Here is a 288,358-nt window from a genome sequence, read left to right as displayed (position 1 = left end):
CTACAAGCCAGGGCAGCCTCCTACATTGGTTGTGCAGCGGTGGGATAAGTACTTGTAACTACTTATCACTTTGTCATTGTGTACTTTTCATAAGAGAATAATATACAAAACAGTTCAGTGTATGTACACCTAACCAAAAAGTTTTGCTTTTCTCCTCTTAAACTTTTTACAAAGTACTGAAAAGTATTCTAAAAACTTCTAAAGTTTCTAAAAAGTTAGAAAAAGTTTTTTCTCTGTTCTTTAAAAAGTTCTGAAACGTTTTCTTTCTTCTCACTATTTCTAAACCTTTTACTATCATGTCTGTAGAAGACAGACTCTACTCTTAAAATGGTCAATACTACTTATGACAATTTGAGTTACAAGAGCTTAAGGAGTCTCTACTTAGATAGAGGTTTAGTGATAGGAAAGAACCCTACAAAAGAGTGTCTATATAACATGCTTATTGTGAATTATGAGTCCCCAGCAGGCACATCAAATGAGAGGTTAATAGAAGGTTCCCATTCTGACTCAGGGGATCTCCTCGAGGGAGGTGGGGAGGGTTCTGTACCAGATCTGCCCCCTAGCAGGATACCTTTTAATGTTGGTAGTAATGGAGGTTCCCATCATAGTAGGGGAATCTTTATTCCTGGAGGCCAAGTTGCTAGGGTTCAGTCAGTTAGGGACAGATCCCCCTCTGTTGTTTCCAATTTATCTTCTGTGTCCAAGCATTCCCAACCCACCCACCCTGAAGACAACATGTTAGAAAGGGAACTCAAAAAGTTGAGGGTTGAAGAGACCAGACTGAAGCTTAAACAGCAACAGCTGGCCTCAGATAGGGAATCCCTAGACCTGGAGAAGGAGGGACAGAGATTGGGGTTAGGACCCCATGGTGGCAGCAGCAGTATTCCTGATAGTAATCCTGTTAGAATGCATGATTCCAGGAATCTGCACAAGATAATCCCCCCTTACAAGGAAGGGCATGACATCAACAAGTGGTTTGCTGCACTTGAGAGGGCCTGTATGGTACAGGGGGTCCCTCAAAGGCAGTGGGCTGCTATATTGTGGCTATATTTCAATGGAAAAGGTAGGGATATGCTACATACTGTTAGAGAAAGTGATGCTAACAATTTTGCATTTTTGAAGGATGCACTCTTGGATGGATTTGGCTTAACCACTGAACAATACAGGATTAAGTTCAGAGACACCAAAAAAGAGTCCTCACAAGACTGGATAGACTTTGTTGACTGTTCAGTGAAGGCCTTGGAGGGGTGGTTACATGGCAGTAACATTTCTGACTATGAAAGCCTGTATAATCTTATTCTGAGAGAGCATATTCTGAATAACTCTGTGTCTGACTTGTTACACCAATATCTAGTGGACTCAGATCTGACCTCTCCCCAAGAATTGGGAAAGAAGGCAGGCAAATGGGTCAGAACAAGAGTGAACAGAAAGGTTCATACAGGGGGTGACAAGGATGCCAAGAAGAAGGATGGTAAGTCTTCTGACAAGGGTGGGGACAAAAGTAAAACTGAGTATTCATCAGGCCCACAAAAATCCTCTGGTAGGGGTGGTGGGTCCAAATCCTCTTTTAATAATCATCCTAAAAAGCCTTGGTGTTATTTGTGTAAAGTCAAAGGCCATTGGACAACTGATGCCAGTTGTCCAAAGAAAAACACCAAACCTCCCACTACCACAATCCCTACTGCAAATTCTAGTGCCCCTATTAATAGCAGTGGTGGTGGGAGCAAACCTACTAATAGCCAATCCAAGGGAGTAGCTGGGCTCACTTTTGGTAATTTAGTTGGGGTTGGTCTTGTTAGGGAGACCACAGAGGCTGTGTTAGTCTCTGAAGGTGTCATTCATTTGGCCACCTTGGTTGCTTGTCCCCTTAATATGGATAAGTACAAGCAACTTCCCCTAATAAATGGTGTTGAGGTTCAGGCCTACAGAGACACAGGTGCCAGTGTTACCATGGTGATAGAGAAACTGGTGCACTCTGAACAACACATACTTGGTCAGCAGTACCAAGTGACAGACGCTCATAACAACACTCTAAGCCACCCCATGGCTGTTGTGAATCTCAACTGGGGGGGGGGGGTGTTTACTGGTCCAAAGAAAGTTGTGGTTGTCTCAGATTTACCTGTAGACTGTCTACTAGGGAACGATTTAGAGACATCAGCTTGGGCAGAAGTGGAGTTGGAGGCTCATGCAGCAATGCTGGGCATTCTTCGGCATATTTTTGCTTTGACAAGGGCTCAGGCCAAAAAGCAAAAAGGACAGGGTAACTTGGATCCTGGAAAAATGGACCAAGTGCTCCCTAAAGCTAGGGGTATCAAGGGTAAATCTCTACCCACTATCCCTCCCTCTACAGATGATTCTCCTTCTGAGGAAGAAGAATTTCCTCCCTGTGCAGAACCTTCACCAGATGATCTGGCAGCAGACACTGCTGAGCTTTTGGGTGGAGGGGGGCCTGCCAGGGAAGAGCTGAGTGTGGCAGAGCAAACCTGTCCCACATTAGAGGGTCTCAGACAGCAAGCTGTCAAGCAGCAAAATGGGGATGTCAGTGACTCACATAGAGTTTACTGGGAGGACATCTTCTTGTACACCGAGGCAAGGGACCCAAAACCTGGAGCATCCAGGAGATTGGTCATTCCCCTGCAGTACAGAGAGTTCCTCCTAACTCTTGCACATGACATTCCTTTGGCTGGGCATTTGGGCCAGATCAAAACATGGGAAAGGCTTGTCCCCCTGTTTCACTGGCCTAGGATGTCAGAGGACACTAAAGATTTTTGCAAGTCTTGTGTGACCTGCCAAGCCAGTGGCAAGACTGGTGGCACACCAAAGGCTCCCCTTATTCCACTACCTGTGGTTGGGGTTCCCTTTGAAAGGGTAGGGGTTGACATAGTTGGCCCCCTTGAGCCTCCCACTGCTTCAGGCAATAGGTTTATCTTGGAGGTTGTGGACCATGCCACAAGATATCCTGAAGCAATTCTTCTAAGGACCACTACAGCTCCTGCAGTTCCAAAGGCCCTCCTGGGAATCTTTTCCAGGGTGGGTTTCCCAAAAGAGGTTGTATTGTCGAAGTAAGCCTCAGCAAGGCCTACTAGTGCAAGGGGTTCGCCCTTCTCTGCACAAAGTCCTCAGACCATATAGGAAGAAGTTGGCACAGAAACTGAAATAAAAGACAAAGTTTATTAAACCTCATGAGGTGGTACTACAGTTCAAACAGCACCCTTCGGTAATGTTTGAAGTAGCACACTGAACTAAGAGAGCATGGTCCTTTTATACCCACGCAGGGGCTAAAAGAAGGTGGTACAATTATAGAAGCAAGACTTACATACATATAAGGTTATATGGAAATGCACAGTCGACAGGTAGGAGGGGCTTACAGTTTTCAAGGACTAGTTGACACATTACTGTCTGTTACTGATTACTAACAGCTGCAGATCTTACTGGGCATGTGGGAAAGTGGGAGATGCTAAATACAACTTGTCACTAGACAGATTTTCAAGAGTAGTTAACAGAAAGGTAGAACAGAGCACATGGAGAGCACATGGCAGAGAAAATGGCTGCCATGAATACAAAATGGATTTTGCAAAATGTTCAAAATAGTTGCTAAATACAAGATGTCTTCTGCTAATGCTTAATCTAATCGCTATTAAATTACAACAGTCGACCCTTTCAGCATTAGCTGAAGACATTCGTCTTTCTGGGATAATCTAAATATTCATCTTGTATATTTATGCTCATCATTTCAGCTATTTCCTTATCTAACATGTGTTGTGCTTTCATTTCTGTAATATTTCTTTTGGTAGGCATACAAGCAGTAATACACATGGAACAGAACATTGGACCACACTGAATACAGATACAGCATGTGAAAAATATTGCAATCATTACACACAGGATAGTCAGTAGTTTCCAGCCCCAAGCGGAAAAAGTCCAAGTACCAGTCTCTGTGTGGATTTCTGCAGCAATTTTATGCAATTTAGATATTGCATCATTCACTGAAGGTGAGTGATCTGGAATAAAATTGCAGCAACTACTACCGATGATGCGACATGCACCACCTCGATCAGCTAATATCACATCTAGTACCACACGATTTTGGAGCGCTACAATCCTCGCAATTTGGAGCTCCTCAGTAATATTCCCAAGTGCCAGAGCTGCCTAATTGGTAACAGGTTCCACAACCCTAGTCAATCGTCTCACTTTCCTACTGTTTAACACAGCACCCACAAAGGAGAACAACACTAAATTAAAGTTAACATATTATTGCAGGCTAGTGTCCGTTTGGTCTACCTCATTTGTACATATTGTTCTTTTATATCTATTTTTAATGATGTCATTGAACAGTTTAAAATCTAGGTGATATGAATGCAGGGGCCAAAAACACAGGGGGTAATAGAAAAGATACATAACACAGACCTGACCACCCAACCGGTAGTTGGTAATATCCATAGTTACCACAAACAAAATATGTATTATGTGAAGCTGTAAAACTACTATTATTTACACCCTCAATAGTTAAAATCAAGGTACAATCGCTTATCCCTACTGGAATTCGCCCAATGCTACGTATACATAAATCTGCTTTAGTTTTTGTAACAGAAATCACAAATTGTTCTTTCTTGTCAGAGTCTCTTAGATTTGTGAAGACATACGGTATTGAAACATTGTCCGGTTGATACTCTTCCCATTCCCATTTAGTTCATTTGGCTTGGGGATACCCATCTTTGTCTTGGTAGCATACTTTATTAAGGCGAAAAAAAGTCCGCCCTCTGTACGTTTTCCAGATGCAAACAAAAGCGTATACCAAGCTTGACAAGAACCATTTTGTGAAAAAGGAAGAGGAATGAAAGGTGTTCCTCCTTTCTTTTGATGTGCAGGTATCATTCCACATACCCAACAGTTAGTAGTATTTGTAGCATTATAAGTATGATGTAACATCTGAATGAAAGTATTATTGAAGTACGATTGACGGTGCTTCTGCTCCTGATAGGGAAGCGTAAAGTAATAGTGATCCTCTGGTATTGGATTAGTAGCAACAAAAAACTCACGAGCAGGAGCCTTCTTTTCAACAAACCAGGTGATTATTGCTATAACCACCAAAACAACAACAAACCCCATAGTATTAATGACCAGTTTGTTATTCATTTTAGCAACAGTGATAATCGACCCTTTCAGAAATTAATTAAAAACAATCGTTGGAGCGCTTATCCCTGGGCAGCCGCTGATTTCTTCACCACGGGCCAAGACGGGTGTCACTACTCTAATGCATGGCTGATCCCCCCCCTTGCCACATTGGTTCTCCCTTTCAATAACCCAGGGCAGTAGCTCAACCAGTTTTCTCCAGCACTACGGGGTCTTTCCTCGGTCTCAAATTATATTGCGACACTCCAGAAATCGTATGGTCCAGGAAGAACTCCGCAGATTCGTCAGGTGATATAGCCCGGCCTTTCTCCGTAGTCAAAATCTCTCGATGATCGGTCAGCACAGCAGGTTCCACCAAGGTAGATAGCACTCTCTTGCAGTGAGTACTATGGACCCAATTCTTTCGGTTTGTCACTCAAACTGCTGTCCTTTTCGTAAGGAGCACCTGCTCTGGGCCTCGCCACCTTGGTTCCAAGCTGCTTGATCTTTCAAAGGACTTAATCATCACCTAGTCACCAGGTCGGAGTTCATGGCCTTCAGCTGTAGATCTGTCAGGAAGTGCTTCTCGAACCTGTTGATGAATAGAAACCAAATTGTCGATTAACTGTGCCAAATAATCATTCATCAGGACACAAGGTACATCATATACAGAATTTGGCTTAGGAACTCCCCAAATGTTCATTGGCCTTCCAAACACTATTTCATAGGGAGTAAGGCCGATTCAAGAGTGTGGCACTGACCTAAAAGACAATAATGCCAACGGTAATGCATCCGGCCAAGTTAAGGATTTGGAAGCCTGTATCTTCGCTAACTTCAGCTTCAAAGTGGCATTATACATTTCCACCAACCCTGCTGATTGTGGGTGGAAAACCGCATGGAACTTCTGTTTGATCCCTAATCCTTTCAGGACATACTTAATAACTTCCCCAACAAAATGAGGTCTGTTATCATTCCATAAAAGTCTGAAAACACCAAACCTAGGGAAAAATTATTTCAAAAGCACCTTCGCTGTGGTAATGGCAGTATTATCCTTTGTGGGGTACGCCTCTATCCATTTACTGAAGGCACATACCACCACCAAGACATACTTTAAATTGTTGCAGCGTTCAAGCTGAATATAATCCATTTGTAGAACTTCGAAAGGTGCAGTTGGTGTAGCAAACCCTCCCACAGGAGTTTGTGTCCCTTTTCCAGGATTGTATTGTAAACAGATCAAACAAGACTGTACTACTCTCTTAGCTGTACTGGAAATTTCTGGATGCTCCCAAACTTGCGTAAGCCACTTCGTTATTGCTGAAGCTCCAACATGTGCCAGCCCATGTGCCATCTGAACCATAGGTTGTACAAAAGCTATAGGCAATTTCCATTTATCCATCTGCTTATTCCACCAACAGCCCTCATCATCCAATTCTCCTTCTTCAGACCATTGCTCACGTTCTTTCACAGAAGCAGATTTCTGTATATCTAATACGTCTTGTCTAGCATTATGCCAACATTTAGCTTGTGACTTCACTACTTACATAGAAGTAGTACTTTGCTGCATCGCAGTCTCACGTGCTACGCGGTCCGCAAGGGAATTACCTTGCCCTATCTTGTCGGTCACTTTCTTGTGTGCACTACATTTCACAATAGCTAGTTTCTTTGGATATGTCAATGCAGTCAAGAGGTTATGCACTAATTCTCTGTGCATTATCTGCATCCTGTGGGATGTGAGAAAGCCTCTCTCCTTCCAAAGCAAACCAAAATCATGAGCTACTCCAAAAGCATAGCGTCTGTCTGTATAAATGTTCACACATAAGTCAGTACTAAGCTCACATGCTCGTGTCAAAGCTATTAGTTCAGCTGCTTGAGCTCACTTCTGTGGTATACGAACTGTCTCCACTACTGTGTGTATTGTGGTGATTGGCTATGCAGCTGAGGTTGTACCGTCTGGCAACTTCAAACAAGACCCATCAACCCACAATTCCCTGTCTACATCTGGAAGGGGCGTATCTTGTAAATCAATACGACCCTTTGTCTGTTCTTCGGTAAGGAATATACAATCATGTGTTTCTTGTGACTGAGGCTGAGTCACCGGATATGGCAACAAAGTGGCTGGATTTAGTGTTGCACATCTCTTCAGTGTAATGTGAGGAGCCAGCAATGATAATTCATATCCTGTCAGGCGAGCGCTAGTTAAATGTTGTGTCTTTGTTTGATTTAAAAGATCATCAACCGCATGGGGTACTAACACCAACAGCTTATGTGACAAAACTATCCCTTCACTCTGATGTATTGACACAGCTGCTGTGGCAACTGAACGAAAACACCCAGGCTGCCGGAAAGCAGTCTCACATTCATCTGTCCATGGGAGGGGCATTGGAGTATCTTTCGTCAAAAGTGCTAGCAAAGGTTTGACAATGTGTGAAAACCCTAATATCCATTGCCTACAAAAAGAAGTAAGGCCAAGGAATGCACAAACATCTTTCTGAGTAGAGGGTATTGGTGTGTCTAAAATTGCTTGAATACAATCTGATGGAAGTACACGGCCCTCCTTAGTCAAAAGGTGACCTAAATAGATTACCTTTGGTCTACAATATTGCAATTTCTTTCATATCACTTTATGATGGTGTGAAGCAAGAAAAGAAAGTAAGGACAAAGTGCACTTTTCACATTGCTCAGGGGTATCAGCTGCCAACAAAATATCATCAACATATTGTATGAGAGCCACACCTTCAGGCAAAACAAAAGAATCAAGTTGTCGTTTTAACACTTGACTATAAATACTAGGACTCTCAGTATAGCCTTGAGGAACTCTGCAAAATCTATATGACGGTTTATTCAAAGTAAAACCAAACAAATATCGGCTGTCAGGATGAATAGGGATCGAAAAGAAAGCATTCTTCAAGTCTATCAAAGAGAACGTAGTTGCTGTCGGGGGAACCAAAGTAAGAAGTGTCGTGATGTCAGATACCACAGGATATTGTGGTACCACAATCTTATTGACTTCTCGTAAATCAATAATGAATCGGTAAATCCTAGTATCAGTATCCTTTTTCAGAATAGGAAGAATCGGACTGTTACAAACATTATACGGAACTTCCTCAACAACTCCAACTGCAATAAGATCATGCGCAATTTGTGTGAGTGCTTCTTCGCCCTCCTGTGAAATTTTTTTATTGAGACAAACGTGGCAATACAGCTCCCTCCTTGACACTAATATGTACTGGTGGAATAATCATTTGTCCCACATCAGTATCTGAAGTAGCCCACAAAGTACTAGGGAGTGAAGCTAATGCAATATCCTCTTTAACAAGACAAACTCTTTCCATCACAGGATGATTATCATTCAAAATAACACGCACCCCTTCAGGAGAGCATCGTATTGTATCCCTGAAATACTTGAGCATACCAAGACCCACAATATTGTCTGGTGTACTTGGAGAAAGCAAAAATGGACATGGAGCAGTACATTTATCAACATGGAATGCAAGTGGTTGTGACAATGGGCTAGGGGAAGGTGTTCCATCGAAACCTTACGATGTAATGGTTAAGCCAGACAGGGGAGCCCTTGGAATCAATTGTTTAGACAAGGCGCTACGAGTAGCTCCTGTATCAACCAGAAACTGATCAGTAAAACCCAAAACATGTGCTGTAACATAGGGACCCCTCTGATCTACTGGAACTTCAATGGATTCCTTACCCTATCCTAGGCAATCCTATGCTTAAGCATAATCTTGGAAATCAGGCTGCACATAGTTAGACATCTGGTATTGGATCCGTCGATCAAAAGTGTTAAACCCATCCTGCCCTCGTACATTAGCATCAACCCTAGCATAATCATTTGTGCTTCTTCTAGGCCCTGAATATCCTGAGCGATTTCTCATTTGTCCCCGACCATGTGAACACTGCTGAACACGTAGTGCTGGACAATCGGCAGCCCAATGCCCACATTTCTCAAAATACGCACACTGATCAACAGACAAATTCGAAAGAGTGTAAGAAGAACCATAAGATCCATGTCCACCTCTATCACTATCTCTAAAAGGCGGACCATAAGCTTGAGCCAACATAACCTTTGTCTTTAATTCTTTAATCTTTTTATCCTCGATACCTTTTGCTTCTAATTCCTGACGTTCATAATACTGAGCCATAGTCAAAAGAGAAACCGGAGTAGAGGTAGTCCATTAACTTTCACTAGCTTTTAGACGACTAGCTATTCCTGGTAACAGATTTGCGACATATTTATCGACAAACAAATGTCTGCCCGTATCATCTGACAATAACTGGCCGCTAAAATCATGAAATGCTTCTTCAAAGCGTGTAAAGAAATCAGAGACCGATTCATCGGCCTTTTACTTACAAGACGCTAAAACAGTCCAATCTATCTTTTTAGGGGGAATAATAATTTTTAACTTAACTAATATGGCTGCGGGAAGATCTAGAATCAACTGATATGTCTTTTTCGCAGGTTCCCTATTCCCGTCCATCTGTTCTAATTCTTTCCATGACACCCCAAAAACTATACGATCATCAACTTTACGAACAGTTCTCCAAATATCTGGCAGTAATATCAATCCGAAAAATACATCAATGTCAGCCAAAGTCATAGTACAAGAACTAATTGCTCCCTCAACTTCCTCATAAAAGGCGGCTGGATTTTTCCACGGGTCAGGTAGTGCCATTACATTTGCCCTATTCCAAGGAGTATACACCCAATTATAAATAAATAACCCTTAGCATCAACAGAATTTTTATCATCACTTGTACCCAATCCTTTAGGAGGAACATACAAAGGCGCGACCTCCCGCATTGGTTTCGCATGAACTATCATAGTCTTATCTGTTCAGAAGATGGAAGCTTGCATCCCTCCGGTCTGAGATGTCTGTGCAACTACATCCAAGGCCCTTTTCTCCTCTTGCAAATGGACTGCCACAACACATAATTTCACCAAACGCCTGATTTGCATCAGCCACCTGGGAGAAAACAAAAAGACCATCACGCATTTGCTTATGATCTGCTGCTACATCATCGGGCTCTAACTCATCAGAATATTTCCGAAATAGTTCAATAAATTCTGTGCCAAATGCCTCAGGAAAATATAGCTGCTCCTTTTACGTCCACCCTTTTATGTTGTCTAAAAGTTCAGAAGCAGAGACAACGCTACAAATTGTTTTACGAGCAATAGATCTAAGCTCAGACGCACGGTCAGCAGGCAACATAGAGCGACTGTCTTGTATCTTCTGTTGCTCCAAACCGGAGACCTCAGCTAACTCATGAGGGGCAGAAGGAACGACATACGGAGGTGGAGGGCGATCTAGTAACAAAAAATCATTGTGTGGTTTATTAAGGATAGGATAGAGAGGTTGCCTAACAGTGTATTGGTCAGTTTCCTTAAATTACGTTCTTTCTCTTCTAGCTCCTTTAAGTCATTCATTTCTTTCTTTCTCATTTCCAATGCTTTCACATATACATTCTTCCGCTGCTCTTTCTCAAGCAAGGCTTGCTCAAGCTTCACTCGTCCACGCACTTCTTTCTCCCACATTCGTACAGTCAAACATATCCTGCCTAGACCTTCGCTTATACATACATTGTTCCACATACTCAATCTTTCGCAAATCAAATGACCCATGCATAGGCCAACGTAACTCAGGATCCGCGCAAGTGTATTTATTCCATAACGTGCTGTACATTATAGAAGAAAGACCATGTTTAACATACATATCTCTATTGGGCGTCCCCTCTGGGGGTGCCGGTTGCGATTCTTCCAGTCTCAAATTGGTACCATTACAAAAGCAACACATCCTATGAAGTGCACTAAAAACAGGCATGCAAAAAATAGTGCAGAATATGCAATATTATAATCAAAGTAGCACTTAAGGTGCCGTTCAAATCAAAATTAAATTGGAGAAAATTCTCCTCATTACCTGCCTTTATAAATTGCAATTTATATATCAATTCTAAGGACACAAATTGACTAGTCACCCAAAACACGAGAGCCACAGTAAGTGGTGCTAAACTTCATTACCAAACATAGGCATCGAAACCCACAGCAAGTGCCGTAAAATGGATCTTACCAATCACAGGGCGTCCAGGTTCCAACTGCCAAGTTCTAAAATCGACCAAATGGTCACTGCATGATGAATGAACAAAAAGGATCTCAGTCGAGGACCAGCGCCACCTGGATGGTCAAATCAGAAAGAAGGGAAAAACACCTTGGTTGCCAAGACTCGGGTCTCCTCAGACATTGATCATCCTCAGCGAGATCCCAATCCTTCGTCGCGACCAATCCGTCGGGCGTCCGAGTCGCCGATGAGTCCCTGTTCGGGGCCCAATTTGTCGAAGTAAGCCTCAGCAAGGCCTACTAGTGCAAGGGGTTCGCCCTTCTCTGCAAAAAGTCCTCAGAGTATATACGAAGAAGTTGGCACAGAAACTGAAACAAAAGACAAAGTTTATTAAACCTCATGAGGTGGTACTACAGTTCAAACAGCACCCTTTGGTAATGTTTGAAGTATCACACTGAACTAAGAGAGCATGGTCCTTTTATGCCCACGCAGGGGCTAAAAGAAGGTGGTACAATTATAGAAGAAAGACTTACATACATATAAGGTCATATGGAAATGCACAGTAGACAGGTAGGAGGGGCTAACAGTTTTCAAGGACTAGTTGACACATTACTGTCTGTTACTGATTACTAACAGCTGCAGATCTTACTGGGCATGTGCGAAAGTGGGAGATGCTAAATATAACTTGTCACTAGACAGATTCTCAAGAGTAGTTAACAGAAAGGTAGGACAGAGCACACGGCGAGCACATGGCAGAGAAAATGGCTGCCATGAATACAAAATGGATTCCGCGAAAAGATCACAATAGTTGCTAAATACAAGATGTCTTCTGCTAATGCTTAATCTAATCGCTATTAAATTACAACAGTATCAGACAGGGGTAGCAACTTCATGTCTGCATACTTGAAAGCTATGTGGAAGGAATGTGGTGTAACCTACAAATTCACCAACCCTTATCATCCACAGACTAATGGACTGGTAGAGAGGTTTAATAAAACTCTTAAAGGTATGATAATGGGACTCCCTGAAAAACTCAGGAGGAGATGGGATGTACTGTTACCTTGCCTAATTTTTGCTTAAAGGGAGGTACCCCAGAAAGGAGTGGGCTTCAGCCCCTTTGAACTCCTCTTTGGACACCCTGTGAGAGGTCCACTAACACTTGTGAATGAGGGTTGGGAACAACCTTTAAAAGCTCCAAAACAGGACATAGTGGACTATGTACTTGGCCTAAGATCCAGAATGGCCGAGTACATGAAAAAGGCCAGTAAAAACCTTCAGGCCAGCCAAGAGCTCCAGAAGCCATGGCATTGCCAGAAGGCTGTTCTAATCCAGTACCGACTAGGACAGAAGGTGTGGGTATTGGAGCCTGTGGCCCCAAGAGCACTCCAGGACAAATGGAGTGGACCCCATCTAATTGTTGAGAAAAAGGGTGAGGTTACCTATCTTGTAGACCTGGGCACTGCCAGGAGTCCCCTAAGGGTGATTCATGTCAACCGCCTAAAACCCTACTATGACAGGGCTGATCTCACCCTGCTCATGGCAACAGATGAGGGACAGGAAGAAGAGAGTGACCCTCTCCCTGACTCTTTTCCACCACTGAAAATGATGCTTTAGTGGAGGGAGTAGTTTTGGCAGATTGTCTGACTGCACAACAGAAAGACAACTGCATAAATCTCCTTGGACAATTTTCTGTACTCTTTTCAACTGTGCCAGGCACCACATCTTGGTGTGAACACACAACTGATACTGGAGACAGCTTGCCTGTCAAAAGTAAAATCTATAGGCAGTCTGACCATGTCAGGGACTGCATAAAACAAAAGGTTCAGAAAATGCTTGATCTGGGAGTGGTTGAACCTTCTGAAAGCCCATGGGCGAGTCCTGTGGTGCTTGTACCAAAGCCTCACTCAAAAGATGGAAAAAGGGAGATGAGGTTTTATGTAGACTACAGAGGTCTCAATCAAGTAACAAAAACTGATGCTCATCCTATACTCAGGGGAGAGGAGCTCATAGATACACTGGCATCTGCCAAGTATCAAAGCACCTTTGATTTGACTGCAGGGTATTGGCAGATCAAATTGGCTGAGGATGCTAAACCTAAAACTGCATTTTCAACTATAGGAGGGCACTACCAATTTACAGTGATGCCCTTTGGTTTGAAAAATGCACCTGCCACTTTTCAGAGGTTGGTGAACACAGTCCTGCAAGGGTTGGAGGCTTTTAGTGCAGCATATCTAGATGATATAGCTGTCTTTAGCTCTACCTGGGATGAGTACCTGGTCCACCTTTGGAAAGTTTTGGAGGCCCTGCAAAAGGCAGGCCTCACTATCAAGGCCTCAAAGTGCCAGATAGGGCAGGGAAAGGTGGTTTATCTGGGACACCTGGTAGGTGGAGAACAGATTGCACCACTGCAGGGGAAAATCCAGACAATCATGGATTGGGTTCCCCCTACAACTCAGACCCAGGTGAGAGCCTGCCTAGGCCTCAATGGGTATTACAGGAGATTCATTCAAAACTATGGCTCCATAGCAGCCCCTCTTAATGATCTCACAAGTAAGAAGATGCTTAAAAAGGTATTGTGGACAGCTAGCTGTCAGAAAGCTTTTGAAGAGCTCAAACAGGCCATGTGCTCTCCACCTGTCCTAAAAAGCCCATGCTACTCCAAGAAATTCATTGTTCGAACTGATGCATCTGAATTAGGGGTAGGGGCAGTCTTATCACAACTGAATTCTGAGGGCCAGGATCAACCTGTTGCTTTTATCAGCAGAAGGTTGGCCCCTAGAGAAAAGCGTTGGTCTGCCATTGAGAGGGAGGCCTTTGCTGTGGTCTGGGCACTGAAGAAGTTGAGGCCATACCTGTTTGGCACTCACTTTATTGTTCAGACAGACCACAAACCTCTACTTTGGCTAAAACAAATGAAAGGTGAAAACCCTATATTGTTGAGGTGGTCCATATCTCTACAGGGAATGGATTATACAGTGGAACATAGACCTGGGAGTACCCTCTCCAATGCAAATGGACTCTCCAGATATTTCCACTTAGACAATGAAGACTCATCAGGTCATGGCTAGTCTTATTGTCCTTCGTTTGGGGGGGGGTTGTGTAGGAAAGTACCATCTTGCCTGGCATGTTACCCCCATATTTCACTGTATATATGTTGTTTTAGTCTATGTGTCACTGGGCCCCAGTGCTCATAAGTATGTATGTGTTTAGTGTAGGATGCCCAACTGTCTCACTGAGGCTCTGCTAACCAGAACCTCAGTGGTTATGCTCTCTCTGCTTTCCAAATTTGCCACTAACAGGCTAGTGACTAAATTTACCAATTCACATTGGCATACTGGTACATCCATATTATTCCCTAGTATATGGTACTGAGGTACCCAGGGTATTGGGGTTCCAGGAGATCCCTATGGGCTTCAGCAATTCTTTTGCTACCCATAGGGAGCTCTGACAATTCTTACACAGGCCTGCCACTGCAGCCTGCGTGAAAAAAACGTCCACGTTATTTCACAGCCATTTACCACTGCGCTTAAGTAACTTATAAGTCACCTATATGTCTAACCTTCACCTGGTGAAGGTTGGGTGCAAAGTTACTTAGTGTGTGGGCACCTTGGACCTAGCCAAGGTGCCCCCACATCGTTCAAGGCAAATTCCCTGAACTTTGTGAGTGCGGGGGCACCATTACACGCGTGCAATGCACATAGATCCCTACCTATGTACAGCGTCACAATGGTAACTCCGAACATGGCCATGTAGCATGTCTAAGATCATGGAATTGTCACCCCAATGCCATTCCGGGGTACTGCTAAACTGCCTTTCCGGGGTCTCCAATGCAGCTGCGGCTGCTGCCAACCCCTCAGACAGGTTTCTGCCCTCCTGGGTTCCAGGCAGCCCTGGCCCAGGAAGGCAGAACAAAGGACTTCCTCTGAGAGAGGGTGTAACACCCTCTCCCTTTGGAAATAGGTGTGAGGGCTAGGGAGGAGTAGCCTCCCCCAGCCTCTGGAAATGCTTTGATGGGCACAGATGGTGCCCATCTCTGCATAAGCCAGTCTACACCGGTTCTGGGATCCCCCAGCCCTACTCTGGCGCGAAACTGGACAAAGGAAAGGGGAGAGACCACTCCCCTGACCTGCGCCTCCCAGGGGAGATGCCCAGAGCTCCTCCAGTGTGTCCCAGACCTCTGCCATCTTGGAAACAGAGGTGTTTGTGGCACACTGGACTGCGCTGAGTGGCCAGTGCCAGCAGGTGACATCAGAGGCTCCTTCTGATAGGCTCTTTCCTCTCTTGGTAGCCAATCCTCCTTCCTTGGTAGCCAAACCTCCTTTTCTGGCTATTTAGGGTCTCTGCTTTTGGGAATTCTTCAGATAACAAATGCAAGAGCTCACCAGAGTTCCTCTGCATCTCCCTCTTCACCTTCTGCCAAAGGATCGACCGCTGACTGCACAGGACGCCAACAAAACTGCAAAAAAGTAGCAAGACGACTACTAGCAACCTTGTATCGCTTCATCCTGCCGGCTTTCTCAACTGTTTCCAGGTGGTGTATGCTCTAGGGGTAGCCTGCCTCCTCTCTGCACCAGGAGCTCTGAAGAAATCTTCTGTGGGTCGACGGAATCTTCCCCCTGCAACCGCAGGCACCAGAAGACTGCATCACTGGTCCTCTGGGTACCCTCTCAGCACGACGAGCGTGGTCCCTGGAACTCAGCAACTCTGTCCAAGTGACTCCAACAGTCCAGTTACTCTTCAGTCCAAGTTTGGTGGAGGTAAGTCCTTGCCTCCCCATGCTAGACTGCATTGCTGAGTATCGCATGATTTGCAGCTGCTCCGGCTCCTGTGCACTCTTCCAGGATTTCCTTCGTGCACAGCAAGCCCTGGGTCCCCGACAATCTAACCTGCAGTGCACAACCTTCTGAGTTTTCCTCCGGCATCGTGGGACTCCCTTTTGTGACTTTGCGTAGACTCCGGTTCACTCTTCTTCAAATGGGCTGGGGTGATGGTGGAGGAAAGTGCAGGATAGAGACCAGTCTATGTGGATTACAGGTGCATTGTCCAAGGGGGCAAAGGAAGGGGAGCAATGCCAGATCAAGGTGGACAGGGTGATCCCCAGGTACTGTTCCTCCTGCAGCCGCTGGTTCTCCTGCATCTTGCCAAGTATCTGGCCCATCGTCTCCTGGGAATGTTGATAGGCTCCCCGGATCGTGTTTAGTGCCTCCTGGAGAGTCGGTTCCCTGGGCCTGTCCTCTCCCTGTCGCACAGCAGTCCTCCCAGCTTCCCTGTTGTCCTGTGCCACTGTTCCCTGAACCGTGTTCCCACTGCCACTGACCCCAGGTCCCTGATCGTCCTGTGTTTGTTGGGTGGCCTGGGGTCCCTGCAGTGGTGGACACACTGCTGATTGACGTGTCCTTGGGACAGAGATATGGGCTCACTGGGTGGGTACTGTGCTGATGTTTCCTGAGGGGGGAGGCTCTGTGGTGATATGGGACTGTGCCTGGGTAACCGACTGTTCGGAGATCCCTGATGGGCCAGGTTGGTTATCCAGATCCAGGTGTCCAGAGCTGCTGTCCTCACTATGGGCCTCTTATGAGGTGGGGGACTGGATGTTGCTGGCACCTCCTCTCTGGTGACGTTGGCTGGGGGACCTGTGGGGATGTAAATGCAGTGCTATTGTTTCTGCGTGTGACCACTTCTACATGGGTGTGTCGCCCTGTATGGTTGTTAATGGCCTGGCAGCTTTGCCTTGTATGAGTTGTTATTTGGTGGACTAGCTGTTTCCCTCTAGTGTACATGCTTTAGTAATGGGTGTCCATGCAGGTCTGTGATGGGTGTCCATGCATTGGTGTTGCATGCAGGGCTTGGTATTGGGATGGGTGGTTTGTAATGGTATGGGTTTGGATACCGCCCGTTTATCACCGACCTTTGGGCTGGCGTACTTGTGTGTGTGGCTGTATAGTGATGGATTGCTATATATGTGTCATAATATCGGTAGCGGTAATCCGCTGCGGCGGCGGTATGTTGGTAGCAGTCGGCATGGCAGTAAACGGTGCTTACCGCCAATGTCATAATGAGGGCCTATGTGGTTTGTTAAGGGAAACATCTGTGGAAGGACCTTCCCCTGGATCTTCAGGACCATCTCCTGAATCTACATGGTCATAATCCCCCTCTACCTCCTCTTCTGGAAGAACATGACCCTCAGGATGCTCCTGGTCATTTTGTAAGAGGAGATTCAAGAGGAAATCCTTGTTAGGGTTCTTCCCAATCCCCAGTCTTCTTTCTAAACAGAGACTCCTCGGACTTTTTAAATTAAGGTTTTCATAAGTGGTCTCGACAACCCTGGGGGTAGCCTTTACAGAAGACATAGTGATAGAAAACGTTAGAGAGAAGAGTAAGAAGTTAGCAAAGTATTTCACCTAACTTTTTAGAGGAAAGGAAGAACTTTTCAGAACTTTATAAAACTTTTAGAAAGTTTGAAAGAACTTTTTGAAAGTGAAAAAAATGACTGCTAGGTATAATTGTATATAGTTCTAAGTATTGGAGCAAGGTTTTCTTGTGAAAAGCAACAGTAACAAAGTGGTAAAGCAACTGCAAGTACTTATCCCACCGCTGCCACCAATGTAGGAGGCTGGCCTGGTTTGTAGTGGGTACCTTGGGTACTTACACCTTATACCATGTCCAGTTCTCCCTTATTAGTGAAATGCAGTAGTGTTATAGCAGCTTAGGCTGATAGAGGTAGCTATAGCAGAGCAGCTTAGGCTGAACTAGGAGACATGCAAAGCTCATGCAAAACCACTTATAGTTACACAGTTCTTACACAAGTAAAGAAAATACTCAGTGTTACCAAAAATAAAGGTAGTTTATTTGGCCGACACAGTACCAAAAATACCTTAGAGGCAAAACTCTTTCTGGACGTAAGTATTATACACAATATATACACTAGACACTAAAATAAGGCAAGTAATTAGTCCTAGGATAGTGCAAACAATAGGAAATGCTATAGAATGCAATGGGAGAAAATAGGTCTAAGGGCAACACAAACCATATACGACCCACATGAACAACCAACATGCTCGGTTAAGGCACAGAAGAAGGGAGTTGGCTTTGTCCGAGGACGCAATCAGGTAAGTGGACTGGGGCTGTTTAAGGGGTGGGATGGGGGGGTTGGGGTATTTTTAGTTTTTAGCGGTGGGGTGGGGCGTCAGTGTATGTTAAGTTTTGGGGGGTGGAGGTCGCTGTAGTTTTAGGGGCAGGTGTGGGGGAGTCGGGTATTTTTAATTTTTAGGGGGGTGGAGGGGCTCGTTAGTTTTAGGGGCAGGTAGTTTAAGTTTTAGGGGTGGGGCTTGGGGTAGTGGTAGAAATGTTTTTAGGGGTGGGGGTGGGGGGTTGGGGTGCAATTGTTTTAGGGGTGGTGGGAGTTGCATGCTGGAACCATGCATGCCGTTCACGCATGCCTTTACCAGGAATGCCTTTACAATGAAAAATCATTGTTAAGGCATTCATGGTAAAGGCATTTGTGGTAACAACGCGGTCGTTGTTCCGACCACGTTGTTTAGGCATGCGTGGTTCCAGCATGTGTTGTTCCGACTCCTATTCATCTTCTGATACATAGTCATTACACTGAGAGACCATGTGATTCCAACAAGGTGACAGGGTTTTCCCCTATTTACAGTGTAAAGCATGCAAACCCAGTGGCTTAGTAAAGGACTTTGAAGTGCCAGGGAAGCGAGAGAGAAAACCCATTACCAAGTTGTTAAACTGTAACTCTGGTCATGTAGTAGATTTTCTACTATGCCCTTATTAGAGAAAATATGTGGGCAGCACTACACATGCTGTGAAAAAGAGAATATTGGAGCACATGCTTTCCATTTATAGGGCTGACCCAATGTATCTAGTCACAAGACACTTTCAAACAGCGCATACTTGCAATAGTGATCCATTGCGACTCTTTTGTATTGATCAGGTCCTCATGGATGAGAGAGGAGCTGATAGAGTGGGGAACTTGTGGCAATTGGAGTTATGCTACATTATGGAACTTCAGACTAAGGCACCCGGGGGCTTGAACAGTGACTTAGAACTATGGTTAATTATGACTGAGGGAAGGTATAATGAGGAAACTGTGCCTGACTTCATGGGAAAATAATATAAGGTATTGTATGGTCCCAATGGGGTCTTTTGGGGTTTTACCAAGTGGGGCGGGAGTAGATTGCTCATTCAGGACATTAACAACCCATTTCTAGTATTTGTCATATAGCATGCGTTCCCCTGTGGGGACAGTGTCCTTTTTTAAATATATGAGTGAGGAAAAGGCACAAAGTAGTAAATCATGATGAAATATTAAGCATTTTAGTGATTGGATAAATGAGTTTGTCCATGATTTACTCATGTTGATCCAAAGTGATGAGTTTCAAATGATTTGAATTAAGTTTATTATAATGTTTTGGTCTAATGAAGAGTTATCACGATTAGTGAAAAAACGTTGACATATAGGTAAATACTTTTGACACTTTAAGATGGGCGTCATGTTCCCAGGAGGAGCGGTGAAAGATGATGTAGTAGGAGTGTGTTTTTTATGTTTATTACGAATGCTGCTGTCTAATGAATTGTTATTATGTTGAATTAAATGGAGAATCACGGCTCATGATATTGACATTGACAAAGACGCTTTGCCGAAAGAACATTGACAAAGATGCTTTCTCAAAATGCATCTGTCATGACTCTGCTATTTTGGCTATCAAGATTAACCCGTTCTGTGCCCAGGACGTAGTGGTTACGTCCTGAGGCACAGTGCTGCTGTGCCCAGGACGTAACCATTACGTCCTGGGCACACAACCCAGAGGGAGCGCTAACGCTCCCTCTGTGGGGTAAAAGTCAGGGTTGGAAGGGGAAGCCCTTCACCTTCCACCCCCGACCCCCCACCCCCCCTGTGACATCAGCGCGCGAGCGCACGCTGACAATCACAGAGAGCTTCCAGCGCGATCGGAAGAGAAATGCTTTGCATTTCTCTTCCGATCATGTGGGGGAGGCCGAGAGAGGCTTCAAAAGGAAGGAAATGTATTTCCTTCCCTTTGAAGTCTCTCTCTGCGTTTTGGCAGCCGTTTTGAAAGCAATCCGGCTGTCAAAGCGCCCACTAGACACCAGGGATGTCTTTTCTAAAAAAGGAAATGGACATAAGGGAGCGACCCCCTTGGGCAAGGGTCGCTCCCGGGGGGGCATTTTTTTTAAGGCCTTTTCTGCCCCCCCCTGGGGGCAGATCGGCCTATTATTGGGCTGATCTGCCCCCAGGGGGGGCAGAAACCTCTAGGCACCAGGGATACATTTTTTTGTTGTTGTTGTTTTTGTTTCGTTTTTTGTTTTAGGTGTGGGGAGTGACCCCTTAGGCAAGGGTCGCTCCCATAGGGGGCAAATTATATTTAGGTCATTTCTGCCCCCCTTCGGGGGGTAGATCACCAGGAAGTTTTTTTTTTGTTCGTGAATTTCACGTAACGGGAGCGACCCCTTAGGCAAGGGTCGTTCCCCTGGGGGGGCAAATTTATTTTAGGCCATTACTGCCCCCCAGGGGGGTAGATCAGCCTATTTTAATTAGGCCGATCTGCCCCCAAGGGGGGCAGAAACCACTAGGCACCGGGGATTTTTTTTTGTATTTGTTTTACAGATGGGGAGCGACCCCTTAGGCAAGGGTCGCTCCCCTAGAGGGGCAAATTGTATTTAGGCCATTTCTGCCTGCTTTGGGGGCAGATCGGCCAATTTTAGGTCAATCTGCCCCCAAGGGGGGCAGAAACCACTAGGCACCAGGGATCTTTTTTTTTGCGCCGTCACGCAAGGGGAGCGACCTTGTAGGCAAGGGTCGCTCCCCGAGGCGGGGGGGTGGAGGGGCAAATTTATTTTAGGCCATTTCTGCCCCCCCTGGAGGCAGATCGGCCTATTTTAGGTCAATCCACCCCTAAGGGGGACAAAAACCACTAGGCACCAGGGATCTTTTTTTTTGCGCCGTCACGCAAGGGGAGCGACCCCGTAGGCAAGGGTCACTCCCCTGGGGGAAGGCGGGGGGGAGCAAATTTATTTTAGGCCATTTCTGCCCCCCCTGGAGGCAGATCGGCCTATTGTTATTAGGCGATCTGCCCCCGGGGGGTCAGAAACCTCTAGGCGCCAGGGCTAATTATTTTTTTGTGTTTTTTTTTTGTTTGATTGTTTTTTTAGAGATGGGGAGCGACCCCTTAGGCAAGGGTCGCTCCCCTGGAGGGGCAAATTGTATTTAGACCATTTCTGCCTCCCTTGGGGGCAAATCGTCCGATTTTAGGTGAATCTGCCCCCAAGGGGGGCAGAAACCACTAGGCACTGGGGATCTTTTTTTTTGCGCCGTCACGCAAGGGGAGCGGCCCCGTAGGCAAGGGTCACTCCCGGGGGGGGGGGGGGCAAATTTATTTTAGGCCATTTCTGCCCCCTTGGGGCGAGCTGAGCTAGAGGCCAAAATCCACAGGTAGGCACTTTGCAAAAAACACCTCTGTTTTCTGTGAAAAAATGTGATGTGTCCACGTTGTGTTTTGGGCCATTTCCTTTCGTGGGCGCTAGGCCCACCCACACAAGTGAGGTACCATTTTTATCAGGAGACTTAGGGGAATGCTGGGTGAAGGACATTTGTGGCTCCTCTCAGATTCCAGAACTTTCTGTCTCCGAAATGAGAGGAAAAAGTGTTTTTTTGGCCGCAAAGGATTCTGGGTAACAGAACCTGGTCAGAGCCCCACAAGTCACCCCATCTTGGATTCCCCCAGGTCTCTAGTTTTAAAAAATGCACAGGTTTGGTAGGTTTCCCTAGGCGCCGGCTGAGCTAGAGGCCAAAATCTACAGTTAGGCACTTTGCAAAAAACACCTCTGTTTTCTGTAAAACAATTGGATGTGTCCACGTTGTGTTTTGGGGCATTTCCTGTCGCGGGCGCTTGGCCTACCACACAAGTGAGGTGTCATTTTTAGCGGGAGACTTCGGGGAACATAGAACAGCAAAACAAGTGATATTGCCCCTTGTCTTTCTCTACATTTTTTCCTTCCAAATATAAGAGAGTATGTAAAAAAGACGTCTATTTGAGAAATGCCCTGTAATTCACATGCTAGTATGGGCACCCCGGAATTCAGAGATGTGCAAATAACCACTGCTCCTCAACACCTTGTCTTGTGCCCATTTTGGAAATACAAAGGTTTTCTTGATAGCTATTTTTAACTCTTTATATTTCAGCAAATGAATTGCTGTATACCCGAGATAGAATGAAAACCCAAGGCAGGGTGCAGGTCATTTATTGGCTCTGGGTACCTAGAGTTCTTGATGAACCTACAAGCCCTATATATCCCCGCAACCAGAAGAGTCGAGCAGACGTAACGGTATATTGCTTAAAAAAATCTGACATTGCAGGAAAAAGTTACAGAGTAAAACGTAGAGAAAAATTGCAGATTTTTTCACCTCAATTTCAATATTTTTATTTTCAGTTGTTATTTTCTGTAGGAAACCCTTGTAGGATCTACACAAATTACCCCTTGCTGAATTCAGAATATTGTCTACTTTTCAGAAATGTTTCGGTTTCTGGGATCCAGCATTGGTTTCATGCCCATTTCTGTCACTGACTGGAAGGAGGCTGAAATCACAAAAAATCGTAAAAATAGGGTATGTCCCAGTAAAATGGCAAAATTGTGTTGAAAAATTGGGTTTTCTGATTCAAGTCTGCCTGTTCCTGTAAGCTGGGAAGCTGGTGATTTTAGCACCGCAAACCCTTTGTTGATGCCATTTTCAGGGAAAAAACTACAAGCCTTCTTCTGCAGCCCCTTTTTCTCATTTTTTTGAAAAAAATGAAATTTTCACTGTATTTTGGCTAATTTCTTGGCCTCCTTCTGGGGAACCCACAAAGTTTGGGTACCCCTAGAATCCCTAGGATGTTGGAAAAAAAGGACGCAAATTTGGCGTGGGTAGCCTATGTGAACAAAAAGTTATGAGGGCCTAAGCGCGAACTGCCCCAAATAGCCAAAAAAAGGCTCGGCACAGGAGGGGGAAAAGGCCTGGCAGCGAAGGGGTTAATAAATGAATTGCAGGTTTCAAGTCTCCCTGAGATCGCGAATCCTTGATTTTTTTGGGCATATTCGTGGGAGCATCCCTACATTTTGCGGCACCCGTTGGGAAGAAGGGCAGTGGCCAGACGGACTTGTAAACCGAAAAAAAGCCTAGTGTGGCATAGCTATCCCCTGCCTCCGTCTAAGTTACAACCATATCATTGCGTAGTTATAAAGGGAGCAGCCAATGTCAGGAAAAAGTGAATACGACAGGAGATTCGGTTCTTTGGAAAGATCTTAAAAGCCCTTTATCAATTCTGTGATGTACAGTTTCAAGTTCTAATATATCAACTTACCCCCAACATAATCTTGCTGGGCTAATAAATGTATGCATTGTCAAAGTAATGCGCTGATTTGCAATTTTGGAGTTGTATGTGGGTATATCCTTTAGGTTAGCTTTTATTCTTTGGTCATAAAACCTATTTGGGGAGGCTCACAATTTGCTCGTATAACCCAACTACTAAGAAGGGACTTAATCAATGCACACACAATTGCTTCATTTGTTTGCGCTTGGGTGGGTTTAGCCCAGATAGAAGCGGAAATAGTGCAGAAGGGTCTCATCTGAACCTAAGCAAACCGGGCTTAGAGAATCTAGGCTCGCTGTGCCCTTCCATTTTTGAGAGAACATCATCACAGGGAGTGTACCAAAGCAAAACTGGATACACAATTTTCTAGCTATAGGTACTGAGGTGAGATCCAAGAATCCTTCGAATTGGCAGTTCAACTTAATACCCAAAAAATCAGCTATAAGGTGGCCAGGGCTTTTGTTGCTAACCTCTTTGCCCCATATGTAGGTCCAGTACTGTTCTCTTGGCTGAGCCTTTGAGAACTGAGGCCTATAGGCCTCCAACACCTAAAAGTCTCCAAGACCCAGCTTGGTTACCATTTGCCTAAGGAGGGAGAGTCACTTGATCCTCCCACCCTTGTCCAGGGCCACAATCTCACTGAAGGCTTTGCAGTTAAAATCCAATGCTGGAGTGAACCTCAATCTACGCCAATAGGTGACTGGTCTAAACCTGGCCTTGCTATTGATGGATTTTACCCCAGTGTCCCACAGCAACGGAAGAATGGGCGTGCTCATTGGAAAGCTAAAAAGTGATCTTAGAATGTTGTTTTTGCCTGACGTCAAGGGCATAAGTCCCACATATTCCCATAGTTCCGCCCTGTATAGGGCGCTCCCTAATGCTTTTGTTTGGTAGATGTTAAGCAAAGGTGAGACTTATCTTGTTTTAGAGGATTCAAATCTTGACACACCTGAAGCAGAATGGGTCAGACTAAGAGCACTCTTCCTAACTAGAGAGCACCAAGGCATGTTGGACAAGGGCCTAATACCCAAGTAGTCGAATTCAGACACCCTTCTCAAGCCAACATCATCCAAGTGATCTGCTCTCTAAAGGATCTATGGGGATTAACCACCATGAACTTGGGGCTAGATTTAAGTAAAGTGGTGCTGCACCCAGTGCAGCGCCACTTTTCTTGCACCCTTTAGCACCCCCATGTGTGCATCATATCTAAGACACAGCGCACAATAGAGGTCTTTAGGGAACTCGCAGCACAATGTATGATGCTAGTTTGTAACTTTACACGATTAGCGTCACAAATTTGAACATTAATCCTGCAAAGCCCATTGAAACCTGTTATGGATAATGGTGTGCCTCCTTTTAACGCCTGCTCTGAGCAGGAATTAAGAGTGCTGAAAAAAATTACGCCAAGAAATCTCTTGGATTTCTTTGCGCCATTTCCTCCCCAATGGGGGAATGCCCCCTTTGCATACATTATGCATGGCGCATGCACAATGTAGCACAAAGGGTTACAGATTGGCACAATACATGCATTGAGCCACTTTGTAAATATACACATGAATCTAAAGACCTGATCTATAGTGCTCACCTCCTTTCTAAATCCTGCATGGAGGTCGGATAGAGCACCTGTCTTCTTAGTCAAAGCTTCAAGGCAGGAGGGAATCTGCATTGCATATATTTTCTGTGGGGCTCTATCAGGCAGATTGGCCTGTAATTTAGAGGTATATCCATTGGGCCCTTCTTGTGGATAGGTATTTTTTTGGCAGCCTTCCAGGAGTATGGTATCTCTGCGCTCCCCAGGATTGCCTGGATAAGTTTGTGTTTTGGTACACTGCCCATTTGTCACTAATTGCGATGAAGAGGTCTTTTAAAATCTGGCCATGCAGCTTGGCAGAGGTATGAACCCTGTACAAGTAGGGACCACAATCCTAGTCAGGGCAAATTCATAACACAACATAAATAAGCCTGAGCTCACCCTCTGGTAACGTGGCACCTATTTATGCAACACACACACAGTAACCTCATGAGACAGACCACAGAAAAGGGCTTCATGAGGATGTAGAAAAATAAAGCTTGTTTATCTGGTTACTTTTAAGTTCATCACAATATTGATTCAATTCAGAAATAGCAAAGTATTGGCTTTTCAGACTCAAAAATAGCAAGGTCAAAGAGCAAATGTAATAGATCAAAGGGGTCGTGTTGGAAACTCCTCCACATGGGTGTACGATGTCCTGATGGCCTCCGGTTCTGTCCTGGTTGCACTCCTCTTAGGGAGTTGTGTGCGGCTAGGCTGGGCAGAGCTGCTCCGTTTTACTGAGCGCAGCTAGCGGCAAAGGAAAGCAGGGCCACTCCTGACGGTTTACAGGTGTAAGGGGCAAAGGTTGTCAATGCCGCTCGGGTTGAGCTTGAAATTAGCGAGCAGCAGAATTTGACAAAAGCCACTTGGGTTGAAGTTGAAATCAGGTGGCAAGGGAAAGCAGGGCTGTTCCGGGCAGGTTACAGATGTGAATGGTGAAGTTTGGCAAAAAGCCGCTCGACTTTTAATTGAAGGTGAGTGGGAAAGGAATACAGGGCTGCTCCAGGCACTTTACAGATCCGAGCACTGAAGTTTGGCTAAAACGGCTCAGGCTGAAATTGAAGGCGAGCGGCAAAGGAAACCAGGGCCACTCTAGGCAAGTTCCAGATGTGAACGGTGAAGTTTGCCAAAAGCTGCTCGGGTTGAAATTGAAGGCGAGCAGCAAAGGAAAGCAGGGCAACTTTGGGCAGGTAACAGATGTGAGCAACGAAGTTTGGCAAAAGCTGCTTGGGTTGAAATTGAAGGTGAGCTGCATAGGAAAGCAGGGCCCCTCAGGGCAGGTTATAGGTGTGAGCGGCAAAGTTTGGCAAAAGCCACTCAGGTGAAATTGAAAGTGAACTGCAAAGTAAAGCAGGACCACTCTGGACAGGTTACATATGCAACAACAAAGTTTGGCAAAAGCCACTAGGGTTGAAATTGAAGGTGAATGGCAAAGGAGAGCAGGGCTGCTCAGGGAAGGTTACAGATGCGAGCAACAAAGTTTGGCAAAAGCAGCTCGAGTTGAACTTGAAGGTGAGCGGCAAAGGAAAGCAGGGCTGCTCTAGGCAGGTTACAGATGCGAGAGGAAAAGTTTGGCAAAAGCCACTCAAGCTGAATTTGAAGGTGAACTGCAAAGGAAATCAGAAGCCGCTCTGAGTCACTATGGGTTTGAAGATGAGTCTTGGGCTGCCAGGCAGATATCAGCAGGCAGCAGGGAGGCACAACAAAGCAGGGCATCAGTTCCTGTGAGCAGGCAATCCTGGCAGAATTGCAACCCTGGCACACATCAGTCTTTACTTCAGGAAGCATTTTCTTGAGTCCAGGAGTGTACTGTTTTTAGGAGGTCAGGGGCCCAGTACTTATACTAGAAAGTATGTTTGATCTGGGGGTGACTACAAAGAGTTCTTGTAAAGTGCACAGGTCCCCCTTTCAGGTCAGCCTCGACTCCAGACTATCAGTGGGACGTAATTAGCCCCTTTGTGTGGACTCTAGATACTACCCTTTGAGGTGCAAGGGTGAGTCCTTCCTAACCTCCTCCTCAGGAAGACCAATCAGTATGCTGATGCAGATGAGTATCCTGTGTTGTGGATGTCTGAAGGGAATGCACAAGCGTAGCTGTCACCTAGCACAAGTCAAGCATGTATTGTTGATAGGCTGTGGGCACACAGGGCAGTGAGTGCAGAGAAATGCCTACTTTTTAAAAGTGGCATTTCTAAAATAGTAATAATAAATCCGACTTTACCAATAAAGATAATTTATTATTATCTTTGCACATACCTTTATTCGGCTATCAGCCATAAAAGGATAAAACATTTAAATAATCGTCATCATAAAATATTAAATAAATATACAACTATTATAGAAATTTTTTAAAAAGGAAAGCTGGTTTCATGAGTGTTAAATAGTATTTCTAAAAACCTTAAAATACTTCCAATAACTACAGTCCTTGTACTAAGAAGCAGAATATTTCTATAGTTCATGATATATCCTTGGCAAAATGTATATCCAGAGTCCATTGAGTTGCAGGAAAAGACTCCCATTTGTCATATCGGGCACCATAAATTAACTGTAGGGGTTTTATCTGAGTTAAAAACACCTAGAGCCTCAGGCCCATCTTGTCTCTGATAAATGAAATTGTTAATAGAAACCGGCTTATACCAAAAACAACAAATGGAATAGTACTAGATCTCAAGAATCTAGCTGCTTCGTTATAGTTTCTGATTCCTACGTTCCTGCAAATAGGTCGAATCCATTTCCTCCTTGGATTATCATAAGCTTTGCAGGTTAAAAGAACATGATCCGTCGTTTCAGAGGTCTCCATATTACATAACCCACATGTCGCCTTGTGTCTTCTCCCACTCTGGGGGCCCCATTTAGAAGTAAAGGCCCTGACCTGAAGAGTCCCATATCGAAACTTCATAAATAGAACTTTTGCTCGCCTGGGTTGGATAGTATCTATCCATTCCTCAGCTCTCGGTATTGGTTTGATATCCAGGAAACTTGAGGTCAGTCTACCTAGGTCCTTGCTATGGAGAGGGCTGATTAGAGAGAAGTCCCAATAAACTTGTTTTAGACGAATCTTAGATTGTGTTGTAAGTGTATGCGGTTCTTCCCAATAAGATTTCAGCCCTAGATTGTAGAAGCAATGCCTTATGTAATGGAGCCACGGAAGGGAGATGGTCTTGTCCAGGTCCATGATCTCGATTAGTGCTTGCCTATATTGGATCAGTTCAGGAGTTGTCCAAAGTCTGCACCAGTAAAGCAAAGGCTTCAGGGCTGCCAGTTTACCTATTTGTTTCATATTAATATCATAGGTTAAAGGAATCAGTGGAGTAGATGGAGGGAGTCCCAATACCCACCTCATGAAATTGTTTTCCTGGGTTACCAGCGGGGTTAGATTTGTAATTCCCCAGAGCTCGGCACCATATAAGGCAGCAGCCTGTGCTTTGTACCTATAGATCTCAAATACTGGTGAAACTATCCTGGATCTTGAACATTTGTAATTTTTGCTAATCGCCATGGAACTGTGGACTAAAGAGGTAGCAGCTTTATTAACGTGAGGCGCCCATGACAACTTGGCATCAAGCAAAATCCCTAGATAGTTAAAGTTTGTTACTCGTTCCAATTCCTGCCCTCTGATCCGAATGTTTCTCTTGAGTGCTTTATGGGGGTTAACAGTCAGATATTTGGTCTTGATTATGTTTATTTCTAGTCCCTTCAAACTGCAGTACTCACTGAATTTTCCTAGTAGGGTTTGCAAGCCCATGGGAGTTTGAGATAATAAGATAGTGTCATCTGCAAAAAGGAGGGCAGGAACAGGGTCACCATTCAGTCTTGGCGAGTCATGGTTACTTTGTTTTAGGTATTCGACCAGGTCATTAATATATAATGAGAAGAGAGTTGGGGCAATCACACAACCCTGTCTCACCCCCCCTCTTGATGGGTATTGGGTCTGTCAACTCGCCCTTTGGACCCCACCGAACCTTTGCAAATGTATTTTCGTGTAACCTCTCTAGCTGGCGCAGGAAGTTCCCCGGCATGCCCTGTTTCCCTAGTGCGGCCCATAAGGAGTCTCTTGGCACCAAATCAAAGGCCGCACGCAAATCCACAAAAGCGATATAGAGGTGACCCTTCATTAATTTAATATATTTCCACATTATTACCAGTAACCTAAAGGCCTGATCGATTGTACTCGTCTGCTGTCTAAATCCTGCTTGATATATAGTCAATATGCTATTTTCTTCTATCCAGCTGCTAATTCTATTCAGCAACTGCCTAGCATAGATTTTGCATAACATCTATGAGGCTGATTGGTCTGTAATTCCCAGGATCTTCCCTAGATCCTTTTTTATAGACTGGGATTATTTCTGCCCCTTTCCATGTGTCAGGCACTGAAGCTCCCCTTGCTATAGCGTTACTTAAAAGATTTATATAGGGTGCCCAAATTTCTATACTATATTTGAACATGTCCCCCGGGATCTTATCCAAACCGGGGGCTTTTCCTGGCTTGATCGCTTTAATGGCATTCACCGTCTCCTCTAGGCTGAATTGTATCTCAGGTAAAATGCCCCAAGTAGCTAAGATTTTATGCTTGGAGGGATAGAAGTCAAGGTTGGGGGGATCAGAATAAAGGTATGTAAAATGGTTAACCCATGCTTTGGGGTCTATATGATGTTCTGTATTAAATATCTACACTTTACTGCCATGAGTAACTATTTTCCAGAAAGTCATAGCGTCATTACTTTTGGCTGCTTCCAGCAGATCTTGCCATTTTTGATCCTCCCAATTACTTTGGGCTGTTGCCAGTATTTTTTTGTAGCTGGCCCTTGCCTGTTGTACGGCTAGTTGATTTTTTTGCTTTAGAGCCTCTATCAGTACTGTTTTCCCCTCCCTGCATTTGATGGTGTACCATGGACTGGTTGGGGTGGTTTGCACCTTCTCCTTTTTATGCTTATGCTGTAGCTGTTTAGTCAGGAAGGGTCTTAGTGCTGTGCTAATTGACTGATGGATGGCCGTAATAGGGATATCAATACATTGTTTATAAGCATAAGGCTCCAAAAGATCAGCAAATATATTATAGATATTTGTCATAGTGTCCAATTTGCCTAATATTGCTGGCCATTTTACAACCCTTCTATTATTGCTGAGGGTGGGTTGTAACTCCACCTTAACATGTTCTATCTGTTCCAAATCCAGGAGGTGGCCCCTGAATTCAATTATTAACAGGAAGTGATCGCTTTCCCTCCTTTTATCTATTTTAAAAGTCACTAATCTTCCCCATGTACTTATGCTATGCATAATGTAATCTATTTTCGAGGTTGAATTGCCTCTCTGGAAGGTATCCATATTAAGGCCTCCTTCACCCACTCTGCCATTACACGCCCTCAGTCCGTGCTTTAAAGTGAGACCCATGAGTAGCAGGGCGGCCACTGTACCAGGGACAGTTTTTTCTATTGTTAGATGAGGGATTGCTCTCATTCGATCTTCTTCTTCTACTAGATGTTCTAATCCAATTATAGGTTCATAATTACAATTAAAGTCACCCCCTATCATAATTGTCTCTCCTATTGGGATCTTTTTAAGCAAGTCATCTAATAGATCTATTTCAGGCGACTCCAAATTTGTCCTTCTAGGCCTTATATACACATTGAACAAGTGGGATGTCACCTTATTTTTTTTCCCCAATACCAACCACAAAATATCCTCTGACTCTGTGACTTCCACACGTATCTCGGCATTTAATGACATTTTCACCCATGCAACCAACCCCCCGGACAGCCTCCCTCTAGCTACTGAAGTTGCACTAATAAAAAAGGTTTTATATCCCAATTTATACGGTGGGTCCTTAAGCCAAGTCTCTTGGAAGAGACAAACATGATAATGATCGATGTAGTCCTGCCATTCAGGATCTATAAGCTTACTTTTTAAGCCTGCTACATTCCAGGAGATCATAGTGACTGTTCCCCTTCCATTTAAGGTCGTGACATTAGAGGTAGGACTCAGGTATGCTGTCAATTCTTTCCTACGGGGCGAATGCTCCACTGTACTCCCTACCCCTCTAACATAAAGATCATTCCCTTCGTGGGGCTCAGCTACTGTAGAGTCCCCATTTGGGCCCACTTGTGCCTGATCTATCTGGGTTAGTCAGTCTACTATTTCAAGATTGGAATCTCCATTTCTCTTTTTCAATCCTCCATTATTATACTTGGCCCTCTGGACTAAAGGTTTGGTAATGATTGGGTCCGGGCTAAATCTCATGGCATTAATTTTGGGGGCGATGGTTCTCTGTTCCATATCAATCAAGCCTTATTATTATCATTCTAATGGTACTAAGCAAGATGCATCTACTCTTCTCAGATCAGGGATTACAGTTTAAAGGTATTATAATGAATTCACAATGTTGGGCTATGAAAGGGGAAGGCCTCACATTACTGAAGAATGGCTTTGGGGAGTTTTTCAGTACCAGGATATGAGAACTTTAAAGTATATATCCTGCCTTTTGCTTACATGGCATCCTGGCCTATGGGCTACCTAGGACCTACCTTACGGGTGACATATGTAAGAAAAGGGGAGTTCTGGGCTTGGCAAGAAGTCAGAATGGCGGTTAGACTGCAGTGGCAGGCCTGAGACATATTCACAGGGCTACTTAAGTGGGTGTCACAGTCAGTGCTGCAGGTCCACTAGTGGCATTCAATTTACAGGCCCTGGGTATATGGTATACCACTCTACAAGGGACTTACAGGTAAATACATATGTCAATTGTGGCTGCATCAGTGTTACCATATTTTAGGAGAGAAGCACATGCACTTTTGCACTGATCAGCAGTGGTAAAGTGCTCAGAGTCCTAGGGCCAACAAAAAGATACAACAACAAAACAAGAGGGAAAGGCAAAAGGTCTTGGATAGGACCATGCTAAGGATGCCAGGTCTAAGAGTTACATCAAGCTTTATACTAAGGGCGGGTTTGGCAGGGGGTCTCCTTGAAATTGGTTCATCTGGAGAACTACTCACCACCTCATCTGCTGTGTTATAAAGTGCTCTGAAGTGTTCCCACCAGGTCTGGGGCTGAATGTTACTGGCCATGAAGGTTTAGAAAAACTGCCTGTCATTAGCCACTAGTTTCCCAAATGCCTTGAAGTCCTTGGATTTAGTTGTGTCAAAGATAAGATCCCATAAGAGGGAATCCCACTGTCTCTGCGCCTTCTGCTGCACCTCTTTATACCTTGCCCGGCTAGCCCTGATCAGTTCACCATTTCCATTTCTTAAGGCTGCCAGTAGATCCCTTTTTGCTATACTACAGTATTTATTAAGCCAGGTGTTGTTTGAAGTAGAATTAGAGCTACCTATCCTACGTACATTCTGCAGGTGGTCGCTGATCAAGGAGTACAAATCCCTATGGATGGCAAGGATATCCTGGTTTCTTGTTGAAAGATTATAAAGTTTGTCTGTCGTCCAAAACAGACTGAGGGAATTCATTTATGCTATCTAATAACTCCCACTGGGGAACAATTTAGGGCCATTTTATGATGTGTCTGTTGTTAGCAAGCCCGATGTCTCTACTAAGAGATAAAGCAGTACTTAAGTCCCCAGCAACAATTAAAGGGATGTAGGATCTAGGGTTTCTGCTATGAGCAGAAAATATATTTAACATTGGTAATTGACCCCCTTTAACTCCTCTATTATAGATTTTAGAGATACAAAATAAGGACCCCTCCTTCCTGGTTCCACGTATGCCTTAAATATCAGAGGAACCAATCTCTATTGGCCTGATATCCACATTCATTGAAAGCCGGACCCATATTAGTAGTCCCCCTGATGGGGGGCCAGTACCATAGTGCTGGGCTGGGATACTAAAAATCCATGGCCCTCATTACAACCCTGGCGGTCCGAGACCGCCAGGGCTGTTTTGGCTGAAGCACCGCCAACAGGCTGGCGGTGCTTCAGAGGGGATTACGACCGCGGAGGTAGCGCCGCAGTCCCACCCCCGGGGCCGGCGGTTTCCCACCACATTTGCCCCGGCGGTGATAATCCGCCAGGGCAGCGCTGCTTGCAGCGCTGCCCAGGGGATTACGAGTCCCCCTACTGCCAGCCTTTTCCTGACAGCGGACAGTGAAAAGCGTGACGGGTGCAACTGCACCCGTCGCACGGCCGCAACACCGCCGGGTCCATTTAGGGCCGGCTCCCATGTAGCGGCCCGTGGCCCAGCGGGGATGTCATAATGGGCACCGCAGGAGTGCGGCCGCATTGGCGGCTGCACGGCGGTTACAAATTGGCGGGCGGCAGTTGCCGCCCGCCAGTGTTGTAATGACCCCCCATGTCTCTTGAAAAAGGCACACATCAAATTGGTCTATGAACTTGCCCTAATCCAGGTCACACAAAATGTTTTTACAGCCTGCGACATTCCAGGATAATATGTTGCTAAATTTAGAACCATGGTTGCCTCAGAGATTCGAAGTTGCAGGCATGCACTTGTTCACATATGCCGCTCCCACCTCTCGCTCTCTTCCCTTAGGAGTGGTTGAGGGTACACCCTGATCACAATCTACCCACCCTAGATTGCTAACAGCTGAACCAAAGTCACCCTGCCATGAGGTAGGAGGGAGAAGGCTTAAGAATCAGTCGATTAGGGAGGCCCCCAGGATTTTCAAATTTGAAATGTCGGGATGGACAAAGGGAGTCTGCTCACTACAATTGGAAGGGCTATATTTAAATTAGGTTGATGAGCCCAGTGAAGGGATTCTGCACAGACCCATGCCCACAAACCCTTCGACTAATGACATGTGTTTAACTCTGAGATCTATATAATCCTGGCTAAATATTAAGGGGTTGTGGATTCTTCTGACTGAAACTATATCCTAATAGATTACAGAACAAAATGTATGTACAGTCGTAATTAAATGGATGCACTTGTTGAACAAGCTCTCATCTTCTTTTGCCTCCATGGATAGCTTCCAACCATTAGCTAAGTAAACAGTAATTTGCCGGCAGACCAAGAATGACAACTATAGCCAAAGGTTGCACACAGTACCTTCCAGCAATGGGGAGAACCCACTGTTCTTACTGAGTAGAGTCAAGACTAATTTGCATATGGTGGGATCTAAACTGAGGTGGGTGGTAAGCAAAATAACAAAGGACTGGGATACCTAAGTAATTAACAGTGGCTGAGCTTCATTCAACCATTCAATCCATCCACTTTCAGAAAGCACTACTGCCTTGGTAGTCAGGTACACTAGGAAGGCACTTTACCATACAGTGCTACAGGACTTTTTGGCCTGAGCCATTCCACAGACGCATCACCTTGGGAGGTACAGCTTTGACATCTATTTGGAAGGAGAAGAATCTACAGTTAGAAGTATCCATCAGCAAATTAGTTTATGTACCTTTGATAATGCTCTTTCTGATGGATACTCTATCTAAATGCAGGCTCCTCACCACCCTCCTTCTTCCCCGTTCTGTAGAGTGGACTCTTTTCTCCATCTCACTAATATCTGGGACAGTCCCCTTTTCATGGAAAAAGGAGAACATCATTCCCCTCCTTAAGAAACGTAACGTGGATCCTGATATTTTGCTATGTTTAGACCAATTGATTTACTCCAAGGGGTCACAAAGATCATTGAGAAGATTATAAATACCCACTGTTGACTTACCTAAACAACGTCATCGTCTACCCTCACAGTCTGGCTTCAGGGCCCTCCCCAGCATGGAGAAAGTGCCTATGGATATAACAGACTCTAATAAATTTGCATTGGACGCTGGCCAAAATGCAGCCCTAATTCTATCAGACCTCTCTGTGGCATTTAATATGTTCTTCGATGAGATCCTGTTGCATCGCCTGGCAGTCATTGAGGTGGAGGGGCCGGCTCTAGCCTGGTTGAGTTCCTATTTGGAGCACAGAGAACAGGCAGTGTGGCTTTAAACCATTCTATTCTGAGGTGAAAACCCTTAAGTTTGGAGTGACGGAAGGCTTGGCTGAACCCCACGCTTTTTAATATCTACACAATGCCACTGGCATACCTTATTGAATCATTTGGTAACCGAGAGGTGTCGTAAGAAGATGTCACCCAGCCTCTGCTAACCTATGACAATAATATGACAGAATCTAGGTCAAAATTTACTGCATGCATATTAGCAGGAATAGTGTGGCTTAAGGCCAGTTTGCTCCAATACAACACAGAGAAAATGGAGGTCTTGTTGTTTAGTACAAACCCTCTGCCTGGCTGGTTAAAGGTAAGACTGTACCTCACCGCCCCATCCACGGAGTTAGCTAAGAATCTATGGGTGCTCATTGACACTCACCCATCCTTCAAGCCCAGATTGCAGTGGTGGTTGAAAACTGCTGCTGGATTCAGAGGCTGTTGAGAAAATTCCTGAACCTACTGCCATGGGATCCCCGGAAAACTGTAACTAATCTTTTCCAGACTGGACTACCCCAACATACTGTACCTACAGGCACAAGATTTTCTAATTCTTCAACTACAAGTGGTGCAGAATATGGCAATTTGCCTCGTATTTAAGCTTCCCAAGCACGCCCCCCACTCCCAATACTGTAACCAGCTGCACTGCCTACCAGTTAAAAGGAAGATCACGTTCAAGGTGCTGATGGTGGCACATGCCACCTTTTATAAGAAGGGACTTAAATACCTGTCTAATAGGATACATTCACAGTTTGTAAGGTTGCTAATGATTCCTTTCACAAAACAGAAGAAATGGGGCAGATCAGCCTGCTCGGTTCTTGCAGCCAAGTACTGGAATTAGCTCCCTCTTCCTATCCGATGCATCCCTGAGGAGAAATCTCTCTGGAAGCTTCTCAAAACTCATCTGTTTAAGCTGTTGGGTCTAGGACACCTCCTACTGACTGTATGCTTCAGCACTAGGACATTCTCACAGTAAATGCTGCAATTTACAAAAACCTTAATTCATTCATTATTCATTCAAAGAGTGATACAGGTGGTAATAAACGTGTTCAATAAGCAGCATTGTTGAGGGCCTTAAAATTTCCACCCATGATATAGTGGGTATTACTTTAGGTACAAAGGGCCAGATTTACAAGAAAGTGGTGCAATGGTACTGAGGTGGGTGCGCCATGTTAATGCCTGCTCTGAGCAGGCGTTATAAATGATGCCAAAAATGACACAGTGAAATCTTGTAGATTTCACTGTGCCATTTTTGCGGGCCACAAACGCCAGAATGTCCCCATGCATACATTATGCCTGACGCAGGCATAATTTGGTGCAAGGGGTCACAAAGTGGTGCAATGCATTGTACTACTTTAAAATATGGCGGACTGAAAATGGCCTCCTTGAGTCACATTAGCGTAGAAAAAAAATGACTCTAATGTGGCACAAAGAGGAGCTAGGGCCTTGTAAATCTAGCCCAAAGTTCGGTAAGCCTCATTTCAAGCCAATAAATTAATTGTGGTTTGTTTCCAGATCCATACGTCAGTTTGAAAGGCCAGTGAGTTGTCACAAATCCTAGACCATGTTTTCCTGAAATATGGGGGTGCCAAGACAAAAGCTACCTTCTTTCCAAAAGCGGTATTTGAATTTCTCCTGCATCATACTATACAGTTGTCTACATTTTTTCTTAACCATCTACAGCATCAGAAAAGAGGCACATTATGCCTTCCCTTTCCTGCTCCAAAGCTGCATAACGTTAACTGTGGTATTCATAGATGTGCAAGAATGCTTGTAGATAAGCTAAGGCATTCCTCTTAGAGAAAAGCCCTATTGAAGTTGTTTGTGTTTTAGCTGGATGGATTGTGCATGCCACTAAGAGGTACTATCAACTTATAGTATAGTATATAATTTATACACCGAGGTCAAATTTCACCAGAATGAAGGCAGCCATTTTAGGAAACATATGATTTGCAACTTTGTGCATATTTTCCTGAATGACATTTGCCAGACTAGGTGCTCAGACAGGACATGCAACTTTGAGAAACAGAATTAGATTTGTGTTCAATTTTAACTCTGCTCTCCCCCACTCACTGCAACCAGAAGGTATGGAACTTGCTAAGTTAAGCACAGAATGTGAACCTGTAACAGATTTATGCTGCATAAGTTTAAAAAAGTACTTTCTGGCAACCATAGCTTTCTATCTTGTTGTGTAATGTAGATATGCATGCCACCTGCTAAGCCTCCTTTGTTAGGGAAGTGGTGCCTGCTATAATCTTAGGAGCATCATCTATCAAATTTTTTTAATCCTCTATTGTTAAGTATATAATCCAACAGATACTGAGGGCCTCGTTTACAAGGCCCTTGCGCCTCAGCTGTGTCACTTTTTTTATGACAACAGCAGCAGTGCACTGCACTGCTCAATATTTACAAATTGATGCATTAGGCCCAATGTGTCAGTTTGTAAAGCACTGGGTCGCATTATACCTGCACCAGGTATAGTGTATGCAGGGTAGGCATTCCTATGGAAAAATCCATATAGAACTGATGCAGTGAAATTTTCAACTTTTCACTGCATCACCCGCCGGCTTCACTGCGTCAAAAGTTTACTGCCTGCTCAGACCAGGCTTAAAATTGGAGCAGAGCTTTTTCCAATGGGACTCTCCTCTCATTGTTAGAGTTGTGTTAGTTTAATAAAGCAACTCCATCAACGCGTCACTTTAGCACTATCTGTGTAAACGTGTGCCATGGAGCTCTGTATTGTAAATACAGCGCATCAATGGAGTTGTTAGGGGATGTGCTGCAGGTGCAAGAAATCTGACACAACAATGACGATGCATCAGTTTTTTCTAAATGAGGCTCTGAGTTTATGAAAGCCCTGCCAGAATGTGACCCATGGTCGGCTGTCAGAAGGCAGTAACTTAATCAAACCCAAAACCAGTGTTATATTGAAAAAGACTTTGGCCCTCATTATGACATTGGTGGTAAATGCTGCTTACCGCCAAGGTGATGGCCGCCAACATACTGCAGCGGTGACGAATATCCATTTACCATATTATGACACACACACACCCCAAACCGACAGAATACTGCCACATACACAAATCCACAAGACCAAAGGTCAGTACTAAAGTGGCGGTACCAACACCCATACCATTACGCCAACAAAACAACGCCCAATACATCATGACCGACGAATCACCACTGCAGACATTCAACGGCAGTAAACCATTGGCGGTACACGCCGGTGCGCTCAGAATGGACACCCCAATACTAAACTGCACAACATTGGCCAATACAAAAAATACACACCTGGTACTTATACACACACTGCACCCACCCATCCACAGCACTATAAAACACACACCCGCATCACCTACAAACCTTTATGAATACAAATCATTGCCACCACACTGACACCAAGACAACTGCAACAACTACACACACACACCACATGCACCCATACATCCCTCACGCACCCCACTACACACACCCAGTCACTGTACCAAACAACCACACACTTACACACACCACACAACACCTATGTCCCCACAAAGGCACCCCTGTTTCACTGATGAGGAGTTAAGGGTCATGGTGGAGCAAATAGTCAGGGTAGAGCCACAGTTGTTTGGAGCACAGGTACAGCAAATCTCCATTGCAAGGAAGATGGAGCTATGGCAGAAAATTGTGGATAGGGTGAACGCCCTAGGACAGCATCCAAGAACAAGGGAAGACATCAGGAAGAGATGGAACGACCTACAGGGGAAGGTACGTTCAATAGCAGCAAGGCACCAGCTTGCCATACAGAGGATTGGCTGCGGCCCCCCACCTCCTCCCCCACAGCTCACAGCATGGCAGGAGCAAGTCTTGGCATTACTGCATCCTGAGGGACTCACTGGATTAACCAGAGGACTGGACACTGGTTAGTCAATACTTACTACTTATCACCCCCATACCTGCATTTCATCACACCCCTTCACCCTCACTCCCATCATTCCACTCCATCCCACACACTGCACCTACACATATGACTAACCCCAATGCCCAGCCCTGCATGCAATACCAATGCATGGACAGCCCTCCCAGCCCTGCATGGACACCCATCATTAAAGCATGCACAGCATAAGGGAACCAACAATCCCACAAAACATCAGCATACACAAACTAAGGAGGCAGGGAAACAGCAACGATAGAGGGGAAGCTAGGGATGTACAATATGTAACAGGCATGAAGCATAATACATCACTTACATCCCCGTAGGTGCCCCAGCCAATATCAGCGGAGAGGAGGTGCCACGACAAAGCAGTCACCCAACAGAAGATGCCCCCAGTGATGACAGTAACTCTGGACGTCAGGATCTGCATCAACAACCTGGCCTATCAAGGACCACTGGACAGTCGGTCACCCCAGCCCACTCACAGTCCACCACAGAGCCTCCCCCATCAGTATCCAACACCACAGCACCCAGCCAGCATCCCCACACCTCTGTCCCCAGGACACGTCAATCAGCAGTGTGCTCACCTGTACAGGGACCCCAGTCCACACCTCACACCCAAGACAATCAGGGACCTGGGGTCAGTAGCAGTAGCACACCGTTCAGGGGACACAGGCACAGGGCAACAGGGACACTTGGAGGACCGCTGTGCACCAGAGGGAGGAAAGGCACAGGAATCCGACTCTCCAGGATACACTCATCAAGATCCTGGGTGTCTACCAGCATTCCCAGGACACGATGGGCCAGATCCTTGACAACATGCAGGGGAACAAGCGGCTGCAGGAGGAACACCATCAGGAGATCAGGGAGCACTTACAGGCTCTCAACACCACCATGATCTCCATAGCAGGGGTGCTGGTAGACATGGCCAATATCATGAGAGAATCGACAGCACACCAGGGGGCCCCTACCACTAACCACATCTATTGAAGAGCCCACCACCTCCACTGCAGCTAGTGGGCAGGAGGCCTCGCCACAGGACCAACAGGCCAACAGCACCCCTCCCCCTGCAGAAGGTGAACTACCCTGCAAACATTCCCTGCGACCCAGACAGAAGCCAGAGACACTTGCCAAGACCAAGACCACCACCAGGAAATGAGACTCACCTGATTGTCCCCCATGTGTCCCACCCTGTCACCTTGTCCACTTTGAACTGCCTTTACTCCCCTTCCTTTGGCCCCTTGGACACTGGACCTGTGCTACAAACATCCTGGAGCAATACCCTGGACTTTCCTCTAGCATCACCCCATTCCATTGCACTTTACCCTCAATTTTATAGCACTACAATCAACATCCTTGAACACAACTTGACTGATAGAATTTTATGTGTTGAAAATGTGCATTTAGGGGAACAGTCACAACTGGTGCAAATTATATGGACACTGTGATAGCATACAGGTAATGACCTGTAACTATCTGTAGTAATCACATCAGGACACTGTTGTCATATCACCAACATCTGTTAAATGACAAGCCATAGGTGACAGTAAGTTTAGATGCAAGTGAAGCGAATGTCACCATGATACAGTCACAAAGATGAAATCAATATTCAGAGCAATGATCAGTTCCACTGTCTCAACTGTGTGTCATTGGAAAATAGACGTGTAACTGATGTTCTGTTGTCCACATCCTCATCCTCTGCCTCCTCATCTTCACTGTCCTCAGGGTCCACTACTGCCACAGGGGCATCTCCAGTTTCCTCCTTTTGCAGAAAAGGCAGATGCCGTCTGAGGGCGAAGTTGTGCAACATGCAGCATGCCACTACTATCTGGCAGACCTTCCCGGGTGAGTAGCACAGGGATCCACATGTCAGATCTAGGTACCCTGAACCTGGCCTTCAGGAGGCCTAAGCTTCTTTCAATTATTCTTCTGGTATATCCATGTGCCTCATTATAACGGTTCACAGCCCCTGTCCTGGCATTCCTCGCAGGGGTTAGGAGCCACAATAGGTTTGGGTAGCCAGAGGCACCTGCAAATAGTGATGGACAAACTTTAGCCTTACACAATGCTGTGTGGATAACACCTGAAGGCATACACTGACATACGGTGGGTGGGGACTCTGGGTCACCTATTAGCCACACTCTGTGCCTCTGTAGTTGGGCCATCACATTTGGGATGCTGCTATTCCTCAGGACAAAGGCGTCATGCACCGACACAGGATACTTGGCAGTGTAGTGGGAAATGTACTGGTCTGCCAGGCACACCATTTGAACATTCATTGAGTAGAAACTCTTCAGATTCCTGAACACCTGTTCATTCTGGCGGGGGATGAATGCAATATGTGTACAGTCAGTCGCCTCAAAAATATTGGGGATATGCCCCATTGCATAGAATCCTGCCTTAACAGTGGACAAATCTTCCAACTGGGGGAAAACAATGTAACTGCACATGTGTTTCACCAGGGCAGACAGAACCCTTGCCAGCACAATTGAGAACATTTGATGTGACATTCCTCCTGCCAAGCCCACTGTCACTTGGAAAGAACCTGTTGCCAGGAAATGGAGCTCTGATAGCACTTGCACAAGAGGGGGGATCCCAGTGGGGTGACGGATGGCTGATTTCAGGTCAGGTTCCAATTGGGCACACAGCTCTGTGATTGTGGCCCTGTCCAGTCTATAGGTGAGTATAATGTGCCAGTCCTCCAGCGTAGCCAAGTCCACAAGGGGTGTGAACATGGGGGTTTGTCTCCTCCTCCTATTCATCCGCAGCAGTAGGTATCTAAGGGACACAAGAGTGAGTAGGCTGTCACAATTTGAACAATCGAACCATCCCCTCAGTGCACATACAGCATCAATGTGATGGGACAGTGGGAATGGCAATGTATGTGCAATTTTAGGCAATGACGCAGTTATGGTTTATCTGATCGTTGTCCACCACCATGAAATGGCGACCGCCTGTCCTGTATCTTGGAACAGCTGGAAGTGAGGTAACTCTGCTGTCGTTGGGTGTAGTGGCAGAAGGCGGTCTTGCACCGCCGTGCAATTCCTCACTGCCTATATGGGGCTCTATGGAGTACAGTGTACAGTGTACACCACCGCGGATGTCACCGCCATTTAATATCCAAATCCTCACTTGTTTCCTGACTTTCCACAGACAACACCTGCACTGCGTGTGCTGCTGTGACCTGTATCTGGAACCTACCATGGCCTGTGTGACCAGAGAAAGGGCCCCTGCCTTCACCGGAGGATTTGGAGCGACTGGTAGATGGCATCCTACCCCAGTATGAACTTCTGTATGGGCCTCCAGACCAACAGGTGAGTACACCCTGGGCACAATGCATGTGGGAAGGATGCATGGGCATGTGTGTCCAAGCATCGTGTCATCGGGGGGGATGTTTGGTGGTATTGTGCATGGTGGGTGCCGGACGATGTTTGTGCCAATGGTGATGGAAACAAGATTGGTGGGCCATATGTGTGACAGGCTTGATTGTATGTGTAATGGTGTCCTCCTGTCTGCATTACCTCTACAGGTCAGTGTCCATCAAAAGAAGAGATTGTGGTGTGCCATCTCCAGGTACATGCAGACCCTGGGGGTCTACAGCCGGCGGAGCACCCACAGCAGGAAACGGTGGGAGGACCCGAGACGTTGGGCACAGAAGACTGCTGAGGCCCAGCTGGGGATGGCCTCCCAACGAGGAAGGCGTGCCTGTCGGAACATGACCCCCCTGATGGCCTGCATACTGGCGGTGGCCTACCCAGAGCTGGATGGGTGCTTGAGGGCATCACAGCAGCCACAAGGTGGTGAGTACAGTGGGCATTACCAGAATAAATGGTAGGTGGCATGGGATCCGGGTGCTGCGTGTGAGTTAGTGGGTGCACCTTAATGCCAAGCCAGACATTTCAGCGTAATCCAGCTCAAGGGTAATGGGTGTATGGCAGAAGCAGGTAACGTAGCTTGTTTGCATTCCATGTCAGTCAGGGCTTTGTGGATCCCAGGAAGTGTGCAGTTGGTGATGTTTGGCCCTCATTTTGCTGTGGCATCTACCTAAACCAATGGTAGTGCAATGCATAGTGCTCAATCCTAATCCCTGTTTGTGAAGGGTGCTGTGTATGCCAACCGTGGTGTTCTTGCAGTAATTGACCCAGTGTTCCCTTTCTCTCTCTCCCCCACTTTTTCCTTCTGTCATCCTGTCCATGTGTGCATTAGCATCATCTGGTAGAGGAGCAGGGGCACTGGTGACAGAGGGAGCTGCCTCCCACAGGACCCAGGAGGCAGAGTCCATGGACCCTGAGGGAACCATTGGGACGAAGGGTGAGGGGAGCACGACGGCAGAGATAGGAGATGACAACACTGACTCAGATACCTCCTCCGATGGAAGCTCTCTGGTGGTGGCAGACACCTCTGTGACAACCCCAAATGCAGGTACAGCTGCCACCCCGTACCAGCACCGCCCTCCTAGTAGCCCCTCAGTGAGCTGCCCGTGCCAGCACACCTTGGAGGGTGGGCATCTACTTCACCCCAGGCACCTCAGGCCCGCCCCAGTGAGCCATGCTGCCCTGAGTGAGGAGGCTATTGACCTCCTGAGATCCATCTCTGTAGGGCAGTCAACCATTGTGAATGCCATCCAGGGGCTGGCATCCAAGATGCAGCAATGCAATGCATTCCTGGAGGGCATCCAAGGTAGATTGGTGGCCCAACAGAGATCGATTCAGACTCTGGCCTCCTCTCTGATGGCAGCAATTGTCCCTGTTCCTATCATCCCACCTCCAATGACCACTTCCCAGTCCCATTCTCATCAACCCCAACCCATCCCATGCACACATACAGATGAGCATGCACACAAGACAACACACAAGAGTGGCACAATCAAACACAGGCACCACACTTCAGCCCACAAGTGTAGGAGGCTGGCCTGGCTTATACTGGGTACCAGATGGTACTTAGACCTTGTGCCAGGTCCAGTTATCTCTTATTAGTAGATTAGTAGTGTTCTAGTACCTTAGGCTGATAGAGGTACCTATAGCAGAGCAGTTTAGGCTGAACGAGAAGACATGCAAAGCTACTACTATACCACTTATATCATATAGGTACTATATGATAAGAATAACAATACTCAGAGTTACTAAAAATAAAGGTACTTCGTACAATGTGCCAAAAATATCTCAGAGGATATACTCCCTTAGGAGTTAAGTAAAATACACAAAATATACCCTCAAACCAAAATCAGGTAAGTAAATAGTTAGAAAGTAGTGCAAACACTGTAGAATACAATAGGATGCAATAGGCCTAGGGGCAACACAAACCATATACTAAGAAAGTGGAATGCGAACCACTCAGGGAACCTAGGCCTAGTGTAGTGCGTAGAGGGTCTCTGGGAGTGTAAGAAAACACTAAGGCCCAAATTTATACTTTTTTAACGCTGCATTTGCATCATTTTATTTACGCAAAAGCAGCGCAAACTTACAAAATACAATTGTATTTTGTAAGTTTGCTCCGCTTTTGCGTTAAAAAGCGGTGCAAATGCGGCGCTAAAAAGTATAAATATGGGCTAAAGGGTGTCCAAGATACCCCACCACAAGACCCTGAAAAGTAGGAGTAAATTGATACTACTTCCCCAGAAACACACTAAAGTCGTGATAGGATATTCTGCAAAGACCACAACAAACTGCAAAGCACTGAAGAAGGATTCCTGGACCTGAGGACCTGTAAAGGAAGGGGACCAAGTCCAAGAGTCACGAAAGTATCCAGGGGGTCAGGAGCCCATTAAACCCCAGATGAAGGTGCAAAATGGCTGCCTCCAGATGGAAGAAGTTGAAGATTCTGCAACAACTAAAGATGCCAGGAACTTCTCCTTTGAACAAAAGATGTCCCACGGCGTACTGGAGGATGGAGAGTTGTTTCCACGCAGAAAGACCACAAACAAACCTTGCTAGCTGCAAAGGTCACAGTTAAAGAAAACGGGTGCTGCTCAGGCCCAGGAATGACCAGGAGGTTGCCCCTTGGAGGAGGAGACAGAGGGGGCACTCAGTAGTACAGAGAGTCCATGCTGAAGCAGGCAGCCCCAGCAAAAGCACTAGAAAAGGGGTTCAAGAAAAGTGAGCACAGCGGGCGTCTCAACACTACAAAGGAGGGTCCCACGAAGCCAGTGGTCAACTCAGCGAGTTGAGCAATGCAGGACGGAGTGCTGGGGATCTGGGCTATGTTGTGAACAAAGGATTCCTTACAAAAGTGCACAGAAGCCCTAGCAGCTGCAGTTGATGCAGTACACAGGATTACTGTCTGGCCTGGGGATGCAAGGACTTACCTCCACCAAATTTGGACAGATGGACCACTGAACTGTTGGGGTCACTTGGATCTAGCTCCTGTGTTCCAGGGACCACACTCGTCGAGATGAGAGGGGAACCAGAGGACTGGTGATGCAGAGATGTGGTGCCTGCTTTAGCAGGGACAATAGTCCGTCGACCCACAGGAGATTTCTTCTTGGCTTCCAGTGCAGGGTTAAGGCAGACAGACCTCAGAGCATGCACCACCAGGAAACAGTCGAGAAAGTCGGCAGGATTAGGCGCTACAATGTTGCTGGTATTCTTCTTGCTACTTTGTTGCAGTTTTGCAGGCGTCGTGGAGCAGTCAGCGGTCGATCCTTGGCAGAAGTCAAAGAGGGAGATGCAGAGGAATTCTGGTGAGCTCTTGCATTCGTTGACTGACGAGAAACCCACAGGAGAGACCCTAAATAGCCCTCAGAGGAGGATTTGCCACCTAGCCAGGTAAGCACTTATCAGGAGGGGTCTCTGACATCAACTGCTGGCACTGGCCACTCAGAGGCCTCCTATGTGCCCTCACACCTCTGCTTTCAAGATGGCAGAGATCAGGGACACACTGGAGGAGCTCTGGCACCACCCCTGGGGTGGTGATAGACAGGGGAGTGGTCACTCCCCTTTCCTTTGTCCACTTTCGCACCCGAGCAGGGGCTGGGGGATCCCTGAACCGGTGTAGACTGGTTTATGCAAGGAGGGCACCATGGGTGCCCTTCAAAGCATTCCCAGAGGCCAGGACAGGCTACTCCTCTCAGGCCCTTAACACCTATTTGCAAAGGGAGAGGGTGTAACACCCTCTCTCAGAGGAAATCCTTTGTTCTGCCTTCCTGGGACTGGGATGCCCAGACCCCAGGAGGGCAGAAGCCTGTCTGTTGGTTGGCAGCAGTGGTAGCTGCATTGAGAGCTAGTTTGGCAGTACCCGGGGTCCATGCTGGAGCCCCGGGGATGCTTGGGATTGGCACCCCAATACCAGATTTGGCATTGGGGGACAAATCCATGATCTTAGACATGTTACATGACCATATTCGGAGTTACCATTGTGAAGCTACATATAGGTATTGACCTATATGTAGTGCACAAATGTAATGGTGTCCCCACACTCACAAAGTCCGTGGAAATTGCCCTGAACTATGTGGGGGCACCTTGGCTAGTGCCAGGGTGCCATCACACTTAGTAACTTTGCCCCTAACCTTCCCCAGGTGAGGGTTAGACATATAAGTCACTTATAAGTTACTTAAGTGCAATGAAAAATGGCTGTGAAATAACATGGACGTCATTTCACTGAGGCTGCAGTGGCAGTCTGTGTAAGAATTGTCTGAGCTCCCTATGGGTGGCAAAAGAAATGCTGTAGCCCATAGGGATCTCCTGCAACCCCAATACCCTGGGTACCTAGGTACCATATACTAGGGAATTATAAGGGTGTTCCAGTGTGCCAATCAGAATTGGTAAAAAATGGTCACTAGCCTGCAGTGACAATTTTAAAGACAGAGAGAGCATGAGCACTGAGATTCTGATTAGCAGAGTCTAAGTGACACAGTTAGGCTCCATACAGGGAACACATTCAGGCCACAAACTATGAGCACTGGGGTCCTGGCTAGCAGGATCCCAGTGAGACAGGCAAAGACAAACTGACACACAAGTAAATTGGGGGTAACATGCCAGGCAAGATGGTACTTTCCTACACAACCCCCCGCAAACGAGGGACAATAAGACTAACCTTGCCCAGATGAGTCTTCATTGTCTATGTGGAAATATCTGGAGAGTCCATCTGCATTGGAGTGGGTACTCCCAGGTCTATGTTCCACTGTATAGTCCATTCCCTGTAGGGAGGGTGACCACCTCAACAATTTAGGGTTTTCACCTTTCATTTGTTTAACCCATAATAGAGGTTTGTGGTCTGTCTGAGCAATAAAGTGAGTACCAAACAGGTATGGTCTCAACTTTTTCAGTGCCCAGACCACAGTAAAGGCCTCCCTCTCTATGGCAGACCAACGCTTTTCTTTAGGGGTCTACCTACTGCTGATAAAAGCAACAGGTTGATCCTGGCCTTCAATGTTAAGCTGTGATAGCACTGCCCCACCCCTAATTCAGAAGCATCATTCTGGACTATGAACTTCTTGGAGTAACAAGGGCTTTTTAGGACAGGTGCAGAGCAAATGGCCTGTTTGAGCTCATCAAAAGCCTTTTGACAGCTAGCTGTCCATAATACCTTTTTAGGCATCTTTTTACTAGTGAGGTTATTAAGAGGAGCTGCAATGGAACCATAGTTCTTAATGAACCTCCTATAGTACCCTGTGAGGCCTAAGAAGGCTCTCACCTGGGTTTGAGTTGTAGGGGGAGCCCATTCCTTAATGTTTTGGATTTTCCCCTGCAGTGGTGGAATCTGTTTCCCACCTACCAGGTGGCCCAGATAAACCATGTTCCCCTGCCCTCTCTGGCACTTTGAAGCCTTGATAGTGAGGCCTGCCTTTTGCAAGGCCACCAAAACTATCCATAGGTGGATCAGGTGCTCATCCCAGGTGGAGCTAAAGACAGCTATATCATCTAAATATGCTGCACTAAAAGCTTCCAAACCTTGCAGGAATGTTTTCACCAACCTCTGAAAAGTGGCAGGTGCATTCTTCAAACCAAAGGGCATTACAATGAACTGATAGTGCCCTCCAGTGGTAGAAAATGCAGTTTTAGGTTTAGCATCTTCTGATAATTTAACCTGCCAATACCAACTGTAGGGTCAAAAGTGCTTAGATACTTGGCAGAAGCCAGTGTATCATTTAGTTCATCTGCCCTGGGTATAGGGTGAGCATCAGCCTTGGTTACTTGATTGAGTCCTCTGCAGTCAACACAAAACCTGATTTCTCTTTTTCCATCTTTACTGTGAGGTTTTGGGACAAGCACCCTGGGCTAGCCCATGGGGTTTCTGAAGACTCAATCACTCCTAAGTCCACCATTTTCTGTACTTCTTGTTTTATGCAATCTCTGACATGGTCAGGCTGCCTATAAATCTTACCTTTGACAGGTAAACGGTCTCCAGGGTTAATTGGGCGCTCACACCAGCTAGTGGTACCTGGTATCAGTGAGAAGTGGTCTGAAAATTGGCCTAGGAGATTTATACAGTTGTCCTTCTGCTCAGCAGTAAGGCAATCTGCAAACACCACTCCCTCCACTAAGCCATCAGCTTCAGTGATGGAGAAGAGATCAGGGAGAGGGTCACTCTCTTCTTTCTGTCCCTAATCAGTTGCCATGAGCAGGGTTAAGTCAGCCCTGTCATAGTAGGGTTTTAGGCAATTGACATGGAGCACCCTAAGGGGACTCCTGGCAGTGCCTAGGTCTACCAAATAGGTAACCTCACCCTTCTTTTCAACAATGAGATGGGGTCCACTCCATTTGTCCTGGAGTGCTCTTGGGGCCACAGACTCCAATACCCACACCTTCTGTCCTGGGTGGTACTGGGTCAGGACAGCCTTCTGGTCATGCCATTGCTTTTGGAGCTCTTGGCTGGCCTGAAGGTTTTTACTGGCCTTTTTCATGTACTCAGCCATCCTGGATCTCAGACCAAGTACATAGTCCACAATATCTTGCTTTGGAGCTTTTAAAGGTTGCTCCCAACCCTCCTTCACAAGTGCAAGGGGACCACTCACGAGGTGCCCAAAGAGGAGTTCAAAGGGGCTAAAGCCCACTCCTTTTTGGGGTACCTCCATGTAAGCAAAGAGGAGGCATGGCAACAGGACATCCCATCTCCTTCTGAATTTTTCAGGGAGTCCCAAAATCATACCTTTGAGAGTTTTTATTAAACCTCTCAACCAGACCATTTGTTTGTGGATGATAAGGAGTATAAAGGAGGTTGTCTTCCCAATAGACCTTATGGCTATTAGTGACATCCCCATTCTGCTGCTTGACAGCAAACCCTCTAGTGTGAGACAGGTCTGCTGTGCCACACTCAGCACTTCCCTAGCAGGGCCTCCTGGACCCAAAAGGTCAGCAGTGTCTGCTGCCAGCTCATCCGGTGTAGGTTCTGCCCAGGGAGAGGATTCCTCTTCCTCAAAAGGGGAATCTTCTGGAGAGGGAGGGATAGCGGGCAAGTATTTACGCTTTCTACCCCTAGCTTTTGGGAGCACTTGGTCCATTGTTCCAGGATCCAAGTTTCCCTGTCCTCTTTGCTTTTTGGCCTGAGCCGTTGTCTAAGCAAAGATATGCCCAGGAATGCCCAGCATTGCTGCATGAGCCTCCAACTCCACTTCAGCCCAAGCTAATGTCTCGAAATCATTGCCTACTAAGCAATCTACAGGTAAATCAGTGGCTACAACAACTTTCATTGGACCAGTAACCCCCTCTCCCCTGTTGAGATTCACAACAGACATGGGGTGGGTAAGAGTTTTGTTATGACCATCAGTCAATTGGTACTGCTGACCAAGTAAGTGTTGATCAGGGTGAACCAGTGTCTCAATCACCATAGTGACACTGGCTCCTGTGTCCCTGTAGGCCTCAACACCATTTCTTTGGGGAAGTTGCTTGTACTTACCCATATTAAGGGGACAAGCAACCAAGGTGGCAAAGTCAATATCACCATCAGTGACTAAAACAGCCTCTGTGGTCTCCCTAACAAGACCAACCCCAACTACACTGTCAACGGTGAGCCCAGCTACACCCTTAGATTGGCTATTTGGAGTAGACTTCCCACCACCACTGCTATTACTAGGGGCACTAGAGGTTGCGATTGGGGTTGTGGGAGTGGGAGCCTTGGTGTTTTTCTTTGGACAAGTGGAATAACTTGCCCAATGGCCTTTACTTTTACATAAATAACACCATGGCTTCTTTTGATTGTGGGAAGAGTATTTGGACCCACCACCCCCAGAGGATTTTTGTGGGCCTGATGAAGACTCAGAATGTTTTTTATCTTTGTCCCCACCCTTGTAAGAAGACTTACCATCCTTCTTCTTGCCATCCTTGTCACCCATGCATGAACTTTTCACTCTTGTTCTGACCCATTTGTCTGCCTTCTTTCCTAATTCTTGGGGAGAGGTCAGATCTGAGTCTACCAAGCACTGGTGCAACAAATCAGAAACACAATTGTTTTAAATATGCTCTCTCAGGATTAGATTATACAGGCTTTCATAGGGGGTCATTCTGACCCTGGCGGTCATTGAACGCCAGGGCCAACGACCGCGGGAGCACCGCCAACAGGCTGGCGGTGCTCCCAAGGGCATTCTGACCGCAGCGGTACAGCCGCGGTCAGAAACGGAAAACCGGCGGTGTCCCGCCGGTTTTCCGCTGCCCTGGGTAATCCTCCATGGCGGCGCAGCTTGCTGCGCCGCCATGGGGATTCCGACCCCCATACCACCATCCTGTTCCTGGCGGTTTTGGCCGCCAGGAACAGGATGGCGGTATGGGGTGTCGTGGGGCCCCTGGGGGCCCCTGCAGTGCCCATGCCAATGGCATGGGCACTGCAGGGGCCCCCGTAACAGGGCCCCACCATGATTTTCAGTGTCTGCCATGCAGACACTGAAAATCGCGACGGGTGCAACTGCACCCGTCGCACCCCTTCCACTCCGCCGGCTCCATTCGGAGCCGGCATCCTCATGGAAGGGTGTTTCCCGCTGGGCTGGCGGGCGGCCTTCTGGCGGTCGCCCGCCAGCCCAGCGGGAAAGCCAGAATACCCGCAGCGGTCTTTTGACCGCGCAGCGATATTCTGGCGGCTCCCGCCGGCCCTGTGGTTACCACGGCCGGCAGGAGTCAGAATGACCCCCATAGTCAGTCACCTTACTGCCATGTAACCAACCCTCCAAGGCCTTCACTGAATAGTCGACAAAGTCTGTCCAGTCTTGAGAGGACTCTTTTCTGGTATCTCTGAAAGTTAACCTGTATTGTTCAGTGGTTAAGCCAAATCCATTCAATAGTGCCTCCTTCAAAACATTGTAGTTATTAGCATCACCTTCTCTGTCCGTAAGGAGCCTATCCCTACCCTTTCCAGTGAAAGATAGCCACATGATAGCAGCCCACTGCCTTTGAGGGACCAACTGTACCATACAAGCCCTCTCAAGTGCAGCAAACCACTTGTTAATGTCATCCCCCTCCTTGTAAGGGGGGATTATCCTATGCAGGTTCCTGGAATCTTGTTCTCTTACAGGATTACTATAAAAAATACTGCTGCTGCCACCATGGGGAACTAACCCCAACCTCTGTCTTTCCCTCTCTACATCTAGAGATTCCCTGTCTAAGGCCAGCTGCTGCTGTCTTAGCTTCAGCCTAGCCTCCAAGGACCTGCCAGCTAACAGGCCACCTAGTGGCACTGGTAGTGGGAGGGGGTCACACACTTATAGGGCACCTTTCACTCCTAAATGCCAGGTTACTAGATTACAGCCAGTTAGGGACAGGTCTCTCTCTGCCAATTCCCACATTTCTTCTGTGTCTCAAAATTCACAAGCCTCCCACCCTGAGGATAACTTAATGGAAAGGGAACTCAGAAAGCTGAGGTTGGAAGAGGCCAGGATGAAGCTTAAACAGCAGCAGCTGGCATTAGACAGGGAATCTATGGATGTGGAAAGTGAAAGGCAGAGGTTGGGGTTAGTTCCCCATGGTGGAAGCAGCATTGTTTATAATAGCAATCCTGTTAGAGAGCAAGATTCCAGAAACCTGCAGAAGATAGTCCCCCCTTACAAGGAGGGGGATGACATTAACAAGTGGTTTGCTGCACTTGAGAGGGCCTGTATGGTATAGTTGGTCCCTCAAAGGCAGTGGGCTACTATCTTTTGGCTATCTTTCACTGGTAAGGGTAGGGATAGGCTCCTTACTGTCAGAGAAAGTGATGCTAATGACTACAACGTTTTGAAGGATGCACTCTTGGATGGATTTGGCTTAACCACTGAACAATACAGGATTAAGTTCAGAGACACCAGAAAAGAGTCCTATCAAGACTGGACAGACTTTGTAAACTGTTCAGTAAAGGCCTTGGACGGTTGGTTACATGGCAGTAAGGTGACTGACTATGAAAGCCTGCATAATCTAATCCTGAGAGAGCATATTTAGAACAATTGTGTGTCTGATTTGTTGCACCAGTGCTTGGTAGACTCAGATCTGACCTCTCTACAAGAATTCGGAAAGAAGGCAGACAAATGGGTCAGAACAAGAGTGAACAGAAAAGTTCATACAGGGGGTGACAAGGATGGCAAGAATAAGGATTGTAAGTCTTCTGACAAGGCTGGGGACAAAGATATGAAACATTCTGAGTCTTCATCAGGCCCCCAAAAGTCCTCTGGGGGTGGTGGGTCCAAATCCTCTTCTCACAATCAGAAAAAGCCATGGTGTGATTGATGTAAAGTAAAAGACCATTGGGCAAGTGATGCCACTTGTCCAAAGAAAAACACCAAGGTTCCCACTACCACAACCTCAAGTGCAACTTCTAGTGCCCCTAGTAATAGCAGTGGTGGCAAGTCTACTACAAATAGCCAATCCAAGGGTGTAGCTGGGCTCACTATTGGCAGTGTAGTTGGGGTTGGTCTTGTTAGGGAGACCACAGAGGTAATTTTAGTCTCTGATGGTGGCATTGACTTTGCCACCTTGGTTGCTTGTCCCCTTAATATGGGTAAGTACAAGCAACTACCCCTAATTAATGGTGTTGCGGTTGAGGCCTACAGAGACACAGGAGCCAGTGTAACTATGGTTATAGAGAAACTGGTTCACCCTGATCAACACCTACTTCGTCAGCAGTACCAAGTGACTGATGCTCACAATAGCACATTTAGCCACCCCATGGCTGTTGTGAATCTCAACTGGGGGGGGGGGGATTACTGGTCCAATGAAAGTTGTGGTAGCCACTGAATTACCTGTAGATTGCTTACTAGGCAATGATTTGGAGACATCAGCTTGGGCTGAAGTGGAGTTGGAGGCTCATGCAGCAATGCTGGGCATTCCTGGGCATATTTTTGCTTTAACAAGGGCTCAGGCCAAAAAGCAAAAAGGACAGGGAAACTTGGATCCTGGAACAATGGACCAAGTGCTCCCAAAAGCTATGGGTAGGAAGGGTAAATCCTTGCCCACTATCCCTCCCTCACCAGAAGATTCTCCTTTTGGGGAAGAGGAATCCTCTCCCGGTGTAGAACCTACACCAGATGAACTGGCAGCAGACACTGCTGAGCTTTTGGGTGCAGGGGGGCCTGCTAGAGAAGAGCTGAGTGTGGCACAGCAGACCTGTCCCACACTAGAGGGTTTGAGACAGCAATCTGTCAAACAGCAGAATGGGGATGTCAGTAATAGCCATAAGGTGTATTGGGAAGACAACCTTCTGTATACTGAATCAAGGGACCCTAAACCTGGAGCTTTCAAGAGATTTGTCATCCCTTTGCAATACAGAGAGTTTCTTCCTACCTTGGCACATGACATTCCTTTGGCTGGGCATTTGGGTCAAAGTAAAACTTGGGACAGACTTGTTCCCCTGTTTCACTGGCCTCATATGTCAGAGGACACCAAAGAGTTTTGTCGCTCTTGTGTGACCTGCCAAGTCAGTGGGAAGACTGGTGGCACTCCAAAGGTCCCCTTAATTCCACTTCCTGTGGTTGGGGTGCCCTTTGAAATGGTAGGGGTTGAAATAGTTGCCCCCCTCACCCTCCAACAGCTTTAGGTAATAGGTTTATCCTTGTGGTAGTGGACCATGCCACTAGGTATCCTGAAGCTATCCCCTTAAGGACCACTTCAGCTCCTGCAGTGGCAAAGGCCCTCCTGGGAATCTTTTCCAGGGTGGGCTTCCCTAAGGAAGTGGTGTCAGACAGAGGTAGTAACTTTATGTCTGCATACCTCAAAGCAATGTGGAAGGAGTGTGGTGTAACATACAGGTTCACTACTCCTTATCATCCACAAACAAATGGTCTGGTTGAGAGGTTTAATAAAACTCTCAAAGCATGATAATGGGACTTCCTGAAAAACTCAGAAGGAGATCGGATGTCCTGTTACCTTGCCTCCTTTTTGCTTACAAGGAGGTACCCCAAAAAGGAGTGGGCTTTAACCCCTTTGATCTCCTCTTTGGGCACCCTGCGAGAGGTCCGCTTGCACTTGTTAAGTAGGGTTGGGAACAACCTTTAAAAGATCCTAAACAGGACATTGTGGATTATGTACTTGGCCTATTATCAAGAATGGCTGAGGACATGAAAAAGGCCAGTAAAAACCTTCAGGCCAGCCAGGAGCTGCAAAAGCAATGGCATAACCAGAAGGTTGTCCTATCCCAGTACCACCCAGGACAGAAGGTGTGGGTATTGGAGCTTGTGGCCCCAAGAGCACTCCAGGACAAATGGAGTGGACCCCATCTAATTGTTGAGAAAAAGAGTGAGATTACCTACTTGGTAGACCCGGGCACTGCCAGGAGTCCCCTTAGGGTGCTCCATGTCAACCGCCTAAAACCCTACTATGACAGGGCTGATCTCACCCTGCTCATGGCAACTGATGAGGGACAGGAAGAAGAGAGCGACCCTCTCCCTGACCTCTTCTCCACTACTGAAGCTGATGGCTTAGTGGAGTGAGTAGTACTTGCAGATTGTCTTACTGCAGAGCAGAAGGACAACTGTGTAAATCTCTTAAGTCATTTTTCTGAACTCTTCTCACTGATACCAGGTACCACTACTTGCGGTGGGCATACAATCAATACTGGAGACAGTTTACCTGTCAAAAGTAAGATTTATAGGCAGCCTGACCATGTCAGGGACTGCATAAAACAAGAGGTTCAGAAAATGTTAGTCTTAGGAGTGAATGAGCCTTCAGAAAGCCCATGGGCTAGCCCAGTGGTGCTTGTTCCAAAACCTCGAAGTAAGGATGGTGAAAAAGAGATGAGGTTTTGTGTTGACTATAGAGGGCTCAACCAAGGCAGATGCTCACCCTATACCCAGGGCAGATGAGCTGATAGATACACTGACTTCTGCCAAGTATCTAAGCACTTTTGATTTAACTGCAGGGTCTTGGCAGACTACATTATCAGAAGATGCTAAACCCAAGACTGCATTTTCAACCATTGGAGGGCACTATCAATTCACTGTGATGCCCTTTGGTCTGAAGAATGCACCTGCCACTTTTCAAAGGTTAGTGAACACAGTCCTGCAAGGGTTGGAAGCTTTTAGTGCAGCATATCTGGATGATATAGCTGTCTTTAGCTCCGCCTGGGATGATCACCTGGTCCACCTGTGGAAAGTTTTAGAGGCCCTGCAAAAGGCAGGCCTCACTATCAAGGCATCAAAGTGCCAGATAGGGCAGGGGAAAGTGGTTAATCTGGGCCACCTGGTAGGAACAGATTGCACCATTGCAGGGAAAGATCCAGACCATTATAGAATGGGCTCCTCCTACAACTCAAACCCAGGTGAGAGCCTTTCTAGGCTTCACAGGGTACTATCGGAGGTTTATTAAGAATTATGGCTCCATTGCAGCTCCTCTTAATTACCTCACTAGTAAAAAGATGCCTAAAAAGGTATTGTAGACAGCTAGCTGTCAAAAAGTTTTTTATGAGCTCAAACAGGCCATGTGCTCTGCACCTGTCCTAAAAAGCCCTTGCTACTCCAAAAAGTTCATAGTCCAGACTGATGGTTCTGAATTAGGGGATGTAGGAAAGTACCATCTTACCTGGCATGCTACCCCCATTTTTTACTTATATGTATGTTTGTTTTTGCCTGTGTCACTGGGATCCTGCTAGCCAGGTCCCCAGTGCTCATAAGTTGTGCCCTGTATGTGTTCTCTGTGTGGTGCCTAACTGTATCACTGAGGCTCTGCTAACCAGAACCTCAGTGTTTATGCTCTCTCTGCTTTTAAAATTGTCACTGCAGGCTAGTGACTAATTTTACCAATTCTGATTGGCACACTGGAACACCCTTATAATCCCTTGGTACATGGTACCTAGGTACCCAGGGTATTGGGGTTCCAGGAGATCCCTGTGGGCTGCAGCATTTCTTTTGCCACCCATAGGGAGCTCAGACAATTCTTACACAGGACTGCCACTGCAGCCTGAGTGAAATAGCGTCCACGTTATTTCACAGCCATTTTACACTGCACTTAAGTAACTTATAAGTCACCTATATGTCGAACCCTCACTTAGTGAAGATTAGGTGCAAATTTACTAAGTGTGAGGGCACCCTGGCACTAGCCAAGGTGTCCCCACATTGTTCAGAGCAATTTCCACAGACTTTTTGAGTGCGGGGACACCATTACATGTGTGAACTACATATAGGTCAATAGCTATGTGTAGCTTCACAATGGTAACTTCGAACATGGCCATGTAACGTGTCTAAGATCATGGAATTGTCCCCCCAATACCAATCTGGTATTGGGGTGACAATCCCATGCATCCCGGGGGGTCCAGCATGGACCCCGGGTACTGCCAAACTAGCTCTCTGGGGTTTTCTCGGCAGCTACCGCTGCTGCCAACCCTCAGACAGGTTTCTGCCCCCCTGGGGCACCCGTCCTGATTGGCTCTTTCCTGGTTAGGTAGCCAATCCTCCTCTGAGGGCTATTTAGGGTCTCTCCTGTGGGTTTCTCTTCAGATAACGAATGCAAGAGCTCACCAGAGTTCCTGTGCACTTCTCTCTTCGGCTTCTGCCAAGGATCGACCGCTGACTGCTCCAGGACGCCTGCAAAACAGCAACAAAGTAGCAAGAAGACTACCAGCAACATTGTAGCGCCTAATCCTGTTGACTTTCTCGACTGTTTCCTGGTGGTGCATGCTCTGAGGGCTGTCTGCCTTCACCCTGCACTGGAAGCCAAGAAGAAACCTCCCGTGGGTCGACGGAATCTTCCCCCTGCTAACGCAGGCACCAAATGTCTGCATCACCGGTCCTCTGGGTCACCTCTCACCTTGACGAGCGTGGTCCCTGGAATACAGGAGCTCAATCCAAGTGACCCCGACAGTTCAGTGGTCCTTCTGTCCAGATTTGGTGGAGGTAAGTCATTGCCACCTCACGCCAGATGGTATTTCTGTGTACTGTGTGATCTGCAGCTGCTAGGGCTTCTGCGCACTTTTGCAAGACTTTCTTCATGCACAGCACAGCCCAGGTCCCCATCACTCCGTCCTGCATTGCCCAACTCGCTGAGTTGACGTCCGACTTCGTGGGACCCTCTTTTGTTGCGCTGAGACAACCGCCGTGCTCAGATTTCCTGAATGCCTGTTCAGGTGCTTCTGTGGATGCAGCCTGCTTCTGCGTGGGCTCTCTCTGTTGCTGAGCGCCTCCTCTGTCTCCTCCTCCAAGGGGCGACCTCCTGGTCCTTCCTGAGCCATGGCACCACCCAAAAACTTCAGCCGCGACTCTTTCAGCCAGCAAGGCTTGTTTGCGATCTCTCTGCGTGGAAACAACTCTGCGTTTTCCAGCACGCCGTTGGACATCTTCTGACCAAAGAAAAAGTTACTGGCACCTTCTGTTGTTGCAGAATCTTTGGCTTCTTCCACCCAGAGGCAGGCCTTTTGCACCTTCATCCGGGGTCTAGTGGGCTCCTGCCCCTCCCGGACACCTGCGTGACTCTTGGACTTGGTCCACTTCCTTTGCAGGTCCTCAGGTCCAGGAATCCATCTTCAGTGCTTTGCAGTTAGTTGTTGTCTTTGCAGAATCCCCTATCTCGACTTTACTGTCTTACTGGGGAAGTAGGGTAACTTTACTCCTACTTTTCAGGGTCTTGGGGTGGGGTATCTTGGACACCCTTAGTGTTTTCTTACACTCCCAGTGAATCTCTACACACTACACTAGCCCTGGGGTCCATTCGTGGTCCGCATTCCACTTTTGGAGTATATGGTTTGTGTTGCCCCTAGGCCTATTGTTTCCTATTGCATTCTATTGTGTTCTACAGTGTTTGCACTACTTTTCTAAGTGTTTTACTTACCTGATTTTGGTTTGTGTGTATATTTTGTGTATTTTACTTGCCTCCTAAGGGAGTATATCCTCTGAGATACTTTTGGCATATTGTCACTAAAATAAAGTACCTTTATTTTTAGTAACTCTGAGTATTGTGTTTCTTATGCTATAGTGCTATATGATATAAGTGGTATAGTAGGAGCTTTGCATGTCTCCTAATTCACCCTAAGCTGCTCTGCTATAGCTACCTCTAGCAGTCTAAGCTGCTACAACACTGCTAATCTACTAATAAGGGATAACTGGACCTGGCACAAGGTGTAAGTACCACAAGGTACCCACTATAAGCCAGGCCAGCCTCCTACAACACACAAGTAAAAATGGGGGTAACATGCCAGGCAAGATGATACTTTCCTACACTAGGCGGCTGTACTCACTGTCGTCATCTTCGTCGGCATTGGTGTTCCAGGTGGAGCATGGCGTAGAAGAGAATCGGGAAGACTTGCAGTTCCGGTTCCATGGCGGCGTTGTTCTTCTCTGTGTCTCTGATGGTAAGTCTTTGGTCTTCTGTGCAGTGTTCCCCCACGCTTTTGATGGCGTTGGTTCTGCCCCGGAAATCGTGGCGGATTGCAGTGTCATGATATGGTGGGCAGTACCTTGTCTTCTGTCTGGCTGTTCATGGCTACCGCTGTGGTAAGCGGTGTTAACGCCCTGGCTGATGGTGTGGTACATTGGCTGTCTATGGGAGTTATCACCGTCATGGTCTTAATTTGGCTGTAATTACCGCCAGCCAGTTGGCGGTATTTCCGCCACTTTATCACTCACTGCCAATGTCATAATGACCACCTCTTTCTGATCCAATGGTAATAGTTAAGACCTAAATTATAATCTTTTATTTAAAGTTTTAGGATTTACATTGGCCAGATGCACATTTATTTGTTGTGGCTACCTAATAGCCAAACAACACAAGCCAAGAACTGGAGGGCACCCAAACCATCTCTTCCCTGTCCCAATGTTACAAGAATGGGAAACTGGCATGGATCACTACTGCACCCTTAAGAGGGCATTTTACAAAGCCAGAGGATGTCCGTCTAAGCATAATAGGGTGTGGGGATGTGGTTAGCAGCATTTAGCTTATATAATTGGCTGGGCAATTATGTAATGCACTTTGTCGGTCTTGGCCGCTGGATAAACGCCTTACATTTCCAAATCAACATGCCTACCAATCAGATTGAGGAAACTTCACATACTATGGGGGTCATTCTGACCCTGGCGGTCCAAGACCGCCAGGGCCACGGATGACTGAAGCACCGCCAACAGGCTGGCGGTGCTTCATAGCCCATTCCGACCGCGGCTGTAAAGCTGTGGTCAGAAAACCGGGTCCGGCGGTTTCCCGCCGGATTAACCCTGGCTGGGCGAATCCTCCATGATTCTGACCCCCTTCCCGCCAGCCTGTTTCTGGCGGTTTTCACCGCCAGAAACAGGCTGGCGGGAACGGGTGTCCTGGGGCCCCCTAACAGGGCCCCAGTATGCTTTTCACTGTCTGCTTAGCAGACAGTGAAAAGCGCGACGGGTGCAACTACACCCGTCGCACACCTGCAACACTGGCGGCTCCATTCGGAGCCGGCTTCTGTGTTGCAGGCAGCCTTCCCGCTGGGCCGGCGGGAAGGTCGGAATGGCCCCAGCGGTCTTTCGACCGCGGAGCGGCCATCTGGCGGGTCGCCGCCCGCCTCGGTTGGAATGAGGCCCTATGTGTACATGTGTGTGTGAGTGTGTGTGTGTATACATATATATTGGAGTTTTTGGTTGGCAGTCAGGTTACCCTCTGTCCAAGCAAGAAGCTTCACTCTAGTCAGGGTAAGTCACACACAATCCAAATTATCCTGTGCCCACCCTCTGGTAGCTTGGCAGGAGCAGTCAGACTTAACTTAGAAGGCAATGTGTAAAGTATTTGTGCAATAAATCATACAATACCACCATATAGCACCACAAAAATACACCACACAGTGTTAAGAAAAATATAGAATATTTATCTGGATATTTGTAGAACAACACAATAAAAGATGCAATAAGAATTTGTAGAATTATCACTGAAAAGTGATATAAAGGGGGTTATTACAACTTTGGAGGAGGTGTTAATCTGTCCCAAAAGTGACAGTAAAGTGATGGATATACCACCAGCCGTATTACGAGTTCCATAGGATATAATGGACTCGTAATACGGCTGGTGGTATATCCGTCACTTTACCGTCACTTTTGGAACGGATTAACACCTCCTCCAAAGTTGTAATAACCCCCTTTGTGTCTTAAGTCTTTAAAAAGCAAACAAAGGGGGTCATTCTAACCCTGGCGGTCGTCGACCGCCAGGGCTAAAATGACGGGGGCACCGCCAACAGGCTGGTGGTGCCCCGCAGGGCATTCTGACTGCGGCGGTTCGGCCGCGGTCAGAAGTGGAAAACCGGCGGTCTCCCGCCGGTTTTCCGCTGCCCTTTTGAATCCTCCATGGCGGCACAGCTCGCTGCGCCGCCAAGGGGATTCACACACCCCATACCACCATCCTGTTCCTGGCGGTTCGCCCACCAGGAACAGGATGGCAGTATGGGGTGTTGTGGGGCCCCCGTAAGAGGGCCCCACGAAGAATTTCACTTTCTGCATTGCAGACAGTGAAATTCGCGACGGGTGCCACTGCACCCGTCGCACCTTCCCACTCCGCCGGCTCCATTCGGAGCGGCGTCCTCGTGGGAAGGTTGTTTTACACTGGGCTGGCGGGCAGCCTTTTGGCGGTCGCCCGCCAGCCCAGTGTAAAACCCAGAATCACTGCAGCGGTCTTCCGACCGCGGAGCAGTATTCTGGAGGGGGAACTCTGGCGGGCGGCCTCCGCCGCCCGCCAGAGTTAGAATCACCCCCAAAGTCTCTTTCAAGCACAAAGTACCTGGTTTGGAGTGAAAAATCTCCGCAGAGGGCCACAGAGGAGGAGATGCGTGAAAAAATGGTGTGTGCGTTGGTTTCGCCCCTTCGCACACGGACTTGCGTCGTTATTTTTCACACAGGGAGACGTGCGTCGTTCTGCGGGAAGAAAAATGGTGTGTGCGTCGGTTTCGCCCCTTCACACACGGACTTGCGTTGTTATTTTTCACTCTGGGAAGACGTGCGTCGCTTTACAGCACACGGGCCGACTCCTTCTATGGTTCGCGGGATTACCAGATGTCCCAGGGTCTGTGCGTGGATTCCTCGGCTTGTTATCCGGCTGCGCGTCGTTCCGGGAGGCTGCGCGTGGAATTTTCTTTCTCACAGCAGGTGTCGCGTCGATTTCCTCTCTGGAAGTCGGGCGGCGTTGTCCATGCGAGGCCATGCATCGAAGTTCCGGTCACCCCGTAGGCGTCGCTTCGAGCAGCGTCGGCGTGCGGCGATTTCCTCACCGCGAAGCAAGCTGTGCGTCGAATTTTTCGGCGCACGAGGACTCTAAATGAAAAAGAGAAGTCTTTTTGGTCCTGAGACTTCAGGGAACAGGAGGCAAGCTCTATCCAAGCCCTGGGAGAGCACTTTTGCAGCCAGACAAGAGTTCAGCAAGGCAGCAGGCCAACAGCAAGGCAGCAGTCCTTTGTAGAAAGCAGACAGGTGAGTCCTTTGAGCAGCCAGGTAGTTCTTCTTGGCAGGATGCAGGTTCTGGTCCAGGTTTCTTCTCCAACAAGTGTCTGAGGTGGTAGGGAAGAGGTCCTTTTTTATACCCAAATGTGCCTTTGAAGTGGGGGAGACTTCAAAGAGTGGTTTAGAAGTGCACCAGGTCCCCTTTCAGTTCAATCCTGTCTGCCAGGGTCCCAGTAGGGGGTGTGGCAGTCCTTTGTGTCAGAGCAGGCCCTCCACCCTCCCAGCCCAGGAAGACCCATTCAAAATGCAGATCTATTCAAGTGAGGCTGAGTACCCTGTGTTTGGGGTGTGTCTGAGTGAATTCACAAGGAGCTGTCAACTAAACCTAGCTAGACGTGGATTGTAAGGCACAGAAAGATTTAAGTGCAGAGAAATGCTCACTTTCTAAAAGTGGCATTTCTAAAATAGTAATATTAAATCCAACGTCACCAGCCACCAGGATTTTGTATTACCATTCTAGCCATACTAAAGATGACCTTCCTACTCCATTCAGATCAGCAGCTGCCACTTCAACAATGTGTGAGGGCAGCCCCAATGTTAGCCTATGAAGGGAGCAGGCCTCACAGTAGTGTAAAACGAATTTAGGAGTTTTACACTACCAGAACATGTAAACTACACAGGTACATGTCCTGCCTTTTACCCACACAGCACCATGCTCTAGGGGTTACCTAGGGCACACATTAGAGGTGACTTATGTGTAGAAAAAGGGGAGCTTTAGGCTTGGCAAGTACTTTTAAATGCCAAGTCAAAGTGGCAGTGAAACTGCACACACAGGCCTTGCAATGGCAGGCCTGGGACAAGGTAAAGGGGCTACTTGAGTGGGTGGCACTCTACAGGCCCTTGGCACATACAGTGCACATAACTAGGGACTTATAAGTAGATTAAATAGTCCAATTGGGTATGATCCAAAGTTACCATGTTTAAAGGGAGAGAGCATATGCACTTTAGCACTGGTTAGCAGTGGTAAAGTGTGCAGAGTCCAAAAGCCAGCAAAAACAGAGTCCAAAAAGTGGAGGGAGGCAGGCAAAAAGTTAGGGGTGACCACCCTAAGGCATGTCAGGTCTAACATATATATATATATATATATATATATATATATACATATATATATATATTAATCCACAACTGGTGGGACAATACCCACCAAACGGCTGCACCAATCCCTTCACCGACTCATGAGGACAAATCAATGTTCAGAAATGAATTTCTTCAGCTTTATTCCATGTAATTACGACATAGTAAATTAACATTATTGTTGGTGTGATAAAAAGATATGTTTTGGTTTATTATAAATCCTTAGAAATTCACTGAAAAAACAAAGGTTAAAGTAACGTTAAAGTTAGGTGAATGTGTCAGTGACAACATTAATGTTTTGAACAAAAAAATAGAAATTCATCAGTTATAGTTAGCAGAGCTAACTATAGCTTGCGCCCCCGCCTTGCAGTGGTTATGACCTAACATATTACATCACTCATGAAGTGTTCTATGACATCATTTCTGACATCACTGATGACATGTTAAGTTAGAGGGATTTGTAAAGCGCATGGCTACCCGAAGGCCTCCCAGCACTGAATGCAGTCCCTCAAAATACAGCCTGGGATTTATATTCTGAACAGCCAAATCTTAAGCAGTCGACAAAAGGGAAGCTCAAGGCTGGTCAGACGAAAATTGAGGGGAAGGGAATTCCATAGCTTACTTCCCAAGTAAGCCATAGAGGTACCACCACATCTAGCTTTTTTAACAGCTGCAAGTCTAGCTAATGCAGCCGTTGAGGACCTACGCTGTCTGGAAGACATATAGAAGGAGGCTAATGACCTTAGCAGAGTAGGGCCTCTATTGTGTAAGCACCTATAAATATAGCACAGAGCTTTGAACTTTATGCCAGGGGCCAGTGAAAGGAGGAGATGGTCTCTTTGACCGACATATGTCTAGGTATGTCTAGGAGAAGACGAGCAGCTTCGTTCTGTACCACCTGAAGTTTTCTGCTTACATACTTTGGCGAGCCGAGGTATAAGGCATTACCATAGTCCACTCGGGACATAGTAAGGGACTGAATAGTTAGTCTTTTAGCTACAAATATCAAGATTCTGAGGACTTTCCTCAGAAGCCTAAGCATACTAAAACAGCTTGCGGAGATCTTTTTTACATAATGGTCCATCATAAGTCGCAGGTCTAGACAGACTCCTAGACTCTTAATATTCTCTTTAGGATGGGGCAGGTTCCTTGTGGGATCAAGGGTAGAAGGATGCAGCCTCAGAGGAGAACAGTGCCCTAGTATCATTTTTTTAGTTTTGCATTCGTTTAACTTCAGTTTGCATTCTGACATCCATCTGGTCACTGCCTGTATGCATGGTGTAAGAGCCAAGCCTTCAGTGTTGCAATCAAATGACATCACAGCTCGCAACCCCTTATTTAATAATGTCAGTTCCAGAGTATTGTTCCCCCGGCCCTAAAGTGGCTAGGAGAAGGGGGCTGCGTGTCCCACTCACATTAATTAAAGAAAGCAGCCCCAGCCATCATTTCTTTTTTACGATCCAGAATTTTTTTTTTTTATATATATATTTTCATCCCAGGGGGAGTCCCTCTGGGTCCCCTCATGGAGCCTTGGGAGGCAGAGTATCCCTACCCTGCCCCTTACATTATTTTTGTTTATGTGGTTAGGACATGGGACTAAGTCCCTGAGTCCTGTAATGGTTGTCAGCAGCATTTTTTTCATGTTGTGGGTAGCCTATGAGAGTGCTCGCTCCTATAGGAGTCTGACTCCTGCGGGAGCTAAATGTCCCAAGGGAAAAAAGCACTCAACCCTCAATCAGAACACTTTAGTTTTGAAATGGCACTCCCATTAGAATACGTCTAGCTTCTCGTGGAACCAACCATCCAGATTTACAATTATTTTTTTTAACCTTAACTAGTCAAAAACTACTGAACGTATTTACAACAAATCACAAAAAGCACAAACGTTGTACAAGTACCAAGCTTCCTGCCATATGTTGTGTATTTCCGTTTAACAGTTTTTTCTGTAGCCTTTCTTAAAGAAGTATATGGAAAATACAAAGGGATATTGCATTTTGGGACCCTCCCCATTTTTAACTCACCCACCCTTGACAGATCACCCCAAAACTTTCAATGCACAAGCTAGCCAAAAAGTAGTACCTTTTCATGGAAAGTAGTCAAACAGGGCAAAAGTTATAAGCAACACAAAAGACACTTTTCCTATGGAACAGCTGACCTAACTATAACTATCCAGTAGCGACTAGGTGTATATATCTACCATGCTGTTCCTCCTTTCAATTGAGCCATTATCTGCAGTAAAGCAGTCTGAGGAAATAAGGAGTTGTCCACATGAACAAGATCTGTTAAAGAATCCCCCTAAGTTCATAATATCTTGTCTATGATCTCCTGCCTGAAGTCTTCCTTCTGTGCTCATCAATAATTTTCTCAGTTCTCCGGTCACAAGGTGAACTGGATTAAATGTTCTGTGATGCATATGTCATGCTCTACCACATAGGCTAGCTTAAATGAGTATCCAATGAAATAGGTCACTGAGAAATTAAAGTACATTGGTGTGCTTTTCAATAGGGTTCTTCAAATATTGGTAGCAACTACGATGGTCAAGTTTCACAATAACTTTGCTAGACATGCATACACCAGTCTCTCTATCTCTGCTAGAATCTAGATAGGCAAAGTAGTAGCCACTCAATACAAATACAAATGTTGGGATGCTCCCCTTGTTGAGACACAAATCTATAATGTTGCTAACCAATGCCAGTGTTAAATTATTTGCATGAAGAGAAACACAAAGCTGAAATCTTTTCAACCCTTACCGCAATTGGGCTTATCACTAGGTCACAATCAGCTGATATCCTACTACTGACCGCGCACCCTCCTCTGTGGGATAGCCAGGAAAGAGATCTATTAGAAAGTGCCAAACGTCTATCTCCATTATGTAGGTTTCAGTCTCTTCCACGTCACATAGATGACTCTGTGCTTACTGAATTGGTAATCAATTGAAAATTCCCACATACGAAACGAAAGGCAAACCCCTAGCTTCATGCCTTAGCCCAAGTATGTCACACGGCAGCCAATGGTATTTTAAGCTCGGGATATATTGTGCTGGCTGGGTTCCTAATGGCATTATGCAACTTGGACAGGTGTTCATGGAGGGCATTTTTTTTTCCTGTGTTTCAAATTTCCGAAAACAGAAATAAACTGCAGCAATATAGTCAACTATCGGATTGTGTACAGCATTGCTTTTGTCATTTCCCAATTATATTATAGGAATTCCTCCATTATATGAGGGAACACTGCTAAAGAGTTATGCCAAGACTTTGAGATGTGAATATTGAAGGATTGTTTTCTAAACCATTTGAATCTGTCCCGACTCAGTTGTGGCAAACCATTCTGCACACACCTACTTGAAAGGAGATTAGGCATCGCTTCTACTCCAAAGCAGGTGTTTAAGCACAGGATAAGGCGATCATTTTTTTCTGTCCCCGCCAGATAAGAGAAAAATTATATTATGCCGTCCACCCTAAATAGGGCAGGTTGTGCAATGTCTTCCCTCTTGCGGCCTGTACGCCATCAGGGTGTAAGAAGTTGTTTTCCATCGATGGTGGCAATGCAGTTTAGCTGAAAAAATAGTTTCAAATTTGAAACCAGTAGTTATAGATTTACTAGATTTAAAATCAGAAGTCTAAAACAAGTTCGTGTACTGCAGTCATTTCTGAAAGAGTTGTATATATGTTGCAATAATGTATGTACATAAAGCTGGTCGACTTTTTTAAAATCTAGAATGCTTTCAATCTTTCTTTCTTTATTCCTACGAAGACTCTAGTGTACATCTGTCTTGAGTGACTCTATTATCTGCAATTCTATGGAATCTTACTGCCGTCATAAATGTGTTTTGTGCATTACTTAAGCATAGAACTATACTTGGATGTTTCATATCATAATCTGATTCTATGGCACTTCATAAACACTACTGATCGTGTGTCCTTGGCTTTCAAAAGCTAATGAAAATAAATATTTAGCAAATATAAAATCTGGATTTGTAAAACACAGCGCTGAATTGTAGGCACGGTGATATTAATTGATTTTCCCAGGTAATGACAGGATGCTGAGCCGATGCCCGAACTCGAACTTGGTTCCCGCAGCTCTGAAGTCAGGAACTCAGGCTGCCACATACCCTCCCTTATGCCAGCTCCTCTCCCAAGTATTATATGATTATTATAAATGGAAATACTTGTGATATTCGTTTACAAGTGGGCCATCATAGAAAAATGATAAAAAATGTTTAAAATGCAGTCGATTTTGCATCCTTGTACCAGACACCTCACTGAGTGACACTACTTTTTCTGGGCCATTGGTTCAGCCAGAGTAATTAGACTGCCAACAGTTCTTGGAGAGTTACTACCCTGAAATATTGTCAGAATATGGTGGGGCTTGTTCATGAAAACATAGGTATGGTGTCCCAAAACAGGGTGAGATCTGATCCCTACATGTTAGGGACACGAGATATATTGAAAATGGTAATCTAAATTGGAGATACTTCCCCCCCTTACTGTTTCTAGTATGGACATCTATTCACTAAAACGGAGGTGCACAAAAATTTTCTCTCGCTAGGCATTTTAATTATAAATTGTATCATTTCACATAAATCCATTACATTACATGTTTCTCTTTTTACTCATCACTTGCATTCAAAAACGTTTCTTATAAATGTTCATTCAATAATCAATTGGCAGGATTGTGTTAAAGTACAGCAATGACGTTTTTGCGGTGGACGTGCCCTTTCAATTTGCCAAATTGCGACCATATATGCTATTGGCTTCAAAGCTTGTTACTTTTAATTTTTCCTGGGCACACATTTTTAGCCATGAAAATAAGCCATTTAATAAGAATACTTTAACTATTTTATCAGAAAGCTCATATTTATGTATGTGATGGACTTGCTTCACGAGTAGCGCTGAGGGTAAAACTGTGTTTTTATTAGAGCTCTAGTAATTACAATCTGGTGACACAATCACAAAACTTCCATCATCTATCGTGTCTACTGGATGACATTCTGATAGTGGTCATGGGCTTTGGAGGATTGTTTCCTGCAGGTTCATCCTCCTAGGTGGCGCTCCATTTTGCTGATAAATCCACTCTGTTGGAGAAAACTCTTCCACCTTGGTGAATTAATCTAAATTTGGGGGATTATCCACCACTGCCTTGACAGAAGAGGGAAATGGAAAATAGACAAGGTACCTCCGAAATTCTTAAATCATTCCCCTAATCTTCCTCTGGTCTACGTCCAAGAATGAAATAGCTGGCATCACAATCTGAAATATGTGCGGTGGAAACATTAGTTTTTGGTTTCACTTCCATCTTCACTATTTCAAAGCCAGCATCTATGAATGTCGTCGCTACATCTTCTTGCCTTATATACAAGCAGGGAAATCTGGACTGCCCCACATAGTTATAGATGCCATGTACCCCACTATTCAGTAACAAGTAGCCCCGAGGTTTTAAGGTTGCCCTGAACGTTTTCAACACCTCACAGAAGCTTTTCACATCTTTGCATGCAGATTCTGGGCAAAAATATGCTAATCACACAGTCCGCTGGAGGAGGAATGACTCGATCCAGAGGATTCGCCTTTAACACATCACATTTCAGGACTTGTGTGATTATTCTTCTCATCTTCTTTTCCTTCTCCATACACTTTGTACTAAAAAAGATATATTACACGTGAAAAGATATCAGGAATACAAAATATAGACATTTAAAATAGTTCACCAATTTCTATTCGCCATGCATTTATGGCTAATATGACCTTGTTAAGCCAGTAATCACCAGAAATAGCGCCCTTCAAAACATCTCCTCATTCATTTAAATAAGAAGAATGCTCAATTGTTGTCCTTTCTATCATGATCCCCCAGCAATTTTCCAAGGCTGGCTTATCATGGTACCTATTGTGAATATAGAACTTTATATCAACCAAAATACTCAATACACTGCCGACAAGTAAAGTAAACTTTATCTCTCTCTAGCTCACCTCTGTCTATTTCTATATTTGAACCATTCTTCATCTTACTGTCTTACCTCTTCCTCTGTCGCTCTTTGCCCAATGTCATATTAATGCTTTTCAAAGGGTCCTCAGAAGACATACTTCAACTGTTTTTGAGTGAAACTCCTTTTCGAAAGTTTGGCATCATGTGGGCTACAAGAAGCAGAACATTGGGAAGTAAAATTCAAATCTATCACTTTTCCGTTACAAGATTCCTGCTGATGTCGCCAGTCAAGCAGATTGCTCTGTACCACAGGACTAGTACTGGTCCTGTTGTACAGAGCCCGCCAAAAAGATCTTGCTCGGGGCACACAAATCCTTAAGAGGACACCATAGAAATGTGTTCTGGTGAGGAGCTGCACGCTGCACCCTCCTCAAATGCATATTACGATGACTCAGGGGGAGATGGGGGATTGTGTTTGTGTGGAGTGCGACATCTCAGATCACTATGTTTGTGCTAAAACTGGCATGTCAGCTAGTCTCAAGGTTCTGTGAATAATGTGAGCAGAGCGCACCTGATATAGATTAGGCCAAAAAGAACATACCTTGAATTTGGCTCTTTCTATTGGATAATTTGGATTGTTTTTTTGCTTGTTTCTTTTACGCAAAGGGGGAGGGGCATTCAAAGAGCCATAGCATTAGTATCATCTCAGTGTAATTACGTTGCATTAATAAAATCTACTTGGAAGAAACGTCGATCAACCTTTTTTTTTTTTTTTACTCCCTCGAAACAATGAGTATTTCAGAAAAAGGGACAGGAGCCAGGTTGAGTGTATGAGGCAGACTGTTTGAGACACAGGGTTGTGTGAATGCGTTCGAGTGTTTGCTCAACAGGTGTTGCCATAAATGTTACTGTGGCAAAAAGCCAAAGCTTTGGCATCTATGGCACATGTCTCCTAGTAAGGTATCTCTCCGATGTCAGGGAGTGAGTAGCCTCTTGGATCGACCAGTCTGGTTTAAGCATAGAAGAAAATGTCCCCACAATTATATTTTGAACTTTAACTCGTACTCCATGCTGGTAACAAGGGCCCTGAACAACAACGCGAGGCAACAGACGGGCTATAAGACAGACATTAAATTAGGGGTGGCTTATCCGCAATGGTGGAGGAGCTTCAACCCCCGGCCAAGAGCCAGTAGATGAAAAATACAAAGATATTTTAATATTGTTTTATTTTTCATCTCTTAACTCAGTCGGCAGTGCTGGGGGGGTGGGGCTGGGCCACGGAAGGTGGGAGAGGAGAGGAGGAGAGAGCGCATGTGTGTTTGGCCGGCCATCTCTAGTGTTTAACAGCCGGGCTGGAGAAATTGCACAGGGCTGTGTCTGAGCAGCAGTCCAAGCCTCTCAGACCAATCCTTGCACTGCTTTCATGCTATGTTTAGCACTTTGATTTCTGGGGAGGCTGTGCTGATGTCCCGGTGAATGCTGGGCCACCAGAAGAGGAGGGAGGCGTCATGAGACGGCAAGCGGCGGTGATGAAACTGTATTTTAATTTTTTCCTTGTTTCCCCAATCCCCGTCGTCTCCCCACCTCTCCCCTTGACATTTGTTATGGCTGCCGCTCCATTTAATAAAAAAAAAGTAAAGTAGGACTTAAGAGATACACAAAGCGTATAAAAGGAGCACTTTCTGTTTGTGCTGCAAAATATGGTGCTAGTTTATCTTAAGACACAGTGGAATAGCCTGCAAATCCTGTTTGTTTATTTCTTTGTGTGTTTACTGTAAAAGACGACAAAGGTTTTGTTTTCTTGTGCTTGTTTTTGTCGTGGTAGATAAAGCCATAGGATGCCTTTATTATAGTGCTTAGTAGCTGTGTTAAAACAGCATTGCCGGATCCACTGCAGATAAGACGTGCAGAAAAATTCTGGCGCTTTGTTCATTGGTTGGTGGAATTTTGTTGAACTTTGCAGGTAACACAGAGGTGATGAGTTCACATTTGGCCGACTCACCCATAAATCCCAAATTAACTAAAAAAGTGTTGCTGTGCACTGAACACGAATGATCACAGTGCCAATAATGAGGGTTTGGGGGCAGCGGACCACCGGGAGGTCTGCAGCCCGCAGTCTTTGGGAGGGTTGTAGGAGGCTGGCCTGGTTTGTAGTGGGTACCTTGGGTACTTACACCTTACACCTGGTCCAGTTATCCCTTGTTAGTGAATGTAGTTGTGTTCTAGCAGCTTAGGCTGATAGAGGTAGCTATGGCAGAGCAGCTTAGGCTGAACTACGAGACATGCAAAGCTCATAAAATACCACTTATAGTTACACAGTACTTATACACAAGTAAAGACAATACTCAGTGTTACGAAAAATAAGGGTATTTATTTTGGTGACTGTAGGAGGCTGGCCTGGCTTATAGTGGGTACCTTTTGGTACTTACACCTTGTGCCAGGTCCGCCTCCTACATTCGTGGTGCAGCGGTGGGATAAGTACTTGTAACTGCTTTACCACTTTCTCATTGGTGCTTTTCATAAGAAAACTGTAGGAGGCTGGCCTGGTTTGTAGTGGGTACCAAGGGGTACTTACACTCTGTACCAGGTCCAGTTATCCCTTATTAGTGTAGAAGAGGTGTTTCTAGCAGCTTAGGCTGATAGAAGTTAGCTATAGCAGAGCAGCTTAGGCTGAAGTAGGAGACATGCAAAGCTCCTACTATACCACTGGTGTCATATGCACAATATCATAAGAAAACACGATACACAGATATACTAAAAAAAAGGTACTTTATTTTTATGACAATATGCCAAAAGTATCTCAGTGAGTACCCTCAGTATGAGGATGCCAAATATACACAAGATATATGTACACAATACCAAAAATATGCAGTAATAGAAAAATGAAGTAATGGAAGCAATGTAAAGTTACAGTAGATTGCAATAGGAGCACATAGGTATAGGGGCAACACAAACCATATACTCCAAAAGTGGAATGCGAACCACGAATGGACCCCAAACCTATGTGAGCTTGTAGAGGGTCGCTGGCTCTGTAAGAAAACAGTGAGGGTTAGAAAATAGCCCACCCCAAGACCCTGAAAAGTAGGTGTAAAGTGCACCGATATTCACCAGAGAGCACAGAGGTCGTGATAGGGGGATTCTGCAAGGAAGACCAACACCAGCAATGTAACCAAAGTGGATTTCCGGACGAGAGTACCTGTGGAACAAGGCGACCAAGTTCAAGAGTCGTGACAAAGTCGAGATTGGGCAGATGCCCAGGAAATGCCTGCTGAGGGTGCAAAGAAGCTGCCACCGATGGTAGAAGCTGTGGATTCTGCAAGAACGAAGAGGGCTAGAAACTTCCCCTTTGGAGGATGGATGTCCCACGACGTAAAGAAGCTTGCAGACGTGTTCCTATGCAGAAAGACCGCAAACAAGCCTTGCTAGCTGCAAGGGTCGTGGTTAGGGTTTTTGGATGCTGCTGTAGCCCAGGAGGGACCAGGATGTCGCTACTTGGGTGAGGAGACAGAGGGGGCACCCAACAAGTCAGGGAGCACTCACAGAAGCAGGCAGCACCCACAGAAGTACCAGAACAGGCACTTAGAAGAGGAGTGAACCAGAGCTCACCCGAAGACACAAAAGGGAGTTCCACGACGATGGAGGACAACTCAGGAGGTTGTGCACTGCAGGTTAGAGTGTCGGGGACCCAGGCTTGGCTGTGCACAAAGGAAATCCTGGATGAGTGCACAGTAGCCGGAGCAGCTGCAAATTACGCAGTACCCAGCAATGCATTCTAGCGTGGGGAGGCAAGGACTTACCTCCACCAAACTTGGACTGAAGAGTCACTGGACTGTGGGAGTCACTTGGACAGGGTTCCTGAGTTCCAGGACCACGCTCGTCGTGCTGAGAGGGGACTCAGTGGACCGGTGATGCAGTCTTTTGTTGCAAACGGTAGCAGGGGGAAGATTACGTTGACCCACAGGAGATTTCTTCAGAGCTCCTAGTGCAGAGAGGAGGCAGCTACCCCCAGAGCAATCACCACCAGGAAAACAGTCGAGAAGGCGGCAGGATCAGCGATACAAGGTTGCAGTAGTCGTCTTTGCTACTTTGTTGCGGTTTTGCAGGCGTCCTGAGCAGTCAGCGGTCGATCCTTTGGCAGAAGGTGAAGAGAGAGATGCAGAGGGACTGTGATGAGCTCTTGCATTCGTTATCTAAAGAATTCCCCAAAGCAGAGACCCTAAATAGCCAGAAAAGGAGGTTTGGCTACCTAGGAAGGAGGATAGGCTAGCAACACAGGTAAGAGCCTATCAGAAGGAGTCTCTGACATCACCTGCTGGCACAGGCCACTCAGAGCAGTCCAGTGTGCCAGCAGCACCTCTGTTTCCAAGATGGCAGAGGTCTGGAGCACACTGGAGGAGCTCTGGGCACCTCCTCTGGGAGGTGCAGGTCAGGGGAGTGGTCACTCCCCTTTCCTTTGTCCAGTTTCGCGCCAGAGCAGGGCTGGGGGATCCCTGAACCGGTGCAGACCTGCTTATGCAGAGATGGGCACCATCTGTTCCCATCAAAGCATTTCCAGAGGCTGGGGGAGGCTACTCCTCCCCAGCCCTGACACCCTTTTCCAAAGGGAGAGGGTGTAACACCCTCTCTCGGAGGAAGTCCTTTGTTCTGCCTTCCTGGGCCAAGCCTGGCTGGACCCCAGTAGGGCAGAAACCTGTCTGAGGGGTTGGCAGCAGCAGCAGCTGCACTGAAACCCCGGGAAAGGTAGTTTGGCAGTACCCGGGTCTCTGCTAGAGACTCGGGGGATCATGGAATTGTCTCCCCAATGCCATTTTGGCATTGGGGTGACAATTCCATGATCTTAGCCATGTTACATGGCCATGTTTGGAGTTACCATTGTGACGCTATACATAGGTAGTGACCTATGTATTGTGCACGCGTGTAATGGTGTCCCCGCACTCACAAAGTCTGGGGAATTTGCCCTGAACAATGTGGGGGCACCTTGGCTAGTGCCCGGGTGCCCAAACACTAAGTAACTTAGCACCCAACCTTTACCAGGTAAAGCTTAGACATATAGGTGACTTATAAGTTACTTAAGTGCAGTGGTAAATGGCTGTGAAATAACATGGACGTTATTTCACTCAGGCTGCAGTGGCAGGCCTGTGTAAGAATTGTCAGAGCTCCCTATGGGTGGTAAAAGAAATGCTGCAGCCCATAGGGATCTCCTGGAACCCCAATACCCTGGGTACCTCAGTACCATATACTAGGGAATTATAAGGGTGTTCCAGTATGCCAATGTGAATTGGTGAAATTGGTCACTAGCCTGTTAGTGGCAATTTGGAAAGCAGAGAGAGCATAACCACTGAGGTTCTGGTTAGCAGAGCCTCAGTGAGACAGTTAGTCATCACACAGGGAACACATACAGGGCACACTTATGAGCACTGGGGCCCTGGCTGGCAGGGTCCCAGTGACACATACACTAAAACAACATATATACAGTGAAATATTGGGGTAACATGCCAGACAGGTTTCTGCCCTCCTGGGGTCCAGCCAGGCTTGGCCGAGGATGGCAGAACAAAGGACTTCCTCAGAGAGAGGGTGTTACACCCTCTCCCTTTGGAAAAAGGTGTCAGGGCTGGGGAGGAGTAGCCTCCCCCAGCCTCTGGAAATGTTTTGATGGGAACAGATGGTGCCCATCATTGCATAAGCCAGTCTACACCGGTTCAGGGATCCCCCAGCCCTGCTCTGGTGCGAAACTGGACAAAGGAAAGGGGAGTGACCACTCCCCTGACCTGCACCTCCCAGGGGAGGTGCCCAGAGCTCCTCCAGTGTGCTCCAGACCTCTGCTATCTTGGAAACAGAGGTGCTGCTGGCACACTGGACTGCTCTGTATGGCCAGTGTCAGCAAGTGACGTCAGAGACTCCTTCTGATAGGCTCTTACCTGTGTTGCTAGCCTATCCTCCTTCCTCGGTAGCCAAACCTCCTTTTCTGGCTATTTTGGGTCTATGCTTTGGGGAATTCTTTAGATAACGAATTCAAGAGCTCATCAGAGTTCCTCTGCATCTCTCTCTTCACCTTCTGCCAAGGAATCGACCGCTGACTGCTCAGGACGCATGCAAAACCGCAACAAAGTAGCAAAGACGACTACTGCAACCTTGTATCGCTGATCCTGCTGCCTTCTTGACTGTTTTCCTGGTGGTGCATGCTGTGGGGGTAGTCTGCCTCCTCTCTGCACCAGAAGCTACAAAGAAATCTCCAGTGGGACGACGGAATCCTCCCCCTGCAACCGCAGGCAACAAAAGACTACATCACCGGTCCTCTGGGTCCCCTCTCAGCACGACGAGCGTTGTCCCTGGAACTCAGCAACTCTGTCCAAGTGACTCCCGCAGTCCAGTGACTCTTCAGTCCAAGTTTGGTGGAGGTAAGTCCTAGCCTCCCCACGCTAGACTGCATTGCTGGGTACCGCATGATTGGCAGCTGCTCCGGCTCCTGTGCACCCTTCCAGGATTTCCTTTGTGCACAGCAAAGCCTGGGTCCCCAACACTCTAACCTGCAGTGCACAACCTCCTGAGTAGTCCTCCGGCGTCGTGGGATCTCCTTTTGTGACTTCAGGTGAGCTCTGGTTCACTCCTCTTTGTAGTGCCTGTTCCGGCACTTATGCAGGTGCTGCCTGCTTCTGTGAGGGCTCCCTGTCTTGCTGGGCGCCCCCTCTGCCTCCTCACGCAAGTGGTGACATCCTGGTCCCCCCTGGGCCACAGCAGCATCCAAAAACCCTAACTGCAACCCTTGCAGCTAGCAAGGCTTGTTTGCGGTCTTTCTGCATGGGAACACCTCTGCAGGATTCTTCACGACGTGGGACATCCATCCTCTAAAGGGGAAGTTTCTAGCCCTCTTCGTTCTTGCAGAATCCACAGCTTCTACCATCCGGTGGCAGCTTCTTTGCACCCTCAGCTGGCATTTCCTGGGCATCTGCCCAATCTCGACTTTGTCGTGACACTTGGACTTGGTCCACTTGTTCCACAGGTACTCTCGTCCGGAAATCCACTTTGGTTGCATTGCTGGTGTTGTTCTTTCTTGCAGAATTCCCCTATCACGACTTCTGTGCTCTCTGGGGAATATAGGTGCACTTTACACCTACTTTTCAGGGTCTTGGGGTGGGCTATTTTTCTAACCCTCACTGTTTTCTTACAGTCCCAGCGACCCTCTACAAGCTCACATAGGTTTGGGGTCCATACGTTATTCGCATTCCACTTTTGGAGTGTATGGTTTGTGTTGCCCCTATACCTATGTGCTCTCATTGCAATCTATTGTGACTATACATTGCTTGCATTACTTCCTTTTGCTATTACTGCATATTTTTTGTATTGTTTACATATATCTTGTGTATATTTGCTATCCTCTTACTGAGGGTACTCACTGAGATACTTTTGGCATATTGTCCTAAAAATAAAGTACCTTTATTTTTAGTATATCTGTGTATTGTGTTTTCTTATGATATTGTGCATATGACACCAGTGGTATAGTAAGAGCTTTGCATGTCTCCTAGTTCAGCCTAAGCTGCTCAGCTATAGCTACCTTCTATCAGCCTAAGCTGCTAGAAACACCTCTTCTACACTAATAAGGGATAACTGTACCTGGTACAGAGTGTAAGTACCCCTTGGTACCCACTACAAACCAGGCAAGCCTCCTACATTGGTTGTGCAGGAGTGGGATAAGTACTTGCAACTACTTACCACTTTGTCATTTTGTACTTTTCATAAGAGAATAATATACAAAACAAGTTCAGTGTATCTACACCTAACCAAAAAGTTTTGCTTTTCTTCTCTTACTCTATTTGCTAAGTGCTGAAAAGTACCTCTAAACTTTCTAAAAGTTTCTAAAAAGTTGAAAAAGTTTTTTTTCTGTTTCCTTAAAAAGTTCTGAAACTTTTTCTTTCTTTTTCTGTCCCTTAAGCCTTTTTCTATCATGTCTGGTACAGGTCCTACTCTTGATCTGGTCATCTCTGCTTATGACCACCTTAGCTGGAAAGGTGTAAGGAGTCTCTGCATTGATAGAGGTTAAGGGGAAGGGAAGAATCCCTCTAGAGAATTGCTGATTAACATGCTCATTGAAAATGATAAGGCCTTAGCTGGCACATCTGTTGAGAAGTTAGGAGATGGTTCACACTCTAATTCTGGGGCAGCCCCAGCAAGAATGTTAGATGGTATTCTTTCCAACTTGCATCTTAGCAGACCACCTAGCATAACTGGTACTAATGTGAGCTCTCATCACAGTAGGGATGTCATTCCTGCAGGTCAAGTTGTTAGAGTGCCAACAGTTAGGGACAATTGTCCCTCTGTTCATTCACACCATTCTTCTGTGTCAAAGCATGCCCAACCCACCCTCCCTGATGACAGAATGTTAGAAAGGGAGCTCAATAGATTGAGAGTGGAAGAGTCCAGGCTGAAGTTTCAACAGCAACAGCTGGCCCTAGACAGGGAATCTTTAGACTTACAAAAAGAAAGACAGAGGTTGGGGTTAGGACCCCATGGTGGCAGCAGCAGTATTACAGATAGTAATCCTGTGAAAGAGCATGATTCTAGGAATCTGCATAAGATAGTTCACCCTTACAAGGAGGGGGATGACATTAACAAGTGGTTTGCTGCACTTGAGGGGGCCTGTGTTGTACAGGGGGTCCCTCAAAGGCAGTGGGCTGCTATCCTATGGCTATCTTTCAGTGGAAAGGGTAGGGATAGACTCCTTACTGTGAAGGAAAGTGATGACAATAATTTTACAGTTTTGAAGAATGCACTCTTGGATGGATTTGGCTTAACCACTGAACAATACAGGATTAAGTTCAGAGAAACCAGAAAATAGCCCTCACAAGACTGGGTAGACTTTGTTGACTATTCAGTGAAGACCTTGGAGGGGTGGTTACATGGCAGTAAAGTTTCTGACTATGAAAGCCTGTATAATCTGATCCTGAGAGAGCATATTCTGAATAACTGTGTGTCTTATTTGTTACACCAATATCTAGTGGACTCAGATCTGACCTCTCCACAAGAACTGGGAAAGAAGGCAGACAAATGGGTCAGAACAAGAGTGAACAGAAAAGTTCATACAGAGGGTGTCAAGGATGGCAAGAAGAAGGATGGTAAGTCTTCAGACAAGGGTGGGGACAAATCTAAAAATGAGTCTTCATCAGGCCCACAAAAACACTCTGGTGGGGGTCGTGGGTCCAAATCCTCTTCTAATCAAGTAAAGAAACCATGGTGCTATTTATGTAAAGTAAAAGGCCATTGGACAACTGATGCCAGTTGTCCAAAGAAAAGCACCAAGCCTCCCACTACCACAACCCCTACTGTTACACCTAGTGCCCCTAGTAATAGCAGTGGTGGTGGGAGCAAACCTACTAATAGCCAATCCAAGGGAATAGCTGGGCTCACTTTTGGTAATTTAGTTGGGGTTGGTCTTGTTAGGGAGACCACAGAGGCTGTGTTAGTCTCTGAAGGTGCCATTGATTTGGCTACCTTGGTTGCTTGTCCCCTTAATATGGATAAGTACAAGCAACTTCCCCTAATAAATGGTGTTGAGGTTCAGGCCTACAGGGACACAGGTGCCAGTGTTACTATGGTAATAGAGAAACTGGTACACCCTGAACAACACCTACTTGGTCACCAGTACCAAGTGACTGATGCTCATAACAACACTCTTAGCCACCCCATGGCTGTTGTAAATCTCAACTGGGGGGGGGGGTTACTGGTCCAAAGAAAGTTGTGGTTGCCTCAGATTTACCTGTAGACCGTCTACTAGGGAACGATTTAGAGACATCAGCTTGGGCAGAAGTGGAGTTGGAGGCTCATGCAGCAATGCTGGGCATTCCTGGGCATATTTTTGCTTTGATAAGGGCTCAGGCCAAAAAGCAAAAAGGACAGGGTGACTTGGATCCTGGAACAATGGACCAAGTGCTCCCTAAAGCTAGGGTTAGTAAAGGTAAATCCCTACCTACTATCCCTCCCTCTACAGATGATTCAACTTCTGAGGAAGAAGAATTTCCCCCCTGTGCAGAACCTTCACCAGAGGAGCTGGAAGCAGACTTCTGAGCTTTTGGGTGGAGGGGGGCCTGCAAGGGAGGAGCTGAGTGTGGCCCAGCAAACCTGTCCCACATTAGAGGGTCTAAGACAGCAAGCTGTAAAACAGCAAAATGGGGATGTCAGGGACTCACATAGAGTTTACTGGGAGGACAACCTCTTGTATATAGAGGCAAGGGACCCAAAACCTGGAGCAGTTAGGAGATTGGTTTATTCCCCTGCAATACAGAGAGTTCCTCCTAACTCTAGCCCACGACATTCCCTTGGCTGGACATCTAGGGCAAATTAAAACATGGGAAAGGCTTGTCCCCCTGTTTCATTGGCCTAGGATGTCAGAGGACACAAAAGATTTTTGTAAGTCCTGTGTCACCTGTCAAGCTAGTGGCAAGACAGGTGGCACCCAAAGGCTCCCCTTATTCCACTGCCTGTGGTTGGGGTTCCCTTTGAAAGTGTAGGAGTTGACATAGTTGGCCCCCTTGACCCTCCTACTGCTTCAGGCATTAGGTTTATCTTGGTGGTAGTGGACCATGCCACAAGATATCCTGAAGCAATTCCTCTAAGGACCACTACAGCTCCTGCAGTGGCGAAAGCCCTCCTGGGAATCTTTTCCAGGGTGGGTTTCCCAAAAGAGGTGGTATCAGACAGGGGTAGCAACTTTATGTCTGCATACTTGAAGGCCATGTGGAAGGAATGTGGTGTAACATACAAATTCACCACACCTTATCATCCACAAACAAATGGACTGGTGGAGAGGTTTAATAAAACTCTCAAAGGAATGATAATGGGACTCCCTGAAAAACACAGGAGGAGATGGGATGTCCTGTTACCTTGCCTCCTTTTTGCTTACAGGAAGGTACACCAGAAGGAGTGGGCTTCAGCCCCTTTGAACTCCTATTTGGATACCCTGTAAGAGGTCCTCTAACACTTGTAAAGGAGGGTTGGGAACAACCTTTAAAAGCTCCTAAGCAAGACATAGTGGACTATGTACTTGGCCTAAGATCCAGAATGGCTGAGTACATGAAAAAGGCCAGTAAAAACCTTCAGGCCAGCCAAGAGCTCCAAAAGCAATGGCATGACCAGAAGGCTGTTCTGATTCAGTACCAACCAGGGCAGAAAGTGTGGGTCTTGGAGCCTGTGGCCCCAAGAGCACTCCAAGACAAATGGAGTGGACCCCACATTATTGTTGAAAAGAAGGGAGAAGTCACCTACTTAGTTGACTTGGGCACTGCCAGGAGTCCCCTTAGGGAGCTCCATGTCAATCGCCTAAAACCCTACTATGACAGGGCTGATCTCACCCTGCTCATGGCAACAGATGAAGTACAGGAAGAAGAGAGTGACCCTCTCCCTGATCTCTTCTCTTCCACAGAACAAGATGCTCTAGTGGAAGGTGTAGTTTTGGCAGATTGTCTTACTGCTGAGCAGAAAGACCACTGCATAAATCTTCTGGGTCAGTTTTCTGAACTCTTTTCTACTATGCCAGGCACCACTTCTTGGTGTGAGCACACTATAGATACTGGAGACAGCATTCCTGTCAAAAGTAAGATCTATAGGCAGCCTGACCATGTCAGGGACTGCATAAAACAAGAGGTTCAGAAAATGTTTGAACTGGGAGTGGTTGAGCACTCTGAAAGTCCATGGGCCTCTCCTGCGGTACTTGTACCAAAGCCTCATTCCAAAGATGGGAAAAGGGAAATTAGATTTTGTGTAGACTACAGAGGTCTCAACCAGGGAACTAAAACTGATGCTCACCCTATACCCAGGGCAGATGAGCTCATAGATACACTGGCATCTGCCAAGTATCTAAGCACCTTTGATGTGACTGCAGGGTATTGGCAGATCAAGTTATCAGAGGATGCTAAAGCAAAAACTGCATTTTCGACTATTGGAGGGCACTACCAATTCACAGTAATGCCCTTTGGTTTGAAAAATGCACCTGCCACTTTTCAGAGGTTGTGAATACAGTCCTGCAAGGGTTGAAGGCTTTTAATGATCTCACTTCTAAGAAAATGCCTAAAAAGGTATTATGGACAGCTAGCTGTCAGAAAGCTTTTGAGGAGCTGAAACAGGCCATGTGCACTGCACCTGTCCTAAAAAGCCCATGTTACTCCAAGAAATTAATTGTTCAAACTGATGCATCTGAATTAGGGGTAGGGGCAGTCTTATCACAACTAAATTCTGAGGGCAAGGATCAACCTGTTGCTTTTATCAGCAGGAGGTTGACCCCTAGAGAAAAGCGTTGGTCTGCCATAGAGAGGGAGGCCTTTGCTGTGGTCTGGACACTGAAAAAGTTGAGTCCATACCTGTTTGGCACTCACCTCATTGTTCAGACAGACCACAAACCTCTACTTTGCTTAAAACAAATGAAAGGTGAAAACCCTAAATTGTTGAGGTGGTCCATATCTCTACAGGGAATGGACTATACAGTGGAACATACACCTGGGAGTACCCACTCCAATGCAGATGGACTCTCCAGATATTTCCACTTAGACAATGAAGACTCATCAGGTCATGGCTAGTCTTATTGTCCTTCGTTTGGGGCGGGGGGGTTGTGTAGGAAAGTACCATCTTGCCTGGCATGTTACCCCCATATTTCACTGTATATATAGTGTTTTAGTGTATGTGTCACTGGGACCCTGCCAGCCAGGGCCCCAGTGCTCATAAGTGTGCCCTGTATTTGTTCCCTGTGTGATGACTAACTGTCTCACTGAGGCTCTGCTAACCAGAACCTCAGTGGTTATGCTCTCTCTTTGCTTTCCAAATTGTCACTAACAGGCTAGTGACCAATTTCACCAATTTACATTGGCTTACTGGAACACCCTTATAATTCCCTAGTATATGGTACTGAGGTACCCAGGGTATTGGGTTCCAGGAGATCCCTATGGGCTGCAGCATTTCTTTTGCCACCCATAGGGAGCTCTGACAATTCTTACACAGGCCTGCCACTGCAGCCTGAGTGAAATAACGTCCACGTTATTTCACAGCCATTTACCACTGCACTTAAGTAACTTATAAGTCACATATATGTCTAACCTTTACCTGGTAAAGGTTGGGTGCTAAGTTACTTAGTGCGTGGGCACCCGGGCACTAGCCAAGGTGCCCCTACATTGTTCAGGGCAAATTCCCCGGACTTTGTGAGTGCGGGGACACCATTACACGCGTGCACTATACATATGTCACTACATATGTATAGCGTCACAATGGTAACTCCGAACATGGCCATGTAACATGTCTAAGATCATGGAATTGTCACCCCAATGCCATTCTGGCATTGGGGAGACAATTCCATGATCCCCCGAGTCTCTAGCAGAGACCCGGGTACTGCCAAACTACCTTTCCCGGAGTTTCACTGCAGCTACTGCTGCTGCCAAACCCTCACACAGGTTTCTGCCCTCCTGGGGTCCAGCCAGGCTTGGCCCAGGATGGCAGAACAAAGGACTTCCTCCGAGAGAGGGTGTTACACCCTCTCCCTTTGGAAAAAGGTGTCAGGGCTGGGGAGGAGTAGCCTCACCCAGCCTCTGGAGATGCTTTGATGGGCACAGATGGTGCCAATCTCTGCATAAGCCAGTCTACACCAGTTCAGGGATCCCCAAGCCCTGCTCTGGCGCGAAACTGGACAAAGGAAAGGGGAGTGACCACTCCCCTGACCTGCACCTCCCAGGGGAGTTGCCCAGAGCTCCTCCAGTGTGCTCCAGACCTTTGCCATCTTGGAAACAGAGGTGCTGCTGGCACACTGGACTGCTCTGAGTGGCCAGTGCCAGCAGGTGACGTCAGAGACTCCTTCTGAAAGGCTCTTACCTGTGTTGCTAGCCTATCCTCCTTCCTAGCTAGCCAAACCTCCTTTTCTGGATATTTAGGGTCTCTGCTTTGGGGAATTCTTTAGATAACGAATGCAAGAGCTCATCAGAGTTCCTCTGCATCTTTCTCTTCACCTTCTGCCAAGGAATCGACCGCTACTGCAACCTTGTGTCGCTGATCCTGCTGCCTTCTCGACTGTTTTCCTGGCGGTGCATGCTGTGGGGGTAGTCTGCCTCTTCTCTGCACTAGAAGCTCCAAAGAAATCTCCCGTGGGACGACGGAATCCTCCCCCTGCAACCGCAGGCAACAAAAGACTGCATCACCGGTCCTCTGGGTCCCCTCTCAGCACGACGAGCGTGGTCCCTGGAACTCAGCAACTCTGTCCAAGTGACTCTCACAGTCCAGTGACTCTTCAGTCCAAGTTTGTTGGAGGTAAGTCCTTGCCTCCCCACGCTAGACTGCATTGAGGGGTTCCGCGTGATTTGCAGCTGCTCCAGCTCCTGTGCACCCTTCCAGGATTTCCTTTGTGCACAGCCAAGCCTGGGTCCCCGACACTCTAACCTGCAGTGCACAACCTCCTGAGTTGTCCTCCGGCATCGTGGGATCTCCTTTTGTGACTTCGGGTGAGCTCTGGTTCACTCCTCATCGTAGTGCCTGTTCTGGCACTTCTGCAGGTGCTGCCTGCTTCTGTTAGGGCTCCCTGTCTTGCTGGCCGCCCCCTCTGTCTCCTCACGCAAGTGGTAACATCCTGGTCCCTCCTGGGCCACAGCAGCATCCAAAAACCCTAAGCGCAAACCTTGCAGCTAGCAAGGCTTGTTTGCGGTCTTTCTGCGTGGGAACACCTCTGCAAGCTTCTTCACGATGTGGGACATCCGTCCTCCAAATGGGAAGTTTCTAGCCCTCTTCGTTCTTGCAACATCCACAGCTTCTACCATCAAGTGAGAGCTTCTTTGCACCATCAGCTGGCATTTCCTAGGCATCTGCCCAATCTCGACTTTGTTGCGACTCTTGGACTTGGTCCCCTTGTTCCACAGGTACTCTCCTCATTGCTGGTGTTGTTCTTTCTTGCAGAATTCCCCTATCACGACTTCTGTGCTCTCTGGGGAATATAGGTGCACTTTACACCTACTTTTCAGGGTCTTGGGGTGGGCTATTTGTCTAACCCTCACTGTTTTCTTACAGTCCCAGTGACCCTCTTCAAGCTCACATAGGTTTGGGGTCCATACGTTATTCGCATTCCACTTTTGGAGTATATGGTTTGTGTTGCCCCTATACCTATATGCTCTCATTGCGATCTATTGTGACTATACATTGCTTGCATTACTTCCTTTTGCTATTACTGCATAGTTTTGGTATTGTGTACATATATCTTGTGTATATTTGCTATCCTCATACTGAGGGTACTCACTGAGATACTTTTGGCATATTGTCATAAAAATAAAGTACCTTTATTTTTAGTATATCTTTGTATTGTGTTTTCTTATGATATTGTGCATATGACACCAGTGGTATAGTAGGAGCTTTGCATGTCTCCTAGTTCAGCCTAAGCTGCTCAGCTATAGCTACCTTCTATCAGCCTAAGCTGCTAGAAACACCTCTTTTACACTAATAAGGGATAACTGGACCTGGTGTAGAGTGTAAGTACCCCTTGGTACCCACTACAAACCAGGCCAGCCTCCTACAGTTTGGTCATTAAGTGGGGCTGCAATGGAGCCATAGTTCATAATGAACCTCCTGTAGTACCCAGTGAGGCTTAAGAAGGCTCTCACCTGGGTCTGAGTTGTAGGGGGAACCCAATCTATGATAGTTTGGATTTTCCCCTGAAGTGGTGCAATCTGTTCTCCACCTACAAGGTGTCCCAGATAAACCACTTTCCCCTGCCCTATCTGGCACTTTGAAGCCTTGATAGTGAGGCCTGCCTTTTGCAGGGCCTCCAACACTTTCCATAGGTGGACCAGGTGATCATCCCAGGTGGAGCTAAAGACAGCTATATCATCTAGATATGCTACAGTGAAAGCCTCCAACCCTTGCAGGACTGTATTCACCAACCTCTGAAAAGTGGCAGGAGCATTTTTCAAACCAAAGGGCATTACTGTGAATTGGTAGTGCCCTCCAATAGTCAAAAATACAGTTTTTGCTTTAGCATCCTCTGATAACTTGATCTGCCAATACCCTGTAGTCAAATCAAAGGTGCTTAGATACTTGGCAGATGCCAGTGTATCTATGAGCTCATCTGCCCTGGGTATAGGGTGAGCATCAGTTTTAGTTACCTGGTTGAGACCTCTGTAATCTACACAAAACCTAATTTCTCTCTTCCCATCTTTAGAGTTAGGCTTTGGTACAAGCACCACATGAGAGGCCCATGGGCTTTCAGAGTGTTCAGCCACTCCCAGTTCAAGCATTTTCTGAACCTCTTGTTTTATGCAGTCTCTGACATGGTCAGGCTGCCTATAGATTTTACTTTTGACAGGCATGCTGTCTCCAGTATCTATAGTGTGCTCACACCAAGAAGGGGTGCCTGGCACAGTAGAAAAGAGTTCAGAAAACTGACCCAAGAGATTTATGCGTGGTCTTTCTGCTTAGCAGTAAGACAGTCTGCTAAAACTACACCTTCCAATAGAGCATCTTGTTCTGTGGAAGAGAAGAGATCAGGGAGAGGGTCACTCTCTTCTTCCTGTCCTTCATCTGTTGCCATGAGCAGGGCGAGATCAGCCCTGTCATAGTAGGGTTTCAGGCGATTGACATGGAGCACCCTGAGGGGACTCCTGGCAGTGCCCAAGTCAACCAAGTAGGTAACTTCTCCCTTCTTTTCAACAATGATGTGGGGTCCACTCCATTTGTCTTGGAGTGCTCTTGGGGCCACAGGCTCCAAGACCCACACTTTCTGTCCTGGTTGGTACTGAATCAGAACAGCCTTCTGGTCATGCCATTTCTTTTGGAGCTCTTGGCTGGCCTTAAGGTTTTTACTGGCCTTTTTCATGTACTCAGCCATTCTGGATCTTAGGCCAAGTACATAGTCCACTATGTCTTGCTTAGGAACTTTTAAAGGTTGTTCCCAACCCTCCTTTACAAATGTTAGAGGACCTCTTACAGGATGTCCAAGTAGGAGTTCAAAGGGGCTGAACCCCACTCCTTTCTGGGGTACCTCCCTGTAAGCAAAAAGGAGGCAAGGGAACAGGACATCCCATCTCCTCCCGAGTTTTTCAGGGAGTCCCATTATCATTCCTTTGAGAGTTTTATTAAACCTCTCCACCAGTCCATTTGTTTGTGGATGATAAGGTGTGGTGAATTTGTATGTTACACCACATTCCTTCCACATGGCCTTCAAGTATGCAGACATAAAGTTGCTACCCCTGTCTGATACCACCTCTTTTGGGAAACCCACCCTGGAAAAGATTCCCAAAAGGGCTTTTGCCACTGCAGGAGCTGCAGTGGTCCTTAGAGGAATTGCTTCAGGATATCTTGTGGCATGGTCCACTACCACAAAGATAAACCTATTGCCTGAAGCAGTAGGAGGGTCAAGGGTGCCAACTATGTCAACCCCTACCCTTTCAAAGGGAACCCCAACCACAGGCAGTGGAATAAGGGGAGCCTTTGGTGTGCCACCAGTCTTCCCACTGGCTTGGCAGGTCACACAGGACTTACAAAAGTATTTTGTGTCCTCTGACATCCTAGGCCAATGAAAGAGGGGGACAAGCCTTACCCATGTTTTAATTTGCCCTAAATGTCCAGCCAAGGGAATGTCGTGTGCCAGAGTTAAGAGGAACTCTCTGTATTGCAGGGGAATGACCAATCTCCTGGCTGCTCCAGGTTTTGGGTCCCTTGCCTCTGTATACAAGAGGTTGTCCTCCCAGTACACTCTATGTGAGTCACTGACATCCCCATTTTGCTGTTTGACAGCTTGCTGTCTTAGACCCTCTAATGTGGGACAGGTTTGCTGTGCCACACTCAGCTCCTCCCTGGAAGGCCCCCCTCCACCCAAAAGCTCAGCAGTGTCTGCTTCCAGCTCCTCTGGTGAAGGTTCTGCACAGGGGGGAAATACTTCTTCCTCAGAAGTTGAATAATCTGTAGAGGGAGGGATAGTGGGTAGGGATTTACCCTTACTAACCCCAGCTTTAGGGAGCACTTGGTCCATTGTTCCAGGATCCAAGTCACCCTGTCCTTTTTGCTTTGTAGCCTGAGCTCTTGTCAAAGCATAAATATGCCCAGGAATGCCCAGAAATATGCCCAGGAATTGCTGCATGAGCCTCCAACTCCACTTCTGCCCAAGCTGATGTCTCTAAATCATTCCGTAGTAGACAGTCTACAGGTAAATCTGAGGCAACCACAACTTTCTTTGGACCAGTAACCCCCCCCCCCCCCAGTTGAGAATCACAATAGCCATGGGTTGGCTAAGAGTGTTGTTATGAGCATCAGTCACTTGGTACTGGTGACCAAGTAGGTGTTGTTCAGGGTGTACCAGTTTCTCTATTACTATGGTAACACTGGCACCTGTGTCCCTGTAGGCCTGAACCTCAACACCATTTATTAGGGGAAGTTGCTTGTACTTATCCATATTAAGGGGACAAGCAACTAAGGTGGCCAAATCAATGGCACCTTCAGAGACTAGCACAGCCTCTGTGGTCTCCTTAACAAGACCAACCCAAACTAAATTACCAAAAGTGAGCCCAGCTACTCCCTTGGATTGGCTATTAGTAGGTTTGCTCCCACCACCACTGCTATTACTAGGGGCACTAGGTGTAGCAGTAGGGGTTGTGGTAGTGGGAGGCTTGGTGCTTTTCTTTGGACAACTGGCATCAGTTGTCCAATGGCCTTTTACTTTACATAAATAGCACCATGGTTTCTTTACTTGATTAGAAGAGGATTTGGACCCACCACCCCCACCAGAGTGTTTTTGTGGGCCTGATGAAGACTCATTTTTAGATTTGTCCCCACCCTTGTCTGAAGACTTACCATCCTTCTTCTTGCCATCGTTGTCACCCCTTGTATGAACTTTTCTGTTCACTCTTGTTCTGACCCATTTTTCTGCCTTCTTTCCCAATTCTTAGGGAGAGGTCAGATCTGAGTCCACTAGATATTGGTGTAACAAATCAGACACACATTTATTCAGAATATGCTCTCTCAGGATCGGATTATACAGGCTTTCATAGTCAGAAACTTTACTGCCATGTAACCACTCCTCCAAGGCCTTCACTGAATAGTCAACAAAGTCTACCCAGTCTTGTGAGGACTCTTTTCTGGTTTCTCTGAACTTAATCCTGTATTGTTCAGTGGTTAAGCCAAATCCATCCAAGAGTGCATTCTTCAAAACTGTAAAATTATTGGCATCACTTTCCTTCACAGTAAGGAGCCTATCCCTACCCTTTCCACTGAAAGATAGCCATAGGATAGCAGCCCACTGCCTTTGAGGGACACCCTGTACCACACGGGCCCCCGCAAGTGAGGCAAACCACTTGTTAATGTCATCCCCCTCCTTGTAAGGGGGAACTATCTTATGCAGATTCCTAGAATCATGCTCTTTCACAGGATTACTATCTGTAATACTGCTGCTGCCACCATGGGGTTCTAAACCCAACCTCTGTCTTTCTTTTTCTAAGTCTAAAGATTCCCTGTCTAGAGCCAGCTGTTGCTGTTTAAGCTTCAGCCTGGACTCTTCCATTCTCAATCTATTGAGTTCCCTTTCTAACATTCTGTCATCAGGGTGGGTGGGTTGGGCATGCTTTGACACAGAAGAATGATGTGAATGAACAGAGGGAGACCTGTCCCTAACAGTTGGCACCCTAACAACCTGGCCTGCAGGAATAACATCCCTACTGTGATGAGAGCTCACATTAGTACCAGCTATGCTAGGTGGTCTGCTAAGGGGCAGGTTGGGAAGGTCACCATCTAACACTCTTACTGGGGGTGCCCCAGAGTCAGATAGTGAACCGTCTCCTAACTTCTCAATGGATGTGCCAGCTAAGGCCTTATCATTCTCAATAAGCATGTTAGATAACAATTCCCTAGAGGGATTCTTCCCCACCCCTAAACCTCTATCAATGCAGAGACTCCTCAAACCCTTCCAGTGAAGGTGGTCATAAGCTGAGCTGACCAGATCAAGAGAAGGTCCTACATCAGACATGATAGAAAAAGGTTTAGGGACAGATAAAAGAAACAAAAAGTTTCAGGACTTTTTAATGAAACAGAAAAAAAACTTTTTCAACTTTTTAGAAACTTTTTGAAAGGTTAGGAGTACTTTTCAGCACTTAGCAGATAGTGTAAGAGAAGAAAAGCAAAACTTTTTGGTTAGGTGTACATACACTGAACTTGTTTTGTATATTATTCTCTTATGAAAAGTACACAATGACAAAGTGGTGAGTAGTTGCAAGTACTTATCCCACCACTGCACAACCAATGTAGGAGGCTGGCCTGGTTTGTTGTGGGGACCAAGGGGTACTTACACTCTGTACCAGGTCCAGTTATCCCTTATTAGTGTAGAAGAGGTGTTTCTAGCAGTTTAGGCTGATAGAAGGTAGCTACAGCAGAGCAGCTTAGGCTGGACTAGGAGACATGCAAAGCTTCTACTATACCACTGATGTCATATGCACAATATCATAAGAAAACACAATACACAGATATACTAAAAATAAAGGTACTTTACTTTTATGACAATATGCCAAAAGTATCTCAGTGAGACCCTCAGTATGAGGATGCCAAATATACACAAGATATATGTACACAATACCAAAACTATGCAGTAATAGCAAAAGGAAGTAATGTAAGCAATGTAAAGTTACAGTAGATTGCAATAGGAGCACATAGTTATAGGGGCAACACAAACCATATACTCCAAAAGTGGAATGCGAACCACGAATGGACCCCAAACCTATGTGAGCTTGTAGAGGGTCGCTGGGACTGTAAGAAAACAGTGAGGGTTAGAAAAATAGCCCACCCCAAGACCCTGAAAAGTAGGTGTAAAGTGCACCTATATTCCCCAGAGAGCACAGAAGTCGTGATAGGGGGATTCTGCAAGGAAGACCAACACCAGCAATGCAACCAAAGTGGATTTCCGGACAAGAGTACCTGTGGAACAAGGGGACCAAGTCCAAGAGTCACGACAAAGTCGAGAGTGGGCAGATGCCCAGGAAATGCCAGCTGAGGGTGCAAAGAAGCTGCCACAGGAAGGTAGAAGCTGTGGATTCTGCAAGAACGAAGAGGGCTAGAAACTTCCCCTTTGGAGGATGGATGTCCCACATCGAGAAGAAACTTGCAGACATGTTCCCACGCAGAAAGACCGCAAACAAACCTTGCTAGCTGCAAGGGTCACGATTAGGGTTTTTGGACGCTGCAGTGGCCCAGGAGGGACCAGGATATCACCTCTTGGGTGAGGAGACAGAGGGGGCGCCCAGCAAGTCAGGGAGCCCTCACAGAAGCAGGCAGCACCCGCAGAAGTACCGGAATAGGCACTTAGAAGAGGAGTGAACAGGAGCTCACCCGAAGACACAAAAGGGAGTCCACCGACGCCGGAGGACAACTCAGGAGGTTGTGCACTGCAGGTTAGAGTGTCGGGGACCCAGGCTTGGCTGTGCATGAAGGAAATCCTGGAAGAGTGCACAGGAGCCGGAGCAGCTGCAAATCACACAGAACCCAGCAATGCAGTCTAGCGAGGGGAGGCATGGACTTACCTCCACCAAACTTGGACTGAAGAGTCACTGGACTGTGGGAGTCACTTGGACAGGGTTGCTGAGTTCCAGGGACCAGGCTCGTCATGCTGAGAGGGGACCCAGTGGACCGGTGATGCAGTCTTTTGTTGCCTGCGGTTGCAGGGGGAAGATTCCGTCGACCCACGGGAGATATCTTCAGAGCTCCTAGTGCAGAGAGGAGGCAGGCTACCCCAGAGCATGCACCACCAGGAAAACAGTCGAGAATGCGGCAGGATCAGCGATACAAGGTTGCAGTAGTCGTCTTTGCTACTTTGTTGCGGTTTTGCAGGCGTCCTGAGCAGTCAGCGGTCGATCCTTTGGCAGAAGGTGAAGAGAGAGATGCAGAGGAACTGTGATGAGCTCTTGCATTCGTTATCTAAAGAATTCCCCAAAGCAGAGACCCTAAATAGCCAGAAAAGGAGGTTTGGCTGCCTAGGAAGGAGGATAGGCTAGCAACACAGGTAAGAGCCTATCAGAAGGAGTCTCTGACGTCACCTGCTGGCACTGGCCATTCAGAGCAGTCCAATGTGCCAGCAGCACCTCTGTTTCCAAGATGGCAGAGGTCTGGAGCTCTGTGCACCTCCCCTGGGAGGTGCAGGTCAGGGGAGTGGTCACTCCCCTTTCCTTTGTCCAGTTTCGCGCCAGAGCAGGGCTGGGGGATCCCTGAACCAGTTTAGACTGGCTTATGCAGAGATGGGCACCATCTGTGCCCATCAAAGCATTTCCAGAGGCTGGGGGAGGCTACTCCTCCCCAGGCCGGACACCCTTTTCCAAAGGGAGAGGGTTTAACACCCTCTCTCTGAGGAAGTCCTTTGTTCTGTCTTCCTGGGCCAAGCCTGGCTGGACCCCAGGAGGGCAGAAACCTGTCTGAGGGGTTGGCAGCAGCAGCAGCTGCAGTGAAACCCTGGGAAAGGCAGTTTGGCAGTACCCAGGCCTGTGCTAGAGACTCGGGGGATCATGGAATTGTCTCCCCAATGCCAGAATGGCATTGGGGTGACAATTCCATGATCTTAGACACGTTACATGTCCATGTTCGGAGTTACCATTGTGACGCTATACATAGGTAGTGACCTATGTATAGTGCACGCGTGTAATGGTGTCCCCGCACTCACAAAGTCTGGGGAATTTGCCCTGAACGATGTGGGCGCACCTTGGCTAGTGCCAGGGTGCCCACACACTAAGGGGGTCATTCCGACCCGGGATGCGGGAGCACCGCCAACAGGCTGGCGGTGCCCCGTCGGGCATTCTGACCGCGGCGGTTTGGCCACGGTCAGACAAGGAAAACCAGCGGTCTCCCGCCGGTTTTCCGCTGCCCTTGGAATCCCCCATGGCGGCGCAGCTTGCTGCGCCGCCATGGGGGATTCTGACACCCCCTACCGCCATCCTGTTCCTGACGGTTCGCCCGCCAGGAACAGGATGACGGTAGGGGGTGCCGCGGGGCCCCTGGGGGCCCCTGCAGTGCCCATGCCAATGGCATGGGCACTGCAGGGGCCCCCATAAGAGGGCCCCACTGTGTATTTCAGTGTCTGCAATGCAGACACTGAAATACGCGACGGGTGCAAACTGCACCCGTCGCACATACCCACTCCGCCGGCTCCATTCGGAGCCGGCTTCCTCGTGGGGAGGGGTTTCCCACTGGGCTGGCGGGCGGCCTTCTGGCGGTCACCCGCCAGCCCAGCGGGAAAGCCTGAATGGCCTCCGCGGTCTTTTGACCGCGGAACGGCCATATGGCGGTTCCCGCGAGGCGGGCGGCTACTGCCGCCAGCCTCACTAGGAATCAGGCCCTAAGTAACTTAGCACCCAACCTTTACCAGGTAAAGGTTAGACATATAGGTGACTTATAAGTTACTTAAGTGCAGTGGTAAATGGCTGTGAAATAACGTGGACGTTATTTCACTCAGGCTGCAGTGGCAGGCCTGTGTAAGAATTGTCAGAGCTCCCTATGGGTGGCAAAAGAAATGCTGCAGCCCATAGGGATCTCCTAGAACCCCAACACCCTGGGTACCTCAGTACCATATACTAGGGAATTATAAGGGTGTTCCAGTATGCCAATGTGAATTGGTGAAATTGGTCACTAGCCTGTTAGTGACAATTTGGAAAGCAGAGAGAGCATAACCACTGAGGTTCTGGTTAGCAGAGCCTCAGTGAGACAGTTAGTCATCACACAGGGAACACATACAGGGCACACTTATGAGCACTGGGGCCCTGGCTGGCAGGGTCCCAGTGACGCATACACTAAAACAACATATATACAGTGATATATGGGGGTAACATGCCAGGCAAGATGGTACTTTCCTACAAAAACCATATACCAAATACTGCAAAATATACACATTGACCTAAACAGTGTAATCTTCCTTCTCTAAAACTTTCTTAAGAGTTTTCTAAAAGTTTGAAAAAGTTTTTTCTCTGTGCTTTCAAAAGTTCTAAAACGTTTTCTCTCTCTGTCTTAAACCTTTTCTATCATGTCTGCAGTAGAGCTTACTCCCACAATTGTTCAGACAACATATGAGAATTTAAACTTTAAAAGTTTGAGGGGTCTCTGCATAGAAAGAGGTTTAAGAATTGGAAAGAATCCCACCAAGGAATTTCTCTTTAGCCTTCTCCAAGAAGATGACCAGAACCAGTCTGATCCATCCCAGGAACAGGAGGTATAAGGGGGGTTACCCAGTCAGACTCAGAGGAGTCCCCTAAAGAGACTGGGGAGGGTTCCTCCAAAGACCTGCCTGCTAGCAGCCCACCTAGTGACACTGGTAGTGGGAGGGGATCACACATTAGTAGGGCACCTTTCACTCCTAAAGGCCAGATTTCTAGGGTCCAGCCAGTTAGGGACAGGTCTCTCTCTGCCAATTCACACATAACTTCTGTGTCTCACAATTCCTAAGCCTCCCACCCTGAGGATAATTTAATGGAAAGGGAACTCAGACAGCTGAGGTTGGAAGAGGCCAGGCTGAAGCTTAAACAGCAGCAGCTGGCCTTAGACAGGGAGTCTATGGATGTAGAAAGGGAAAGGCAGATATTGGGGTGATTTCCCCATGAGGCAGCAGCAGTGTTTTTACGATAATCCTGTTAGAGAGCAAGATTCCAGAAACCTGCATAAGATAGTCCCTCCTTACAAGGAGGGGGATGACATTAACAAGTGGTTTGCTGCACTTGAGAGGGCCTGTATGGTACAGTTGGTCCCTCAAAGGCAGTGGGCTCCTAACATGTGGCTATCTTTCACTGGTAAGGGTAGGGATAGGCTCCTTACTGTCAGAGAAAGTGATGCTAACAAGTACAAAGTTTTGAAGGATGCACTCTTGGATGGATTTGGCTTAACCACTAAACAATACAGGACTAAGTTAAGAGACACCAGAAAAGAGTCCTCTCAAGACTGGACAGATTTTGTAGACTGTTCAGTGAAGGCCTTGGAGGGTTGGTTGCATGGCAGTAAGGTGACTGACTATGAAAGCCTGTATAATCTAATCCTGAGAGAGAATATTCTTAACAATTGTGTGTCTGATTTGTTGCACCAGTACTTGGTAGACTCAGATCTAACCTCTCCCCACAAATTGGGAAAGAAGGCAGACAAATGGGTCAGAACAAGAGTGAACATAAAAGTTCATACAAGGGGTGACAAGGATGGCAAGAAGAAGGATGGTAAGTCTTCTGACAAGGGTGGGGACAAAGATAAAAACATTCTGAGTCTTCATCAGGCCCACAAAAATCCTCTGGGGGTGGTGGGTCCAAATCCTCTTCTACCAATGAGAAAAAGCCTTGGTGTTAATTATGTAAAGTTAAAGGCCATTGGGCAAGTGATTCCACTTGTCCAAAGAAAAACACCAAACCTCCCACCACCAAAACCCCAACTGCTACCTCTAGTACCCCTAGTAATAGCAGTGGTGGGGGAAAGTCTACTACAAATAGCCAATCCAGGGGTGTAGCTGGGCTCACTATTGGCAGTGTAGTTGGGGTTGGTCTTGTTAGGGAGACCACAGAGGCTGTTTTGGTCTCTGATGGTGGTTTTGGCTTTGCCACCTTTGTTACTTGTCCCCTTAATATGGGTAAGTACAAGCAACTTCCCCTAATTAATGGTGTTGAGGTTGAGGCCTACAGGGACACAGGAGCCAGTGTAACTATGGTTATAGAGAAACTGGTTCACCCTGATCAACACCTTCTTGGTCAGCAGTACCAAGTCACTGATGCTCATAATAACACACTTAGCCACCCCATGGCCGTTCTGAATCTCAACTGGGGGGGGGGGGGTTACTGGTCCAAAGAAAGTTGTGGTAGCCACTGAATTACCAGTAGATTGCTTACTAGGCAATGATTTGGAAACATCAGCTTGGGCTGAAGTGGAGTTGGAGGCGCATGCAGCAATGCTGGGCATTCCTGGGCAGATTTTAGCTTTAACCAGGGCTCAGGCCAAAAAGCAAAAAGGAGAGGGAAACTTGGATCCTGAAAAATGTACCAAGCGCTCCCAAAAGCTAGGGGTAGGAAGGGTAAATCCTTGCCCACTATCCCTCCCTCACCAGAAGATTCCCCTTTTGAAGAAGAGGAATCCTCTCCCTGTGCAGAACCTACACGAGAGGACCTGGCAGCAGACACTGCTGAGCTTTTGGGTGCAGGGGGGGCCTGCTAAGGAAGAGCTGAGTGTGGCACAGCAGACCTGTCCCACACTAGAGGGTTTAACCCCTTTGGTGCGGGCGTCGGACACTGGCCAATGCCCACACTACCTCCCTGGTGTGAGTCACGACCAGTGGCCGACACCAGGGAGGGGTTTAATAAATCCTTGGGTGCATCTGCATGGGCAGGGTGACCCCCTGTGGAGCAATATTTTTTTTAGTAGTTGTAGGGTTTCCCTGGGGGCCATTTTGGCCCTCCAAGGAAACCATACAACTACAAAAACAAAAAAATAATAAAAATAAATATATATATATATATATATATATATATATATATATATATATATATATATATACCCATGTAGATATATATAGATCTATATATAGATATAGATATATCTATGTAGATAGATATATATAGAGATAGATCTATATATATATATATATAGATCACTTTTGTCAATACACGTGTGGTTTCCCTTGGGGCTGCAATCGCCCCCCAGGAAAACCAGACCCACATATAAAAGTGATCTATATCAGTTGTCTTGCAGTTGCAGCTTGCGTCTTCAAAGCAATGCACATACTTTAACCGACACATTTCAACTGTAGCTTTTAGGCAGCAATAAAAAAGTCAAGTAAGTATTGTGATTATGTTTCTGCTACAAAAGGATCAGACTTTTGTCTAGTGGCAGTTTTGGTGCCATAAAGAAGCGCAGAAGGTTTATATGCCTACTGCAAAGAGCAAATCTGTTTTTTATGTAAATAGCTGAGTACATTAGTAAAGTCAGCCATTACCTGCGCTATAATACAAATGAAATGTATGTGCAGGGTGGGGGGCGGCTATGGAGAGATGAAGGGCACTTTTGCTGGGTGGTAAGGAGGGAATCCGAGGAGGAGGGAGTGGGAGCACCAATAATGATTGTTGGACTGGGCGCAGGAGGTGCTAAAGACTGTGACGAATGGTATGTGACGAGGTGTTTTTTGAGTGTCTTGAAAGAACATGCTGCTTGAGGGAAGAAGCGCAGGTAAGGTGGCCTCTACTGTTGCACGTATCTCACACACACACACGATTTAGCCAATAGCAGAGATGCCATCTTGATGGATGACTTCTGCCGTCACTCGGGTTATAGAGGACAGCTCTGACATAGGATCAGAGACTGAGACATCAGACACTGATACAGCATCTAAGGGATAGGACAATGGCGCAGACTCTGGGAGTGATTTTTCAGTTGGAGGAGTCCCATTCGATTACTCCTCTTCCAGTAAATTATGAGGGAGTTGATGAGGACAGTCCTGCTGTCCCTTCGCAAGCACAGTCTGTGCAACGGGGTAATAGTGGGTTAGCCCAAACCAGAGAGCAGGTGAATGCGGCGACAAGCAGAGAGAGAGAGTGCTCTCTTGGGAGCTCCCCAATTTAGTTCAGCTCCAAATTCCACCACCCAAATCGTATTGTGGAGACATCAAAATTATCTAGCACAAAACAAACTATTTTGTAAGGCAGGCACCTGTGTTTTTGGTCCTGGGTTCAGCGGCCATATAGAGAAACATACTAAACCCAAACATTTCTGGAAACTAGACATTCAGGGGAGTCCACAGAGGTGTGACTTGTGTGGATTCTCCAAAGTTTTCTTACCCAGAATACCCTGCAAAGCTGAAATGTTAAATAAAAACTTGCAATTATGTCACACAAACTACAGGAATATGCTGGGATCCACAAAATTCCTACCACCCAGTGATTCCTCACCTGTCCTGATAAAAACACTACCCCACTTGAGTGCCTATACCTAGTGCCTGTGTCAGGAATGGATCACCCCAGGGTCAACAGCTGCCTCAAGTAAGGACCAACATTAACCGTTGTGTGATCTATTACTGTCGCGGGAACCAGGCCTACCCACACAAGTGAGGTGCCATTTTTATTGGGAGATTTGGGGGAACACTGGGTGGAAGGAAATTTGTGGCTCCTCTCTGATTCCAGAACTTTCTGTCACCGAAATGTGAGGAAAAAGTGGTTTTTTTAGCCACATTTTGAGGTTTGCAAAGGATTCTGGGTAACAGAACCTGCTCAGAGCCCCACAAGTCACCCCATCTTGGATTCCCCTAGGTCTCTAGTTTTTAAAAATGCACAGGTTTGGTAGGTTTCCCTAGGTGCCGGCTGAGCTAGAGGCCAAAATCTACAGGTAGGCATTTGCAAAAAACACTTCTGTTTTCTGTCAAAAAATGGGACGTGTCCATGTTGTGTTTTAGGGCATTTCCTGTCGCGGGCACTAGGCCTACCCACACAAGTGAGGTATCAATTTTATCGGGAGACTTGTTGGAACGCTGGGTGGAAGGAAATTTGTGGCTCCTCTCAGATTCCAGAACGTTCTGTCACCGAAATCTGAGGAAAATGTGTTTTTTTAGCCAAATTCTGAGGTTTGCGAAGGATTCTGGGTAACAGAACCTAGTCAGAGCCCCACAAGTCACCCCATCTTGGATTTCCCTAGGTCTCTAGTTTTCAAAACTGCACAGGTTATGTAGGTTTCCCTAGGTGCAGGCTGAGCTAGAGGCCAAAATCTACAGGTAGGAACTTTGCAAAAAACCCCTCTGTTTTCTTTCAAAAAATGGGATGTGTCCACGTTGTGTTTTGGGGCATTTCCTGTTGCGGGTGCTAGGCCTACCCACACAACTGAGGTATCAATTTTATCTGGAGATTTGGGGGAACTCTGGGTGGAAGGAAATTTGTGGCTCCTCTCAGATTCCAGAACTTTCTGTCACCGAAACGTGAGGAAAATGTGTTTTTTTAGCCAAATTTTGAGGTTTGCAAAGGATTCTGGGTAACAGAACCTGGTCAGAGCCCCACAAGTCACCCCATCTTGGATTCCCCTAGGTCTCTAGTTTTAAAAAATGCCAAGGTTTGCTAGGTTTCCCTAGGTGCTGGCTGAGCTAGAGGCCACAATCCACAGCTAGGCACTTTGCAAACAAACAGGTCTGTTTTCTTTGGGAAAATGTGATGTGTCCACGTAGTGTTTTGGGGCATAACCTGTTGCGGGCGCTAGGCCTACCCACACAAGTGAGGTACAATTTTTATCAGGAGACTTGGGGAAATGGTGGGTGGAAGGAAATTTGTGGCTCTTCTCAGATTCCAGAACTTTCTGTCACCGAAATGTGAGGAAAAAGAGTTTTTTTGGCCAAATTTTGAGGTTTGCAAAGGATTCTGGGTAACAGAACCTGGTCAGAGCCCCACAAGTCACCCCTTCCTGGATTCCCCTAGGTGTCTAGTTTTTAAAAAATGCACAGGTTTGGTAGGCTTCACTAGGTGCTGGCTGAGCTAGAGGCCAAAATCTACAGCTAGGCACTTTGCAAAAAACACGTCAGATTTCAATGTATAAATGTGATGTGTCCATGTTGTGTTTCCTGTCGCGAGCATTAGGCCTACCCACGCAAGTGAGGTACCATTTTTATTGGGAGACTTGGGCGAACACAGTATAGCAAAACAAGTGTTATTGCCCCTTGTCTTTCTCTCCTTTTTTTCCTTCCAAATGTAAGACAGTGTGTAAAAAAGACGTCTATTTGAGAAATGGCCTGTAATTCTCATGCTAGTATGGGCACCCCGGAATTCAGAGATGTGCAAATAACAACTGCTTTTCTACACCTTATCTTATGCCCATTTTAGAAACACAAAGGTTTTCTTGATACCTATTTTTCACTCTTTATATTTCAGCAAATGAATTGCTGTGTACCCTGTATAAAATGAAAACCCGTTGCAAGGTACACCTCATTTATTGGCTCTGTGTACCTAGGGATCTTGATGAACCTACAAGCCCTATATATCCTCGCAACCGGAAGAGTCCAGCACACGTAACGGTATACTGCATTAAAAAATCTGACATTGCAGGAAAAAGTTACAGAGTATAACGTGGAGAAAAATGGATGGTTTTTTTCAGCTCACTTTCAATATTTTTTTATTTCAGCTGTTATTTTCTGTAGGAAAACCTTGTAGGGTCTACACAAATGACCCCTTGCTGAATTCAGAATTTTGTCTACTTTTCAGGGATCCAGCATTGGTTTCACACCCATTCCTGTCACTAACTGTAAGGAGGCTGAAAGCACCAAAAATAGTATAAATGGGGGATGTCCCAGTAAAATGCCAAAATTGTGTTGAAAAATGTGGTTTTCTGATTCAAGTCTGCCCATTCCTGAAAGGTGGGAAGATGGTGATTTTAGCACCAGAAACCCTTTGTTGATGCCATTTTCAGGGAAAAAACCACAAGCCTTCTTCGGCAGCACTTTTTTCCAATTTTTTAAAAAACAAATGACATTTTCACTGTATTTTGGCTAATGTCTTGGTCTCCTCCAGGGGAAACCTCAAACTCTGTGTACCATTAGAATCCCTAGGATGTTGGGAACAAAGGACGCAAATGTGGCGTGGTTAGCTTATGTGGACACAAATTTATGAAGGCCTGAGCGCGAACTACCCCAAATAGCCAAAAAAGGGCTCAGCACGGGGGAAGGGGGAAAGGCCCAGCAGCTAAGAGGTTAAGACAGCAAGCTGTCAAACAGCAGAATGGGGATGTTAGTGATAGCCATAAGGTGTATTGGGAAGACAACCTCCTCTATACTGAGTCGAGGGAACCTAAACCTGGAGCTGCCAGGAAATTGGTAGTCCCTTTGCAGTATAGGGAGTTTCTTCTTACCTTGGCACATGACATTCATTTGGCTGGGCATTTGGGCCAGAGCAAAACTTGGGACAGGCTTGTTCCACTGTTTCACTGGCCTCATATGTCAGAGGACACCAAAGAGTTTTGTCGCTCTTGTGTGACCTGGCAAGCCAGTGGCAAGACTGGTGACACTCCAAAGGCCCCTTTAATTCCACTTTCTGTGGTTGGGGTGCCGTTTGAAAGGGTAGAGGTTGACATTGTTGTCCCCATTGACTCTCCAACAGCTTCAGGCAATAGATTTATCTTAGTGGTAGTGGACCATGCCACTAGGTATCCTGAAGCTATTCCCTTAAGGACCACTACAGCTCCTGCAGTGGCAAAGGCCCTCCGAGGAATCTTTTCCAGGGTGGGTTTCCGTAAGGAAGTGGTGTCAGACAGAGGTAGTAACTTCATGTCTGCATATCTCAAAGTTATGTGTAAGGAGTGTGATGTAACTTATAGGTTCACTGCTCCTTATCACCCACAAACAAATGGTCTGGTTGAGAGGTTTAATAAAACTCTCAAAGGTATGATAATGGGACTCACTGAAAAACTCAGAAGGAGACGGGATGTCCTGTTACAGTGCCTCCTTCTTACTTACAGGAAGGTACCCCAAAAAGCAGTGGGCTTTAAACCATTTGAACTCCTCTTTGGGCACCCTGTGAGAAGTCCCCTTGCACTTGTTGAGGAGGGTTGGGAACAACCTTTAGAAGCTCCGAAACAGGGCATAGTGGACTATGTACTTGGCCTAAGATCCAAAATGGCTGAGTACATGAAAAAGGCCAGTAAAAACCTTCAGGACAGCCAGGAGCTGCAAAAGCAATGGCAGGACCAGAAGGCTGTCCTGACCCAGTACCACGCAGGACAGAAGGTGTGGGTATTGGAGCCTGTGGCCCCAAGAGCACTCCAGGGGAAATGGATTGGACCCCATCTAATTGTAGAGAAAAAGAGTGAGGTTACCTACTTGGTAGACCTGGCCACTGCCAGGAGTCCCCTTAGGGTGCTCCATGTCAACCGCCTAAAACCCTACTATGACAGGGCTGATCTCACCCTGCTCTAGGCAACTGATGAGGGACAGGAAGAAGAGAGTTACCCTCTTCCTGGTCTCTTCTCCACCACTGAAGCTGATGGCTTAGTGGAGGAAGTGGTCTTAACAGATTGTCTTACTGCTGAACAGAAAGACAACTGTGTTAATCTCTTACGTCAGTTTTCTGAACTCTTTTCACTGATACCAGGTACCACTACTTGGTGTGAACACACTATCAATACTGGAGGCAGTTTACCTGTCAAAAGTAAGATATATAGGCAGCCTGACCATGTCAGGGACTGCATCAAACAAGAGGTGCAGAAAATTGTAGACTTAGGGGTGATTGAGCCTTCAGAAAGACCCTGGGCTAGCCCAGTGGGCTTGTCCCAAAACCTCACACAAAAGATGGAAAAAGAGAGATGAGGTTTTTTGTTGACTATACAGGGCTCAACCAAGTAACCAATACAGATGCTCACCCTATACCCAGGGCAGATGAGCGCATAGATAAACTGGCTTCTGCCAAGTATCTAAGCACTTTTGACCTAACTGCAGGGTATTGGCAGATTAATTTATCTGAAGATGCAAAACCAAAGACTGCATTTTCAACCATTGGTGGGCACTATCAATTTACAATAATGCCCTTTGGCTTGAAAAATGCACCTGCCACTTCTCAAAGGTTGGTGAACACAGTCCTGCAAGGGTTGGAAGCTTTTAGTGTAGCATATCTAGATGATATAGCTCTGTTTAGCTCCACCTGAGATGATCTCCTGGTCCGCCTGTGGAAGGTTTTGGAGGCCCTGCAAAAGGCAGGCCTCACTATCAAGGCATCAAAGTATCAGATAGGGCAGGGGAAAGTGGTTTATCTGGGCCACCTGGTAGGTGGGGAACAGATTGCACCACTGGAGGGGAAGATCCAAACCATTATGGAATGGACTCCCCCCACAACTCAAACCCAGGTGAGAACCTTCTTAGGCCTCACAGGATACTATAGGAGATTCGTCAAGAATTATGGCTCCATTGCAGCCCCTCTTAATGATCTCACCAGTAAAAAGATGCCTAAGAAGGCATTGTGGACAGCTAGTTGTCAAAAAGCTTTTGATGAGCTCAAACAGGCCACGTGCTCTGCACCTGTCCTAAAAAGCCCTTGCTACTCTAAGAAATTCATAGTCCAGACTGATGATCCTGAATTAGGGGATGGGGCAGTGCTATCACAGCTGAATACTGAGGGCCAGGATCAAGCTGTTGCTTTTATCAGCAGGAGGTTGACCCCTAGAGAAAAGCGTTGGTCTGTAATAGAGAGGGAGGCCTTTCCTGTGGTCTGGGCACTGAAAAAGTTGAGACCATACCTGTTTGGTACTCACTTTTTTGTTCAGACAGACCACAAACCTCTACTTTGGCTAAAAAAAAATGGAAGGTGAAAACCCTAAATTGTTGAGGTGGTCCATATCCCTACAGGGAATGGACTATACAGTGGAACATAGACCTGGGAGTACTCACTCCAATACAGATGGATTCTCCAGATATTTCCACTTAGACAATGAAGACTCATCTGGGCAAGGTTAGCCTTATTGTTCATCGTTTGGGGAGGGGGGGTTGTGTAGGAAAGTACCATCTTGGCTGGCATGTTACACCCATTTTTACTTGTGTTTATGTTTGTTTTTGCCTATGTCACTGGGATCCTGCTAGTCAGGACCCCAGTGTTCATAACTTATGCCCTGTATGTGTTCCCTGTGTGGTGCCTAACTGTATCACTGAGGCTCTGCTAACCAGAACCTCAGTGTTTCTGCTCTCTCTGCTTTTAAAATTGTCACTGCAGGCTAGTGACTAATTTTACCAATTCTCATTGGCACACTGGAACACCCTTATAATTCCCTCGTATATTGTACCTAGGTACCCAGGGTATAGGGGTTCCAGGAGATCCCTATGGGCTGCACCATTTCTTTTGCCATCCATGGGGAGCTCAGACAATTCTTACACAGGCCTGCCACGGCAGCCTTCGTGAAATAACATCCACGTCATTTCACAGCCATTTTCACTGCACTTAAGTAACTTATAAGCCACCTGTATGTCTATCCATCACCTGGTGAAGGTTAGGTGCAAAGTTACTAAGTATGAGGGCACTCTGGCACTAGCCAAGGTACCCTCCCATCGTTCAGGGCAATTTCTCCGGACTTTGTGAGTGCGGGGACACCATTACACGTGTGCACCACATATAGGTCAATAACTATATGTAGCGTCACAATGGTAACTCCGAATATGGCCATGTAACATGTCTAGGATCATAGAATTGTCCCCCCAATACCATTCTGGTATTGGGGGGACAATCCCATGCATCCCCGGGGCTCTAGCATAGAACCCGGGTACTGCCAAACTAGCTCTCTGGGGTTCTCCTGGGAGCTGCAGCTGCTGCCAACCCTCAGACAGGTTTCTGCCCTCCTGGTGTCTGGGCAGCCCAGTACCAGGAAGGCAGAACAAAGGGTTTCCTCTGAGAGAGTGTGTTACACCCTCTCCCTTTGGAAATAGGTGTAAAGGGCTGGGGAGGAGGAGCCTCCCCCAGCCTCTGGGAATGCTTTGAAGGGCACAGATGGTGCCCGCCTTGCATAAGCCAGTCTACACCAGTTCAGGGATCCCCCCCAAGCCCTGCTCTGGCGCGAAACTGGACAAAGGAAAGGGGAGTGATCACTCCCCTGACCTGCGCTTCCCCCGGGGAGGTGCCCAGAGCTCCTCCAGGGTGTCCCAGACCTCTGCCAACTTGGATGCAGAGGTGTGAGGGCACAATGGACAGCTCTGAGTGGCCAGTGCCAGCAGGTGATGTCAGAGACCCCTGCTGATAGGTGCTTACCTCTCCCTGTAGCCAATCCTCCTCTGAGGGCTATTTAGGGTCTCTCCTGTGGGTTTCTCTTCAGATAACGAATGCAAGAGCTCACCAGAGTTCCTCTGCACTTCTGCCAAGGATCGACCGCTGACTGCTCCAGGACGCCTGCATAACCTCAACAAAGTATCAAGAAGAGTACCAGCAATATTGTAGCGCCTAATCATGCCGGCTTTCTCGACTGCCTCCTGGTGGTGCATGCTCTTAGGGCTGTCTGCCTTCACCCTGCACTGGAAATCCCAAAGAAATCATTTGTGGGTTGACAGAGTCTTCCCCCTGCTACCACAGGCACCAAACTTCTGCATCACCGGTCCCCTGGGTCCCCTCTCATCTCGACGAGCGTGGTCCTTGGAACACAGGAGCTGGATCCAAGTGACCCCAACAGTCCAGTGGTCCTTCTGTCCAAGTTTGGTGGAGGTAAGTCCTTGCCTCCCCACGCCAGACAGTAATCCTGTGTACTGCGTGAACTGCAGCTGCTAGGGCTTCTGTGCACTCTTGCAAGGATTCCTTTGTGCACAGCCTAGCCCAGGTCCCCAGCACTCCGCCCTGCATTGCCCAACTCGCTGAGTTGACCTCTGGCTTCATGGGACTTTCCTTTGTGTTGCTGAGTCGACTGTTGTGTTCAGCTTTCTTGAATGCCTGTTCAAGTGCTTCTGCTGGTGCTGCCTGCTTCTACATGGGCTCCCCGTGTTGCTCTGTCTCCTCTTCCGAGAGGTGAGCTCCTGGTCCAACCTGGGCCTGGGCAGCACCATTTATCCTCAACCATGACTCTTGCAGCTAGCAAGGCTTGTTTGTGGTCCTTCTGCGTAGAAACAACTCTGCATCCTCCAGCACTTCGTGGGACATCTTCTGACCAAAGGAAAAGTTCCTGGCACCTTCCGTTGTTACAGAATCTTTGGCTTCTTCCAACAGGAGGTAGCCCTTTTGCACCTTCATCCGGGGTTTAGTGGGCTCCTGTCCCCCCTGGACACTTTTATGACTTTTGGACTTGGTCCTCTTCCTTTACAGGTCCCCAGGTCCAGGAATCCGTCTTCAATGCATTGCAGTCAGTAGTTGTTCTTGCAGAATCCCCTATCTCGACTTTACTGTCTTTCTGGGGTGGTAGAGTAACTTTACTCCTACTTTTCAGGGTCTTCAGGTGGGGTATCTTGGACACCCTTAGTGTTTTCTTACACTCCCAGTGACCTTCTACACACTACACTAGGCCTGGGGTCCATTCGTGGTTCGCCTTCCACTTTTGAAGTATATGGTTTGTGTTGCCCCTAGGCCTATTGTCTCCCATTGCATTCTATTGTGTTCTACAGTGTTAGCTCTAACTTTCTAAGTGTATTACTTACCTGATTTTGGTCTGTGTGTATATTTTGTGTATTTTACTTACCTCCTAAGGGAGTATATCCTCTGAGATACTTTTGGCATATTGTCACTAAAATAATGTACCTTTATTTTTAGTAACTCTGAGTATTGTGTTTCTCATGATATAGTACCTATATGATTTAAGTGGTATAGTAGGAGCTTTGCATGTCTCCTAGTTCAACCTAAGCTGCTCTGCTATAACTACCTCTAATAGCCTAAGCTGCTAGATCACCTCTAATCTACTAAAAAGGGATAACTGGACCTGCCACAAGGTGTAAGTACCACTTGGTACCCACTATAAGCCAGACCAGCCTCCTAAAGTGACACAGTACCAAAAATATCTTAGATATAATATTCCTTCTGGAGGAAAGTATTATACATAATATAAACACTAGACACTAAAATTAGATAAATAAATAGTCATAGAACAATGCAAACAGTAGGAAATCCTATAGAATGCAACGGGAGAAAATAGGTCTAGGGCCAACACAAACCAAATACTAAAAAAGTGGAATGTTTTAGGAAAGTACCATCTTGCCTGGCAAGTTACCCCCATTTTTACTTGTGTGTCAGTTTGTTTTTGCCTGTCTCACTGGGATCCTGCTAGCCAGGACCCCAGTGCTCATAGTTATGGCCTGAATGTGTTCCCTGTGTGGTGCCTAACTGTGTCACTGAGGCTCTGCCAATCAGAAGCTCAGTGCTTATACTCTCTCTGTCTTTAAAATTGTCACTGCAGGCTAGTGACCATTTTTACCAAATTCTGATTGGCACACTGGAACATCCTTATTACTCCATAGTATATGGTACCTAGGTACCCAGCGTATTGGGGTTCCAGGAGATCCCTATGGGCTGCAGCATCTCTTTTGCCACCCATATGGAGCTCAGACAATTCTTATACAGGACTGTCACTGCAGCCTGAGTGAAATAACGTCCACGTTATTTCACAGCCATTTTACATTGCACTTAAGTAACTTATAAGTCACCTATATGTCTAATCCTCACTTAGTGAAGGTTAGGTGCAAAGTTACCCTGGCACTAGCCAATGTGTCCTCACATTGTTCATGGCAATTTCCCCAGACTTTGTGAGTGCGGGGACACCATTACACGCTTGCACTACATATAGGTCAATACCTATATGTAGCTTCACAATGGTAACTCCGAATATGGCCATGTAACATGTCAAAGATGATCGAATTGGCCCCCCATGCCAAATCTGGTATTGGGGTGACAATCCCATGCATCGCCAGGGCTCCACCATGGACCCCGGGTATTGCCAAACTAACTCTCTGGGGTTTTCACTGGCGTTTTCACTGCAGCTACCACTGCTGCCAACCCACAGTCAGGCTTCTGCCCTCCTGGGGTCTGGGCAGCCCAGTCCCAGGAAGGCAGACAAAAGATTTCCTCTGAGAGAGGGTGTTACACCCTCTCCCTTTGGCAATTGGTGTTAAGGGTTGGGGAGGAGTAGCCTCCCCAGCCTCTGGAAATTCTTTGAAGGGCACAGATGGTGCATAAGCCAGTCCACACCAGTTCAGGGATCCCCCAGCCCCTGCTCTGGTGTGAAACTGGACAAAGGGAAGGGGACTAATCACTCCCCTGTCCATCACCACCCCAGGGGTGGTGCCCAGAGCACCTCCAGTGTGTCCCAGACCTCTGACATCTTGAATGCAGAGGTGTGAGGGCACAATGGAGGCCTCTGAGTGGCCAATGCAATAGGTGATGTCAGAGATCCCTCCTGATAGGTGATTACCTGGTTAAGTGGCCATTCCTCCTCTGAGGGCTATTTAGGGTCTCTCCTGTGGGTTTCTCATCAGATAACAAATGCAAGAGCTCACCAGAGTTCCTCTGCATCTCCCTCTTCGACTTCTGCCAAGGATCGACCGCTGACTGCTCCAGGACGCCTGCAAAATCGCAACGAAGTAGCAAGACGACTATCAGCAACATTGTAGCACCTAATCCTGGCGGCTTTCTCGACTGTTTCCTGGTGGTGCAAGCTCTGAGTGCTGTTTGCCTTCACCCTGCACTGGAAGCCAAGAAGAAATCTCCCCTGGGTTGACAGAATCTTCCCCCTGCTAATGCAGGCACCAAACTTCTGCTTCACCGGTCCTCTGGGTCCCCTCTCATCTTGACGAGCGTGGTCCCTGGAACACAGGAGCTGGATCCAAGTGACCCCGACAGTCCAGTGGTCCATCTGTCCAAATTTGGAGGAGGTAAGTCCTTGCCTCCCCACTCCAGACAGTAATCCTGTGTACTGTGTGAGCTGCAGCTGTTACGTCTCTTGTGCACTTTTGCAAGGAATCCTTTGTGCACAGCATAGCCCAGGTCCCCAGCACTCCTCCCTGCATTGCTCAACTCGCTGAGTTGACCACTGGCTTCGTGGGACCTTTGTAGTGTTGAGACGACCGCCATGCCCAGTTCTCTTGAACCCCTGTTCAAGTGCTACTGCGTGGGCTCTCTGTACTACTGAGCGTGTCCTCTGTCTCCTCTTCCAAGGGGCAACCTCCTGGTCCTTCCTGGGCCCAGGCAGCACCCATTTTCTTCAACTGCAACCTTTGCAGCTAGAAAGGCTTGTTTGTGGTCTTTCTGTGTGTAAACAACTCTGCATCCTCCAGCTCCAGCACACTGTAGGACATCTTCGGTGCAAAGGAGAAGTTCCTGGCATCTTCCGTTGTTGCAGAATCTTCAGCTTCTTCCACCCAGAGGCAGCCATTTTGCACCTTCATCTGGGGTTTAGTGAGCTCCTGCCCCCCCTGGATACTTTCGTGACTCTTGGACTTGGTCCCCTTCCTTTACAAGTCCTCAGGTCCAGGTATCCGTCTTCAGTGCTTTGCAGTCAATTGTTGTCATTGCAGAATCTCCTATCACGAGTAGGTTAACTTTACTCCTACTTTTCAGGGTCTTAGGGTGAGATATCTTGGACACCCTTTGGGGCATATTTATACTCTGTCTGCGCCGAATGTGCGTCAAAACGTTTAACGCACATTCAGCGCAAACGTTGCTTCGTATTTAAACTTTGACGCCCGAGGCCGCGGACAACAAAATTCTGCTGTGTACGTCATTTTTTGGATGCGGCAACCCACCTTGCGTTAATGATATGCAAGGTAGGGGTTCACGTCCAAAAAATGACTTAAACGGCCGTGCAGCGTATTTATGCTTACGGGCAAAAATGACGCACGGCTGGGAGGCGGAGCCAGAAAATGACGCACATCCCGATTTGCGTTAAAATTTAACGCCTAGGTCAGGCCAGGCATTAAAATGGGGCAAACACACCTGTATTTAATCAGAACACACAGAAGCAACAGCAGAGCAGCAGAGCAGCAGAGCAGCAAAAAGGAGACGTGGAGGTGATTCTTATCTAGCGTGCATGCAGACGCAGAGCCCAGCAGCTACAACAGCAGCTACAGCAACACCAGCAGGGACCCCAAAGGTAGCGCAGAAGGCAGGAGAGGATATTCCACCCCAGAACAACCCTTCATGGCCTCAGAGAACACAACATCATCCAGAGGTACAGGTTGAACTGGTAGGCCATTAAGCAGCTGCTGCGAAACATTGAACCGCAGTTGGCACCCACTTTGCTGACACCCCGCACCAACCCAACAGAAACCAAGCTGCTTGCCGAACTTCACATGCTGGCAAGTGGCTCTTTTCAAACAAGTGGTGCCCTGGTTGCCGGAATATCACAACTGTCATTCTCTGCCTTTTTGCCCAAAGTACTGGATGCCATCATTGGACTTACACCCCGCCACATCTGCTTCCTTAACACACTGCAGAAGCAGTGTGAAACAAAACAGGGGTTCTACCTCATTTGTGGCTTCCCACACGTCCTTGGTGCAATCGACTACACACATGTACGCCTTATGCCACCTGCTGCAACTAAACACCTTTACCACAACAGGAAGCACACACATTCCATCAATGTGCAGGCCATTATCGATCACCAGGTATTGATCACCAACATCGTGGCTAAATATCCTGGGAGTGTCCATGACTCCTTCATCTTCCGTCACTGCACCATCAATGAACACTTCCAGGATGGACGGTATGTCAATGGACTACTTGTTGGTAGGTACAAAAACCTACTTATATATACACTGCACAGCAACCCTCTAGGACACACAACACATACACCACAACAGCAACATGTGAACAGGAGCATACTGAGGTTGTGACATCGCTAGCCATGTTTCATAGTTCTGCAGTGAACCTGTCACACATCTGAAATTAGTGTACAGTCTAATGTTAAGACGTCAATGATCACAACGTGTGGAGTGGGTTGCCTAAATGTCACCTTGCAAATTGTAAGTGTCCCAATGACGTTTACATTAATCCATTGCATAAGTCTGAAAGGTATGGGATGTCCAGGGTACATTGATATGAACGTGTTAACAACACTGTCAATTTTAACCTCTGTATGGAACTATCATCTCACCCCCAGTGAAGACACAGGGACACCTGTATCACAAGTCACAATGCTAGGGAGGGCACACTGTACTGCAAATCCCAAAACATAATGCTGACAAACGGTCAGCAGACAAACACTTGTTCAGCCAAGGAAACAACACAATGCAGATAGTACATCCTACAATCCTAGGATGTGACATTATAACACAAAAGAGTCACAGACAACACAAGACAACTACTGCCATGAAAGGTCATTTCAATAGGGCCAGCTACATCATCATGATTCCATTCATTTTCTCTTGCAGCTGACCAGGGGTATGGCATCCAGCCATGGATAATGACACCCATTTCTCTCATTGATTCTACGACAAAGATCCTGGGGAGTGTAATCTTGAATCGGCTTGAGGAGTGGGTGGCAAGTACAAATATCTTATCGCCAATTCAATATGGGTTTAGGCCTGGATTAGGTACAGTGGAACAGGCCCTAAACCAGCATCTCATTCTTAGCAAATATGTTATTGCTAAATGGGAATCTATCCACTTAGCCTTTATAGATTTATCCAGTGCATTTGACACAGTGAATAGAGTGAAATTGTGGGCACTAATGGATACAATGGGGGTTGAGCAAGATTTGTTGGATTTGATCAAACGCTTATACTCTGATCTCACCATCTCAATTCAGTTTGGTCAACATGGTGAAAGGTCACATCCAATTGCATCCAATTGGGGCGTAAGACAGGGCTGTACTCTGGCACCTTTTTTATTTTTGTTATATATCAACAGTTTGTATAGTTATTTAGCCCAAAATGGTAAGGATTTCCCAAGTATGAGTTTTAGACAATTGTCAATTTTACTGTACGCTGACAACGCTGTCTTAATAGCCCGTACGGCTAATGGCCTACAGACCCTTCTGGACCTTTTTTTACCGTATACACAAGAGCTTGATCTGAAAGTTAATTTTAAAAAGTCACATGTTATGATCTGTGGTCCTAGAAATACACAAACTTAGGGGGTTATTGCAACGTTGGAGGTGGTGTTAATCCGTCCCAAAAGTGACGGTAAAGTGACGGATATACCACGAGCCGTATTATGAGTTCCATAGGATATAATGGACTCATAATACGGCTGGTGGTATATCCGTGACTTTACTATCACTTTTGGGACGGATTAACACCTCCTCCAAAGTTGTAATAACCCCCTAAATGTTTTAAAATGGGGGGGAACACCCTAACAAAGGTGAAAGATTTTTGTTACTTAGGTTTGTACCTAAGTTCCTCTTTGTCATGGAAACCCCATCTGAATTTTAAGCTTTTACAAATGGAAAGAAATGTTGAAGCAATTTTCCGTGTTGCTCGTAGACTAGGGTATAGACCAGTTCATCAGATCATTACGCTCTATAAATATAAGGCCCGTATTTATACTTTTTTAGTACCGCATTTGTGTAATTTTTTTACCCAAAAGCGGCGCAAACTTACAAAATACAATTGTATTTTGTAAGTTTGCGCCACTTTTGCGTCAAAAAGCGGCGCAAATGCCGCACTAAAAAAGTATAAATATGGGCCTAAATGTGTCTGGGCGGCTATTTATGGGGGGGCCCTTGGGGATACCCCAGCTCAATTATACTACAATGGGCGGAGAATAAATTCCTCCACCGACTACTTATGGTACCCAAGAATGTAGCGAATATCATATGCCATGAGGAGCTGGGAATTGGTTACATTACTGATCTGATAGACATTGCCCCCCTTTTGTTATGGATAAAAGTATGGTCAAATCCGGCGGCCACTTTAACACAGGACTGCGTAAAAGACTGTTGTTCGTTAGCAAACCACAACAAAATTCCATGGTTACATTTTATTCAAACTTGTTTGTCGAAATTTGGACTTGGAGTTCATGTATCTTCATGCCTGGTAACGCAAAGGAAATTGTTAAATCCCGCTATAAGGAGTAAGGGGGTCATTCTGACCTCAGCGGTAAAAGGCGCTTACCGCCGGTCAGAAGACCGCCATAACACCGCCGCGGTCGCGGTAAACCGCCACGGTCATTCTGACCCGCCACTTGAAAACCTCCAAAAACCCGACATCCACAAAAGTCCGCCACAGCAAAGGTCAGCGAAAAAATGGCGATGACCAAACCTCCACCGCCACGGCAACAGAAATACGCCCATGCCATTACGACCCACGAATCCACACGGCGGTCTTTCAACCGCGGTATTCCATTGGCGGTACACACCGCCGCGCTCAAAATACACACACCCTTACAAAACACAACCGCATTGGACAATTTGAAATACACACACCTGAGACACATATACACACCACTCCCACACACCCAATACAATATAAAACACACACCCACATCACCCACAAACCCCTACGACCACAATTGCGAATCAAGGACAGAGAGAGACAGCACTGCTTAGAGTAGACCATCACCCAGAGGCAAATCACAACATCACCCACACAATTACCACGCACAAAGCACCATACACCACCACACACATTACACTCCACAACACATACAACTTCCCTCATCTCATCCACACCACCCCATGGCACCCCAAAGACACCCCAGGTTCTCTGACGCAGAACTCAGGGTCATGGTGGAGGAAATAGTTCGTGTAGAGCCCCAGCTATTCGGGGCACAGGTGCAGCACACCACAATTGCTAGGAAGATGGAGCTATGGCAAAGGATAGTCGACAGGGTCAACGCGGTGGGACAGCATCCACGCAATCGGGAGGACATCAGGAAGCGATGGAACGACCTACGGGGGAAGGTGCGTTCCATGGAATCAAGGCACAACATTGCGGTGCTGAAGACTGGCGGCGGACCCCCACCTACTCCCCCAGAATTTACAGCATGGGAGGAGGAAGTCTTGCACATCCTGCATCCTGAGGGCCTCGCAGGAGTATCTGGAGGAATGGACTCTGGTAAGTCAATTCTTAACTACTACTTCCCACCCCACCTGCATGCCAGCACATACCCCCACCCTCACCCCCACCCCATCACACCAACTCCTTGCAAATGTCCCACCATCACAACCCACCCATCCCAACACCAAGCCCTGCATGCGACCACAAAGCATGGACACCCATCACCAAAGCATGCCCACTGCTCACACACATCACCCCCACAAGCCACCCTCACAAAAGCCCCCACAAGGGAATGCCTGCACTTGGGTACACGGACACCCACCCATCACACGAAATGCCACACACAGAAGCAAAAACCATACCCTTATACCCCTGCAGGACCCGAACGCCACCACACCGCCACGGAGGGTCCAGAGATGTCCATCCCACCCCCAGAAGAGGCCCCCAGCGATGACAGCAGCTCTGTCTCCCTGAACCCAGATGACCAGCCCGGCCCATCGGGGACCTCTGGACAGTCGGTTCCCCACACACAGCCACAGGCTACAGCAGACCTAACCCCCTCTGGGAACACCAGCACAGCTCCCACCCAGCGGGCCCATGCCTCTGTCTCCAGGACACGCCAATCAGCGGTGTGTCTGCCACTACAGGGCACCCAGGTTGACCCACCACCCCAACAACAACAGGGACCTGGGGGCAGTGGTAGTGGGCACACCGTCCAGGGGACAGAGGCCCAGGAACACAGGGGAACTGGGAGGGCTGCTGTGCGACAGGGGGGGGACAGGCCCAGGGAACCCACTCTCCAAGAGGCCCTCACCACCATCATGGGAGCATACCACCACTCCCAGGAGACGATGGCGACGGTATGGCCAGGTTCCAGGAGATCCAGGTACCTCAGGAGGAACGGTACATGGGGTTCAGAGAGGAACTGAGGAACATTGGTTCCGCAATGGGGACCATCGTCCTGGCCCTTGACCAGATAGTCACCACATTGCGGGACCATGTGGCACCCCAAAGGGCCCCTGTCACTAGCCTGGACCAGGAACAGCCTACCACCTCCGCCGGCGCTAGTGGACAGGAGGCCCCCACACAATGACAGGCCACCAGAACCCCACCTCCTGCTGAAGAACAACCACCCCGCAAGCGGAACCTGAGATCTCACAAGAAGACAGAGTAGGATGCCAAGACCCCCGCCAGCATAAGATACCCCCTGATGTCATCCCACTGTCCCACATTGTCACCCTGTCCAACCTTAAACTGCCCCTGCTCCATCCTTCCACAGGCATATGGACAATGCACCTGTGAAACTGAGAACTGGACTCTGCCATGGACATTACTTCACCCCCACCCATCACCGTTTTACAATCCTGTACCTATATGTAACACTTGAAATAAATCACTTATTGCACTTACAATAACAGGAGTCTGCTTGTATTTTTCACAAATGTATTATACATAACGGTGCAATAATGTTCAGTTACATTGTGATGACAACATACCAATGTCAATAAGCTTTAGTCCATGGCCAAACAAAGCAGAAGTCACGCAGTGGGTCATACAGCTCTGAAAAGGGAAGGGAAAGTCACAATTCAGTTAAAAGGAACTGGGGGGAAACACAGACAAGAGAGACGCAGGAGGCCTTAAGTAAATGTGAAATGGCGTGGGTGATTCTTACCTGTGTGCTACTGAAAATATTGTTGTATGACTGTATCCCTGTTGTCCATGTCGTCCCCGTCGTCTTCCTCTTCTTCACTCTCCGCAGGCTCCACAGCTGCTACAACACCACCATCTGGACCATCCTCCTGCAGAAAAGGCACCTGGCGTCGCAAAGCCAGGTTGTGAAGCATACAGCAGGCCACAATGATATGGCACACCTTCTTTGGTGAGTACATTACGGATCCCCCTGTCATATGCAGGCACCTAAACCTGGCCTTCAGGAGGCCGAAGGTCCGCTCGATCACCCTCCTAGTACGCCCATGGGCCTCATTGTACCGTTCCTCTGCCCTGGTCCGGGGATTCCTCACTGGGGTCAGTAGCCACGACAGGTTGGGGTAACCAGAGTCACCTAATAACCACACAGGGTGTCTCTGTAGCTGTTCCATCACATAAGGGATGCTGCTATTTCGCATAACATACGCGTCATGCACTGACCCAGGGAACTTGGCATTTACATGAGAGATGTACTGGTCAGCCAAACAGACCACCTGGAAATTCATCGAATGATAACTTTTTCGGTTTCTGTACACCTGCTCACTTCCTTTGGGGGGAACCAAAGCCACATGGGTCCCATCAATGGCACCAGTGATGTTGGGGATATGTCCAAGGGCATAGAAATCACCCTTCACTGCAGCCAAATCATCCACCTCAGGGAAAACAATGTAGCTCTGCATGTATTTCATCAGGGCAGACAACACTCTGGACAAAACCTTAGAAAACATAGGCTAAGACATCCCTGATGACATGGCCACTGTTGTCTGAAAAGACCCACTTGCCAAAAAATGGAGTACTGACAGAACCTGCACCAGAGGGGGAATCCCTGTGGGTTGGCGGATGGGTGACATCAGGTCTGGCTCCAGCTGGACACACAGTTCATGTATAGTGGCTCTGTCAAGCCTGTATCTAAGTATAATATGTCGTTCTTCCATTGTCGACAGGTCCACCAGCGGTCGGTACACGGGAGGATTAATCCTTCTCCTTGCACGTCCCAGCGGACGGTGCCTAGGAAGGACAACATGGAGCAGAAAGTCAAGCAAACCACAGGTTCGTTCACACAGCTTGCACAGTAAAAGAATCGCAATGCATAGAAAGGCTTGTATGAGTGGCAATGCACGTCCTAGGCCTATGTGACGCAGTTGAAATTATGACATCTGGGCCCTTGAAATGGCGGCTGCCTGACCTGTGAAGTGTGACAGTGGGATGTGAGGTCAATGCGCTGGCGTGGCACACCGTGGCGGTAGGCGGTCGAAGACCGCGGTGCTAAGCCGCATTGGTTAACATTGAACCCTATGGGTTTCAGGAGCCAATGACGATGTGCGCCGTCGGTCGCGGTATGCACCGCCGCGGTACGCACCGCCGCGGGCGTGACCGCCATTTTCTATCAGCTTAATCACTCGAGACCTGATCATCCACAGGAGAGGACCTATACTGCAAGTGCTGCTGTGACCTCGGTCTGGGAGATACAATGGCTGCTGCGACTGGGGAAAGGGCCCCTGCCTTCACATCTGAGGAATTGGAGAAACTTGTTGATGGGGTCCTCCCCCAGTATGCGCTACTCTACGGTCCTCCAGACCAACAGGTTAGGACACAGGGTGCACGTTGAATGGGCTATGCCTGTGTTGAGTGGGGTGGATGTAAGATGGTGGGGAGGGGAGCGAATGAGGAGTGCAACGCACGACAGATGAGAGCATGTGCCACATGGCCAGGTTGGGGAGGGGGGCCACTCACATCGACCATGCAGAAAAGTGATGATTTTTCCTTTCCCACCCTGTACATGTCACATAGGTCAGCGCCAATCAGAAGATCGACATTTGGCGTGCCATCGCCAAGGACGTCCGGGCCCTTGGGGTCCACAACAGACGGGGCACCCACTGCCGAAAGAGGTGGGAGGACATCCGCTGCGGGACCAGAAAGACCGCGAGTCTCTGCTGGGGATGGCCTCCCAACGTAGGAGGGGTGCCATCCGCCAATTGACCCCCCTGATGTCCCGGATCCTGGCGGTGGCCTACCCCGATTTGGATGGGCGCGTGAGGACATCACAGCAGACACAAGGGGGTGAGTATCTGCACATTCTGCTATCTTTGCGCGCAGTGGAGGTGTCTGGGTTGGGGAGGAGGGCTGTGGGTAACTCTAGGCCAGGGCGCTTTCTGTAGGCTAGTCCCCTCCGTTAGGCATGGCCCTGTGCCCCCGCCCCCCACCTCTGTAGGGTGCCAAGTACGGCTATCCATGGTCCTGCATCACCCATGTGTGAATTTGTCGTCCATATACCTTTAACCCTAGTCACAAGAACTGAGTAGTGTACCCCGATTGCGCGGCGTAGTGCTGGGGGCTTCTGTGTCTGTCCTCTCCGACAACGGTGTTGCCAATGCATGGACTCAAACTGTCTTTATTTCTCCCCCCCTTCCCCCCATTTTCTTTGTCTTCCTGTTCATGTGTGCATTAGCATCATCAGGTGGAGGAGAAGTGGCGCACGAGGGAGCTGCATCTCACATGGCCCCGGAGGGCCATGCAACCGACTCCGAGTTCACCAGTGAGACGGAGGGCGAGGGGAGCCCCACAACGGGGACCCGTGGAGACGTCAGCGACACCGACACGTCCTCGGAAGGGAGCTCCCTTGCGGTGGCGGCCACATCCGTGCCCACCGCCACAACAGGTACAGCCGCCACCCAGCGCACCAGCCCCGCCCTCCCAGCAGCCCCTCAGCCTTCGCTCCGTGCCCGCTCGCCCAGGAAGGCGGGCATCTCCTTCGCCCCAGGCACCTCAGGCCCTGCCCCAGTTACCCCTGCTGCCCTCAGTGAGGAGGTCATTGACCTCCTCCAGACCATCATTGTTGGGCAGTCTACCCTTTTGAATGCCATCCAGGGTGAAGAAAGGGAGGTGCATCGGAGCAATGCATACATGGAGGGCATTCATTCGGGTCAGGCTGCCCATCAGCGATCGTTCAACGCTCTGGCCTCAGCACTGACGGCAGCCATTGTCCCTGTCTCCAGCCTCCTTCTTCTAACTGCCTCCACCCAGTCCCAGTCTCCTGTTCCTCAGCCTATCCCATCCACATCATCAGACCAGCCTGCACACACCTCAACACCCAAGGGCAGCTCATCCAGACATAAGCACCACAGATCCCACAAGCATTCACCCAAGCAACATCCAGATGCAGACATGGCAACAGTCACTACCACCTCTGTGTCCCCCTCCTCCTCGTCTCCCTCCTCCCTCCTCCCTCCCTGTGACGTCTCCACTCACACCTGCATGCACACCACCATCAGGCAGTACTTCCATCACCAGCACACCCTCCAGTACAGTCCGCACACGTGCAGTCACCACCCCCACTGCCATTTGCACGTCCCCTGTGTCCTCTCCCAGTGTGTCTGTCACCCCCTCTTCCAAAACACACAAACGCAGGCAGCCACCCACCCAACAGCCATCCACCTCACGACAGCGTCCGTCACAAGCACCTGCACCCAAAGACATCACACTTGACTCTCCTACAACCACATTCTCTTCTTCCACTCCCATACCCACTGCACCTACCCTTCCCATTGCTCCTAAAAAACTTTTCCTCTCCAAAATTAACCTCTTTGTGTCACCTGACCCACCCCCTTCATCTGGTAAGAGTCCAAAGAGCACCTCAGCCACCACCAGCCCTGCATCTAGTATGACCATAGTGCAGGGCTATTGGAGTCCACCAGCTCCTAGGGCAGAGACATCGGCCAGCAGCAAGGGGACAGCCAGCCCACCCCCTGGGAAGAGGAAAAAAAAAACTAAGGGCCGGCGCGAGAAGCCTGAGACGGCTGACACCAAGGACAGTAGCCTTGCCCCGTCACCTGCCACATCATCAAAGGGAGGCAAGGGCCACAGAGCTTCAGCGAAGGAGGGCAAGGGCAGCAGGGCGGAGAAGTCATGCAGCAGGCGAGCTGACCAGGAGGGCCCCATCAGCCCCATTCCGGGTGTGACGGATGACACCCACGGGCCCAAGACTCCATCACGAGAGGGCCCCGCAACCGCAAGGTCGGAGGGCGACTAAGCGGGGAGTCTTGGCCAGGTCTGGCTCCCTAGAAAGACAGGACAAGCACCGCTGAACAGGGCCCCGCCAAGACAGGCACTGCTGAACAGGGCCCCGCCGTGAGAAGCACCGCTGAACAGGGCCCCGCCAAGACAGGCACCGCTGAACAGGGCCCAGCCGTGAGAAGCACAGCTGAACAGGGCCCGCCAAGACAGGCACCGCTGAACAGGGCCCCGCCAAGACAGGCACCGCTGAACAGGGCCTCGCCAAGACAGGCACCGCTGAACAGGGCCCCGCCGTGAGAAGCACCGCTGAACAGGGCCCCGCCAAGACAGGCACCGCTGAACAGGGCCCCACCGTGAGAAGCACCGCTGAACAGGGCCCGCCAAGACAGGCACCGCTGAACAGGGCCCCGCCAAGACAGGCACCGCTGAACAGGGCCCCGCCAAGACTGGCACCGCTGAACAGGGCCCCGCCAAGACAGGCACTGCTGAACAGGGTCCCGCCGTGAGAAGCACCGCTGAACAGGGCCCCGCCGTCTCAAGCACCGCTCCGCTGGGCCCTATCTGTCAAGCACCGCTCCGCTGGGCCCCGCCGTCTCAAGCACCGCTCCACTGGGCCCTTCCTGTCAAGCACCGCTCCGCTGGGCCCCGCCGTCTCAAGCACCGCTCCGCTGGACCCTTCATCTCAAGCACCGCTCCGCTGGGCCCTTCATCTCAAGCACCGCTCCGCTGGGCCCTTCCTGTCAAGCACCGCTCCGCTGGGCCCTTCATCTCAGGCACCGCTCCGCTGGGCCCTTCATCTCAAGCACCGCTCCGCTGGGCACCGCCATCTCTGAACTGCTCCGCTGGGCCCTTCCTGTCAAGCACCGCTCCGCTGGGCACCGCCATCTCTGAACTGCTCCGCTGGGCCCTTCCTGTCAAGCACCTCTCCGCTGGGCCCTTCCTGTCAAGCACCGCTCCGCTGGGCCCCGCCGTCTCAAGCACCGCTCCGCTGGGCCCCGCCGTCTCAAGCACCGCTCCGCTGGGCCCTTCCTGTCAAGCACCGCTCCGCTGGGCCCCGCCGTCTCAAGCACCGCTCCGCTGGGCCCTTCATCTCAAGCCCCGCTCCGCTGGGCCCTTCCTGTCAAGCACCGCTCCGCTGGGCCCTTCCTGTCAAGCACCGCTCCGCTGGGCCCCGCCGTCTCAAGCACCGCTCTGCTGGGCCCTTCATCTCAAGCACCGCTCCGCTGGGCCCTTCCTGTCAAGCACCGCTCCGCTGGGCCCTTCCTGTCATGCACCGCTCCGCTGGGGCCTTCCTGTCAAGCACCGCTCTGCTGGGCCCTTCATCTCAAGCACCGCTCCGCTGGGCCCTTCCTGTCAAGCACCGCTCCGCTGGGCCCTTCATCTCAAGCACCGCTCCGCTGGGCACCGCCGTCTCTGAACTGCTCCGCTGGGCCCTTCCTGTCAAGCACCGCTCCGCTGGGCAACGCCGTCTCAAGCACCGCTGGCCCATTGACAGTGCCAGTTCTGTGTCGAGCAGGTGTTCACGAAGCACTCTGGGCACCATGCCTCCTCCAATACCAGTGGAGTCGGTTATCCATCTGATGGACTGTGGCTTTGCACTCCCCAGGATGGTACAGTGGGCAACCCACCCACTGTAGAGACTTGAGAGACTGTGGCTTTGCACTCCCCAGGATGGCACAGTGGGCAACCCTCCCATTGTAGAGACTTGAGAGACTGTGGCTTTGCACTCCCCAGGATGGTACAGTGGGCATGGAGGCCCCTCTTGGATATGGCGTTGTGGACTCATGTGGCTGAGGTGCCCCCCCCCTTCCCTTCCCCCTGAGGTGCCTGTAGTTTTATCATCTGATGCCCCTGCAGTGTTCTCTCCAATGGTATCCGGTCTCCTGTGTGGGCTTTGCCCATGTGTTTTACACATTGGCCCACGGACTATGGAAATTTAACTGACTGTGCAGGACTTATTGCCTATATTTATAATTTACACTATGTTCATTCTTTATTTTGTATATTTCATATTGCATATTTACCATGACTTCGATGAACCTATTTTATACATAAATTTTAAGGATCATTTTAATTATGTCTTTGCATTATTCCGGGGGTTTGGGGGGTGTCACTCTGACTTATTGCTCTGCATTGGTGTGTAGGGATTTGGGGGGGTGTGGGGGGGGTCGCGTATGTGTGTGCCCGTAACCTTTTCTCCTCCCCCCTCCCCTGTGTCATAGGTGCAATATTCACCGTTGTCGTCTGCGCCGGCGTTCGTACTCGTGGTAGATGAGCAGGTAGACAATAGCTGGTAGGATGTTTAATTCGGGTTCCATGCTGTCCTCCTTCCTCGTGGAGTGTGTATCAGTGAGCGTTTTTCCGTTCGTAGTCTGTTTCCGCCGTGTTTTTATCGGCGGGGCTCCCGCCCCGGAAAAGGTGGCGGATTGGTGAGTTGTGATATGGTGGGCGGTACATTGTCTGCCGCCTGTCTGTTGGCGGTGACCACCGCGCTGTTTGTCTGTCCCGCCGTGGCGGTCGGAGTGTTAAAGTGGCGGTCTGTGTTGGCGGTTCCCGCCAAGGTCAGAATTCCATTTTTAGGACCGCCTGCCTGTTGGCGGGTTGGCCGCCGCTTTATCACCCACCGCCAGGGTTGGAATCACCCCCTAAGTCATGAATCTCAGATATCAAGCGGCAGAGAAATTTAGATCGTTTGAGTTATATGTACAAATTTCATTTTCAAAATCGATAGAACCCTATTTCGTTTGGTTTCCGTTTCCCTCCCTATATTCCTTACTTGTACTGTTTGGATTTAATATGATTCATTTTACAGTGCCGTTTCCAAGAAAATGTGTGTGGGAAAAAATATTACCACCTTGCCCTTGTGATAACATCTCGAAACAAAGCACTTGTCATTTTGTTTTATTTTGTTCACTTTATTCAGTTCCTAGGAAAACTTTTATATTACCAATTTTGCACAATTTACATACTCTCTCCCATAAGGAAGGACTGATTGGTATTCAAAGCCTCTCATCCAAACAAATGTGTAGTTCTATTTTAAGTTTTATCAAATCAGCTATCGTTATTAGAAATCGATATGAACTAGTTGATGTGACTATTTGTTAAGTTTAGTTTAGTTTAGTTTAGTTTTTAGAATTTATAGAGCGCATAGCGACCCAAGGGCATCCCAGCGCTGAAGCAACGAAAAACACGAATAGGTAGGGGGATCAATGTTAATTACGGAATAGAATAGTTTTGAGCTTTTTCCTGAAGAGTTGCTCCGAGGATTCATAGCGGAGCTCCAAGGGAAGGGCATTCCAAAGATGGGCAGCCTTGCTGGAGAAGGAGTTATTGCCCCAAGCTCTCTTAGATCGAGAAATGTGTGCATACCTGAGAGAGGAGGAACGTAAGATCCTAGGTGGAATATGCAGAAAAATTCATTTTCTCAGAGAGATGGGACCCTTACCATGTAGCGCCCTGTGGACAATGCGGAGAGATTTAAAATGGATCCGTTCTTTGATAGGGAACCAGTGGAGAGTAGAAATAGCCGATTTGGCGGACGAGTATTTTGAGGAGTGAGTAAGAAGCCTAGCAGCTGCATTTTGCACTCTCTGCAGTTTCTTTATAACATAAAGCGGGGAACTGAGGAACAAGGAGTTTCCATAGTCTAGCCGGGAAAGGATTAAGGCTTAAATGAGGATTCTTCTAGCCGTAGGAGGGAGAAGGGTGAGAATCTTCCTAAACATGCATAGAAGACCAAAACAAGTAGAGGAAACTTTATTAGCTTGGGAATCCATAGTAAGCCGAGAGTCAAGCAACACTCCCAGAGTCTTAACTTGAGGTTTAGGAAGAGGGAGATTGCTGAAGGTGTCTGAAAGCGATGGGAGAGGAAGAGCATTGAATTTGAGTTTGGACTCAGTCATCCAGTTGGTGATGTCACTCATACAGCGGGAGAGGTTATCCACAGACAAGTCTCCAGAGCTGGAGAGGGACACCACCAACTGTGTGTCGTCTGCATAGGTGACAAGTGACAGATTATGAGGGGCGATCACTTTGGCTAATGGTGACAGATAAACATTGAAAAGAGTGGGGCTAAGGGACGAGCCCTGGGAGACTCCACATGAAAAAGGAAAGAGGCCAGAGAAGAAGGTACGGTCCAAAACTTGGAAGGATCTAATGCAATTTCAAATATTGTTTTATTGTTGAATATGATTTTACAAGTATTAACCATTATATTTTGATTTAGAAGGGCTAAGGGACATGTTGTGATTTTATAGTTCTAGTAAATCAGCAGATCGAAGATATGCGTTTTAATAATTATGTAATAAGTATTGTATTCTTTATGGTGATGCAAATCAGCAGATCGAAGATATTTGTTTTAATAGTTATGTAATAAGTATTGTATTTTATAGTGATACATATATATATGCATGTGCACTTTTATGGCAATATGCGAATAAAGTTTTCTGACTGACTGACTGACTGACACCTATTGGCAACCCGAGTAGATCGCAGCAGATCGTGCCTACAACGACGCACATAGGAGGACACGCACCATAGTCGAGAGGACCTGCGGCATCCTCAAGTCAAGGTTCTGGTGCCTCAACATCACCGGTGGTAGACTCCTATATTCCCCGGCGAGGGTCAGTAAGATCATCCTAACATGTGCAATGTTGCACAACATTTGCATCAAAAGGAACATTCCCCTCCTGGAACCAGAGCCACACATGCCTGAAGAGGAGGAAGAGGAGGATGGTGGCCTGCAACATGAGGGGGAACTACAGGGAACTACGGAACACGGCCGCTGGTATACGCAGGCGGCAACATATTGTCAACAATTTCTTTTAAATATAATCACCATCACCACTTTAATTAACTAATTTAAATAAACACCTATAATAATCACCATATCATGGTCTGGCTAATCATTTTTGCACATCTTCATCTCTACTTATCAGAACACGAGTGTTGCCTCATGGAGCATTGCTGATATATTGATTAGGATACTGAAAATCCCAGAGCTAATGTGATGCGTAACATACAATGGTCACACACACACACACTGTAAATGACATATATCATGTACATTTCTCCTTTGAAGGCCAATAGCAGAGGACCACACCTATTTCAGACATACATGTTGAAATCAAGGTCCAACGCAGCATATGGCACACAACTAAGACACCATCACTCAATAAGGGGAAAACAAGCCTCATACATGAGGCAGTCGATGTGCTTTTGCATCAGTAACAGGAATGTCTAACAAGACCCTTGACAGCAGTAATTCCAACTGCATCCAATATTTGCAAGGACTATCTGTGACCAGAGTTCCATAGAAGCTGCACATAGACAGCACAAGTGCCACACATATGAGCAGCATTGCGCACATGACATTCCATGTACATGTCAGCCCATTTCCTAACTCCTGACACACCCATCCACCTGATCACAACCCACCTGTCTGAAGAGGTCCCTGTAATACTAAGGTGTGTACCCTGATATTCCCTCTTCTACACACACAGACTAACAATAGCAATCCAGTGTGCTACACCCTTTCCTATGGTATGCCATTGTCATAGAACATCTGACTGCATGGATGTCAGGTCAATAAATACACTGGCTTCAAGTTTTTAAGCCCTGTTAGCACTTGTAGATTGCTTCCTGTGTGAAAAAGTCTGTTGGCCATTAGAATGCAAATCTCACCTACAGGACTGGTGAGAAACAGATGCAGCCCACACCTGTGATCACCTTCATGCACACCACCCATTTCAAAAAGCACTGCCCCTGCGGATGCCTGGAATAGCATAGGAGTTGCCATTATGTGAAATACACCGTTAAGCATTGATACTAATTAAGCCGTGTAACACAGCCCTTGGGTTCATTTGTCACCTTCAAAAACACAGGACATACACAGTTTGACATGTCAACTGTCTAGTTCGTCCTCCAAACTGTCTGAGTCAGACCACTGATTATGTAACTCGTCAAATTGCTGGATCCTGAATCACCCTGCATTCTGTCAGACTGACTGGCATCTGTCTGTGTGTCACACTAAAGTATCCCTGTGTCTACATATGTACCACACTTGTGTTAGCAAACCTCTTATTCATCAGGGGGTATTGGGCATGGGCTTCTTCAATGCATATCCAAACACATTGTATAGCATCATCTGCCTTTTAACTGTACAATTTGAGTTAAATCCTCTGTGAAAAGCAAAATTCATGGCCCATCCCTTGTCTGGGTCTCATTTATGCATGAATGACAAAGTGTGACAGTGTCCCACAGCCGTATGCAGGGATTGGGTACAGGGCCTTCAGCATAACCAGTAACCTCTGATAATGTCCATGAAAAATCCACACATGTCAGGACCCTGACAGTTCACACACAGAATCACAGTGCTCACAACATATTGATGGGCCGTGTGTGGTTAATAGCTGCGAGAATAATCAGCACAGAGGCTATGATGTTCCCAGATGCAGTGGGAATTGCAGAGGCTAACCTGTGTACAAATGTTGTAATGACACCTGCCGGAACATGACACCTGAGACATTACCTCACTCAGCACACCAAGGTTGCCCTGTTGACTGTCTCATTACACGTCTTTAGTGACAGGGTGGGACCATCCCCATGTAGGTTCTCATGTCCTCATCCACCCTACTCACATTGATCAACCAAGGATACTCAGTAGATACAGGAATAGCTGCCACTAACTCATGATGAGTCCTGGACCGGACTGTGACAAATTACACCCCAAAAAATATACAGGATCATCATTGGACCACACACATGAACAAGACACCTATGTGCAATTGATCACTGGAAATATGTGGACCCGTGCTGCCTCGTCTGCTGGTCCACCACAGCCACTTGAGAGTTGTGGCTCACTTCTATGACCTCAACTGTGGTGTCATTATACATTTGTGATTCACCTTTGTCTGGGCAAACAACATGGTACCCACTTCCTCAATGCATGTGTATGACTCACTGTGGGATTCACCAACTAGTGCCTAGGAAGCTGTTACCAAAACTCTAGGACATAGGATGTTGAAAATGTGGACCATTGACATGAACAATCGTCTGCCATCTATCTGGTGCATGCTTTGTCACATGTGGTGTCTATGTTACCCTAAATCTTGGAAGTCCACATTACGGATGTTGCTACATGTATGACTAACACATGTCCTCTCTCATTTCCACAATGACTTGCATCTAAGGATTGGACACATGGACGTCACATTCAAACAAGCATATGTGCAATAATGCTTCATGTGATACACACACACTTGGTCAACAAATACATTAGTTGCCAAAGCACACACATTGAGCCAAAGGCATTTAGGTATTGTACATATGTGCATCACATTGCTATCCTTTAATTATGCCAAACATGCCCAATTTGTGCAACACATATATGTAGGCCACACATATGGCCATCTAGTGCGTCAGTCAACCGTAAAAATACTGTGAAGGAAGTAGCGGATCATGGTCCGCTGCAATGTGATGTCACACATGTGAACATACACCATCAACACCATAGTGGGTGCACTCAGCCTATCTCTGATGTGTCCCAAATGTAACATAACATAAAAACATAAAAAATGCCCAAAACCAGTTCATGCACTGAAATTTTGACGTTCCTAGCGTTATGCGTCATTTTTTGTCCACCAATACTGTATTTGCATCATTTTATTTTTAGGCACAGGAGTGAACATTAGGTTGAATCCAGCTATTTGTACAGGCCATGTACTATTATTTGGATGCGGGCTAATTTTCACTCCTGTGCGTAAAAAAAAATGACGCAAATACAGTATTGGTGGACAAAAAATTGCGCGTAATGCAAAAAAGGGCGGACATTTCATACAGGAAGTGATGTAATAGGATATCCTGTTTACAGATCATGTACAGTGGGTGTACTTTCACTTTCACTTTGCAGTCTATTATTCTTCTAGACTGTGTGTCTGTGTAGAGAGTGGTGTCCTAAGATTTTGTGCTTTTTTGTCCTGTGTGCTGTCTCTATTGTCAATTTGTGAAATAAATATTGTTGTTGCATACTGTCCTACTGTGTTTTGTGTACATTTGTCCATTTACCTAGTGTTTTTGTTGTTTGTGGGAGTCTGTTGTGGGTAGTGCTAGTTTGGGGATAGTTGGGCTCTTTTAGTGGTTAAGTTTACTTTTCTTCTGTATTTGTACCCCTACTTTCCCCCTTTTCCCCTTTCTATTTCTTTAACCCCTCTTTCCTTTCACATTTCTAAAAGGTCTGGTAGGCCACGTCTTGGCAGGATGGGTGAAGAGGAGTCGGGGGGCTTCATATGGCTTGTGTGCCATTTCTTGCCACTGATGTTCAAGGCAGGGGGCAGGGTGATACAGGGGTATCACACAGAGGCGCGCAGAATCCGGTGGGGAAAGGTGCTGCATCACCTGCAGCGTATGTATGCCAGCCAGAGGAGTGACCACCAGCTGAAGCACCGGTGGGTTGACCTCATCACCAGGGAGCAGGATCTCTTGGACCACCTGGGAATCGGGATTGGTGGCCCTGTTGGTGACTACTAATCATATAAATGTGCACGATTAAATGCTCTGTAGTGACATCAGATGACTTGTACTATGTATGCCAGCTAACCTGCTGACTGTGTGTAATGCTGGGGAAACATACAGGGATAATTGATGCACTATGGAAAGGATCACAATTGCTAGCTGTCAGGTAGCACGTGCTCAGCAAACTTACAGGATACTTTTCCATGAAGTAAATTGGTGCGGCCTTTGTGTCAGACAACCAAACAAAATAGGAGCCAATCGTCTATATAGGGCACTTCTGCCAGAGAAGTAAAGATGTACCAAAATATTGGCTAACTTTGTTGACGCAATAGCTAGTCTGACTTTTGAATCACTACATGATGCAGAAAATGAGTGCTGGCTTCACGTCAATTGGTTATAGCAAAGTGGCTCAGACATATGTCTTATGTGAGTCTGGTGAGTGTGGAAGGAAAGCGTTCACGGAAGTACTATGAATGTTTGGGATTATTGTGATCCTTTATCTTTTTGGATACATGTCAGATCTGGATTTGGAAACATCGTGAAAAGGTATAAGGTGCCCTCAGCTAACATCTTAGAATGTTTGTTGGAGTCAATTGTGCCACATTCCAATTAGGGATGGCAGTCCAAAGGTATGCACATGGGTTCACATCTCCATGGTTGGTGCAAATCACCATAGCTGGGCCACATCAATTGAATAAACTGTAGCAACAGGAGGGCTTACAAAAGTCCCTGCCCCTCCCTCTGTACGTTGTACCTATGGGTCATAAATGTGTCATGGCCACATAGCATGTTTGACTGGTAATGCAGTCCTCAAGTAACCAGGCTTTGGATGTCTCTCTTGGATGCACATGATGAGATGATTACACTCCATATTTATTTCAGGTCAACAATGACGGGGCATGTTTGCCACCACATGATAGTTAGGGCCAATGCATGTGTGCAGATATGTGTGTAACTGTCGCAGGAGACCCTTGCTATGTACAATTTGGCCATGATATATCAGATGCAGCATCATCATGTCTGAATGGTTGCCATTTCCTTATTCAGCCTACACATTGTATATGTTAATGAAATTGTTGGTCAATGCACAGATTTTGAGCACATTTCTTCCTTCCATGCCTTACAGGTGGACCGGCACCCTACACTGTGGGAGAGGTGGCTACATTTGAGGACCCTGACCACTCCAGTAAGTGTTGCTATGTCTGTTATGTGTTGTGTTTGCTGGTTATGGACGCATGTGTGTTGAACGCATAGCAAGGTGTGATGTGTTGGGCAATCATTTCTCTTGTTCCATGAGTGGGATTTCAGTTTCTCAAATGTTTTGAGTTGGCCAATGCGTATCCTATGGTATTATCTAGGGATTGTAGGCCATTCCTGTAGGCCCCACAGTGAGTACTGGGGTGAGTCATGTGGATGACACTTGTATCAACAAGAGTCGCACTGGAAGTCAGCTCAGATTTAGTCAGCCTGTCAGACCCACATCCTCCAAGATTGGTACAGCAAATTGTTTTCCAATAGACTTCTGCTTCCCTATTTACCAAGGTACTCATTAAACTGTAGGTAGAACCTCCTAGCAGCATGTACTTCCACATGTAGTGCTACATGTATGTGGAACATGAGTGCAACTGCCTAGGTGTGCATGCTAATCATGATCATGGGTGTTCTTGCAACTCTGTGTCTGATGTGAGTCAGGCCTTACTGGAAGTGTATTTTGTGTACCAAGTTCTGCATTTCCTGACATGTGTGGCCCTATGATTGGTCTAGGGTTTGCTGACTCATAATTGTTGATAGACCTTACCTGTGTTGTGTGTGTATAGCCAAACATGTGTGGAGTTTTCTATACACTCCTCGGTGTACATGTTGTTGGAAATTGATAGTTATTTATCCACCCACCCCACCCTCAAACACAGGCATGGACTTGTGAATGGGGTACCTAGTACTGGTGCTACCAGTATGTTACACATACATGTGAATAAGTGACTGTTTGGTTGGAACCTAGTATACACACTCAGGTTTGACACTTGGTATTATACTGGCAAGTCCAGTTACAACTTGCAGATCATTTGGCTTTAGATTTGCATTCCGTACACTGACATTTGTAGCCCAGATCTTGGCGGAGGATATGCAGCATGATTGTTAGCTGATAACTGGCAGAACTCAGATGGCAAGTCAAAGCCAGTTGTTACCCATCTTGTAGGTTATGGATGTGCTATGTGTGATGTGACCTTTGTAGGCTGGCCAGCCATGTACTTCCTCAGGGACATTCAATGATCTGTATTGTGATATGAGCTGTTACAAGTGCAGTAGATGTATTGTCTGATTAATTTCTTGTGCCATTTCACACAATGCAGTTACTAATGAAGAATATTTCCATTTGTCTTCACAGCTGCAAACATGACTCCAGAACAGGTCCGTGAATTCCGGCGCTTGGCCATGAGATACCAGCACATCCTGCTGGTGGAGTCGGGGTTCAGGAGGATGGCCCGTCGATATCGCCATGAACGGGCCTCCGGGGCATGGAGGGCCTTCCCACAGGGTGGCCCTACTTTGCCCACCACCAGCACAACCACCACATCGAGCCAGGTGGCCCCACCCACAGCTGGGACTGTTGTGCCTACATCTGCTGGACTTCCAGGCCCCAGCATTGCTACAGGTGCAGGACAGCCCACTGGCCTTGGTTCCACACACACACAGACCTCCTCCACCGGTACCCAGACTGCCCCATCTCCATCTGTTGACCCTGCAGCCTTCCACAACATGGAAGGGAAGATGGACCGTGTGCTGCGCAAGTTAAGCCACCTGAGCTGGGATGTGCACCACATTAACCGTCGTGTGAAGTCAATCAAGAGGACCCTCCGCAGGGCCAACATCTAGACTGTTTTTGATATGGACATGATTCCCTCCCCTCCCTCCTCTTTCCTTGTTCTTATAGTTAGTGGGCTTAGGGGGGCTTAGTGTTAGGTTAGTACAATATAGGCTGTTAGTTTAGTTAGTGTTAGTGTGTGGGGGGTGGGGGGTTCTGATTGTTTCAATTTTTCTTATTACATTTGTGGGTGGGTGGGTGGGGGCTATGTTGGGGTACTTGTGTGTTTAATAAAAAACAAAGAAAAAAAAGAAAAACAATTAAAAGAAAAACAAAAAATATATATTTGTTTAGGATAGTATAATATGTGTTTAGGTTAGTATGTGTTGTCCTCCATGTGTCCCATCTCATAAGGGGGGTGGGGGTGGATGTTTAGAGCGTTTCGTTACATGTGATAAGTAAGTGTAGCTTAGGTTAGTTAGGGACAGTAGTGGGTAATGAGTAGTCAGGGTAGATTAGGGTAGGTAAGATTTTTCCCTCAGTTTCCTCTTCTGTGATTAGTATTTAATAAATATTTGGTTAACCCTTAACAGTATGTGTTAAATGCTACTTGATCCTGGGTTTGGAATCAGTGTACATGAATTTTGTACTATTACATTTGTGTCCTATGCTACAAACAAATCCCAACTGAGCTGTACAATTGGCAGCTACCACAGAGCTACCTTGCAAAGTTGCCACCCTTCGTTGCAACCACCAATCACAGTTAATATGGATGACAATGTGTTTCTGTTGATAAGTGTGTTTTCTACGTCACAAAGAGTGCTTCCAGACTTGGTATTGGGGTAACAGTTTTAGGTCTGACTGCAGTGTGATGATCAAGGACACCCTCATAAGATGAGTTCTCATAGGCACTCTTGTATTCTAGCCTTCGTGACTCTCATACATAATTTGTGACACAGTTCAGCATGATTACCTATTTGTATGTAAACTCAGACACCTTCATTTATGCAGTTTTTGTAGTGTTTGCTTAGATTAGTGTGCACTGTTATATGTGATAGTATTGCATTGTGACAACATTTTGCAGCAACTATTTGATGACTTAGATATCCCTTGAGGAAGCATTCTTCTGTCAAACACAGCATGATGGTGTATGGATTCTCACTTCATCAAATATGTCCCTCAGGATGGGCAGAGCATGATGCAATCATTGGCACTGTGCAGATTTATCTGACTACATAATATCAGGACAGTTGTATTGACAAGCTACGTAATTTGACAGTAGGCACATTTCAGTTATCTACTGCACAGTTGATATGTCACATTACCCAGAGACAGATTTGTTGTGTAAGTGCTATTTATTGAAAAGTGCTGTAGTGCTATCTGTACATTGTATTGTGAGTCCATTATAGTGACATCTTACATTGTGATCCTACACAAGGGGTTACGGAAATGCTTTTGACATGCTGGGGTGGATGTTTCAGACAGTGCAGAGGGACAGGATTTGCCAATGAGTAGGAGAGAGACAATCACTGGGCAGGCTGACAAGATATACAGTGGTAAGCAGAACAGTCATTAAGTAGAGTTGTTTCAAGAATGGCATGTTACAAAGCGCAGGACCTTGGTAATAGTTGGCCATGTGGCAGGGACTAGTGCTTCCGGGTACTTTTCCTTGTGAATGTGATCTGTTCCATGTCTCCTTCTTCTCATGTGTGTGTTGCCTCCTTTGTCCTTGGTGGTGGTGGTTGTGAAGGGTCAACACACACCTCAGTGTTAGAAGATGTGGAGTCAGACATCCCGGTCGCTGCTCCCTTTGAAGGTCTTAAGGGCAGTACTGCAGCAAAGAGGATCTGCTGTTTTTTTAGAATAGCAGCCACATCACAATGGTAGGCAGCCAGGTCAGCCCTGAGGGGTTCAATGTCGCATTGGTGCATGCGTTGACAGGATTGCTGTTGTAGGTGTTGGGTCAACTGTATTACAGCTGTGCTGATTTCCTTCTGGGTTTTTTGCTGTTCCTGCAAGATAGATGTTAGGGCTTGCATAGCTGCTGCCTGATCTGCAGGTGACATCATGCACGAACGCACTCGCTCAATGCTGGCTGCCATAGTTTGCATCCCCACCCACATCTCCTTGGCCAGCTCCCGCTGTACTCCAACTACAGTTCTCTCAAAGCTGGTGCCAGTGTCGTCTGAGTCCTCAGCTGTATTGGAGCTGGCAGGTCTTACAATTGGGGTGGTGGGTGGATCCTCTGCGATGGCTGCTTGTTCTGTGCTCCTCCTTGTGACTGAAGGTGAGGTCTGGAGGATTTCAAGGACCTTTTGGATAGTCTCCTGGGGAATGTTTATCGGCTCTTCATCCATGTCATCAGGGTAATCTGGGACAGGCATATCCGCAGGAGATCCATCTTCCTCTGCAATTAAACAGGGTACAATTAGTGTGTCTGTGTTGTGGCATGAGTGATGTGACATGCCTGCCTTGTGATGAATTCACATTGTGATCTTGTTTCGTGTGTAATTGCTCCAGTCCTTCAGATGGGCATTCTCCCAGGCCAATTGCTAACCTGCATGTCACATGTATGTTATTGAGTTATTAGACTTGTCGGCATCATCTCTTCTAGGTGTTAGTTTTGGCCAAATAGAGAATTGACACCTTCTTGTCCTACTCAAGCCTCCGTCTTCATCCATTCTCATGGTGAGACCTTTTACTGGCTGTGGGTGCTCTGATGGCACTGGCAGCACACTTAACAATCTGGACCTGTCCTAATCTCTGATCTTTCACATCCACTTAAATGTATTTGACATGTGGCATATACTATGCATAGCAATGTTATGACACGATATGGATGTTGTCATTGGTAATGTGTACAGCTGATGTTGGGGAATGTGTGGTACATTGGATTGCCCTAATTGTCGTAGCAGTGTCATATTTCCTCCTCTGACTGTGCAGGTGTATTTCAGTGACCAGTTACATGTGCCCCCCTTCCAATGCTGTTGTCTGAGCAGTATGACATTTGGGACGTTACATTGTGACCCAGGCACAGGATGAACCCTGACATATGCAGCATGGGTATGTCCTTAGTGCTGTGTAGCTCCTATTGTTGTTTACATTGGCTGATGTTTGCAATGTTTGACATTTGACAGTACTGGGGCCTTTGTCTTGTTTCAGGGGATTGTTGAAGTTGTCATCCTCAAACCCCTAATTTAGGTGTGTATGATCCATTGGGAGGTTACTGCCATTGGATATTTGAGCTGCGCACACAGCAGAGGTGGTAGTGGCAACTGTTGTCACTGTTACATTCCATTTGTTAATTGGGCCCTAGTTAATGTAGGGGGTATGGTGGCTGACGTGTGCTGGGATGTCAGTTTGGCGTTGTGACCTTCCCTCATGGCGTGGATTTCCCTTTGCTCCATCGTTGGCATGACAGCATGCCCCCATGGGACTGTTGTTGGTGTAGTGTAATAGTGTGCCCCAGCTTCTGTCTGTGCAGGCCATGTTAACATTAGTGCATTTTGATTCCCCATGCGACTTACCCTGCATGTGCGTTGTCTCCTGGTAGTCTGCGCTGTCCTGTCCTTGAATCCCTGTGACGATCTCCTCAGGGATAACGGCTGCGACCATCTTCTCCATGTGGTCCAGGGCCTCCTGGTGTGCTGGACTCCCACCTCCAGTCTGCAGTGCTGCCTTCCTGTTCCGGGGCATCTTTTCCTTTGTCCTGCGCTTGCAGTCATGTCAGCGTTTCTTGCACTCGATGACAGTTCTGCGTACTTCAGCCACACTGTTAATCTTGTCAACAATTTGTTGCCATATAGCCTCTCTCCTACTGATTGGCAATTTTGAGGTGACAAACAGTTGGTGCTGGTGTTCAGTCACCTCTTTAACCAGAATTTCCTGCTCCTCTGGACTGAAGAGACACTTTCTTTTCTTCTTAACAGTGTCCTGGTTCTTGTGTGGGTCCTCCTGGCTGGTTCTTGGTCTGTTGTCATCTTCCTGGGGTCTGTAGTGGCATCTGGGATCCATTTTGGCTCTCCTTTGGTGAAATGGCAGTGTTCGCTGGGTTTTTGACGCTATTGCGTCAAAAAACGGCGCATATTCGGTTTGCGGGGTCGTAAATTGACCCACAGTCATTTCCGCCGCGTTAACGTCATTTTGCTTTACGACTTGACGCTGCAGTGTGCGTCAAAAATAATGACTCCCACCTGTGGTTTGCACCGCCGTGCGTCAAAGTATAAATTTGACGCTTGCACAGTGCACCAAAATGGCGTTAGCCAACGGTAATATTTTTGACGCAAAACTGCGCCGGCGCAGTTTTGCGTCAAAAAGTATAAATATGGCCCTAAGTGTTTTTCAACACTCCCAGTGACCCTCTACACTAGTCCTGGGGTCCCTAAGTGGTTCACATTCCACTTTCTTAGTATATGGTTTCTGTTGCCCCAAGGCCTATTACATCCTCTTGTATTCTATAGTGTTTGCACTACTTTTCTAACTGTTTACTTACCTGATTTTGGTTTGTGTGTATATTTTGTGTATTTTACAAACCTCCTAAGGGATTATGGGGGTCATTCCAACCCTGGCGGTCGGTGTTAAAGCGGCGGCTAACCCGCCAACAGGCTGGCGGTTAAAAAAATTGAATTCCGACCCTGGCGGAAACCGCCAACAGAGACCGCCACTTCAACACTCCGACCGCCACGGCGGGACAAACAAACAGTGCGGCGGTCACCGCCAACAGACAGGCGGGAGACAATGTACCGCCCACCCTATCACAACCCACCAATCCGCCACCTTTTCCGGGGCGGTAGCCCCGCCGATAAAAACAAGGCGGAAACAGCCATTTCGAACGGAAAATGCTCACCTCCATACACTCCACGAGGAATCTGGACAGCATGGAACCCGAACTCCACATCCTCCCAGCTATTGTCTTCCTGCTCCTCTACCAGGAGCACGAACGCCGGCACAGAAGACTACGGAGAGTACTGCACCTACGACACAGGGGAGGGGGAAGGCAAAAAATTACGGGGACACACATACGCGACACACCCACCCCCACCCTCACCCACTACAACACACACATCAATGCATAGCAATACATCACAGTTACACCCCCCAAGCCCCCACGTAAGAATGCAAAGACAAAAGGAAATGATCATAAACAGTCGAATATATTGTATCACTGGCTTGTAATTATATCACATATCTAAAACTATTATAGACATAAATATTAAAAGTCCGATAATTTTTGCAGGCATTGTCCGTGGACCGCAGGGCCCAAATCACATGCGCAAAGCCCACACAGGATACCTGACACCAACAGAGAGAACACTGCAGGGGCATCAGATAGCAAAACTACAGGCACCTCAGGGGGAAGGGAAGGGGGGGCACCTCAGCCAGATGAGTCCACGACGCCAGATCCACAAGGGGCCTTCATTGCCACTGTTCCATCCGGGGAGTGCAAAGCCACAGTCTCTCAAGTCTCTACAGTGGGTGGGTTGCCCACTGTGCCATCCTGGGGAGTGCAAAGCCACAGTCTCTCAAGTCTATACAGTGGGTGGGTTGCCCACTGTGCCATCCTGGGGAGTGTGAAGCCACAGTCTCTCAAGTCTCTACGGTGGGTGGTTTGCCCACTGTACCATCCTGGGGAGTGCAAAGCCACAGTCTCTCAAGTCTCTACAGTGGGTGGGTTGCCCACTGTTCCATCCTGGGGAGTGCAAAGCCACAGTTCCTCAAGTCTCTACAGTGGGTGGTTTGCCCACTGTGCCATCCTGGGGAGTGCAAAGCCACATTCTATCAAGTGGATGACAGTCTCCACTGGTTCTGGAGGGGGACTGGTGCCCAGAGTGCTTCGTGCAGCCCTGCCCGACACAGATGAGGGCCTGCCCCTTCTGCCAATTGGCCAGCGGTGCTTGAGATGAAGGGCCCAGTTCAGCGGTGCTTGAGTGACAGGGCCCAGTTCAGCGGTGCTTGAGACGGCGGTGCCCAGTTCAGCGGTGATAGAGATGAAGGGCCCAGTTTAGTGGGGCTTGAGTGACAGGGCCCAGTTCAGCGGTGCTTGAGACGGCGGTGCCCAGTTCAGCGGTGCTTGAGATGAAGGGCCCAGTTCAGCGGTGCTTGAGTGACAGGGCCAAGTTCAGCAGTGCTTCAGACGGCGGTGCCCAGTTCAGCGGTGCTTGAGACGGCGGTGCCCTGTTCAGCGGTGCTTGAGATGAAGGGCCCAGTTCAGCGGTGCTTGAGTGACAGGGCCCAGTTCAGCGGTGCTTGAGACGGCGGTTCCCAGTTCAGCGGTGCTTGAGTGACAGGGCCCAGTTCAGCGGTGCTTGAGATGAGTGTCCAGGTCAGCGGATCCGGCCATGGCATGGATGTCACTCGCCACCTGACATGTGGCTGGCGGGTCCTTCCTGCCCATCTGTCTGGTGGCTTGCGGGGCCCTCCCGGGCTGCAGTACCAGGCCTGTGGGTGTCCTCCTGCACACCTGGGATGGGGCTGGTGGGGCCCTCCTGGCCAGCTGGCCTGCTGCCGGACTTGTCGGGCGTGCTGCCCTTCCCACCCTTCCCTGTTGAGCTGTGGCCCTTTCCCACCTTTGGCGGTGTGCCAGGTGGCACTCCACTCCCTGCCGGAGCCATGGTAGGGATTTTGGTCCTGGTGTCTTTGGCCTATCGCGCCGGGCACTGGCAATCTTCAGATGCTTTTCCGGGGGTGGGCTGGCCGTGCCTTGGCTCCTAGCTGAACTGGCTGCCCTTGAGGGCGGGGGACTCCACAGGCCATGGCAAACAGTCTTTACAGGTCCCGGTTTTGCGGTGGCTGAGGTGCTGATTGGAGTCTTATGAGATGAACGGGGTGGGGGAGTTGTTGGAAAGAGGTCAAGTTTGGAAAGGAAAAGCAATTTCGAAAGAAAGGGACGGGTAGGTGTAGTGGGTATGGGAGTGGAGGAAGAGGATGTGGTTGTAGGAGTGTGAAGTCTGGTGTCTTTGGGAGCAGGTGCTTGGGCTGGAGGCTGTCGTGAGGTGGATGGCTGTTGGGTGGGTGGCTGCCTGCGTTTGTGTAGTTTGGAAGAGGGGGTGACAGACACACTGGGAGAGGACACAGGGGACGTGTAAATGGTAGTGGGGGTGGTGATTGCACGTGTGCGGAGTGTTCTGGTGGGTGTGCTGGTGATGGACGTAGTGGCTGAAGATGTTGTGCATTCAAGTGTGAGTGGAGACGTGACAGGGAGGAAGGAGGGAGACGAGGAGGAGAGGGACACAGTGGAGGCAGTGGCTGTTGGTATGTCTGCATGTGGATGTTGCTTGTGTGAATGCTTGTGTGATGTGTGGTGCTTATGTCTGGATAAGCTTCCCTTGGGTGTTGAGGTGTGTGAAGGCTGGTCTGATGGTGTGTCTGGGATAGGCAGAGGTACAGGGGATTGGGTCTGGGTGGAGGAAGTTGGAGGGGGGAGGCTAGAGACAGGGACAATGGCTGCCGTCAGTGCTGAGGCCAGAGCGTTGAACGATCGCTGATGGGCAGCCTGACCAGAATGAATGCCCTCCAGGTATGCATTACTCTGCTGCACCTCCCTTTCTACACCCTGGATGGCATTCAAAAGGGTAGACTGCCCAAAAATGATGGTCCTCAGGAGGTCAATGACCTCCTCACTGAGGGCAGCAGGGTTGACAGGGGCAGGGCCTGAGGTGCCTGGGGCGAAGGAGATGCCCACCTTCCTGGGTGAGCGGGCACGGGGCAAACGCTGAGGGGCTGCTGGGAGGGCGGTGCTGGTGCGCTGGGTGGCGGCTGTACCTGTTGTTGCGGGGGCACGGATGTTGCCGCCACCACAAGGGAGCTCCCTTCAGAGGACGAGTCGCTGTCACTGACATCAGCACGAGTCCCCGCTGTGGAGCTCCCCTCGCCCTCCGTCCCACTGGTGTATTTGGACTCCGTTGCATGGCCCTCCAGGGCCATGTGGGATGCAGCTCCCTCGTGCTCCGATGCCACTTCTCCTCCACCTGATGATGCTAATGCACACATGAACAGGTAGACCACAAAAAGGGGGGGGGGGAAATAAAGACATGTTGAGTGCATGCATTGGCGACACCGTTGGCGGAGAGGACAGACACAGAAGCCCCCTGCACTACGCCACACACTTGGGGTCCACTACGCAATCCGTGGGACATGGCCTACAAGCCTATGGACGACAACTGCACACATAGATGACACAGGGCCATGGATACCTGTACTTGGCACCCTACAGAGGTGGGGGGCGGGGGCACAGGGCCATGCCTTACGGAGGGGCCTAGCCTACAGAAATCGCCCTGGCCTAGGGATACCCACAGCCCTCCTCCCCCACCCAGACATCTCCACTGCGCGCAAAGTCAGCTGAATGTGTTTGTACTCACCCCCTTGTGTCTGCTGTGATGTCCTCACGCGCCCATCCAAATCGGGGTAGGCCACCGCCAAGATCCGGGACATCAGGGGGGTCAAAGTAGGACTGGCACCCCTCCTACGTTGGGAGGCCATCCCCAGCTGAGCCTCCGCCGTCTTCCTGCTCCAGCGTCGGATGTCCTCCACCCTCTTCCGGCAGTGGGTGCCCCGTCTGTTGTGGACCCCCAGGGTCCGGACGTCCTTGGCGATGGCACGCCAAATAGCGACTTTCTGGTGGGCGCTGACCTATGTGACATGTACAAGGAGAGAAAAATAGTCATCACCTTCTGCATGCTCGATGTGAGTGGCCCCCCATCCCCACCCTTGCCATGTGGCACATGCTCTCATCTGTCGTTTGATGCATGCCTCAATAGCTCCCCTCTCCACCATCTTTCATCCACCCCACTCAACCCAGGCATTGCCCACTAATCATGGTCCCTGTGTACTTACCTGTTGGTCTGGAGGACCGTAGAGTAGCGCATACTGGGGGAGGACCCCATCCACAAGTTTCTCCAACTCCTCCGCAGTGAAGGCAGGGGCCCTTTCCCCAGTCGCATGAGCCATCATGACCTCCAGACCGAGGTCACAGCAGCACTTGCAGTGTAGGTCCTCTCCTGTGGAAGATCAGGTATCGAGTGATTAAGCAGATAGAAAATGGCGGTCACGCCCGCAGCGGTGCGTACCGCGGCGGTGCGTACTGCGACCGCCGGCGCACATCGTCATTGGCTCCTGAAACCCATAGGGTTCAATGTTAACCAATGCGGCTTTGCGCCGCGGTCTTCGACCGCCTACCGCCACGGTGTCCGCTGGGACATGCGAGGAGATGGAGAAATCTTCCCGTGTACAGACCGCTGATGGACCTGTCGACAATGGAGGAACGACATGTCATACTGACATACAGGCTTGACCGAGCCACTACGCAGGAACTGTGTGCCCAGCTGGAGCCAGACCTGATGTCACCAATCCGCTAACCCACAGGGATCCCCCCTCTAGTGCAGGTGCTGTCAGTGCTCCATTTCTTAGCAAGTGGGTCATTTCAAACAACAGTGGCCATATCATCAGGGATATCCCAGCCCTTGTTTTCCAAGGTGTTGTCCAGAGTGTTGTCTGCCCTGCTCAAACACATGCGGAGCTACATCATTTTCCCTGAGGTGGGGGATTTGGTTACAGTGAAGGGTGATTTTTATGCCCTTGGACATATTCCCAACATCATTGGTGCCATTGATGGGACACATGTTGCTTTGGTCCCCCCCAGCAGGAGTGAACAGGTGTACAGGAACCGGAAGAGTTATCATTCCATGAATATACAGATGGTGTGTTTGGCTGACCAGTACATCTCCCATGTTAATGCCAAGTTCCCTGGGTCAGTGCATGACGCCTACATCCTGCGGAATAGCAGCATCCCGTATGTGATGGGTCAACTCCAGAGTCACCGTGTGTGGCTATTAGGGGACTCTGGTTATGCCAACCTGTCATGGCTGCTGATCCCAGTGAGGAATCCCAGGACAAGGGCAGAGGAACGCTACAATGAGGCCCATGGGAGGACTAGGAGGGTGATCGAGCGAACCTTTGGTCTCCTGAAGGCCAGGTTCAGGTGCCTCCATATGACAGGTGGATCCCTAATGTTCTCACCAAAGAAGGTGTGCCAGATCATCGTGGCCTGCTGTATGCTTCACAACCTGGCTTTGCGATGCCAGGTGCCTTTTCTGCAGGAGGATGGTCCAGATGGTGGTGTTGTAGCAGCTATGGAGCCTGTGGAGAGTGAAGAGGAGGAAGCCGAAGAGGACGACATAGAGAACAGGAACACAGTAATACAGCAGTATTTGCAATGACACACAGGTAAGAGTACACACCGGCATATTACATTTACTTAAAGACGCCTACCTCTCTACTGTCTGACTTTTTCCCCCCGTGTATGGTAACTGTGTTGTGACTTTCCCTTCCGTTTTCAGAGATGTGGGCCCCACTGCGTGACATCTGCTTTGTTTCCCCATGGACTACAGCTGTGTGACAGCGGTTTGTTGGCATCACAATGTGAATGAACATTTTGGCACGGTCATGTCTAATACATTTGTTCAAAATCACAGCCAGACTCCAGATTGTTTTGTGCAATAAGTGTGTTTATTCAAGTGCTCTAAATTGGATGGGTGGTTGCAAATCGGTGAGGGGTGATGGTGGAGGACTGTCCATGGCAGAGTCCAGACTGTCAGTATCACAGGTGCATTGTCCAAATGCCTGTGGGAAGTGGAGCAGGGGCAGTTTAAGGTTGGACAGGGTGACAATGTGGGACAGTGGGATGACAATCAGGGCGGTATCCTTTGCTGGCGGGGGTCTTGACATCTTACTCTGTCGTCTTCCTGGATCTTAGGGCCCGCTTGCGGGGTGGTTCTCCTTCTGCAGGGGGTGGGGTTCTGGTGGCCTGTTGGTCTTGTGTTGGGGCCTCCTGTCCACTAGTGCCGGCGGAGGTAGTAGCCAGTTCTTGGTCCATGCTAGTGTCAGGGGCCCTTTGAGGTGCCACAGTGTCCCGCAATGTGGTGACTACCTGATTCAGGGCCACTACGATGGTACCCATGGCGGAACTGATGTTTCTTAGTTCCTCCCTGAACCCCATATACTGTTGCTCCTGCAGAAGCTGGATCTCCTGAAACCTGGCCAGGACCGTCGCCATCGTCTCCTGGGAGTGGTGGTATGCTCCCATGATGGAGGAGAGGGCCTCGTGGAGAGTGGGTTCCCTCGGCCTGTCCCCCCCCGTCGCACAGCAGCCCTCCCAGTTCCCCTGTTTCCATGGGCCTCTGTCCCCTGGACTGTGTGCCCACTACCACTGCCCCCAGGTCCCTGTTGTTGTTGGGGTGTTGGGTTAGCCTGGGTTCCCTGTAGTGGTGGACACACCGCTGATTGACGTGTCCTGGGGACAGAGGTATGGGCCAGCTGGGTGGGTGCTGTGCTGGTGTTCCCAGAGGGGGGAAGGTCTGCTGTGGCCTGTGGCTGTCTGAGGGGAACCGACTGTCCAGAGGTCCCCGATGGACCGGGCTGGTCATCTAGATCCAGGGAGACAGAGCTGCTGTCCTCACTGTGGGCCTCTTCTGGGGGTGGAGTGGACATTGGTGGACCCTCCTCCGCGGTGACCTGGCGTTCGGGTCCTGCAGGGGTATAAAAGTATGGTTATTGCTTCTGTGTGTGCCATAGCGTGCAATGGGTGGGTGCCTGTGTACCCCATTGCTGGCATTCCTTTGTGGGGGCTGTTGTGACGGTGGTTTGGGGGGGGTTGTATGTGTATGTGCAGTGGGCATGCTTTGGTGATGGGAGTCCATGCTTTGTGGACGCATGCAGGGCTAGTTGTTGGGATGGGTGGGTTGTGATGGTGAGATATTTGCAAGGAGTAGGTGTGATGGGGTGGGGTGAGGGTGGGGGTATGAGTTGGCATGCAGGTGGGGTGGGGGGATGAAGTAGTGAAGATGAGACTTACCAGAGTCCATTCCTCCAGCTACTCCTGCAAGGCCCTCAGGATGCAGGATGTTCAAGGCCTGCTCCTCCCATGTTGTAAATTCTGGGGGAGGAGGTGGGGGTCCGCCACCAGTCCGCTGCACCGCAATGTTGTGCCTGGATACCATGGAACGCACCTTCCCCCGTAGGTCGTTCCACCTCTTCCTGATGTCGTCCCGATTTCTGGGGTGCTGTCCCACAGCGTTGACCCTGTCCACTATTCTGCTCCATAGCTCCATCTTCCTGGCAATGGTGGTGTGCTGCACCTGTGTCCCGAACAGCTGTGGCTCTACTCGTACAATTTCCTCCACCATGACCCTGAGTTCATCATCAGAGAACCTGGGGTGTCTTTGCGGTGCCATGGGGTGGTGTGGGTGATGTGTAGGGTGGATTGTGTGGTGCTAAGTGTGGTGATGTGTATTTTTGTGTTGTGTGAAGTGCGTGCAAATATTGCTGGGTGACAGTGAATTGGGCGTCTGGGTGCTCAGATGTCTTTTCTCGGTGCGTGTTCACAAATCTCTAGGAGTGGAGGTTTGTGGGTGATGTGGGTGTGTATTTTATATTGTATTGGGTGTGTGGGAGTGGTGTGTGTATGTGTATCAGGTGTGTGTATTTCAAATTGTCCAATGTAGTAGTGTTTTGCAAGTGTGTGTGTATTTTGAGTGCAGCGGTGTGTACCGCCAATGGAATACCGCGGTTGAAAGACCGCCGCGTGGATTCGTGTGTTGTGATAGTGTGGGCGTATTTCTGTTGGCGTGACGGTGGAGGTTTGGTCATCGCCAGTTTCTCGCTGGCCTTTGGTGTGGCGGACTTTTGTGGATGTCTGTATTTTGGCGGTTTGCCTGTTGTGGGTCAGAATGACCGTGGCGGTTTACCGCGGCCGCGGCGATGTTATGGCGGTCTTCTGAACTGCGGTAAGCACCTTTTACCGCAGAGGTTGGAATGACCACCTATATCCTCTGAGATATTTTTGCCACATTGTCACTAAAATAAAGTACCTTTATGTTTAGTAACTGTGAGTATTGTGATTCTTATGATATAGTGCTATATGATACAAGTGGTATAGTAGGAGTTTTGCATGTCTCCTAGTTCAGCCTAAGCTGCTCTGCTATAACTACCTCTATTAGCCTAAGCTGTTAGAACACTTCTAATCTACTAATAAGGGATAACTGGACCTGGCACAAGGTGTAAGTACCACAAGGTACCCACTATAAGCCAGGCCAGCCTCCTACAAATGTGAATCACAAATTTCTCCCTAGACAAGTGTAGTGTGTGCAGAATGTAGGAAAGTACCATCTTGCCTGGCATATTACCCCCATTTTCACTGTATGTATGTTTGGTTTAGCCCTTGTGTCACTGGGATCCTGCTAGGCAGGACCCCAGTGCTCATAGTATGTGCCCTGTATGTGTTCCCTGTGTGGTGCCTAACTTTATCACTGAGGCCCTGCTAACCAGAACCTCAGTGTTTATGCTCTCTTTGCTTTCTAAATTTGTCACTGCTGGCTAGTGACTAAATTTACCAATTCTCATTGGCACACTGGTACACCCATATAATTCCCTTGTATATGGTACTTAGGTACCCAGGGTATTGGGGTTCCAGGAGATCCCTATGGGCTGTAGCATTTCTTTTGCCATCCATATGGAGCTCAGGGAATTCTTACACAGGCCTGCCACTGCAGCCTGAGTGAAATTATGTCCACGTTATTTCACAGCCATTTTTCACTGCACATAAGTAACTTATAAGTCACCCATATGTCTAACCCTCACTTGGTAAAGGTTGGGTGCCAAGTTACTTAGTGTGTGGGCACCCTGGCACTAGCCAAGGTGCCCCCACATCGTACAGGGCAATTTCCCCAGACTTTGTGAGTGTGGGGACACCATTACACGTGTGCACTATACATAGGTCACTAACTATGTATTGCGTCACAATGGTAACTCCGAACATGGCCATGTGCATCTGCAACCTCCAGCATGCCGTGTGACATCTTCCATCCAAAGGAGAAGTTCCTAGCCCTTTTTGTTGTTGCAGAATCCTTGGCTTCTTCCACTCGGAGGCAGCCTCTTTGTACCTTCATCCGGGGTTTCCTGGGCTCCTGCTCCACCTGGACACTATCGCGACTCTTGGACTTGGTCCCCTTGCCTTGCAGGCCCTCAGGTCTCGGAATCCGTCTTCAGTGTTTTGCTGGTGTTTGTGGTTCTTGCAGAATCCCCCTATCACGACTATTGTGTCCTATTGGGGTAGTAGGGGTACTTTACTCCTATTTTTCAGGGTCTTGGGGTGGGGTATCTTGGACACTCTGACTGTGTTCTTACAGTCCCAGCAACCCTCTACAAGCTCCCATAGGTCTGGGGTCCATTCGTGATTCACATTCCACTTTTGTAGTGTATAGTTTGTGTTGCCCCTAGACCTCTGTTCACCTATTGCATCCTATTGTAATTCTACAGTGTTTGCATTATCTTTCTTACTATCACTTACCTGTTTTGGGTTTGTGTACATATTGCTTGTGTATATTATTTATCTTCTAACTGAGGGTACTCACTGAGATACTTTTGGCATATTGTCATAAAAATAAAGTACCTTTATTTTTAGAAACTCCGAGTATTGTGTTTTCTTATGATATTGTGCTATATGATATAAGTGGTGTAGCAGGAGCTTTGCATGTCTCCTAGTTCAGCCTAAGCTGCTTTGCCATAGCTACCTTCTATCAGTCTAAGCTGCTAGAAACACCTCTATTCTACTAATAAGGGATAACTGGACCAGGCACAGGGTGTAAGTACCACAAGGTACCCACTATAAGCCAGGCCAGCCTCCTACACAGAATCGCTGGGAGAGTAAGAATACAGTAAAGGTAAGTAAATTACGCCACCCCAGAGCCCGGAAAAGCAGGAGTAAAGTACTACAAGTGTCCTTAGGACACACTACACCTGGTTTTGGGATCTTGCAGCAGCCAACCAACTCTGCAAAGAACAACTGCTGGATTATTGGACCGGAAGACCTTCAAAAGAAGGGAACCAAGTCCAGAAGTCGAAATAACTTCTAGGAAGGACAGGAGCCCCTGCCAACCCAGAAGAGGGTGCAAAAGAAGAGTCCCTGGTTAGTTGAAGACTGCAGAAATGCACCCTATGAAGATGCCAGCAGGTTTCTGCATGATGCAAAAGATGTCCTAAGGCGTGAAGATTGTTGCAGATGAGATTTCATGTTGGAAGGCACCAACAAGCCTTGGCTACAGCAAAAGTACCTTTTTCCATCAAAATGGCACTGGATGGACCCAGGAGGGACCTGGGGGCCTCAACTCTATGTGAGGAGGAAGAGGGGGCTCTCAGCACTTTAGAGAGCCCACAGGATACCAGCCAGCACCCCCAGAAGCTGCAGGATCCGGGTTCAAATCAGGTGCAAAATGCGGTTGATGCAGCACAACAAAAGAAGGTCCCACGCCACCGGAGAACAACTCAGCAAGTTGAGTGTCGCAGGGTAGAGTGCTGGGGACCTGGGCCAGGACGTGCATGAAGGAATTTTGCATAGAGTGCACAGAGGCCTCAAGAGGCAGAGAAGACACAAAACACAGGGGTACTGTTGTTCTCAAGGAAGGCAAGGTCTTACCTTCTCCAAATTGCATTAACAGGACCTCAGGGCAGTCTATGTTGATGATGTCCACCCTCTGTGTCCTTGGCAGCACTCTCGTCGCCGTGAGAGGAGTCCCTGGGTGCCGGTCGTCACATTGGAAGGTGCCTGCTTGGAGCAGGGGAGTGACTCTGTCACTCCACAAGAGATTTCTTCTGTCCTTCTGGTACAGGATGAAGATAGGGAGTCTCCAGACCATGCACTCCGTGGAAACTGTTGCAGTTGCTGACTTGGAGCTGAGGTTGCTGAAGAAAAGTGTCTCTTGTGGACACTTTGTTGCAGTTACAGCATTTCTTGGAGCAGGGTGCGGTTGATCCGAGGTTAGAGGATGCTGAAGTTGTTGTAGAGGATTCCTGAAGGAAAGTTGCAAGCAGAATCTGAAGAGAACCCACAGGAGAGACCCTAAATAGCCCAGAGAGTGGGATTTGCTACTTTATCAGGTAAGGACGTATCAGTAGGGGTCTCTGATGTCATCTGCTGGCACTGGTCACTCAGAGCCCTCCAGAGTGCCCCCACACCTTGCAAAGCAAGATGGCTGAAGTCTGGGACACACTGGAGGAGCTCTGGGAAGTAGCCCTGGGGTGGTAATGGACAGGGGAGTGGTCATTCCCCTTTCCTTTGACCAGTTTTGCAGCAGAGCAAGGGGCAAAGGGTCCCTGAACCGGTCAAGACTGGTTTATGCAAGGAGGGCACCATCTGTGCCTTTCAAAGCATTTCCAGAGGCTGGGGAGCCTACCCCTCCCCAGCCGGTAACACCTATTTCCAAAGGGAGAGGGTGTAACACCCTGCTCTCAGAGGAAATGCGTTGTTCTGCCAGAACCCTGTCTGTGAGGTGGCAGCAGCTGTATCTGCTGTGCAAGCCTCAGAGAGCTGGTTTGGCAGTACTGGGGGTCCATTGTGGAGCCCCCAGGATGCATGGAATTGGCTCCCCAATACCAGAATTGGAATGCAGGGACAATTCCATGATCTTAGACATGTTACATGGCCATACACGGAGTTACCATTGTGAAGTTAATTGTAGGTATTGACCTATATGTAGTGCACACGTGTAATGGTGTCCCCGCACTCACAAAGTCTGGGGAAATGGCCCTGAACTATGTGGGGGCACCATTCCTAGTGCAAGAGTACCCTCCCACTTAGTAAATTTGCACCTAACCTTCACCAAGTGAAGGTTAGACATATAGGTGACTTATAAGTTACTTAAGTGCAGTGAAAATGGCTGTGAAATAGTGTGTGCACTATTTCACGCAGGCTACAATGGCAGTCCTGTGTAAGGGTTTGTCTGAGCTCCCTATGGGTGGCAAAATAAATGCTGCAGCCCATATGGATCTCCTGGAACCCCAATGCCCTGTGTACCTAGGTACCATATAGTAGGGACTTATAAGGGGGCTCCAGTATGCCAATTGAAATTGATAAATGAAGTCACTGGCCTACAGTGACAAATTTAAAAGCAGAGAGAGTATAAGCACTGAGGTTCTGGTTAGCAGAGCCTCAGTGACACAGTTAGGCCCTACACAGGCATGCACATTAGGCCATTAGGCCACAAACTATGAGCACTGGGGTCCTGGCTAGCAGGGTCCCAGTGAGATAGGCAAAACATAATGACATAAAGGTTTTTATCTATGAGCACTGGGTTCCTGGCTAGCAGGTTCCTAGTGACACAGTAAAAACACACTGACACACACTCACAAACAGGCCAAAAGTGGGGGTAACCATGCTAGAAAAAGTCTACATTCCTACAAGGGGATTCAGCCCTGCAGTTTCCATTTTGAGCTTGGGCTACCAGGGATCCCAGCACAGCCCAAGGTCTATACGGAGGGCTTCATTTGGGCTTCCTGCAACCATTTTAGGTTCAAGCACCTGGTGACTGGTGACAGGGTGCCCATGGATGTTTTTTTTTTAATCGTGCTATTATGCAGGCAAAGATGACATCTAGGGTCAAGAATATGGCAGAGACCATGCACCTGCTTAGGGAGGCAGGACACATGGATCTGGTCATGGCAGAGAGCAGGGCCAGCAAAGTGTGCCCGGCACACCGGGCGTTGGACTGCATGGCAATGGGCATTATTGCTTGTTTGTCACCCCGCAAACAGTGGGCGGCCTATTTGTAGGTGAGAGTTTGGGGGCGATTTACAGTTCAGTTATTGGGGCGGGGATGACCGAGAGCCGAGTCAACCCCTTATTAGGTGACCACGTGGCCCTGCAACATGAATCAAAGCTGTGGGGCATGTGTGGCAATAAGCTTGAGGGAGAGTGTGAGGGGGAGGCATTCGTACACGCTGAAGCAGTGCCTCCCAATGCGGAGTTAGCAGCGACCAAACATGTACAAGGGGCCATTGCTAAAAAGGGAACAATGCAGTGGGTGGCTGAAGCACAGCCTCCAAGTGAGAAGGGCATGATTGACGGGTGGGAGGCTGCGGCAGTGCCTCCCACCACAGAACAAGAGCAACTAGAGTGGGAGGCCACGGCAGCACTTACGGCCACACAAGAGCAAGAGAGAGAGCGGGAGGGCGTGACAGTGCCTCCCACTGCTCAGAGGCTTTATTTGGAGCAGGAGGCTGTAGCTGGGCCTCCCGAAGAGCAAGGGGGTATTTGGAGGCAGGGGGCCACCCCAGCCTCACCCGCTAGGCTGGCGCCGCCATTCCTAGGAGTAGGTTGCGGGAGTGCGGGCTGGTGGGGCACCCCAAGAGGAGCAAGCAGTGTGGCCTCTCAGGGAGGATTCAGCATAGTCAGAAAGGGGGAACCTCTGAGATGGACCTTGATCCTTGGTTGTGGCATTGGTACTGGTTGAAGAGGGCCCCACAGGGACTGCAGGAACAATAAGCAGAGTGTGGCCCCTGGGGAAGTAAAGGGAGGCCGGGAGGTCTAAAGATCCAGACTGGCACAGGCCTGGGGCCGGGCACAACATGCAGGGTCAGGTGAAGGTGGTGTTCCCCCCAGAGCTCAGGGGCGAGCTACTGTGCTGGTGGCAGCAATGTTGTAAAGGAGTAGGGAGGAGGATGGAGTGAAGTCCACCATCTATGGGGGAGGCAGAGTAGAAGAGGGCAGCAGGGCAGTGAGGAGGAAGAATTGGGAGACTGGGACCCCTTCACTGTGTTGCTTGGCTCACTGCAAGGTGTCGCTCATGGTGGTGGGATTGCACTGCTAGCACTTCTCCAGTCTCAAAGCCTCATGTTAAAACCACTCTCTCCAAGTACCCAGCTACCATTCCCCATAGCCTGTCTGTTGCAGGTCCGGAACTACCCAAGCCTAACAACTGCCAAGCTGGGGAGGAGCCCTCTGCCAGAGCAGGTGCATGTGCTTCATTCATTTGCTTAGGCCACCACCATATTGGGAGTACTAATCTGCTCAGTCACTGAGCCGCCCAGCGTCCAGGAGCTTACTCCATGAGCTTGTCTCTCATTTCAGGGCCCTCTGAGCTTCTGGGGGCTGGTTCTCTCTACTTAGTGGTTACTTATTAGTATTTAGAAGGACAGTTTAGGCATCTCAAAGGAGTTATTTTGACAGATTGATTTTGTTTTTGAAAACTATACAGCATAGAAGGGTATACAAGCATTCATATTTGTATTGTTAATGCAGTGGGCAGCAGAATGGGTGCTGTAACCCACAGGCGACCTTCAAAATACAGGCCACAGATGCCCTTTTTACCATGTACTAGGGCTTTATAGGGAAGTTAAATGTGGCAATTAGTCATATGTCAGATTCTTCATGTCAAGTTGGGGAGCACAGGCACTGTAAAACTGGCTAGCAGGGGTGAACTATGAAGAGTTCTACAGACAGCAGAAACAGTCAAGGCAAAACTTTGTGGGTACACCACTCAAAAGATGGTCATTTCCAAAGTGGACATGCACACTGTCCTGTGGCACTTTACTCTTTTTTACTGGATCAGCGAATGCAGAAGCAAATTATGTAGTATTTATTCAGGATGCCCGAGAATGTTAGAAGGCAAACACAAGCTCCTTACGGCATTATCCTGGTGACCGTCTTGTAAGGCCATGCTAAGGATTAATTTATTAAACAGTAATTATGTAAGTTATGCATTATTTTATCAATCAATCATCTTAGCAGTATAATTTTTATGGTACATTTATTTTATTCAAATATCCAACATTTCTGGAAACGTAAAACATTTAGCAAACACCAATGCACATAACAACACAATAATTCCAACATACTATCAAAAATATCCACACATGCACAAACACACATGTTAGACTTGGCATCCATGGTGTGGTCTCCCCTAATTTTTTGCCAGGTTTTTGATGTGTGCCGGACTTTGTTTTTGATACTCTGGACACGTTACCACTGCTATCCAGTGCTAAAGTGCAAGTGCTCCTTTGTAAAATGTATGTGTAATTGGCTTTTCGTGATTGGCATATTTGATTTACTTTTAAGTCCCTAGTATAGTGCTCCAGATGTGCCCAGGGCCTGTAAATCAAAAGCTACCAGTGGGCCTGCAGCACTGCTTGTGCCACCCACATGAGTAGCCCTGTAAACATGGCTCACACCTGCCACTGGGGTGTCTGTATGTGCAGTTTTAAACTGCCAATTCAACTAGGTAAGTGTACCCACTTGCCAGGCCTAAACCTTCCCTTTTCATACATGTAAGTAACCCCTAAGGTAGGCCCTATGTAGCCCCCTAGGCAGGGTGCAGTGTGTGTTTAACGAAGGACATATACTAATGTAATTTATATGTCCTAAAAGTGAAATACTGCCAAATTCAGTTTATTCCTCTCATAGGTTACATGGGGGCTGCCTTTAAATATTATTAAACTGCAGATTCTCTTTCGGAGCAGATAGAGATATGGAGTTTAGGGTCTCTAAACTCTCATTTTAAAAATACATCTTTTGGTAAAGGTTGTTTTAAAATGCGTGTTTGAAAATGCCATTTTTACAAAGTAGGCATTTTCTTGCTTAAACCATTTTGTGACTCGGCCTGCTTGTGGATTTCCTGTCTGGGTCAGTTTAACAGTTGGGCTGTTCACACCTCTCCTCTAGACAGTGGGGGTCATTCTGACCCTGGCGGCCGGTGACCGCCAGGGTCACCGACCACGGGAGCACCGCCAACAGGCTGGCGGTGCTCCCTCGAGCATTCTGACCACGGCGGTTCAGCCGCGGTCAGAAACGGAAAGTCGGCGGTCTCCCGCCGACTTTCCGCTGCTCGGGGGAATCCTCCATGGCGGCGGAGCGCGCTCCACCGCCATGGGGATTCTGACACCCCCTACCGCCATCCTGTTCCTGGCGGGTCTCCCGCCAGGAACAGGATGGCGGTAGGGGGTGCCGCGGGGCCCCTGGGGGCCCCTGCAGTGCCCATGCCAATGGCATGGGCACTGCAGGGGCCCCTGTAAGAGGGCCCCACTTAGTATTTCAGTGTCTGCTTTGCAGACACTGAAATACGCGACGGGTGCAACAGCACCCGTCGCACCTTCCCACTCCGCCGGCTCAATTCTGAGCCGGCGTCCTAGTGGGAAGGTTGATTTGCCCTGGGCTGGCGGGCGGCCTTTTGGCGGCCGCCCGCCAGCCCAGGGCAAATCCCAAAATACCCTCAGCGGTCTTGCGACCGCGGAGCGGTATTTTGGAGGGGGAACATTGGCGGGCGGCCTCCGCCGCCCGCCAATGTTAGAATGACCCCCAGTGACACAAATGGAGATGGGGGTGTACCCTGCATATCCTGATGAGACATCTGTGCTGGGAGGGAGGGGAGGAGTGGTCACTTATACCTGAAAGGGACGTGCCTGCCCTCACACAATGCAGTCTCCAACCCCCTGGTGTGTGTCTGGGGCCTGGCCTGGGAAAGGCAGGATCTTACAAACAAGAGAGACTTTCCTTTGAAGTATGCCTACTTCAAAGGCAGAAAGGGGTATTGAGGTACTGGGTTTTTCAGAACCGGTACTGATCCGGTAACCCAGTGGTGCCAGGGTACACCCAAAGACCTCGGGTACTTTCCTGATTCAGACCACAGAAACTCAGAGTCTTCTAGGTGAAGTCAAAGATCGAATTTATTGGCTGCAACCAAGTAACAAGCGTCCTAGAAGTACAACAGCACGGTTTGTATGTTCTCAGGAGACTGTGTTTCAATGCAAAGTCAGGTTTCCTTATATACAGTTTTTTAAGCTTCAGGCAAACATTCTTGACATTTTGGTTGGTCATTCACATGTTTTCACTACAAAGGAAAAAACAGTGTCATGATGAGAACTCATATTTCATGTTATCCAACCCATAATAAATTACCCGGCAAGGCCTAGTATTTTACATCAGATAAGTGTGGACCCCCAATAAAAACGGGCACCTCCCCCTCGTAAAGTAAGAAGAAGAAAAGAGCAGGTGCAGGTGGGAGCAAGATTAAGCAGGGTGTGTGAGCGATAATAAGGGTTTTATGGAATGGTGTGCCTTGATGCTATCTGATTCGGCCACTGGGAGAGGGACTGACCAAACAGGTTTGGCCTGAGGCAATGGTTCCATCTTGCCCAGGTCAGAGAAAAGTCAATCAAGGTGTACATGTCCTTGGAATCAAATCTGACTGTATTATAAGCCTATGTGAGGGCAACTTTAAAAAATGGCTGCCGTGTATTAAATGGGAGCCACGAGTGCAGGACGAAAATGGTGATTTCGAGGTGAAAACACTGCTGGAATTGAGCGAAAATGCACATGCTTAGTGTACTAGTCATTATCGGTCTTTTGATACTAAAATCGTACTGCTGTGGCAAAGTAAATTACATGGGTCCAGAATTTTTAGAACCACAGTATACTTAGTGGATTCAAAACCAATGCAAATTACATCACTTCTGGAATCAAGAGAAGCCTCTGCCAAGGAGAAGAGCTGAGGAGAAGTGCTGCCCCTGCCCGGGACTGTGCTTTGTTGGGCTATCCTGCAGTTGCTGCTTCTGCCGGTGAAAGGGGACAAAAACTGGACTTTGTTGTGCATTCCTGATTGAGAAGAATCCCCAAGAGCTTGAATTGAGCTTGCCTCCTGTTGTTGAAGTCTCAAGGCCATCAAAGGTTTTCCCTGCCAGCACCTCGACTCTCTGCTGAGACTCCTGCCCTACCAAGTGGTGCCCTATCCAGTCCCTGGGCCCTTGAAAGGTGAAGTTGACAGACAAGAACTGAAAATCCACGCACATGACGCCGTGCGAGGACATTTTTGACGCACCTTCCCCAATGCGGCTGATATATGATGCGCCACCAGCTTTGTGGCTGACATCAATGCTTTACCTGCATCACGACTGGGAGATTGACGTATCGCGGCTAGAAAAACAACATGCAACACCAGTTTACGAAGGCTGATAACAACGCAGCACGGTTTTATGATATCGTGTAACTGTCCCTGGGTGTCAAAGTCAACCCGACTCTGCAGGGATCAGCGGTGTCTCGTATGGAAATCGACACATCGCTCTCTTGTGATGGACAAAAATGATGCATCACTGGCCTGACCGGAGAAGGAAAACAGTGCGCGGCCTCACTTGCAAGTAAGGAATCAATGGATCACTACCCTTTTCCAATGCACGCTCGTCCGTGCAGCTTTATCTTTGACGCTAAACAGGTACTTTGTGTGACTACAGCATTCTCACTGTTTTGTCAAGATTAAGGTGGTCATTGCAATCCTGGCGGACGGTGTTAAAGTGGTGGTAAGACCGCCAACAGGCCGTGGCAGAAACCGCCAACAAAGACAGCCACTTTAACACTCCAACCGCCACGGCGGTACAAACAAACAGCGCGGCGGTCACCGCCAACAGACAGGCGGGAGACAATGTACCGCCCACACTATTACAACCCACCAATCCGCCACCTTTTACGGGGTGGATTCACCGCGGATAAAAACACGGCGGAAACAGGAATTCCGAAGGGAAAACGCTCACCTCTACACACCCCATGAGGAACGAGGACACCATGGACCCGAAACTCCAAATTCTACCTGCAAAAGTCTTCCTGCTCCTCTACCAGGAGCACGAACACCGGCGGCGAAAACCACAGTGAGTACTGCACCTACGACACAGGGGAGGGAAAAAAACTGGGACACACACACACACAACACCCCCACCCTCACTCACTACAACATACACACTAATGCATATTAATACATCACAGTTACACCCCCAACCCCCCCAGAAGAATGCAAAGACAATGGAAAATGAGTGTAACCATTGTAATATATTAAAATCAAGTAGGCAAGTAGGCAAAATACAATATACACCATTTACAAAATATATACCAAGCATAGTAGTCCAGGTAGTGCTCCAATTAAGTCCGTGGAACACTGGGTCCACACAGTATGGGCGAGGCCCACACAAGGTCCCCGACCATGACGGAGAGAACACTGCAGGGGCACCAGAGAGCAACAAAACAGCCACCTCAGGGGGAGGGAAAGGGGGGCACCTCAGCCGGTTGAGTGCATGATGCCAAATCCACGAGGGGGCCACATGCCCACTGTTCAATCCTGGGGAGTGCTAAGCCACAGTCTGTCAATTCTATACAGTGGGTGGGTTGCCCACTGCTCCATCCTGGGGAGTGCAAAGCCACAGTCTCTCAAGTGGATAACAGTCTCCACTGGTTGTGGAGGGGGCATGGTGCCCAGAGTGCTTCATCCTGCTAAGGACAGAGGTAGAGGATGGATCTCTCCACTGGTTCTGGAGGAGGCATGGTGCCCAGAGTGCTTCATCCTGCTAAGGACAGACTTAGTGAATGGATCTCTCCACTGGTTCTGGAGGGTGCATGGTGCCCAGAGTGCTCCATTCTGCCCGTGACGGACTCAGTAGCATCAGTGCCCTTGGCGCTCATGGGCCAGCAGTGCTTAATACGGCGGTGCCCTGTTCAGCGGTGCTTGAGACGGCGGTGCCCTGTTCAGCGGTGCTTGAGGCGGCGGTGCCCTGTTCAGCGGGGCTTGAGGCGGCAGTGCCCTCTTCAGCGGTGCTTGAGGTGGCGGTGCCTTGTTCTGTGGTGCTTGAGACGGCAGTGCCCTGTTCAGCGGTGCTTGAGACAGCGGTGCCCTGTTAAGCGGTGCCCTGTTAAGCGGTGCTTGAGGCGGCGGTGCCCTGTTCAGCGGTGCTTGAGACGGCGGTCTCCATTGCAGGGACTCAGCTGCTGGCGGACCTTCATGGCCCAGCATGGCTTTTGCCGGCGGTCCTTCATGGCCCAGCGTGGCTTTTGCTGGCGGTCCTTCATGGCCCAGAGGGGCTTGTAGTGGCGGTCCTTTATGGCCCAGCGGGGCTTTTGCTGGCGGTCCTTCATGGCCCAGCGGGGCTTTTGCTGGCGATCCTTCATGGCCCAGCAGGGCTTTTGCTGGCGGTCCTTCATGGCCCAGCGGGGCTTGTGCTGGCGGTCCTTCATGGCCCAGCGGGGCTTGAGCTGGCGGTGGCCTCCTGGGCAGCTGGGCTTGTGCTGGCGGTGACCTCTTGGGCAGCTGGGCTGGTGCTGGCGGTGGCCTCCTGGGCAGCTGGGCTTGTGCTGTCGGTGGCCTCCTGGGCAGATGGGCTTGTGCTAGTGGTGGCCTCCTGGGCAGCTGGGCTTGTGCTGGGGGTGGCCTTCTGGGCAGCTGGGCTTGTGCTGGTGGTGGCCTCCTGGGCAGCTGGGATGATGGCGGTCTTCTCCGCCGTGCTGTTCTTCCCAGACTTGCTGACCTTCTTGTGGCCCTTCCCCACCATGGAAGGTGTTGCAGCTGACTCCACACTCCCACCTGTGCCCCTGGGAGCGGCTTTGGTGGCTGGAGTCTTCCCCCTCTCCCGCCGGGCACTGGCCAACTTCTGATGCTTCACAGGTGGGGGACTGTCTGTGCTGTGGCTCCGTGCCACACAGGCTGCCCTGGTGGCCGGTGCACTCCATATTCCGGTGACTACAGGCACCACTGGTCCCGGAGATGTTGTGGCTGAGGTGCTAGTTCGGGACCTATGAGACAGACGGGGTGTGGGAAAGAGGTCAAGGTTGGACAGGAAAAGTTTTTTTGACACACTGGGACGGGTAGCTGGAGGGGGTTTGGGAGTGGAGGAAGAGGTTGTGGTTGTAGGAGGTGTTCGTTTGCTGACTTTGGGTGGAGGTGCATGCGCTGGAGCCTGTCGTGAGGTGGATGGCTGTTGGGTGGGTGTGTGCCTGCGTTTGTGTATCTTCGGAGGGGGCGTCACAGACACACTTGGAGAGGACACCGGGGACGTGTGAATGGTAGTGGGAGTGGTGACTGCACGTGAGAGGGGTGTGGTGGTGGGTGTGCTGGAGAGGGACGTAGTGGCTGTAGAGGTAGTGTATGCAGGTGTGAGTGTAGACGAGACAGGGAGAGAGGAGGGAGACGAGGAGGAGGGGGACACGGTGGAGGCAGTGGATGTTGTTGTGACTGCATGTGTGTGATGCTTGCGTGAGTGCCTGTGGGATGTGTGGTGCTTATGTTTGCCTGAGCTTCCCTTGTGTGTTGACGTGTGTGCATGCTGGTCTGTAGCTGTGCTTGGGATAGGCTGAGGTACAGGTGATTGGCTCGGGGCGGAGGAAGTTGGAGGGGGGAGGCTAGACTCAGGGACAATGGCTGTCATCAGTGCTGAGGCCAGAGTCTGAAAAGCTCGGTGAAGGGCCGCCTGACCAGAATGAATGCCCTCCAGGAATGCATTGGTTTGGTGCAACTACCTTCCTACACCCTGGATGGCATTAAAAATGGTAGACTGCCCAACAGTGAGGGACCTGAGGAGGTCAATGGCCTCCTCACTGAGGGCAGCAGGGATGACTGGGGCAGGGGCTGAGGTGCCTGGGGCGAAGGTGATGCCCACCCTCCCGGATGAGCGGGCACGGGGCGAAGGCTGAGGGGCTACTGGGAGGGCGGTGCTGGAAGGGGGGGTGGCGGCTGTACCTGTAGATGGGGGTGGCACAGATGTTGCCGCCAACACAGAGGACGAGTCCGTGTCACTGGTCTCAGCTTCTGTCCCCGCCGTGGAGCTCCCCTCGCCCTCCGTCCCATTGGTGAAGTCCGATTCCGTAGTGTGGCCCTCCATGGCCATGTGGGATGCAGCCCCCTGGTGCTCCGGTGCCACTGCTCCTCCGCCTGATGATGCTAATGCACACAAGAACAGGGAGACCACAAAAAAGGGGGGACGACAGAAGAAAGACATGTTGAGTACATGCATTACCGCTACCGTTGTCGGACACTACAGACACAGAAGCCCCCTGCAATACACCGCGCTCTTGGGCTCCACTGTTCAATCCCTGGGAAATGGCCTACAAGGCTATGGCCGACATCTGCACACATAGATGACACAGGGGCATGACTAGGTGTTGTCACTCTACAGAGGTGGGGTGGGGTGCCACATGGCCTGCCTTACAGAGGGACCTTGCCTACGGAACTCGCCCTGGCCTAGGGAAACACACAGCCCACCTCCCCCACCCAGACCCCTCCACTGCGCACAAAGTCAGCAGAATGCAAGTGTACTCACCCCCTTGTGGCTGCTGTGATGCTCTCAAGTGCCCATCCAACTCCGGGTACGCTACTGCCAGGATCCTGAACATCAGGGGGGTCATGGTGTGACGGGCACCCCTCCCACATTGGGAGGCCATCCCCAGCTGAGCCTCTGCCGTCTTCTTGCTCCAGCGGCGAATGTCCTCCCAACTTTTCCGGCAGTGGGTGCTTCGTCTGTGGTAGACCCCCAGGGTCCGGACATCCTTGGCGATGGCACGCCAAATATGTTTTTTCTGGTGGGCGCTGACCTACATGATTTGTACAGGGGGAAGAGAAAGTTATTACCAACATCATTGTCAAAGTGATTGGCCCCCATCCCTACCCTTGCCATGTGCACATGCACTCACCGTTGTTTCATGCACGCCGCACTCTCCCCCCTTCCTTCTTACATCTACCCCTCTCCACACAGGCATAGCCCATACATCATGCTCCCAGTGTACTTACCTGTTTGTCTGGAGGACCGTAGAGTAGCGTGTACTGGGGGAGGACCACGCCCACGAGTTTCTCCAACTCCTCCAATGTGAAGGCAGGGGCCCTTTCCCCAGACACTCGAGCCATTGTCTCTTCCAGACTGAGGTCACAGCAGCACTTGCAGTGTAGGTCCTCTCCTGTCGAAGGTCAGGTATCGAGTGATTAAACAGATAGAAAATGGCGGTCACGTCCATGGCGGTGCGTACCGTCAACGCCGGCGTACATCGTCATTGGCTCCTGGGACCCATAGGGTCCAATGTTAACCAATGCATCATTGCGCTGCGGTCTTCGACCGCCTACCTCGACGGTGTACAACGCCAGCACAGTTACCTCACATCCCATTGTCCCACTTTAGAGGTCAGGCAGCCGCCATTTCAGGGGCCCACATGACTTCATTTTCAACTGCGTCACACATACCTCGGCCTAGACTCAACACACATACAGGCCACTTTTTGAGTATGAATGGTGTTCTGTGTAAGCTGTTGGTACGTACCTCTGAGTTGTTTGACTCTGTGCTCACTATTGTCCTTCATAGGCACTGTCCGCTGGGACATGTGAGGAGATGGCGTCATCCTCCGGTGAACCGACCGTTGGTGGACCTGTGGACAATGGAGGAAAGACATGTGATAGTCACATACATGCTTGACCGTGCCATAATCCAGGAACTGTGTACTCAGTTGGATCCAGATCTGATGTCAGCTATCCGCCGTCCCACAGGAATCCCCCCTCAAGTGCAGGTTCTGTCAGTGCTCTATTTCCTTGAAAGTGGGTCATTTCAAACAACAGTGGCCATAGCACCAGGGATGTCCCAGCCTATGTTTTCCAACGTGTTGTCCAGAGTGTTGTCTGCCCTGCTGAAACACATGCGGAGCTACATCGTTTTACCTCAGGTGGAGGATTTGCCTACAGTGAAAGGTGATTTCTATGCCCTGGGACATATCCCCAACATCATAGGTGCCATTGATGGGACCCATGTGGCTTTGGTACCCCCTCACAGGAGTGAACAGGTGTACTGAAACCGGAAGAGTTATCATTCCATGAATGTGCAGATGGTATGTTTGGCAGACCAGTACATCTCCTATGTGAATGCCATGTTCCCTGGCTCAGTGCATGACGCTTACATCCTGCAGAATAGCAGTATCCCTTATGTGATGTGTCAACTCCAGAGGCACTGTGTGTGGCTATTAGGTGAGCACCTGGAAGCTAGTCAGTGGGAATGGTTGTCTGGGTCTGGGGATATCCCTCCAGGTTAGTGTGTGTCTAACAGTTGTCCCTCGCCATTTGCAGGTGACTCTGGTTACCCCAACCTGTCATGGCTACTGACCCCAGTGAGGAATCCCAGGACAAGGGCAGAGGAACGCTACAATGAGGCCCATGGGCGAACTAGGAGGGTAATGAGCGGACCTTCGGCCTCCTGAAGGCCAGGTTCAGGTGCCTCCAAATGACAGGTGGTTCCCTATTCTACTCACCAAAGAAGGTGTGCCAGATCATCGTGGCCTGCTGTATGCTTCACAACTTGGCTTTGCGATGACAGGTGCCCTTTCTGCAGGAGGATGGTCCGGATGGCGGTGTTGTTGCAGCTGTGGAGCCTGTGGACGGTGAAGATGAGGAAGCAGAGGAAGAAGACATGGACAACAGGACTCAGTGATCCAACAATATTTCCTGTGAGACACAGGTAAGAATACAAACCTGCCTACTACATGTACTTAAACACTACTACCTCTCTACTGTTTGTCGTTTTCACCCAGTGTATGGTCACTGAGTTGTCACTTTCCCTTATGATTTCACAGATGTGGGTCCCACTGTGTGACATCTGCTTTGATCCCTCATGGACTAGAGCTGTGTGACATAGGTATGTTACCATTACCAATGAAAAAGCTTTTTGCCACAGTTATTGCTAATACAGTTTTCCGAAATCACAGACAGACTCCAGATTGTTTTGTGCTTTAAGGGTGTTTATTTAAGTGCTCAATATTGGAGGGGGTTGTAAAATGGTGAGGGGTGATGGCGGAGGAATGTCCATGGCAGAGTCCAGTCTATTAGTCTCACAGGTGCATTGCCCAAATGGGCATAGGAAGTGGAGCTGGGGCAGTTTAAGGATGGACAGGGTGACAAAGTGGGTCTGTAGGATGACAATTAGGGTGGTCTCATTTCTTGGCGGGGTCTTGGCATCGTTCTCTGTCTTTGTCCTGGATCTCAGCGACCGTTTGTGAGGTGGTTCTCCCTCTGCAGGGGGTGGTGTGCTGGTGTGGTGGTCCTGTGGCGGTGCCTCCTGCCCACTAGCGCCTGCAGAGGTGGTGGGCAGTTCATCGTCCAGGCTAGTGTCAGTGGCCCCTTGTAGTGCCACAGTGTCCTTCCTGGTGTTGAGTACTTCCTTCAGCACCCCTACGATGGTGCCCAGGGTGGAATTGATGGTTCTGAGTTCCTCCCTGAAGCCCATATACTGTTCCTCCTGCAGGCGCTGGGTCTCCTGAAACTTGGCCAGTACTGTTGCCATCGTCTCCTGGGAGTGGTGGGAGGCTCCCATGATGGAGGAGAAGGCATCATGGAGAGTGGGTTCCCTGGTCCTGTCCGCCCCCTGTCGCACAGCAGCCCTCCCAGTTCCCCTGTGTTCCTGGGCCTCCGTCCCCCGGACCGTGTGCCCACTACCACTGCCCCCAGGTCCCTGTTGTTGTTGGGGTGGTGGGTAAGCCTGGGTTCCCTGTAGTGGTGGACACACTGCTGATTGACGTGTCCTGGGGACCGAGGTATGGGCCCGCTGGGTGGGTGCTGTGCTGGTGTTTCCAGAGGGGGGAAACTCTGTAGTGGCCTGTTACCGACTGTCCCGAGGTCCCCGATGGGCTAGGCTGGTCATCTAGATCCAGTTGGACAGAGGTGCTGTCATCACTGTGGGCCTCTTCTGTTGGTGGTGTGGACATGTATGAACCCTCCTGTCCAGTGACATTGGGTAGGGATCCTGCAGGGGTATAAAAGCATGATTATTGCATCTGTGTGTGTCAAGGTGTGCAATAGGTGGGTGACCGTGTACCCCAGTGCTAGCATTCCTGTGTGGGACCTTGTGTGATGATGGTTTAGGGGGGTGTATGGGTATGTGTAGTAGGCATGCTTTAGTGATGGGTGTCCAAGCTTTGTTGTTGCATGCAGGGCTTGGTGTTAGGATGTGTGGTTTGTGATAGTGGGACATTTGTGAGCAGTAGGAGTGATGGGGGTGAGGGTGAGGGTGGGGATATGTGCTGGCATGCAGGTAGGGTGGGGGATGTAATAGTAAAGCTTTGACTTACCAGAGTCCATTCCTCCACCTACTCCTGCGAGGCCCTCACGATGCAGAATCGCGAAGACCTGCTCCTCCCATGTTGTTAGTTGTGGGGGAGAAGGTGGGGATCCGCCGCCAGTCCGCTGAACCGCCAGGTGGTTTCTGGAGACCACGGAACGCACCTTCCCCCGTAGGTCGGTCCACCTCTTCCTGATGTCATCCCGATTTCTTGGGTGTTGTCCCACTGCGTTGACCCTGTCTACTATTCTTTGCCATAGTTCCATCTTCCTTGCAATTGAGGTGTGCTGCACCTGTGATCCAAATAGCTGTGGCTCTACCCGGACAATTTCCTCCACCATGACCCTGAGCTCCTCCTCCGAGAACCTGGGGTGTCTTTGCTGTGCCATGGTGTTGTGTAGGTGATGTGTGGGGTGGTGTGTGGGGTGGTGTGTGGGGTGATAAGTGTGCTGATATGTAGTGGGGTGTTGTGTGAGGTGCGTAGAAGTTATGTGGGTGATGGTGTTGTGTGCCTGTGGATGCTAGTGTTGTTGATGGTGGTGTCTCTCTCTGGCTTTTGTTCGTGATTTGTGGTTGTAGGGGTTTGTGAGTGATGTGGGTGTGTGTTTTATATTGTATTGAGTGTGTGGGAGTGGTGTGTGTATGTGTATCAGGTGTGTGTATTTCGAATTGTCCAATGTGGCTGTGTTTTGGAGATGTGTGTGTATTTTAAGCGCGGCGGTGTGTACCACCAATAGAATACCGCGGGTCGTGATAGTGTGGGCGTATTTCTGTTGGCGTGATGGTGGAGATTTTGTTATCGCCAGTTTATCACTGACCTTTGGTGTGGCGGACTTGTGTGGGTGTCTGAATTTTGGCGGATTCCGAAGTGTGGGTCATAATAGCTGTGGCGGAATTCCGCGGCGGTGTGGTGGAGGTCTTCTGCACGGCGGTAAGCGGCTTTTACCCCCAATGTCATAAATTCAAAAATTCATAAATTCATATTTTGACTTGTGTATGTTGGATTTTTGTCATTTTGCTCTTGTTTGATTTAGATACATATTACCTATTTTTCTAAACTAGTGCGGTGCCCATTTTGTAGTGTTTTTACTGTATCACTGTGTGTGTTGGTACAAATTCTTTACACATTGCTTCTGAAGTTAAAACCTGCCTGCTCGCGTCAAGCTACCAAGGGGGTAAATGGGTGTTAACTGAGGGTGATTTTCCTTTACCCTGACTAGAGTGAGAGTCCTTGCTTGGACAGAGGGTAACCTGGCTGCCAACCAAATACCCCTTTTCTAACAACACATGTATGACTGAAAACACACAAGCAGATGCACATAAATACTATTCCATACACCCAGAAAGATACATAGACCCTCATTATGACCCTGGCGGTGAGTGATAAAGTGGCGGTAATACCGACAACAGGCTGGTGGTAAGTACCGCCAAATTGTGACCATGGCGGTGATAACTCGCATAGACAGCCAATGTACCACACCAACTACCAGAGCGGAAACAACATTCACCATGGTGGTAACCTCCAACAGCCTGGCAGAAGACAATGTAACGCCCACCATATTATGACACAGCACACCGCCACCTTTTCTGGGGTGGTACCAATGCCATCAAAAGCCTGGCGGAAAAATATCACAGAAGAGAAAGGACTCACCTTCAGACACAGGGAAGAACAACGCTGCCCGCCATGGAACCTTAACTGCAAGTTTTCCCAATGATCTTCTACGTTATGCTACACCTGGAACACCAATGCCAATGAAGACTACAATGGTGAGTACAGGCCCCTAGCACACAATGGAGGGAGGGAGGAAAACGAGAGTGACACACACACACGCACTACACACACCATTCTCACACACACCATACACACAACCAGCTGCACACCAAATAGAATTTGCCCCCCAAAAATGGCAGGATAATGCAAGGACAACAAGAATGGACAAAAGTGATTAGAATCAAATCAACATCTAAAAAACATATTAGATTTGTCAATGAAACAGATACGTACACATATACACAAAGGGACACTGCCCAGTCCAATATTCAAAGGGCCCACAAGGCCAAAGGGCACAGTCTAAGGCCAAACTCGAATCATGACCTCATCCTTATAGTACTCTGCAGGGGCATCAGTTTGAAAATGGGTAGGCACCTCAGAGGAAAGGGTGGACACCTCAGCCGGATGCGGGAACCAGCCCACTGCTTCTGGATGGGGCTCCATGCACATTGTTCTGTCCTGGGGAGTGCAAGGACACCTCCTCTGGAGTGGGTGACTTTCCCACTGGTTCTGGAAGGGGCAATGTGCCCATTGCTCTGTCCTGGGGAGTGCAAGGCCACAGTCTCTGGAGTGGGTGACTTTCCCACTGTCCAATATTCAAAGGGCCCACACGGTCACAGGGCACAGTCTAAGGCCAAACTCGAATCCTGACCTCATCCGTATAGTACTCTGCAGGGGCATCAGTTTGCAAATGGGCAGGCACCTCAGAGGGAAGGGGGGACACCTCAGCTAGATGCGGGAACAAGTCCACTGCTTCTGGATGGGGCTCCATGCCCATTGCTCTGTCCTGGGGAGTGCAAGGCCACAGTCTATGGAGTGGGTGACTTTCACACTGGTTCTGGAAGGGGCAACTTGCCCATTGCTCTGTCCTGGGGAGTGCAAGGCCACAATCTCTGGAGTGGGTGACTTTCCCACTGGTTCCGGAAGGGGCAACTTGCCCATTGCTCTGTCCTGGGAGTGCAAGGAGACAGTCTCTCAGGTGGGTGACTTGCCCACTGGTTCTGGAGGGGGCAACTTGTACCGCAGTCCCTGGAGGGAGGCCTACATGGCGTCCGCTGGCAGTGACAGCTGCAGTGTGTTGGTGGTGCCTCCTGGGCAGCCTGTGCAGTTGCTGATGGCTGCGGTGTAGTGGTGGATGGAAGAGCCTCCTGGGTAGCATCTGCAGTTGCTGATGGCTGCAATTCATCAGCTGGCGGTGGGGGCCCAGTGACAGCTGGTGGTGGTGGAGGTGTCACCCTGACAGCCTCCGTTGCAGTAGAGGGCTTTGTCTCCTCCATTACATGGGGAGTGGATCCCTTACTCTTCCTGGCAGGGGTGGAGGGCCTCTTCCCCTTCCTGGATGGGGGTGCAGGCTCCTTCCTCTTCTTGCCTGGTGGTGCAGGCTCCTTCCCCTTCTTGCATGGAGTTGCAGCCTCCTTCCCCTTCTTGGCTATTGGTGCAGCCTCCTTCCCATTCTTCGATGGAGATGTGGTATCCTTACCACCACAAGTAGGTGGTGCTACCACTGTCCCGGTGGACTTTGGTTGAGGTGTTGGGCTGGGTCTTTGGCACCCTGCTCATATGGGCAGGAAGGGGGTGGAGGGAAGAGGTCAAGTTGGGAAAGGAAAACCTTTTTAGGGACGTTGGGGCAGGGGGAGGGATGAGTGATGGGAGTGGAGGTTGAGGGAGTGGTTGTAGGAGGTGTATGTCTGCTGGATTTGGGTGCAGGTGCATGGGCTGTATGCTGATGTGAGGTGAGTGGTTGTTGGATGTGTTAGTGCTTATGTTTGTGTCCTTTAGGAGGGGGGACAGACAGGGTGGGAGAGGACAGAGAGGACGCGTGCATGACTGTTGTGGAGGTGTCTGCCAGTGAGGTGTATGTTCTGCTTGGTGTGGTGATGCTGGAAGTGGATGTTGATGTGGTGCATGCAGGTGTGACTGTGAACATGACTGGGAGGGAGGTGGAGGAGGATGAGGAGGAAAGCACAGTGGAGGCAGTGGGTGTTGTCGTGTCTGCAACTGTATGGTGTTTGCGTGAGTGCTTGTGGGATGAAGTCTGGTGCTTGTGTTTGTCTGTGAGACTCTTGGGTCTTGTATTGTGTGCATGCTCGTCTGTATGTGTGCCTGGGATGGTTTAGGGTTGAGGAGAATGGGACTGGGAAGTGGAAGTTGGAGGGGGACAGTAGAAACAGGGACAATGGCTGCCATCAGAGAGGAGGCCAGAGCCTAAATCAATCTCTGTTGGGCCGCCAATCCACCGTGAAAGCCCTCCAGGAATGCATTGCATTGCTGCATCTGGGACGTCAGCCCCTGTACGGCATTCACAATGGTTGATTGCCCTACAGAGATGGATCTCAGGAGGTCAATAGCCTCCTCACTCAGGGCATCAGGGCTCACTGGGGCAGGGTCTGAGGTGCCTGGGGCAAAGGAGTTGCCACCCTCCTGTGTGAGTGGGCAGGGGCAACTCGCTGAGGAGCTGCTGGGAGGGCGGTGCCGATATGGGGGGTGGCGGCTGTACCTGCAGCTGGGGTGGTCACAGAGATGTCTGCCACCACCAGGGAGCTCCAGTTGAAGGAGGTATCTGAGTCTGTATTGTCTTCTCCAGTCTCAGCTGTGGTGCTTCCGTCGCCCTCCGTCCCACTGGTTCCCTCTACATCGGTGGACTCTGCCTGCTAGGTCCTGTGGGATGCAGCTCCCTATGTCGCCGATGCCCCTGCTCCTTTTCCAGATGATGCTAATGCACACGAGGACAGGATGACAAAACAAGAAAAGGGGGGAGAGAGACAAAGGATACACTGGGTCAATGACTGCACCAGTACCACTATTGGCATACACATCACAGTCACACACAGGGAACAGGCTTAAGCACTATGCATTGGACTCCCAGTGATATGACTATTCACAAAGGCAAAATGAGGAGCTCACACCGCCAACTGCAGCACTCCTGGGACCCACAATGCTCTGGCTGAAAAGGACTGCTAACTAGCTAGGTTACCTATATGTGCCATACACCCATTACCCTTCAGATGACCCACGCTGCAATGTCTGGCATGGCCTTAGGGGCACCCAGTAACACACATCCACTACCCGGATACCACCCCACTAGCCAGAGTATATATTGATTTCCCCTGTACTCACCCTCTTGTGGCTGCTGTGATTCCCTTAAGAGCCCATCCAGGTCAGGGTAGGCCACCACCAGTATGCAGGCCATCAGGGGGGTCAGGGTCCTATGGGCACCCCTTCCTCGTTGGGAGGCCATCCCCAGCTGGGCCTCCACGGTCTTCCGTGACCAGCATCTTACCATTTCCGACAATGAGTGCTCTGCCTGTCATAGACCCCCAGGGTCCCCACGTCCTTGGCGAAGGCAGGCCATGTTCCCTTCTTTTGAAGGTCGCTGACCTGCAGAGGCAATACAGACAGGAGAACACGAACAATCACTCCAGCCTGTCACACAAATGGCCCACTGTAGGAAAGTTCCATCTATCTTGGCATGTTACCCCCATTTTTACCTGTATGTCAGTATGTTTTTGCCTGTCTGCCTGGGATCCTGCTGGTCAGGACCCCAGTGTTCATAGTTTATAGCCTAATGTGTGTGTATGTATAGTGCTTGACTGTGTCACTGAGGCTCTGCTAACAAGTACTTATGCCCTCTCTGCTTTTACATTTGCCACTGTAGGTTAGTTACTTCATTTACCAATATCAATTGACACACTGGACCCCCCCCCCCTTATAAGTCCCTAGTATATGGTACATAGACACCCAGAGCATTGGGGTTCCAGGAGATCCTTATGGGCTGCAGCATTTCTTTTGCTACCCACAAGGAGCTCAGACAAACCCTTCCACAGGCCTGCCATTGCAGCCTGCGTGAAATAGTGCACACACCATTTCACAGCCGTTTTCACTGCACTAAAGTAACTTATAAGTCAACTATATGTCTAACCTTCACTTGCTGAAGGTTAGGTGCAAAGTTACTAAGTTTGAGGGCACCCATGCACTACCAAAAGTGCCACCACATAGTTCAGGGTCAATTCCTGGGACTTTTTGAGTGCGGGGACGCCATTAAACGTGTGAACTACATATAGGTCAATACCTATATGTAGCTCCACAATAGTAACTCCGAAAATGGCCAGGTAACATGTCTAAGATCATGGAATTGTCCCCCCATTCCAAATCTGGTAATGGGGAGCCAATTCCCTGCATCCTGGGGGCTCCACCATGGAACCCCAGTACTGCCAAACCAGCTCTCTGAGGCTTGAACTGCAGCTACAGCTCCTGCCACCACACAGACAGGGTTCTGCCCTCCTGGGGTCTGCCCTGCTCTGGCGTGAAACTGGACAAAGGAAAGGGGAGGGACCACTCCCTTGTCCATCACCATCCCAGGTGTGGTGCCCAGAGCTCCTCCAGTGTGTCCCAGACTTCAGCCATCTTGCTTTGCAAGGTGTGGGGGCACTCCGGAGGGCTCTGAGTGGCCAGTGCCAGCAGGTGACGTCAGAGACCCCTCCTGATAGGTCCTTACCTAATAAGGTAGCCAATCCCCCTCTCAGGGCTATTTAGGGTCTCTCCTGTGGGTTCTCTTCAGATTCTGCTTGCAAGTTTCCTTCAGGAATCCTTTGCAACTACTTCATCATCCTCTGACCTCAGATCAACCGCAGCCTGCTCCAGGAGCCTCTGTAACAGCAACAAAGTATCCACAAGGGATACTTTTCCTCTGCAACTTCAGCCTCAGCCAGCAACTGCAACAGTTTCCATGGTGTGCATGCTCTGAGGACTCCCTGTCTTCATCCTGCACCAGAAGGACCGAGGAAATCTCCCATGGGGTGACAAAGTCACTCCCCTGCTCCGGCAGGCACCTTCTCAGACGAAGACCCGTACCCTTGGACTCCTCTCACAGCGACGACCGTGCAGCTAAGGACACAGAAGTTGGACTCCATTGAAAAGAGGAGGTAAGACCTTGCCTTCCCCGAGAGTGACGGAACCCCTGTGTACTGTGTCTTCTTCACCTCCTGAGGCCTCTCTGCACTATTTGCAAAATTCCTTTGTGCACAGCACGGCCCAGGTACCCAGCACTCCATCCTGCGATGCTCAACTTGCTGAGTTGTTCTCCGGCGGCCTGGGACCTTCCTTTTGTTGTGCTGCTCCAACTGTGTTTTGCACCTCCTTTGTCCCCATGTCCTGGGACTCCAGTGGGTGCTGTCTGGCATCATGAGGGCTCTCTAGAGTGCTGACAGCCCTCTTTTCCTCCTCACATAGAGTTGAGGCCCCCTGGTCCCTCCTGGGTCCAGCCAGCGCCATTTTGATGCAAAAATGCACTTTTGTCATAACCAAGGCTTGTTGGAGACTTCCAACATGAAATCACATCTGCATCCATCTTCACATCGTGGGACATCCTTTGCATCGTGCAAGAACCCACTGGCATTTTCCTTGGGTGCATTCCTGCAGTCTTCCACTAACCAGGGACACTTCTTTTGAACCCTCTTCTGGCTTGCAAGGGCTCCTGTCCTTCCCTGAACTTCTTTTGACTTCTGGACTTGGTCCCCTTCCTTTGCAGGTCTTTAGGTCCAGGAATCAGGCAGTTGTTGTTTAGAGACTTGGTTGGTTACTGCAAAATCCCAATAACAAGTTGTAGTGTGTCCTAAGGAAACTTGCAGTACTTTACTCCTGCTTTCTAGGCTCTGGGGTGGTGTAATTTACTTATCTTTACTGTATTCTTACTCTCCCAGTGATTCTGCACACACTACACTTGTCTAGGGGGGAATTTGTGATTTGCATTCCACTTTCTTAGTATATGGTTTGTGTTGCCCCTAGACCCATTATCTCCCATTACATTCTAAAGCACTTCCTATTGTTTGCACTGTTCTATGACTAATTACTTGCTTAATTTTGGTGTCTAGTGTAGTGAAGGAGTATTGCCTCTGAGATATTGTTGGTACTGTGTCACCCAAATAAACTACCATGATCTTTGCTAACACTGAGTATTGTCTTTACTTGTGCATAAGTACTTTGTAATTATAAGTGGTATTGCATGAGCATTGCATGCCTCCTAGTTCAGCCTAAACTGCTCTGCTATAGCTACCTCTAACAGCCTAAGCTGCTAGAACACTACTACTTCAGTAATAAGGGATAACTGGACCTGGTATACAAGCCTTGCTAGCTGCAAAGGTTGCGGTTGAAGAAAATGGGTGCGCCCGGGCCCAGGAAGGACCAGGAGGTCGCCCCTTGGAGGAGGAGACAGAGGGGGTGCTCAGCAGCACAGAGAGCCCATGCAAGAGCAGGCAGCACCCACCGAAGCACCTGAACACGGGTTCAAGAAAACTGAGCACGGCGGTCGTCTCAACACTACAAAGGAGAGTCCCACAAACCTGGTGGTCAACTCAGTGAGTTGAGCAATTCAGGACGGAGTGTTGGGGACCTGGGCTGTGCTGTGCACAAAGGATTCCTTGCAAAAGTGCACAGAAGCCCTAGCAGCTGCAGTTCACGCAGCACACAACATTACTATCTGGCGTGGGGAGGCAAGGACTTACCTCCACCAAATTTGGACAGATGGACCACTGGACTGTCTGGGTCACTTGGATCCAGCTCCTGTGTTCCAGGGACCACGCTTGTCAAGATGAGAGGGGACCCAGTGGACCGGTGAAGCAGAAGTTTGGTGCCTGCACATGGGAGGTTTCTTCTTGGCTTCCAGTGCAGGGTGAAGGCAGACAGCCCTCAGAGCATGCACACCAGGAAACAGTTGAGAAAGCAGGCAGGATTAGGCGCTACAATATTGCTGGTAGTCTTCGTGCTACTTTGTTGCGGTTTTGCAGGCGTTCTGGAGCAATCAGAGGTCGTTCCTTGGCAGACGTCAAAGAGGGAGATGCAGAGGAACTCTAGTGAGCTCTTGCATGCGTTATCTGAAGAGAAGCCCACAGGAGAGACCCTAAATAGCCCTCAGAGGAGGATTGGCCACCTAGCCAGGTAGGCACCTATCAGGAAGGGTCTCTGATGTCACCTGCTGACACTGGTCAGTCAGAGGCCTCCATTGTGCCCTCACACCTCTACATTCAAGAAGGCAGAGGTCTGGGACACACTGGAGGAGCTCTGGGCACCATCCCTGGGGTGGTGATGGACAAGGGAGTGGTCACTCCCCTTTCCTTTGTCCAGTTTTGTTCCAAAGAAGGGTCTGAGGGGGAATCCCTGAATCGGTGTAGACTGGTTTATGCACGGAGGGCACCATCTGTGCCCTTCAAAGCATTTCCAGAGGCCAGGAGAGGCTACTCCTCTCAGGCCCTTAACACCTATTTCCAAAGGGAGAGGGTGTAACACCCTCTCTCAAAGGAAATCCTTTGTTCTGCCTTCTTGGGAATGGGCTTCCCAGACCCCAGGAGGGAGGAAGCCTGTCTGTGGGTTGACAGCAGCGGTAGCTGCAGTGAAAACCCAGAGAGCTGGTTTGGCAGTACCCGGGGTCCATGCTGGAGCCCCGGGGATGCATGGGATTGGCACCCCAATACCAGATTTGGCATCGGGGGCAATTCGATGATCTTAAAAATGTTACATGGCCATATTCAGAGTTACCATTCTGAAGCTACATATAGGTATTGACCTATATGTAGTGCACGCGTGTAATGGTGTCCCTGCACTCACAAAGTCCAGGGAAATTGCCCTGAACTATGTGGGGACACCTTGGCTAGTGCCAGGGTGCCCTCACACCTAGTAACTTTGCACCTAACCTTCACTAAGTGAGGGTTAGACATATAGGTGAGTTATAGGTTACGTAAGGGCAGTGTAAAATGGCTGTGAAATAACGTGGAGGTTATTTCCCTCAGGCTGCAGTGGCAGTCCTGTGTAAGAATTGTCTGAGCTCCCTATGGGTGGCAAAAGAAATGCTGCAGCTGTTGGAGGCTGGCCTGGCTTGTAGTGGGTACCAAGGGGTACTTACACTCTGTACCAGGTCCAGTTATTCCTTATTGGTGTAGAGGAGGTGTTTCTAGCAGGTTAGTCTGATAGAAGGTAGCTATAGCAGAGCAGCTTAGGCTGAACTAGGAGACATGCAAAGCTCCTACTATACCACTGGTGTCATATGCACAATATCATAAGAAAACACAATACTAAAAATAAAGGTACTTTATTTTTATGACAATATGCCAAAAGTATCTCAGTGAGTACCCTCACTATGAGGATGCCAAATATACACAAGATATATGTATACAATACCAAAAATATGCAGTAATAGAAAAAGGAAGTAATGCAAGCAATGTAAAGTTACAGTAGATTGCAATAGGAGCACATAGGTATAGGGGCAACACAAACCATATACTTCAAAAGTGGAATGCGAACCACGAATGGACCCCAAAACTATGTGAGCTTGTAGAGGGTTGCTGGTACTGTAAGAAAACAGTGAGGGTTGGAAAAATAGCCCACCCCAAAACCCTGAAAAGTAGGTGTAAAGTGCACCTATATTCCCCAGAGAGCGCAGAAGTCGTGATAGGGGAATTCTGCAAGGAAGACCAACACCAGCAACGCAACCAAAGTGGATTTCCGGACGAGAGTACCTGTGGAACAAGGGGACAAAGTTCACGAGTAGCGACAAAGTCGAGAGTGGGCAGATGCCCAGGAAATGCCAGCTGAGGGTGCAAAGAAGGTGCCACCGGATGGTAGAAGCTGTGGATTCTGCAAGAACGAAGAGGGCTAGAAACTTCCCCTTTGGAGGATGGATGTCCCACATCGTGAAGAAGCTTGCAGAGGTGTTCCCACGCAGAAAAACAGCAAACAAGCCTTGCTAGCTGCACGGGTCGTGGTTAGGGTTTTTGGATGCTGCTGTGGCCCAGGAGGGACCTGGATGTCGCCACTTGGATGAGGAGACAGAGGGGGCGCCCAGCAAGTCAGGAAGCCCTCACAGAAGCAGGCAGCACCCGCAGAAGTACCGGAACAGGCACTTAGAAGAGGAGTGAACCGGAGTCCACGTGAAGTCACAAAAGGGAGTCCCACGACGCCGGGTGACAATTTAGAAGGTTGTGCACTGCAGATTAGAGTGTCGGGGACCCAGGCTTGGCTGTGCACAAAGGAAATCCTGGAAGAGTGCACAGGAGCCGGAGCAGCTGCAAATCACGCGGTACACAGCAATGCAGTCTAGCGTGGGGAGGCAAGGACTTACCTCCACCAAACTTGGACTGAAAGAGTCACTGGACTGTAGGAGTCACTTGGACAGAGTTGCTGAGTTCCAGAGATCACGCTCATTGTGCTGAGAGGGGACCCAGAGGACTGGTGATGCAGTCTTTTGTGTCCTGCGGTTGCAGGGGGAAGATTCCGTCGACCCACTGGAGATTTCTTCAGAGCTACTGGTGCAGAGAGGAGGCAGGCTTTGTTCTGCCTTCCTGGGCCAGGCCTCGCTGGACCCCAGGAGGGCAGAAACCTGTCTGAGGGGTTGGCAGCAGCAGCAGTTGCAGTGAAACCCCGGGAAAGGCAGTTTGGCAGTACCCTGGTCTGTGCTAGAGACTCGGGGATCATGGAATTGTCTCCCCACAATTCCATGATCTTAGACATGCTACATGGCCATGTTCGGAGTTACCATTGTGACGCTATACATAGGTAGTGACCTATGTATAGTGCACACGTGTAATGGTGTCCCCACACTCACAAAGTCCGGGGAATTTGCCCTGAACGATGTGGGGGCACCTTGGCTAGTGCCAGGGTGCCCACACACTAAGTAACTTAGCACCCAACCTTCACCAGGTGAAGTTTAGACATATAGGTGACTTATAAGTTACTTAAGTGCAGTGGTAAATGGCTGTGAAATAATGTGGACGTTATTTCACTCAGGCTGCAGTGGCAGGCCTGTGTAAGAATTGTTAGAGATCCCTATGGGTGGCAAAAGAAATGCTGCAGCCCATAGGGATCTCCTGGAACCCCAATACCCTGGGTACCTCAGTACCATATACTAGGGAATTATAAGGGTGTTCCAGTATGCCAATGTGAATTGGTGAAATTGGTCACTAGCCTGTTAGTGACAATTTTGAAAGCAGAGAGAGCATAACCACTGAGGTTCTGGTTAGCAGAGCCTCAGTGAGACAGTTAGTCATCACACAGGGAACACATACAGGGCACACTTATGAGCCCTGGGGCCCTGGCTGGCAGGGTCCCAGTGACACATACACTAAAACAACATATATACAGTGAAATATGGGGGTAACATGCCAGGCAAGATGGTACTTTCCTACACAACCCCCCCCCCCAAACGAAGGACAATAAGACTAGCCATGACCTGATGAGTCTTCATTGTCTAAGTGGAAATATCTGGAGAGTCCATTTGCATTGGAGTGGGTACTCCCAGGTCTATGTTCCACTGTATAGTCATTACCTGTAGAGATATGGACCACCTCAATAATTTAGGGTTTTCACCTTTCATTTGTTTTAGCCAAAGTAGAGGTTTGTGGTCTGTCTGAACAATTAAGTGAGTGCCAAACAGGTATGGCCTCACCAGAAGCCAGGGCAAGAACCAACCTCCGAGAACCTAGTAGTGAATCTTTCTACTAGACAACTCTCTGAGATCGAAACCAGGGTACTCAATCGAGGTCTGGGCTTTGTCCCCACACCGACTGAAGACTTTTTCAGGCTTAACTGTGAACTCTCACAATTTTTTCGTAAGATCAGATTACAAATTTACTTTTCAGATAAACCATCTGACAGTACTCAAAGTGATTCAGGACTTAGGCCAAAATCGATTTTTACTCCACCACCAACAACCATTCCTTGTGAGGTATTAGCCTTTGAAAAAGCAGTCTTAACCGACCTAGCCACGATACACCCGAAACGCCCTTTCATTAATATCCCTACAATTGAAAGGAAAGCTTTAAAGACTCTGGATGAAGACACAACCATTGTCATTAAACAGGCTGACAAGGGAGGGGCTATTGTAATAATGAATACCGTAGACTACCGACATGAGTGTCTACGACTGCTAAGTGATGATACCTACTACGCTAAGATCACTCGAGACCCTACCCCTAGATTACAATCTCAGATTAAGTCAATGATTCTCGAAGCAACCAATAATGCTTGGATTTCGCCAAAGGAGGCGGCCTTTTTGGACACACTTCATCCTAAAGTCCCATACTTTTATTGCCTCCCTAAGATTCACAAAGACACCTCACCACCGCCAGGGCGACCGATTGTGTCAGGCATAGGGTCTTTATTAGAACCTCCGTCTGTTTTTTGCGATCACTTTTTGCAACCATTGGTCAAAAAATCCTCTACTTATCTACAGGATACTAAGGACGTATTGAATTTGATCGATTTGATCAATGAGACAGTCTATGTCCACGGTCTGATTACGTTGGACGTTGAGGCATTATACACAAACATACCACAGGATGCTACTCTACAGGTAGTGGAAACAACACTCCTAGAAAATAGTGAGAACCTCACGTCACCTGTCTCCTTTATTATGCAATGTGCCAACTTGGCAATGACTGAGAACTTCTTCCAGTTTGAAAACGATTTTTACCATCAGATAAGGGGGACCTGCATGGGGAGTACTTTTGCTCCTAGTTTAGCATGCCTGTATATGTATAACTTCGAGAAACAATTCATCCTGCCATCTACCAATCCATTTTTTGCCAACATCAAATTATGGCGTCGTTATATCGACGATATTCTGGTAGTATGGCATGGTTCTCTGGAGACTGCCTCAACCTTCACAGACTGGGTAAATACCCTTAATCCTTTCTTGAAATTTACATCTACAATGTCAACTAATGAGATCAGTTTTTTGGATTTACTGATCACTATCCAGAATGGCAAACTATCTACTAGTACATACCATAAACCGACGGACCGGAATAGTCTCTTGACATATGACAGTCACCATCCCAAATCGTTACGCAATAACCTACCCTTTGGCCAATTCTTGAGATTAAGACGAAATTGTAGCTCAACCAACGTATACAAGACACAGGCTGATGATCTCCAAACTAAATTGATAGCACGTAACTATCCTCCGGATGTTGTTAATCGAGCCCGGAAAAGAGCGAGGAATAATAACCGTGAAGCATTACTCGCATCCAATACTAGGGATAGTAACAATTTGTTGACATGCGTAACGACCTTCACCCCTCTATCCAATAAGATCAAGAGCCTGATCCTTAAAAGATGGTCAATACTCGGCAGCAGTGGCTGTACAATTCCTAGACCCCTTTTTGCATTCAAACGGTCCCAGAACATCAAGGACTTGATAGTACACACCCGTCCTAAAAACATCATTAAGACTCAATCAACATTATGGAATCTTCCCCCAGTGTCAGGACACTATCCTTGTGGACAATGTAATGTTTGCTCCCTGACATACCATGCTAAGACACTGGATTTGGTTCTCATTGGCCGATGGAACCTGACAAAACATACTAATTGTAATACCAAGAATTGTGTTTACATGATCACATGTCCGTGCGGTCTCCGTTATATCGGAATGACATCTAGAGCCGTTAAGATACGAATTAATGAACACAGGAGCAACATAAGATGTGGGCGTATCACTACAAAACTATGTGCCCATTTTTTGGAGACACCACACAGACCAGATGACCTACGTTGGGTCATTTTGGAATCCCCTAACTTGACCAATGATTCTTCGCAATCATTATTCAGACTTGAACAACGATGGGTGTTTAAATTACACACGGATACTAGTGGTTTGAACGATGACATTCCTTGGGTGTCTTTATCTCGGTAAACCCTTCCCATGAGATCATTGCCATACCTTGCTTGGATAATATTCTATTTTCCATGAGTCTTCTTTTGCTTTTCTGTGGTTCCTTAATCAAGGCCGCATCCTTGATCGTTCCAGGCTAATAGACATAGTAGTGATGTCTTTTCTCGACTGTCAATATCCCTTGGCTTAAAAAACCTATGTAATATAACTAAAGTTGGTGTATTTCCGGGTCGGTCTATCGATTTTTCCTTTCCGTCATTTGACAGCATTTTAATCTTTAAGATTGACGTAGTCCTAGGATCTGTATCTCATAATAAGTCTATTCCTGACTCGTCCTCTCCATTATTGATTTTCATATTAACCTTCTTCAAGATGGCCGCTTCGCAACTAGCTGGAGCAATTAGACCATTTTTTACCTGCCACTCCGACCATTAACTTACAGACCAACCCGTTGCAAAATGGCCGCCACGAAATTATCGGGGCTTTGGCCTTCAGCAAAACCCTTATGTCTCTTTCCTCCAAGTCCTCTTTCACTTTCTATGATAAAGCTCTGACGCGACGCGGTAGCAATTTGCTCCCGCGCCTCATTTTAAATACCTCGCGTCCTCCCCGACATTCGTATTCCGGGGACAGTACGCGATGGGTAGGTGACTCCATACGAGGACGCCTTGCTACAAGTAAGTTACATAAATCTTTCACCGTATACCTATGCAGGTCGGAGACTCCTTCCCCTTCCTGACTGCGAGAGACACGTCCTCGCTAAGATTTGACTTTATCTGGTACCGATCGATTGGACGCGCTGAACCAGGATCTCATATTATGGATTTAGCCTTTTGATTAGACACTGCACAAAGACAATGAGTAACCCATAATGAAACAACACACTTTTCTGCCCTCTGTTTATCTTTTGATGTGTGACAGACTAGTTTATACTGCAAGTATAACGTTGGTTCTATTAATTATAAACAGTGTTGTACTATTATGATGACTGCCTGCATTTGTACCTGTTGTCGTAGGGGGCAGCTTTCTACATACCTCGACCCCTCCATACGGCACACACTATATATATTTTTCTAATGATTTGTAACTTCCATTAGAAGCAATAGGCCGGTTCGTGTTACTCCCCAAGGGGCCCCCTACACGAAGAGGGATGGTAAGCAGATGTTTTCTATATGTTTAACATCACTTTAAGCACATTTGCACCTTGGGTGTGATGGTCATTTAACCGTGTTTTTAGCCTTTACTGTATTTATCATTTTCTAGGGCGACCTTTTTTGATTCAGATCCTTGACGAGACAGTTTACACTGATGTAAGTGACTGCTACCTATTTACACATATAAGTGAGACAGTGTCTTCCTTTTTTTCTTTTTCTACATAGCCAGGAGAAGTCTAGTTTAATGAAGGTCCTGATGAAGCATTAGCGAAACATGTTGACCACACCTCTGGGGTTAGGTGATATTTCCCAGTACTCCAGGCTTTTCCAAAGTGGTTGAGCATTATCCTCTTTTTCCACTTTTGTATGTTTTTAATCTTGATCGTTACCCCTTTTTCGTATAACCAGTAAACTAAGATTTGTTTAGGGGTTTCTAATCAATCTTAAATTCTTTCACTCTCCTGCCATAATGAGTGTCTGACCTCTGTGAACTTAACGGCAGCCACCTGTGACATTTAAAAAGATCTCCGGCAAAGAGCCCCCGAAAGGGGAGCCCGTCAGATATTGCACCAGCCGGTCTGACGAGGAGCTTCCCGATGATGAAGCATGACACTCATTTGAGTGTGTGAGGGCTCTTGCTCCTGAAACTTTAATTGTCCCCCTAGAGTTAGGAACAGTGTACCTTTTTGTGTCAATGGCCTCAACTTCTTCAATGCCCAGACCACAGCAAAGGCCTCCCTCTCTATGGCAGACCAATGCTTTTCTCTAGGGGTCAACCTCCTGCTGATAAAAGCAACAGGTTGATCCTTGCCCTCAGAATTGAGTTGTGATAAGACTGCCCCTACCCCTAATTCAGATGCATCAGTTTGAACAATGAATTTCTTGGAGTAACATAGGCTTTTTAGGACAGGTGCAGTGCACATGGCCTGTTTCAGCTCCTCAAAAGCTTTCTGACAGCTAGCTGTCCACAATACCTTTTTAGGCATTTTCTTGGAGGTGAGGTCATTAAGTGGGGCTGCAATGGAGCCATAGTTCTTAATGAACCTCCTGTAATACCCAGTGAGGCCTAAGAAGGCTCTCACCTGTGTGTGAATTGTAGGGGGAACCCAATCTATGATAGTTTGGATTTTCCCCTGAAGTGGTGCAATGTGTTCTCCACCTACCAGGTGTCCCAGATGAACCACTTTCCCCTGCCCTATCTGGCACTTTGAAGCCTTGATAGTGAGGCCTGCCTTCTGCAGGGTCTCCAAAACTGTCCACAAGTGGGCCAGGTGATCATCCCAGGTGGAGCTAAAGACAGCTATATCGTCTAGATATGCTGCACTGAAAGCCTCCAACCCTTGCAGGACTGTATTCACCAACCTCGGAAAAGTGGCAGGTGCATTTCAAACTAAAGGGCATTACTGTGAATTGGTAGTGCCCTCCAATAGTCAAAAATGCATTTTTGCTTTAGCATCCTCTGATAACTTGATCTGCCAATACCCTGCAGTCAAATCAAAGGTGCTTAGATACTTGGCAGATGCCAGTGTATCTATGAGCTCATCTGCCCTGGGTATAGGGTGAGCATCAGTTTTTGTTCCCTGGTTGAGACCTCATCTCTTTTTTCCTATCTTTTGAGTGAGGCTTTGGTACAAGCACCACAGGAGAGGCCCAAGGGCTTTCAGAATGTTCACCCGCTCCCAGTTCAAGCATTTTCTGAACCTCTTGTTTTATGCAGTCCCTGACATGGTCAGGCTGCCTATAGATCTATTTTTTGACAGGCATGCTGTCTCCAGTATCTATCTTGTGCTCACACCAAGAAGTGGTGCCTGGCACAGTAGAAAAGAGTTCAGAAAACTGACCCAGGAGATTTATGCAGTAGTCTTTCTGCTCAGCAGTAAGACAGTCTGCCAAAACTACACCTTCCACTAGAGCATCTTGTTCTGTGGAAGAGAAGAGATCAGGGAGAGGGTGACTCTCTTCTTCCTGTCCTTCATCTGTTGCCATGAGCAGGGTGAGATCAGCCCTGTCATAGTAGGGCTTTATGCGATTGACATGGAGTACCCTAAGGGGGCTCCTGGCAGTGCCCAAGTCAACCAAGTAGGTGACTTCTCCCTTCTTTTCAACAATGATGTGGGGTCCACTCCATTTGTCCTGGAGTGCTCTTGGGGCAACAGGCTCCAATACCCACGCCTTCTGTCCTGGTTGGTACTGAATCAGAACAGCCTTCTGGTCATGCCATTGCTTTTGGTGCTTTTGGCTGGCCTGAAGGTTTTTACTGGCCTTTTTCATGTACTCAGGCATTCTGGATCTTAGGCTGAGTACATAGTCCACTATGTCTTGCTTAGGAGTTTTTAAAGGTTCTTCCCAACCCTCCTTTACAAGTGTTAGAGGACCTCTTACAGCGTGTCCAAATAGGAGTTCAAAGGGGCTGAAGCCCACTCCTTTTTGGGGTACCTCCCTGTAAGCAAAAAGGAGGCAAGGTAACAGGACATCCCATCTCCTCCTGAGTTTTTCAGGGAGTCCCATTATCATTCCTTTGAGAGTTTTATTAAACCTCTCTACCAGTCCATTTGTTTGTGGATGATAAGGTGTGGTGAATTTGTATGTTACACCACATTCCTTCCACATGGCCTTCAAGTATGCAGACATAAAGTTGTTACCCCTGTCTGATACCACCTCTTTTGGGAAACCCACTCTGGAAAAGATTCCCGGGGGAGTTTTGCCACTGCAGGAGCTGTAGTGGTCCTTAGAGGAATTGCTTCAGGATATCTTGTGGCATGGTCCACTACCACCAAGATAAACCTATTGCCTGAAGCAGTAGGCGGGTCAAGGTGGTCAACTATGTCAACCCCTACCCTTTCAAAGGGAACCCCAACCACAGGCAGTGGAATAAGGGGAGCCTTTGGGGTGCCACCAGTCTTGCCACTGGCTTGGCAGGTCACACAGGACTTACAAAAATCCTTTGTGTCCTCTGACATCCTAGGCCAGTGAAACAGGGGGCAAGCCTTTCCCATGTTTTAATCTGACCCAAATGTCCAGCCAAGGTAATGTTGTGTGCCAGAGTTAGGAGGAACTCTCTGTATTGCAGGGGAATGACCAATCTCCTGGCTGCTCCAGGTTTTGGGTCCCTTGCCTCTGTATACAAGAGGTTGTCCTCCCAGTAAACTCTATGTGAGTCACTGACATCCCCATTTTGCTGTTTGACAGCTTGCTGTCTTAGACCCTCTAGTGTGGGACAGGTTTGCTGTGCCACACTCAGCTCCTCCCTGGCAGGCCCCCCTCCACCCAAAAGCTCAGCAGTGTCTGCTTCCAGCTCCTCTGGTGAAGGTTCTGCACAGGGGGGAAATTCTTGTTCCTCAGAAGTTGAATCATCTGTAGAGGGAGGGATAGTGGGTAGGGATTTTCCCTTACTAACCCTAGCTTTAGGGAACACTTGGTCTATTGTTCCAGGATCCAAGTCACCCGGTCCTTTTTGCTTTTTGGCCTCAGCCCTTGTCAAAGCAAAAATATGCCCAGGAATGCCCAGCATTGCTGCATGAGCCTCCAACTCCACTACTGCCCAAGCTGATGTCTCTAAATCATTCCCTAGTAGACAGTCTACAGGTAAATCTGAGGCAACCACAACTTTCTTTGGACCAGTAACCCCCACCCCCCAGTTGAGATTCAGAACAGCCATGGGGTGGTTAAGAGTGTTGTTATGAGCGTCTGTCACTTGGTACTGGTGACCAAGTAGGTGTTGTTCAGGGTGGACCAGTTTCTCTATTACCATGGTAACACTGGCACCTGTGTCCCTGTAGGCCGGAACCTCAACACCATTGATTAGGGGAAGTTGCTTGTACTTATCCATATTAAGGGGACAAGCAACCAAGGTGGCCAAATCAATGGCACCTTCAGAGACTAACACAGCCTCTGTGGTCTCCCTAACAAGACCAACCCCAACTAAATTACCAAAAGTGAGCCCAGCTACTCCCTTGGATTGGCTATTAGTAGGTTTGCTTCCACCACCACTGCTATTACTAGGGGCACTAGAGGTTGCAGTAGGGGTTGTGGTAGTGGGAGGCTTGGTGCTTTTCTTTGGACAACTGGCATCAGTTGTCCAATGGCCTTTTACTTTACATAAATAGCACCATGGTTTCTTTACTTGATTAGAAGAGGATTTGGACCCACCACCCCCACCAGAGTGTTTTTGTGGGCCTGATGAAGACTCATTTTTAGATTTGTCCCCACCCTTGTTGGAAGACTTACCATCCTTCTTCTTGCCATCCTTGTCACCCCCTGTATGAACTTTTCTGTTCACTCTTGTTCTGACCCATTTGTCTGCCTTCTTTCCCAATTCTTGGGGAGAGGTCAGATCTGAGTCCACTAGATATTGGTGTAACAAATCAGACACACAGTTATTCAGAATATGCTCTCTCAAGGTTAGATTGTACAGGCTTTCATAGTCACAAACTTTACTGCCATGTAACCACCCCTCCAAGGCCTTCACTGAATAGTCAACAAAGTCTGCCCAGTCTTGTGAGGACTCTTTTCTGGTTTCTCTGAACATAATCCTGTATTGTTCAGTGGTTAAGCCAAATCCATCCAAGAGTGCATTCTTCAAAACTGTAAAATTATTGGCATCACTTTCCTTAACAGTAAGGAGCCTATCCCTAACCTTTCCACTGAAAGATAGCCATAGGATAGCAGCCCACTGCCTTTGAGGGACCCCCTGTACCATACAGGCCCTCTCAAGTGCAGCAAACCACTTGTTAATGTCATCCCCCTCCTTGTAAGGGGGAACTATCTTATGCAGATTCCTAGAATCATGTTCTCTCACAGGATTGCTATCTGGAATACTGCTGCTGCCACCATGGGGTCCAAACCCCAACCTCTGTCTCTCTTTTTCTAATTCTAGGGATTCCCTGTCTAGAGCCAGCTGTTGCTGTTTAAGCTTCAGCCTGGACTCTTCCACTCTCAACTTATTGAGTTCCCTTTCTAACATCTTGTCATCAGAGTGGGTGGGTTGGGAATGTCTTGACACAGAAGAATGATGTGAATGAACAGAGGGAGACCTGTCCCTAACAGTTGGCACCCTAACAACCTGGCCTCCAGGAATAAAAACATCCCTACTGTGATGGGAGCTTCCATTACTACCAGCTATGCTAGGTGGTCTGCTAAGGGGCAGTTTAGGAAGGGCACCCTCTAACACTCTTACTGGGGGTTCCCCTGAGTCAGAGTGTGAGCTATCTCCTAACTTCTCAATTGAAGTGCCAGCTAAGGCCTTATCATTTTCAACAAGCATGTTGGACAATAATTCTCTAGAGGGGTTCTTTCCTACCACTAAACCTCTATCAATGAAGAGACTCCTTAGGCTCTTAAAGTTAAGGTGGTCAGAAGCTGTGCTGACCAAATTAAGAGAAGTTCCTATATCAGACATGATAGAAAAGGTTTATGGACAGATAAAAGAGAGAAAAAGTTTTAGGACTTTTTAAAGAACAGGAAAAAAAACTTTTTTCAACTTTTAGAAAGTTTAGGAGTACTTTTCAGCACTTAGCAGATAGTGTAAGAGAAGAAAAGCAAAACGTTTTGGTTAGGTGTACATACACTGAACTTGTTTTGTATATTATTCTCTTATGAAAAGTACACAATGACAAAGTGGTAAGTAGTTACAAGTACTTATCCCACCGTTGCACAACCAATGTAGGACGCTGGCCTGGTTTGTAGTGGGTACCAAGGGGAACTTACACTCTGTACCAGGTCCAGTAATCCCTTATTAGTGTAGAGGAGGTGTTTCTAGCAGCTTAGGCTGATAGAAGGTAGCTATAGCAGAGCAGCTTAGGCTGAACTAGGAGACATGCAAAGCGCCTACTATACCACTGGTGTCATATGCACAATATCATAAGAAAACACAATACACAGGTATACTAAAAATAAAGGTACTTTATTTTTATGACAATATGCCAAAAGTATCTCAGTGAGTACCCTCAGTATGAGCATGCCAAATATACACAAGATATATGTACACAATACCAAAAATATGCAGTAATAGCAAAAGGAAGTAATGCACGCAATGTAAAGTTACAGTAGATTGCAATAGGAGCACATAGGTATAGGGGCAACACAAACCATATACTCCAAAAGTGGAATGCGAACCACGAATGGACCCCAAACCTATGTGAGCTTGTAGAGGGTCGCTGGGACTGTAAGAAAACAGTGGGGGTTAGAAAAATAGTCCACCCAAGACCCTGAAAAATAGGTGTAAAGTGCACCTATATTCCCCAGAGAGCACAGAAGTCGTGATAGGGGAATTCTGCAAGGAAGACCAACACCAGCAACGCAACCAAAGTGGATTTCCGGACGAGAGTACCTGCGGAACAAGGGGACCAAGTCCAAGAGTCGCGACAAAGTCGAGAGTGGGCAGATGCCCAGGAAAGACCAGCAGAGGGTGCAAAGAAGCTGTCACCAGATGGTAGAAGCTGTGGATTCTGCAAGAACGAAGAGGGCTAGAAACTTTCCCTTTGGAGGATGGATGTTCCACATCGTGTAGAAGCTTGCAGAGGTGTTCCCACGCAGAAAGACGGCAAACAAGCCTTGCTAACTGCAAGGGTCGCAGTTCAGGTTTTTGGATGCTGCTGTGGCCCAGGAGGGACCAGGATGCCGCCACTTGGATGAGGAGACAGAGGGGGCGCCAAGCAAGTCAGGGAGTCCTCACAGAAGCAGGCAGCACCCGCAGAAGTACCGGAAAAGGCACTTAGAAGAGGAGTGAACCGGAGTCCATGCGAAGTCACAAAAGGGAGTCCCCCAACGCCGGAGGACAACTCAGAAGGTTGTGCACTGCAGGTTAGAGTGTCGGGGATCCAGGCTTGGCTGTGCACGAAGGAAATCCTGGAAGAGTGCACAGGAGCCGAAGCAGCTGCAAATCACACGGTACCCAGAAATGCAGTCTAGCGTGGGAAGGCAAGGACTTACCTCCACCAAACGTGGACTGAAGAGTCACTGGACTGTGGGAGTCACTTGGACAGAGTTGCTGAGTTCCAGGGACGACGCTCGTCGTGCTGAGAGGGGACCCAAGTGCTGGTGATGCAGTCTTTTGTGTCCTGCGGTTGCAGGGGGAAGATTCCGTCGACCCACTGGAGATTTCTTCAGAGCTACTGGTGCAGAGAGGAGGCAGGCTACCCCCAGAGCATGCCCCACCAGGAAACAGTCGAGAAGGCGGCAGGATCAGCGATACAAGGTTGCAGTAGTCGTCTTTGATACTTGGTTGCGGTTTTGCAGGCGTCCTGAGCAGTCAGCGGTCGATCCTTTGGCCGAAGGTGAAGAGAGAGATGCAGAGGAACTCGGATGAGCACTTGCATTCATTATCTCCAGAATTCCCCAAAGCAGAGACCCTAAATAGCCAGAAAAGGAGGTTTGGCTACCTAGGAAGGAGGATAGGCTAGTAACACAGGTAAGAGCCTATCAGAAGGAGTCTCTGAGGTCACCTGCTGGCCCTGGCCACTCAGAGCAGTCCAGTGTGCCAGCACACCTCTGAATCCAAGATGGCAGAGGTCTGGGGCACGCTGGAGGAGCTCTGGGCACCTCCCCTGGGAGGTGCAGGTCGGGGGAGTGGTCACTCCCCTTTCCTTTGTCCAGTTTCACGCCAGAGCAGGGCTGGGGGATCCCTGAACCGGTGTAGACTGGCTTATGCAGAGATGGGCACCATCTGTGCCCATCAAAGCATTTCCAGAGGCTGGGGGAGGCTACTCCTCCCCAGCCCTGACACCTTTTTCCAAAGGAAGAGGGTGTAACACCCTCTCTCTGAGGAAGTCCTTTGTTCTGCCTTCCTGGGCCAGGCCTGGCTGGACCCCAGGAGGGCAGAAACCTGTCTGAGGGGTTGGTAGCAGCAGCAGCTGCAGTGAAACCCCGGGAAAGGCAGTTAGGCAGTACCCGGTTCTATGCTAGAGACTCGGGGGATCATGGAATTGTCTCCCCAATGCCAGAATGGCATTGGGGTGACAATTCCATGATCTTAGACATGTTACATGGCCATGTTCGGAGTTACCATTGTGACGCTATACATAGGTAGTGAACTATGTATAGTGCACGCGTGTAATGATGTCCCCGCACTCACAAAGTCCGGGGAATTTGCCCTGAACGATGTGGGGGTACCTTGGCTAGTGCCAGGGTGCCCACACACTAAGTAACTTAGCACCCAACCTTCACCAGGTGAAGGTTAGACATATAGGTGACTTATAAGTTACTTAAGTGCAGTGGTAAATGGCTGGGAAATAACGTGGACGTTATTTCACTCAGGCTGCAGTAGCAGGCCTGTGTAAGAATTGTTAGAGCTCCCTATGGGTGGCAAAAGAAATGCTGCAGCCCATAGGGATCTCCTGGAACCCCAATACCCTGGGTACCTCAGTACCATGTACTAGGGAATTATAAGGGTGTTCCAGTATGCCAATGTGAATTGGTGAAATTGGTCACTAGCCTGTTAGTGACAAATTTGGAAAGCAGAGAGAGCATAACCACTGAGGTTCTGGTTAGCAGAGCCTCAGTGAGACAGTTAGTCATCACACAGTGAACACATACAGGGCACACTTATGAGCACTGGGGCCCTGGCTGGCAGGGTCCCAGTGACACACACACTAAAACAACATATATACAGTGAAATATGGGGGTAACATGCCAGGCAAGATGGTACTTTCCGACAGCAGCCCATAGGGATCTCCTGGAACCCAAATACCCTGGGTACCTGGGTACCATATGCTAAGGAATGATAAGGGTGTTCCAGTGTGCCAATCAGAATTGGTAAAAATGGTAACTAGCCTGCAGTGACAATTTTAAAGACAGACAGAGCATAAGCACTGAGGCTCTGATTAGCACAGCCTCAGTGACACAGTTAGGCACCACACAGGTAACACATTCAGGCCACAAACATTGAGCACTGGGGTCCTGGCTAGCAGGTTCCCAGTGAGACAAGCAAAAACAAACCGACACACAGGTAAAAATGGGGGTAACATGCAAGGCAAGATGGTACTTTCCGACACAACCCCACCCCCCCCCCAAACGAGGGACAAGAAGGCTAACCTTGCCCAGATGAATCTTTATTGTCTAAGTGGAAATTTCTGGAGAGTCCATCTGCATTGGAGTGGGCACTCCCAGGTCTATGTTCCACTGTATAGTCCATTCCCTTTAGGGAGATGGACCACCTCAACAATTTAGGGTTTTTCCCTTTCATTTGTTTTATGCCATAATAGAGGTTTGTGGTCTGTCTGAATAATAAAGTGAGTACCAAACAGGTATGGTCTCAACTTTTTCAGTGCCGAGACCACAGCAAAGGCCTCCCTCTCTATGGCAGACCAACACTTTTCTCTAGGGGTCAACTTCCTGCTGATAAAAGCAACAGGTTGATCCTGGCCCTCAGTGTTAAGCTGTGATAGCTCTGCCCCCACCCCTAATTCAGAAGCATCAGTCTGGACTATGAACTTCTTGGAGTAACAAGGGCTTTTTAGGACAGGTGCAGAGCACATGGCCTGTTTGAGCTCATAAAAAGCCTTTTGACAGCTAGCTGTCCACAGTACCTTTTTAGGCATCGTTTTACTAGTGAGGTCATTTAGAAGAGCTGCAATGGAGCCATAGTTCTTAATGAACCTCCTGCAGTACCCTGTGAGGACTAGAAAGGCTCTCATCTGGGTTTGAGTTGTAGGAGGAGCCCATTCCATAATGGTCTGGGTCTTCCCCTGCAGTGGTGCAATCTGTTCCCCACTTACCAGGTGGCCCAGATAAACCTCTTTCCCCTGCCCTATCTGGCACTTTGAAGCCTTGATAGTGAGGCCTGCCTTTTGCAGGGCCTCCAAAGCGTTCCATAGGTGGACCAGGTGCTCATCCCAGGTGGGGCTAAACACAGCTATATTATCTAGAGATGCTGTACTAAAAGCTTCCAAACCTTGCAGGACTGTGTTCACCAACCTCTGAAAAGTGGCAGGTGCATTCTTCAAACCAAAGGGCATAACAGTGAACTGATAGTGCCCTCCAATGGTGGAAAATGCAGTCTTGGGTTTAGCATCGTCTGATAACTCAATCTGCCAATACCCTGTAGTTAAATCAAAAGTGGTTAGATACTTGGCAGAAGACAGTCTATCTATTTGATCATCTGCCCTGGGTGTAGGGTGAGCATCAGTTTTGGTTACTTGATTGAGACCTCTGTAGTCAACACAAACCCTCATTTCTCTATTACCATCTTTATTGTGAGGTTTTGGGACAAGCACCACTGGGCTAACCAATGGGATTTCTGAAGGCTCAATCACTCCTAAGTCCAGCATTTTCTTTACCTCTTGTTTTATGCAATCTCTGACATGGTCAGACTGCCTATAAATCTTACTTTTGACAGGTAAGCTGTCTCCAGTATTGATTGTGTGCTCACACCAGGTAGTGGTACCTGGTATCAGTGAGAAGAGGTCAGACAATTGGCCTAGGAGATTTATACAGTTGTCTTTCTGCTCAGCAGTAAGGCAATCTGCAAGCACCACTCCCTCCCCTAAGTCATCAGCTTCAGTGGTGGAGAAGAGGTCAGGGAAAGGGTCATTCTCTTCTTCCTGTCCCTCATCAGTTGCCATGAGCAGGGTTAAATCAGCCCTGTCATAGTAGGATTTAGGCGATTGACATGGTGTACCCTAAGGGGACTCCTGGCAGCGCCCAGGTCTACCAAATAGGTAACCTCACCCTTCTTTTCCACAATGAGATGGGGTCCACTCCATTTGTCCTGGAGTGCTCTTGGGGCCACAGGCTCCAATACCCTCACCTTCTGCCCTGGGTGGTACTGGGTCAGGACAGCCTTCTGGTCATGCCATTGCTTTTGGAGCTCTTGGCTGGCCTGAAGGTTTTTACTGGCCTTTTTCATGTACTCAGCCATCCTGGATCTCAAGCTAAGTACATAGTCCACAATGTCTTGCTTTGGAGTTTTTAAAGGTTGTTCCCAACCCTCCTCCACAATTGCAAAGGGGCCTCTCACAGGGTGCCAAAGAGAAGTTCAAAGGGGCTAAAGCCCACTCCTTTTTGGGGATCTCCCTGTAAGCAAAAAGGAGGAATGGCAAGAGGACATCCCATCTCCTTCTGAGTTTTTCAGGGAGTCCCATAATCATACCTTTGAGAGTTGTATTAAACCTCTCAACCAGACCATTTGTCTGTGGATGATAAGGAGTAGTGAACTTATAAGTTACACCACACTCCTTCCACATAGCTTTGAGGTATGCAGACATGAAGTTACTACCTCTGTCTGACACCTCTTCCTTAGGGAAGCCCACTCTGGAAAAGATTCCCAGGAGGGCCTTTGCCACTGCAGGAGCTGTAGTGGTCCTTTAGGGAATTGCTTCAGGATACCTGGTGGCATGATCCACTACCACAAGGATAAACCTATTGCCTGAAGCTGTTGGAGGGTCAAGGGGGGCAATAATGTCAACCCCTACCCTTTCAAAGGGTACCCCAACCACTGGGAGTGGAATTAAGGGGGCCTTAGGTATTCCACCAGTTGGCAGGCAACACAAGAGCGACAAAATTCTTCAGTGTCCTCTGACATGTGAGGCCAGTGAAACAATGGAACAAGTCTGTTCCAAGTTTTGCTCTGGCTCAAATGTCCAGCCAAAGGAATGTCATGTGCCAAGGTCAGAAGAAACTCCCTATACTGCAAAGGGATGACCAATCTCCTGGCAGCTCCATTTGTAGGGTCCCTTGACTCAGTATAAAGGAGTTGTCCTCCCAATAGACCTTATGGCTACCAGTAACATCCCCATTCTGCTGTTTGACAACTTGTTGTCTCAAACCCTCTAGTGTGGGACAGATTTGCTGTGCCACACTCAGCTCTTCCCTAGCAGGCCCCCCTGAACCCAAAAGCTCAGCAGTGTCTGCTGCCAGCTCATCTGGTCTAGGTTCTGCACAGGGAGAGGATTTATCTTCCTCAAAAGGGGAATCTTCTGGAGAGGGAGGGATAGTGGGCAAGGATGTACCCTTTCTACCCCTAGTTTTTGGGAGCACTTGGTCCAATGCTCCAGGATCCAAGTTTCCCTGTCCTCTTTGCTTCTTGGCCTGAGCCCTGGTAGGAGCAAAGATATGCCCAGGAATGCCCAGCATTGCTGCATGGGCCTCCAGCTCTACTTCAGCCCAAGCTGATGTCTCCAAATTATTGCCTAGCAGACATTCTACAGGTAAGTCAGTGGCTATAACAACTTTCTTTGGGCCACCAACCACCCCCCCAGTTGAGATTCACAACAGCCAAGGGGCGGCTTACAGTGTTTCTATAGGCGTCTGTCACTTGGTACTGGGGACCAAGTAGGTGCTGCTCAGGGGCAACCAGTTTGTCCATCACCATGGTGACACTGGCACATGTGTCCCTGTAGGCCTCAACCTGAACACCATTAATCAGGGGTAGCTGCTTGTACTTATCCATATTTAGCGGACAAGCAACTAAAGTGGCTAGGTCAATGCCACCATCAGAGACTAAAACAGCCTCAGTGATCTCCCTAACTAGACCAACCACAACTACATTACCAATGGTGATCCCAGCCACACCCCTTGACGGCTATTAGTAGTGCTCTTCCCACCACCACTGCTATTACTAGGGGCACTAGTGGCTGCAGTTGGGGTTGTAGTAGTGAGAGGTTTGGTGTTTTTATTTGGACAATGACTGTCAGTTGCCCAATGGCCTTTGGCTTTACACATATAACACCAAGGTTTCATATCTTTGTGAGAAGAGGATTTGGACCCACCACCCACAGAGGATTTCTGTGGGCCTGATAAACACTTTGATGATTTTACATCTTTGTCCCTACCCTTGTCAGAAGACTTACCATCCTTCTTCTTGCCATCCTTTTCACCACCTGTATGAACTTTTCTGTTCACTCTTGTTCTGACACATTTGTTTGCATTCTTTCCCAATTCTTGAGGAGAGGTCAGATCTGAAGCTACCAAGTACTGATGCAACAAGTCAGACACACAATTATTCAAAATATGCTCTCTCAGGATTAGATTACACAGGCTTTCATAGTCAGTCACCTTACTGACATTTAACTAACCTTGTAGGGCCTTCACAGAACAGTCTACAAGGCCTGTCCAGTCTTGTGATGACTCCTTTCTGGTGTCTCTGAACTTAAGTCTGTACTGTTCAGTGGTTAAGCTCAGACCATCTAAAAGTGCACCTTTAAGAATTTGGTAATTATCTGCATCATCCTCTCTGACAATAAGTTGTCTGTTTCTCCCCTTGCCAGAGAAGGATAACCAAACGATAGCAGTCCACTGTACATTAGTGACCCTCTGAACTTTACAGGCCCTCTCCAGTGCAGCAAACTACTAATAGATGTTATCACCATCCTTGTAAGGAGGGACAACGTTGTGCAGATTTCTAGAATCAAATGAAGGTTCCCTAACATTTGAATTTCTAAAACTGCTGCTGCCACCATGGGGAACTAACCACAAACCCAGCCTCTCTTTTTCCACAGCCAGGGATTCCCTGTCTAAGGCCAACTGTTGCTGCATTAGTCTCAGTCTTGCCTCCTCTAACCTCACCTTTCTGAGATCCCTGTCTAGGGACTGGTCCTCAGGGTTAGAATTATGTGAAGCCTCCAAAACAGAGGTAACATGAAAGTGTGCAAAGGCAGACCTATCTCTAACAGGGGCCACTCTAGTGACCCGGCTTTAGGGGTGAAGGGAGCCCTACTTGTCTGTGAACCCTTCCCACTACCAGTTATACTAGGGGGCTTATTGACAGATAGGTCTGTGGAAGTACATTTCCCAGGATTCTCATTCTGCTCCACTAAGCCTTCCTGGTTGGAGTCATCCTCTACCTCTTCCCCTGTCTGATCTGGACCAGTGCTGAGTCCCTGGTCATCTTCGAGGAGAAGATTTAAGAGGAACTCCTTACTGGGGTCCTTCCCAATCCCTAAACTTCTTTCAATACAGAGACCTTTTAAAGTTAAGATTTTCATATTTGTTTTTCACAACTATAGGGGTAGCGTCTATGGAATACACATTAAAAGAAAAAAGTTTAGGAAAGTGGGTAAAAAGTTAAAAGAATAACAGAGCTAACTTTTTAGAGAAAATATGAAAACTTTTCAAGACTTTGTAAAAACTTTTGCAAAGTTTAAAGAACTTCTAAGAAAGTTAGAAAATTGTTTCTAGGTATATATTATTTATGCTCTAAGTATTGGAGCAAGCTTTTCTGGTGAAAAGCACAGGTAACAAAGTGGTAAAGCAATTGCAAGTACTTATCCCACCGCTGCACCACCGATGTAGGAGGCTGGGCTTGTTTTTAGTGGGTACCTTGGGTACTTGCACCTTATACCACGTCCAGTTACCCCTTATTAGTGAAGTAGTAGGGTTCTAGTTACTTAGGCTGATAGAGATAACTATACCAGAGCAGCCAAGACTGAACTAGGAGACATGCAAAGCTCATGCAATACCACTTATAGATACACAGAACTTATACACAAGTAAAGACAATACTCAGTGTTACCACAAATAAAGGTAGTTTATTTGGGTGACACAGTACCAAAAATATCTTAGAGGCAATACTCCTTCTGGAGGTAAGTATTATCCACAATATATACTAGACACCAAAATTAGACAAGTCATTAGTCATAGAACAGTGCAAACAATAGGAAATGCTTTAGGATGCAATGGGAGAAAATAGGTCTTGGGTCAACACAAACCATATACTAAGAAAGTGGAATGTGAATCATGAATTCCCCCCTAGACAAGTGTAGTGTGTGCAGAATCACTGGGAGAGTAAGAATACAGTAAAGGTAAGTAAATTACCCCATCCAGACCCCAGAAAAGCAGGAGTAAAGCACTGCAAGTTTCCTTAGGACACACTACGCATCATGATTGGGATTTTGCAGTAACCAACCAAGTCTGCAAACAACAACTGCTGGATTCTTGGATCTGAAGACCTGCAAAGGAAGGGGACCAAGTCCAGAAGTCGAAAGAAGTTCCAGGAAGGACAGGAGCCCCTGCAATCCCAGAAGAGGGTGCAAAAGAAGAGTCCCCGGTTAGTCGACAACTGCAGGAATGCACCCTAGGAAGATGCCAGTGGGTTCCTGCATCTTGCAAAGGATGTCCCACGACGTGAAGATGGATGCATACATGATTTCATGTTGGAAGTCGCCAACAAGCCTTGGTTATGACAAAAGTTAGTTTTTGCATCAAAATAGCGCTGGCTGGACCCAGGAGGGACCTGTGGTCTCTACTCTGTGTGAGGAGGAAGAGGGAGCTCTCAGCCCTCATTATGCCAGACAGCACCCATGGGAGTCCCAGGACATGGGGACAAAGGAGGTGCAAAACACGGTTGGTGCAGCACAACAAAGGAGGTTCCCACTCCACTGGAGAAAAACTCAGTGAGTTGAGCATCGCAGGATGGAGTGCTGCTGCCCTGGGCCAGGCTGTGCATGAAGGAACTTTGCAAATACTGCACAGAGGCCTCAGGAGGTGAAGAAGACTCAGTACACAGGGGTACCGTCACTCTTGGTGAAGGCAAGGTCTTACCTCCTCCAAATTGCACCAGCTGGACCTCAGGACAGTCTATGTCGATGAAGTCCAACCTCTGTGGCCTTAGGGGCACGCTTTTCACTGTGAGAGGAGTCCAAGTGTACCGATCATCGTCTTAGAAGGTGCCTGCTGGAGCAGGGGAGTGACTCTGTCACCCCATGGGAGATTTCTTCGGTCCTTCTGGTGCAGGATGAAGACAGGGAGTCCTCAGAGTGTGCCCACTGTGGAAACTGTTGCAGTTGCTGGCTGGAGCTGAAGTTGCAGAGGAAAAGTATCCCTTGTGGACACTTTGTTGCTGTTACAGTGGTTCCTGGAGAAGGGTGCAGTTGATCCGAGGTCAGAGGATGATGAAGTAGTTGCAGAGGATTCCTTAAGGAAATGTGCAAGCAGAATCTGAAGAGAACCCACATGAGAGACCCTAAATAGCCCTGAGAGGGGGATTGGCTATCTTATCAGGTAAGGACCTATCAGGAGGGGTCTCTGACGTCACCTCCTGGCACTGGCCACTCAGAGCCCTCCAGAGTGCCCACACACCTTGCAAAGCAAAATGGCTGAAGTCTGGGACACACTGGAGGACCTCTGGGCCCCACCCCTAAGGTGGTGATGGACAGTGGATTGGTCACTCCCCTTTCCTTTGTCCAGTTGCACGCCAGAGCAGGGAACAAGGGGTCCATGTACCGGTGTAGCACGGCGTATGCAAGGAGTGCACCATCTGTGCCCTTCAAAGCATTTCCAGAGGCTTTGGGAGGCTACCCATCCCCAGCCTATAACTCCCTTTTCCAAAGGGAGAGTGTAACACCCTGCTCTCAGAGGAAATGCTCTATTCTTCCTTCCTGGGACTGGGCTGTCCAGACCCCAGGAGGGCAGAACTCTGTCTGTGAGGTGGCAGCATCTGTAGTTGCAGTGCAAGCCTCAGAGAGCTGGTTTGCCAGTACTGGGGGTCAATAGTGGAGCCCCCAGGATGCATGGAATTGGCTCCCCAATATCGGATTTGGAATGGGGGGACGATTCCATGATCTTAGACATGCTACTTGGCTATATTCGGAGTTACCATTGTGAAGCTACATATGGGTATTGACCTATATGTAGTGCACGGGTGTAATGGCGTCCCCGCACTCACAAAGTCCCGGGAATGGCCCTGAGCTATGTGGGGTCACCTTTGCTAGTGCAAGGGTGCCCTCACACTTAGTAACTTTGCACCTAACCTTCAGCAAGTGAAGGTTAGACATATAGGTGACATAAGTTACTTAAGTGCAGTGAAAATGGCTGTGAAATAACGTGTGCGTTATTTCACGCAGGCTGCAATGGCAGGCCTGTGAAAGGGATTGTCTGAGCTCTCTATGGGTGGCAAAAGAAATGCTGCAGCCCATATGGATCTCCTGGAACCCCAATGCCCTGGGTACCTATGCAGCATATACTAGGGACTTATAAGGGGGGTCCAGTGTGCCAATTGAAATTGGTAAATTAAGTCACTAGCCTATAGTGACAAATTTAAAAGCAGAGAGAGCATAAGCACTGAGGTTCTGGTTAGCAGAGCCTCAGTGACACAGTCAAGCACTATCCAGACACTCACATTAGGCCATAAACTATGATCACCGGGTTCCTGACCAGCAGGATCCCAGTGAGACAGGCAAAAACATACTGACATACAGGTAAAAATGGGGGTAACATGCCAAGGAAGATGGTACAGTCACTGCCGGTGTAGATCCCCATTGTCCACTGTACTCCATAGATCCCCATATTATCCAATGAGAAATTGCACGGTGGTGCAAGACTGCCTTCCGCCACAATGCCCAACGTCGGCGGAGTTACTTCACTTCCACCTGTCCCTACATACAGTACAGGTGGTAGACATTTTGGGGGTGGGGGGAGGGAACAGGCATATCGACAATTGCTGTGGCATAGATTAGATTGGCACATACTTCGCCATTAACACTGTCCCAATACATATGTGCTCCATATGGACTGCAGTTTTGGTTTTGTTGTTCCAATTGTGACAGCATACTCACTCTTGTGTCCCTTAGATACCTACCGCTGCAGATGAATAGGAGGTGGAGTCATACCCCGTGTACAGACCCCTGGCGGACTTAGCTACACTTGAGGACAAGCACATTATCCTCACCTATAGACTGGACAGAGCTGTGTGCCCAGTTGGAGTCTGATCTCATCCATCCGTCATCCCACTGGGATCCCCCACTTGTGCAAGTGCTATCTGTACTCCTTTCCTGGCAAAAGATACTTTCCAAGTGACAGTGGGCTTGGCAGGAGGAATGTCTGCCCTGGTAAAACACACGTGCAGCTACATTGCTTTCCCCCAGATGGAAGATTTGGCCACTGTGAAAGCCGGATTCTTTGCAATGGGAAATATCACCAATATTATTGGGGCAATTGATGGGACATATATTGCGTTTCTCCCCCCAGCCAGAATGAACAGGAGTACAGGAATCATAAGAGTTTCAACTCACTGAATGTGCAGATGGTATGCCCAGTGGACCAGTACATCCCCCACGTCAATGATAAGTATCCTGGGTCGGTGCATGATGTCTTTGTCCTGAGGAATAGCAGCATCCTAAATGTGATGGCCTAACTACAGAGGCACAGGGTGTGGCTAATAGATGAGCCTTGGTCCACACCCACTGTATGTTAGTGTATGCCCCTGGTGTTGACCCCATACGATTGTGTGTGGCTAGATGTTGTCCCTCAATACCTGCAGGTGTCTCTGGCTACCCAAACCTATTGTGGCTGCTGACCCCTGTGAGGAATGCCAGGACAAGTACTGAAGAACGGTATAATGAGGCACATGGCTGAACCAGACGGATCATCGAGAGGACCTTCGCCCTCCTGAAGGCCCGGTTCAGATGTCTCCATCTGACAGGTGGATCCCTGTGCTACTCACCCGAGCAGGTCAGTCAGATAGAAGTGTCATGCTGCATGTTGCACAACCTGGCCCTGAGAGGCAATGTACCCTTTCTGCAGGAGGAGGAGGCAGAAGATGCCCCAGTGGCAGCAGTAGACCCTGATGGTAGTGAGGATGAAGAGGCTGAGGATGAGGACAAAAGAACATCAGTTATCCGTCGGTACTTCCAATGACACACATATGAGACAGTGCAACTTCACATTTCTATGACTATTGGTCTATTCTGTGTGGCTGTGGCATGTTGGCATTAACTTCCTTTTACCTTTACTTACTGTCACCTATGGTTTGTCATTTTACAGATGTTGGCGCTATAACAACTGTTTACTAATGTGCTGACTACTGCCAGCTACACAACTGTACATTGCTCTCACAATGTACAGTTCATTTGCACTGGATGCAACTGTTTCCATAAATACACATTTTTAACACATGACATATAAGTAGTCGAGTTGTGTTCAAGGGTGTTTATTGTAGTGCTAAGAAATTTAGGGGAAGGTGCAATGGAATGAGATGATGATGGAGGAAAGTCCAGAGTATTGTCCCAGTCTGTTTGTAGCACAGGTCCAAAGTCCAAGGGGTCATAGAAAGGAGAGCAATGGCAGTTCAAGGTAGACAAGTTGACTGAGTGGGACATAAGGGGTACAATCAGGAGAGTCCAGAGGTCCCTGATGAGCCAGGTAGATCATCTAGATCTTGAAGTCCAGAGTTTCTGTCATCACTGGGGGCATCTTCTGTTGTGGGACTGGATAGTTGTGGCACCTCCTCTCCACTGACATTGGCTGGGGTACCTGTGGGGATGTAAGTGACATATTATGCTTAATGTGTATGACATATTGTACATCCCTGCTTTCCCCTCTATACTATACCTGCCACCTTTGCTTGTGTATGGTGTGGTGTTCGGTGGGATTGTTAGTTTCCCTATACTGTGCATGCTTTTGTGATGGGTGCTCATGCAGGGCTGAGAGGGGTGTCCATGCATTGGTACGGCATGCAGGGCTTGGCAATGGGGTTTGTCATCTGCGTTAGTGCAGTGTGTGGGGTGGAGAGGAGTGATGGTGAGGGGGTGTGATGGCATGCAGGTTTTGGGGGTGATAAGTAGTAAATGTTGACTTTCCAGTGTCCCGTCCTCCGGCTACTCCAGTGAGTCCCTCAGGATGCAGTAATGCCAAGACTTGCTTCTCCCATGCTGTGAGTTGTCGGGGAGGAGGTGGGGGTCCACCGCCAGTCCTCTGTAAGGTGAGCTGGTGCCTTGCTGCTATGGAACGTACCTTCCCCCATAAGTCGTTCCACCTCTTCCTGATGTCGTCCCTTGTTCTTGGCGTTCACCCTGTCCACGATTCTCCGCCATAGCTCCATCTTCCTTGCAATGGATATCTGCTGTACCTGTGCTCCAAACAGCTGTGCCTCTACAGTGACAATTTCCTCCACCTTGAACCTTAACTACTCCTCAGTGAAACAGAGGTGCCTTTGTGGGGACATGGGTGTTGTGTGGTGTGTGTTGGCAAGTGTGTTGATTAATGTGGTGTGCTGTGTGTGAGAAAGTAGCCTCTTTCTAGCCTTGTTACCCTCACTTTTGGCCTGTTTGTGAGTATATGTCAAGGTGTTTTCACTGTCTCACTGGGATCCTGCTAGCCAGGGCCCAGTGCTCTTAGTGAAAACCCTATGTTTTCAGTATGTTTGTTATGTGTCACTGGGACCCTGCTAGCCAGGACCCCAGTGCACATAAGTTTGTGGCCTATATGTATGTGTTCCTGTGTGATGACTAACTGTCTCACTGAGGCTCTGCTAATCAGAACCTCGGTGGTTATGCTCTCTCTGCTTTCTAAATTGTCACTAACAGGCTAGTGACCAATTTCACCAATTCACATTGGCATACTGGAACACCCTTATAATTCCCTAGTATATGGTACTGAGGTACCCAGGGTATAGGGGTTCCAGGAGATCCCTATGGGCTGCCGCATTTCTTGTGCCACCCATAGGGAGCTCTGACAATTCTTACACAGGCCTGCCACTGCAGCCTGAGTGAAATAACGTCCACGTTATTTCACAGCCATTTACCACTGCACTTAAGTAACTTATAAGTCACCTATATGTCTAACCTTCACCTGGCGAAGGTTGGGTGCTAAGTTACTTAGGGGGTCATTCCGACCCCGGCGGGCGGCGGGCGCCGCCCGCCGGGCAGAAACCGCCCAAACACCGCACCGCGGCAGTGATTCCAACTTTCCCGCTGGGCTGGCGGGCGATCTCAAGAAGATCGCCCGCCGGCCCAGCGGGAAAGCCCCTGCAAAGAGGAAGCCGGCTCCGAATGGAGCCGGCGGATTTGCAGGGGTGCGACGTGTGCAGTTGCACCCGTCGAGATTTTCAGTGCCTGCAAGGCAGACACTGAAAATCATTATGGGGCCCTGTCAGTGGCATGGGCAGTGCAGGGGCCCCTAGTGGCCCCCAGGGGCCCCACGACACCCGTTCCCGCCAGCCTGGAGGATTCCCTTGGGCAGGGGTAAACCGTCGGGAAACCGCCGGTTGCCCTTTTCTGACCGCGGCTTTACCGCTGCGGTCAGAATTGCCCATGAAGCCTGTTGGCGGTGCTTCCGCGGCCCTCTGACCTGGCCGTTTCAAACCGCCAGAGTCAGAATGAGGGCCTTAGTGTGTGGGCACCCTGGCACTAGCCAAGGTGCCCCCACATCGTTCAGGGCAAATTCCCCGGACTTTGTGAGTGCGGGGACACCATTTCACGCGTGCACTATACATAGGTCACTACCTATGTATAGCGTCACAATGGTAACTCCGAACATGGCCATGTAACATGTCTAAGATCATGGAATTGTCACCCCAATGCCATTTTGGCATTGGGGAGACAATTCCATGATCCCCTGAGTCTCTAGCACAGACCCGGGTACTGCCAAACTGCCTTTCCCGGGGTTTCACTGCAGCTTCTGCTGCTGCCAACCCCTCAGACAGGTTTCTGCCCTCCTGGGGTCCAGCCAGGCTTGGCCCAGGAAGGCAGAACAAAGGACTTCCTCAGAGAGAGGGTGTTACACCCTCTCCATTTGGAAAAAGGTGTCAGGGCTGGGAAGAGTAGCCTCCCCCAGCCTCTGGAAATGCTTTGATGGGCACAGATGGTGCCCATCTATGCATAAGCCAGTCTACACCGGTTCAGGGATCCCCCAGCCCTGCTCTGGCGTGAAACTGGACAAAGGAAAGGGGAGTTACTACTCCCCTGACCTGCACCTCCCAGGGGAGGTGCCCAGAGCTCCTCCAGTGTGCTCCAGACCTCTGACATCTTGGAAACAGAGGTGTTGCTGGCACACTGGACTGCTCTGAGTGGCCAGTGCCAGCAGGTGACGTCAGAGACTCTTTCTGATAGGCTCTTACCTGTGTTACTAGCCTATCCTCCTTCCTAGGTAGCCAAACCTCCTTTTCTAGCTATTTAGGGTCTCTTCTTTGGGGAATTCTTTAGATAACGAATGCAAGTGCTCATCAGAGTTCCTCTGCATCTCTCTCTTCACCTTCTGCCAAAGGATCGACCGCTGACTGCGCAGGACGCCTGCAAAACCGCAACAAAGTAGCAAAGACGACTATTGCAACCTTGTATCGCTGATCCTGTGCTTTCTCGACTGTTTTCCTGGTGGTGCATGCTCTGGGGGTAGCCTGCCTCCTTCTTGCACCAGGAGCTCTGAAGAAATCTCCTGTGGGACGACGCAACTGCAGGCAACAAAAGACTGCATCACCAGTCCTCTGGGTCCCCTCTCAGCACGACGAGCTTGGTCCCTGGAACTCAGCAACTCTGTCCAAGTAACTCCCACAGTCCAGTGACTCTTCAGTCCAAGTTTGGTGGAGGTAAGTCCTTGCCTCCCCACGCTAGACTGCATTGCTGGGTACCGCGTGATTTGCAGCTGCTCCGGCTCCTGGGCACTCTTCCAGGATTTCCTTTGTGCACAGCCAAGCCTGGGTCCCCGACACTCTAACCTGCAGTGCACAACCTCCTGAGTTGTCCTCTGGCGTTGTGGACTCCCTTTTGTGTCTTCGGGTGAGCTCTGGTTCACTCCTCTTCCAAGTGCCTGTTCCGGTACTTCTGCAGGTGCTGCCTGCTTCTGTGAGGGCTCCCTGAATTGCTGGGTGCCCCCTCTGTCTCCTCATCCAAGTGGCGACATCCTGGTCCCTCCTGGGCCACAGCAGCCTCCAAAAACCTTAACCGCGACCCTTGCAGCTAGCACGGCTTGTTTGCGGTCTTTCTGCGTGGGAACACCTCTGCAAGCTTCTACACGACGTGGGACATCCATCCTCCAAAGGGGAAGTTTCTAGCCCTCTTCGTTCTTGCAGACTCCACAGCTTCTACCATCCACAGCAGCTTCTTTGCACCCTCAGCTGGCATTTCTTGGGCATCTGCCCACTCTCGACTTTGTCGTGACTCTTGGACTTGGTCCCCTTGTTCCACAGGTACTCTCGTCCGGAAATCCACTTTGGTTGCTTTGCTGGTGTTGGTCTTCCTTGCAGAATTCCCCTATCACGACTTCTGTGCTCTCTGGGGAATACAGGTGCAATTTACACCTACTTTTCAGGGTCTTGGGGTGGGCTATTTTTCTAACCCTCACTGTTTTTCTACAGTGCCAGCAACCTCTACAAGCTCACATAGGTTTGGGGTCCATTTGTGGTTCGCATTCCACTTTTGGAGTATATGGTTTGTGTTGCCCCTATACCTATGTGCTCCTATTGCAATCTACTGTAACTTTACATTGCTTGCATTACTTTCTTTGCTATTACTGCATATTTTTGGTATTGTGTACATATATCTTGTGTATATTTGGCATCCTCATACTGAGGGTACTCACTGAGATACGTTTGGCATATTGTCATAAAAATAAAGTACCTTTATTTTTAGTATATCTGTGTATTGTGTTTTCTTATGATATTGTGCATATGACACCAGTGGTATAGTAGGAGCTTTGCATGTCTCCTAGTTCAGCCTAAGCTGCTCTGCTACAGCTACCTTCTATCAGCCTAAGCTGCTAGAAACACCTCTTCTACACTAATAAGGGACAACTGGACCTGGTCCAGAGTGTAAGTACCCCTTGGTACCCACTGCAGGCCAGGCCAGCCTCCTACACTGTGTAATGTGGAGTGTGTGAGGGATGTATGGGTATAAGTGTGTGTGTCTTGTTGTGTAAGTGGTCTTGGTGTCAGTCTGCTGTCAATGATTTGTAATCGTAAATGGTTGTGGGTAATGTGGGTGTGTGTTTTACAGTGGTGTGGGTGGGTGGGTGTGCTGTGTGTATTGGTGTCAGGTGTGTGTTTTTCGTATTGGCCAATGTGGTGTTGTTTTGTTTGTGAGTGTCCATTCTGAGAGCGGCGGTATGTACAGCAAATGTTTTACCGTCATTGAATGTCCACCGTGGTGATTTGTGTGTCATAATGCGGGGGGAGTTGTTTGCGCTGGCGGATTTGTTTTTGTGGCAGTATTCTGTTGGATGGTGTGTGTGTGTGTGTGTCATATTATGGCGAACAGCTATTTGCCAGTGCGGCAGTATGTTGGCGGCCGTCAGCATGGCGGTAGGCGGCATTTACCGCCTATGCCATAATGAAGCCCATAATCAGAAGAACAAACAGCAACAAACACCAACACACACATAACCTGCAATCCAGCACCAACGGAGACACAGCAAAGTGCTCACCAATACTAGAAGGAGCACACCAATGCTACAAATACACAAAACCTAGCACAAACACTCCAAAAATAAAAAACACCACTATGTAAACTCCAATATCTATCAACACACACTAACACATACCCCCAACAGTAATAAAAACACCATCTAAAGCACAGAATAAAACATTAACAAATACTTAGGGTCTAAACTAGATCTCGGAGGAGGGGTTACTCTGTTGCAAGAGTGACAGATATCCCATCCGTCTAAATCTAAAAACCATAGAAAACAATGGTATTTAGATTTCAGCAGATGGGATATCTGTGACTGTTGCGATGGAATAGCCCCTCCGCCGAGATCTAAATCAGGCCCTTAGTCACCCAACTATGTGTACATAAAAACTTCAGAACACCAACACCGCAGAACTAGAAATCTATACACAAACACCTAGGCATCATCACTGACAGTGCCATCAACAAATCCACATTTCAACACCAAACCATACCAACACACTGACATACATCAACACAACATCCATTAACACACAAATTAACACACAAAAACTAAGACAAACTCCAATGATAATTAGACACGTGCATTTCACTACCACACAAGACCTGCAAAGATAAACCTATGCACAAAATGCTAAAACATACACCAAAAAAATAAATGTCTAAACAACACAGTTATAAACACAAATAAACATTTGAACAGAAACTTACAAACCAGTATCAGCAGCCACACATCAACACACTACCACACACCAGCACATATCAACACCCATACATATATCACACACCAACATAAACATGTAAGCATTAACCACCAATATCAATATATCAACATAGATACAAACAAAACAAATCCTATCATTGATGATTCCAACACACACATTTCAACATTAGCCTGTGCATCAAAAAACACACCAGCATAGCCACACACACACCGGCACAACAGTTACTAACAAAAACACCAAAGTGTATTCCAAAGGATTAACCAATTAACCAACATCACATTGATGCTCCACAAAAACCACCAACCCACCAACACACACACTGTTACAACAGTCACCAACAAATACACCAAAGTGTACTTCAAAAGATTAATGAACATCACGTCGATGCTACTCACAAATTGCCAATATACCAAATATACAAAAAACACACAAATTTCACACACCAATAGTAACCCGCTCACAAAAAGAGCTGATTACCCCCTATTGATAGTTTGGAGCCAGGGCTAGGAAGAAAGGACCTCTGTGAACTTCAAAGACCCTTCTTCGAAGTCACCCCCACTTCAATACCACAACTGGCTATAAGTACTAGGTCTCTGACCCCACCAAATGAGGCGCTTCAGGGCCTACAACTGGACTGTGTCAGAACTGCTGTGCTGCATCACGTCATTGTGCTAGACTTCTGCCCTGGAAGGACTGCTTTTCTGCTGGGTTGCCCTGCTGCCTGCTGCTCTCCGACCTTGCTGAGGGAGAGCTGGACTCTCCTTGCCACTGAAGTGATCTCCAAGGGCTTTCTGGCTTGCCTCCTGTTGCTTGAGACTCAAGGATATCAAAGTCTCTACTCCTGCTCCTGTGCATGGTTTACTAGAAGTGGACTCAGATACTTGCATCAGAGAAATCAAACCATCTGCAGTCTGCTTGGAGCAGAACCGGCACATCAACCCTCTTGCTGGAGTAGATCCAGCACATCACTCTCAGAACCAACCCATCACCTTGAGAGCCGAACCAGGCATCACTGTTGCAACAGCTTGGAGAGATTGATGAATCCCTTCTACTGTGTGGAGAAACCAGGTGCACCGCATTTCGGAACCAAAGCCTCTGAGCTCTGTAGTTTATCTTCTAAACTGATGCATCACCACCATTACAGGAAGGAAATTGATGCATCACCTCAACTGCGGGCCCAACATCGATGCATCGCTCAACACATTGCTAGCTGCACCCCGCATCTCGCTGTTGCAACCAGGATCAAGGTACTCTGTTCACCATGTCTGCATAGCTCTTGTTCCCAGCCTGCATTCCAATGCAGTTGTCTTGAACTGTTGACTTTACCCCGGTCCAGAGTGGCCAGATAAACCCCATTAGCGCCTGTTGTTTCTAAGCACTAGAACTCTTTTTATTCTTAAAAAATTCATAATTAAACTTCTACTCATTGGATTTTTGTTGTTTTGGTCTTGATGTTTTAATAAAATTATTGTCTATTTTTATAACCTGGTGTGGAGTCTTTGTGTGGTGTTTTCATTGTCTTTGTGTGTGCATATGCTGCACAAATACTTAACACATTGCCACTTCAGATAAGCCTGACTGCTGTGTGCTAAGCTACCAGAGGGTGAGCACAGGTTATCCTTTAGTGTGTATCTGACTTACCCTGACTAGAGTGGTGGTCCCTACTTGGACTGGGTGCAACCCGAGTCAACCAGAGACCCCATTTCTAATAGTAAAAGCCATATGGATGTTCCAAGATGTTTCTGTAGCATTATAGCCTACTGCATAATGCTATGGAATTTGCTGAAAGCCCTCTGCCAACAATTCAGAATGGAGCCTCAGGCTGAAGGGCTAAATTGGTATTAGAACATTGCACCCACTCAGGTGTTTGGCACATGTTGATAGTGAATGCAGGTGGAAGTTAATGCCCTGCTATGTGCAGAGAGGGGATGCCAGTACAACTTAGCCCGAAGGAGGAGTGGAACTTGTGCTCCTTGACTAGACCTCTCTATTCTCATTTACAGTCTCATTGAATGCATCATTGATCACACTTGCATATTAGCAAAACAATAGTGTTTTTCAACCTCATTGTGGCAGCGTTGGTCACTCTTTGGAGCTCCTCAACATGGAGAGAACTGCCTATCCATTACACTGCCATCATTAAACCAGGTATCAATGTTTACAACTGGTTGAGGGAAGTTCTATTTTGCCTTGACGAAAGAGACATCAACAGGAGTCCAACTTATTAACACCATTATTATAAACAAAGTAACCTAAATGACACTCTCAGTATTTTTTAGTATAATTACCACTTGATGTGTGATAAAAAAGTAAAACTTACATTGTGTGTGATTGTATTTTTATGAGGTTAATTCAATCAGGAAGCCACTTCAAAACACTAAAATAAATATTTTTGGGTGGATTGGCATAAATAAGTGCACCAGTTGTTGTACTCATTGAAACTAAGGGTGTGCAATAAACTCTGCTTCGCCCGTGCAGTTTGTGAAGTTTTTGCAACTCCGCTTGTGCAAAAACTCCATCACCCACTGCAAAGCAGAGTTTACCGGCACCTATGAGCATAGCCAAGAGTCCAGCATGCTCTGTTCCACACGGCAGGATCACTTTATCAGTGAAAATAGTGATGTGCACAATCTAGAATTAACAATAATAAATAAAACATTTATATTACTTGAACAGTCGCCAGCTGGTCCGCTGCAAATCCTGTACATGCAGTTGTGTCATCCCTACCCCTAGCAGCAAGACAATAAAGCTGAAAGCCGCTCCCGCCAGAAGAGAAGTTCTGTCACGTGATCGGTGGACTTGCCGATCTGGAGTCAGCTCCTCGTCTTCGCCTGTTGCTAAAGTCACTGACTATGGTGCTGCAATTCTGCTCGCATGAAAATTATGTGCAAGGGGCAGGCAGAGTGACAAACGTGGAACATAACTGTTCTGTATGTTCTCTGAAAAGACCATTACTCAGTATTAGTTTGCAAAGTGCTATACCTCTGTGGTCTCCAACTTCAATTAAAAGGACGCCACATGCACATTTCGTGCCCAACCAGAATGCTCTCCTGAGAAATGAATGTGGATACTTGGAGAAATGAGGGGAAACCTGAGGGGTAACCCGATTTAAGAATCTAGTGAATATTTCTGCTGTTCATTAAAATCAACATTGAATGGTCTATTCATGCATGTATGCTACTATCCTCCACTAAAGCAGAGCTGAATTTTTCTTTGCCAGTCACCCGTCCCTATGCACCACTTCCCTGTAGTGTTGTGTAACGGTCTAGTGGTCTGACACTAGACCGTCCTGTACATGCCCCGGAAGACTGGGACTTGTTCCGGTCGGCCGGAGTAGTGAAATTAGGTGAAGAGGCAGCAAAAGCATTATTGCGGTGGGCTTCAGACTAACAGACAGGTGTTGGTGTCAGCCAATGCGCGGCGTGCAGCTGTGGTGTTCATGGCATGATTCAAGGCTCTACAGTAGCGACGAGGTTCCGAGTCGACCCCGTGCATGCCAGATGTAGGGGATAGAAAGAAATAACAAAAAAAAATGAAATGATATACAATAAAGTGCCAATAGAACAGACAAGGACGGCACAATGAAGACATAATTGTGAAAAAAGAACAACAAAGGGGAATAAGAGACAAGAGACACATGAAGATTCACGGCGACACACATGGACTGCGCACTGTGACCTGTGGGGGACAGGAGGCCTGCAGCACGGAATACGTGGGGTGCAGCAAGAATGGCTGATTTACTGCCACTGAGAACCCACCAACCTTTGCAACACAACCTGGTAGGAGCACTACCAGCACTTAGTGAGCTAGCGGATCCCGCCACAGCGTCACCCAGAAGGAAGGCGTGGGTTGGGCGCCTGGAAAACTATTTTGTGACCACCCGTGAAAAAGACAATACAGTCAAAAGGTCCCTACTTCTTCATTTCGTGGGATATGAAACATATAAACTTTTTTAGACACCTGCAGAACACTGGCAACCATGATGACTATGACAAGGCAGTTTTATGCCCGTTTCGGTGAATTGGCAAGCACATGCACCGAGGATGATCAACAAAAAGAGGTATGCACCCAAATCACACAGGAATGCAGGAATAAGACCCTGAAGGTTCTGATATTGAGCACAATATCATCCTGTACGAAATCCTCGTTACGGCACAATCTCACAACCTATCTGCAGCCAGAGTGGCAGAAATGGACATGGTGATGTCGCACCAGACAGAGAAACCAGCGGCCATGAAAACTGAACGTGCTGATTCGGTGCAGGTGCATCCTATGAGAAGAAAACCAAGGCCGCACGCCCCTTTGAAAAAGGGACGTTAATGTGACTATTGCGGGAGAGAACAACATGACATAAAAGACTGTCCGGCTCATGGGAGATACTACTCCACTTGTGGGAGGCTCAACCATTTTGCCGCTGTCTGCAGAGGGAGAATGAGAGGAAGAGGAATGCAAAGCAGATGCCCACCCATGCGAGCAATAAAACAACTGTTGCTTGAGGACCTAGGAACACGTGGTGCTCGACACACACTGCCATGCCACACCCTGGAAGACTCCTCCCCCAAGGAAGAAGACAAAGAAGGAGAAGAGGTGTTTCTAATCTCATTTACCAAAGACTTAAAAAACACAGGAGGCCACAACCCACATGCATGATCAAAGTAGGTGAGTCCACCATCAAAGGTCTAATTGACACTGGTGTATTGGTGAATATGATGGGGGTTCAACAGTACTGCCGCCTCCAGCCTCCCCCACCACTTACCTCGTCCAGCACCAATATCTTGACATACGGGAGCCGCCCGATTCTGACTTTAAGAGGACTCATGATGGTAACAGTTCAAACAGAGGGCCGGGAAATCAACATGACTTTCCATGTCGTCAACCAGGAGGCTGACACCCTCCTTGGCAGTCAAGTGGCTGAGGAACCAGGTTTGCGAAGAGCATAAGAACATGCCAGGTAGATGAAGTGCTGAAGCAATTCCCAGAATTGTTCAAGGGGCTTGGCTGCCACAAAGTGCCCCCAATGAAACTGCATATTGACAAGGCTGTGAAGCCAGTAGCCCTAAGACACCAAAGAGTATCATTTCATCTAATACCACTAGTTGAGCAAGAGATGGCCAACCTTGTAGATCAATGGGTTATTGAGAAGGTGTCTGGACCCACTCCATGAGTATCACCAATGGTGATCGCAGAGATGCCAAAGCAGCCAGGCAAGATCCGACTCTGTACTGACATGCGACTCCTCAATCAGGGCATCAGGAGGGAGAGACACATTACCCCCACAATAGACGATATAATAGCGGACCTCAATGGCTCCAAGTGGTTCTCGAAACTAGAGTTGAACGCAGGGTACCATCACCTAAGACTGGCGGAGGAAACCCGGTACATCACTACGTTCTTGACACATCTGGGGTGAAGGAGGTGTAAGCGATGGAACTTTGGTATTCCATCAGCTGCTGAAGTGTTCCAAAATGCAATCTGGCAAACCTTCTCTGGCTTGCCGGGTGTCATGAACGTCAGAGACGATATCCTGATTTATTCGGCAATGGCCAAAGACCACCATCGACATCTAAAGGCGACCCTCAAGTCGTTATCAGAATATGGGCTCACCCTCCATAGGGACAAATGCGAGTTCTTCAGAAACTCAATTGAGTTCCTCGGTTGTGTGTTTAATCAGGAGGGCATTCATATAGACCCCAGAAAATCTACAGCCATCTGACAGGCCCCTGCCCCGCGAACAGTGACAGAGGTGCAGAGTTCTCTAGGAATGACAACATATTGTGGCCGATTCATCCCTCAGCTGGCCACACTGTCTGAACCAAACAGAGCCCTCACAAAAGCTGAGGCTCCGTGGGTCTGGGGAAAACGAGAGGAGCATGCATTCCAGGTGCTTAAAGAGGGCTTGCTGAGTGAGACGACCATGGCCTATTTCAACCCCAAACGGAGAACAGAGCTTGTGGTGGATGCCAGCCATGTTGGACTCGGATCTGTCTTGGCACAAGAAAGCCCCCCAAGGCATTAACTCCAACAGAACAGTGCTATTCACAGATTGAGAGAGAAGTCCTAGCCATCAAGTAGGCCTGTGACCATTTTCATCTCAACCTACAGGGGAGGCCATTCAGAGTTGTCACGGACCACCAACCACTTGTCCCGGTATTCAGAGGAACCGCACCACACCCACCCCCGCATCGAGAGGTGGGCCTCTGTATGGAAGTGGTGTATCAACCGGGAGCTAGAAACCCAGTGGACTTCTTGTTGAGACACCCATCAGAGCAGACCCAAACCACTGCGCAGACAAAGACGACACTGGGGCATTGGTGCAAGCGCTAGCACGGAGCAGTTGCCCTAATGCCCCTAGAATGTAGGAGATTTCTGAGGCCATCAGAGAGGATGAGGTGTTGATACGTGTAAGACAAACGGTGGAAGGAGGCACGTGGCACCAGTTCCTTCAGAACACAAACAATTGGACTCCAGCTGAAAGGGAACGCCTGGTGAAACTATGGAGGGACTGGAATGAGCTGAGCTCAACATTCGAGGGGCTGGTCCTGCGGGGACACAGGTTGGTCATTCCATTCCAGCAACAACAGCGGGTCACCGAGCTGGTACATGGAGAGCATCAAAAAATGACAAAAATGAAAGCATGCATGAGGGCCAAAGTGTGGTTCCCAGGCCTGGAGGGGGAGGTCGAACAGTGTGTGAGACAATGCCCGGCCTGCCAGCTAATGGCCATGCCGGAGACACCTGCCCCCATTATCACAGAAGAACCATGCACTAGGCAGTGTTTGCAAGTCAGTCTAGACTTTGGGAGTTTCCCGGACGGAAGAACTACCCTCACCCTCCTAGACGGACACTCCAAGTGTCCTAGTGTTGAAGTCATAGCATCCACGGGGTTCGCTCACGTGAGCCTGGCCCTTGAGAGAATCTTTGCCATGTTCGGGCTCCCTGACAAAATCAAAGCTGATAACGGTTCCCTGTTCCAAGAGAATGAGTTCCATGAACTGATAGAACAATTGGGCGTGAAGCACCAGAAAATAATGCCGCAATGGCTCAAGCCAACAGAGAAGTAGAGAGGTTCATGCGCACCATTAACAAACCTCAATGGATCGCGGCATTGGAGAACAGCGACTCCTGACTTCATTGCTTCCTTCGAGAATACCAAGGGACTCCTCACTGCACCACTGGCCAGGCTTCGTGGTCACTGATTCTCATTGGACAGAGTCGAGATATCATTCCCATGTCTCCTCGGTGGAAGCCTACCCCATACCACCCAGGTCAATCCCAGGAGAAGAGATGAAAAAAAAATGACAAGGCGAGTAAGAGGAGGCATGCGGTGACATGAGACTTATGGGCTGGTGACCAGGTAATCATCAAGGACTGGAGGCCTGGGTGGAAGTTCCGTGCACCCTATGAGCCAGGAGTCTGGACAGCGACTGGTGTATCTGGATCAATGGTGACCGCTGAGACCAGGGCGAGACCGGATTACACGAAACATCTCCTGGTTTGAGGGAGCCACATTTGCAGATTGCTCTGAGGAGTCAGATGGTGACGACTATATCCCTGACTGGTCCAGAGCCGGGGATCATGGATGAGATCATGCGACCGGTTCGCCGCAGGCTGCTGAACTGAACACTTCCCAGTGCCGACGAGTGACATCCCGGTGGCAAGCGATGGTGAGGGCTGATCCCAATCAGGAAGGTTAATTTGAGACCGAATCTCCTGCCCAGTAAGAGACTAAAAGATTTTACATGTAATTTAAAATTGTAAATATGTTGATCTGGTTGGGGAGGGATTTAGTGTTGTGTAACGGTCTAGTGGTCCGACACTAGACCGTACTATACATGCCCCTGAAGACTGGGACTTGTTCTGGTTGGCAGGAGGAGTGAAATAAAGGTGAAAAGGCGGTAAAGGCATTATTGCCGGGGTTGCAGACTAACAGACAGGTGCTGGTGTCAGTCAATGGGTGGCGGGCAGCTGAGGTGTGCCTGGCCTGATTCGAGACTCTTCATTCCCCACTTCCCCTGTTTTATTCTTTTATATCTTTCATGCAAACATCACAACAATAAGCCTCCAGTGAAATATTCACGTTATTATGCATTGTGGAGATGCTCAGGATTTAAATGCAGAACATTATGAAGCTCTTAGTGGTTCCGTAATTTGTTTTCCACAAGGCAGTATTTAGATAACAATGTGCTAAAACACATACTTAAAACAAACTGTATGGTGTAACTAACACACATACTTCAAACAAACTGTATGGTGCAACTAATCATGTTATCCCCTAGATAACCCTGTTTCAACCGGTTTGTTTTGTTCATTCTACTGCTCCACACTGTGTTTCATGAAATGAATACACAACTGCATGGTTAACCGGATGACCAAAGGAATGTTGTTAATGCAAATAGTTTTGATCAGCGCAGCCTATGTATGTAACATTAAGGGGGTGATTCTAACCCCGGCGGTCTTAGACCGCCGGGGCCAGGGTCGGCGGGAGCACCGCCGACAGACCGGCGGTGCCCCGCAGGGCATTCTGACCGCGGCGCTTTGGCCGCGGTCAGTGCAGGAAAACCGGCGGTCTCCCGCCGGTTTTCCGCTGGTTTTCCGCTGCCCCTTGGAATCCTCCAAGGCGGCGCAGCTTGCTGCGCCGCCGAGGGGATTCCGACCCCCCCTACCGCCATCCAGTTCCCGGCGGTCCGCCCGCCGGGAACCGGATGGCGGTAGGGGGGGTCGCGGGGCCCCTGGGGGCCCCTGCAGTGCCCATGCCACTGGCATGGGCACTGCAGGGGCCCCCGTAAGAGGGCCCCTAAATGTATTTCACTGTCTGCTGCGCAGACAGTGAAATACGCGACGGGTGCAACTGCACCCGTCGCACAGCTTCCACTCCGCCGGCTCGATTCCGAGCCGGCTTCATCGTGGAAGCCTCTTTCCCGCTGGGCTGGCGGGCGGCCTGAAGGCGGCCGCCCGCCAGCCCAGCGGGAATGTCAGAATTACCGCCGCGGTCTTTCGACCGCGGAACGGTAACCTGACGGCGGGACTTTGGCGGGCGGCCTCTGCCGCCCGCCAAGGTCAGGATGAGGGCCTAAGTGACTAGATACCTATTTTGCTTATTTATTTTGCAACTATTTGATTTTGTGTGGTACAGTGCTGCGAAAGAGGTAGAATTGGATATAGTCGTTTTATTTTTTACCAGCGATAATTTTGTTTGCCAGTTTGTCACGTTTCATCAAATTTACTGAGGAACTTGTGGCTATGGCCTCGCTGAGCTAGTGGAGCCGCAGTGTGTGAAAGGAAAGCATGCCAGCTGTAAACTGTTGTAAGGAAATGCCTCCTTGGCATGGTTACCACCTGACTTTTTGCCTTTGCTGATGCTAAGTTTTGATTTGAAAGTGTGCTGAGGCCTGCTAACCAGGCCCCAGCACCAGTGTTCTTTCCCTAACCTGTACTTTTGTTTCCACAATTGGCACACCCTGGCATCCAGGTAAGTCCCTTGTAACTGGTACCCCTGGTACCAAGGGCCCTGATGCCAGGGAAGGTCTCTAAGGGATGCAGCATGTCTTATGCCACCCTAGGGACCCCTCTCTCAGCACAGACACACTGCTTGCCAGCTTGTGTGTGCTAGTGAGGACAAAACGAGTAAGTCAACATGGCACTCCCCTCAGGGTGCCATGCCAACCTCACACTGCCTATGCAGTATAGATAAGTCACCCCTCTAGCAGGCCTTACAGCCCTAAGGCAGGGTGCACTATACCATAGGTGAGGGCACCAGTGCATGAGCACTGTGCCCCTACAGTGTCTAAGCAAAACCTTAGATATTGTAAGTGCAGGGTAGCCATAAGAGTATATGGTCTGGGAGTCTGTCATGCACGAACTCCACAGCACCATAATGGCTACACTGAAAACTGGGAAGTTTGGTATCAAACTTCTCAGCACAATAAATGCACACTGATGCCAGTGTACATTTTATTGTAACATACACCCCAGAGGGCACCTTAGAGGTGCCCCCTGAAACCTTAACCGACTATCCGTGTAGGCTGACTAGTTCTAGCAGCCTGCCACACACCAGACATGTTGCTGGCCACATGGGGAGAGTGCCTTTGTCACTCTGTGGCTAGTAACAAATCATGTACTGGGTGGAGATGCTTATCACCTCCCCCTGCAGGAACTGTAACAACTGGCGGTGAGCCTCAAAGGCTCACCCCCTTTGTTACAGCACCCCAGGGCACTCCAGCTAGTGGAGTTGCTCGCCACCTCCGGCCACAGCCCCACTTTTGGCGGCAAGGCCGGAGGAGATAATGAGAAAAACAAGCAGGAGTCACTGGCCAGTCAGGACAGCCCCTAAGGTGTCCTGAGCTGAGATGACTCTGACTTTTAGAAATCCTCCATCTTGCAGATGGATGATTCCCCCAATAGGGATAGAAATGTGCCCCCCTCCCCTCAGGAGGAGGCACAAAGAGGGTGTACCCACCCTCAGGGCTAGTAGCCATTGGCTACTAACCCCCCAGACCTAAACACGCCCTTAAATTTAGTATTTAAGGGCTCCCCAGAACATAGGAACTCAGATTCCTGCAACCTAAGAAGAAGAGGATGGCTAAGCTGAAAAACCCTGCAGAGAAGACGGAGACACCAACTGCTTTGGCCCCAGCTCTACCGGCCTGTCTCCCCCCTTCTAAAGACACTGCTCCAGCGACGCTCTCCCCAAGGACCAGCGACATCTGAATCCTCAGAGGACTGCCCTGCATCTAGAAGGACCAAGAACTCCCGAGGACAGCGGCCCTGTTCACCAAAGACTGCAACTTTGAAACAAAGCAGCAACTTTGAAACAACTTGCGTTTTCCGCCGGAAGCGTGAGACTTGACACTCTGCACCCGACGCCCCCAGCTCGACTTGCGGAGAACAATCACTTCAGGGAGGACTCCCCAGCGACTGCGAGACCGTGAGTAGCCACAGTTGCCCCCCCTGAGCCCCCACAGCGACACCTGCAGAGGGAATCCCGAGGCTCCCCCTGACCGCGACTGCCTGCTTCTAAGATCAGACGCCTGGTAAAGACTCCGCACCCGCAGCCCCCAGTGCCTGAAGGATCCGACCTCCAGTGCAGGAGCGACCCCCAGGTGGCCCTCTCCCTTGCCCAGGTGGTGGCTACCCCGAGGAGCCCCCCCCTTGCCTGCCTGCATCGCTGAAGAGACCCCTTGGTCTCCCATTGAAACCTATTGAGAACCTGACGCGTGTTTGCACACTGCACCCGGCCGCGAACGCGCTGCTGAGGGTGTACTTTCTGTGTGGACTTGTGTCCCCCCCAGTGCCCTACAAAACCCCCCTGGTTTGTCCTCCGAAGACGTGGGTACTTACCTGCTGGCAGACTGGATCCGGGGCACCCCCTTCTCCATTGACGCATATGCGCTTTGGGCACCACTTTGACCTCTGCACCTGACCGGCCCTGAGCTGCTGGTGTGGTAACTTTGGGGTTGCTCTGAACCGCCAACGGTGGGCTACCTTGGCCCCAAACTTGAACCCCGTAGGTGGTTTACCTACCTGCAAAAACTAACAAACTCTTACTCCCCCCAGGAACTGTTGAAAATTGCACTGTGTCTAGTTTTAAAATAGCTATATGTGATTTATGTGAAAACTGTATATGCTATTTTGCTAATTCAAAGTTCCTAAAGTACCTACCTGCAATACCTTTCATTTGAAGTATTACATGTAAATCCTGAACCTGTGGTTCTTAAAATAAACTAAGAAAATATATTTTCTATACAAAAACCTATTGGCCTGGAATTGTCTTTGAGTGTGTGTTCCTCATTTATTGCTTGTGTATGTACAACAAATGCTTAATACTACTCCTTTGATAAGCCTACTGCTCGACCACACTACCACAAAATAGAGCATTAGTATTATCTCTTTTTGCCACTATCTTACCTCTAAGGAGAACCCTTGGACTCTGTGCATACTATTCCTTACTTTGAAATAGTGCATACAGAGCCAACTTCCTACAACTGTGGTCATACTACTAGGAATGCACTGCACTCATAGCTTAAGGCTCTATGATGTCTCTGAACGGTAGCTAAGAAATACTCCTCTGGCCCATGGGACTCTGCAGAATTCAACTGAGGTTTTTGGTAACCGAGAAGCTGGCCTGGTTTGTAGTGGATACCAGATGTACTTACACCTTATACCAGGTCCAGTTATCCACCTTAGTGAAATGTAGGCAGTGTCTAGCAGTTTAGGCTGTCTAGGGGTTGCTGTAGCAGAGCAGCCAAGTCTGAAGTAGGAGACATGCAAAGCTCTTGCAATACCACTATAGTCACACACTACTTATACACAATAAAATACAATACTCAGTGTTACCAAAAATAAAGGTACTTTATTTTAGTTACACAAGGGCAAAAATATCTTAGAGGCAATACTTCTTCTGGAGGTAAGTATTATACACAATATATACTCTAGTAACCAAAATCAGGTAAGTCAACAGACATAGAATAGTGCAAACAGTGAAAAACACAATAGATTGCAATGGGCGTAGGGCAACACAAACCATATACTAAAATAGTGGAATGCGAAAGGCGGATTCACCCTTAGGCAAGCGTAGTGTGTAGAGAGGCGCAGGGAGTGTAAGTAAAGTACCCCACCCCAAGGCCCAGGAAAACAGGAGTAAAGTATAGCAAGCTTCGTCAGAACATACTAGAAGTCGTGATGAAAGATAATGCAAGAACCAAGCAAGACTGCAAGAAACCAACTATGGATTCCTGAACCTGAAGAACTGTGGAGAGAGGAGACCAAGTCCAGAAGTCCATGAAGAGTCCAGGAGAAGAACAGGAGCCCCTGCCAACCTGGACGAAGGTGCAAACTTGGTACAAGAGATGTCCCACGTTGGGTCATTGGATGCAGGCTGTTTGCTTCACTGGATTCCACCACCAAGCCTTGGTTCACGCAAGAATGTGTTTTGCATTAATAAGACGCTGCCCAGACCGAGGAGGGACCTGGGGGTGTCAACGTGGACTCAGGGGACAGAGGGGGCTCTCAGCACTTCAGAGAGCCCTCAGAAGACCATTCAGTACCCTCAGGAGTCCCAGGACACGGGGACAAAGGAGTGGCAAACTGCGGTTATTGCAGCACCACACAAAGGGATCCCACGCCACCAGAGAACGACTCAGGGAGCTGAACGTCACAGGACAGAGTGCTGGGGACCCGAGCTCCTCAGTGCACAAAGTACTTTTGGAAGAAGTGCATCGAAGCCCAAAGAGCTGCAGAGGGCGCAATTCACAAGGGTACTGTCTTGTAAGGGGAGGCAAGCCCTTACCTTCACCAAATTTGGACAGCCAGACCTTTGGACAGTCAGGATCACTTTGGTCCACAACCGTTGTGTTCCAGGGATCACGCTCATTGACAGGAGAGGAGTCCCGGAGTAATGGTTGTTGTTGCAGACAGGTGCTTCCTTAGAGTGTGCACAGCCTGGAAACTGTTGCAGGTCACAGTAGCCTTCCTGGATACTTTGGTGCAGTTACAGCGGTTCCTGGAGCAGTCTGCGGTTGCTCCGACAGTCAGAAGCTGAAGCAGAGGATGCAGAGGAGTCCTGGTGGAGTCTTGCAAACCGAATCTGATGAAACACTAAGAGGAGAGACCTTAAATAGCCCTGAGAGAGGTATTGGCCACCTACCCAGGTATGCACCTATCAGGATGGGTCTCTGACATCACCTGCTGGCACTGGCCACTCAGATGCTCCAAGAGGGTCCACACACCTTGGAATCCAAGGTGGCTAATGCCAGAGACACTCTGGAGGACCTCTGGGCACCACCCGTGGAGTGGTGATGGACAGGGGAGTGGTCTGTTCCCTTTCCTTTGTCCAGTTTCACGCCAGAGCAGGGACTAGGGTCCCTGAACTGGTGTAGACTGGATTATGCAAGGAGGGCATCAAAGCATTTCCAGAGGTTCTGGGAGGATACCCCTCCCATGCATGTACCACCTATTTTGAATGGGAGAGGGTGTACCACCCCTCCCCTAAAGGGAATGCGTTGTTCTGCCTTCCTGGGATTGAGCTGCTCAATCCACAGGAGGGCAGAAACCTGTCTCTGAGGTGGCAGCAGCTGGGGCTGCAGTGGAAACCTCAGAGAGCAGGTTTGGCAGTCCTGGGGGTCCATGGTGGAGCCCCCAGGGTGCATGGTATTGCCCCCCCATACCAGATTTGGACTGGAAGTTCAATTTCACAATCTTGGACACCTCACATGGCCATGTTTGGAGTTACCATTGTGAATCTACATATATGTATTGACATATATGTAGTGCACACTTATATTGGTGTCCCAGAACTCACAAAGTCCGGGAAATTGGTCTTGGACAATGTGGGAGCACCTTTGCTAGTGCAAGGGTGCCCTCACACACAGTAACTTTGTACCCAGCCTTCAGTAACTGAAGGTTAGATCTATAGGTTACTCACAAGTTACCTGGTGCAGTGAAAATGGCTGTGAAATAGGGTGTGCACAATTTCACTCAGGCTGCAGTGGCAGTCCTGAAGGAGTGTTTGTATGAGCTCCTTATGGGTGGCAAAGGAAATGCAGCAGCCCATAAGGATCTCCTGGAACCCCAATGCCCGGGGTACTTAGGTACCATATACTAGGGACTTATAAGGGGGGTCCAGTATGCCAATCAGGAATGAAATAAGTAGTCAGTAGAATATAGTGACAAATTTGGAAACAGAGAGAGCATAAGTACAGGAGTTCTGATTAGCAGGACTCTAGTGCCACAGTTAAGCATACTGACAAAACAGTAAAACATACTGACATGTAGGCCACAAACCATAAGCAATGGGGTCCTGTTAGAAATTGGGTCTTTGGTTGACAGTCAGGTTACCCCCTGTTTAAGCAAGGACCCTCACTCTAGTCAGGGTAAAAGAGAATCACCCTCAGCTAACCCCTGCTTACCCCCTTGGTAGCTTGGCAGAGCAGTAGGCTTAACCTCAGAGTGCTAGGTGTAAAGTATTTGTACCAGCACACACAGTAACTTAATGGAAACACTACAAAATGACACAACACCAGTTTAGAAGAATAGGATATATTTATCTAAACAAAACAAGACCAAAATGACAAAAATCTGACATACACAAGTCAAGTTATGAATTTTTAAATATTAAACTCAAAAATAGCGCTTAGAAACAAAAATGGTTCGATGAGATGTTAACACGGCGTCGTGACGGAGTCGTTCCCAACAAGCCGACACCAGCGGCGCCGGACACGGAGTTGAGTAAACCCCCAAGTACAGTACCTTTGGTGAAGAGTGAAAACAAGCCGAGGCGCGAAGTCGGGGATCACGCCGTCTGTGCGAAACGTTGAATCCGTGCACTTCGAGCGGCGTCGGTCACGACGTGGTGCGGCGACTTCTACAGAGTCACGGACTTCAGCGGGGCTGCAGCGGTGTCGGGCCTGCGAAGAGCGTCACGTTCCAGTGACGGTCACGGCGTCGGTGCAGGCGGCGTCATCGGATTCAGCAGCGGCGTCGGTCCGGAGTCGTCCGAAGTCGATTTCCTTGGATTTCTACCAGCTTTCCTTTCAAGGGCCCAGGGACTGGATAGGGCACCACTTGTCAGAGCAGGAGTCTCTCCAGAGACCCCAGGTGCTGGCAGAGAGAAGTCTTTGCTGTCCCTGAGACTTCAAATAACAGGAGGCAAGTTCTACATCAAGCCCTTGGAGATTTCTTCACAAGATGGAAGGCACACAAAGTCCAGTCTTTGCCCTCTTACTCAGGCAGAAGCAGCACTGCAGGAAAGCTCCACAAAGCACAGTCACAGGCAGGGCAGCACTTCTTCCTCAGCTATCAGCTCTTCCCCAGGCAGAGGTTCCTCTTGGTTCCAGAAGTGTTTCTAAAGTCTGTAGATTTGGGTGCCCTTCTTATACCCATTTTAGTCTTTGAAGTCACCATTCTTCAAAGGGGACTCACACCTACTTGTGAAATCCTGCCTTGCCCAGGCAAGGCGTCAGACACACACCAGGGAGTCGGAGTCTGCATTGTCAAAGGCAGACACAGTCCTTTCAGATGAGAGTGGCCACTCCACCCCTCCCTCCTAGCAGAGATGGCTAATCAGGAAATGCAAGTTACACCCCAGCTCCCTTTGTGTCAATGTCTAGTGTGAGGTGAAAAACAACCCAACTGTCAAACTGACCCAGACAGGAATCCACAAACAAGGCAGAGTCACAGAATGGTTTAAGCAAGAAAATGCTCACTTTCTAAAAGTGTCATTTTCAAACACACAATCTCAAAACCAACTTTACTAAAAGATGTATTTTTAAATTGTGAGTTCAGGGACCCCAAACTCCACATGTCCATCTACTCTCTAGGGCAATCTACACTTTAATCACATTTAAAGGTAGCCCCCATGTTATCCTATGAGAGAGACAGGCCTTGCAACAGTGAAAAACGAAGTTGGCAGTATTTCACTGTCAGGACATATAAACCACGTTACTATATGTCCTACCTTATCCATACACTGCACCCTGCCCTTGGAGCTACCGAGGGCCTACCTTAGGGGTGTCTGACATGTAAGACAAGGGAAGGTTTAGGCCTGGCAAGTGGGTACACTTGCCAAATCGAATTTACAGTTAAAACTGCACACACAGACACTGCAGTGGCAGGTCTGAGACATGATTACAGAGCTACTTATGTGGGTGGCACAACCAGTGCGGCAGGCCCACTAGTAGCATTTGATTTACAGGCCCTGGCACCTCTAGTGCACCTTACTAGGGACTTACTAGTAAATCAAATATGCCAATCATGGATAAACCAATTACATACAATTTACCCGGAGAGCATATGCACTTTAGCACTGGTTAGCAGTGATAAAGTGCTCAGAGTTCAAAAGCCAACAGCAACAGGTCAGAAAAAAATAGGAGACAGGAGGCAAAAAGATTGGGGATGACCCTGCATAAGCAAAAAAGTCCAACAGGTCCTGACTAGCAGGATCCCAGTGACACAGTCAAAAAACACTGACACACACTGACAAACAGGCCAAAAATGGGGGTAACTATGCTAGAAGAAAGCCACGTTCCTACAACAAGGCTTCAGCAGCTCCTTACTAACATGGCATTATCGGAACAGGTGGAATTGATCCCAACCTATTCTACTACTCAGAATCTTTGCACTATCTTTGCCATACTACACTATCTAGACCCCTCAGTGAAGTCTGCTGTGATTCTATTGGACTCTGCTAAGGAGTTTGACTCTTTGGCCTGGACATATATGTTTACTATTCAGCAGAGGATGGAATCCCCTCCTTGATCATTTCATGGATACCACTGCTGTATGCAGATCCACTCTCCAGGATGAGCATTAACAGTCTCACCTCAGAGCCCATCAAGGTGCACAGTGGAACACAGCAGGGCTGCCCCCTGTCACCGATTAGATGTGCTTTAGCTCTCACGCCACTAGCCTGAGTGAAAAGACAATGTCATGCAGCAGCAGCCTTGAAAGGCCGACTCAGTAGCCATATCATCATACGCAGATGACATTTTGCTGTATGTATGTAACTCAGAGTTGCATCTAAAGGTACTGGCTAACTTTTAGATTTTTCTTTCAATGTGAATCCATCTTTACCCCAGAAGACCCTGCTTCTCCTAAATCCAGCAACTTTAAGCTTATAATTAAGTAAACCTCTAAACATTTCAAGGGAGGGAAGTAGGGTTGCCACCTGGCCAATTTTCCAACAGCATGACGGTTAATGCCCAGGCCAATATAAAAATGCCAGATTTAAAAATAATATATTGATTGTTAATATTGCGTGCCAGTGAATGGTGATTACAAGCCCACACCACCTCCCACGAATAGGCCATGGACTGACTGCTTTGCTAGCTTGTGATAGTCAAGCGCTACAATGGGTATTTGGTTCCCAATGAGGGGGTAATTGTGGACCCATTGCCTGCATAGCCCTCACACCCTGCAGAACTAATTTCCTGTTTTTTTTTTATTGGTGCTCAGGGGTGAGATACATAGTATAAAGTTCCAGCACACATTGATAGCGTTTGCTAGGTTCAGTTTTCCACATATTACCTAAGCATTAATGAGCAAATATCAGAGAGCAAGTCTGGGAGAGGTTCAAACCTTTGGCTAAGTAAACAAAAAATATGGGAAAGGAATGTTCCCTGCACACATATGTCGCACACGCATTTGTCATTGAGGGTTGCTGTTTAAATTGTGTTATTGTAACTGCTTTACATTTTCAAAAGATGCTTTTACACACTGTTTCCATGTGAGTTTTCCGGGCAATGGCATCCTTTGAACCATAACACTACACACAAAAGGTCTGTTAAAGGAGGGTTCTTCACTAGAAGTTTAGGGAATGCGATAGGTACACGCACCAAAGATTTCTAATGTAGGACTTGGTCTTGCTTCTGGGGTTGTGGGAGGTGATTAGGAGGCTTCAGGAAATGTTTGTGCTTGTTGTGAGCACGGCAGATTTCCCAAGAGGGAGTCCACAGTGAGCCTTTCTTTCTACAGAGATTTTCTTGCCACTACTACAGGCTAAAGATCACGGGAAGGGTGGAGCTGGAGGAGTACCCAGGAAGTTAGGGACACTTTCTGGAGGTCCCACCAGGAGGGTGTGGTAGTCCTAGAGAACTTTCCCAAGAGTGGGGAGGGGAGGTGAAAGAAAGTTGTAGTTTCCAGTGTCCCCATAGGTTATCCAGTGAGGAGGGTGAGCTATCCAACCGTTGTCCACAGAGGTGGCTGGCCCGCTAGGAGTTTGGCTTCCAAGGTTGGTGGTGTAGTATTAGCCCCTACATACATATGTGGACTAAGTAACTGACTCTGAGGAGATCTGAGAGGGGTGGTGGACTCCCTAAATTGCAGGGAGCGGTTAGTAGTGGACCCTAAGGTGTCAGGGTGGGATAGGCAACTGCCCAGGGAGAGTTAAGGATGCCATCCTGAAGATTGTTTTTTTCTGAAAATGACATGGTGACTGGGGTGATGCCCAGACAAGTGACCAATCAAGTAGGTCCTGTGGTCACACATCCCAGGAAAGGAGGGGCAGGAAGCCATGTCTGTTAAAGATCGTGCCCTGAGCTGTCAGTGAGACAGACTGCAGAGGTTCTGCCTTAGCAAACTTCTGTTTGGTGTACTTTAGGTATGCCAGCCTTAGTGTGCAACCCTGTGGCTCCTTGAAGTCCTGCCTTGCCAGGCAAGTGGTTTGCTAATGGGTAAAACGCTCATCAAGAAGTTACAGGATGCAGGTGCACCTGCACTGACATAACCAGGAGGCCAGGTGGGGTCCATTTTCACAGACTGGATACTGTGCTGGTTTGGTGGGGCTACTACTATTTGGGACTGACACTTTGAGATGCTAGTATGGCAGGTTGCATAGAACTTTGCCCAGCAGACTTCTGAAGGTTGCATGTGGGTGTACCAAGGGTAGGACAGCTTCCATTAGGTGGAAGGTGACAGAATATGCCTACCTGCTGACCTGTCAAATACCAAGTACGTGATGTTTATGGTCACTAGATTGTCTCCAGCTGTACTGTTGGAAAGCCAAGGAGTTGCCTGAAGATAGTAGGTGTTGGGTCAGGCCAACATGAGGCTCATAGGCTCTACTACATAACCCTGAGGGTTTTAGTGAATTCCTATGGAAGGTGGGATTTGACCCTGTTGTTGCGGTGGAGGACAAGGTGGATCTAACTCCCTAGGGTGGTTCTCATGGGTGGAGCTGCAAAGAGGCAGGACTGTGAGTTTTTAGGCCTTATGATCCTTGGGAGAAATCAGTCATCCAAAAAAAAGGGTTTGAGAGTTCCTAAGGTAGAGGACATAGGCTTTTTTCTCGTGAATAATGAGGAGATTCTAAGTAGCCAAAGTGGTTCTTGTGAGGTGCTACTTGACAGGAGTGTTTTGTAGGTTTTGTAGGTTTGTCTGACAGGAGACCTCAGCCCTCAACAGTGAGGTGGTGAGTAACAGAGTAGATTATGATGTCCCAGACAGAACTCAAGCCAAGGGCCCAGGGGTGCTCCTCTGTCAGGATAGTACTAAGTATTGGTAGAGGGCTGTATCTTCTTTAGGGAAGACAGTTGTCCCACAAGGTTCATGACAGCTATAGACTCCAGCGCTAGATCTGTGGGTGAGGGTCCAAGGAGTTAGCAATTTAGGAAGTAGAGATCCCAATGGGTAAGGACACTAGGTTGTGTAATGTCCTAAGGGAGAACAGCCAGTGACCGGTTGGACAGGTATTAGACCAGTTTAGTGTGAAGGCATCAGTGCTAAGTCAGTGAACCCTTGTCACGGAGAGTGGTGGATGCAGGGTCGATGATGGCAATGGTGGGCCTAGATCTGCTCAGTTCATACAGATGTTTGGAGTCCCAAATGCATCCAACTTAGAACCAGGATGGTTCATCGTGCAGGCGGGTTTCCTTTGGGGAGAAATTACCTCATGTTTCTGCAAGGTGGGTGGTCTTTTTGGCAGACACCCAATGTAAGATGTCAGGGGTGACAGACCATTGGAAAATGGTGTGTCTGGTTGTGAGAAAGTAGCCTCTTTCTAGCATGATTACCCCCATTTTTGGCCTGTATGTCAGTGTATTTTAACTGTGTCATTGGAATACTGATAGCCAAGACCCCAGTACTCATGGTTTGTATCCTACTTGTCAGTCTGTTTTACTGTTTTTGTCAGTGTGCTTAACTGTGTCACTGGAGTCCTCCTAACCAGAACTCCAGTGCTTATGCTCTCTCTGGTTCCAAATGTATACTTACATCCTGGTATCCCAGTATTTCACTCCAAACTGGCATACTGGACCACCCTTATAAGTTCCTAGCATATGGTACCTAGGTATCAAGGGCATTGGAGTTCCAGGGGATCATCATGGGATGCAACATTTCTTTTGCCACCCATAAGGAGCCCACACAAAGGCTTCTACAGGACTGTCATTGCAGCCTGTGTAAAATAGTGCATGCACTATTTCAGAGCTATTTTCACTGAATCACGTCACTTATAAGTCAACTATATATCAGGTCTTCCAACCCTGAAGGCTGGGTGCAAAGTACCTGTGTGTGAGGGCACCCCTGCACTAGCAGAGATGCCCCCACATTGTCCAGGCCCATTTTCCCGGACTTTGTGAGTGCGGGGGCTCCATTTTGCATGTGCACTGGACATAGGTCAATACCTATGTACAGCTTCACAATGGTAACCCTGAATATGGCCACGTAAGGTGTCTATCAACTGGGAATTATACCCCAATACTTATTCCAGTATTGGTTGCACAATTCCATGCACTCTGGGGGCTCCACAGTGGAGCCCCAGTACTGCCAGACCAGCCTCCTGAAGTTTTCACTGCAGCCCCAGCTACTGCCACCCCACAGACAGGCTTCTGCCCGCCCGGGGCTTGAGCAGCTCAATCCCAGGAAGGCATAACAATGCATTTCCTTTAGGAGAGGGGTGTTACACCCTTTCCCCTTGGAAATTGGTGTAATAGGCATGGGAGGGGTATCCTCCCAGAGCCTCTGGAAATGCTTTGAAGGGCACAGATGGTGCCCTCCTTGCATAAGCCATTCTACACTGGTTGAGGGACCCCCAGTGCCTGCTCTGGCACGCAACTGGACAATAGAAAAGGGAGTGACCACTTCCCTGTCCATCACCCCCCCTAGGGGTGGTGCCCAGAGCTCCTCCAGAGTGTCCCCTGGTTTTGCCATCTTGGATTCCAAGGTGGTGGTGCACTCTGGGAGCATCTGAGTGGCCAGTAGGTGACACCAGAGACCCCTCTTGATATGTGCTTGCCTGGTTAGGTGACCAAACCCCCTCTCAGGGCTATTTAGGGTCACTCCTCTGGGTGTTTTTTCAGATTCGGATTGCTAGACTCCAGCAGGAATCCTCTGTATCCTTTACTTCATCTATTCTGACGGATCATCCGCTGACTGCTCAAGGAACTCTACAAAACCTGCAATAAAGAAGCAAAGACAACTTCTGCAACACTGTAACTTCAGCTCCTGCCAGCAACTGCAACCGTTTCCAGGTTGTGCATCCTCCGAGGACCGCCCATCTTCAGCCTGCACCAGAAGAACCGAAGGAAACTCCCGTAGAGTGACGGAGTCACTCCCCTGCTTCATCAGGCACCCCTCTGCAGTGACAACCCGTGGCTTGGGTCCCATCTCCAGACAACAATCGTAGATCCAATGACACAAGTGATGGACTAAAGTGACCCTGACAGTCCCAATGTCCAGCTGTCCAAATTTGGTGGAGGTAAGACCTTGCCTCCCCATGCAAGGCAGTTTACCTCCGTGCACCGCGTGACTTGCAGTTGCCAAGGCTTGTGTGCAAACTTCCAAGAAGTTCTTCTTGCACAGCACAACCTAGGCCCCCAGCACTCCATCCTGCCACACACAGCATCCTAAGTGGTTCTAGGTGGCGTGGGAATCCTTTGATTCGTGCTGCGTGAGCCTCCATTCGCACCTCCCTTGTCCCCATTTTGTGGGACTAGTGTGCGCACTGCCTGGGCTTCTGAGGGCTCTCTGAGTTGCTGAGAGCCCCCTCTGTCTCCCTCTCCTGGATAGAGGCCACCAGGTCCCCCCTGGTCCCTGGCAGTGTCTATTTCTCAAACTGTGTGTTTTGCGTGAGCCAAGGCTTGTTGGCAGAATCCAGCAACGCAAACCAGACTGCATTCATCCGTCCGGCGCGGGATATCTTCTGCATCAACCAGGAACCTGCATATGTCTTCTTTGGTGCAATACTGTCTTCTAACTGGTGGTTCTTCTTTTGCACTTTCATCTGGGTTTGCCGGGGCTCCTGTTCTCCCTGGACTCTTCAGTGCTTCTTGGACCTTCTTCCACAGATCTTCAGGTCCAGGAATCCATCATTGGTGTCTTGCAGTCTCTTCTGGTTCTTGCATTATTTTCTATCACGACTTCCTGTGTGTCTTAGGAAACTTGCTGTGCTTTACTCCTGCTTTCCAGAGCTCTGGGGTGGGCTATTTTACTTACCTTTGGTGTTTTCTTACACTCCCAGCGCCCCTCTACACACTACACTTGCCTAGGTGGGAAACCGGATTTCGCATTCCACTATTTTAGTATATGGTTTGTGTTCCCTCCAGACCCATTACAATCTATTGTGATTCCCACAGTTTACACTATTTTCTGACTATCTACTTACCTTTTTTTCGTTATTAGTGTATATATTGTGTAATTTACTTACTTTTTGAGGGATTATAGTCTCCAAAGTATTTTTTGCATTGTGTGACTAAAATAAAGTACCTTTAATTTTATAACTCTGAGTATTGTCTTTCATTTGTGTGACTACTGAGTGACTTCAGTGGTATTGCAAGAGCTTTGCATGTTTCCTAGTTCAGCCTTGGCTGCTCTGCCTACAGCTACCTCTAGACAGCCTGGCTTCTAGACACTGACTACACTTTACTGGTAAGGGATGACTGGAACTTTGGTACCCACTACAAACCAGGCCAGCTCCCTACACTAGTCACACTCATTGCCACTTGTTAGCACTGAGTAGGTTTGATTACCCAGGAGTGGTGGCTAATTCTTCAGCAGCTTCAATAAGTGGTGGTGTCCGTGGTGCAATATATTATGCTCATTCCATTTGCCTGGATATTTCGCCTTTGGATAACCTGTTTTGGACTTTTTATCACCGTAGGTGAGTCTCACTACTGGTAACAGCATGGCAAATGGATTGGGCTTGTTTACTGCCACCGTCCACTTCTTATGATAGGCTGCTGCAATGCAGCAAGTGTAAGAAACATATGTTTGGTTATACATTAAAACGTGTGGGCTGTACGTGTGAGACGTGTGTGGGGTGAAAAATGTATGCCAAGTTTGAATATGCAATTCCCAAGAGACTGCATCTTATTAATAGCCCAGAAGTGTCCAGAAATGTCATATTTTTGTGCCTCCACTCAGGATACAGGACTTTTATTAACCTGATGGTCTCAGTTAATTACTCTGCTCTCCAGCAAAGGATTTAATAGTAAGAGAAAGCGGTTGGGAAGAAACATTGCATCTGTTAATTAGCTGTCGCATGGTACCAGAGTTGGGCCAGCCCAAGCCCACTGAACAAAGGAGGAAGCCCAGGTCTGTGGAACCAATATAGGTGGGGGCTACCTTTTCAGCTTTAGTGGGACAGTCCTTGGCAGTGATGTAGGCCAGGGGCAGAGCTGAGGACCCAGAGGAGATGTGAGTTGATCTCACTTGATGGTGCCATCTTGAGTTGTCCCAGAATGCTGTGCAGGAGGGTTGGAGGGATGATGTGGCACTAAAGGATTTGACAGGGATGCCTGGCTTCTGGAACTTTCCATCCATACTTAAGAGCTCTTCCACAAGGGAGAGACCCCTGAGGTAGGCCAGTAGTGCCTGGGGATTGATGCAGGATTAATTAATTTTTTAAAGAACGTGGAATGGGGCATGTGTGGCCCCCCCTCCCCACAGCATTATGATGCCAATCCCCTAGCCGCTTTATATTAAGATGTTGCCAAGGATTCCACCCACAGCCCCACCGACATGAAAGGAAGAGTGTGAGTATTGCAACACCGCTCCACACAAAAAAGAGGGAAGAGGCCCAGGACCCCAGTCCAAAGGTAATTCCAACCATGGTGGTGGGCTCACCCCCTTATTGCCTGTGCCCCTGTCTGAGCGTAACAAGGCAGCCACTCCGAAGCAGCACTATGCTGACATGAAACACGCAGGGAGAAGCTAAGTTGCTGGCTCTTGCGACAGCAGTAAAAGAAGAAAGCTTGAGCGATGGGGCGAACTCCCTACTGTGCCCCAAGAAATGTACATGTTAAGGTACCTGAGTGGGGCTGGGTACCTCAACAAAAAGAAAAAAAGGAAAAGGAAGGAAATGAAGACATGGGGCATGGTGCCAAAGACACTAATAAAATACAGATGCTCCTGTGAGGGTGGCCCCCCATAATGCCCTGAGGGCTGGCTTAGGCCCAAGTGTTTTGTTGCATTTGGTGTACCCAGGATGGCAAGGGCATTATCAAAGGTTTCAAAGAGAGTTGTGAAGGCTACTGGAGTCCTAGCAACCCCCCTAAGATGTTTCAAAAGTGTACCTACGTTTCAAAGGTCAAGGAAATTATTACCCCAGGCCTTTTAGACTACGTTTAAGCAATCCTAAGAGTGGACCTTTTTTTTTATTTTAGAGTGCAGTGACCTCTAGTAGTCAGTCCTAGGCCCACATGTTTTTTGCTTGTGGCCTAAAGCAGATACATAAAGATACAGACACATGCAATGTTGTTTCATGGAGTTTTATTTGAAATATGTATTGTTAATAGTTATATTTTGTAAATGTGCAATGATGTATTGATCATAATGATTCCATTTGAAAATTCCTGTTGATGTCAATGTGAGAAATAAAGTTTATTTGCCACGTGATTCTCGTCTTTGAATGTGGTCACATTGATAAAGCCAATAGACCGCTTTTATTTAAAGTGACATCCTCCTGTATAATAATTTGCTCTTTGGTGTGGGTGGAGAGTACTGTGGGTTTTGGTGCCCTGAATCTTTAGAGTCAAAAGTTATGTCATCCAAGGTCTCTCCACTAACCTTTGTATATTTGTAAATGCAGAGCCAGATTACCAAATAGGAAAAGTAAGCACCAGCCTATGGGCCCCACTCCCTTCAGGGGTCCCGCGACAATGGATCAAAATAATATTAACTTAATCCTGAAATAAAATTACAATCAAGCTTTCTTAAATTGTTTCCAAAAGAAAAAAAAAAGGAATCAACTTAAAAATTAAAACTGCACTAAAGGCTCTATAGAGAAAATACTGTATTTATGTAATGTACCCATTACCAACTTAAAGTACATAAACAGGAGACATCAGATTCACATAATAGTTTGTCTCTTAAAAGCTCATCTTCTGTCAGCTGTCAGTTTGTAAAAAGAAAATTGGTGCAAACTACATACATGTAATGTTTAGTTTTGTGTTATAAAATTGGTTTATTAAAATTGTTGATTGGGGGGCCCGCAATTTTGACTGCCTGGGACCTCCACAGGATTTAAATGGTTATGTAGCATTTAGTAGTGTAAGTGACAAATGTACTTTTCTACAGAAAAAAATAGAGAATAGACAATCATTTATTGAGTGGTAATATTGTGTGCCAGTGAATGATGATTACTATTCCACACCACCTCCCCTCAGTAGGTCTTAGTCTGCTCTGCTTTGCTGCCCTCAGAGTCTCAAGGGGTTTGGTAGAGCGTTCCGTACTAATAATTTACCTGTATTTGGACGCTCTTTAGGCCGATGAATCTTTTGGCTAAGTGGGACTCTCTTCACCCGAGATCAGTCAATTTAATGTAATCAATAATCAATAACGAACATACGCAATACGCTGATCAACATAACACTTAACAATTAATCCAGAATACATTTCGGCGAACCATGACCTTTCGGTCATGAATAACCACACCAGTTTATTCAAAGTTAATGAATTTATTTCCCTATATTAACAAAGCTAGCACAATATAGATGTGTCTCAACACCAAATGATAAACGTAAATGAACATTAATAGCTGTCCATAACGGCGGAAAAGATGCAATCTATGCAGCATTTGAATAACAAGGCATTCGATAATAGCAATGCAAATCACTAAAACTATAATCTGTAATGAACTAATTGCATACATTTAGTCAGCATAACAAGGTCTCAAATTGCATCGTGCAACAAAAGGAATCCTCATCTAACCTCAAATTAGCATCGGCATGTGGGACTTCATGCAAACACAATTTAGCAACATTAATTTAGAAAAACTCCTAACTAGGGCTCTTACCAAAAATCAGCAGTTGGTTACCTAAAAGAAACACAATGCAATTGTACAATTTCCTTTCATATTTAGCAATTACAATCAGCATTCAAGGAAGTCTTCGTCTCACAGGTACCGTTTCTCGATCAGCATGGGTACCGTTTCGATCAGCATGGGACGGGGCAAAGGGGCAAGGTGGACGGGGCAATTGCCTCACGGCGGCAAGATAAACTACTACTTCATGCAAAGGGACAAATCAAAGTTAAAGTCTCTAGGGTAAGGATCATTTAAAGTCTCTTTCTCTCGATTAGAGAAAGCATCAAAGTCTCTTTCAAAATGGCGTCGCAGCAAGATGGGCCATAATAGCTGCAATGTCCTGCAAAATGGCGGGATGTCCAATAATGGCCACTTTCCTCTCGTGCACCTGGTTTAAATAGACAACAGTTCAAATCCAGTAGGGTCTTCCATTGGAGGGTTCATAGGTTGGCTCCAAATTATCCAATCAAAAACAACAGTTCTCAAGCTTTTACTTAAGCATACATTATCCTTGGAGACGGGTACGCAAGTTGCAACATTTTATACCAATTAACTCACTTTCAGAGCTTCCATTGTCCGCACCTGCAGATTGACCTTGGAGCAAAGAGAAAAATGCCAGGCTGGCACGAAACCTTAAGATAAGCATGTGAACGATCTCAGTGGAAAAGTACAGCTTCAAGCAGAAATACACGTTTATTAGCACATTGGAAAAATACGAGCATCTAAATCGTGAGACCAGACAACTAGGCCTAAGCCTGCACTAAAGTTATGCTAAGCTAAAACATTTCAAACAAGCAAATCGTGGTACACGTTTACGATTATGTCAGATTCGTGCAATTCTAATACATCACGTTATATAAAGCACGCTTATAAATGTTGGCAAACTACTCTGAGGGCACATTTTGTCCCCGTACAATCTTTATTAGTTCGGTTAGAGTCACACATGATTATTTCACTCTACTTTTATGCGCTAATAAATGTAAAACCTTCATTTCTGCGTCATCAATCCCTCCTCTGATGACTACTTGTCATCACACAAACTATTGCCACAAATTTTATTCCATTAAAATTCTGTCAGTTCTCTTTTCCTTTTAGTTCCCCTAGTTCTTGCTTTGTATTCTTCTGCCATTCTTTTCATCATTTTCTCTTCCTTCCTTCTCCTAATTTTTGCCATAATCATTATTATTCCCCTTTTTATTCCCCAAATTCCAAATATACAAATCAGTACTATTAATATTCCCTGTATTATTTTTAGTAATATTCCATTCCAAATGCCACCAAGCCAATTTCCCACTGAAGCAAGTCCTTTTCCAACCTTCTCCCACACTCCTGGTTCTTTCAATTCCTTCAAATCTGCACTCTCTTTTGTTAGATTAGCAAGCATAGTTTTAATTTTCACACTGTTGTCGGGAATATACGTGCAACAGTGGCGCGCACCAAGCATTTTGCAAACGCCGCCATCCTTTGCTAAAAGAATGTCTAATGCAAGCCTGTTTTGAAGAGTCATAGCTCTTTCCGCTGCAAGTTCAGCATCTATCAGGATTATAGCACCTGAAAACTTTGTCAACATGTTATCCACTATAGTAGACAACTTTCTTATTTTGATGGAATTCAACATAACTCCCAATGAAGGAATCATGGCTCCAAATATATCTCCTACCACAGCAGCTGCGGTCTCTCTTTTCTGGATACGATGGGATCCAGATGTCTTTGGAATCATCGATAGGTCATCCAGCTGATAAACCTTTGGGAATACTATACCCAAATAACATCTCCCCCACCATCCTTTTGGAATACGATAATAGGCATTATACCCACAAATGTAATATACACCTGGAATGACAGGGTCTAGTCCGTTCATCATGAATGTCCATTTGGCCTTAAAGATAAACGTATGTTTACACTCACTCGCTCCTACGAAAATGTTGTCATAATAAGGTTCACCTCGATATATACAAAATTTCCCTACATGCCAAGCATCTAAAGCTATTCTCCCTTGTGTTTTTATTGCGGCAAAATCATAATGATCTACTGAAGTCCTCTTACTTAGCTCTTTTTCTAATTTCGCATTCATTTGTGCCCTTCTATCATCTGTGCGATCTAAAAAGCTTATTTCTACTGCAGAGAGTGAGCAGGTAAGGTTTTCCCTATGAGCGTGAGCCGTTTCAAAAGGTTGCATTGGCTCGAAAAATTCCCTCATTATTTTAGCATCCCAATCTTTAGCAATCTGGCTTAGCTGCACGATTATAGGAACATATGCAAAGGTAACATCATAATTTGAGTAAAAATACTGTATGTTAGTTTGACCATAAAATCTAGAAGTTACTATACTACATGTAATCCCGTATGTAAGAGGCATGTGGTGATAAGTCACCCCTTCCTTTACTGATGTCGGTATCTGTGTACACACATAACAATCTTTCGCATCCATAGTCTCAACATATTCTGTTAGCAAGCGATAGAAAACATTATACGAAAGTTCTTTCTTATCATGCAAGTGTCTCTCATCTAATTCTAGTCTTTTCAATGCGGTTAGTTCAGTGACAGTAACAGGAGCAAAAGTAGAAGCATCAATTTTCTCATTCTCACCGTTTCCACGTGTAGCAAGCACTATTGCTATTATTATTAGTACACATGCAGTTATTAAGCCTATACACGCATATTTACAATATTTCATTCTACTGTTTTGTGTAGCCATGATCTGTATAGAATCAGAGAGCTAGAAGCACCTATAAAGAAACTATTTAGCAAGATTTAGTTACGAAGCTGAACGAGCGCAATGTTCACACAGTTTTCTTCAAGAGGCCAGTCACTTATCGGTTAGCAGCATTTGTCTCAATTCAGCAATAACTCAGTCTTTATCAGTTCAGCAAGTGTCTCATCCGGTTTAGCAATGTCTCAGCTGGTTGTATCACGTTAGATTTGTAGCAAGCAATGTCATTTATCACCCTTTCAATCAACAGTGTCCATAAAACTTTTCTTTTCTATTGGTATCTCTTCTTCTTCGTTCTCGAGGCTTAGAGATACAAATTCGTCAGTCCAATCGTCATTGACTGCATATGCCCATTCTGGACCGGAATATCTCCTGTTTGGTATCCTTTTCCTTTTCAATTTTGCTTCTCTTTTCGATTCTGCCTCACTGGTACTTTCCTCTTTGGCCAAGTCTTTTCCTTCACTTGAGGTTGGTACCACGACAGACACTTCCTTTCTTTTCTCTTTCACTTTTGGCCTTTCTCCGTCATTAAAATTTTCTTTAGTTCTTAGTTTTATTGGTGATATACTTAGTCTCCTCTTTGCACCATGTCCACTTGATGGACCTGCGATCTTTTCTGTGGAAGCTTGAACAGTTTCGTTCTGTTCTGCCTTGTCCCCTCCTTCTGGGGAATCAATCACATTCTCTTTTTCTTTTTCTGTATCATCTGCTTCTGGGAAAGCCCTCCTCTGATCAGGCTCTCCTGCTTTTTCACCTCTTTCGAGCCCTTCGTCACCGTTACTTTCGTCAGGCTCTTTATCACTTTCAGCTGCTTCAGGCTCTTTGTCACCTTCAGCTGCTTCAGGTTCTTTGCTACCCTCAGCTGCTTCAGGCTCTTTGTCACCTTCAGCTGCTTCGTCGCTGTCTGAGGTTTCTCCTTGGTCTTCCCCAAGTGAGTCTGTTGCTTCGTCCTCAGAGAATATTTCTCTCTCTCCTGTTTCTGCCTGTTCGCTTTCAGTTCGGTTTTGCTCTGTCTCAGCGATCAGCACTGTTTTATCAGGCACTGGCAGTTTCAGCGCTTCAACTTCCTCATCTGTGGGACACAACACTTTCTTTGTGTGACTGGCGTGAATCCAGTTGGGAACTCCCGCACACTTCACAGCGGTAGTTGTCGTCAGGATCACTTGGAAAGGGCCTTTCCAACGGGGTTCCAGACACGACTTCCTCACGTGCTTCTTTACCACGACCCAGTCACCTGCTTTCAGTGTGTGTCCTGGACCTTGAATCGGTGGCAAGGTGGTCGCTTCCACCTGGTGAGAGAAAGAGCGAACCACGTCAGCCAGACCTTTGCAGTAGTCTAACACCATATCATCTGTAATATTCAAAAGCGCATTTGCGGGAACTGCAGGAAGTCTCATAGCCCTGCCCATGAGAATTTTGTGCGGAGACAATCCAGTCTTTCTGTCAGGGGTGTTTCTCATTTACATTAACACCAAAGGCAACGCGTCAGGCCATTTCAAATTTGTCGATGCACATATTTTCGCCATTCTTGATTTCAGTGTACCATTCATCTGTTCCACCAGTCCTGATGCTTCTGGGCGATAGCTACAATGCAGTTTTTGCTCAATGTTCAGCGCTGCGCAAAGTAACTTTATCACCTCATTATTGAAGTGACTTCCTCTATCTGATTCTAAAGAGATCGGGAATCTGAAACGTGGTATCAACTCCCTCAACAATAGTTTTGCAACTGTAAGGCTGTCATTTCTACTTGTGGGGTATGCTTCAATCCAGTGACTAAAAATGCACACAATCACCAACACATACTTCAGACCTCCATGCACAGGCATCTCAATGAAGTCCATCTGCATCCTACTGAACGGGCCACTCGCCCTACCAATGTGGCTCGCGTTCACAACCGTTCCCTTCCCTGGGTTCATCTGCTGGCAAATGACACATCAATGGCAAACTGCTTCTGCAGCTTGACGGAATCTGGGGTTAAACCAATCAGTTTTGAACAATCTTATCATGGCATCTCTCCCTAGGTGAGCCTGCCCATGATAGAACCGCGCAAGCTGCGATAAGAGACTATTTGGCAAAACAAATTTTCCCTCCTTTGAAACCCATAACTCATCTGGTCTCTTTATACATTGTGATTTAATCCAGGAATATCTTTCATCCTCCCTGACGTTATTCTGTAATGCTTTTAGTTCATCTATTGTATCTACGACCTTCAAGGCAAATGCTTCAGCAGGTTCGAGTTCTGGTTCACTTATCGAATTCCATTAATCCCTGAGTAATATACAGTTCAAGGCACAAAATCTTGCGACTTGATCCGCATATGCATTTCCCAGAGAAACATAGTCCTGTCCTTTTGTATGAGCACTACACTTTACCACTGCAACTTCGGCTGGCATTTGGATGGCGTGTAACAATTCCCTTATTCTCTCCCCGTTTTTCACTGGGGATCCTGAAGAAGTCAGGAAACCTCTCTGTGACCATAGTTGCCCAAAATCATGCACAATTCCAAACCCGTACTGACTATCAGTGTAAATGGTGACTTTCATCAATGTAGACAATTGGCATGCTCTTGTAAGGGCTACAAGCTCTGCTACTTGTGCAGAATAGACTCCTTGGAGCCAGGATGCTTCCAAGACACCTGTTACAGTACATACAGCATATCCTGCTTTCAAAATTCCCATCCCATCTCTTAGACATGAACCATCAACAAAAACAATTTGGTCATTTTCATCAAGCTTAGTATCCTTAATGTCAGGTCGAGGTTTTGTGCAAAATTCAGTCACCTGAAGGCAGTCATGCTCGACGTCTTCAGCGTTCTCAATTTCAGCATTTTCACCAGGAAGCAAGGTTGCTGGATTCAACGTAGTGCACCTTTTCAGCTGCACATTTGGTGAGCCCAGAATTATCGTTTCATACCTTGTGAGTCTTGCTCCAGTCATGTGTTGCGTTCGGGAGCGGGTCAAAAGTATCTCAACTGAGTGAGGGACCATGACTGTTACTGGGTGTCCCATCACTATTACTTCACTCTGAGAGAGGCTGATCCCAACTGCTGCTACGGCGAGCAAACACCCTGGAAGTGCTGCTGCGACCGGATCCAAAGTAGCTGAAAAATACGCTACTGGTCTGTTTATGCCACCATGGGCTTGAGTCAAGACAGACAGAGAACATGCATCACGTTCATGACAAAACAATGTGAAAGGCTTTGTGTAATCAGGCATACCTAAAGCTGGAGCCCTGCACATGCATTCTTTCAATTCGATAAAAGCATCCATCTCATCTCCTTTCAGCTCAATTTGATCCAGGGCATCCTTCTGGGTCAGTTTCAGTAAAGGCTTTGCTAGGGTTGAGAAGTTGGGAATCCACTGACGACAGTAGCTCACCATTCCCAAAAACTTCCTCACCTCCCTCCTTGTCTTTGGTGGACTCATTTGAAGTACACTTGTTATTCTTTCCTTCATTATTCTCCTTGACCCTTTCTCTATCTGGTGACCCAAGTATTTCACTTTCTTCTGACAGAACTGCAACTTTGAAGGAGACACCTTGTGTCCATTCCTTCCCAAATGGTTCAGTAGAGCAATGGTATCGGCTGTGCAGCCACTTTCTGTCTTTGATGCAATCAGTAAGTCATCGATGTACTGTACTAGGGTTGATTCGAATGGCAATTCTAATGCTTCCAAGTCTTTCTTTAGAATCTGATTGAATATTGACGGTGACTCAGAAAACCCTTGAGGAATTCGACACCAACTGTAAACTCTGTCTAAGAATTTGAAACAAAAGAGAAATTGGCTGTCCTCATGAAGAGGCACCGAAAAGAATGCTTGTGACAAGTCAATGACGGAGAACCACTCAGCATCGCAAGGGACTTGAAACATTATCACAGCTGGATTTGGTACGACAGGGCAGCATTTAATTATGATGTCATTTATTTTCCTCAAGTCCTGTACAATTCGGACCTTTCCACTCGGCTTTATTAGTCCCATGATTGGTGAATTACATGGACTGCTTAACACTTCTTTCAGTACTCCCTGTTTTACAAATTCGTCAATGAGTTGGGCGACTTTCATGAGGGTGTCTTGTGCCATGTGGTATTGTGGGGTCTGGGGAAAGGTTGCATTGGGCTTTACAGTCACTTTCACTGGTTCCACTCCTTTCATCAATCCCACCTCTTTCCCTGTCATATCCCACACTTCCTTTCCGACTGTTTCCCGTAACTCAGCTGGAATATCTTCTTCAGTTATCATCGGGAAAAGGCAAATCAGAGGATACTCTTCATTGACAGTTTCCATCTCATCCCCCTCTACACTGTCCTCTTCCTCCCCATCACTACTCGTCTGAATTTTAATTCCCTCGTTCGAACACATAATCGAACATCCCAATTTGCACAATAGGTCTCTCCCTAACAGTGCTATCGGGCTTGAGTCACATACCACAAATTTGTGTAACCCTTGATAGTTACCAATGCTGACTGGTACCGGATCTGTGATTGGGTTTGTCAGGTGCCTGTTTGCTACTCCCACCACTTGAACTGTTCTCCCTGAGAGTGGCAAATTTGGTACTTCAATGCTCTTAACAGTTGAACGTGTGGCTCCTGTGTCAACCAAGAATGAAACACGATGACCCATTACTCTTCCCTCCACATACGGACCCTTTTGATCAACTTCCAAGGATGCTGCAAGCACACAATCTCCCTCCTCTCCTGAACTTTCACTCTCCCATACATTGTTTATTCCATCCTCACTGTGTAATGGGAACTGTTGTACGGTGCCACTTGTATTCATTACCTGACCCGAGACCTGTGGAGGAACCATCACTTGCTGCTGACTCATTGGTGCCAAAGGTATTTGCATTTGCTGATTAGGTACCATGGGAAACTGCTGTTGCATTGGCTGCATTTGCGTCATCTGCATACGGGGCATCTGCATCTGCTGCGGCTGCATAGGTTGTAATCCCTGCAGCTGATTTATGGTCTGAAAATTTGGGTTTGGACCTCTCATTTTCGGTCCCCTCATTGTCTGAAATGCATTGACATCATTGTTTTGCTGACCAACACCTGCACCTTCCTGCACCACCATCGGGCACTCGCGTTTCCAATGTCCGACAATTCCGCACACGTGACACGGCATCACCTTTTTCAATGCCTGCACACCATTCGGAGTCACAACAGTGTTCAAATCCGGACCATTATTCCCAAAACCTCCTCTGCCTCTGCCTCTCGCCTGTGGCTGAAACATCATATTTCCCTGCAACTGCGGCTGCGGTTGTGGTACCTGCTGTTGGAACCCTTGCAACCCTTGCAAACCTTGCAGACCTGTCTGAGCTGCTTTAAGTTGCATCATCATCACTTTCTCTTTCAACTTTTTCTGTTTCACTTCAATTTCGTCGCTACAGTATTTCGCATAATTCAACACCTCATCAATCGGTTTCGATTGCCAACAAATCAAATGCGACTTTATCATCTGACTTATCTTTGGTCTCAGCCCTTCCACAAATCTAAACACAAAATGAAGCATGTCCTTCGCCTCTATTGTTTCCGTGCCACTGTAGTTCTTGAACGCCTTCAACAACCTCTCATAGTAACTATGAATCGACTCTTTAGCCTCTTGGGCAGTTCGATCGATCTTCTGCCAATCCACGTTTTTCGCGGCAACCTTCGTCTTCAAATGCTCAATCACCTTATAGTACAAGCTCATCACCATAGGTGATGGTGCACCCGTATCCCTGTCTCTCTCCGGTTCACTTGTCGGCCAACCTACAACTCTTTTGCAATCCTCCCACAAATCTGCCGGAACCACAATCTCAAAGAGAGTGTTCAGGTCTTCCCAGAGACATTTTGCAAGCTTCACAAACCTATCAGTCTGTTGATACCATTCAATCGGTTTCTCTCTCAGTTTGGGAAAATCATTCGTAAAAGACTGAATGTCGCTTCTGTGCCATGGTACATGTATTAATTTTCCCCCTGCTGTCTCCCTCATTGGTAACATGGTTACTGCATCACTACTCTGTGGTCTTTTCTCGTTGAGCTCTGGAACACTGTCTTTCCTCTTTTCCTTTCTCTTTACCCATCTGCTTTCCCATTTGTCTAAGCACCTCCACACTTGTGCACTCTGCAGCAATTCTCTAAGGTGCGCCTTCATGCCTGCTGACCTCATGTGTTCAAAGTCTGTGGTCCCGAAATCCAATCTGTAGCTCCTGCTCAAGTGTTTCGTCTTGTCTATATCAACCCCGTTTTTGTCAGCTATTTCTTGCAAGCTTCTATGTACCTTGTTCACTTCTCTCGTAATTCTGGGACATAGATACCTCAGCTCTTCTTCCAAGTAGGACTCTAACCTATTCACACCCATAGTCCCTTCCACCAATTCTTGTGCTTCCATGTTCAACCTGACCCTATTCAGATAGTCTTCTCCCTTCCCACTGGCTGAGCTTTGTGTGGAATTCAGACTGTTGAACCACTGTGTCAGCTGTTGCGCGTTCAACCCCATCAGTGTAGCATTCACGTCGACTGCCATTGATGGTTGCGGCAACTTTTCAGTATTCGATGATAGCGGTATCATTAGTGGGGGACTCGACCTCACCACTGTTGACTGAGCACATATGGGACTAAACTCCATCAAGGACCCAGATCCAGTTGGCAGAGCCGCTATTGGAGTTGTCTCTGGAGTGTTTTGTATGCACCTCCTTTCCATCCCACTCTGCACCATTGATCCTTGACTGCTCATACCTGAGTTAGGCTGAATGTACAAAGGTACCGGTGGACCTACAGTAATGGGTAGGGATATCGCATCTGCGTTCTGTCCATTCCCCATGTTCTGAGACATGTTCATTCCCAAACTATGGGTCATCATTGCCGGCATGCCCATCTGACTCCCCGTCATCTGAGCATGTGCAGTTCCCCCCTGCATCTGCTTTTGAAGCATCAAAAACTGGGTTGATTCAGCTTGTGCCCATGTTGGGTTGCGACCATTCTGTCCTCCCATTACGGTTGGATCTAGAATCATTCCCGTACTGTTGTCACTGCTGTAGTACCTTGGGACCTGCGGCTGATAATTTTCTGCTGGTTTCAATATGGGCACATCTGGATATATTCTCCTAACCTGCGGTATCTGCGGGGTGAACAGTAAACTCGGGTCCTTAGATCCCGATGGCGTTTCTGAATTCGGAGTTTCATTATTCTGTACCGGTGCCGGAGGGGCAGAACTGGTACTTGGTCCTTGTCCACTCTCTGCATATGGTGGTGGACGGTCGTTCAGCAACTGCATGATTAACTCCTCATCCTCTAATTCCTCTTCTCTTCTCAACTTTTCCTCGTCCTCTCTATCTTTGGAACACCTCCTGTTTGTCTTACAGGTAACTTTCTTGCCTGTCGTCTCTTCTTCCTTAGTAATTGCGGGAAACAATTTTATCCCCTGCAATACATCTGACCTCCACACCTTCTGTGCATTATCCCACCTAGCGTCCGCTAGTGTCTTTTCTACCTTTCTTATCCTAGTCTCGAACTTATTTTGCTGTTGCTGTCTAGCCATTAGTTCCCAAATCGCTAAAGCCTCAAACTGTGCTGGCCTTGGAGGTACCTTCATGTCGTACATCGCGAATCTCAAATTCTCTAGGATCCTTATATTGAATGTCCCATGGACCGGGAACGCTACGCTCCCATGTTTCTCTGTCAGCTTGTGCCATTGCTTTAGCCAAAGGCACGGAGCTACCCCTTTTTCCTCCATTACAATGTAAGCTGGTGTACCTTCGGGCGGCGTCTCCTCTCCTACGCTCGCTTTAATGTAAGACTCCCCCTTCATTGCACTCTTTAATGCTTTAAAAAATTTCATTTTCTCGTCTTTTATTTCACAAAGTTTGTAATCAATAGGTGACTTTAATTCCCGGAATACTCTTCGCTTGCCTTTCCCCTTCCAATCGAGCCCCACGGACTGCGTCCAATCCGTGCGCGACCCTTCTTTGCAACCAACCTATCCCAGCGCGGCTCCTAGTGACGTCACACTCACACACTCTGCGGCTGACAAAGCCTCGCGGCTTGTCCTCCTTCACTCAGCTCCTCTCGTAACAACTTCTGGCATGTATCGCGAGCTACCAAAAAAATAATAATAAAACAGATCTGTCGGTTTACTACAGGAAGGGTAACACAATCGCTTCAGGACCTTAGGGATTTTTCACTAGCCTCGCCAGTTATTCCATCTTTCTCGGTCCCCACTTTCGCAAGCAAATCTGACCCGCAGATCTGCTCTCAACTTGTCAGTGATCTATACTAGTGCACTTAGAATTTTGTCAAAGCCCGAAGTCGAAGTTTTCTTTCACTCCCTTAACACACGTACCGACTCGTTGACCACGCCCGATCAACCTATTAAACCGACCAGACCACAACATAAAACAAGTGTCTCATACACTTTTCAACATACTCCGGAGTCTCTTGACCTCGCAGGGCCCGTCTCAACAACAACAACCACGTGGACCTTTTTCTGCACAAAGCGCCACATGCATATGAAGTTCGACGACTTCCCTACTCTCACACTCGGAGTCGCACCTCCGCTATTTTCTATGAAGTTCGACGACTTCCCTACTTCTACACTCGGAGTCGCACCTCCGCTATCCTCTAAAATCCTCGCAACCTTTTCACACAATCTGCGGCAATAAGCTGTGCAAGCGCAAAACCCTAACTTCACTCATACCGTCACTAGTACCACCAACGCTGATTTCACACCTCCATTCTCTCCATTCGCAAGCTCCGAGATCCCGGGAAAGTCGCGAGGGACTTAGCCCATCATCATTCTGTCAATCTGTTTTACCCAAGAAAAATCTAATTCAACACCATGTATGTCTCGAGTGGGGTCCCAAAAGTCTAAACCATCCTCTGCTACCATCTACTGGTAGAGCGTTCCGTACTAATTATTTACCTGTATTTGGACGCTCTTTAGGCCGATTAATCTTTTGGCTAAGTGGGACTCTCTTCACCCGAGATCAGTCAATTTAATGTAATCAATAATCAATAACGAACATACGCAATACCCTGATCAACATAACACTTAACAATTAATCCAGAATACATTTCGGCGAACCATGACCTTTCGGTCATGAATAACCACACCAGTTTATTCAAAGTTAATGAATTTATTTCCCTATATTAACAAAGCTAGCACAATATAGATGTGTCTCAACACCAAATGATAAACGTAAATGAACATTAATAGCTGTCCATAACGGCGGAAAAGATGCAATCTATGCAGCATTTGAATAACAAGGCATTCGATAATAGCAATGCAAATCACTAAAACTATAATCTGTAATGAACTAATTGCATACATTTAGTCAGCATAACAAGGTCTCAAATTGCATCGTGCAACAAAAGGAATCCTCATCTAACCTCAAATTAGCATCGGCATGTGGGACTTCATGCAAACACAATTTAGCAACATTAATTTAGAAAAACTCCTAACTAGGGCTCTTACCAAAAATCAGCAGTTGGTTACCTAAAAGAAACACAATGCAATTGTACAATTTCCTTTCATATTTACCAATTACAATCAGCATTCAAGGAAGTCTTCGTCTCACAGGCACCGTTTTTCGATCAGCATGGGTACCGTTTCGATCAGCATGGGACGGGGCAAAGGGGCAAGGTGGACGGGGCAATTGCCTCACGGCGGCAAGATAAACTACTACTTCATGCAAAGGGACAAATCAAAGTTAAAGTCTCTAGGGTAAGAATCATTTAAAGTCTCTTTCTCTCGATTAGAGAAAGCATCAAAGTCTCTTTCAAAATGGCGTCGCAGCAAGATGGGCCATAATAGCTGCAATGTCCTGCAAAATGGCGGGATGTCCAATAATGGCCACTTTCCTCTCGTGCACCTGGTTTAAATAGACAACAGTTCAAATCCAGTAGGGTCTTCCATTGGAGGGTTCATAGGTTGGCTCCAAATTATCCAATCAAAAACAACAGTTCTCAAGCTTTTACTTAAGCATACATTATCCTTGGAGACGGGTACGCAAGTTGCAACATTTTATACCAATTAACTCACTTTCAGAGCTTCCATTGTCCGCACCTGCAGATTGACCTTGGAGCAAAGAGAAAAATGCCAGGCTGGCACGAAACCTTAAGATAAGCATGTGAACGATCTCAGTGGAAAAGTACAGCTTCAAGCAGAAATACACGTTTATTAGCACATTTGGAAAAATACGAGCATCTAAATCGTGAGACCAGACAACTAGGCCTAAGCCTGCACTAAAGTTATGCTAAGCTAAAACATTTCAAACAAGCAAATCGTGGTACACGTTTACGATTATGTCAGATTCGTGCAATTCTAATACATCACGTTATATAAAGCACGCTTATAAATGTTGGCAAACTACTCTGAGGGCACATTTTGTCCCCGTACAATCTTTATTAGTTCGGTTAGAGTCACACATGATTATTTCACTCTACGTTTATGCGCTAATAAATGTAAAACCTTCATTTCTGCGTCATCAGGTTCAGTGGGGTGCTTGGTTCCCAGTGAGGGGGTACTTGTTGACCTATTACCTTTGCAGACCTGCACAACTATTATCCCAGTTTCCTTACAATAAGTACAACAAACAAAAAAGGAAAAGTTATGTTACAAATAAATACGGAAGGTTTCATATGAAGTTCTATTTAACGATCATGTTGGCAAACTTACCAGTATTTTTCTTTTGGAAGGGTGGCAAGCCTAGTGGGTAATGATTTGAAATCGGTTTGTGAACCATAGCAAATGTCGAAGCGTGTGGATGTGCAAAACAATCTAGGGCATTCCTGCCTTGGTGCTCACACTACCCATCCACAAAATACGGTTCACTCACGCTGAAATGTCTGTGCCCGTACATCTTTTTAACGAGTGTAAAACCAGATAGATATTCAGAACAGGAAAACTGGTTGACACTCGTAAAAAAACATTTGGATCTATAAGCAAAACCTACACTCTCAAATCATTTTGTGAGTTGGGCATCTGTAAATAAACCGTTCTGAAATGGTGCAGGTGGAGGTTCAGTCAATTAGGCTCTGCTATGCTGCCCTTCTCAATTGTGGAACAGAAAAGTCATGTCGTTTGAGAATGTTATGTTACTGTTTGATGTTTTATTGGGACTTTTTAGAAAGTTCAGAGAGGATACCTAGCAAACAGCTTGCGCATTCAATTTCATGCGTCAGCATTTTACATTGCCAGACCTCCTCAGTATGGTCTGCAATACAGTAGCCGGTAATACCTGACTCAGGCACGGGCGAGGCTTCCTATTACCGGAGAGCGAACAAGGTCACACGTTCAAATATCCACCAGTCCAATTCTCACAATCGCCACCACCCCTGCGATGTTGATGCCAGAACTTTATGTCCTACTTAATCGGCGAGAGTCGAGTTCATTATCATCAACTGCTTCTTGGCAGGACATTCGCATTGCACAAGAGCTTTTATAACTGCCGATGCCAAGGTTTGTACTTGATTCAGTAATAACAGTCTAACACGCAGCTATGTAGTCGGAAAACGTGGCGCAGCAAAGGTTTCTCACAGATTTTGATTCAAGCGACTATTTGAAAATGTATTATGGGGCCGAAAGTGGATTTATTTTAGATGAACACTGGTTACCCTTTGTATTGAAGAAACTCCACGAGACTTTCAGACCAGGTACTGCTTGTGTTTGAGCTAACTACTCCTGTTGTTGGTCAGAGGCAATGGGGCATAATCCCCTTTGTGAAGGCTGCTGCCCCATGCAGCATGCGCTGCTCAGAGAAAGAATGGAAGGCAAATATTTCCAAAGAAGATGGAAATCAAGTGCTTCAAGTGACAAGATGGCATGGTCACAGAAGCTAGCAAGGGATAATTTCCATCAGACGTGATCTGTGTAGTTAAGGGTGTGGCTTAAAAGGGTGCGGCTTAAAACATTTTTGTTATTGGATATAGACATATCACACAGCAACTGTCATTTATACCTAAACAAAGCCAGACCTATTGGTATTGCCAATGCTTTTTAGCTGCGCCACATAAATGAATACCGATAACGATTATTGTGAATAATTAGAACTGTAAATGTTTTAGATTCTGAAAAGGTAAGATTGTGAAAGTAACATTACTAGGTTCGGTTGAAGGGGCAATGAGTGGCCTTTGGAGTTTTTTAGACACTCAGCCTCCTCTTCACACAACTTTGTTTGTAGTCTCTCTGTTAGTCACTCGTGTCATTCTCTCAGGTCTTTCTGAAATCCTTCACGTGCATACCTCCCACTTTCCCCCAATTACACTTGGAACGTATGCGAAATTGTCAGAGAGGCCAAATGTTCATGCCGTCTGCACACCTCTTTTGCCCACATTGTGATACTGGGCTTGTAAACTCTCATCTATAACTTAAACTCACTCAGACACCTGGACGTGACTTAGCTCAATACAGGAGTTACATGGTGCATTAAATAAACTATAAAAAAACATCTAAAAAAGTAAGTACTTTTACAGAATAGAAGCTGAAGTGAAACATGTGACATGGATATAGGGGTGGCATCGCTGACATAGAATACCTCAAAGGTTTTTCCAGTCAGAGTTGAGAAATCGATCGATGATTTTTTACGTTAAATTACTGACATGACAATATTGAACAGGGAAATCCCAAATGTAACATATAACGGAAATACACTTACATTGTAAAGGAAGCTTCGGGGCTATATATGTGTGTGTATTAGAAGGACTGTGAAGCCCTCACTATTTGTTATTTATGGTCAGGTTGTACCATGATCTGAAAAATAAAAAAAATAAAAATGTAAGGACATGAATTAGAGTCCGACAGGTAAATGTTTCAACTCAGTTTTTTATTATATCGGGCCTAAGACTCGTCAGGACCTAGCTTACTAAAGGCCTATCGAAACCCCATTTTGTGTCGCATGATACCTCCATATTGATACATTTCATTAACGTGTTTTTTTCAAACTTTGCAAATGTTGTGAAGTTTTAAGATTATAAAATGCTTGGTTTAAAATCCAGTTCAGTGGTTGGTGCAGTGGGAAATCCAATCAAAATTCTTTGTTTAGCAGGGGAATTCTCAGATACAAAAATGACTGTAAAATTCTTCAATATCATCTGTTCTTTAGTGGAAATAGATTATCACATGTAGTTCTGCAAAGTTCACAAACATTGCAACTTTGCAAAGTGCAAAAATTGCAAACTTCATACACATTCCAAAGTGTAATTTGATTTGAACACCCCAGTTCACTGTTGGATATCAAATACAGATGTGATTCTGGAACTTATATTGCTTTTCTAGTGGCCAATGCTTAACTTGTGACCTTGGTTGGAAGGAGCCTGCGAGAGTGAAATAAAGAGAAGGGATTTTTAGTGTGTCAGTATTAAGAGGGATGAGATTACATTTTCTCTTTACAAATTAAGCACTGTTGATGGACCACTTGCCACAGTGTAGCTGGTGTGAAAGAGACAAGTACCCTACTGGAGCTATGTGGAGGCTACCATTAATGATTTTTCATCTCAGGACTGCCATGAATGGCATGCCAGCCCTTGCAGGAAAAAAGAAAGAAATGTCGCTTTCGTAGGGGGAAGACCTACTACGTGTCAGTAATATTTCATTTTTGCTCTGCAGAATCGAGCTAGGGAAGGCAAATAACTCCCCAACAGACTTTCAGGGTGAGTGATGAAGGCCGATGAACTGCATTAGCAGAGGCCGCTATAGGGCTGCAACCAGCAACAGAATGAGGGTGTGCTGGACAGCAGCAGTGACCCATTCTATTGTAGGTACCCCAGCATGCCAATCATGGGGGAGGTGAAACTGTAGTATTTTCCATGAATGGGAGGGGCTATATTGCTATAGATATTGGATTTTTAAGGTGACTAGAATACTAGTATTCGTTTGTTGTGGGCTAATTAGTGCCAAGTATTTTTGTTGTAACTGAAGTAGGTGATTTTGTTGAAAGAAGTGTTCCATGGATTTCGGTCCACGCTTACTTAACATAGCTGATGAGTGTTAGCACGTCTGACCTTAATAAGTAAACTTACAAGGGTATGCAAATTGCTCGATGAACCTTTTGACTCGCATCTAAGATGTTCCCACCATAGGTTCTGTACATGTAGATCAATAATCAATAACTAATCAGTGGCAATAATAATCAATGACAGTCAATAGCACTTGTAATCAATTGGAATCAGTAATTGTCACACACCATGACCTTTCAGTCATGAGTAACCACACCTTTTAATAAAAAAATAGAGTATTTATTTCCCTATATTAACAATGTTAATGGCACATAAAATAATCCCAAAATCAAATGATAAACACACAAAAACATTACTTGCTGTCAAAATCTGTGAAAGAAGCGTAATCTAATCAAAGCTTGAACCACTACATATTCTAAAGTTACAGTGCAAATTAATAATAATAACAACTGTGCAAATGATATCACATACATTTAGATTCAGCAAAGAAAAGACATTGATTGTTACTCCATATAGCGCACTTTCTTTAAAGAGGATCCTTATCTAACACCAAGATTAGCATCAGCATGTTGAGCTTCATGCAAAATAATTTTGTAAACACAAATTTTGAAAACATCTAACTATGGCTCTATCAAAATAGTGAGGTTGGTACCTAGAAAGAAAAAAAAACAAATAGTCTTAAGAAACACATCAGTAATAGTATACGTCTCCTCAAATGGCTCGGCAAGCTAAGATAGTTTTCGTCACCAGGACGTCAGTTCGGTCAGTAAGGCATCAGGATTCAGCATCAAAGTTCTGGATAGGCAAGTCTTTAAGCAATTTGAAAGAATAGAGGCAAACCCTCAAGAAAGAATGGGGAGAATGGCGCTCCTCCTCTTGGTGCAGTTAATTTAGAGTCCCTAAAACTACTTCCCAAGTCCCTATTGGACAAGGGACCGCATGTTCACACTTTGTCCAATAAAACTAAAACATAAAATCTATAATTTCTTCTAGTACACAGTTCCCATGTTGCTGATTGGCTCCTTTTGTAAAGTCCTCATCATCCGGCTCGTCAGGTAACAATATTGTTGCAGCTTGTACTCCAGTCAGTGTCTCTATTGTTCTCCTCTTGAGAAAGTCAGCCTTACACATTTTACACTTATGTTACATTTTACAAGAACAGCGTTTTCTAGCAAGCGGTTCTCATGAGAAAGACTTTTATCCACTAGCACACTTGGTTAGCAGAGTGGAAAATCACAATTTAACTCTCTAAGAAGACATGTTATTAATCAATTTAGAAATACAGCTTGACATGAGGCCGTGCAACTAGGCCAAGCCCTCTGCTAAGTTACGGCCTATGATTAATAAAGCTAATATATAATGCATAACCCTCAATATGATGTATTACTACATTAATCAAACATAAGCTCCATATTGCATATTAATAAGCCATTAATAAGTATACTTCGTGAACATTGGCGACCACTCATGTGGACACATTTTCTAATGTGTGCATCATTTTTCTCTATATTATTACATTTTCTATGTAAATCCATTACTCAGAACACATGAATATTCATTAATATTTTATTAAAAAACCTGCTTTAGCAATAGCAGGTGCTGAGTGGCAGCTTGTGTTGGTCAGGAAGATCAGCTCGATGGGGAACAGGAGCATGGGGGTAGGTTGTTTGAAGTTTGTTAAAGTTAAGTAAGTAGAATTTGTGTCAATGGGCATTGGCCAGAGAGGTGTTTGAGGTAGGCTTGTTGAGGTTAGTTCTGAGAGTTGCATTCTGTAAAAGGGTTATAGTTGAATAGAGATCGACTTCTTTAAGGATGGAGGAAGATTGATTAGGTAGGAAAATTGTTTAGCTATGTTGGTTTACCCTCTCTAAGGAATTAGCAATGTTTAATAATGTGATTGCACTCCTGTCTCATTAAAGCAGCCTTTTCACACTTACAGATGTGCAACGTATTGGCGTGCACAATATCGCCTAAAGGTATGATCGCCTTTTTCCTACAGAGCAAAAAACATGCCAAGTGAGCCTCTCTGGTTTGCATTTGTGATCAAAGTACTGCCATCACATTGGCAGGACAATCCTCTAAGCACATGGAAATCTCTCATTTTTGGGGATTTCTAATCTGCATGTGCAGGGGGAGGTGTCTGCAGGGAGTTGGCACATGGCTGTCTATTTACTGAGCTACTAATGTATCTGTTACTCTTCATTTGTGTTGTAAGGTTTTATATAGTGCACCTGCACCATTTCTACAGCTCTTAAATGTTTTTGTACATGGTAAAATAGTGATATAAACATGCATGCATAAATCAACATTTAGTAATGTTCACAATATTCAATAATAAAAGGCTTTTATGTGCTAAGCAAGGAAATATAAATTAAGGCATACAGAGACTGCTTTAAGATGGTATCCATCTTTAGACCATCTGGCCTGTGTGCATGGTGGACCACAGATAGTGGTTGCTTTCAGAAGATTACCCATTAAATCAAAACTTCCACAGGAGCAGATGCCTTTTACCGAACCCCCTCGAACAGATGTGTGCTCAGACTTTAACAGATTATCTGAACCCTACATCTACTAGGTGGAATGGGAACAGAAAAAGAAAGACCGCCTCCAGATCCAGTTCCAGCCTGTGTTTCCCACTTGAAGATAGGATATTCAGTGTGTGTCGCTGAAATCCTGCACCTTTCTTCTTATTGGGATTTCTTTAAAGGAAGGACCTGCAGTTGGGTGATAAGAGCATAGATAAGTATATTCCTTCTGCGCATTCAACTGTTCAGCCATTCACAGTCACCTAATTCTATCATTCTCCTAACCTGGATCTTTTGAGAGACTAGCCTCTCTCTAAGAGAACAATGTTAACTTAATATCTCCAGGAGTCAGAGGTTTCCAAGGTTCTCTGGAGAACAGTTCAAAAGTTCACAAATATACAAACTACTAATGTCTTTTACAAGAAACGAAAACTCCTACTCAAGGTTCAGTTTTCTCAATCACAGTCTCTAGGAATTAGTCGGAGCACTGAGGTTTGTCTCTAACTCTGCCAAGTCTGCAAAGCAAAGAGTTCTTGAATATATATGTACATATATATATTGGCAAGTCTGGAAATCATACAAAAGGATTCCTTACTGCAGTTGCTTGAAGTTCTGTAAAGCCGAAACAAATTCTCTTCAGAAAGCCGATAGCGAGTTGTTGGAAGAAGGAAAAAATGCAGCTTCTTCAAAAGGAAAGAAATAGCTAGTGTGTACACCATAACAAGAAAAATAATTAATTACTCAAAACTGGATGAATTCTCTATGAAACAAAATGCCTCAGGAACACTGCTCATTCTCCTCAGGATGACAGTTGAAGTGCACAGCTGCCAGAGAGAAACAGCTGGAGGGAAGCTTCAGCACGAGACTAAGGTAGAAACACTAGAGCTCTGACCTCACAAAGATTTGCGGCCACCATCTTGAGTGGCAGTTAAACCTGAAGAAGCTAGTTCTAAGAACAGCCTCCGCAAGAGCCACCGGGAGGGAGGACGCTGCTGCAACCAACGTGGGTACAAGGAAAAGGGGAATCGTTTTTGCTGAGGGAAGACATTAACAACACTGGCAATAGTTTTCCTGACAGTATCCCCTCCAAAGACCTCCCTCCCACAGAAGGTTTGTTGGGGAAAGTGTTGTGAGATTGCTTTATTCTTGGTTGTCCTAACATTGGGAGAGCTTCTTTTAAGTAGCGAGACATGGAATACTGGATCAACCTTAATCTGAGGGGGCAAGGCGAGTTTGACTGTGTCTTATCCAGGTGACTGGTTGACACCTGTTCGGTATAAGTCAATAAGGACGCTCAATGAAGGACCACACGCCAATAATGAAGACAATTTAGCTTTACTAGAATTTCAGGTGAATATATGTATTTAGCACATCAACAATAGTAGAATAAGAATAGCAAAGAAAAGCATCTATTTATATATGAGCACACTACGCAGAGCATCTATGCATATATAGAAGCAAAGAGTTCATTGACAGATATAAGCTTTGATTAACTGTATACCAAAATGCATCACACTACTATGTTAAGGAAGCAAAATATAAACGAGTTGAATACTTCAGATAAGCTTTGATTTACTACACACCAAAATGCATGTTTCAATTACTGCAGCAAGCTCACAGTACGATGTTCAAAAAGCAAAATATAAACGAGCTGAATACTTCAGATTATAAACACAGTGCAAGCATAATAATCAATCATAATAATAGAGCTGAGGAACAAAGGCCTTTCATCCCTGTGTGAAATTTAACTTAGTCCACGAAATGCTGGGAAGCCCTCTACTGCCTGCTTGGACCTCTCTCCCCCTCAAGCGTCACGGTCTCTGAACAGCAAAACAGGAAGGCAGCGCTGGGCCATGGCAGCTTTCATAACCCCATCTGCGAGCTTCAAATCCCTCACCCGCACTTCAGTGCTTAAATAACTCGAAGCTTGGATTTTATCTCTTTCTGACATTTTCTAGCTATGTTATCAGCACTTGTCTCTTGGCTGCTCTGGCTGCTCTGCCCTTCCCCAGCCTTTGTTTTCATTCCATCTTCTCCCTGTACTCTCGTTCTGAAGGTTGAGACGGAGTCTCCTACACAAACAAGCTTGAAAATATTATCATGAACTTTTCCACGTTGTTCGGGGGTTTCAGCAGGCATCACGCTCATCTACACTGCTCAAGCTAATTAACCCTTCACGTCACAATGTCTTCCGCACCTTTCCCCATACTGATCACTCCACCCCTTAGATGAGCGCGATGCATGCAAAACAGATATCATTTACTTTGACATTCCGCTAGCTAGGTTGCTACTAATACTTGCCAGCGTTATTCTAAGCGCCTGCATCTTAGTATAAATCTGTTTTGTGCATACATATAGTCTACATCGTATAGTCATTAGCGTAACACAAAAACAATCAATAACCAAATTAGCTGTTGTAACACTATATTTAGCGTCTTCATAGCTCCTAGTGCCCAGCCTAAGAAGATGTCATACCAATGATGCTCAGTTATTTGCTGTATGCACGAAGCAATGTGCATAAGCTGTTTAGCGTTTATGTTCATCAGTATGACTGTATCCTTGGTGTATTTAGCTGCCATATCAAATTTAGCAAAGGTAACTTGTGCGTAGTGCCTGATTGCCTCTAATCTGGGTAGCTTAACAACAAGCGAGATGTTCCACTCTAACTACGCATGCATTTGCGTCTGTAATGTGGTTATGGTGAGCTTAGTCGGTCGGTACAAGATGTGAGTGCTTATGTCAATAATGCTGGTAATATTCCACATACACATTACTTGCTCTCCGATGGTTTGTATAAATCCATTAATAAGTAAGGGATGATTAGTGACATAACATATGCTCTCTGTCCCTATCTGATATAAGTCTGTGCCATTTAATAGGATAAGGTAACCAATCACATTCTCCCGGTATTGTGTGAAGACATGGATCTATCACCCGTCCAGTGTGTGTACATACCCACCCCTTTGACCAATCTGCACATCTAGTGGGATCTACAGTATGATTTGTTTAATCAATCCACTTTTTGTCAGTGTGAGGTATCCACCATTCTTTTACTTATCACTACGGGGAGCAATATAAAGGGGCACCATATGTCAGGAGGAAGATCACTTTTTGCTATATCAAAAAGAGCATAACACATTTCTTCCTCACAGTGAAACTGTATGGGCTTTACCCATATTTCTTCAGGCAAATGCAATTGTTGTCTCCAATATTCACCCTGAAGCTGTCCCCATTCTGCTTTAAAGTCTGCATACTGTTGATTAACAATGCTTTGCCATAGTGTGCACTGGATGCCCTTAGTCACTGTTTGTGTGTTTTAAAAGCTTTTTTCCGAATTGTTCATAAGTGAAATTGTGCCATTGCCAATCGCGATACAACCCACGCAGGACTTTCCATACTTCTTGTGAGTGTGTGGGCCCCCATTGAGAAATTACTTTTATGGCCTCTCCTGTACTATATCCTGTAGAAGATAGCTTATTCCTAATGGCTTCAACATCAAAATAATTCAGGGCCCCTACCCCAATTCCGGTGGCCCCAGCTATCAAGGACCCTAGATCTCTTCTAATGCGTAATTTTGGCAAGGGCCATAACTGTGGTGTCCATGGTGCACATAATGGATCATACTTTGAGACATTCCCCTTGGCAATATTTATCTGTAATACAATACGGTTAATTATGCTTGCATGCAGAGCTTGCTTACATCCTATTCTATATCGAACTATGGAAACGTTGCCTAAGTTGCTGACCATGCGTCTTTCGGTTACATAAAACATGAAGGCTGGTGGTTTGGAGTATCGAACTCCTTTGGTTCCATTGTTCATTGTAACAACCGCCATATGTCCTGGTAAAGTAATCTGTTTGTCAGAGCAATCATAAGGTTTACACGGGTATGCCTGTGCTGGTGTAAAAGGTACAATGGTATCACAATATTTACAAATCATGTTTAGCGTATAATTCAAAGCCTGTACTGTTGCTGGCGTCCCCTGCAACTCGTTCAGTCCGTTGGCATGTCGGATTTGCTGTCCAGTTACCTTCCAGGTCACAGCTTTGGCAACCATCCACTTGCCTCCAGGTACCTTCACGTTGCAAAGTGAAACATTTCTCTGGTCATCAGTTACGTTAGCGGCTTGAGATGCACAAGTGACATGAAGGTCCGTAACGACATTCTCTGCTACATTCGGTCTGACTACAAACAGGAACCACGTCATCGACGCAGATGTCATCGTTTATGACCGTGGGGTAAGTCTCACTGCAGTCACAAATACAGGTACATTAAAGTTCTTTAAAAGTACAATATATGTACTCCCCACCCCTTGACTCAATATCTCTCCTGCCTCTGGCTTTTTCCCTGGATAGTTCACCCATACTTTTCTTCCTGTGCTTCCAAATCCTCCCTCACCTCTCTGGGTATTATAGGGGGGGGGGGAAGATCTTTCTTCAATGTGTGGGGTGTACGCTTGTTCACAAATCAATTGTGCAAGTCTGTCATGTGCTGATAACTTTTTTAGCTGTTCTTTCACCAATACGTTATATCTTTTAATCATGCCTGCAGCTTGTGGACAATAACTAAGGTGCAAAATCCACCAAATTCCATGTTCCTGTGCCCAGCCCTGCACTGTTTTCCCTGAAAAGTGTGTGCCCCTATCTGTTTGGATCTCATCAGGTGCCCCATAATGTTTTATCAGGTAGTTTAGCCCTCGCAAAGTGGACTTTTGATCTGCAGACTTACAGGGCATACCCAACATAAGGCCAGAGTAGGTGTCCACCATGGTCAATAGGTAGCTTTTTCCTCCTTCTTTTGGTAGCGGCCCGATAGAGTCCAATTGCCACACCGTAGCAGCTGCAGTTCCTCTTCTGATATGGCCACTAGGCTTCTTTTGCAGGGGCATTTATCTAATCTGGTTGCATGTGGGGCACTCCTTTACTGCTTGTTGCACTTGTTCTTTAGTAACTGGAATTTGTCATTGCCGTGCCCATGCATAAGTGCTATTCTCTCCTAGATGTCAGGATGTTGCATGGGCCCTGTTTGCTAAAGCAGCTTCAGCTTCCTCCTTGATGACCACCGTTCGTGTTTTGGCTATTTGATCTGAGGTGTTGTTGAATAGTGATGCAAGTGAGGTATCTGATGGGCAATGGGCATCCACACGTCCCACATAGATTTGACATTTTTGCCCTTTCTCCCACATCTCTTCCCATAGCTGCTCGCCTACCCAGATGGGGGTGCCTTTAATTTTCCATCCATCCTTGCGCCAAGTCGGGCCCAGCTTACCATTCCTTGGTAAGTGGCCCAACTGTCAGTGTACACAAATGTTTTCTCTCCGATGGGGGCTTGTTAGATCCCTGCTGCTACCCCCTGCAGTTCTGCAACCTGGCTTGATCCATTATCCCCTCCTCACAGCAACATAATTTCTGTGGCACTCTGGAATGCGACTGTTTGCCATTGTCTTTTTCCTTGATAGTACCGGGCGGTACCATCTGTGAACCATGCATTTTGCTGTTCTTCTTCAGTGAGTTGTCCAAAAGGCGGGGTTGTCTTAAATGGTGAGGATTCCATTTCAGAGGCCTCTGGCGCAGGGGCCATTGCCTGCAAGTCCACTGCCCCTAGCGTATCTTCTTGTAACTTCGACACTCCTGCTGATCTGCCTACTTTAGTGCCAACCCCTCCTTCTCTTGTCCAACCTAGTAAGGGGACCCTCTTTTTTCCCTGCCTCTGCCATTGGCTCCACATCACTACATCATCTACATCATCCTGTACTATCATTTCCAGCTCAAACGGGTCTCCTTCTGGGATGGGACCTAACATAAAAGCATTCTGTAATGCATCTTTTGCTCCAGTGTCCCACAATCTCACCAACCATTTAAACAAAGGCTCGGCAGGCATCTGCCTAAACATACGGGTTATCTCCAACAACTCACTCTGCGTATAATCTCTAACAAAAGGAGAATTCTGTATCTGCCCACCATTCACTCCCTTTGATTTGTTTTGCACGAGTGGGCGAACCTCCATTACACTTCCTCTTCCACCTTCACTTTCACCTACACTTCCTTCTCCACTTTCAACTCCACCTAGTTCTGTTACACATACTTCCACCTCATCCTCCCAATTCCAGTCATCATTATCTGAGACTGTTCCATCCCAAGTATATGGATCCCAATTTTCTTTGCGTAACAATGCCCTCACTTGCACAGTTGACGGTATTTTAGGCTTCTGCCTACTCTTCTGTTTGCGTACCAGTGCCCTCACTTGCACAGCTGAGGGCATTTTAGGCTTCTGCCTACTCTTCTGTTTGCGTACCAGTGCCCTCACTTGCACAGTTGAGGGCATTTTAGGCTGTTGCCTACTCTTCTTTTTTGCTACTCGTACTGCTAATGCAGTGCACCTTGCCTCCATTTGATCACCCGAGTCACTGCACTTTCTATGGTCTCTTTCATAAGTAACTGCCTTTCCTGCAAGGCTGCAACCTCACCCCGCAGTTTTGTCTTCCTGTATACCATACGGAGCGCAGACAGGAATAGCCATCCCACTTGCACTGCCGCTTTCAGCTCCAGCTTCGCCCCTCTTAGTTTCACACTCTCGACCGCATCTTCCACTAAGAGAGGAGTCACTTTCTCATCTAGGGCTTCCCATAAAACCAGCGCTGCCCACTGGTTCAGGAGTCCTGCCATACCAGAGAACGGGTCAGTTGCTAACCACCGTGAATGGATCTGGCTTCTGCCTCATGCTGCCTTCCGCTTTCTGCCCCATTTTTCTTACGTCCCCAAAGAGGCATTATTGACTTATACCCCACTCCTGCTACCAAAATGTCTTATCCAGGTGACTGGTTGACACCTGTTCGGTATAAGTCAATAAGGACGCTCAATGAAGGACCACATGTCAATTATGAATACAATTTAGCTTTACTAGAATTTCAGGTGAATATATGTATTTAGCACATCAACAATAGTAGAATAAGAATAGCAATGAAAAGCATCTATTTATATATGAGTACACTACAAAGAGCATCTATGCATATGTATAAGCAAAGAGGTAATTGACAGATATAAGCTTTGATTAACTGTATACCAAAATGCATCACACTACGATGTTCAGGAAGCAAAATATAAACGAGTTGAATACTTCAGATAAGCTTTGATTTACTACACACCAAAATGCATGTTTCAATTACTGCAGCAGGCTCACACTACGATGTTCAGAAAGCAAAATATAAATGAGCTGAATACTTCAGATTAGCTTTGATTAACTGCATACCAAAATGCATGTTTCAATTACTGCAGCAAGCTCACACTACGATGTTCAGAAAGCAAAATATAAACAAGCAGAATACTTCAGATTATAAACACAGTGCAAGCATAGTAATCAGTCATAATAATAGAGCAGAGAAACAAAGGCCTTTCATCCCTGTGTGGAACTTAACTTAGTCCACGAAATGCTGGGAAGCCCTCTACCGCCTGCTTGGACCTCTCTACCCCTCAAGCGTCACGGTCTCTGAACAGCAAAACAGGGAGGCAGCGCTGGGCCATGGCAGCTTTCACAACCCCATCTGCGAGCTTCAAATCCCTCACCCGCACTTCAGTGCTTAAATAACTCGAAGCTTGGATTCTATCTCTTACTGGCATTTTCTAGCTATGCTATCAGCATTTGTCTCTTGGCTGCTCTGGCTGCTCTGCCCTTCCCAAGCCTTTGTTTTCATTCCATCTTCTCCCTGTACTCTCGTTCTGAAGGTTGAGACGGAGTCTCCTACACAAACAAGCTTGAAAATAATATCATGAACTTTTCCACGTTGTTCGGGGATTTCAGCAGGCATCACGCTCATCTACACTGCTCAAGCTAATTAACCCTTCGCGTCACAATGTCTTCCGCACCTTTCCCTATACTGATCAGACTGTTACTGGATTTACAATTGTCTTTATTTTAAAGGGTCCTACATATCTAGGCTGGATGTTTTTGTTCCCTCTCAAATGTAAATGTCAGTGGATAGCCAGACCTTCTCACCCTCGCAATAACCAGGATTGTCACTCCTCTTTTTGTCAGCTTGTTTCTTGTAAGAGTCCTTCGCCTTTGTCAAGTGTTATCTAGCGGATTGGTAGGTCTTTTGAATTTTCTTACTGAATTCATTTGCAGCTGGGACCAAGCCTCCCGACCTTCCTAAGATAATGTTTGGGTGCCTGCCAGAGTTCAAATGGAAAGGAGAATAACCAGTGGAGGCATGAATGGCATTATTGTATGCAAATTCTGCTATCCAAATGAAATCTGGCCAATCATTATCTTGGTCTAGGAGATATAAGCGTAGGTACTGCTCTATCTCCTGGTAAACTCTTTCTGTCTGTCCATCCGTTTCCAGATGATAACTGGTAGAAAAATGTGAGTCTATTACAAGTTGTTCCATACAGGCTCTCCAGAAACAAATTGGGGACCTCGATCTGAGATTACAACCACCGGAAAGCTATGAGCTCTCACTATGTGCTGTGAAAATAGGTGTGCTAACTGAGAGGCTCTAGGAACCTTCTTCAGAGGGATGGAATTACTCATTTTAGAAAAAGTGTCTACAAATACTAGGATTGTGTCAAAACCTTGACTTGAAGGTAAATCTTCAATCAAATTCCTAGTAATGGTGTGCCAGCGACATGGTGCAATGGGAAGAGGTTGAAGCTCACCTTCAGGAGCTAATCGTGTTGTCTTTCCCTGAATGCATTTATCGCAGGTTTGAATGTATTGTCTTATTTGAGGGATCATGGCAGGCCACCAGAAATACCTCTTAATTAATTTGGTAGTCTTCAAAATTCCTTTATGGCCAGCTAAAGGATCATCATGACACGCTTGTAGTGCTAGTTCTTGCAACTCATGAGTTGGCAAATATAAAGCATTTCCAACAAAAGGAAGATTTTCTAAAACCCTTCTTCCTTCTTTTTTGTTGGCCCAATCTGAAATTTCTTGGTCAGACATGGATTCTCGAACCTTCCTTTTTATTTTGGAAAATTGTAATATACAAACAAACTTGTCTGCTGGAATAATTGGAATCTTTTCTGCTTCTCTGGCTCCAGGTATATTATTCATTCTTGATAACGCATCTGCCTTACCATTGGCAGAACCAGGTCGATAGATAATTGTAAAATTAAAATCTGCAAAGTACAAGGACCATCTCAATTGGATTTAATGTCTTGACAGAGTTTAAAAACTGAAGATTTTATGATCGGTGAACACAGTGACTACATGACGAGCCCCTAAAAAATAATGCCACCATTCCTGAAAGGCATCCTTCACTTCCAATAGCTCTTTGTCACCAATTGGATAATTTCTTTCAGGAGGAGTTAATTTCCTGGATCGAAATGCCACTGGGTGAACCTGAGCTGTTTCCTTGTGGCTCTGAGACAATACACTACCAATCGCTTGGTCAGAGGCGTCAGCTTCCACAAAAAATGGCTCCTCAGGGTTAGGATGGAGAAGGATCGGGGCTGGCATAGAGGTTCTTTTGAGGAATACAAAAGATTCTTCAGCATCAGCTGACCAATGGAAGGGTACTCCTTTTCTCAAAAGTTTTGTAATGGGAACCATCTTTTTAGAAAACTAATTTATAAATTGGTGGTAAAAATTGGCAAAGCCAATAATACTTTGCACCTCCTTTACCGTTTTAGGAGAAAGCCAATCCAGGAGTGTTTGAATTTTAGCAGGATCAATGGAAACTCCATTTTCCGATAAGACGATTCCCAAGAATTCGAATTCCTTCGCATGAAAGGCACACTTTTCCAACTTCACATATAGGTTATTTTGCAACAATTTCTTTAGAACTGCTTTCATGTGATCTTCATGGTCTCTCAAATTCTGGGAGAAGATTAAAAAATCCTCAATGTAGACTACTACAAATTGATCTAAAAACTCTCTCAAAATATCGATCACAAAGTGCTGGAAAGAAGCTGGTGCGTTACAAAGCCTATAAGGCATCACTTGGTACTCGTAGAGACCAAACCGGGTGCGGTAGGCAGTTTTCCATTCATCTCCCTTAGCAACTCAAACTAAATGGTACGCTCTGCGAAGATCTAGTTTGGTGTAGAGTTTTGCATCTTTTACCTGATCTAGCAGTAATGAAATCAAGGGAAGGGGATATCGATTCTTCACCGTAACTTGATTTAACACTCTAAAGTCGATACAAGTTCTTAACTCTTCATTCTTCTTCTTTGGGATGAAAAAAAGGGGGAGGAAACTGGGGATTGAGTGGGACGAATAAAACCATTTTCCAAATATTTTCCAAACATTCTTTTAGGAACTTGTTCTCCTTTTCATTAAGGGAATAGATTCCACTGCAAGGTAGATTCGCACCTGGCTCAAGTTCGATCCTGCAATCATAAGATCTGTTAGGAGGTAGCTTCTCTGTCTCTGCTTGATCAAACACTGCAGATGATTCTTTATATTCTGGAGGAATGACAACCTTTTCCAGAGCTCAAACCACATTGGATTTAGTAGCTAAAACTTGAGCGTGAGATGGTGCACTACTTATCTCTTGAGGAACATAAATTCGGAGAGTAACTTGAATTTAATTGGACAGTCCTCTTTTCCCAACTAATTTTAGGGTTGTGTTCCGAAAGCCACTGTAAGCCCAAGATCAGCTGAAATTGAGGAGCATCTACGAGATTGAAAGATATCTTTTCTTGGAGTCCTAGATGATCTTTCAGAACTACAGGTTCAGCTTCATCTCTGATAAGACCTGAAGACAAGTTTGTTCCATCCATCGCATGAACATGCTCTGCTATTCTCTTTTTACAAAATGCATTCCCATTTTTGTGGCATACAGGATGTCGCAGAAATTTCCCATAGCTCCTGAGTTAATCATCACTGAAACCTCCTGCAGCTTCTTTTCCTTGAACATGTATCCTTAGTCACAGGGTGGGGAAGAGATACTTTGATACCCTTTTTACCTGTGGGGCGAGGAGGATCCTGAGGCTTCAGGGCTTTTAATCTACGTTGCTTTTTCATTTCACTTGAAATGAGAGGAAGCAATTCCTCAGGGATACCCATCATGGATGCATGGGTCCTAAACTCTACCTCAGCCCAACCTGAGGCCTCTAGGTCATTACCTAAGAGACAGTCTACAGGTAAGCTAGGTGATACCACCACCTGCTTTGGGCCAGGAACTCCACCCCAACTAAGTTGCACTACAGCTAAAGGGAGAGACTGAGTGGAGTTATTGACATCAGTAACCTGGTACTTCTGTCCAAGGAGGTGTTAGGCAGGTGACACCAAGTTTTTAGTCACCAAAGTGATTCTGGCACCTGTGTCCCTGTAGGCCTGGGCCTCAACATAATTTATTACAATTGACTGCTTGTACTTATCCATATAAAAGGGTCAAGCAGCCAAGGTGGAAAGGCCAATGCAACCAGGTGTGACAGAAACTGTCTTGGGAGTTTCTACCCCAGTTTTTATGATGGACCCAAAAGTGAACCCAACTACACACCTTGTTTGACTATTGCCAGTAGTCCCACCACTATTACCACTACTGCTACGGGCACTAGAGTTTAATGTATTAGTGGTGGTAGGCTCAGGGGCTTACCTCGGCAGGACTTATCCCCTGGCCTATGGCCTTTATCTCTGCACACATAGCACCAGGGCTTTTTATTGTGTGTAGAGTGAGAATATTTACACCCACCCCCAGAGGAGAGTTGTGGGCCTGAAGAAGGAGTTTTGTGTTTACTTTTATCCCCATGCTTATCCTAAGACTTTTCACCATCTTTCTTCTTTTCTTTGTCATCCCCTGTCTGAGCTTTTCTGCCCACCCTTGTTCTGACCCAATTGTCTGCCTTCTTTCCCAATTCTTGGGGGGAGGTCAGATATGAGTCCACAAGATACTGGTGTAACAAATCAAACATACAACTATTCAATATATGCTCTCTCAAAATCAGATTATACAGACCCTGATAATCAGACACTTTACTGCCATGTAACCAACCTTCTAAAGTTTTCACAGAACAGTCCACAAAGTCAACCCAATCTTGTGAAGATTCTTACTTGGTTTTCCTGAATTTAATTCTGTATTGCTCTGTGGTGAGGCCAAAACTATCAATGAGTGCTATCTTTAAATTGCTGTAGTTGTCTGCATCCTACTCCCTAACAGTGAGTAGTCTGTCCCTCCCTTTGTCACAGAAGGAAAACCAAAGTATGGCAGCCCACTACTTTTGAGGGACCCTTTGAACCTAACTGGTGCTCTCAAGAGCAGCAAACCACTTTTGCATATCATCCCCCACCTTGTACGGGGGAAACATTTTATGTAAGTTTCTGGAACTAATGTTGTCCTCCCAGACCTCATTACTTCTGAAACTATTAATGCTGCTGCCAACATATGGAATAAACCCCAACCCCTGTCGTTCCCTTTCAACAGCTAGGGATTCCCTATCTAAGGCCTACTGTTGTTGCTGTAGCCTCAGTCTGGTCTCCTCCAACCTCAGCTGTCTGAGTTCCCTATCTAAGGCCTACTGTTGTTGCTGTAGCCTCAGTCTGGCCTCCTCCAACCTCAGCTGTCTGAGTTCTCTATCTAGGGACTGGTCCTCATGGTTGGATGTGTGGGACACTTCTAACACAGAAGTGACATGGGAGTGGACATAGGTTGATCTTTCTCTAACTTGTATAACCCTCATGACCTGGCCTCTAGGGGTGAAGTGTGCCCTACTTGTATGTGCCCACCACCAGCTACACTAGGTGGTTTGTTGAGAGAAAGATCTGTGCAAGGACCCTCCCCTGCATCATCAGGAACCTCTCCTGAATCTACCTGGTCAGAATCTCCCTCTACCTCCCCTTCTGATTGTACATGACCATCAGGATGCTCCTGGTCATCCTGTAAGAGGAGATTCAAAAGCAAATCCTTATTGGGATTTTTCCTAATCCCTAGACTTCTTTCTAAACAGAGACCCCTCAGACATTTGAAATTAAGGTTTTCATAAGTGGCCGTGACAACCCTGGGGGTAGCCTTTATAGAAGACATAGTGATAGGAAAAGTTAGAGAGAAGAGTAAGAAGTAAGCAAACTATTTCACCTAATTTTTTAGACGAAAAGAAAAACTTTTCAGAACTTTGTCAAACGTTTTGGAAGTGAAAAAGTGACTGCTAGGTATGATTGTATACAGCTCTAAGTATTGGAGTACACTTTTTATGTGAAAAGCACCAGTGACAAAGTGATAAGGCAATTGCAAGTACTTATCCCACCGCTGCATCACCAATGTAGGAGGCTGGCCTGGTTTGTAGTGGGTACCTAAGGTACTTACACCTCATACCAGGTCCAGTTATCCCTTATTACTGAAATGTAGGCTGTGTCTAGCAGCTTAGGCTGTCTAGGGGTAGCTATAGCAGAGCAGCCACGACTGAACTAGGAGTCATGCAAAGCTCTTGCAATACCACTATAGTCACACAGAACGTTTACACAATAAAAGACAATACTCAGTGTTACCAAAAATGAAGGTACTTTATTTTAGTGACACAAGGCCAAAAATATCTTAGAGGCAATACTCCTTCTGGAGGTAAGTATTATACACAATATATACACTATTGATCAAAATCAGGTAAGTAAACAGTCATAGAATAGTGCAAACAGTAGAAAATACAATAGATTACAATAGGTCAGGGGCAACACAAACATATACCAAGATAATGGAATGCGAATGTTGAATTCCCCCCAGGCGCATGTAGTCTGTAGAGGGGTGCTGGGAGTGTAAGAGAACACCAAAGGTAAGTAAAGTACCCCACCCCACACCCCAGGAAAGCAGGAGTAAAGTACAGAAAGTTTCCTTAGAACACACTACACGTCGTGATGAAGAATTATGCAAGAACAAAGCAAGTCTAACAAGCAACCAACGATGGATTCCTGGACCTGAAGACCTGAGGAGAGAGGAGACCAAGTTCAGAAGTTGAAGAAGAGTCCAGGACGAACAGGAGCCCTTGCCCACCTGGAAGAAGTTGAAAAGTGGATTCTCTGGTTGGAAGAAAAGTACAGAAATACACCAAAGATGTTAGCTGTGTGTTCCTGCTTGATGCAAGAGATGTCCCATGTCGAGTTGTTGGATGCAGGTTGTTTGTGTCGCTGGATTCCGCCGACAAGCCTTGGTTCACGCAAGTACGCGGTCTGTGTCAAAGAGGAGCTGCCCGGACCGAGGAAGGACCTGGGTGTCTCAACTCAGACTGGGGAGACAGAGGGGACTCTCAGCACTTCAGAGAGCCCTCAGAAGACTAGGCAGCACCCATTGGAGTCACAGGACACGGGGACAGAGGAGTTGCAAAGTGCAGTCTTTGCAGCACTACACAGAAGGATTCCACGCCGCCGGAGAACAACTCAGAGAGCTGTGCGTCACAGAATGGAGTGCTGGGGACCTGGGCTACGCTGTGCATGAAGAACTTTTGGAAGAAGTGCACAGAAGCCCAAGGAGCTGCAGAAGACATGGTCCACAGGGGTACTGTCGCTGCATGGGGAGGCAAACTCTTACCTCCACCAAATTTAGACAGCAGGACCTGTGGACAGTCTGGTTCACTGCGGTCCACCACCTGTCTTCCAGGGATCAAGCTCATCGACAGGAGAGGATTCCCAGAGTACTGTTCATCGTTGCAGAGAGTGCCTGCTGAAGCAGGGAAGTGACTCTGTCACTCCACTGGAGATTCCTTTGGTTCTTCTGGTGCAGGGTGAAGACAGGCAGTCCTCAGAGCGTGCACACCTTGGAAACTGTTGAAGTTGCTGGCTGGAGCTGAAGTTGCAGGTCACAGGAGCCTTCCTGGATACTTTGTTGCAGTTGCAGCAAATTTGAGGAAACACGCAGAGGGGGCCCTCAAATAGCCCTGAGAAGGGGATAGTCTACCTACCCAGGTATGCACCTATCAGGAGGGGTATCTGACGTCACCTGCTGCCACTGGCCACTCAGATGCTCCCAGAGGGTCCCCACCCCTTGGAATCCAAGACGGCTAACGCCATGGACACTCTGGAGGAGCTCTGGGCACCGCCCCTGGGGTGGTGATGGACAGGGGAGTGCTCACTCGCTTTTCCTTTGTCCAGTTTCACACCAGAGCAGCGACTGGAGGTCCCTGAACTGGTGTAGACTGGATTTTGCAAGGAGGGCACTGTTTGTGCCCTTCAAAGCATTTCCAAAGGCTCTGGAAGGATACCCCTTCCATGCCTGTAACACCTATTTCCAATGAGAAAGGGTGTAACACCCCTCTCCTAAAGGAAATGCATTGTTCTGCCTTCCTGGGATTGAGCTGCTAAAGCCCCAGGAGGGTAGAAACCTGTCTGTGAGGTGGCAGCAGCTGGGGCTGCAGTGGAAACCTCAGATAGCTGGTTTGGCAAAACTGGGGGTAAATGGTAGCATCCCCAGGGTGCATGGAATGTTGCCCCCCAATACCAGATTTGGATTGGGGGTTAAATTTCACAATCTTAGATACTTCACATGGCCATATTCAGAGTTACCATTGTGAAGCTACATATATGTTTTGGCATATATGTAGTGCATGCTTAAAATGGTGTCCCGGCACTCGTGAAGTCTGGGGAGTTTGCCATGGACTACATGGGGGTACCTTTGCTAGAGCAAGGGTGCCCTCACACACAGTAACTTTGCAACTAGCCTTCGGTAACTGAAGGTTAGACATAAAGGTAACTTAAAAGTTACCTGGTGCAGTGAAAAATGGCTGTGAAATAGTGTGTGCACTATTTCACTCAGGCTGCAATAGGAGTCCTGAAGGAGTATTTGTATGAGCTCCTTATGGGTGGCAAAAGAAATGCTGCAGCCCATAAGGATCTCCTGGAACCCCCATGCCCGGGGTACCTAGGTACCATATACTAGGGACTTAAAAGGGGGGTCCAGTGTGCCAATTAGAATTGGAACATGGAGTCACTAAACTAATGAGACAAATATGGTAAACAGAGGGAGCACAAGCACTGGAGTTCTGGTTAGAGAAATCCAGTGATACAGTCAAGCATACTGATAACACATAATGACCATGAACTATGAGCACTAGGGTCCTGGCTAATAGAATCCCAGTGAGACAGTAAAAACACACTGACAAATAGGTCTCAAACCATGAGCACTGGGGTCCTGGCTAGCAGGATCCCAGTGAGACAGTAAAAACACACTGACAAACACTGACAAACAGGCCAAAGATAGGGGGTAACCATGCTAGAAAGAGGCTACTTTCTCACAATGTTGCCCTTTATAGTTCCAGCTGATAGAAACACCTGCACCACGTCCATGAGGTGCATCAGGCCCTGCAATAGGCATGCCTGACATCAAGGTGAGTAAGTGGCAGAGTGTCCAGGGTTCTGTCGTGTATTTGGGACCCCTGGTAGGTGTCTACAAGATGCCGTCTTTCAAGGACAAGATTGAAACCATTCTGGCCTGACAATGACCTAAAGTGCAAACACAAGTGAGAGCCTTCCTGGGCATCACTTGCTATTACAGGTGATTTGTTAAGGGCTATAGCACCATTGTTGCCCCCTTAAACAAGCTGACTTCAAAGATGCATCCCAGATTGCTAATCTGAACAGGTGCTTGTTAGAAAGCCTTTGACTCCCTCAAAGAAGCCATGTGCACAGCACCTGTATTCAAGACACCTGAATCTCCAAGCAATTTATTGTGCAAACAGACACATTGGAGCATGTCGTAGAGGTGATCCCAGCACAGCTAAATGATCAGGGCCTAGACCAACAAGCAGCCTTCATTAGTAGTAGGTCACTTTCATGGGAACGGGTAAAGTGCACTAAAAAGATAAGCTTTTGCTGAGGTCTGAGCACTGAAGAAGTTAAGGTCATACCTGTTTGGTACTCTGTTCCTGTTTCAGATAGACCACAGGCCCCTCAGAGGTTTCATCGAGATGAGGGGTGAAAAAGTTTAAACTGTTGAGGTGGTCCATCTCCCGACAGGGAATGGACTTTGTGGTAGAACATCATCCAGGGTCAGACCACACCAATGACGATGGTCTCTCCAGGTTTTTCCACCTTAGTGAAGAGAACCCACAAGATTTTGGGCAGCATTCCCCACTTTCAGCTGGGGTTGACAAGAGTGAGACCTAACAGCCTTAAGGTGGTCTTCCTTCCAACTTTCTGCCTGCCTCTCTCAAGGTCCTGATCTCATGTTTGCTGGCTTTAGAAATCTGTTCACTTTGCCACTGCTAACTGGTGCTAAAGTGCTTGTGCTTTCTCCCCTAAAATATGGTAAAATTGGCTCATACACAATTGGCGTATTTGATTTACTTTTAAGCCTATAGTAATGTAATGTGCACTACACGTGTCCATGGCTGGCAAATTAAAATTAAATGTTACTGTTAAATGTTACTAGTAGGCCTGCAGCACTGATTGTGTCACCCACTTAAGTAAGCCCCAACCATGTGTCATGCCTGGCATTGCAGAGCGTGTCTGTGCAGTTTACCCTGCCACTTCAACCTAGCAAGATAAACTACTTGCCAGATCTAAACCTTCACTTTTTATATATATAAGTCACCCCTAAGGTAGGCCCTTTGTGACCCACAGGGCAAGACATGTACTTTTAAGTTTTATATGCCCTGGTAATGAAAAACCCCTACATTTGTTTTTCACTGCTGCAAGGCCTATTTCTCCCACAGGATAACATTGGGATTACCTTAGTACATCTTATCAGTATAATTCACAATCTGGAAGAAGCAGGTTTCTCTAGTGACTGACACTTTAAAATCACAATTTATGGTGAAGTGTGATTTAAAATTGCAGCTATGAGAATGCCACTTTTAGAAAGTTGGCATTTTCTTACTTTAGCCATTTGGGGCCAGATGTAACAAAGCTTTTAGCATTCGCAAACGGTGCGAATGCAAAAAGCCATTTCAGAATGTATCAAAGGCATTCTGAATGCAATTTTAAGGAATCGCTAAAATAGCGATTCCTTAAAATTGCGACCCTGTTTAGAGAGTCACAAATTGCGACTCTCTAAATAAGAAATCGCAAATAAGGAATCCTTATTTGCGTTTTTTAAAGCACATGTAAGAAGCAATTCCTTAATGCGAAATGGGCATTAAGGAATCCCTATTTACCACCAAGTTGAACTTGGTGGTAACCATGTGCAAATTTTTAAAATGGATTTAAAATGCATTTTTTAAATTTACATGTAAAGCTCACATGCCCTTTTGGCATGTGTGAACCTTACATATTGTAAAAAATTATTTTGGGGTGCAGCAGAGGGGGCCTAAGGCCCCCAGCACCCTGGACTTTGCATTTCCAAAAGTTGCAAATTCCAGTTAGGAATTTGCAATTTGGGACATGCAAAATATTAGCAAATATGGGCCTACAGGCCCATAGATGCGAATGGGGGCTGTATCGCAATTTGCGATTCGGTAATAGCATTTGCAATTTTTAAGAAATCGTTATTACCGAATCGCAAATATGATACATTGCGTTTTGCGAATCAGAAATAGCGATTTCTTAAAAATCGCTATTTCCGACTCGCAAAATGCATTCTTGATACATCTGCCCCTTGGTGCCTACTGCCTGTTTCCAATATACATCTGGGGTAGGGTGTCAGCTGAGCGTGTGCATTCCCTCTAGGCAGCTACATAAAAATAGAGCTTAGGTGTGACTGATAGACCATCAACATCCTGATGGGCCATACTGGGCAATATGGGAGGGAGGGGCTGACACTTACTCTTGAAAGGACAGTTTCCTGCCATGCACAAAGGGCTGCATACCCCCTGCAGTGAGTTTGGAGCCTGGGCAGGAAGGGAGGACCTCTGTGCACTTTAAAAACCTTTGTTTGAAGTGTCCCCCACTTCAAAGGCACAACTGTGAATAAGTGCTGGACCTCTGATACCACCAACTCTGTACACTTCTGGACCTGTGAATACTCTGAATGATTGCTGTGCTGCTACAAGGACTGTCACTCTGCTGAGCTGCTACTCAGCTGGACTCCTTCTTTGCTGGCCTGCTGCCTTGCATGGGAGAGAGAACGAATGAACCTTCATCTCTACATCCCAGAGCCAAACTGACTCCAAGGGCTTACTGTCTTGCCTCCTGTTTTCTGAAGTCTCATGGACACAGAAGACGTCCAATTCACCTGCTACTGCTGCAGGACACGTCTTCAACCAGCTCCTGACCCCCAAGAGGTGCCTCTCTAGTCTTGGGCCTTTGGAAGTGTTTTTTGGCTCTTGAATTAAAAGTTTAGGCCTTTTGTGTCCACGAACAGTCCCACTCGCCCCGGAACCATGCTGCACACACAAAGAGTCTGCATGAGCTGCCGCAAGTATGTCTCTTCACACAGCAAGAATCGCCGCTCATTACCACACGGCTCCAGTCTACCCGTCTGCAATGCCCGACTGACTTTTCACACCACGGTCAGCCTGAAATTTTGGATTTCCCCAGGTATAGCGTGACCAGATATCTCCGGTTGGCTCTTTATGTTTTCAAGCAATATATTGTAAATTGATATCTCGACATCTACTTATTGGATTTTTGTTGTTTTGGTCTCATTCTTTCTTTTTATAAAATTAAGCTGTATTTTCCTAACTAGGTGTGATGTCATCATTGTTTTACTGTTTGAAGTGGTGCACAAATACTCTACACATTGCCTCTTAAGTTAGGCCTGACTGCCAGGCTACCAGAGGTTGACCACAGGTGAATTTATGGTGTTTATCTGACTTAACAAGAACACTGAAGAATGAACGTGCCCTTATCACAGCAACGCTAATTCAGGGTTGTCTCACCATGCCTTATGTGGGGTTCCTCTAATGCAGATGGACACTCAGGCCCGGTGTACCACCGGCAGAGTTCAATAAGCATTTCCTAAAAGCGATAGGATGGCTTCACAATCCCCCTACCCCCCGGGTGTCATGCTTCATCATCATCCATCACGCGCTTCCCAAAGCATACTCTAATAGGGGTGGGCCCTTGTTGTACAACTGAGGAAACATTTGGGGAATTCTAGGGAAAAAAGGGAAAGGGGAACTATGTCCAGTAAAAATCCCAATCACCTGCCAAGTGACAATTGAACTTTATTAGAAGGTGGTGACGGGATGGGTAAAAAACATGATAGGACATATGAGGCTGAATTATACTGCTCATGTCCTGTATAAGGTTGACGTGTTTCAGCCCTTCTAATGGCCCACATGGGGGTCTGGAGCTTTCGTCAGGACCAAACACCCTACGTCGTCCTATTTGGATCTCTAACTAGTGAAAGTACTCACATACTCAATTGATGCACACATAAACAACACTAGAAGACTAATGTCTGGTCACCTCAAACAGGAACGTTTTCTTTTTCTTTTGTATCATGTGAGGTAAGATATAGATAAACATTTAAAACATTACTGAAAAACACACACAAATCAATAGTACATAAATCAAAATGAAAAGGCAATACACATGTATGGACGCCAAGATGAATTACACACATTATTGATAAATGTGGGGTAGGCTATCCCTATGTGGAGTTATTGTGCCGCTTCAATTAATATATATCACTCTTCACACGTTTCATGCTGGTGTTGACCTCAAAACTGAATCATGTGTGGAGCACACTGGTGTCAAAATGAAAGCTAACATAGTTTTCACAAACACTTGCCCTTACCCTGTCTATAGAGTAATCTTAATTTATGGAGAAGCAGAGAGGGGTAGCCTTGTAGTCACACACTAGATACAAGCAAGAGAAGGTAATAAGGTTGTGTGAACCAGAGGACGACTGATGACTGTCCGGTCCTAAAGTCTCACACCACCAACTTACTTCCCCAAAGGTCAACCCCGTCGGACCACCTATCTCTTGCTCCATTCTCCTTCCCACGCTGTTCACCCGACCGCCATCCTGGGTATTTGAAGACGCTACATGTGTAGATGTGCATACATGGTGCATGATGGTGGGTGATGGGAAATGTAGTCTGGGTCGTGATTCCATCTGTTGTTAACATGGCGCATGCGGGAAGTGACTTGCATTGCCTAGTGTCTGGAGCTGAGTGACGGGGAATGTAGTTTGGACCATGTTTGTGTCACACTGTTAGCCCAATGCCTTTGTGAGTAAGCATCCTACTCATCTGCCTATAAAAGGAGAATTTCAGCAGATTACCTATGTTGCCTTTGAGCCAGAATGTACAATGTACTCAAGATGTGAGTGCTCTTGTCTTACATTATTGCTCAAGCAATATAGTTATTGTGAGGCATCAATATATAGTCAAGCGTGGGTATTCTAAAGAACACTATGTAGTTAAGAACCGCCAAACTCTGACCCCAGAATCCCCATTCCCTGGAGACCAGCACTTATTTAAAGGCGACATGTGCCTCCCTTCCAGGACTGTTTTTGGCCCAGGGGACCCCATACCCTGGGTCTCAACACCTATTTGAATGGAGAGTAAGGAATATTCAGATCTGCTTTCCTGCCTGCATCACTACTGGCAGGGTTAAAGATTTGAAGTCAGCTCCCAGATGGCTGGAGCATTTTAAAGTCGGCTGAGAGCAGACTAAGGCCCTCATTACAACTTTGGCGGTTGGCAACCCCCACGGGCCCCACGACTCCCCTTCCCGTCAGCCTTTCCATGGCTGTTCCTACCGCCATGAAAAGGGTGGCGGGAAGGGGACTCGTAATCCCCTGGGCAGCGCTGCCCTGGGGGATTAAAACCGCCGGGACCAACGTCCACCGGCGGGGCGGCCGTAATCCCTGAGTTTACACCGCCAGCTTGTTGGCGGTGCAACCGCCAAATCAGCCCTGCGTTGTAATGAGGCCCTTTGTGTTTGTTCTTGCTTGGTGGGAGATTTGAAAATGCTCCCACTAAGTGAGAGCAAACACAGGTTTCCCTGCCCACGCTAGTGCAGACATGGAAACCGATATGTGCCATGGGTGGGCACCTCCGAACATAGCCTGTGAGATGGTCCTGTGGGTGGAGTCCCTGGGGCCATTCGTAGTGCAAGGAGGGGGGCCTCTTTGGGGGTGGACTCCTCAGTTAAATTTAAGGCTTCGGAGGGAGGCCGTGCAACCCCCCCTCCTGACATTGTATATTTTCAGTTTCCGTGGCTGGGCTCCCAGGGTTTCCACAAAGCTCGGGAAGAGAGCTCATAAGCCCCGCTCCCCAGAAAATGTCAGCCTCAAGGAGGGCTGCTCGTGGCCCCTAGAGGCTCACGGAGGGGACATGCTGATCCCTCCCCATAAAAATCAGGGGCCCTGGGGGTTGTCTCCCTGGGGCCTCTAATGGACTTGGGAGGTGGGCCCATTCTCCAAATAAATTGTTTTTTTACCTCAGAGGTAGGCACATCCGGGATTATAATGTAGAAATTTAGCTCTGCAGCCATTTACTTTTCAATCCCTTTTGTGGTATTGCACCATTTTTTGCGTGTTTTGCTTTTTTTGGCCCCAGTGGGGGTTCATCTGGGCACCCCCCATGGGGCATAAGGGGGTCAGGGTATCCCTACCCCACCCCCATATATCTTTTTTTTTTTACAACTTCAGGACAGGGGACAAGGTCTCAGAGTCCTTTAATGAATACCAGCAATATTTGCCTAATGTTCCTGGCAGCAAAACAGAGTGCTCGCTCTCGTGGGAGTAAGATTCCCATTGGATCGAGATGGTCCAATGGTCCAAGGGACAGTAAAGCTCATTGGACCAGTAAGAATGGTCTATTTTTTAACAGGCACCCTTGCAAGAGTCTCTGTGACTTTAGTGAGCCCAACTGCCCAATTAATTTTGACCCCTTTTTAAAACAATTGTTTTTACATTTATGAAGCACAGCGTTCACCTTGCAGGTATCTTGGTGCCATCAAATAGCCTAAAAGAAATGCTAAAGCCAACCTTATTCTGCAACAGCTAACCATTAAAGCCACAAGGCCATTAGTCTCTAATTTGAAAGAATCCGGTTTTCATGGTCTTCCTAAAGCTGTAAAGATTGTCATTTGAGAGAGGGACTGGCAGTTTGTTCCACATCTGAGCTGCCTTGATTTCAATCAACCTTCTTCCTGTCCTTGCCTTCCTAAACCTAGGCATGCTGATCAAATTGACTGATGAAGACCATAGGTGCCTCCGATGCCTGTAATCACTGAATTTCCTTTGTAGCAGTACCTGAACTGTTCCGTTAATGGCTTTATAGGAGACACACAGTGCTTTAAAGACAATTCGCTATCTGACTGGTAACCAGTCCAGCTCTCTCAAAGTACTTTAAGCAGCCATATTTTGATTTATTGCTGCTGTTACTTGGATATTCTATAGCCTCTTAACTAGGTAATCTAATGCTCCTGGCAATAGTGCATTGCAGTAATCAATTCTGCTTAGGACAGTGCAGTGTATTATTAATTTTCTAGCTGGCTGGGATAGTAGTGGAACAATTTTTCAGAGATTCCTCAGCAGTTTAAAACATGTGGCTGCCATCTTATTAATATGGGTTTCATTGAATAATTCCTTATCCATATAGACTCTGAAATTATGTACTGCTTGAGCTGTCTTAAATGCTCAGAACTAGTCCAAGGCCAGAAGTTACTCAGGAGTGAGTAAGGTACTTTGGAGGGGGAACAACACAAGAACTCTGTTTTGCTACCATTAAACTTTAGTGCGTTCATCCCAGGGCAGCTTGCTATCTCTTTTAGGCAGGTGTGTAGCCCGTCTATATGTGTAGGCAAAATTAACTGTGTATCATCTGTATGATTTATGAAGGAGATTCCATGAGATTTTATCAGGGTCAATTGTGGGCATAGATATACATTGAAAAGAATGTAGAACAGAGATGATCCTTGAGGTACCTCATGTACAGTTTCTTTAAACTCTGAGGGGAAAGGAGGAAGAGATATTGCTTGATATCTACCTGATAAGTACGATTTAATTCACTCAAGGAAGGTACCTTCCACCCTATTTCTTTCAGTCTGAGTTGACAGACTCAAATGCAGCTGATAGGTCTAATAATATCAGCACTGCTACCTGACCTTTGTCAACCATTATCCTTAGTTAATCCATTGCCAGGATCAGTGCTGTTTCGATTACATGTGCTGGTCTGAAGTTCATTTGTTCGTTCTCCAGTATCTTAAAATGTTCGAGATTGTTGCCTAGTTTTCTGCGAACATACTTCTGCACAGTTTTTACTTGATAAAGAAGCTGAGAAATTGGACGGTAGTTACTAAGGTAGTTTTTATCTGCTTGTGGCTGCTCAATAAAGGGTGACTAAGGCTTTCTTCCAGTTGGATGGTACTTTAGCAGTAGACAGAGATTGCTTGCATACTTTTAATAAGCCTGGATATTGTTTGTGTGCTCTTTCCACAGGGGGGAAATGGGTCTAATAGAGAACCCAAGGGGATTGTCAGTGCTAATGTTCTGAACTGCTCTTCTTTCATAATTCCTATATTTTCTACTTTTGTACGGATCACTTCTTATAGTAGAGTTGTACTGATATGTGCCTCATCAGACTGAGGGTTGATCGTCAGAGAGTCATTGTTGATATCATTTATGATTAGCTCAATTTTGTTGTTGGAAAATTCTGACAGATTATCACACAGCTTTTGTGAAGGTTTCACATTTAGTTTTTAACAGTCTAGATTTGCCTGATCTTTCCCTATGCCAAAAGAAAGTTTCATTCTGTTAGCTGCTTCTGTGATAGTTCTGGTGTAGAAGGGTTCTTTAACTTTCCTAATTTCATTTTTATCATTATTTAATGCATTTTTTATTTGCAATTTATTATTTTTAAAATATGTCCTTCGACATTGCCTTTATAGTTTCCTTTATTCGGTTTTACTTTCTTCAGGGTTTCCGTGAACCACGGTGCTGATGGTCTAGATTTCAGTGTCAGAGTTTTTATATATGCTATTTTATCTAAGGTATCTCTAATGGAATTCTGTAAATATTTGTAATTTTCGTCCACCCTTAATATCTCAAAACTACTGAACGGATTTACACCAAATCACAAAAAGCACAATCTGCAAACCAAGGTCTAGCTTCCTGCTGAATTTGGTGGTTTAAATTCAGCAGTTTTTGCTGCAGCCATGTTTAAAAAGTCCCTGGATAATGCATGGGGATTTTTTGTTTCGTGACCCCTTTTTTCTCAGCACTCGCTTGACGGATCACCCCAGAACTTTCCAGAGAGCAGCTAAGGTGAATGAACTTTTGTTTTGGAAAGGTTTGTGAAGATTCATCAAACAGGGCTAAAGTTATTGGTCAATAAAAAAGCATCTCTCTCTCTCTCACTCTCTCTCTCTCTATATATATATATCAAACAAGCTTTATTCAGTCAACATAACCATCAAAGCATCCGTAAAAGACAAAATTAAAAAAGACGCACAACTATTATAATAAAATATAAAACCTCCCACTTCATAGCTATAACATACTTATATACATGATATTTTTAGGAAAAAATTGTTTAAGAAAACGAGTTTGTATATGCCGTGCGGCCACAAGGAACTTGCTAACCGAAAGGATTAGGAAATTAGATGTATCACTTTTTTAAATCCTAAAAGCAGTGTGACAATGGTTTAAACCCAAATTTTGGCAAGTTGTACGAATCCATTTTAACCAGGGAATGGAGAATGCAGGGCAAATAAACATGAAATGTTCAACAGATTCAATACTGCAAAACAGGCAGGGCATAAATCAGAGGTTGAAGGTGATCCCCAAATGCTTGTTAGAGACAGCAACAATAAACACCCAAAACAAAAACGAGCATACAAACCCTTCCCCAGCAAATCAGGTTTAAAATCTAAATAGGGTTCGTACTGAGGATACCACTTAAAATCGATAAATAAGTTGGTCAACCGACCATATGATTTGCAACAGATAAAATTATTTCTTACATGGGACCAATAAGCTCCTTTTAGAATAGATTTATGATTTTTCACCAAAGTTTGAGGGTTCTCCCATTAACTTCCCAACCCCAAAATGAGGAACCAATTTGACACATATCTAAACCAAGGAATGGAAACTACATTATTTTTAATAAATCAAGAAGGGAGACCCTGTACAAGTTCAGGGGTAGTCCAAATCCTTATCCAGAAAAGTAAGGGTCTTAAAGCTATCAGATCAGCTATGCAAATAAATCCAGGATCCAGAAACATCGGAATCAGGGGTGTGCTACGAGGGCACGCAATTAAAGCTCTGGCAAAATTATTTTCACCCACAGGTAGTCTTTTACTATTACAGAACCCCCACATCTCAGCACCATAAGCGGCCGTAGCCTGCGCTTTCGTCAAATAAATTTTGATAGCTGGGGATGCAGCTTTAGATACAGAGCTTTTATAGAAACGCATGATATTGCCCGCCCTATGCTGGAGAAGCCCTGCACTTTTGCTGATCTGGTCCTCCTAGGGTAGATTATTTGATATCCTCACACCCAAATAGTCTATTGATCTAACCTTACTTAAGGGAGTCCCGTCCAAAATGATGGTACATCTCCTACTTGGTCCTGGACTGAACACCATTAATTTGGTTTTACTAACATTCGATTCCAGGCCATAATCTACACAGAATCTACATTTGAACCTATCAACAAGAATCTGGAGGCCCATTGGGGTCTTAGAAATAAGAAGAGAGTCACCAGAAAAAAGTAGAATAGGGATTTTCTGCACATTCAAAAAGGGAGCATCATTCTGACAAGAGGACAAAATTTGTACCACCTCGATAATAAATAAGGCAAATAGGGTAGGAGCCAAAACGCTACCCTGGCGAACCCCCCTCTGAATGGGAATATGTTCTGTCAACTCTCCTTGATTGCCCCATCTCACCTGAGCATATGTATTTTCATGTAACCGTTGCAAAAGATGGATTATATTAATAGGAGTACCCATTCTGTACAATACTTCCCATAGTTTTTCTCTAGGGACCATAACGAAAGCAGATCGAAGGTCCACAAAAACAATGTATAAATATTGCTTGGCAAGGACTACATATTTCCAATATAAAAACATCATCCTAAAAACCTGATCTATCGTACTGGTTTTTGGGCGAAAGCCCGTCTGTAATGGGGATAACACTTGAGAGTCTTGTATCCAACTTAGTAGCCTCTCCAAAAGCTGTTTGGCAAATATTTTCTGTAAATTATCAATAAGGCTATTAGGTCTATAATTGTCTGGGGAACTTACATCGCCCTTTTTATAAATAGGAATTATTTCAGCCCCTTTCCAAGTGCTCGAGATTAGACCCCGCAGCAATTTTATTCAAAATCAGAATTATATACCAAGACCAAATTATTGGTTCTGATTTATTTATCCGGACCTGGCGCTTTACCAGATTTTAAAGAATTAATTGCTGTTGTAGTATCCTCTAAGGTAAAGATAATAGGATCTTCGAAGGTACAAATATCCAGTCCTAATATATCTGAGGGATAGCTCATCCTAGCCAACAGTGGAGAAACTAGATCATGGGTTGGGAAATTACAAGGAGTAACATAAAGTTTAGTAAAATAATCCACCCAGCTCTCGGGTTGAATATGATTACTTATATTGCTCTTACCCCCTCTTTGTCTTTTGGACAATAATTTCCAGAATGGCATTTTATCATTAAGTTTAGTTGCATCTAGCAAATTCTGCCAAATTGAGTCTTCCCAATTTTAATTTGCTTGTATTATAATCTCCTTATAAATATGTCTAGCTGATTGAATCACCCCTTGAGAGACGGTCGTAATAGCCATTTTTAATACAGACTTGGCCTTTGAGCAGTCCTTATTAAACCATTCATGTTATTCAAATTAACATCAAAAGCTTAATGCAGGTCTTTTTTATAAACAAAAAATCTGCAATTTTTTCAACATGTCTTCATGGATACTAAAAATGGGAATGTTGTTGACTTCATACTCCTCATAGACTGCCGTTACATCAACAAACAATTGGTAGATCCCACTTATCAAATTGGGGTTAGACAGCACCTTTGGCCAACAGACCCGAGTATAATTATTGTCCAGCAATGGAGTTGAAACCACGGTACAATGAACATTCAGTGACCTCCTGAATACATCCCTGTGCAAAGTAAGGAGCAGAGGGTTGTGGTCACTCTTGGGGTTCCACCTTTATATCTTTTAGAGAGGACCACAACCTAATGTCCACTAGGAAATAATCAATTACACTAGTGGACATACGTCGTTTACATGCAGGCGCAGTGTTTAAGTCAGAAGGCATACGACCATTACAGGCCCTAAGTCCATATTTTAAACATAAGGATGCCAACTGAGAGGCAACACAAGAGCGAATACATTGGCGGTTATTCGTTAGCTGTGGAATACCCCAGAGTTCATCTTCTTCATCCGTTAGTCTGCTGTTCAAATAAGAGAGTTCAAAGGTACAATTCAAGGCTCCTGCTATCACTAAGTTAGTCGAGGGGTGCAAAGTATCCAGAAATTCAGACAACTGCACTAAGATCTGGGACTCAGATCCCTGAGGGACAGACCGAGCATAAATATTAATTAAAGTAATCTTAAAATCTCGATTGAATATAAATTGTACTCCCATTAAATCAGGTGAATCTATTTTTAATACCAAATGATCACACTGCAATTTCTTATTTAACAGCACCAAGAGACCTCCTTTAGCATGACCTAGACACCTCTCTGGGGATTGAGCTAGAGTGCAATATGATAAAAACCCATCTATATAAACTTGATCCTCAGCCCAAGTCTCCTGAAAGAGACAAATATCCTGATTATTAATGTAAGTAACCCACTCCGGGTCTCCTAACTTCTTGTCAAGTCCAGCTAAATTCCAGGACATTATAGATAACTCAGAACTGACTGCCTCATCTCCAGACCTGGGACAGTGGACCGCCCTTAAATACATGTCCCCATTAAGTGCACCGAATTGAACCTCCGGTTGGACTACTGGATGTAGATCAACATTTAGTCATTCAGTTACTGGCAATGTATGAGGAATTTTGACTACCGGAGCTGATACACTTTCTTGTGTGGGGCTGACCCTTTAAGGGACGTAAGTGGACGGGTACAGGGTGGATGAGATGCAAGTTTAATACAAACCCTCTCATATATCTAAGATGACATGTACGTAGTTCAAAGTCCATAAGTTTATCCAACAATGACAATCTACAAAACAGATAGAAATGAAATCCAAATTTGATCCTAAATGACTATGGCCCTCATTACAACCTTGGCGGTAAATGCCACCTACCGCCGTGCTGATGGGCACCAACGGTATTATGACCCACAAAGAGAATACCGCCACGATATAGACACCCACACAAGTCCGCCACACCAAATGTCAGTGATAAACTGGTGATAGCAAAACCCACACCGTCACGCCAACAAGAGCACGCCCACAGCATCACGATCCATGAATCAACGCGGCGGTCTTTCAACCGCGGTAAACCATTGGCGGTACCCACCACTGCGCTCAAAATGCACACACACTTACAAAACCACACCACATTGGACAAATCGAAATACACACACCTGACACACATACACACACCACACCCTCACACTCATACCACTATAAAACACACACCCACATTACCCACAACCCTTTCAATGAACAAATTAGAAGAAGCAGGGAGAGAAAAGCAAAGAGCACACCTTCACTCAGAGGCACAGAACACCATCACTCATACACCATCCACGCACATCACATAATACATCACAACACATCACCCCACACATCACCTCACACATAACATTCACACCACATCATGGCACCTCAAAGACACCCCAGGTTTTCTGAGGAGGAGCTAGGGTCAGTGTGGAGGAAATCATCCTGGTAGAGCCACAGCTATTCGGATCACAGGTGCAGCAGACATCCATTGCAAGGAAGATGGAGCTATGGCGGAGAATCGTTGCCAGGGTCAACGCCGTGGGACAGCATCCAAGAACCAGGGATGACATCAGGAAGAGGGGGAACGACCTTCGGGGGAAGGTGCATTCCGTGGTATCATGATACCAGATTGCTGCACAGAGGACTGGCAGTGGACCCCCACCTCCTCCTCCCCAAGTGACAACATGGGAGGAGCAAGTCTTGGCAATCATGCATCCTGAGGGCCTTGCAGGAGTAGCAGGAGGACTGGACTCTGGTAAATCAAATTTTTACTACTGTATTCCCCCCCACCTGCATGCCGTCACTAGCTCCCACCCCTACCCTCTCCCCCATCACTCCACCACCTCACATATACCCCACTATCACAACCCACACATCCCAATACCAAGCCGTGGATGCTCCACCAATGCATGGACCTCTGTCACAGACCTGCATGGACACCCATCATCACAGCTTGCACACTAGAGACTCACCCACCCCACACAATAAGCAATCACACAAGGCCAAGGAGACAGGGATCTAACAAGAGGGGAGTTCCCTATTAACCCACTGGATCAGGAACAAAGGCAACAATATAAACAAAGAGGTATCCAGAAGGGATAAATATAAATGTAACTATTACAGTGAAAAACTCAATTATTCACTAGAAGATAATTTCTTTTATTAACAAATTCCGCAATTAAACTATAGTGTCCACAGGTACCTGTGCACCCAGGGAAATCTTATATACAACTACTAGAAATATACAATATATACATACTATACATCACACAAAACATCAACCAAAATTCCATTAAAGCACCGTGAATAAATATGATCAGCGAAGTCAATCAATGACCCGCAGTCACAAACAGGGGAGATGACGGTAATCCATGGAGTGTATCTTGTCTCAGTGGGAAAGAGCAATCACCGAGGGAAAAGTCCGATACAATCCATAATTTCTTAACTCATAGTTCATAAATTCCAAGAGTCACTCCTCGAAGAATACAGTCGACGTGTTTCGGCCTTAGCAAATCCGGCCTCCCCAGGACAATAAAGACAGTGCCTGTATATGCAACATACGAAAATTACCAAAGCCATTCTGGTTCATGCCAACTATATATACACCCAAACAGAGAGGACCCCCACCTATTCACCAAGGACACACCCAAAGTGCACAAAAGCAAATAAGTAGCAAGTGAAAAAAAAACATAAAAATCTGAATAAAAACGTGCTTCCCAGCGCGAAAGCCTTAGGTACTAGCAAGGTGGTTGCAAACAAATTGCATCTAGTCCCAAAGAAGGAAACCCAACCAAGTTATAAAGACACTTAACAGCTGTGGAAGATATAAGTAAGAATACAACAATAGAAAAAGAAACAAGTATACAAGGCGACATGGAAAGCACAATTCTATAAGGGAAAGACACCCATTGCACAAGATGGCACACACAGATACAATAACAATGCGTTTGCATCCCAACAGGACCCCTACCCAACGTCACCGGACAGGAGGTGCCAGCTACATCCAGTCCCCCCACAGAAGAGGCCCACAGTGATGACTGCAACTCTGCACGCCTGGATCTCAATGACCAGCCTGGCCCATCTGGGACCTCTGGACAGTCGGTTCCCCTGCCACAGTCCCAAACCACTACAGACCCTCCCCTCTCAGGAAACAACACCACAGCACCCACCCAGCGGGCCCATGCCACTGTCCCCAGGACACCTCAATCAGCAGTGTGTCCACCACTACAGGGACTCCAGGCAACCCCACAAACCCAAGACAATCAGGGACCTGGGATCAGTGCCAGTGGGCACACGGTTCAGGGGACAGAGGCACAGGACAAAAGGGAAGCTGGGAGGACTGCTGTGCGACAGGGAGAGGACAGGCCCAGGGAACCGACCTTCCTCGACACACTCTCCAACATCATGGGAGCATACCACCATTCCCAGGAGATCATGGACACGGTACTGGCCAAGTTTCAGGAGACCCAGCGGCTGCAGGAGGGACAGTACATGGGGATCGGGGATGACCTCACCAAAATCTACACCATCCTAGTCACCATAGCAGGGGTTCTGGATGATATGGGCAAGACCATGAGGGAGGCAGTGACTCAACAAAGGACCCCTGACACTAGCCAAACCGAGTAACAGCCTTCCACCTCCACCGGCGCTAGTGGATAGGAGGCACTGACACAGGACCAACAGGCCACCAGCACACCACCCCCTGCAGAAGGAGAACCACCACGCAAACGGTCCCTGCGATCCAGGCAGAAGACAGAGAACATTGCCAAGACCGCCGCCAGGAAATAAGACCCTCCTGATTGTAACCCTTTTGTCCTACTCTGTTTCCCTGTCCACCTTGAACTGACATTGCTCCACTTCCTATGCCCCCTTGGACAGTGAACCTGGTGATACCAAGAGATTGGACTCTACCATGGACCTTCCTCCACCATCACCCCAGCCCCTTGCCCGTACCCCCATCTTATTTAGCACAAAAAATAAACACCATTTAAATATAAATCATACTAACGTCAGTGGAATGATTGGAAAGATGTATTCTTACAACATTCTCAAAGCAGTGCAGCGTCTATGTTCATTGAATTATACCAATGTATGACAGTTGGTGGGCAGCAGTACACATAGCAGAAGGCAGAATGGGGGACACAGATCTGAAAAAAGGAAATCCAAAGGGAACAGTCAGTGTCCATAGACAGAGGTTAAGAGGCTGCCATGTACAATGTCCTAAAGTAAACTGATATTTGAAGAGGAGTTACAGTCTCTTACCTGTGTGTCACTGGAAGTACTGCAGGATGATGTTTGTCCTGTTGTCAACATATTCTTCCTCTGCCTCTTCTTCCTCACTGTCCACAGGCTCCACTGCTGCCACAAGACCATCACCAGCCTCATCCTCCAACAGAAAAGGCACCTGGCGTCTCAATGCCAGGTTGTGCAACATACAGCATGCCACGATGATCTGGCACACTTTCTTGGGTGAGTAGTACAGGGAGCCACCTGTCAGATGGAGGCACCGGAATCCGGCTTTCAGGAGGCCGAATGTCCTCTCAATAATCCACCTAGTTCGCCCATGTGCCTCATTGTAGCGTTCCTCTGCCCTTGTCCTGGGATTCCTCCCTGGGGTCAGTAGCCATGAGAGGATGGGGTACCCAGAGTCACCTGCAAATATTGAGGGGCATACCCAGCACCTACTCATACTGTGTGGAGACCTTGGGCTCACCTATTAGCCACACCTGGTGCCTCTGGAGTTGGCCCATCACATAAGGGATACTGCTGTTGCGCAAGATATAGGTGTCATGCACAGAGCCAGGATACTTGGCATTCACATGGGAGATGTACTGGTCCGCCAAACACACCATTTGCACATTCATCGAATGGTAGCTTTTTCTATTTCTGTACACTTGTTCATTTCTCCGGGGGGGGGGGGGGCAAATGCTACATGGGTACCATCAATGGCATCAATGATGGTGGGGGTGTCCCAGGGCATAGAAGTCAGCTTTCACTGTGGCCAAATCCTCCACCTGGGGGAACACGATGTAGCTGCGCATATATTTCAGCAGGGCAGACAACACCCTTCTCAACACATTTGAGAACATTGGCTGAGACATCTCTTATGCCATGGCCACTGTAGTTTGGAAGGAGCCACTTGCCAGGAAATGGAGCACTGACAGGACCTGCACAAGAGAGGGGATACCTGTGGGCTGGCGGATAGCTGATATCAGGTGCGGCTCCAATTGGGCACACAGTTCTTCGATTGTGGCACGATCAACTCTGTATGTGATTATGATGTGTCTGTCTTCCATTGTCGACAGGTCCACCAGGGGTCTGTACACCGGAGGATGCCGCCATCTCATATGCTTCCTCAGTGGTTGTAGCCTATGGAGGAGAACGGTGAGCAGAAGGTCATTTACCACATAGATAGCACAACTGTGTCTGAACTAATGTTACAGAAGCCGTGTGTTAAATCGTGAGTCAGTATATGTGCCAATATGTGCTGTGACGCAGTTAGGTGCCATGCCATGTGCTCCCCTGAAATGGCAGCTGCCTGACTTGTGAGGAGGGACAAGGGGAAATGAGGTAACTGCGCTGGCATTGTGCAGTGTCGCGGTAGGCAGCCGAAGACCGACGCGCAACTCCGCATTGGTTATCATTGGGCCCTACCTGACCATCAACAGGAGTCTGGAAGCGACAATGGCTACAGTGTTTGGGGAAAGGGCCCCTGCCTTCACTGCGGAGAAGTTGGACAAACTGGTGGATGGAGTCCTCCCCCAGTACACGCTACTCTACGGTCCTCCAGACAAACAGGTGAGCATGATGCGTGGGCAATGCCTGTTTGGAGTGGTGTGGATGTAAGGCACATGTTGGGGGGGTGGGCTGAGTGCTGCATGTGAGGTGGTCAGTGTATGTGCGTCAGGGCATGGGTGGGAACTGGTGGGCAATGAGTATGACAGTCTGGACGGGTAAGTAATTAAATGTTTTTGCTCTGTTAACCGTCTAGGTCAGCTCCCACCAGAAGAAGGGCATTTGGACTGCCATCGCCAAGGAGGTGCGGACCCTGGGGGTCTATCACAGGCGGAGCACCCACTGACGCAAGAGATGGGAGGACCTGCGCCGCTGGAGCAAGAAGACGGCGGAGGCCCAGCTGGGACTGGCCACCCAACATGGAAGGGGTGCCTGTCGCACCATGACCCCTCTGATGTTCCGCATCCTGGCGGTGGCCTATCCGGAGTTGGATGGGCGCTTGAGGGATCACAGCAGCCACAAGGGGGTGAGTACAGTCTCATTAAGCTGACTTTGCGTGCTTTAAGTACTAGCTCGGTGGGGGATGTGGGCTGTGGGTGCTCTTAGGCCAATGGTACAATTGGGCAACTACTAGTGTGCAGGGTCCTGTGGGTGTCAGGTGTGCAGGTGCTGGCGTTAGGCATTGTACCCTATGGGCTGGTGACTACCATCGTGAGTGGTTGGGCAAGGCCTAGTGCATAGGGCAGCTCAGTGTGTGTTGTGTCCGCCAACGGTAGTGGTGTTTCTGGCATTGACCATGTGTGTCCTCTATCTTTCCCCCCTTCTTGTTTTGTTACCCTGTCCTTGTGTGCATTAGCATCATCTGGCGGAGGAGCTGAGGCACTGGCGACGGAGGGAGCTGCATCCCACATGGCCCATGAGGGTGAATCCACGGAGGATGAAGGCACCAGTGGGACGGAGGGCGAGGGGAGTTCCACGATGGGGACAGGAGTGGATACCAGTGACAGCGACTTCTCCTCCTCTGATGGAAGCTCCCTGGCAGTGGCGGACATCTCCATGCCCACCCCAACAACAGGTACAGCCGCCACCCCCCTACCAGCACCACCCTGCCAGCAGCCCCTCAGCGTGTTTCCCATGCCCACTCACCCAGGAGGGTGGGCATCTCCTTCACCCCAGGCACCTCAGGTCCTGCCCCAGTCAGCCCTGCTGCCCTCAGTGAGGAGGCTATTGACCTCCTGAGATCCCTCACTGTTGGGCAGTCAACCATTCTGAATGCCGTTGAGGGTGTCAAGAGGCATTTGCAACAAACAAATGTACACCTGGAGGGCATTCATTCTGTCGTGGCGGCCCAACAGAAAGCGTTTCAGGCTCTGGCCTCAGCCCTGATGGCATCCATTGTCCCTTTGTCCAGCCTCCCCCCTCCAACTTCCACTACCCAGACCCAATCCCATCTACCTCAGCCTATCCCAAGCACACCTTCCGTCCAGCAGGAACACACATCAACACACAAAAGTGGCTCAGGAAAACATAAGCACTACACATCATCACACAGGCACTCACACAAACACCATACCCATGCACATATCCACTTCCTCCACTGTGTCCCCCTCCTCCATGTCCTCCACCTCCCTCCCAGTCTCGTCTCCACTCACACCTGCACACACTACATCATCAGCCACTGCCTCCATCACCAGCACGCCCATCACAACAAACCGCTCACGAGCAATCACCACCCCCACAACCATTCACACGTCCCCTGTGTCCTCTCCCAGTGTATCTGTGAGCCCTCCTCCCAAAGTAAACAAACACAGACACACACCCACTCAACAGCCATCCACCTCACAACAGCCTCCAGCCCATGCACCTTCACCCAAACTCAGCAGACGTACACCTCCTACAACCACTACCTCTTCCTCCACTCCCACACCCCCTCCATCTTCCCATCCCAGTGTGTCAAAAAAACCTTTCCAAGCCAACATTAACCTCTTCCCTACACCTCTCCCCTGGCCTTCCCCTAGGGCCGGGATGTCTAGATCCCAGCCCAGCACCTCAGCCACCAAATCGGCGTCCGCTGTGGTCCCTGCAAGTCCGGGGGAATTGAAGGGGGCACCCTTCAGAGCTGCAAGTGTGCCACCTACAGATGGGAAGGACCACCTGATTCCGCCACCTGCCAAGGTAAAGAAGGGGTCGGCATGCAGCAGGGGAAAGTCGCACCACCCACCCAGCAAGGTGTCATCTAAACACAAAGAGGACAGTGCCAAGATCCCAGCAGTGACTACCAAGGTGGGGAAGGGACACAAGACAAAGGCCAAGTCACCTCAGGGCACGAAGCCTCCTGGTGAGGGGCTGGTGACCACCATTTCCCCAGAGATGCCAGCAACCTGTGCCACGGTCACCACCGCCGCAACGACCGCCACCTGCACCGCCAACTGCACCACCACCTGCACCGCCGCTGCCACAACGTCAGTCTGCAGCACCCTCCCCAAGGATCAGCCATCCAAGGCTGCCGGAGACGGTCTGGTGTCTCCTTCCACCACTACATACACCTGCACCACGGGCAGCACAGGCAGCATCTCCACCGCAGCCACCGCCGCAGCCACCGCCACCTGCACCACCATCTGCACTGCCACCTGCCCAGCTGGTGCCGCTACATCAGACGTCAGCAGCATTCCCAGTGGGCAGCCGTCCGAGGCTGCAGGTGACGTCCTGGAACCTGGACACACCACATCAGGCACCACCACCAGCACTGGCACTACCAGCAGTTTGCAGCCTAAGTCGCCGCAGGATGGAGTGTGGCTCTGCATGCTACCTCTTCCATGTACATCTCATGGCTCAGACATCCAGGTGAGAGAATGTTAACTGCCACACCCCAAGTGCAGCATCACTAGGCACAATGCCCCCTCCAGAACCAGTGGAGAAATGCATCCACTCCCCCAATCCCTGGCAGGATGAAGCACTCTGGTCACAATGCCCCCTCCAGTACAAGTGGAAGAAGCCATCCACTTGAGAGACTGTGGCTTTGCACTCCCCAGGACCAAGCAGTGGGCAGTCCACCCACTTGAGAGACTGTGGCTTTGCACTTCCCAGGACCAAGCAGTGGGCAGACCACCCACTTGAGAGACTTGAGAGACTGGGGCTTTGCACTCCATAGGACCAAACAATGGGCAGACCACCCACTTGAGAGACTTGAGAGACTGTGGCTTTGCACTCCTCAGGACCAGGCAGTGGGCATGGAGCCCCCTCGAGGAGCAGAGGCGTCGTACCATCTTCCGGCTGAGGTGCCCCCCACCCCTTCCCCCTGAGGTGCTCTCCGTTTTGAGGCAGGTGTCATGTGTGGGCTTCGCCCATGCTTTTTGGGACCACTAGTCTACGGAAATTTACAAGGGACAGTGTACGGCCTTGTGTACATAATGTAATATTTTGCATATACTGATTATTTAAAAATCTATTGCTGTATCTGAATGTTCCAATATATCACTGGTTAAACTAATTTCCTTTTGTCCTTGCGTTCTTCCAGGGGGTGACCGGGTGTATCAGTAATGTTGTTGGTTGTGTTAGTGTGTATGGTGTGGGTGAGGGTGGGGGTGTTTCGTGCCTGCGTGTGTGTGTCACTCTCTTTTCCCTCCCCTGTGTTCTAGGTGCAGTACTCACCGTCATCGCCGCCCCCACCTTCTTTCTACTTCCTGGTGTATGAGAATATACACCAACATGGGGAGAATCTGAAATTTGGGCTCCATGGCGTCCTGGTTCTCCGTGGGGTGTCGGAAGTTGAGTGGTTCCCCTTCGATGTACTGTTTCCGCCATGCTTTTGATGTCGTTGGTACCGCCCGAGAAAACCTGGCGGATTGGCCTCTCATGATAGGGTGGGCAGTGCATTGTCTTCCGCCTGTCTGTTGGTGGTGACGGCCGTGGTGTTTGTTGCTACCGCACTGGCGGTCGGAGTGTTAAGATGGCTGTCTATGTTGGCGGTTTCCGCCGTGGTCGTAATCCCATTTCTTTTACTGCCGGCCTGTTGGCGGTGTTACCGCCGCTTGAACACAGACCGCCAGGGTTGTAATGAGGGCCTGTGTCTGCCCACCTTAAGAATATCAGCACGAATAACTGAAAGACAATTACGCCGGGCACGTAACCAATGAATAACCTTACTCATGACTCTCCAAGGACCCAAACAGCAACTTGGGCATCTCAACCATATAGATAGTACTGCCCTAGACCCCGATCCGCAAAAGCTGGCCCATTAGCGCCATACTGAGATGTAACATCAGTAGAAAATGTGGAAGGCTTAATGGAAAAAGCAGGGAAACTAACAACCCCACCTAATACTTGGGTGACAACATCCCCCCTGGGGGCCATTAACAGAAACATCGGACTGAGCTTTGATGTGGTTTTGAATCACCAAGGGATTCCTAGTATTAGAAGCTGTGTTATGCTTCTGCCTTACACTTACAGGCGCAAGCTGGAAGCCCTCTGCACAAAATATAGATGGATTGTCTGAAGGGGGAGCGTAGCCGTCCCCAAGGAATGGATACCAGCTTTCGACCTTGATTCAAACATAACAGTACTCCCACCCCTCTTTGACTCCCCATCTGACATCTGGCACCTGCATCCACACTTCTGCGCCAGTTTCTCCTTCACAATTTCTATTAATAGTAGCACCAGGCTCCTAACTTCATCCGCCTTCTAGAGAACAAGGGCCAAATCAATTCCGTTATCTGGCAATAACAATCCATCAGTGTCAGGAGGTAAATTGGTCAAGGTATTGTCATCAGCGAGGGCTCCAGACAATGTGTGTGAAGCGCAAGCAGGGATACCCCCTTCCTCCGCCAGAGGCCTGAACCGATTCGTACACAGTATGTTGGGAACCACCCTGACCACTGGGGTTAGCGGGGGAGGAAAAACCTCATCTCCCTTGGAGGGGGCACCACCCACACAAGGTACAGCACCCAGGACACTACAGGATGCTGCAGTCAATGAGGATGAAGAATTTTCCCTGGGAGCTTGAGATTCCACATATAAAACAGTCTCCGCAGGGGAATTAGTTGATTACATATTCTTCCTAAATATATCTGGAATTTCTTTCTTCCCAGATATACCACTCTTAATAGACGAGGGGTGAGAATTACTCTTCAAAATAGCCTCTACCTCTTCGAACAATATATCAATATCATCTAAGGGATTGGTTCCTTTGTAGGTTGAGGAACTCACTTGATTGCTGGACCGTTTTTTCAGTTTCTTTGTACCATTCAGTGGTGCAGGAGCATCCACTTCATCCGTTTCCCCATCATAAAACAGCAGAGATAAGGAAAACCATGTAAAACCTAATATTAAAACCCACAGAACACTTAGGGGGTGATTCTAACTTCGGCGGGCGGCGGAGGCCGCCCGCCGAAGTTCCCCCACCAAAATACCGCTCCGCGGTCGAAAGACCGCTGAGGGTATTTTGGGATTTGCCCTGGGCTGGCGGGCGGCCACCAAAAGGCCGCCCGCCAGCCCAGGGCAAATCAACCTTCCCACGAGGACGCCGGCTCAGAATTGAGCCGGCGTAGTGGGAAGGTGCGACGGGTGCAGTGGCACCTGTCGCGTATTTCAGTGTCTGCATAGCAGACACTGAAATACTTTGTGGGGCCCTCTTACGGGGGCCCATGCAGTGCCCATGCCCATGCATTGGCATGGGCACTGCAGGGGCCCCCAGGGGCCCCGCGGCACCCCCTACCGCCATCCTGTTCCTGGCGGGAGACCCGCCAGGAACAGGATGGCGGTAGGGGGTGTCAGAATCCACATGGCGGCGGAGCGCGCTCCGCCGCCATGGAGGATTCTGCAGGGCAGCGGGAAACCGGCGGGAAACCGGCGGGAGACCGCCGGTTTCCCGCATCTGACCGCGGCCGAACCGCCGCGGTCAGAATGCCCTGCGGGGCACCGCCGGTCTGTCGGCGGTGCTCCCGCCAACCCTGGCCCCGGCGGTCTCGGACCGCCGGGGTCAGAATGACCCCCTTACTTCATAAAATCAATAGAATATGCCCAGCTCGGCCTGTCTAGGCCTGGTCTTCGCCCAGGCGCAAAGGAGAAGCGTGGGAGCCTGGGGGATGTAGTCCCACCCCGGGCAAGGGTTCAGAATGCCAATGACTTCCGTGCGTGTCACACGCAGCGTGTAAGACAGTGTCTCTATGTAGGCCAAAAGAGAAGTGTGGGAGCTTGGGGGATGTAGTCCCTCCCCGGGCAAGAGTTCGGAATGCCAATGACTTCAGCGTGCGTCCCTCGCAGCGTATCAGACAGCGTCTCTATGTAGGCCAAAAGAGAAGCGTGGGAGCCTGGGGGATGTAGTCCCACCCCGGGCAAGAGTTCAGAATGCCAATTACTTCAGCACAAATATACACACATACATATATCTATCTATACATACACATATATATGTATATATATATATATATATATATATATATATATATATATATATATATATATATATATATAACCACTTCTTCCTCGAATACGGAGAAAGCCAGCACTCCAGTTTGAGGATCATGGCTTTAATTTATTTCAGTTAATTCACTTCAGGACGCGTTTCGGCTATTGAGTTAGCCTTTGTCAACTGTTTGAAACGCCGTGACACAATCAATTTAAATAATTGGCACATGTGATGATGCAACCAAAATGGTAAAAATACTCCCGTCTGTTTTTACTTCCTTAAATAGGTACAGGGCCTCATTCTGACTTTGGCGGGCGGCGGAGGCCGCCCGCCAAAGTCCCGCCGTCAGAATACCGCTGTGCGGTCAAAAGACCGCCGCAGTAATTCTGAGTTTCCCGCTGGGCTGGCGGGCGACCGCCAGAAGGCCGCCCGCCAGCCCAGCGGGAAACCCCCTTCCATGAGGATGCCGTCTCCGAATGGAGCTGGCGGAGTGGAAGGGGTGCGACGGGTGCAGTTGCACCCGTCGCAATTTTCAGTGTCTGCTTGGCAGACACTGAAAATCTTGGTGGGGCCCTGTTAGGGGGCCCCTGCAGTGCCCATGCCATTGGCAGGGGCCCCACGACACCCGTTACCGCCATCCTGTTCCTGGCGGCAAAATCCGCCAGGAACAGGATGGCGGTAAGTGGGTCGGAAAGCCTACAGCGCCGCCATGGAGGATTCCACCGGGGCAGCGGGAAACCGGCGGGACACCGCCGGTTTCCCGTTTCTGACCGCGGCTGTACCGCCGCAGTCAGAATGCCCATGGATGCACCGCCAGCCTGTTGGCGGTGCATCCGCGGCCCCGGCCCTGGCGGTCATGCGGAATGACCCCCACAATCTCCATTTCATGTGCACTACAACTGTATTTAAAATTCAACCGGCATTTCACAACTGGTTTTTGCAGTTCTTTAAAATAAATAAGTCATTTAAGTCACCTTCATTGTTCAATCATTCCCAAGTGGGATACTCGTCTTTTCTTGGTGCATACTTAACATCCTTTTCTAAGCGCTGCAAAATGAAATCTCTTGTTACTGAAAAGCATAGTTCCTCTCACTCCACCACTGTTGCAGAAATCTGCGTGATGCCCAGCTCCGAAGGTCCGTAACAGGCCCCTGGGGGCACTCCGACCTTTAAACAAACACTCCTGCTTGCGGATGCCGGTGTGCTTCCAAATCGCTGGTGGTGCTCAGAATGGCGCTCCGCCTTCGCCCTTACATAACCACTTCTTCCTCGAATACAGAGAAAGCCAGCACTCCATTTTGCAGCGCTTAGAAAAGGATGTTAAGTATGCACCAAGAAAAGACGAGTATCCCACTTGGGAATGATTGAACAATGAAGGTGACTTAAATGACTTATTTATTTTAAAGAACTGCAAAAACCACTTGTGAAATGCCGGTTGAATTTTAAATACAGTTGTAGTGCACATGAAATGGAGATTGTACCCATTTAAGGAAGTAAAAACAGACAGGAGTATTTTTACCATTTTAGTTGCATCATCACATGTGCCAATTATTTAAATTGATTGTGTCACGGCATTTCAAACATTTGACAAAGGCTAACTCAATAGCTGAAACGCGTCCTGAATTGAATTAACTGAAATTAATTAAAGCCATGATCCTCAAACTGGAGTGCTGGCTTTCTCTTTATTCGAGGAAGAAGTGGTTATGTAAGGGCGAAGGCGGAGCGCCATTCTGAGCACCACCAGCGATTTGGAAGCACACCGGCATCCGCAGGCAGGAGTGTTTATATATATATATATATATATATATATATATATATATATATATATCTATCTGCCTCGGGTGCAAACTACAGAACCAAAGATGCAAAATTATTTATGAGCGTGGTACCATGTTCATGCAAGAGGTTTTTACATCTTTGTGTGTGGCACTACACTTTTAACATCAGAGAGTACTTACAGTTGTGTCTACTGTCATTGTTCTAAAAGGAGTGTGGGCATGATATAATAATAATACACAGGGTTTATCAATATAGTGCTGAGTGCACCAGTGACCAGGGCCAGGGAGTTATCAA

The sequence above is a fragment of the Pleurodeles waltl genome, chromosome 3_1, assembly GCF_031143425.1.
Source record: "Pleurodeles waltl isolate 20211129_DDA chromosome 3_1, aPleWal1.hap1.20221129, whole genome shotgun sequence".
NCBI classification, from domain to species: domain Eukaryota; kingdom Metazoa; phylum Chordata; class Amphibia; order Caudata; family Salamandridae; genus Pleurodeles; species Pleurodeles waltl.
This window is presented reverse-complemented; position numbering follows the sequence as displayed.